This window comes from Lepidochelys olivacea (genome assembly GCF_965140295.1).
Source record: "Lepidochelys olivacea isolate rLepOli2 genome assembly, chromosome: 26".
In the NCBI taxonomy this organism is placed as follows: domain Eukaryota; kingdom Metazoa; phylum Chordata; order Testudines; family Cheloniidae; genus Lepidochelys; species Lepidochelys olivacea.
In genome coordinates, this window is record NC_140436.1 from 14,613,935 (window position 1) to 14,860,706 (window position 246,772).

The 246,772-nt window shown below is 53.2% G+C and overlaps 4 protein-coding genes across 19 annotated transcripts; 2 read left to right on the forward strand and 2 right to left on the reverse strand.

The window, feature by feature from the left end:
• Window positions 1-1,017: 1,017 nt before the first annotated feature.
• On the reverse strand, window positions 1,018-79,286 carry KANSL3 (KAT8 regulatory NSL complex subunit 3). 15 transcript variants are annotated; one of them, XM_084615152.1, is made up of 24 exons: window positions 79,190-79,286; window positions 77,474-77,761; window positions 72,461-72,631; window positions 69,875-69,965; window positions 69,373-69,558; window positions 65,857-65,988; window positions 64,995-65,111; window positions 64,290-64,391; window positions 64,101-64,172; window positions 62,216-62,290; window positions 60,997-61,154; window positions 59,046-59,109; window positions 57,662-57,862; window positions 54,115-54,271; window positions 51,038-51,115; window positions 43,539-43,730; window positions 41,511-41,595; window positions 40,334-40,488; window positions 39,252-39,364; window positions 38,255-38,477; window positions 37,112-37,245; window positions 26,511-26,673; window positions 3,871-3,961; window positions 1,018-1,323 (listed from the first exon to the last, which is right to left on the reverse strand). In XM_084615152.1, the coding sequence occupies exons 2-23, from the start codon at window positions 77,686-77,688 to the stop codon at window positions 3,909-3,911; spliced, it is 2,937 nt and encodes a 978-aa protein (XP_084471278.1). In that variant the 5' UTR covers window positions 77,689-77,761; window positions 79,190-79,286; the 3' UTR covers window positions 1,018-1,323; window positions 3,871-3,908. The 15 variants fall into 15 exon arrangements, 13 of the variants coding, with proteins under 13 accessions (XP_084471278.1, XP_084471271.1, XP_084471281.1 ...); XR_014709713.1 differs by lacking the exon at window positions 1,018-1,323 and adding an exon at window positions 7,269-7,346; XM_084615145.1 differs by lacking the exon at window positions 26,511-26,673 and having other exon boundaries at window positions 1,019-1,323.
• Window positions 79,287-88,657: 9,371 nt separating this feature from the next.
• FER1L5 (fer-1 like family member 5) lies at window positions 88,658-169,909 on the forward strand. Its single transcript, XM_084614983.1, has 57 exons — window positions 88,658-88,744; window positions 88,860-88,978; window positions 90,271-90,326; window positions 94,125-94,216; window positions 94,812-94,920; window positions 99,220-99,304; window positions 102,932-103,053; window positions 103,478-103,606; window positions 104,045-104,107; window positions 106,573-106,623; window positions 109,149-109,334; window positions 109,577-109,607; window positions 110,287-110,402; window positions 111,616-111,736; window positions 112,281-112,384; window positions 119,035-119,103; window positions 119,805-119,848; window positions 120,438-120,520; window positions 120,598-120,710; window positions 121,491-121,604; window positions 125,975-126,152; window positions 129,317-129,441; window positions 130,455-130,555; window positions 131,195-131,306; window positions 131,504-131,556; window positions 132,094-132,283; window positions 132,774-132,929; window positions 133,057-133,185; window positions 133,570-133,733; window positions 134,517-134,631; window positions 135,078-135,180; window positions 135,810-135,973; window positions 136,403-136,579; window positions 137,361-137,526; window positions 137,797-137,874; window positions 138,241-138,422; window positions 138,525-138,683; window positions 142,316-142,414; window positions 143,415-143,576; window positions 143,849-144,014; window positions 144,938-144,963; window positions 149,186-149,242; window positions 149,393-149,494; window positions 150,363-150,494; window positions 154,668-154,823; window positions 155,577-155,668; window positions 158,861-159,130; window positions 160,019-160,167; window positions 160,713-160,852; window positions 161,598-161,686; window positions 162,127-162,222; window positions 165,270-165,411; window positions 166,251-166,350; window positions 166,729-166,925; window positions 167,277-167,689; window positions 168,268-168,415; window positions 169,451-169,909. The coding sequence occupies exons 2-57, from the start codon at window positions 88,894-88,896 to the stop codon at window positions 169,541-169,543; spliced, it is 6,954 nt and encodes a 2,317-aa protein (XP_084471109.1). The 5' UTR covers window positions 88,658-88,744; window positions 88,860-88,893; the 3' UTR covers window positions 169,544-169,909.
• Window positions 169,910-170,904: 995 nt separating this feature from the next.
• On the reverse strand, window positions 170,905-191,166 carry LMAN2L (lectin, mannose binding 2 like). 2 transcript variants are annotated; one of them, XM_084614971.1, is made up of 9 exons: window positions 191,022-191,166; window positions 189,166-189,284; window positions 185,478-185,595; window positions 184,214-184,296; window positions 178,302-178,334; window positions 176,817-176,978; window positions 176,602-176,716; window positions 175,057-175,176; window positions 170,905-174,345 (listed from the first exon to the last, which is right to left on the reverse strand). In XM_084614971.1, the coding sequence occupies exons 1-9, from the start codon at window positions 191,158-191,160 to the stop codon at window positions 174,203-174,205; spliced, it is 1,032 nt and encodes a 343-aa protein (XP_084471097.1). In that variant the 5' UTR covers window positions 191,161-191,166; the 3' UTR covers window positions 170,905-174,202. The 2 variants fall into 2 exon arrangements, with proteins under 2 accessions (XP_084471097.1, XP_084471098.1); XM_084614972.1 differs by lacking the exon at window positions 178,302-178,334.
• Window positions 191,167-196,749: 5,583 nt separating this feature from the next.
• On the forward strand, window positions 196,750-240,325 carry CNNM4 (cyclin and CBS domain divalent metal cation transport mediator 4). The gene is made up of 7 exons (XM_084615018.1): window positions 196,750-198,103; window positions 222,453-222,596; window positions 223,028-223,165; window positions 224,323-224,492; window positions 224,788-224,887; window positions 234,782-234,963; window positions 238,183-240,325. Exons 1-7 carry the CDS (start codon window positions 196,816-196,818, stop codon window positions 238,387-238,389), a joined length of 2,229 nt encoding a protein of 742 aa, XP_084471144.1. The 5' UTR covers window positions 196,750-196,815; the 3' UTR covers window positions 238,390-240,325.
• The last annotated feature ends 6,447 nt before the right edge of the window (window positions 240,326-246,772 follow it).

Genomic DNA, 246,772 nt, shown 5'->3' on the forward strand with positions numbered 1-246,772 from the left:
CAGCTTGTGCAGTATAGTATAACTACTCGACATTCCTAACTACTGGGGAAGCCAGCACCATCCTGTTATCGGGCATGCCAGGAGTGAGGCTGGTCCTTCACCTCCTATTACCGGCTCCTCAAGGAAGGGTGCGAGTATGTTAGGTTAAGGTACTTATAACAGGAACGTTACCACCAGGAGTTTTGGAATTCTTCTACTGTTTTGCAGTCGTAAGTTTCATAGCATTTATTATTCTTTTGTTACTCTCAATGACGTTTTTATCAATTTGGTTTTGTCCTCAGTGTTTTTGCCAAGGCACCCCAAAAGTTCTCTCCCTATATAGAACTCTCTGAGTTCTCTGACCCTGTAGTCTGAATTGGACAAGGACCTATAAATTTTCTGGTGGGATGCCATCAGTGGCAAGCCATAACAACTAGCCCATCAAATTCAGGTTAACATAAACAGACTGATTTCATTCATCGATAAGCTCACAAGTTTGGCTGATAAAGGTAACTGCATAGATGTAATACTACTGAGCCTTTTGCAAGGCATTTGACTTAGTACCGCATGACGGTCTCATAAAAAATTAGCTCCACGAGAGAGCACTCATTAACTGAATGAAGAAATACTGGCTAAGTGACAGATCTCAACAATCTTTCAGTGTGTTTGCAGTGTTGTTGTAGTGGTCTCGGTCCCAGCATATTAGAGAGACAAGGTGGTGAAGGTCGTATCTTTTAGCTCCAAAGCTTGGTTCTCTCACCAACAGAAGTTGGTCCAATAAAAGACATTACCTCACCCATCTTGTTTCTTTAAGATCTCAAGAAGTTACTGTCAGCTGGGACTCATCATTGACTGGGGGTGTTTCTAGTGGGATCCACAGTGATTGGTTCTAGGCCTGATGCTATTCACCATTTTCATCAAAGATCTGGAAGTGAATGTAAATCACAGCTGATAAATGTGTGAGTGGCACAAAAATTGGCAGAGTGGTAAACGATGAGAACAGGTCACTTGCTTGGTAACCAAAATACGTTTTAATGCAGCCAAATGCAAAGCTATATCTTGATGTCTTCAACTTGGACCTAGTTACCTTGCTGGAAGAAATGCTTTAGCCAAAGAACAGTCATTGAACAAAGCAATTATTAACATTGCAAATCCACTTGAAATATTCAACTGCCTGGATACAGCTCAGGAGCTCTTGAGACCCCAAGAATCCCCTGTGCGTCCACACTTCCCAACCCAAGGGTATGGCTGGGATGAAAAGGGCAGCACAGAGATAGATCTCAAACCAAGTCTTTGTACAGTCAGAGGCTTTGTGTCCAGAGTAGAAACTTCTTAGTCAGGATTCTGCAATGGATTCATATTTGGCTTGATTAAGTGGCTGTTCCATTTAAAAGCATCCATTTATTTAAGCATCAATTAAGGTTATAAATACAAGTCTCTGAAACTGAGGACAATCAGCAGAAGCCTTTAACCAGCACGTTGACACCTCTAATTGTAGCCAGTGGGGTAAGAAGATTGAAAATCATCCCAAGCAAGGCGTTTGAGCAATTACATCAGCCCCACTAAACGAAGCACGCAAAAAAGAATCTCAAAACAATGTAAGAACATTAGAAGTAGGAAGCCTGACAAACAATCCGTGGGGCCATGGTTGATTGAGGTCCTAAAGGCACACTCAAGAAAGATACGGCCATTGCAGAGAAGCGTAAATTCTTTGCATCGGTCTTCACTGCAGAGGATGTGGGGGAGATTCCCAAAGCTGAGCCATTCTTTTGGGGTGACAAATCTGAGGAACTGTCCCAGACTGAGGTGAACTAGCTCCACTCAGGTTGGAACAGGATCCAGACGTGCTGATGGGGACCTGCACGCCATGAAGCCCTATTTGGTTGGAGATCAGGCAGGATCTCCAGACCAAGCTCTGGGGAATTTCAGAGCTCCCTGCTCTGGCGCTTCGGGCAGTGTTTCAGCAGTTTGGGCAGGTGGGATGAGGCCGGAAAACGAGTGAACAAACTCAAAGTTCACCAGGTATTTTCACCCCCAACCTAAAGTTTCGATTCAGTTTTCGGGAAAGGTTCCTCCCTCACTGGGATGCTGTTGAGTCTTAACTCATTAAGGAGTGAAACTCACTCCTACGTGGAGAGCTAGCACCAGGTCTGTGCACCACCGACCCCAAGTAAGTCCTGAAAGACCTAGGCTGGACTGAAATTCAATGAGACTTGAGTGGCTACCTCCTGCAGGCTCCTTTGAAATTCAGTCTGACCCTTAGATGGCTCACAGGTCTCGTGCTGGCCTTCTTTGCAGGGTGAGTTAGAGCCTCATATGGAAGGTGCTGGGAATGAGCCAAGTACTACTTACTACTCAAGTGTCTTGCGTTTTTAACTAACCCATTTCACCCACCCATCGTAATTACCCACCCTTGGTGCATTAGGATGAGCACCAGGTGAAAAAGGCGGACGAGGTGGCACCAAAACATGTCATGTGTTCATGTCGGTTTCACCGAATTGTATCATGATGAATAAAACAAAGAAAAATAATTCTAAAAAAGTCAAACTTTAAAAAACATTCAAAACAGAAACGAAACATTTTGTTCAACCCAAAACTGAGTTGGGTTTTTGTTTTTGTATTCTTTAACTTTTCAATTAATCAAACATTTCATTTTTTATTTGACCTGAAACGATGTTTTAAAAAAATTTTCTGCACTGCCAGAAACTGAGAAATCCATTATTTGCGCAGGTCTGCTTAAGGTCTATGCTGTACATTTGGCAGGGGGGTAAATGCCAAGCCTATTTGGTACAGGGTCCTGTAACATAATTACTTCGCTAATTAACATGCTTTGCTCAGTGAAATGCTCAGGAGTGTGGCTTCACCTTCCTGCAAAGGCTTTCCAGAACTGCAGCAGCTCTTAAGCCGCATGCCCATGATCCATTTCTGCCTTTTGACAGTCTCTTTAATAAGCCCCAGCAGATTGCTGATCAAATGCCTTTGTATGAGCCTGGCAGCAGCGCTGTCAAAGTGCCGTGTTCTCACCCTGCACACGCTGCCAGGGACTTGCTGGGAGGAGCGGCCTCAAGAGAAGGATAATGAGTTTCATAATTTGGATTTGGTTTATTTCTGAAGGTTACTTTGTAATGGAGAGCCACCTGTAGTCTGTAATGGCCGGATCTCAGCTGTGAGGAGAACGAAGTTCACCTCGGCCTTTTGGCTAAGATCAAGTGTAATTATACTCCACACCTGAACATAGCCATTATAGGAACAACATACCCCCATATCTCAATGTCTGTACTTTGACCGGTTAAACTTTTACCCCAAATCAGGGAGATTGGAGATTATGTATTCCTTACGCCACCCGATCCTAAATCGAACTTCGCACCCCTTGATAATCTGTACCTTATTCCTTGATAACCAGAAACTTCTATGCTTAAACTCTGTACCGTTTTTTTTTATTTTAGCATCATCTGAATAAAATTTTTAAATCTGTTCTTATCCGTTTAATGTCTGATACATCCTCTACCTGAGGACTATATAGTAAATGGACTTGTGAAAGAAGAAATTCCTTGGTTCCTGGGCTCTTTCTCGTAGGGGTGGCTCAGAACAGAGACCTGCTCTGCAGAGTGGCTGTGAGTGTGTACAGGTGGGCATGCGTCCGTGGAAGAGCATGGAAAGACAAAGACACAGGACAGTGAAGGACTGATAACACTGGCTAGAGCCAGACATTTGGCACAAACAAATGCTGCATCTGAGTCCTGACCTGCCGTCTCACTGAGCACCTCACCCCCAGCTCCAGCAAGGCACGTCTCTCCAGCCCTGCAAGGCCCACAGCTAGTCTGCGACTAGCTCAGAGTCTGCCACTTGTGCCAAATAAACATTTGCCTGAAGTAATAATTATAACTTTACCCTCTTTTATCTGCTCGTTGTTCATCAGAAAGCCGACTCTACGGCAGACAGCCAGGCTGGCACAGACCATGGTCAGACAGAGCAGGGTCTTCTGCAAAAGATGCAACAGAATTCATGGAAGCAGCTTCACAGGCTCCCTACAGAACCACCCTGGAGTTCCCGCCCTCCAACACCCGGCTGCATTCAGAACACGCAGCCTTAACCAGCAGCCATACAAGAACGGGCATCGTTCTCACGAAAGAAAGCAAGGAGCTATCCTCTCGGTGTGTCCCTCCAGCAAACCCTGGCAGACTGCAAACCACAGAGCAGGTCCAGCACAAACAGTGACCATGTGAGTTTCCCCACACTGCCCTGCCAACATAGGTGCAGGAACTAGGGGGGCTGCCCCACTCCCGGGCTTGAAGTGGGTTCCATCATACACAGGGTTTACCGTTTGGGTCAGTGGCTCTCAGCACCCCCACTCTACAAAGGGTTCCAGCCCCGCTCCCTGCCAGTGTGCACTAACTCTGACTTTCATGGCTTCCAAGGCCAGAAGGGACCATTGCGCTCATCTCGTCTGACCCGCTGAACAACACAGGCCATGAAACTTTCCCCACAATAATTCCTGGTGCAGATCTGTTAAAAACCCCCGCCAGTCTTGATTTAAACAATGTCAGGGATGGAGAATCCACCAGGACCCTGGGTGAGTTGTTCCAGTTGTTAATGACTCTCACTGCTAAAAATTTACATCTTGTTTCCAGTCTGAATTTGTCTAGTTTCAACTCCTAGCCATTGGATCGTGTGAGACCTTCCTCAGCTTGACTGAAGAGCCCAGTATCAAATCTTTGTTTCCCGTGTAGATACTGATAGGCTGGGATCAAGTCACCCCTTGACCTTCTCCTTGTTTTCTAATCCTTTGATCATTCTCGTGGCTCTTCTCTGACCTCTCTCCAATTTGTCACCATCCTGCTTGAATTGTGGGCACTGGAACTGGACACCGGATCCCAGCATGGTCTGACACTCACCGCCACGGGTCGTTTTTTGCAGTGTAAACATACCCTCTTGGACTTCAGTTCTTGGGCCCTGGACGCTCCCTCCTTTGGAGGTTTCCCTGACAGACTGATGTTTGAACAGCTACAGCTTGGGCTTGGTTACGACACTTCCACTTGAAGGGACCTTAGAATCGGGGCTTTAAACCCAGGCCCAATATGTCATAGGCAACCCTACGGGGGCTACCGGGAGGGCATTCCACGGGCCACGCTACTCACAGCGCTGGGCAACCTCTCAGTGTGGAGCTGCTACCTGTCTGCCTTTCCACACACCCTCTCTCGAGCTACCTATTGACCGGGAGATCTGTGCTGGCTCTGGCGAACGCTTCCTATTTCCATCCCCACAGCAGAGTGTGAGCTCTTCTCCTCGTGCAGGACAGGGTGGATGAGATGAGAAACAACCCAAGAAACCTGTCTAAACACTTACAGCTCTGGACAAAACTAAGGACAAGGGTACTGATACTAGATGATCGCAACCTGACCTTGCAATCCATGACTGTGACTCAGGACAAAGGATGCTTTATGGAGGGGTTAGCTCCCAGTACCAAAAGAAAGGGGAAGGGTGGATGGGAAATCAGGACCCTGAGACTGACAGTCCTCAGGGGCAATGGGGAGAGGCCAATGCTCCAGGTCAGCCGGATTGACAGGGCAGGGAGGCTAATGATGTGGGAGTCTGGAGGCCAGGGGGTGAGCGGGAATGGCCTGGAACAGAGTGGGAGCCGAGCTAAGGAGAGAGCAGGGGCCAAGCTGAGCTGGGGAGCAGGGCTGGGCCAGCCAGAGAAGCAGCCCAGGGAGCAGACCTGTGCTGGGAGCAGAGCTGCAGCGCCCAGAGGGGCCAGAAAAGGCAGCCCCGGGGGCTGGGGCTGGAGCCATCCGGAGCCGGGTGCGGTGAGCAGCTGGACAGAGCGAGGGGGGGACCCTGGGCAGCCGGCCCAGCGCGGGGAGATGCCTCCAGCCCAGAGGCCCTGCAGCCGGACTTGGAAGGGGGTCGTAACCCTGCCAGGGCGGGAGCGATGCTGGGAGGAAGGGTCCTGCCACCGAGAGCTGAGGGCGTGTGGCCACCGCCAGAGCGAGTGTCTGACCCACAGCCTCCCTGCCGCTCAGCCAGGGCCTGGGCAGGGGCTGGGACGTGTGAGGAACAGACTGAACTGCCCTGACATCCCAGAGAGGCTGGTGGTGACATCCCCGGGCCACAGAGCAGGGTGTCGGGTTTTCCTTTAGCCTTTCCCCCTTTTCCCTTATTTTTTAATTGGTTGCTGTTTAGTAAATCGTATTTGCTTTGAACTGTGTGTAACGATCAATGCAGAGAGAGCACCCCGGCGTAGGGACACCCTCGCCCTTGCCCTAAGTGACCACGACCAGGTTGGGGGTCAAGCCCCCAGGAATCCTGGGCCCAGCCTTGTTGGGGTTCCGCGGACTCTGCCCCATGGGAGAGTGGGAGGGGAGCCCTCGAGGTCAGGCAGGGCTCTGGGTAAAGGGGGCGGGAGCGAGGACTCAGATCCTTTCGCGAGCCAGGAAAGTTCTCCCCAATAGCCGGACCATTCCCCCGCTTACACATATGTACCCTTTGTAAAGACTGATTCTCCCTTCCCCCAGCCCCACCCCCATAAAGTTCTTTGTTTTCATCAGCAGATGTAATATTTGCATTTGAGATTATGATCTAATGTAGAGCTGGGCAAATTGTGGGGGGGGAGAGCAAATTGCAGGGGGGGAATAGTTTATTCACACACAAAAATGCTGTTTTGGATTGACTGAAGCTATTGGCAAATTCAGGTTGAATTCAGGGAAGAGTTTCAGCCAAAAATAAATTAAATTTTAAAGCTGAAACACTTCATTTCAAAAATGTCAAAAAGGAACCTTCTGACTTTTTATTTCAAAACAAATCTTTGACCCAAAACAATTTTTTTGTTTTTATTTTTCGGGCCCGCCACTGAACTGAAAAATCAGTTCTTTGCTTGGCTCTATTCTCATGGAGAGAAGTCTTTAGATTCCTACAAGTTCAGCTAGATCATCTGTAACCCGATGATGGCTTGAACATTATTTCTCCATCGTAAAGAAAGCCCTGACAGAAGAGAGAGAGAGATGCATGACACAAAGCAGAAAGTTCAACTCACCATCTTGGCTTTTCAGTGTCCTACAGACGGAGCTGGAGTTCGCTAAGAAATGGCTCCAGGGGTGAGACAGTTCCCTATGAGGTCTGTCAGAAACCTGCTGCCTGGATTTATAGTCACGCCGGAGGACCCTGACTGTTCCCGCCCCTTTTAGAGGAGCTAATGTGCCCAAATGTCTTTCAAAAAAGGAGAACCTTTACTCCTGAGTTTATGTTTATTTTGTGCCGAGATCCTGGGGCACCTGGCAAAATGTCTTTACCTCCACTGATGTTTGCTGATAAGGACGGGCCAAACTCGGAACAGGATCTTCTCATGAAATATCAGGATGAGGCAGTGCCTAAAAGGAATCACAATGTTCACCTGCTGTGAATGGAGAAGGAAATGCTGGGTCTGGGTATAGATATCAGGAACTGCAGATGTTTGTTAGCAGATGAGTTACATTTCTATAGCCCTATTCCCAACCCCAAATGCTTCACTGATGATAGGCACAGATACTCCTTCACCTGTCACTGAAATCCAGTCCCTTCTGGGTTGCGTTAGAATCACAGAATCACAGAAAATTAGGGTTTGAAGAAACCTCAGGAGGTCATCTAGTCCAACCTCCTGCTCAAAGCAGGACCAACCCCAACTAAATCATCCCAGCCAGGGCCTTAAAAACCTCTAAGGAAGGAGATTCCACCACCTCCCTAGGTAACCCATTCCAGTGCTTCACCACCCTCCTGGTGAAATAGTGTTTCCTAATATCCAACCTAGACCTCCCCCATGGCAACTTGAGACCATTGCTCCTCGTTCTGTCATCTGCCACCACTGAGAAGAGCCAAGCTCCATCCTCTTTGGAACCCCCCTTCAGGTAGTTGAAAGCAGCTATCAAATCCCCCCTCATTCTTCTCTTCCGCAGACTAAACAAGCCCAGTTCATAGACTTTAAGGTCAGAAGGGACCATTCTGATCGTCTAGTCTGACCTGCACAACACAGGTTTCATATCCATGAGAAAAGGCACAGTAGACTTGGCGATGACTGACACCTCCCACTCAGCGGGCATAGAATAGGATACAAGTGAAGTCTGGCATTCTCTGTACACATCAATGTCCCTAATCTGACCAAGAAATGACACCCAGGAAATACAGTGCCAGAACCAATGGGATGTTGCTCCGAACAGCTAGGCATTATTATGGGACAATGTCAAGCAATCAGATTTTTGAACAATATGTATTTAATAAAAGAGTGGCCTGTGAAACTGGAGGAACGTAGCACGAAGTGGACATGGTCGGGTTTCCAACACTGCAGGGTGCGGGTTAGATTTGTAAAAAAAGTTTTCATTGACATAAAAATAAACAATGTGACATTTTGATCCCGGTTGGGATAGGTTTGTAAAGACTGGCCCTGGCTTTTGCACCCACAACTTTCATGTGCCAATGTGGCTGAGGGCAAAGTCCTCCATTTCAGACTCTGCCCACAAATCAAGGGACAGCCACCTCTGAATGACCTAAAACACACCCACACATCACTGCCGATGCAAAATACCACATCACAAATTCGCTACGCAAAACAGAGGTCCAGTTAAGGCCAGGCTGAAACACAGACTCCCTGGGTTTATCAGGTATCAGAGGGGTAGCCGTGTTAGTCTGTATCCACAAAAACAACAAGGAGTTTGTTTGTTTGAGTTTATCAGCTCTCCTTTATTTGTTCTTTTTGCTTTAGTAGTGGATCGATCCACCTGACAGCGTCCCTTTAACTGGTCCCTCCCTGGTACGTTGTTACGTCCCTGCCGCGGTTTGGTTTAGATGTAACATCGCCGTTTGGTTTTGAGTCCACTTTCCATATTTGAAAGCCAAGCGCCTGCTGACAACAGGTCAGGTCTCAGCGCAGCTCCTGACGGCGCCGATCCCAGCGGTGTGATAGCTGCACGGGCCCTTTCCTGGGTACATCCTGCAGCTGCTGCCTCCCCAGGCCACTCGGTCCAACAGGCGGCATTGACAAACAGCAGCCCAGTCCCAGCCAATGGATATGCCAGAGTGGCACAGCCTCGTATGCTGGGCTAATGCCCACGGGCACGCACTGGGAACCCAGGCTTCCAGCCTCCGAGAGATTGCCAGGCTTGGGCAGAATTCGTCCGGAGTCTGAAGCAGCGACGGGGAAAGATGCCGCTGATGTGGCCACTGGCATGTCCAGGAAAATGGGGGGAGACTTGGGAACCAGCACCTCTAAATGACGGGGGGACAGCGGGCAACAGAGGGGCTTTGTTCAACCCACCTTGTCTTGGAACACAGCCAAGGGAGGCTCGCTGTCTTTCTCTCTCTCTCAGTTTTTATACCCCACACTCCTCCCCATAGTCTCTAAGCCCCTGAAATATCAGCCTGAATGCCTGGCCCAAGGTCACACAGCCTGCAAGGGCCAGGCTGGAATAGGCCTGAGTCTGATCTCCTGTGAGTTCGACCTCGGCGTAACACCTTCGACGTCCGAGGAGTCATTATGGCTGAGACAGTGTGAGGGGCAGCGGAGTCTCGCAGAGCAAGCCCCCCGCCCCTGCACCAGGCTTGTCTCCCATGCTTCGGGGGGCTGCTTGAGGACTAGATTGTGCATGTTTGCACAGACCTCTCAGGGACCGTGTTGCTTTCCTGCCCGCAGACACCTGCCCAGAACAAAGCTGCATGTGCCTGGCTGAGGGACCTCTCCCCCTGAGAGCGCAGCTCTGCAAGGCGCAAGATCTCACCACGCTACGATTACAGGCTCTCATGTCATCGGCTGCTGTGATGTAGCGGGCCAGGCTCTGCGTGGAAGAGGCTGGAACCTGGGGGGAGTATCTATCTCTTGTGTGTAGCGGGGGACAGTGAAGCTAGTGGCTATTGAACAAACAGAAACTGCCGAGATTTTCGTTTCTTCCCACAGATAACTACTCTAATGACAGCCCCAGGGTGCCAGTTTGTTATGTTTTGTGTACAGATTGGCTTGTGGATTTTCCCCACCTGAGATTGTATGCAACTAGGTCTCAGGGGGGTTGCATCTGAAGAAGTGGGTAATTTATCCATGAAAGCTTATGCCCAAACAAATCTGTTAGTCTTTAAGCTGCCACCAGACTCCTTGTTGTTTTTAGGCAGTTAGCGGCCAGACTAATGCCTTTTTGCCTCCCCGCTGGGCTGCTGCCTTAGACCCCATGTTCTGAGAGCTCCGGCTTTGGCCTAGTGCATTGAGAATGGGCCCGGCAAGCAGGACTCCTGGGGTCTGTCCCCTGCTCTGCCACTGACTTACTTTGTGACCTTGGGCAAGTCACTTTGCCAGCTGGTGCCTCCCTTGCCCCATCTTTAAAACGGGGATCATAAGCCTGCTGAAAAGAGCTTTGGGATCTCGTGGTGACCCACACTGCATATGGAGAGAAGGCTTTGGATTCTTTGACCATGGGATGGTGTTCCATGAAGGAGGAGTGCTGGGCAGAGACGGGCTCCATCTTACGAAGAGAGGGAAGAGCATCTTTGCCAGCAGGCTGGCTAACCTAGTGAGGAGGGCTTTAAACTAGGTTCACCGGGGGAAGGAGACCAAAGCCCTGAGGTAAGTGGGAAAGCGGGATACCGGGAGGAAGCACAGGCAGGAATGTCTGTGAGGGGAGGGCTCCTGCCTCATACTGGGAATGAGGGGCGATCAACAGGTTATCTCAAGTGCTTATATACAAATGCACAAAGCCTTGGAAACAAGCAGGAAGAACTGGAGGTCCTGGTGATGTCAAGGAACTATGACGTGATCGGAATAACAGAGACTTGGTGGGATAACTCACATGACTGGAGAACTGTCATGGATGGTTATAAACTGTTCAGGAAGGACAGGCAGGGCAGAAAAGATGGGGGAGTAGCACTGTATGTAAGGGAGCAGTATGACTGCTCAGAGCTCTGGTACAAAACTGCAGAAAAACCTGAGTGTCTCTGGATTAAGTTTAGAAGTGTGTGCAACAAGTGTGATGTAGAGGTGGGAGTCTGCTATAGACCACAGGACCAGGGGGATGAGGTAGATGAGGCTTTCTTCCGGCAGCTCACAGAAGCTACTGGATCGCACGCCCTGATTCTCATGGGTGACTTTAATTTTCCTGATATCTGCTGGGAGAGCAATACAGCGGTGCATAGACAATCCAGGAAGTTTTTGGAAAGCGTAGGGGACAATTTCCTGGCGCAAGTGCTAGAGGAGCCAACTAGGGGGGGCGCTTTTCTTGACCTGCTGCTCACAAACCGGGTAGAATTAGTGGGGGAAGCAAAAGTGGATGGGAATCTGGGAGGCAGTGACCATGAGTTGGTTGAGTTCAGGATCCTGACGCAGGGAAGAAAGGTAAGCAGCAGGATACGGACCCTGGACTTCAGGAAAGCAGACTTCGACTCCCTCAGGGAACGGATGGCCAGGATCCCCTGGGGGACTAACTTGAAGGGGAAAGGAGTCCAGGAGAGCTGGCTGTATTTCAAGGAATCCCTCTTGAGGTTACAGGGACAAACCATCCCAATGAGTCGAAAGAATAGTAAATATGGCAGGCGACCAGCTTGGCTTAATGGTGAAATCCTAGCGGATCTTAAACATAAAAAAGAAGCTTACAAGAAGTGGAAGGTTGGACATATGACCAGGGAAGAGTATAAAAATATTGCTCGGGCATGTAGGAATGATATCAGGAGGGCCAAATCGCACCTGGAGCTGCAGCTAGCAAGAGATGTCAAGAGTAACAAGAAGGGTTTCTTCAGGTATGTTGGCAACAAGAAGAAAGCCAAGGAAAGTGTGGGCCCCTTACTGAATGAGGGAGGCAACCTAGTGACAGAGGATGTGGAAAAAGCTAATGTACTCCATGCTTTTTTTGCCTCTGTCTTCACGAAGAAGGTCAGCTCCCAGACTGCTGCGCTGGGCATCACAAAATGGGGAAGAGATGGCCAGCCCTCTGTGGAGATAGAGGTGGTTAGGGACTATTTAGAAAAGCTGGACGTGCACAAGTCCATGGGGCCGGACGAGTTGCATCCGAGAGTGCTAAAGGAATTGGCGGCTGTGATTGCAGAGCCATTGGCCATTATCTTTGAAAACTCGTGGCGAACAGGGGAAGTCCCGGATGACTGGAAAAAGGCTAATGTAGTGCCAATCTTTAAAAAAGGGAAGAAGGAGGATCCTGGGAACTACAGGCCAGTCAGCCTCACCTCAGTCCCCGGAAAAATCATGGAGCAGGTCCTCAAAGAATCAATCCTGAAGCACTTGCATGAGAGGAAGGTGATCAGGAACAGCCAGCATGGATTCACCAAGGGAAGGTCATGCCTGACTAATCTAATCGCCTTTTATGATGAGATTACTGGTTCTGTGGATGAAGGGAAAGCAGTGGATGTATTGTTTCTTGACTTTAGCAAAGCTTTTGATACGGTCTCCCACAGTATTCTTGTCAGCAAGTTAAGGAAGTATGGGCTGGATGAATGCACTATAAGGTGGGTAGAAAGTTGGCTAGATTGTCAGGCTCAACGGGTAGTGATCAATGGCTCCATGTCTAGTTGGCAGCCGGTGTCAAGTGGAGTGCCCCAAGTGGGGTCGGTCCTGGGGCCGGTTTTGTTCAATATCTTCATAAATGATCTGGAGGATGGTGTGGATTGCACTCTCAGCAAATTTGCGGATGATACTAAACTGGAAGGAGTGGTAGATACGCTGGAGGGTAGGGATAGGATACAGAAGGATCTAGACAAATTGGAGGATTGGGCCAAAAGAAATCTGATGAGGTTCAATAAGGATAAGTGCAGGGTCCTGCACTTAGGATGGAAGAATCCAATGCACCGCTTCAGACTAGGGACCGAATGGCTAGGCAGCAGTTCTGTGGAAAAGGACCTAGGGGTGACAGTGGACGAGAAGCTGGATATGAGTCAGCAGTGTGCCCTTGTTGCCAAGAAGGCCAATGGCATTTTGGGATTTATAAGTAGGGGCATTGCCAGCAGATCGAGGGACGTGATCGTTCCCCTCTATTCGACATTGGTGAGGCCTCATCTGGAGTACTGTGTCCAGTTTTGGGCCCCACACTACAAGAAGGATGTGGATAAATTGGAGAGAGTCCAGCGAAGGGCAACAAAAATGATTAGGGATCTAGAACACATGACTTATGAGGAGAGGCTGAGGGAGCTGGGATTGTTTAGCCTGCAGAAGAGAAGAATGAGGGGGGATTTGATAGCTGCTTTCAACTACCTGAAAGGGGGTTCCAAAGAGGATGGCTCTAGACTGTTCTCAATGGTAGCAGATGACAGAACGAGGAGTAATGGTCTCAAGTTGCAGTGGGGGAGGTTTAGATTGGATATTAGGAAAAACTTTTTCACTAAGAGGGTGGTGAAACACTGGAATGCGTTACTTAGGGAGGTGGTAGAATCTCCTTCCTTAGAGGTTTTTAAGGTCAGGCTTGACAAAGCCCTGGCTGGGATGATTTAACTGGGAATTGGTCCTGCTTCGAGCAGGGGGTTGGACTAGATGACCTTCAGGGGTCCCTTCCAACCCTGATATTCTATGATTCTATGACGTTGATGATTGATTTTGGTTTTGCCAATATCTGATTTGTCTTTGTTTGCGATGTTGGTCATATTGCCTGTGCGATTGTGAGTACGGTGGTGATCGGAATCTCTGGGTATAATACCTGCCCTGTTTCTTTTTATTTGCAGAGCTTACAGATGCCCAGGGATTTTAAGGTTGCCCTTGAGTCCCTAAGAGTATGGAGAGACTCATCCATTTTGGCAGCGAATAACTTTGGGCCTTCGAAGGACAGATCCTCACCAGTTGACAAGACCTCCCAGGGGAACCCCGAGAGAAGTAGCCAAGATGCATAGCGCATGACCCCAGACGTTGTGATAGATTGTGAAGCTGTCTCTGCAGAGTCAATGAGGCCTGTAGCGCTGTCATGATGATGAGATGGCCTTCAGCGATATTAGCATTGAACTGCTCTTTTTTTTTCTTTTTGGGTAAACTGTCAAGAAATTCTGACATTTTTGAGAGAATGATGTGTGTGTATTTGGACAATAGGGCCTCATAATTGGCTCTACGAAACTGCAGTGCTGTGGATGAATACACCTTGTGGCCGAAGAGGTCTAGCCTCTTCCATTCTTTGTCATGGGGGGTTGTTGTTTTCTCCTCTTGTTAACAGCTTCCACTGCAAGTGAGTTTGGTGTGTGTGTGGGGGGGGGGTGTAAATAAAAGCTCAACTCCTTTTGATGGAACATTTGTCGGATCTTTTGCAAGATGGGGGTGCACTAGCTGGTGTCTGCTAGATGGTTTTGGCAGGCTCCATAATAGCATCATAGTTTGGGAATGCTATCTTCATCGATGTAGATGTCTGCAGTATGTCAAGTAGTTTGTTGTGATACAGGTACCTCTTCTAGTGATATGTCCAAGGACTCTACCACCCTTTTGAAGGTCCTAGAATTGCTTGAAATCATCCCCTGTGGTGGGGGTGGGGGCATTATAGTTTTGTCTGAAGACGAAGATGACAGGCTCACTGGTGATAAGACTTCCTGATCGGAGATTTTCTGTTTCCTCAGTCACCTCTTCTTATGTTTCTGAGGTTGCTGGGATAGATGATGATAAAGACCGTGGTGCTCTTGATCTTGTGGGCTAGGGAGCCTTCGATGTTGCGTCCTGTATAGTGCCCATGAATCCCAGTAGGGCCAATTTGGTGGGAATGACATAGGGGGCGGTGCCCATATCTGGTACCTGCCTCCATGGATGAGTGGTATTCTGATGGGATAGTCCCGGTTTGGGTGAGGAGTGATGGGTTGTATATATCACCCCTTCATCCTTGTTGTCATCCTCACCAGAGAGGAGGGGAGCCGGCCTGGGTGGAGTCAGTCAGCTCGGTATCGATCAGGACGGAGTGCCACCCGTACCAAGGAGCGGAGAGTTCGGTGTTGATGAGATTAGGAGGTCTCAGGAACTGGTGCGGTACCGGGAGCATCGATACCAATGTCGGTGTCCCTGGTGGCGCAGGAGAGTGAGTAACAGCAGCCGGTGCCGAGGGTCTTGTGCTGTGCTGCACAGGTGCTTCAGCTCCGTGGGTACCGAAGTAACAGGTTTCACTTTGCCCTGTGGGGCTCTCTTCGAGCCTGCCTGCTTCGGGTCTTCTGCTCTCTGGGAACTCACTGTACTGGAGCTTCCCTGACGAGCTTGGTGCCATCGGTACCGAGACGGACTTGGCGATATGACTTGGTAATAATGATAAAACTAAGTCTACTACCAAGCAAACTATCTAATCTACAGGTAAGTGAGGCGCTGCTGATTGCCCTGACTCAAGCCTCAGTTTCCCCATCTGAAAAAACCAGTTACTTACCGGAATTGTAACGGTTGTTCTTCGAGATGCAATGCAGTCGTGGATTCCACATACGTGTGCACGCACCCAGTGCACCGGAGCCGGAGAATTTTGCTTTGCCGTACCCGCAGAGGGGCGGTGTTCGCGCCTCATGGCCATAGCCCCCTCCCTGGCTATACGCGGCAGCACTGCCCCAACTCCAGGGCAGAGGGGATGGAAAGTGATTGTGGAAACATGTCTGTATCACATCTTGAAGAACAACAGTGACAAGACAGGCAGGTAACCCATTTTTCTTCTTCGAGTGGATGCAGCCATGTATTCACGTAGGTGACTTTCAAGCAGCACTCGCAGGAGGTGGGGCTCAGAGTCTATTCAAACCAGGATGGCAGGCCCACCTTCCCAAAGTCTGCCTCTGCTCTGGATGCTATGGTAATGCCATAATGGTTCAGAAAAGTATGTACAGACAACCAAGGGGCAGCCCTGCAAACATCCAACATTGAAACGTCACTTAAACACCTTTGACGTAGCCTGCGGCTCTTGCAGAATGAGCTCAAACCCTTTGTGGGGACAGAACTATTTCGTAAGCTGTCTTGATACAGGAAGCTATCCCCCCAGGGAGAGTCTGTGAAGAGATTGCTTGTCCCTTCATTGGGCTGTGTAAGGCACAGATGAGGCGAAGCACAAAACGATCGAGTTCTGTCCAGGTTAAAGGGCAGACATCGCCTCCCGTGTGAAGATATTATTGCCTCAGGGCTGAATGTGGCTTAAAGAAAGAACACAGGGATGTACATCGCCTGGCTCAAGTGAAATGGAAAGACCGCTTCGATAAAAGCTTTGCATGCAGCCGCAGTCACTGGATTTGGAGAACTGCGCTTAAGAAGGATCTGCCATCAGAGCCTGCAATTCGCACACCTTGCAGACATGACTGCCACCGTGATTGCTTTTTGACACAAAAAAGAAAGACAAGGATGCCCAAGGGTTGAACGGAGGTGCCAGATGAGGCGAAGCCGCTAAGGCCAGAAAGGAACTGGTTCTCGCACTGGTGTTCACCTGGAGTGAGCCCAGTGAGGCTTACATCTTGCCAACTTCTCTGAGGAAACTCATAGTAGGAAGGTGATATGGAAGGGGGGGGGTTCAGCTGTTGTGACCTGCACTGGATGTGCCATGTTTGTCTTTTTTCCACAGGACAGAAGCGACTTTGTCTGTACAAAGTGCAAGCTGGTCTCCATATTGGAAGAGAAGATTGACGGTCTGGAGCAACAGATAACGACCCTGCGTTGCATACGAGAAACAAAGGATTTTCTGGACAAAAGTCAGGATATGCTTCCACGGGCACAAAGCTCTAAAGATTTAGAGCAGGTTGCACAGCGGAGCTAAGAGGCCAGTGAAGAAGCCTGGCAACATGTGACCTCCCGAAGAAGAAGGGGGAATGTCCGGGTTCCAGCAACGCGGACACAGGTAACTAACCGCTTTCATGTTCTCTCCACAGGTACCATTGCGGAGAGTGGACCAGATGATATGTCTGGGGGGAGAAAGCAGAAGGAGACTCCGCTGGTTGGAAGGCATGAGATGCACTGTCCTGAGATGGGGGGTTCCACGACCACCACTCCCAAGAGAAGGAGGCGGGTTGTGGTGGTCAGGGACTCTCTCCTCTGGGGGACTGAGTCATCTATCTGCCACCCTGACCGGGAAAACTGAGAAGTCTGCTGCTTGCCGGGGGCTAAGATTCGCAATGTGACGGAGAGACTGCCGAGACTCATCAAGCCCTCGGATTGCTACCCCTTCCTGCTTCTCCACGTGGGCACCAATGATACTGCCAAGAATGACCTTGAGCGGATCACTGCGGACTACGTGGCTCTGGGAAGAAGGATAAAGGAGTATGAGGCGCAAGTGGTATTCTCGTCCATCCTCCCCGTGGAAGGAAAAGGCCTGGGTAGGGACCGTCGAATCGTGGAAGTCAACGAATGGCTACGCAGGTGGTGTCGGAGAGAAGGCTTTGGATTCTTTGACCATGGGATGGTGTTCCATGAAGGAGGAGTGCTGGGCAGAGACGGGCTCCACCTTACGAAGAGAGGGAAGTGCATCTTTGCAAGCAGGCTGGCTAACCTAGTGAGGAGGGCTTTAAACTAGGTTCAACGGGGGAAGGAGACCAAAGCCCTGAGGTAAGTGGGAAAGCGGGATACCGGGAGGAAGCACAGGCAGGAATGTCTGTGAGGGGAGGGCTCCTGCCTCATACTGAGAATGAGGGGCGATCAGCAGGTTATCTCAAGTGCTTATATATGAATGCACAAAGCCTTGGAAACAAGCAGGAAGAACTGGAAGTCCTGGCACAGTCAAGGAATTATGATGTGATTGGAATAACAGAGACTTGGTGGGATAACTCACATGACTGGAGTACTGTCGTGGATGGATATAAGCTGTTCAGGAAGGACAGGCAGGGCAGAAAAGGTGGGGGAGTTGCACTGTATGTAAGGGAGCAGTATGACTGCTCAGAGCTCCAGTACGAAACTGCAGAAAAACCTGAGTGTCTCTGGATTAAGTTTAGAAGTGTGAGCAACAAGAGTGATGTAGTGGTGGGAGTCTGCTATAGACCACCGGACCAGGGGGATGAGGTGGATGAGGCTTTCTTTCGGCAGCTCGCAGAAGCTACTAGATCGCACGCCCTGGTTCTCATGGGTGACTTTAATTTTCCTGATATCTGCTGGGAGAGCAATACAGCGGTGCATAGACAAACCAGGAAGTTTTTGGAAAGCGTAGGGGACAATTTCCTGGTGCAAGTGCTAGAGGAGCCAACTGGGGGGGAGCTTTTCTTGACCTGCTGCTCACAAACCGGGAAGAATTACTGGGGGAAGCAAAAGTGGATGGGAATCTGGGAGGCAGTGACCATGAGTTGGTTGAGTTCAGGATCCTGCCACAGGGAAGAAAAGTAAGCAGCAGGATACGGACCCTGGACTTCAGGAAAGCAGACTCCTTCAGGGAACAGATGGGTAGGATCCCCTTGGGGACTAACATGAAGGGGAAAGGAGTCCAGGAGAGCTGGCTGTATTTCAAGGAATCCCTGTTGAGGTTACAGGGACAAGCCATCCCGATGTGTCGAAAGAATAGTAAATATGGCAGGCGACCAGCTGGCTTAACGGTGAAATCCTAGCAGATCTTAAGCATAAAAAAGAAGCTTACAAGAAGTAGAAGGTTGGACATATGACCAGGGAAGAGTATAAAAATATTGCTCGGGCATGTAGGAATGAAATCAGGAGGGCCAAATCGCACCTGGAGCTGCAGCTAGCAAGAGATGTCAAGAGTAACAAGAAGGGTTTCTTCAGGTATGTTGGCAACAAGAAGAAAGCCAAGGAAAGTGTGGGCCCCTTACTGAATGAGGGAGGCAACCTAGTGACAGAGGATGTGGAAAAAGCTAATGTACTCGATGCTTTTTTTGCCTCCGTCTTCAAGAACAAGGTCAGCTCCCAGACTGCTGCGCTGGGCATCACAACATGGGGAATAGATGGCCAGCCCTCTGTGGAGAAAGAGGTGGTTAGGGACCATTTAGAAAACCTGGACGTGCACACGTCCATGGGGCCGGACGAGCTGCATCCGAGAGTGCTAAAGGAATTGGCGGATGTGACTGCAGAGCCATTGGCCATTATCTTTGAAAACTCGTGGCGAACCGGGGAAGTCCCGGATGACTGGAAAAAGGCTAATGTAGTGCCAATCTTTAAAAAAGGGAAGAAGGAGGATCCTGGGAACTACAGGCCAGTCAGCCTCACCTCAGTCCCCGGAAAAATCATGGAGCAGGTCCTCAAAGAATCAATCCTGAAGCACTTGCATGAGAGGAAAGTGATCAGGAACAGTCAGCATGGATTCACCAAGGAAAGGTCATGCCTGACTAATCTAATCGTCTTCTATGATGAGATTACTGGTTCTGTGGATGAAGGGAAAGCAGTGGATGTATTGTTTCTTGACTTTAGCAAAGCTTTTGACATGGTCTCCCACAGTATTCTTGTCAGCAAGTTAAAGAAGTATGGGCTGGATGAATGCACTATAAGGTGGGTAGAAAGTTGGCTAGATTGTCGGGCTCAACGGGTAGTGATCAATGGCTCCATGTCTAGTTGGCAGCCGGTATCAAGTGGAGTGCCCCAGGGGTCGGTCCTGGGGCCGGTTTTGTTCAATATCTTCATAAATGATCTGGAGGATGGTGTGGATTGCACTCTCAGCAAATTTGCGGATGATACTAAACTGGGAGGAGTGGTAGATACGCTGGAGGGCAGGGATAGGATACAGAGGGCCCTAGACAAATTGGAGGATTGGGCCAAAAGAAATCTGATAGGTTCAATAAGGATAAGTGCAGGGTCCTGCACTTAGGACGGAAGAACCCAAAGCACAGCTACAGACTAGGGACCGAATGGCTAGGCAGCAGTTCTGCGGAAAAGGACCTGGGGGTGACAGTGGACGAGAAGCTGGATATGAGTCAACAGTGTGCCCCTGTTGCCAAGAAGGCCAATGGCATTTTGGGATGTATAAGTAGGGGCATAGCGAGCAGATCGAGGGACGTGATCGTTCCCCACTATTCGACATTGGTGAGGCCTCATCTGGAGTACTGTGTCCAATTTTGGGCCCCACACTACAAGAAGGATGTGGATAAATTGGAGAGAGTCCAGCGAAGGGCAACAAAAATTATTAGGGGTCTGGAACACATGACTTATGAGGAGAGGCTGAGGGAACTGGGATTGTTTAGTCTGCAGAAGAGAAGAATGAGGGGGGATTTGATAGCTGCTTTCAACTACCTGAGAGGTGGTTTCAGAGAGGATGGTTCTAGACTATTCTCAGTGGTAGAAGAGGACAGAACAAGGAGTAATGGTCTCAAGTTGCAGTGGGGGAGATTTAGGTTGGATATTAGGAAAAACTTTTTCACTAGGAGGGTGGTGAAACACTGGAATGCGTTACTTAGGGAGGTGGTAGAATCTCCTTCCTTAGAAGTTTTTAAGGTCAGGCTTGACAAAGCCCTGGCTGGGATGATTTAACTGGGAATTGGTCCTGCTTTGAGCAGGGGGTTGGACTAGATGACCTCCTGAGGTCCCTTCCAACCCTGATATTCTATGATTCTATGGTGCGTGGCGACAGACTCTTTTGAAGAACCTTGTTACCATGGTTTGGAAAATACTGACCTCCACGGATGGGTGCATGAAGTGCCAAAATCGACACCAGATGCACCCTCAACAACCTAAGTACCAGATCTGACGACTGAAGATGTAACAGGTACATCAAGATGTCCTGGATATCAGCCAGCTTTGGTGGAACTCTGTGGACCAAGAACCATATCAAAAAATGCTTCCATTGGCCAAACAAGTTTTCCTGCTGTTGAGTAGAACCTGCCTCTGAACATCGCTCTTCCTCCTCATTTAACCACAGAGCAGCCATGCAGCGAGATGCAGAGAGCTGATCATGGGATGCAAAATCTGACCATGATGCTGAGTCAGAAGGTCAAGATGAAGAGGACGGGACATTGGAGGCTGAAAACACAAGAAGGTCGGAGAAGCAACATAGCCTATGCCATGGCTAAGCAAGGACGATGACCTTGGCACAGTACAATTTCAGTCTGAGGATGACCTAAGGGATGATCGGAATCAGAAGGAAAGTATACAGGAGTACCAGAACACTCCTTGCCTAAACACAGCCTGCACCTCATGCAAGGATCACTATTAGCAATCGCTCCGCGCACTCAACAGCAGTGCTTGAACCGTGGTGAGGACATCACACAGGGCAATAAGTATCCCAACTACCGAGCTTAACTAACACTATCTAGGGTAAGGCTAGCTATCTAAAAGCTACACACACAAAGAGGAAAACAGACAGAGAAGCAGAGATGATAGCCACACAGGGCTCTGACTCCAGCCATGCATGGTGAGAAGGAACTGAGGGGAGGCTGGGCAGGACTGCCTCAAATAGCCAGGGGACGGGGTACAGCCCCAAGGCACAAGCACAGGCCCAACAGGTACTGCTAGGCAAAATTCTCCAATGTGCACACATGCCTGTGTGGAACACAGCTGCAGCTCCCCAAAGAAGAAGGGGATAGCATTTCCTTCACTCATAAGGTGCAGGGGGGCTCATTTGTTTGCAAAGCTCTGAAATCCTTCACTGAAAGATACTATAAAGACACAAAGCATAATTGCATTTTGATTTCCATTCCATGCTGAGAATCTACATCCCTCCTCCTCCTCTTCGGGCTACAGTGCAGGCAGTGATCAAAGGAGAAACGCTACAATGAAGAGATCACACGACTGAAAAAAAATAGTTTTATTAAACAGCAAGAGAAAACCCCAAACCAAAAGAAATGTCCATTTGGGCCCAGCATGGGCGCTGCACTCCCGCAGCCAACGGCGCTAGTTCATACTGAAGGCCAAACTCAAATTTGTGGCAAAGCAGTGCTCAATTCGCTATGGCTTCTGGCTGATCGTGGGCCCCGCTGTTGCGAGGATGGAGGGGCTGGCCAGGCTGCTGCCCAGCGTTATAAGCGTGGTGCCAACCCCAGCTGGCACCATGCCCTGTGGCAGCAAATGTCTATTAGCCAGAGTCTCCCTGGTGTGGATGATGGTGCTCCCATTGTCCACCACAGAGGGCACCTTCCCCAGGGTCTCCACTGCCCCAAGGGTGTGGCCGACCTTCTCCGCCCTGCGCCCCGGGGGCCCGTCGCCCTTTGCTGCCAGCGTGGAGGTCAGGATGACAGTCTTGGTAGCGTTCTGCAGGACGGGCCCCACTTTGGAATGCACCAGGCTGCAGTGGGGGCTAGCCGGCATCGCAGAGGTGAAGGTCACGGCAACGGGGGGTGAGCTGGAGGAGGATGACGAGCAGGCAGACGAGGGCGTCTGGATCCCCACAGGTTTCAGGGGGGCGCAGACAGCCTCAGCCATCACAGATTTGGTGAGCGCAGACAGCTTGGCGTCTGACATGACATACAGGGTTTTCATGGGGCTGGTGGTGGTCACTGCGGAGACAGAGGGACAAAGACAGCTTAGTGTTCCCCTCTGCTTTCCACCGTCTCTACAGGCCAAGCCCACAGCAGCTGGGGCAGAGTAACCAGGGTGTAAGCTGTGCATTGCTGCGGGCAAGTTACTTTGTAAACCACGGTATGTGCCCAGGTCAACCCCAGAGCCAGCAAGCGCCCTGGCGTGTTGTGGCCCCCTGGGACAGGCGCTTGGCACAGCACATGAATATTACGTCCTGAGTGCCAGACCAGGGACCACCTATGCCAGCTGCAAACCCAGAAGCAGCCAAGGATCCAAAGTAATCCTCAAATTGAAACCCTCTTGGATAAGAGGAGGATAGGTCTCCCGCAATAAAGGGGGCAGGAACACTCCTGGCCCACACTAGCGCCTTCCAGCCCACATACAGCACCTCTTGTCTGGGCCAGGCTAAGCTCCAGCCATGAAATCCGTGCTCTCCTGGTGGTTGCGCTGCTCCCTGAGCTCCGGGGAACCCCCAAAGCAACATGCACTATGCAACCGGGGGTACCAGTGCACAGCCCTCCATCCAGAGGATGGAAATCCCAATGCTAGAGGACAACAGCTGTGACCGAGACCCAGCACTGGCATGAACATTCGCCTGCCTTGCCCTGGTGTGATGGTGCTGTTTCTCTGAGGGGGGTAGCGCTCCAGAGTCAGAATTGCCACCACGACAACAGCTCTCATTCTTAACTCACAGCTTGTCCTGCACTGTGTCTTTCTGGCAGGCTGATCAGATAAGAGCGGCCAGACTGGGTCAGACCAAAGGTCCTTCTAGCCCACTGTCCTGTCTTCCGACAGTGGCCAGTGCCAGGTGCCCCAGAGAGAATGAACAGAACAGGGAATCATCAAGTGATCCATCCCCTGTCGCCCATTCCCAGCTTCTGGCAAAAAGAGGCTCGGGACACCATCCCTGCCCATCCTGGCTAGTAGCCACTGATGAACCTCTCATCCATGAGCTTATCTAGCTCTTTTTTGAGCCCTGGTATAGTCTTGGCCTTCACAACTTTCTCTGGCAGGGAGTTGCATGATCACTGCTGGTCTCCTGCGGGGGACAGGGAAACCATGGTAGGCTTGTGGGAAGATGTCAAGGCCTTTCCCCCAGCGATTTTGCCGAAGCTACGTGTATTGCATAGAACCCATGGCCAGCAGTGACTGGTTCATCTCACTCACTGGCCTGAACACTGAGCCTATACTGGCTTGCGTTAGCTGAGCTCTAAGCAAAAGTCCTGTTAGCACAGGTCACCGTGCCTTCAGCTCCGCCTTGAGCAGCAGTGGTGTGAGGAAGAAGGAGAAGCTGACACGGAGGCTGCCCACTTTCTAGCCACATGCAAACCCCAGGAGGGAGCCGAGAGGCAGCTGAGATTGCCAGAGTAAGGAAGGAGGTCTACTTGGAGTTCTTCAAGGGAACAGCAGAAGTGCAAACGTACAGCAACTCAAATGCTGGAGGAAGACAGGAGCTCTTGCACAGACCAGAGGGAGCAGCGTACTCAAAGGAGGTTAGGCCAGGCAAGTACACTGAAACTGAGGTCAGCTGCAGAGTGGAAGGGTCAGATTCATGCCCCCATTACTATGCAGTGGCCCTGACCTCTCCCACTGCACAGCACACTCCTCTGGTGCTTTGGCAAGCCATGCCCTTTGGGGGCCCAAACAGCATGGATTTGCCCACCCCCGGGTCCCCTTTCACATGCAGGTTCAGGAAAAGCCCTTGCTGTGGATCCACTGTCCTTCAAACCCTTGGCAGCAAAGTGGCTGCACACACAGGGAACAGCTCCAGGGCTGGAGCACAACACCACTGTTCTTCAGCACTGATCATGTCCAGCAAACGTGCTCCATCTTCCAGCCAGTGATGTCAAAGCACCTTCCAAGCTGATTAGCAGGGCAGGGATAGTCTTCTGGTTAAGGGACAGAACTTCAAGACAGGAGACCTGGGTTTTAATCCCTGCTCAAGGTGGCATGCCTGACCTTTGGCAAGTCACTCAACTCCTGGGGCTCAGCTTCCCTGTCTGTACTACACAGAAATGGTTGAGAGACTTAACTAGTGTTTGTGAAGTACTCTGAGACCACTGGATGGAAATCTGCTGTAGAAATGCAGAGTAGAATATAGGCAGATGATTTCACCATCACTCCAAATATAGCCACCTGAGTGGGACTATAGCAGCTGTTTAGGTCAGAGAGAGAACAAGATGACCACAGCCAACTAAAATAGCAGGGAGGGGACATTCAAATGAAATGACCAAATTTACATTTGGCCAGGACTCCAGAACTATTTCTATCGTTGTGAAAAGCGCTACCGGGGCTAGAAAGGCCACAGCGATCAGCCGAGGTCCTGTTCACCACAACGAAAGCTTTACAGCAGCCGGCCAGGTTGGGCACCAGCACTGGGGTCAGATTCACAGGGAGCAGAAAGTGCTACAGTGGCAATTATCTGGGACAAGATGAGCCCTCTTCCCCCACCACCTCACCTCCGCCCAGAGGCTCTGATCTCTTTGAGGCCAGGAGGCAGGATCTGGTGGAGTGAACAATATGAATGCTGTTGAGCGAGGAAGCTTCCTGCACGTGCTCAAGCCCGGGCTAGGCATCCTGACTGCAGGTTCCCTCAGCCATTGCCTTAACGCAGGAATAGTCTCATGCCACAAAGACAGGACCCTACCTGACTCCTGTCTCACTGAATAGTGCCCAGCTCACCACCCCTGGCATGCTGGGATGTCCCTAAGAGAAGGGCACTTACAGGCTTATCTGGGAGCACAAGGTCCTGACACAGAGAAAGTTGGAGTTCGACTTGCCTTGATTCCTAGTCCCCTGCTCAGGGTAAGGTTGCATGCCACCAGCCATCCCAAGGATCAGGAGCAACGTTTCCCCCTCCCTGCCATCACAAACACATCACACAACTCACCAAATTCACTGTGTGAGTAGCGCTCTCCTTTCTCTAAAGTCTCAATTTGGGGCCACCATTGGAGACAGGGTACCAGTGAAGTTGAACCCAGAGATCTAAGCTGGTATGGAAAATCCTAGACTGCACTGTTGAAAAGCACTCCCCTGTCCTTCCATCTCTCATCCCCTGCCTCGCCCTTTGTTTTGCTTGTATTTCCCAGTTGGGCAGGGGTTTATTTCGACTGTAAGCTCTGAAGGACAGTGGCTGTATCTGCTGTGTGTTTCTCTGGAGCACCTACTGCGGTTCTGGCCACTAAACAAGCAACCAAGAATACACTAACTCTGCTACTGGGTTAACAGTCATCCAGGGCCATGAGTGACCCAAGAAAGCTTTCTGAAAACAACCACGGTCGCCCACTAGCTAAAGTACAAATAGCAAAGGGAAACACTTCAAGCTAGGAGAGAAAAAGAAAGCAGCGTTTTCCCACTGCCCTATTGCTCTCAGTGGGAGAACTGCTGGGGTTTGCGGTATGCAGTGATTCTAGCCCTGCAGGGACTGGGAGATCATTCGAGTACCAGGTACCAGCCTCTGTACAACAGCAGAGATTCCCAAGCGCTCCAGAGCCGTTTGTTTAGACCCTGGCACTTTGAGGAATCTGGCAGACACAGCTCCATTGTTTTCAAGTGGGGCTTTGTCCTGGCTCCTCATTTCGCCCAGAACGCTTATCATCCATCTGCCTCGAGAGCTTTTCTCTTCACTTTGAAACCAACAGGAAAGAAAGAATCAAACCAGCCGCGATGCAGCTTATCTTACCAAAGCATTTCAAGGATACAATAGAGGGCAGCTTGGTTATGTGGGTTTGGAGTCTCCCTGGGCAGCTGCAACCGACACACTCACTGAGCTGCAGGGGGTTGGATCCCTTCTCCCTAGTCTAGATCAACAATAATGCACAGCAGGGAGAAAGCGTTGAAAGCGTTGAAAGCGCACGCTTCGCACAAGCTGCAGGACAGCTGATCACAGCCAGCACAAATGCAGAACCTGAGGAGTTTGTAACTTTAGGCCATGGAGCTGAACTTAAAATAACTACCTAGGTGTTGGGGTTAATCGTCTCAGCTACACTGCTCTACAGCCTTCCCTTGCTCTGTCATGCCCAATAAAGTGCACACACGTACTCAAAGAAACCAGTTAAGAGGGGGATTGTGACTTTAAAAAAACCAACAAGATCGTTGGGCGTCCTGGCAATCCAGCCACGCCACCACAGCAACCCTGCGAGTCACCAGGCAGGCATGGCTCCAGCCCTTCCTCCACACTGACCCCAAGGCCTGGCTGCGTGTGCCCCAGAACTGCCATGAGCCTCACCTACAGGTGGCGTTGCTGCAGAGGTCAGGTGGGACGCGGGGTCAGCAGGAGCCATCTCTATGCCAGCCTGAGCCTTGCTGAGTTCCATCTGAGACAGCAGCTTGCCAGGAGGGGCGGCACTGGAAGCTGGGGTGCTCAAGTTCCCAACTGCACCACCTGGAGCCTGAAAGGGTTAAAGTAATTGAGACCCAACGGAAAAACTCACAGCACTCACAGGAGCTGGGAGTGTGATGCAGAGCGGGGACGCCGACCAGCCCTTCGCTAGCGGGGCTCTCTTTCCATTGCCTGTAACCTCTCTCAGCAGCTGGAAATTCAAATCCACTTCTCTACGTTTTAACCTTTCCTCTATGACTCTTTTCCCTCCCTCTGACCAGTTACTTGTCAGCTGGAGGAGGACTCTGTGGAACAAGACAGAGCTCTGCAAAGACCTTCCTTAAATAAATTCAGCAATATCCCCATCAACCTTTGGGAGGGCGAGTTCAGCAGAGGTGACTGTGTCTTACCTAAGGCCTTATCCCCACCTCGACAATGACTCGATGGATGACCTTGGGCAAGTCATTTTCCCACTCTGTGCCTCGGTTGTAAAATGCAGCTAATACTGACCCATGTCCCTGGGGACTTGTGAGGCTTAACAAGAGATTCTGAGCACTCAGGGATCCTCTGTTGAAAGCAAGGATGCGCGGTTACTGTCAGCTGTTAGGATATAGATATTCATGCCTGTCTGCAAAGGCCTGTACTTTAAGAATTTAGGTGTATTCTTATCACTTGGCTAGTGATAGAGGTATAAAAGAAAGAATCAAAATCACTGTCTGCTGGTGTAAGGGCCTTCTCTTACTGTCACAGTCTGAGGCCCTGTTCTTAGGCTAAGGCCTTTGGCTAAGCAGCAGAGGCAGCCATAAGCTAGGAAGTGACCGGTGACATCCTCACATTCCAAACTAGTCACATTGAAATAAGGTGCTATTGGGCTGTTAGGAAAACAATCCTGTCCTGATAGTGCCTATCACCTCCAGAGAAAGGGAAGTGCCTAGAAAATGTAAAAGGAAACTTAGTTTGATAGCATCCTGTCTGGCAAGAACTCACTTTTCAATACTGGGATGTGAAATCCTCACTTCTGTATTGTTTTGTCATTATAGTTCCCACTTTGCTTTTGTTTGTCTGTATAATCTCTGTCTGGTTCTGTGATTGTTCCTGTCTGCTGTATAATTAATTTTGCTGGGTGTAAACTAATTAAGGTGGTGGGATATAATTGGTTACATAATCATGTTACAATAAGTTAGGACTGGTTAGTTAAATTTCAGGAAAATGATTGGTTAAGGTATAGCTAAGCAGAACTCAAGTTTTACTATATAGTCTGCAGTCAATTAGAAAGTGAGGGGGTGGGTGTGTGGGTGGGAGAGATGGGAACAGGGAATGGGGGTGGAGAAATTGGAATCATGTTTTGCTAAAGAGGGGAAATGGGAACAGGGAATAGGGGTAAGGAAATTGGAATAATGTTTTGCTAAGGGCAGGAATGGGAACAGGGACACAGGTGTAAGGCTCTGTGGTGTCAGAGCTGGGAAGGGGGACACTGAGGAAAGAAACTGGAATCATGCTTGCTGGAAGTTCACCCCAATAAACATCGAATTGTTTGCACCTTTGGACTTCGGGTATTGTTGCTCTCTGTTCATGCAAGAAGGACCAGGGAAGTAAGTGGGTGAAGGAATAAGCCTCCTAACATCAGGATGCTGCCAGCAGTGCAACACGACTGGAAGCAGCATGCTCACGTTCGCTTCTGCATCAGAAGAGCTCTCTGCTGGGCCGTGAAAGATGCACAAGTTCCCTTGGACATTCAGCCTGATGTCTGTGCAGAGCCCATTCAGTGGGAGACCTCTGGTCAGACGTCTAACCTTCCCAGCGCATGCCAGTAACTAACTAATTCGGGGATTCCTAAAGGGTCTATTAGGTATTCGGCTCACAGATGCACTGTGCCATCCACATCCAGAGTCACCCACTTGCATTCGCTTCAAGGGGCTGTCGAGACTGGAACTAACTGGCTGCCAGTTAGCAAACAGGTTGGTACACGCTGTATGGAAATCTGCTGCCATGAGCTGAGTCCAAGCGAACGTGTACAAACGTGTTGGATGACTCGAGTTACCCCCCTGTGCAGACAAACCCTCAGCGAGTGGGGGAGGGGTCTGCCCCTCGGTCCCATCTCAGAGTGGGCTTGCTTCCTCCAAGCAGCCCCACACTAACCCACGCCACCGGCAACTCTGTCAGGTCTGTCAGACCAAACCTTCCCCGGGGGCTTGGCAACTGCAAGCCACTGAGGCTGGAAGCTCCCACTTACACAACAGCACACTACCCCCTCCTCGTAGGGGGTCCCAAAGACACCCAGGAGGCCGTTCTACAGCTCCCCGCAGGCATGTGACCCTTCGCAGCCCTGTTCTGCAGAGAGGGAAACAGAGACACAGAGAAACTTGGTCCAGGTGTCTCAGGAGGTCAGCTGCCGAGCCAGGAACGGAACCCAGGAGATTTGCACTTTAACGAGCTGGCCCATTCCGTTAAGGAGCGCACACCCTGTGCACTGCAGATCACACCCAAGCACAGCGAGCCTGCTAGTAGGATCCCAAATCTATCATGTCTGATGAGAAAACGAGGAAGCATCTCTCACTAAGAAGAGCTTAGCGCCCACCCCGACAGACTGAGCTCTCTCCCTGCTGCCAGGCTAATTCTCCCTGATTACTAAGGTGATTTTCCAACGTGAAGCAGTTTTCTGAAGTAGCCCAGGCAGTGCCTGACTTGCAGGACATTCTGCAGACCTAAGAGTCTCTGCTTAGTGGTACCCAAGCTGATTTTCACACTATTAATTTAAATGGCTTTATCCAAACTGAGACAAAATGTTGCTTTAAAAGTCTTGCAAATTGCAAGACCCAGTGGCCGAACAGTTTATTGCTTTGCCAGAAATCCAGGTCCAATTCCTTTGGTCAGGAGGGTCTAGACTGCTCTGGAGGTAGATGCTCAAATCCATAACCCCACGCACTGATGGGCTCTGAAGGAAGCAGATACCATTTAGATACCTCCCATTTATATAGCAGCTCCTCTTGCAGAGGAGGTTATCAGAGAACAGGTAAAGGCAAGACGAATCTTGGTGTCCTGAGCACTGACAACTGCACATTAAAGAGAAGAGGGGCTGCAATCTGCTCCATTTTAGGCAAGCTGGAGCAGACTCTGAAGGGCCTTAGATTCATAGATACAAAGGTCAGAAGGGACCATTATGATCATCTAGTCTGACCTCCTGCACAATGCAGGCCACAGAATTTCACCCACCCACTCCTGCAAAAAACCTCTCACCTATGTCTGAGCTATTGAAGTCCTCAACTCGTGGTTTAAAGACTTCAAGGAGCAGAGAATCCTCCAGCAAGTGACCCGTGCCCCATGCTACAGAGGAAGGTGAAAAACCTCCAGGGCCTCTTCCAATCTGTCCTGGAGGAAAATTCCTTCCTGACCCCAAATATGGCCATCAGCTAAACCCTGAGCATATGGGCAAGATTCACCAGCCAGATATTACAGAAAATTCTTTCCTGGGTAACTCAGATCCCACCCCACCTAATATCCCATCACAGGCCATTGGGCCTATTTACCATGAATATTTAATTACCAAAACCATGTTATCCCATCATACCATCTCCTCCATAAACTTATTGAGTTTAATCTTAAAGCCAGATAGATCTTTTGCCCCCACTGCTTTCCGTGGAAGGGTGTTCTAGAACTTCACTCCTCTGATGGTTAGAAAACTTGGTCTAATTTCAAGTCTAAACTTCCCAATGACCAGTTTATATCCATTTGTTCTTGTGTCCACATTGGTACTGAGCTTAAATAATTCCTCTCCCTCTCCAGTATTTATCCCTCTGATATATTTATAGAGAGCAATCGTATCTCCCCTCAACCTTCTTTTAGTTAGGCTAAACAAGCCAAGCTCCTTGAGTCTCCTTTCATAAGACAAGTTTTCCATGCCTCGGATCATCCTAGCAACCCTTCTCTGTACCTGTTCCAGTCTGAATTCATCCTTCTTAAACATGGGAGACCAGAACTGCACACAGTATTCCTGGTCAGGTCTCACCTCTCCAGCGCATCATCAAGGATCTACAACCTATTCTGAAGGACAATCCCTCACTCTCACAGACCTTGCGGGACAGGCCAGTCCTTGCTTACAGACAGCCCCTCAACCTGAAGCAAATACTCACCAGCAACCACACACCAAAAACACCAACCCAGGAACCAAACCCTGCAAAAAACCCCAGTGCCAGCTCTGTCCACATATCTATTCAAAGGACACCATCATAGGACCTAACCACATCAGCCACACCATCAGGGGCTCATTCACCTGCACATCTACCAATGTGATATATGCCACCATGTGCCAGCAATGCCCCTCTGCAGTGTACATTGGCCAAACCGGACAGTCTCTACGCAAAAGAATAAATGGACACAAATCTGACATCAGGAATCATAACATTCAAAAACCAGTAGAACACTTCAATCTCTCTGGTCACTCAGTAATAGACCTAAAAGTGGCAATTATTCAACAAAAAAAACTTCAGAAACAGACTCCAACGTGAAACTGCAGAACTGGAATTAATGCAAAGTGGATACCATCAGATTAGGCCTGAATAGAGACTGGGAGTGGTTGGGTCACTACAAAACCTAAACTTAATTTCCCCAATACTAATTTCTCCCTACTGTTACTCGCACCTTCTTGTCAACTGTCTGACCACTCTCTTACCACTTCAAAAGTTATTTTTCCTCCCTTGGTATCCTGCTGTTAATTGATTTCTCTCATTAGACTGACCTCACATTTGGTAAAGCAATCCCCCCTCTTTAATGTATTTATACCTGCTCCTGTATTTTCACTCCATGCATCTGATGAAGTGGGTTCTAGCCCACAAAGGCTTATGCCCAAATAAATGTGTTAGTCTCTAAGATGCCACAAGGACTCCTTGTTGTTTTTGCTGATACAGACTGACACGGCTCCCACTCTGAAACCTAAAGCCAATAGAGCGCCTCATACTCCTTTATGGCTTTTGCAACTGAAACAAAGCCAGTGTCATAAGCAAACACCAACAAGTCACAATCCCCTTCATCTTCCAACAGCACTGGTCTCCACTGTCAACCCCCGTGATGCCAGCATTAATCATGTGCCACTTGGACTGCGTTTCCTATTATTTAACCAGTACTGAATCCTGAAAACCTGCATCCCATCTAGATTCCAGCTGTAACCTGGACAGGGGACACTGGCCCAACAGAACTGCCTTCCGAGCAAAACTTTCATAGATTCCAAGGCCAGAAGGGACCATTGTGATAATTTAGCCTGACCCCTTGTAGAGCACAGGCCAGACACCTGCCCCACAATAATCCCTAGAGCAGATCTGTTAGAAAACGTCCACTGTCAATCTCCATCAAAACCCTCGGTAAGCTGTTCCAATACTTAATTACTCTCGTTGTTAAAACTTTACATCTTATTTCCATAGAGGTTGAAGAAGAACTAGCCAAGCCCCAGTAATTAGGTGAAACCTTGGGCAATCCAAAGCTTTAGCCCTATTACAGATACAGGTTTAGAGCGGAAGGCTGCACTTCTCAAAGGGGACCAAGAGTCCAACTCCCAATGACTTTCAACTCCCTTAGACCACCCAGCTGTATTGGAAAAACGGCCTTTGTTCTTTGTGGTTATTTCCCTTAGTCTTTTATCAAGAAGAGGTGCTGTCAAACAGAATTACACATTCTAATGGCAAATGTAAGTCAATTACATTAATGGATATAATTAGAGCAGTTGCTGAAATACATAACTCATGACATTAAAAGAATTCTCCATGGACATTAACACAATGAAGCACTGCCTTAAACACACAAACCCAACAATGTAAGTCAAACTCACAGCTTAGAATTAAGCCTCAAGTCCCACCTTGCAACAACGCATGGAGTTAATCTATGCCTGAAAATGTCATGGGTTTGTCAGACTAATAATCTAGTTATTGTTCTGCCATGTTTGTTTAGGGTGCCCCAATGCAGGTAACGAAGTAGAAAGGAAGACATGCTATTTCTGATCACTTCTTCAACCAGCCTTGGAAAACCAGAGACTGACTCAGGCTTACACAAGGAGATTTTGACCTACAGGGCAACAGAACTGGATGCGACTCAGACAGACTGATCTTCAACACTGGAAGAGGATTTATGGTGAGTGCACACAATGTCACACGAGGAGCTATCATCACCATCTCCACATTCCCTTCACGAGATTCAGCGTTGACACAGAGATACTAACTCCGGAGACACTTACAGGCCACCTCATGCCAGCAAACTGACACTGAATAGAGAGGTGAAGGGACCAGGTGCTCCCACCGCCTGGCAAGCTGGAGAACAGCCACCAAGCATTTACAAGGCACATTGGAGGAATGTCTATGTGTGGAAATTACTGATAAAAAAGTACAGTGCAGATCCTTATGTAACCAGAAACAGGCCCAGGACTTACAAACGCTTAATGTACCACTTCCACTGACAGAGCCTGAGGGCAGCTTCCAGCGACACCCTCGCCCACATCTGTGGGCCTCAAGTGGCTCAGAAGTTCCTTCTCTCTGAAATCCCATGATGAAGGAGCAGTGCAAAGCCAAAGCAATTTCTCTGCCCCCACCTCCATGAGGCTCCCAGCTGGAGGCAGCCATGGGTCACAGCAACTGTTCTGAGAGGAGCGGGCTTCAAACTGGACCGCTCAAAGTCCCCAGTCACAGTCTGCTTTCCTGCATCCCCTATGGCAGGGCCATCTGCACGGAACTTGCATTAGTGACACCGAAAACAGGGAACTCAACTGTGCGATAAGAAAGACCCCCTCACAGACAGGAGAAACATTTTTCCCTGGGATCCTCATCCTCCATCTTCTGGATGCAAGGAGAGCAACTGGCATCAGCCTTTGGTGCCAGCGTGGTCCGAATAGATCTCTGTTTCCATTACGCACTAAGTACTGACAAGCTGAGGTTGTCTCGTCAGCAAACATCATTCCTGCCGGAGTCTGCAGGCTGCGTCCTGGCGGCCCGTGTCCTAGGTGCCAGGCCTCCCTGGTATGGTTGAAAACGGGGGGCAGAAAGCACTGGTGAAGGGAGCTGGGGGAAATTCAACACAGGGCATTTTGGAAACATGCTAATAGAGTCCGTCCCCTTCTGCCATGTCACTTTCCCGGGGGACTCTGCAGAAAAGTCTGCGTGTTTAGGATCCAGGGTTGTTCCATGGGCTGGCTCAGGAAATGCTGCACTGGGACAGATGCAGCGCTGCAGCCGGGCTGCTGCCGCCGTGTTCACACTTCCTAGAGTGACAGAAGCGGGTCTTCCAGTGCCGTACTAAACCCACCTCTTCTGCCGACCTAGTGGTGTCCACACCGGGGCTTGGGGCGGCTTCATTACACTGCACAGGATGCAAAATTCTGTAATTTTGTAGTTCAGGCAACGTAACGCTGTAGTGTAGACCAGCCCTTAGTAACCAACTTCGATTTCCCTGGGCCTTGCTGGGCCCTCCCCCAAAATCTCCCCAGGAAGCAGCCTGAGTTTGAAACATTGAGATTTGATACTGCAAATACTGCGTCCACCTCAATGTCTGTGCAGCACCTGGCACAACAGGGCCTTCCACCGTAATTTAAGGGTTAGAATAAGGAAAATAATATAAAACAGAGGAAACAAATCAACCCAATACAGAAGCCTTGGCATGCTGCTAATCCCCTTGCTCAGCCCAGACAGTGACAGCCTCTGTAATACTGCAGTAAATATGTCCCTTTCCGGTGCAGGTAAATAATGTGCACTATTTTCAAACAGCTCTTTGGCAGACCTTTAATCAAATACCAGTTTGTTATGAAGGATCTTTGCAGGAGCCCACGCCAGTGACCTGTAATTCAGAGGGGTGTCTTCCCACATGTTCCTGTGTCCAATGGTAGTTTTCAGGAGCTACCTCAACAGCTAAAGTTAAACTCAGCCCTGACTCTTCCACAGATGCCTTGTAAAAATGTTAACAACGTCACTTGTGTCTCTCTTGGCTTTCAGAGAGATCTGAAATCTCGCCCAAGATTTCTCTCCAGTCTTTTGCTGCTTTTTCCCAAATTCTTGAGGTGGTTCCCAACAGGCTTGAGGGCTCTTGGTGTCCCTTTTTGACCTCTAGAAGCAACACATTCACACACACGGGAACTTGGACTGTCTTGCTCTTTTATATGGCAGGTGCCCAGTAGATAATTGGTTTCGAAGAGTCTGAGTAATACCCAAACCTCAGCCAGACAGGCCTCGGAAGTCTCACGGGGATCACGGTGCAGGCCCCCTCTTTGCCAGTCACACCTTCTTCACCCTGCAGTTTCCCTATGTCAAAAGACAAAACGGAGAGGCAGACCCAGGTTGCTCTAGCCCTGACACAGGCCTTCAGCACCAGCACCCTGCGATGCAGCATCTGACGGGGGCAGCTGAGCCAGTCAGGAGGGGTTCACACGGAGCACAGCACAATCCGTTAAGATTCTCACTTGGCTCCTGCACTTCCTCAGTTTGCAGAGCAGGGCCTAAAGGACAGGCGTGGCTGTCACCGAGTCAGCCCTGGGGCTCAAGTGGGAGCAACTTGTGCTGTGGTGCTGAAGGACTTAGGGTTCCGGTGCAGCGTGGGGCTCGGGTCACTTGCAGGTTTAAACTAGCGTAAATGGTGGTTCTCTGTAACTTGACCTCTTTAAACCATGGTTTGAGGACATCAGCAACTCATCCAGAGGTTCAGGGGCTGTTACGGGGTGGGTGGGCGAGGTTCTGTGCCCTGTGATGTGCAGGCGGTCAGAGTAGATGATCCGAATAGTCCTTTCTGACCTTACAGTCTATGAGGCTTGCAACTTTGCTGATGGTGCCCAGTGGGTGAGGGTCTCTGGCCTGGGTTAGGCAGCTCAGGCTGGAATGCGCAAAATGGTCCTTTCTGGCTTTGACATCTGCAAATCTACGTCTCAACTGCAAACTGACGTCTGCCCTGGAGATTTCATCTTCTTCTTAACATGTTCTAACTGCTCGTTTCCTTTCTGAACTCGGACTTGGGCTGAAATTTGCCACTGCAGATCTGAGATCACAAGCCTGGAACATCTGACACTGTTAACTGCTTCTTCACTAAACAAATCTGCCTCTAACCTGGCAGCTTGTGTTCTGAGTTCAGCCCCAGGACAAGACACAGCTGGGGGCTGGGAGGACGGTGCCCTGAGTCTCTTTCCCAGGGAGGGAACTTGACAGGTCAAGAGTCTGCAACCTTCTTCCAACAGCAGCAGGGCTCACTCCTGTCACAGTGAGTGAAAAAATCCCAAGGGAGATTTGTCATGAAAAAATGTTACTTTATGGCAGTGTTTTTCAACCTTTTCGATACCAGGGACTGGCTTGCCACCTTCCTAAACCGTGTCAGGGAGCTCTCGGGACCAGCACCAGCCTACAGACCGGTCGTTGACGAACACTGCCCTAGAGAACATGATAAATGCTGAACAGTCCCACCTCACTGGGTCCTGCCACCTGCATGGGGAAGTGTTGGGACCTGTGGAGGAGATGACAGTATGGAGACACTGGTGTTACCCACAGACACCTGCCAGTCATTAGCCATCCGGGTGCCTGGTCTCAGTTCAGGGATCTGAAGGCTTGAGGCACCAAGCTCCAGGCACAGGATGGGGTGCTGTGCCGCCCCGCCGCCCCCCGCCCCGACCTCACTCGTTTGACCCTTTGTTGAAAGAGATGCAGCAAGAGGCTCTGGAGTAGAGTCCTGTAATCTGACTTGACCCCAGCAGACCTGACTACAAGCTTCCGGAGGGAGAGCAGGGCTGGAGGATAATTAGCCCTGCGGCTTGAAGGAGGAAACAAAGTACGGAAAACAGCGTCTGGGCTGGCAGCTACACCCTTGCAACCCCTGGGACTAGCTACAAGCGCCAGGGTCGGGTATGAAAACAACCACAGGCCGGGTTTGGATTGTCTGTGGTCTAGTCAGGTTCGGGTCAAATTGGGCCCAAACCGACCTCAGCTCTGGAGGGAGCCCCTTTCTGCCTTCCTCGTCACAGAGCAGGGTCTACAAACACCTCTCCAGAAAGCCCCAAGTGTCAGAGGGACATTAAACAGGGGCTCCCAGGCTGACACCAACTCCAGGTGTTTGGATCCAAAGTAACTGCTGTGGTTTGGCATTTCCAGTTGATTAAGTGCAGCTGTGAGGTAACATCAGATACACTGTTTGGGTGGAGGCCTCTGCGTTTGTGGCAGGAGAGGACGGATCTATCTTCAACCACTGTCCTACTACGCCCCTTTCTGCCCAGAAAGCGCACACTGCTCTCCCTCACAAGCGCTCATTCCTGTCCACTTCAGTCTCCGCTCAAATCACAGCACAGGGGCACAACAGCTCATAAGGGAGTCAACACCCTGGCTTCAGCATTGGCAAAACCCTACTGAGAAAATCCCAATGAGGGTTGCTGGGCCATATTGCAGAACACTCCCCCCAGGAGAGATGCTTCTGCACAAAACATGTGGGTCAGCAAACACTGGTGATGGAAGCATAACATACGCCCAACGGCTTCTCTTCACCTAAGACCAGAGACCCAGAATTACCTGAGGTGTCTGAGTTTGCAGCTGCTGCTCCTCCAGCTGAGGATGGATAGTCCCCACAGCCGCTTGGCTCAGGGTAGTGACACGGTTAGGCTGCCCCCGTAGGGTCACTGTAATGGTGGTCGGAGCCTTCAAGCCTGGAAGACACAGGAGCGAGGCAAGTCACTGCGACCAGCCGATCTCCGAGCACACACTTCGCCCCGGGCTTTTACAGGAGAATCAGATCAAACAGACACAACCCCGCCCTGCCAGCTGCCAGGCAGCTGCTCCCTAACTGCCAGCAAATGGAGCTCAGCTATAGGACAGACCGAACATGGAGTGTGGCAAGGATCACAGTCCCCAACACAACATACAGCTCAGCAAATCCACCTCTGGGAAAGCCCAACACTAGCTCTCCAGGCACAGTCTCTGGCAGTAATATTCGGAGACCTGCACCCAGACCCCCTACACTTTTCCTATTACCAGACCATGTGCTGTGTAACAAGGATGTCAGCACGACCCAAGGCAGTAATGCGAGTTCCAGAGCATGGAGCTGACGGCTGGAATGGCGGTCACTAGCTCGGATGAGCAGACAGGGCACAAGTCTGACCTTGGCTGGCATCTCTAAGGAACACACAGCCCGCATCCGTAGCTGGATCTTGGCTCTATGGCGCCTGGAATGCTCTGAATTAGGGGACTCACTGTTCAGAGACAGCCACCTGGCCCTGTTTACAAGCCATCCTAAACCATGCGAGGTATAATTCTGCCTGGTATTAAGGAACATACAAAGGGGCCTTCAATCATGTGCATGATGAAGATGGACTCCTACTGGGGAGGAAATGGATGTTCACTGTCTATGGTGGCGGATCCCCCCTTCACCCTGCGAGGGATGTAAATTCTCTCGCTGGACTCACAAATTCCACTCCCAGATCCGCCACTGACTCACTGTGACACCTTGGGCAAATCGCCTCCTCTCTCTGTGCCTCAGTGTCTCCACGGGGGGCGGCAATAGTTCCCTCCTTGCAGTGGCTTCAGGAGGGTAAGTCGGCATACACAGATCACTCTGAACTTCAAACAAGCTTTGTAAATGCAAACTACAGTCTGAAAGGAGATGGGAGGGGGCCTGCATCTCCGTCTCCAAACCCCCCACCAGCACTAGCCCCTTACCTGCCGCTTGATTGGAGATCTGAGCCAAGCCAGGAAGGCTGCTGGCCAGCTTGGCCAGCCCGCCATTGGTCAGCAACTGGTGAATAGCTGTGGGCTTCCCGCTCCCCGAGGCTCCAAGAGACGACAAGGATGTGGCGACTGGAATGGTGCGGACGATTGTCCCGGTGCCCGTGGTTATGGCACTCAGACTCTGGATAGGTGCTGGTGTCTTCCCAGCTGAGGTCTGCAAGGCAAGGCAAGTGCGGTGAGCACCAGGGAGGAAGGGGCAGGATGTCTTTCCCTGCTCCCCCTCACTCTCAAGGGAAGTTCGAGGTCTCCGAGGTCTGGCAGAGTCTTCCCACCCTTCATCCCAGTAGGCAGCCAGTGCATCTCAGCCCAAGGGTGGATGAAGTTTGGCCCTTTCACAATGGACACCCTGATTTTAAGATGAAGGGGCAGCCCATGGAGACTACTGGCCCTAGCATGAATAAACCACCTTGATCTGCGTGGAGGCTGCTCAGATAGAGGTGGAGCATTGCAGGCTGCCCCTGCTAGAGCTGATGGGGCTGCAATCAACTCCACTGTGAGAAGCAGGAGTGGGAAAGGCCCAGCGGGCTCGTCTCACCCACTCCCCGGGGCTCGTGCAGGACCATTCCCTACATTGCATTGTCTAGTGTTTTGTCAAGTTTAGGTTTCAATGTCTCCTGTGCCAGAACTCCCACTTGCCATGCACCTCATGCTATCACTGCACCCAGCCTCCAGATGGGAGGGCAGGCTGCAGACAGCAGTGGTCCTTGTAGAGAAGGCATCCATCACCCTTGCTCCTCAAGTACCCTCCTCCTGAGGGTACAAGCGCCAAACACAAGAGCAAGAGCCTCAAGAGAGCTCCTTACCGCAGCAGAGCTCTACTTCCAGGATGACAAGGATGCTGTCCTCCCAAGCTCTCTAGATCCAGTTTCCCGCTCTCCAGGAGAGCCTGTGCCTATCTGAAACCCTCCATGTCGCTAGGGCTGCCTACCTGTATGGATGGCCCCACGGATGCTACGCTCGCTGGAAGGGCTGGTGACTTGGTGCCGATGTCCTGCAGGCTGAAGCTCAGTCCCTGCAGGAGGCTGCTAGCAGACGCTGCTCCTGAAAGCAAACAAGGCTGAGGAATAATCTGCCATGAAGAGCCAGTTTCTCACCTTTGGTGGACTAGCTTCAGCAGGAGGCTGTCCCCTGAGTCACGCTACCTCTTGACCTGTGGGAGCCCCTCGGTCCTCCCTATGAGCTATGTCTCCAGGAGGAAAACACCATTCTAGAACACGACCCAACACCTATCAACTCGCATGACTGCACACAGGATGTGCGCCCAGTGTAGGCAGGGCCAGTCGTGTCTAGAACACCAGATAGCGAGCCACTTCCTGCTCCCATACAACCGAAATCGGTGGAGATGTTGCCATTAGAGCTGAGAGCATCATTGATTTCTTATTTCAGAAGCTGAACCAAAAAATCTGACAAAAACGTGGTTCGGTTCAAACTGAAATTGAATTTTGACGGTTTTTCTTATCAAAACAAAATACATCTGGGGGTCGGTTTGTTTGTTCTTCAAGTTTTTCTGTTTTGCTCCAGGTCACTTTGGGGTGTCTTTCACCCTTTTTTAATACTAAATTATTAAACAAAACACCGTTTCAAAACAAAAAAGCTGAAATGTTCCATTTAAAAATGGACCAAAATAAACCACTTTGGAATCCCCCCCCCCCATTTCTAGGTTGATACTATTCGCTAAATTTGACCTGAAAGTATCCCCCAAAATGGACTTTTCTGCAGATGTATTATTCGCTGAAACAATGTCACCCAGTCTAGCTGCCCTTGACCGCAATGGAAACAGGGCCTGGCCCAGTGTTCCATCCTCCACCAGGCTCACTTTCCAGCTCCTGAGTAAGCCACTGGCCTCATCAGGCCCCCGGGATAGCCAAACGCTGGGAAGGTTCTCAGCCACTCCCGGGTTAGAGCAAAGGTGCAGGCAGGGAAACACACGACTGATTCCAACAGATCCGTCTCGCAGGCCAGGTTTGCTTTGCAGACTCCCAAGCCAGGCATGAAGAAAGAGACATGTACCTTGGAGTGCGTTGCTAGGCTGGGCCTGCCTGCAGTGGGCACTGCTGGCCACCAGCCTGCTCTGCAAGGAATGGAAGGCGCTGGGAGCTGTGCTGCTAGGGATCATGGCCGAGGGGGTAGAGCTGAGGGTGGGGGTTTCCGCTGCAGAATTCAGCCTGGAAAATAAACAGAGAAACTCGGCAAATGCACTCCAGTAACCAACAAACTCCAAGGGGATGTATTTCCAGGACAAAGATTGCAGCCAAGGGGTCAAACACAGCCCAGAGCCACTCTCCTTCTGGAAGGGCTGGGTGAGACTGAAAACTTTACTGTGGTGAACTCAAAACTGCCGCAGCGGCTGCGCCTCCATGACGGGAGATAGAAGCACGCACAAATGGAGTAGGATGTCTATTTCTGAAATGCGGGGTGACTGGAAGCCCTCTGTCCCCATGCCACGCCGACTAGGTGTTATACACAGACAGATTCCACCTTGGGAGTTAAAGGGACGTCTCAATTTAAAACCGTTTTTATTTTCCAGATCCTGCCTCCTGTTCCAGGTTAAAGGCAGGGGCTGCCGCTCTGAGGCATACAGGAAACCAGAGCAGCACCATGGGAGATGAGAAGACTGAGACAGCATTAAATGTACAGCAAGAAACTCCCGGGGGGGGGGGGGGGGGGGGCATTTCAAAGGAGAATTACTTTAAATACTCCTCCAGCGCTGGGGGGCGAGTCTGGCAGCAGGCAGGGAGGCCGCAGTGGCAGAGACAAGGGTTGGGCAGGGAAGATGCTTTAAGGACAGGAACTGGAGTCCAGGTTAAGGCAGAAGATGCAGGGAGAGAGAAAGCAGTGCCAGAATCACAAAGATCAGGAGGTTTGAATCTATCATTTCAATCTTTGTCTCCCCCATAGAAAGAGAGAGATATTCCTATCACCAGGATGCCCTCCCCACTACTCCCCTCGCTCTGCCAACACATCTCAGGACTGCCCTGCAACAAGTCAACACCAACGAGGGGTAGGTTCCAGGGGACTGGATATCTCCTATATCTCAGGATTCAGACATAGAGCTGGACCTCTGACATATCCTTTCACACTCAAGGTCCGAGGAAGTGGCAGACACTGGAATCACTGCTCTCTGGAGCCTGGCGTCGGCTCAGCTCTCTCAGAGATCCACAGATTAAAAATAAAATGATACACTCACTTGGTGGTGGTAAGTAGTCCCGAGAACTCCTTTACGCCTGACCCAGACTGGCCTACGGTCATGGTGGGGGGCTTTCCTGGCACACCTGTGGGAAACAAAGAAAAACACAAGACGTAAAGCTCTGCCCTATTCCAGCCTTTGGGGAGCCCCTGCCATCACGCACGGCCCAGTGACACAGAGCAATGCTGGGGGAACAGAGCTCATCCTGCTGCCCAAAGCACTTTTTAAAGGAAAGCTCCAGCACAATCCCAAATATTTTCTAGCACGTTCTAGGAAAGCGAGTCCTTCCAGAAACATCAAACCAAATAGAATCACTAATAAAACCAGGAAGTTGCCATTGCGACAATCTTATGATGCACAATAGGACTGAGGGAATCAGCTTCGACATTTGAAAGCACTGGATACCAGGTGCTCAGCACAGGGATGTAAGCATCTCTGGTGAATTCCACTAATCTGCTTCTACTTCACTCACACCCCCACTTCCTCCTTGCCAGATTATTATTATTATACAATTCTACTGCCTCGATGGATCATTGAGCACATGCCGGTTTTCTAGTGGTTGATTTTGTAAGCATTCTATTGAGACACTTTACAAAATACACAGAAAGGCCGGTGAGTTACAATATTTGTTTATTGCGGTGTTTGGGATACAAATGCGTTTGTCCTGTGTATTCCTCCTGCTCACGCACGGTAAGAGGGAATTCTTGTTTGGTTCATGTTTACTTCTGCATTTCATTTTTTTTCTGTGAAAAGAAATAAAGTTTTGAAAATTAAAAAAAAAAATCCAGGAAATCAGAGACTTCCAAAGCTGTTGAAGGTAAGCCACAATATATTCATTAGTTAATTTTCACAGTAAAACCAACTGTTAAATTAACCAAGAAATGGTGCAAAATGGATCAATTTACTTTACAGCTTTGAAAAATCTCTGATTTCCCAGGGCTTTGGAATGGCGTGCTGACCCTTTCAGTCCTACGCTGCACACTAATTCCACTCACTTGCAATTACGTTTAAGAATTCTTTTTTGGTGCTCCAAGCAGAAGTCCTACTATGCATCAACCTGGCCTACCACAACGGACAGTTTCCTTAATGTACAGTGGTTACAATAAGCAAACAAAATTCCTGGCCTCCTCTCCAGTGCTGGAGGGAAACAAAGCTGAACACACTACAGCTCTCTCTGGACTGCAGCTCACCAAGTTGCAACTCACATCACAGCAGGGTTTTCTTAACCCAGGAGAAGACGGGAGAAGAGTTGGGTTTTGCAAATGTATATATAAAAGGTGTATTTGACAGACTTCAGACCGTTGCAATGCCCAAAGGGGATCAGCAGAGCAGGAAACTATTCTATACCGAGAATACACAGAGATTCTTCCATGGGAGACCACATCAAATCCCAACATGGTCCTCCTTGTATGGCAGGAGCGGGTCCCAGATGAGATCTTTGCAGAGAGATTCCAACCTGTTTGGGAGTCCTTTGTTATCACTTCTACAGCATCAGGGTTTGAGGGACAGACACTTAAGCAAGCCACAGACTTACAAAACTGAACGAGACTGAGTGTCCCTCAAGACCAGTATCCTGCGTCCAGCAGTGGCCTGAAGCTTCAGAGGAAAGTGAAAAGACCATGTCCCTCACAACTCAGTAGATTGTGCTAAGTCATATACAAAGGGAAAACCCTTCCCCCCGCACACACAATCAGCCTTTCACCCTGGCACATACAATTTGAACGACTCCCTTGAACCGAAGCTTCTGCCATATGCTCTGCTGTACACTATCTATTATGGGACTTCAATCCCCACCCTTCCCCAAGCATCACTGAGCACCCAGTCGCTGGCATCTGGAACCGCTTAGGCTGCCCGCCATGTCTATGTTGTTAAAGAAGAAGGTTCCTCCCCTTTGGCTCCATCTTTGTCAGCAGACATATCCTCATACCCAGAGCTGGCCTGAGACACACCAACTACCCGATCTCCATGTAAATATCACTGAATGTAAATATCTCCGGTTTAAAGAGCAGTTCTGGAACTGGGACTCACTTTCTGGCTGTGCAACGAGGGGTGCTCCATTCCCCGTGCCAGCAGCTTCCCCGTGGGAGACAATGGTCACCTTGATTTTGGCTCGCTTGGAGGATTTGCTGCAATGGGTCGGGCTGGGGGTTTGATGTCTCTTCAGCTGCATTCGCACATCTTCTTTCTCAGTCGCTTCTGGCTGCTCTGAGGAGACTGGAACTAGAAGACACAGAAGTGTATATTTGAAACCAATACCTGCTGCCCTGAGGATAGCATAACTCCAGCACGGATGATAATGCGATATATACCCAGAGAGGGAACACAAGCCCATGCATATTCTCTACAGCTTCCTTCATGCGGCCCCCTCCTGCCTTCCATGCACCAGGACTCAGACTCTAATGTCAGAGAGGACCATCATGATCATCTATACAGACTCCGGCTGAGTCACTGACGGCCTCAAACCATGGTTTAAAGAGGTCAAGTTACAGAGAACCACCATTTATGCTAGTTTAAACCTGCAAGTGACCCGAGCCCCACGCTGCACCGGAACCCTAAGGCCTTCAGCACCACAGCACAAGTTGCTCCCACTTGAGCCCTAGGGCTGACTCGGTGACAGCCACGCCTGTCCTTTAGGCCCTGCTCTGCAAACTGAGGAAGTGCAGGAGCCAAGTGAGAATCTTAACGGATTGTGCTGTGCTCCATGTGAACCCCTCCTGACTGGCTCAGCTGCCCCCGTCAGATGCTGCATCGCAGGGTGCTGGTGCTGAAGGCCTGTGTCAGGGCTAGAGCAACCTGGGTCTGCCTCTCCGTTTTGTCTTTTGACATAGGGAAACTGCAGGGTGAAGAAGGTGTGACTGGCAAAGAGGGGGCCTGCACCGTGATCCCCGTGAGACTTCCGAGGCCTGTCTGGCTGAGGTTTGGGTATTACTCAGACTCTTCGAAACCAATTATCTACTGGGCACCTGCCATATAAAAGAGCAAGACAGTCCAAGTTCCCGTGTGTGTGAATGTGTTGCTTCTAGAGGTCAAAAAGGGACACCAAGAGCCCTCAAGCCTGTTGGGAACCACCTCAAGAATTTGGGAAAAAGCAGCAAAAGACTGGAGAGAAATCTTGGGCGAGATTTCAGATCTCTCTGAAAGCCAAGAGAGACACAAGTGACGTTGTTAACATTTTTACAAGGCATCTGTGGAAGAGTCAGGGCTGAGTTTAACTTCAGCTGTTGAGGTAGCTCCTGAAAACTACCATTGGACACAGGAACATGTGGGAAGACACCCCTCTGAATTACAGGTCACTGGCGTGGGCTCCTGCAAAGATCCTTCATAACAAACTGGTATTTGATTAAAGGTCTGCCAAAGAGCTGTTTGAAAATAGTGCACATTATTTACCTGCACCGGAAAGGGACATATTTACTGCAGTATTACAGAGGCTGTCACTGTCTGGGCTGAGCAAGGGGATTAGCAGCATGCCAAGGCTTCTGTATTGGGTTGATTTGTTTCCTCTGTTTTATATTATTTTCCTTATTCTAATTCTTAAATTACGGTGGAAGGCCCTGTTGTGCCAGGTGCTGCACAGACATTGAGGTGGACGCAGTATTTGCAGTATCAAATCTCAATGTTTCAAACTCAGGCTGCTTCCTGGGGAGATTTTGGGGGAGGGCCCAGCAAGGCCCAGGGAAATCGAAGTTGGTTACTAAGGGCTGGTCTACACTACAGCGTTACGTTGCCTGAACTATAAAATTACAGAATTTTGCATCCTGTGCAGTGTAATGAAGCCGCCCCAAGCCCCGGTGTGGACACCACTAGGTCGGCAGAAGAGGTGGGTTTAGTACAGCACTGGAAGACCCGCTTCTGTCACTCTAGGAAGTGTGAACACGGCGGCAGCAGCCCGGCTGCAGCGCTGCATCTGTCCCAGTGTAGCATTTCCTGAGCCAGCCCATGGAACAACCCTGGATCCTAAACACGCAGACTTTTCTGCAGAGTCCCCTGGGAAAGTGACATGGCAGAAGGGGACGGACTCTATTAGCATGTTTCCAAAATGCCCTGTGTTGAATTTCCCCCAGCTCCCTTCACCAGTGCTTTCTGCCCCCCGTTTTCAACCATACCAGGGAGGCCTGGCACCTAGGACACATCCGCCAGGACGCAGCCTGCAGACTCCAGCAGGAATCAGCTATTACCCACAGGAGAGTGGGTTTACGGGGTGGGGGGGGAGGGAGAAAACCTGGATTTGTCCTGGAAATGGCCCACCTTGATTATCATACACATTGTAAGGAGAGTGATCACTTTAGATAAGCTATTACCAGCAGGAGAGAAGGGTGGGGGGAGAGAAAACCTTTTGTAGTGATAAACACCCATTTTTTCATGGTTTGTGTGTATAAAAACATCTTCTGTATTTTCCACAGTATGCATCCGATGAAGTGAGCTGTAGCTCACGAAAGCTTATGCTCAAATAAATTGGTTAGTCTCTAAGGTGCCACAACAACTCCTCTTCTTCAGGCAGGAATGAGTTTGCTGAGGAAACAACCTCAGCTTGTCAGTACATGGTGGAAAATTCCTTCTTGACCCCAAATATGGTGATCAATTAGATCCTGCGCAGTTGGGCAAGACCCAGGAGCCAGACACCTGCGGAAGAATTCTCTGTAGTAACTCAGAGCCCTCCCCATCTAGTGTCCCATCACCAACTGCTGGAGAGTCCTCTCTCTCCTTACCACTCACGTCTCTAAATTGATTTCCTTGTGCATCACAAATTGCTGTATTTAGAATGAGCTCTTCATATTCTAAGGCAGCATAGTCTAAGGATCCTGTCTTTTTCTGCACTGAAAAACAGTGCAGGCTTATCACTTTATGAACCGCTGCAGTAATAATGCCCCTTACAAAAGTGTTTTTCATTTCCAAAACACAGTACAAATGCCAGCCCATCATCACGTATCCCCACTTTACCAATGGGGAAACTTGAGGCCCAGAGAGAGGTAAAGTGACTTGCCCAAATGCACATATGACCCCATCAAAGCTGGGATTAGACCTCAGCTGCTGACCCCGTGCTCTGCTCCAGCCATCCCTGCACTGCAGCGCATATTGCTGGACTCCACCATTCATTACTCTGCAAGAGTCAGTTCTTTATCATGTTTCCTTGGCGCTCACCACCACCACACCTGCACAGCTCAATCATCCCTGTATGTTCCCTCGCAACACCCCTGCAAGGCACTGTTATCCCCAAGGTACAGATGAGGAACTGAGATCCACAAAGACTAAGGCCCAGATCATTCAAGGTATATAGGTGCCTAAATCCCATTGATTTCAGGATTGAGGATCTCTGTCCGATATCCTAACCTGTCTGGCCTCACATAGGCAAGCCGAGACTTCCATTTTTCTGCTCAACAGTTCCTTTGTACCTCAGCCTCCCAACCCACCCTGCCCGAGCACATCTGTTCTGTCCTGAGGCCTACTGTGTCAATGCTCTGGCGCACACATCACAGCTCCCAGCAAAACGGAACCCTCTACATGACTGGGACCCTGGGCACTAGGGGAACAGAAGTGATTATTAACCACAAGACCATCCTTCCTCAGTACCGCATCTTGCCCATTTGTATTCCACTGCTGATATGTAACCGCATGATCTCAATTTAGAACCCGGGAGTTCATGGCTTGCACCCTGCTGTCCATCTCTTCACTGGAGAAGTAAGCTTTAGCACACCACCCAGCCCCGGCACATTCTGCAGCGGAGGTGCTGAAATGAAGGCCGGCCTTCCAATGTCAAAGGTGTAAAGCTACAGTGCTCAGAAAGGGAGTTCCCACCACACCTGGTCTCAGTCCACTCTGGACTAAGGGGCAATAGAAGTAAGGCACATGACACCAACCCTTTGCAAGCACTTTGGAGGACAGCATTAGAACTCAAAACGACCTGGACAAATTAGAAAAATGGTCTGAAATCAACAAGATGAAACTCAATAAAGACAAGAGCAAAGTACTGCACTTAGGAAGGAAAAATCAAACGCACAAGTAGAAAATGGAGAATAACTGGCTAGATCATAGTACCGCTCAAAAGAATCTGGGAGTCATTGTGGATCACAAACTGAATATGAGCCAACCATGTGATGCAGTGGCAAAAAAGGCTACTATCATTCTGGGGTGTATTAGCAGGAATGTGGTAAGTAAGACATGGGAGGTAATTGTGTCCCACTTCGCTCAGCACTGGGGTGGCCTCAGCTGGAGTACTGTGACCAGTTCTGGGCGCCACACTTGAAGAACGATGTGCATAAACTGGAGAGAGTCCACAGGAGAGCAACAGAAACGATAAAAGATGTAAGAAACCTGACCTGTGAGGAAATGTTAAAAAACTGGAGACATTGAGTTAGCCTTGAGAAAGAAAGACTGAGGAGGGACCTGAGAACAGTCTCAAATAGATTAAGGGCTGTTATAAAGATGACACTGATCAATTGTTCTCCATGTTCACTGAAGGCAGAACAAGTAGTAACAGGCTTAATCTGCAGCAAGCAAGATTTAGGTTAAAGATTAGGAAAAACTTTCTAAATCTGAGGGGAGTTAAGCTCTGGAACAGGCTTCCAAAGGAGGTTGTGGAATCCCCATCACTGGAGGTTTTGAAGAACAGGTGGGCAAACACCTGTCAGGTTTGGTCTAGGTTTACTTGGCCCTGCCTCAGCACAGGGGTCTGGACGAGATGACCTGTCAAGGTCCCTTCCAGCCTCCATTTCTCAATTCTAAGCCCTGGTCTACGCTGGCGGGAGGTGCCGACCTAAGATATGCAGCTAAGTCGGCGTATCTTAGGTCGACTTACCTGGCCATGAGTCGACCGCTGCCACTTCCCCGTCAACTCCGCTTCCGCCTCTCGCGAGCTGGAGTTCCGGAGTCGATGGGGAGCGCGTTCGGGGAGCGATTTATCCCTTCTAGACGAGATGTGATAGATCGATCACTACCGGCCGATCCGGCGGGTAGTGAAGACCTGCCCTAAATACTTACCCTCAAGCTGGGGAGGGCCGTAGGGGAAACAAGAATATATAAAGCCTGAAAAAAGTCACTGAGGTAGTTAATTCCTTCTCCTATGGGGGTCGGGGAGGAGGCGCATGTGTGTAGAAGAAATAGTCCTTGGGGTCCAAGTTCTTTACTGAACAGCCTTCATCCTCCTGGAGATCAATGACCCCACTTTGCAGGAGCAGGTCCCCGACCTACTGCTGGGGGAGAGTGCAGCTGAACCACATTACTGCTAGGCATTTATTTGTTGGCATTGCTCTACCCCAACGCGAGCATCAATGCGTATTATCTTAGCACCTGCACCCAGGGTCCTGCTTTGAGGGCAGCAAGGTGGGGTGCTGGCTGATAACAGATGTGCAAAGCTTACACACCTTCCCCAGAACTGTGAACATGCAGAGTGAATGGAACTACCCAGAGAGTTTTGATCACCTATGCGAAGAGATTACAGGCATCAGTTCCGCTGCAAAAGCCCTTGAGACCGCCCGAGCATCAAGCACACCACCCGGCGCCATCAGCTGGGCAGCACCATGAAACGGCAGCTGCAGGGGGAGCGATGCTAGTACTCCTCAGAGCACCCATGACAGCCAGTGATCAAACACACCCTCTTGCATTCCACATGATCAAAGCCTCCTTCATTACACAATCACTGTGGCACACACAGCCTCTTGTTCTCACAACAGATGGGAAGAGCTCCCTGTGCGCTCAGGCTGAAGCCCCAGGCACCAGCGCTCTGAGCTCTAGTTAGACAAACCTATTGCTCCCACTTCACCATGGCTTCCCACCACGCTGTTCTCCTGCAGGGAGGCAGCATCCCTCTCCTCAGCCCCACCGACGCAGAAACAGCAGGGCTGGAGGACAGTGTGACCAGCCCTGGCTTCGCACTAGCTACTGTCAGAGCTGCCAGCGGGCAAATCCAATGTAACCGCATGAAGGCATTTTCCCTTAAAGTGCTGGATGGCAGGGACTGAAGTGCTCCTTTGATGGTGTGGAACACTGCACACCTGGATCCTACTGATGCCGCCTGCTCAATGCTCCAGAAACAGGGTGGGGCTGCTGCCAATGTGTCCCAGGAAAAAATCTCTTCCCATCCGGACAGCATGCAAGCAGGAATCACCCCAGTTAGGCAATTAATCCTTTTTGTGCCTGTGAGCTGCTGCTGGGTGTTCAGACCCCACGGAGAAGTGCAGAGCTACTCCGCTGAGTCACCCAGGCAGCCTGACCAGGTGGATCTCATTACCTCCAACGCCGTAGTAGAAAAACCAAAGTTCTCAGAGGCAGAGTTTGAGGGAAGGAGAACTCAATAAGTAGCCAGCCTAGGCTAGGACCTGCTTGTCTATACAGTCCTGCCTCGGGCTTTGTTATGTCACTTCTGGACACAGCCAAACCCCAAGAAGGGAGTGTTTGGACAATAACCCAGTTGTGTGTTAGGCAGAGAGAGGGATGGGGACCTCCTGGTATCTCAGAGAACCCAGCTACAGCACCTCAGAGTCCCGCTGGTCTCCAACTAATTATCCAGAGCTTCATTCGTCCAGACAAGAAGCCACCAGCACTATGCCATGAAACACCATGCTTTACAGAGAGGTGTTCCTCCATCACACTCCCCACAGCCGAGGGCCACCCGCTCTGGCACTGACAGGTCATGTCATGACAAAGCAACTCGCATTAGAGATAGATCCAGCTATTACAGCAACTGAAATGCCTCCCAACCCTCTTACCAGCCTAACCCTGCTAAAATCCTCCTCCAGACCTTTATCACCAACCTCTTCTAACCTCAAATCCTTCAGCTTGACTCCACAGTGGCAGCCAATGCAATTGGAGGCAAAGAAGTTGAATCCATTTAGCTCAGCTATGAATCTGGCCCCCCATCTCTAGGTCTCAGAGGCTCTGACATACAGTAGCCAGAGTCTCTTCCTCCAGTCCCATTCTCCCACCATCAACAGTGGCTTCCTATCCATTTCAGGATCCAATTCAGCACTGCCTTCCTGCTTTCCCAAGGAATCCCTCGCCCTCCCTACCCACTCCTCTGCTGTTCCTCCTCCAACTCTCCATGGGTTTGGAAAGATGCTCCAGCCGGCCTCCTTGAGCCACTAAGCAGCCCCGTCTCTGCACCCACGACAGGCTGTCCAAAGCACTTTCCTGTACCATGCATCAACGAAGCGCCTTCCATGTCAAAAGCACAACTCCCCATGCTGTGGTCTGCATCTCAGCCAACCAGACCCAGCACACAAAAGAGTTACGCTCCTGACCACAGGAAGCTGCCAGGACACTCACATGATGCCACAGTCCATCAGAGCAAACCACTGCAAAATCATGTCACTCCCAGGGAACATTTACCGGCCAGAAAGAGGGAAAGCCAGGGGAGGGGTGTGGCTGTTTTGCTTCAGCTCCCACGACAGCAATGAGAAAGCAAAGAGCAGAGAGAGGGGGACCACACGCTAGAATGCCCCCCAAACCAGTGCGAGGAGGAGAGGAAGGTGATGGAGGAAAGCCAGAGGAGGAGGAAGAAAGCGGAGAGAGAGAGGAAGTGAGGAGATACTCACCAAAGAGACATGAAGAGGTGCCAGGAGGAAGAGCTTTCCTCACCAGCATGTTTTGTTTCAGAAAAGCAGCAAACTGAGCTGAAATGAATCAGAGAGAATTACAGTATCACAGCTGGCTTTCACGGGGGTGGGGGGAGAGACAGACAACAGGCAGGGGGCAGGCAGCTCTGCAGCCACCACTCACTCCCTGGACCCACAGCTGACTTTCACCGGTGGGGGCAGGCAGCTCTGAAGACACCACTCATCCCCTAGGACCCACAGCTAGCCAGCGGGGAGCTCTGCAGACACCACTCACCCCCTAGGACCCACAGCCGGCCAGCGGGGAGCTCTGCAAACACCACTCACCCCCTAGGACCCACAGCCGGCCAGCGGGGAGCTCTGCAGACACCACTCACCCCCTAGGACCCACAGCCGGCCAGCGGGGAGCTCTGCAGACACCACTCACTCCCCTGGACCCACAGCTGGACAGCAGGGAGCTCTGCCGACACCATTCACCCCCTAGGACCCACAGCTAGCCAGCAGGGAGCTGTGCAGACACCACTCACTCCCTAGGACCCACAGCCGGCCAGCGGGGAGCTCTGCACACACAACTTACTCCCCGGGACCCACAACAGGCCAGCGGGGAGCTCTGCAGACACCACTCACTCCCCTGGGACCAGCTGGGCAGCGGGGAGCTCTGCAGACACCACTCACTCCCCTGGGACCCACAGCTGGGCAGCAGGGAGCTCTGCCGACACCACTCACTCCCCTGGGACCCACAGCTGGGCAGCAGGGAGCTCTGCAGACACCACTCACTCCCCTGGGACCAGCTGGGCAGCGGGGAGCTCTGCAGACACCACTCACTCCCCTGGGACCCACAGCTGGCCAGCAGGGAGCTCTGCAGACACCACTCACTCCCCTGGGACCAGCTGGGCAGCGGGGAGCTCTGCCGACACCACTCACTCCCCTGGGACCCACAGCTGGGCAGCAGGGAGCTCTGCCGACACCACTCACTCCTCTGGACCCACAGCTGGGCAGCGGGGAGCTCTGCCGACACCACTCACTCCTCTGGACCCACAGCTGGGCAGCGGGGAGCTCTGCAGACACCACTCACTCCCTGGGACCCACAGCCAGCCAGCGGGGAGCTCTGCAGACACCACTCACTCCCCTGGGACCAGCTGGGCAGCGGGGAGCTCTGCAGACACCACTCACTCTGACAGATGGAAGTACAGCTCCGTGATGCAACCTCATGGCATTTGGAGACACCCCGACTCATCCCCCAAACTGCAATGCATCACACCCGCCTGAGAAGGGGCAACAGGTCTGGAGACATCCCTCTCCCTCCCCCTCCCAGAGCACTACCAAACTACACAGCATCCTTCCCACAGCCCCCTAACTGTCCCCTGATGACCGCCTCCAGGGAGCACGAGCAGGCTTGTGATGCTGGGCTCCGCCCCATGTCTGATATTGGAGCTGTCCACACAGACACCCTAGACCTAGTCACACTGGCCATCTCTGTGCTGAAATGCTGGCAATGACTGGAAAGCAGTAACTAGTACACACAAACATTCATTGCCACAACGCTTCCGTGAACCCTCCCTCTGGACTGTCTTTACCCTGCAGAAGTGTCTGCAATGATACTAACCACAGAGCCTTCTCCTGCTCAGTTCCCTTCATATACTCGCCAGGAACTTGCTCCTATAGATAAAACATAGGCCAGAGCAGACTTCAACGGTTCTTGCATTGCTCTACTATGCGCAAGACCTGGGCTCAAGTTCCAGTCTGCAACCTACTGTGAATCAGAGAAAGAACTAGCTGGAGCACAGGGCAATGCTCACGGGGAACTGGCAGGCCTGTTCAGATCTGTCCTGAGCAAAGGAAGCAAGAAAGATTGGAGACGGGAGAACTACTTCCTAATTATCATAGAATCATAGCAGATTCGGATTGGAAGAGACCTCAGGAGGTCACCTAGTCCAATCCCCTGCTCAAAGCAGGACCAACCCCAACTAAATCAATAGTGTTTGCCAGGAGGGGTTTTCTATGGCCCATCCATGACAAAGTATTATCCACAGGTTCCAGAGGAAAACATACCTCCTGCTCCACGGAGAGACAATGCGGGGGAGGTAATGTCTTTTACTGGACTGACGTCTGTTGGTGACAGAGACGAGCTTTCAAACTTATACGGCGCTCTTGTTCTGTGTAGCTCAAAAGCTCGTCTCTCGCACCAACAGAAGCCATTCAATAACAGATATTATCTCACTCACCTGGTCCTTCTAATATCCTGGGATCAACATGGCTACCACAACCCTGCCTGCACCAGACAGAGCCCTGCCTGTCAGACCTTTCCCCGCACGACTGAAGGTTCATCCCAAGATCTAATCAGCATCCCACAGGACAAAAAACACAGCTCCGGTTAGCCTTTCCTTCTTGGTGGCTGGCCCTCCCCTGCATTCTAGACCAGGGGTAGTCAAATTATTTTTTGTCAAGGTACAGGAACGGTCCAGATGCCAGAAAAACAACAATGATAAGAAGTAAATAAAGAGATTTGGGGGTCCATTCAAAAGCATCTGGCGGTCTGGATTTGGCCACAATCCACCTATTGACTACCCCTGCGCTAGACCCTCATCTTCATCCCGGCTCAGTGGCCTTACCCACCCCGACCACCCTTTACTCCCTAGAAAATCTTCACTGATACAAACCACCAGCCCATCAGGTGCCCCAAAACGGATGTGCCCACACCCACTGGGCCGACATTCTACAACTGCACGATGATTTGGCCACCAAGACAGGCAAAGACCCTTCCCAGTCTGGGCAATAGCAAAGCAAAGGCCTGTAAGTGACTCACCCTCCTATGCCAGAGAGGCTACCATTTCCTGCCCAGAGTCAGCTCCCATATGCCACTACTTAGGAGTGACAGTGCATGGGGTCTAAGCTGTGGGGACACCGCCCCATCTGAATGTCACATGACCAAAGGAAGGTTGCAGACTTAGAATAATCCTGCAGGGCAAAGTAAGAGTATAGCTGGACAGTGACACCCGCAAGGGGCTGTACCGGGGTAATGAGGAGGAAGCGAGTGGAGCGAGCTGCTGGGGCGTTACCTTGTGCCTGCTTGTGTGTCAGGACCCCGTCTGTTCTCTGCACATGTCTCTTCAGCAGCTGGGTGGCACCCATCTGGCTGGACTTCTGGACAGATGATACAGCAGCCATTTTGGTTTTGGGACTCGAGGTGGGGCTACTGGAGACACTGGACAGATCCTGCCCAAACAAGAAGAGAAGCCCCATGCAGTCAGATTTCCATGGCAGGATGCAGCAATGGGTTAATCATAATGCTTGGTATAGCAATTAATTTACATCTCCGCAGATCGGTAGTTCCCACTTGACCCTCACAACCCCCAATGACCAAGCTTGATATCACCATCCCTGTTTTACAGATGGGCATGGAGGACAGGTAACCTGCCCCAAGTCACACCAGGAGTCAGTATCCGAGCCAGGATTAGCATTCAGGAATTGCAGCCTCCCCGCCCTGCACTCCAACCCCCAGCCCAGGCCCCTCTCCCCCCACACTCCGATCCACAGCCCAGGCAACCCTCCCCCGCCAAGCCCAGGCAAATCCCCCCCGCCCCCCCGCACTCCGACCCCTAGCCCAGGCACTCCGACGCTTATATACCACTGCTAGAAGTCTAAATAACAAGATAGGTGAACTAGAATGCCTCCTATTAAACGAGGATATTGATGTAACAGGCAACACAGAAACTTGGTGGAATGAGGATAATCAGTGGGACACAGTAATACCAAGGTACAAAATCTATCAGAAGAACAGAACAGGTCGTGCTGGTGAGGGAGGGGCACTGTATGTGACAGAAAGCAAAAATTCAGTAATAACAAGGAATTTCAACTAGCCCCATACTGACCAGGTACACGTCACCTCAGGACGGGATGCACAGATGAAGTTTCTAGACACGATAAATGGCTGCTTCTTGGAGCAGCTGGTCCTGGAACCCACCAGAGGAGAGGCAATTCTTGATTTAGTTCTAAGTGGAGCACAGGATCTGGTCCAAAAGGTGATCTACCTGAACTGCTTAGTAATAGTGACCATAACATAATAAAATTTAACATCCCTGTTGGGGGGAGGAGGGGAAGGAACCCACCACAGCAGCCCACCACGGTTAGCATTTAATTTAAAAAAGAGGAACTACACTCAAATGAAGAAGTTAGTTAAACAGAAATTAAAAGGTAAAGTGCAAAAAGTGAAATCCCTGCAAGCTGCATGGAAACTTTTTAAAGACACCATAATAGAGGCTCAACTTAAATGTACACCCCAAATTAAAAAACACGGTAAGAGAACCAACAAAGTGCCACCGTGGCTAAACAACAAAGTAAAAGAAGCAGTGAGAGGGAAAAAGGCATCCTTTAAATGTGGAAGTTAAATCCTAGTGAAGAAAATAGAAAGGAGCATAAACTCTGGCAAGTGAAGTGTAAAAATACAATGAGGAAGGCCAAAAAGGAATATGAAGAACAGCTAATCAAAGACTCAAAGCAACAGAAAAAAAATTCTTAAGTACATCGGAAGCAGGAAGCCTGCTAAACAACCAGTGGGGCCACTGGACGATCGAGATGCTAAAGGAGCACTCAAGGACAATAAGGCCACTGCAGAAAAACTAAATGAATTCTTTGCATCAGTCTTCATGGCTGAGGACGTGAGGGAGATTCCCAAACCTGAGCCATTCTTTTTAGGTGACAAATCTGAGGAACTGTCCCAGACTGAGGTGTCAATAGAGGAGGTTTTGGAATAAACTGATAAACTAAACAGTAATAAGTCACCAGGACCAGATGGTATCACCCAAAAGTTCGGAAGGAACTCAAATGTGAAATTGCAAAACTACTAACTGTGGTATGCGACCTATCATTTAAATCAACTTCTGTACTAAATGACCGGAGGGTAGTTAATGTAACACCATTTTTAAAAAAGGCTCCAGAGACGATCCCAGCAATTACAGGCCGGTAAGTCTGACTTCAGCATTGGGCAAATTGGTTGAAACTATAATAAAGAAAAGAATTATCGGACACACAGATGAACACAATTTGTTGGGGAAGAGTCAATATGGTTTTTGTAAAGGGAAATCATGCCTCACCAATCTACTAGAGTTCTTTAAGGGGATCAACAAGCATGTGGACCAAGGGGATCCAGTGAATACAGTGTACTTAGATTTTCAGAAAGCCTTTCACAAGGTCCCTCACCAAAGGCTCTCAAGCAAAGTGAGCTGTCATGGTATAAGAGGGAAGGTCCTCTCATGGATTCGTAATTGGTTAAAAGATAGGAAACAAAGGGTAGGAATAAATGGTCGGTTTTCAGAACGGAGAGAGGTAAATAGTGGTTCCCCCAGGCATCTGTACTGGGACCAGTCCTATTCAACACACTCATAAATTATCTGGAAAAAGGAGTAAACAGTGAGGTGGCAAAATTTGCAGATGATACAAAACTACTCAAGACAGTTAAATCCCAGGCAGACTGCGAAGAGCTGCAAAAGGATCTCACAAAACTGGGTGACTGGGCAACAAAATGGCAGATGAAATTCAATGTTGATAATACAAAGAAAACATAATCCCAATTATACATATAAAATGATGGGGTCTAAATTAGATGTTACCACTCAAGAAAGAGATCTTGGAGTCATTGTGGACAGTTATCTGAAAACATCCACTCAATGTGCAGCAGCCGTTAAAAAAGCGAACAGAATGTTGGGAATCATTAAGAAAGGGATAGATAACAAGACAGAAAATATCATATTGCCTCTCTTTCAATCCATGGTATGCCCGCATCTGGAATATTGCATGCAGATCTGATCCCCCCTTTTCAAAAAAGATATACTGGAATTGGAAAAGATAAAGAAAAGGGCAACAAAAATGATTAGGGGGACGGAACAGCTTCCGTTATGAGGAGAGATTCAAAAGACTGGGATTATTCATCTTGGAAAAGAGGCGACTAAGGGGGGATATGATGGAGGTCTATAAAATCATGACGGGTGTGGAGAAAGTAGATAGGGAAGTGTTATTTACTCCTTCTCATAACACAAGAACTAGGGTCACCAAAGGAAATTAATAGGCAGCAGGTTTAAAACACAGAAAAAGAAGTATTTCTTCACACAACCCACAGTCAACCTGTGGAACTCCTTGACAGAGAATATTGTGAAGGCCAAGACTATAACAGAGTTAAAAAAGGAACTGGATAAGCTCGTGGATGGACAGGGATGGTGTCCCTAGCCTCTGTTTGCCAGAAGCTGGGAACGGGTGACAGGGGATGGATCACTTGATGATTACCTGTTCTGTTCATTCCCTCTTGGGCACCTGGCATTGGCCACTGTCGGAAGACAGGACATGGGCTAGATGGACCTTTGGTCTGACCTACTATGGCCGTTCTTATGTTCTTAAGCTTTGCAGGAAACCTTAAAATGCAACTCATCTATTTTGGAAGAGCCATTTGCCACCATGTGAGCAGCTGACACCTTCATATGCACACCTCTCCCCCCATATAAACATCATCCCTGTGCTCTCACAGCCTGGCTCATCAGTGCAAAAACAGCCCACAGGATGGTCATTCAAACACAGGCCTTCCCCAGCTCCACATGCCAGAGGGCCAGTCCCTACCTCTGAGCCAGAAGGTGAGGCCGGCACTTTGGCTGCCGGGGAGGTTGGACTGCTGGTTCTTTCTGGCAAGTCGAACGACAGGTCCCTCCTGGTCAAGTCACGTGGTTTCTTCTTTTTCTCGGCATCGAGGTCCCTGGGGTCGGAGCCTGAATGGCTGTCCGCGCGGGTGAGGACTCCGGTCAGGAAGTCAGCTATTTCATCCTACACAGGGGTCAGACTCCTCTTAACAACTAGCCTCCAGTTTGCCTAGAAGCAGCTTCCAGTTACTGCCCTGCTAGGGTGCAGGGAATTTAGCTTAACAGTCTAAAGAAATAAATACTACGATTCCAGAAACAGAGAATAGCCAGGGTTGCACTGGATTCTACTCCACTCAGATCTTCCCAGCGAGGAGTCGTAACCCAGCTACACTGCCCAAGACAAGAAGAATTTAGCTATTTTTAATGTTAGTAGGTATCGTGTTAACGCTTGATCTCGGTGGCTCTCTGGGAACAGGAGGGGAGTATGCTGCTCTCCGTAGCACAAAAGGAAGAACCAGAAACACCTGCTTCCCCAGGCCAGACATCTGCATCAGGACATCTCCTTTATGGCCCATAATCTAGGAACAGCCACCCCAGCAGACAGGGCCTCTTGAAAACTGCTGCTGGGGGATTCGTGTGCATAGTACCGTCAGCAGAGACACTAAAGTAGCATCAAAGCTGTCTGGGCCACAAGTGAAATGAATGTGGACGCCATGAACTAGTTCTAGAGGTTTCTATCCTCCCCCCAGCTTCCTCCTCCACAAGCATAAGACCAGTCCATGCTTCAGCAGGGTGTTGTGTTTCAGAGAAGCCCATGACTGGAAGAGCTAGTGTGATGCCAACCTCAGAACTAGGCACTGATGGGGGCAAATAGGCTAGCACAGGAGGCTGGGCTTGTGCTAAATTGCCACAAGAGAAATTCTAGCACCAGGTAACCCAGAGAGCTGCTCACTGCGGAGTCAAGGCACTTAACGCAACAAGAGCATGAGTCTTGGTGAATCTAGGACTCTAAATGGAGCTGTTCTGCCTTCTACCCATTCAGCCGCTGACATCACCAGGATATCTGAGCCCCTCTGCTGGAAGTTGGAACCTGTGACTTGGAACACACATGAACCAAGAGGGAAATATGAAGGACTATGGAAGCAATGAAGGACTATGGCCCTGATAGCACCCAAAAGGGCTAACATGTCAGGACTACTAAGTTCACCTCGAGGGCACTGGACAGCTATGCTGTCAAAGACTTCCCTTGCCCACCCACCCCTGCCCAGTCAATCTAGGCAGCAGCCCTGGAGCGTGTGCTCATGGAGATGACCAGGAAGTCACGCTATGGAGGGGAAACGGCGCTGAAAGATCTTTTTGCTCGTTACCTGGATGCATCTGTCCACCATGCTCTGGGTCAGGCCTTCCGCCTTCTTTTTGGCTTTGCTTATCCTATTTAAAAAGGTGGGCGAGTCAATAGATGTTCATTCCTCCCCCCTTTCCCCTGCCCCCACCGAGCTGTGGACAACATTCTTAGCTTGAAAGCCGATAATCAAATGAGGTTTGCTGTGTTACTGAGATTCCACCAATAGGAAGCAGGAACTAATCAGCTCAAAGTGTGCTTAATTCAAGGGCTCCATCTGCTGGACATGATATGCCAAGTAGCGCTGGGTGAAATTCAGATGACAGTGACTAGAAAAGGAATGAGACTATCGCCTGGTGGGAAGGGCACACACCTGGGAGGTGCGAGACTCAAGTTCATATCCCTGCTCCAATGACTATTTAACTATTTATAACAAGTGGAACAGCTTCAACCAGGAGAGATTGAGAAAACCCTACACCAGCCTATCCAATAGCCCAGTGGCTAAGGTGCTCTTCTGCAATGTGGGAGACCCAAGTTCAAACCCCTTCTCCCCATGGGACACACACACCACAGGAGGACCGTAACCACTGGGTTCAAGGTTATAAGTGATCAGCTGCCCTTCCTCCCCCAGTTTGTGAATCTAGTCCTCCTTGGCTTTTATCAAAATGCCTGAAATCAAAAAAGTTGGATTGAAGCAAAACATGTAGCTTTGACATGAAAATTTTTCAACTTTTTAATTCAATGAAAATTTCCAAACAAAAAACTGGTTTTGCTTCCACCCAAAATGAATTTCTTTTTCCAATGTTTTGGATTTGCCAGTGAACTAAAAACTCCATTATTCACCCAGCTCTAATGCTGAGCACCTGGTAATCCCATTGGCTTCGAAGGGAAATGTCTTGGCAGCTCTGAAACTCAGGCCCAAAGCTTCGTCAGAAGGGCTACATGCGCCTTCTCCCTTTGAGCTGCATTTTCAACGCTGCTAGTCACTAATTTTGCATTTCACTCCCCTCCCCAGGTTTCTGATCACTCCTATTATATGCTCGTAGTTACATGTAACTGGCATGACAGCACCTGCATAATTTGGCCACCAGGCCTGATTCTCCGCTCACGTTCATTTTATAGCAGTACAGCTCCATTGATTTCAATGGGGTTACTCAAGATTTACACCAGTGTGATTGGAGCAGGTGGCCCATGGCTTCCTGCCAGTCCCATAGCACCCTTTCTCCTGCTGACCACCTCCCAAAGGAGTGCCCTTTAGGATATTGCAAACAGCCAAAATCTACCTCCAAGAGCAGAGCCGAGAATGATTTGGAAAAGGAAAGTCTATAAAACTCAGGCTCTCTGGCCTTACACAAAGGGGATAATCGCTGCACCCAGGACTTTCAACTTGTCAGCGGAAAGGAATGCTGTCAGTCGGCTGCAGTCCATCACCCCACACGCACCCATCAGCCTCGCATGACAAATGCTCGTGTTAGCAAAAGGCAAAGCCTGTCAGCCCTGGAGAACTGAGTTTGCCATTTGCCCATGGAACAGACAGAGCCTGGATGGCAGGAACAGCACAAGTTTCCCGCACACCCTGCCCTGCCCGCCTGCCTCCACCTTGATCTGGAAAAGGACGACTTTTGGCTCCAAAGGGGACAGTCCATTCTCTATGGCCAACTCAAGCTGTGACTGCTACAGTGTGTGCCACCTGTGACATGGACACGTGACCACTAAGAGCTGGGCCACGTCTTACCAACTCATTCCACACAGCTGGTTTGATGGCAATAAGTTTCTCCTCCCCCCAGCCTGGGCCTGATTTAACGTGACTACCCAGAAATAAAAGGCTCTTTATCCGGTTAGCCATCCAGTCCCCATCTAATTTCAGAATGAAGTCCTAGAATCCTCATGCGTGGCCCATGGGCCTGACCAGACATCGCTCAACGCTTCTGGGAGACGGCATCCCAACAGCATGGAACTATGTCGCAGAGCCATACCTCAGATTGTCATCAGCTCCTCCCACCACCACCAGGCTGTTATCAGCTCGGATTTTCTCTCTGAAATCTTCCATAGCTTCAGCATTGCACTGCAAAGAATTCTGACCAACCACAAAGAGAACTGGCGTCTTCATGTCCAGCAGGGGGTCATCCACATCCTGCAGAAGCATGGGACAACGAGACAAGCTAAAATTGAAGGACAGAGGGGCCATTGGGCGATAGAATATGAAGGCCCGGGACCTAACAACCTTTATGGGGCAAGTTAATACATTTATACTAGAGGCACTGAGCCAGAAACTCAACTGATCTAAATCGGTGTCATTCCACTGACTTACACCAGCTGACACTGAGCCACTATCAGGACAGCCACTCTCGCTGCATTTCCCCCCGTCACTGCAGTAGCTACCCAAATGCCATGCTAGATCGACTAACATGATGAAGTGAGCTGTAAGTCACGAAAGCTCAGGCTCAAATAAATTGGTTAGTCTCTAAGGTGCCACAAGTCCTCCTGTTCTTTTTGGGAATACAGACGAACACGGCTGCTACTCTGACACCTAACCTGCAAGAGTAAGTTGCAGGCCTGTACCATTCAGTCTCATGACTTTCCAGGTTATGCCCCAAAGGGGATATTCCCAGTGGGAAAATGTGGCCCTGAACAAGGCTTTGGTACAGAACTGTCCCCTGTATGGAACTCACTGCCTTCTATATGGAGGCAATACAGTGCCAGGGCCTACTCTTATCACACAGCCCCCAAAGCTAGTCAGCTGAGTGGCACCAGGGTCCCAAGGTCACTCCTGAATCAGTCTCAGACAGGCCAGCTAACAAAGGAGCACATCAGGTCACCAGATAAGTCTGCCTAAATTGGCATTCTTGTTGCTGGGTGCAAAGCAAGGTGAGATCTGCAACTGTTTCTGGAGTGGGGCCTGTCACAGGCACACAACTCTGCTGTCACACCAAGGATGCAGTCAAACCCTTAAGCTCCTTCCCTACCAGACTGCCCCACCATAATTCACTGCCCAGAGCCCGGATTGTTGGGACATGGCTCTCCATCACCCCAAACGCTAGATGGGCTCAGACACACTTGAAAATACTTGCAGGTGAAAATCAAACTTCAGACCCTTGCTCTTCTGGTTGGACTTTAAAACAAGTTCACAGATCCAGTGGCCTGGTTAACTAACCAATCCCGTCTTTTGAACTCTGACCACTGCTTTGGGCTTACCCCTCTGGGCCCATCCACTGTGAGCAGAGGGAATCCAAGGCACACAACTGCGGTGACGTACTCCACCACTGAGACCTAGAGAGACCAGCAAGACAGCATCATTACCCAGAGCCCTCCCAGAACAATCCCGCTCAGCGTCAACATAGTTCGCAGAGCCCTGGCTGCTGGGCTCCCGCCATTGCACACACCTGGCTTTGACAATACCTCCCTCTAACAAAGATCTCAAACTCCTCATTTGCCTGTGCCCAAAAAGATGGAGACTGCAACACAGGACCTCAGAATTGGAGGGAAAGGAGAGAAGCCCGCTCAGGGCTGTGGCGGAGAGAGGCGACCCCTCCCCACCGGACCCAGCACAGACCTGCCCCAGACTTGCCATGGCCGGGGGAGAGGGGCCCCTCCCTTGGCCCGGCCCAGGCCCGCCGGAGCTGCCACAGCCTGGGAGAGGCACCTCTCCCCCTGCCCCGAGCTGCTGCGGCAAGAAGGCTGGGGGGAGTCCTCTCTCCCCACAGCAGCCACGGGGCAGCCTGCACCCCTAAACCCCTCATCCCTGGCCCCACCCCAGAGCCCACACCCCAAACCTCTCATCCCCAACCCTGATGTGGTGTCGCACATCACCTCCATATTGGTGCACATAAAATTCATTCCGCACATGGACGTAAAAAATAAGGGAATACTGGGGCTGTGTATTGACAACAGGCAGACCACCAGTAAAGGACAGACTTTTAATCATTGAGTCACACATAATCCTAGATAACGCCAAACATCAGCTCACACGAAGCTGGGGAACCAACTAATACAAGGCTTTACTTGGTGTGATTGCCAAATAGCAAGCTTCTTTCTATCACCCTGAAGTTAGATTCTTCCTGAGCTGCCTCTCCCTCCCTACGACCTGGATCTCCAAGCAGCTTGGAACCCATCATGCCACCCTCAGGTTCCACGCCCTGGAACTATATTAATACTTTCTTTATCAAATCTTTTGTTTTTAAAAAAATGTTCCCTTTATTTTTTCAGTTTACATTTCTAACACAGCACTGTTCCGGCGTTTTTGTGTCTGTGCTGCTGCCTGATTGTGTACCTCCGGTTCCAAACGAAGTGCGTGGTTGACCGGTCAGTTCATGACTCTGAGGTTCTCCTGTACTTTACCCCACCCCCTTCTTGGTATTCTAGTGCTCATGCGGAGATCACAAGAGGAACGGAAAGCACAGTTATTCACTCTGGGAGGACCCTCTTCTCCTTTGCCTGTGCTCCTGGAATACAGAACCTCCCTTGAAGATACCGCGCCTGATTCCCATAGCTCACTTTTGCCTGGATGTAAGTGCAAACTGAACTCCAAGGGGCGGTACAACAGGGCAGAATCAGGCCATCTGTCTCATTGAGTGCTTCATGTTCTCGAAGAAAAGTGGGTCCTTTAACTCCAATACCCTGACAGAGTGACATATCTGGACCAGTCCGATATACTCACTGGGCTGCAACCATGTATCAAACCCCTACACTGGCATCTCCAACTCCACTCCTACCCATTGCCCTAGTTTGCCTTATCCAGTTCCCCACCGGCCACATCCACCTCAACTGCCACTAATCAACTTAACTTGCTCATCACCACTTGAACATTCAGTAACAAGGAGTGGTGAGGCAGGTGATCGGCCACACAAGTGCCTTTGGTCTGGTAATACAAGAGCCAGGGAATATCAGGGTTCCTCGCTGTTTTATAACTAGCTTGGACACACCTTAGGGCCACACTGTTCAGTTACCACCTGTGCCCAATCCAGCATGGGGCCGAGCGCTGGGAGGGCACTTGCGAATCAGAGCCAATCCAGGTGACCTTTATTCAAGAGGTACAGTGTAAAGTGGCCTCTGATAGGATGCAAGACAAGAAGTTACTTACGTGACAGGCCACCAAGGCTCCTGTGTTCCATCCAATCAGGATGATCGGCTTGTGGGTGAAATGGTTGTGAATCTGGCCGAGACAGAAGAGGAAGTGAGAGGAAAGGCAACAGTACAGTGCAGGCATGGTGACGGTCATGGGTGTTAGAGGCATACGTTACAGGCCCACCTAGGCTGCCCATACACTTACCTCCAGCACTTTGCCTCTGACTGCACCAATCATGTGTTCAAGACACTGCAACACTCCCACCCCGCTACCATTATTCAGCAGGTGGGTGGCAACAGGGATCACCTGGAACACAAGCCGCAAAGAGAGCACCGTATAAATCACAGCAGTTCCACTGTGAAGCAATATGTCCTGATGACCATTCATATGGATGCACTGACAGGGGGTGAACACACAGAGTCAGGACTCAGGGGTTTACGGTCATTCCCCTACCAACCCACCCCACTTGCTTCTGGCTTTTCTCCTAGAGTGCTCATGCAGTCAATGCACAAGGAAGGCTTCGAGCAGCACTTCACCCAGGCAGAAGACAGGCTACCAGACACCAAATAACCCCTTTCCCCTGACCTGTTTATACTGGAGAATCCCAACCACACGGTCTTCAATCCACTCAATTGGGCAATCCCTGAAGCAGAATCATGTGCTAGGACAGTAGGTCTCCTGCTATGGCCCATGGCCGCAGAGGTGTGGAGAGCCCTGCCTGGAAGACCAAGCAGTGCGCGTCTGAGGGGAGCTGCTCCAGGGGAGGACCTAGCTGTTGGGTGTTTGACAGCAGTTGCAGGATCACAGAAGCCAGCTGAACAGCAGTTACACTGCCCCTAAATGCCCCTGAAGAGCTGCTAGTACGAACCTCAGCCCCTCCTCCCTTCAAAAACATGCCGAGTTACAAACCTTTCCCAGGCAGGAGAGCTGCGACTGCCAGAACCGGTGCCGGCGAGAGGTGGGGAACATAGAACTGGAGGGTCCGGAAGACGCAATCAGGATGAGAGGAGAACCAGGCAACTTGCTCTACAAAATTCAACGCAATAGAAAGATAAGACAAACCGCTTCCTTTCCCCGAGACCTGCCCGCTCCCCCGCATCCTTGACAGGCCCAGGCATGGTCCCAGGACAAGCCTGCGAAGCGTACCAGTCAAGCCACACCTCCCCCCACGCTGCTCTGAGCAAAGGACTCGGACATCTGCACCAGCACAGGACACACAGAGGGGTTTGTCAGGCTGAGCTACTGAAAAGCCGTGTGCAAGTTAAGATGGCAGATCATTTGAACCAGAGCTGCTACAGAGCCCAACCATGCACTCGAGCCACAGGTGCCGAGAACAGGACATGGCCAGCAGTACTTAGGAGTACCAGTGATGATCTCGGAGCAACCCTTGCTAAACAACCAAACACAGCTAGGGATGATAGACAAAGGACAAGCCCAGCCCAGGCCTCCTAGAACAGGGGCCAAACAGCATCCCCAAGGCACAGACTGAAGGGAAAACTAGACCCCCTGCCTTGCTCATCTCAGAGAGAAAAGGCAGTATGGATTTCTCCAAGGACTGGGTCTGAAGGAGAAGAAAGAGTGCACTTTGAAGACAGGACGTAGAGATGGTGTCGGGGTAGAGACACCATGACAGAGACCATGATGCCGAGCATACAAGAGAGACCTGGACGGAGAAGCACAGAGAGAGGACTGGGGAGAGCGAACAGATTCGGGCACCAATCAGACACTGAGCTGAGCCCCTCCCTCCTTGCAAGCCCAGGGATGTACTCACAGGTTTATTATGTGACAAGACACCCACAGCTGGGTCCCATGGTCTCTTCAGGAGGAGGGAGAGAGCCTCAGCCCCTGCTGCCCCTGTCTTTGTGGTGGACGAGAGCAGCATCCTGTCAATCAGGGTGGGGATCTGAAACCAAAGGCCAGACCATGGCTGAAGAAACTAATTAACCACACACCTGATATCCTATGATTTCACTGGGCAGGTCAATGTCTATACCAGAGCATGGGAAATTCAGTTAGCTTTTCCCCAGCAACGGGAGAATGCACACCTGGCACTCCCCTGCCACACACACTATGGGGTACGAGTCCAGGGGCTAGTACTTGGGTTTTTCACTGCTGTGGAGGCCCAGAGCAGCACAGCTGGGAGTGCACAGGCCACAGCTCAGCAGGAGCTGTCTTCAGACACAGGTCCAGCCAAGTTACCCTTTGGGGAATATTTGCTCGCAGACCATTACTGATGGACTACAGACTTTGCATTTTTGCACATCAAGGAACTTGCTGACTCAGGACACTGGAATTTAGTTGGAGAAAATGAGACCTTTAGAGCACAGAAATTGACCAGTAAATGTTCCCTCCTCAGGGCACTAGGTAAGGACAACACATCAGTGAACAGAGGTGTCACTACTGATTCCAACACCTTTTGTTAGCAGAGACTCATTCCGCAGATACTGCATGAGCACGAAGAAGTGTCAACCCACCAGAAGGGAGAGTCTGTATTTGATATATCTGCACGCTTTTGTCTCAGCGTGCAACCTTCACCCCCAAACAGCTCCACTGGCTCTCCTTCATTGCAGGATCCAGTTAAATAAATGACCTCTTTGTAGTTAAAACACTGCATGCATTTCTCCAGCCTCCTGACCAGACCTTGGCCGATTTCTGCCCTCTCTGCTCCCTCCACTCAACTAGCACTGAGCTCTCCTTTAGTCCCTTCACAGCACCGCATCGCCGCTGCCACGAAAGCCTTCTCCTTTGCGCCTCCTGCCATCCGGTGGAACAATCTCCCTCTACTTCACAGACTCTCCGTTTTAGCAAGGGCTGTCGATTAATCGCAGTTAACCCAAGCAATTAATGTAAAACAAATTAATTAGCTTAAAAAAATCAGTCATCATTAATCACAGTTTTATTCGCACTGAAACACTAATAAAATACCAACTGAAATTTATTACAACTATCTTGGGTGTTTTTCTGAATTTTCAAGTATATTGATTTCAGTTACAACACACAATGCAAAGTGCTCACTTTATATTTTGTTTGATTAAAAATATTTGCACTGTAAAAACGGTAAGAAAAATAGTAGTGTTCGGTTCACCCCATACAAGTACTGTAGTGCAATCTCTATCGTGAAAATGCAACTTGCACATGTAGAATTTTTTTTTTAACATAACTGCTCTCAAAAATAAAACAATGTAAAACTTTAGAGCCTACAAGTCCACTCAGTCCTACTTCTTATTCAGCCAATCGCTAGGACAAACGACTTTGTTTACATTTGCAGGAGATAATGCTTCCTGCTTCTTATTTACATCACCTGAAGGTGAGAACAGGCGTTTGTATGGCACTGTTGTAGCTGGGGTTGCAAGGTATTTACGTGCCAGATATGCTAACCCAGGGTTCTCAAACTTCATTGCACTGCGACCCCCTTCTGACAACAAAAATTACTACACGACTCCAGGAGGGAGGCCTCGGGTGGGGGGCCAAAGCCTGAATACCGGGGGGCCAAAGCCCAAGGGCTTCAGCCCCTGGCAGGGGGCCTATAACCTGAGCCCTGTTGCCAGAGCTGAAGCCCTTGGGCTTTGGCTCCAGGACTCAGTAAGTCTAAGCCAGCCCTGGTGACCCCATTAAAAAGGGGTCGCAACCCACTTTAGGGTCCCGACCCAGTTTGAGAACCGCTGTGCTAAGCATTTGTATGCCCCTTCATGCTTCGACTTGTAGATTGCACCCTCTTTTTTACAGTGCAAATATTTGTAATAAAAAATAATAATTAGGGCTGTCAATCAATTGCAGTTAACGCATACGATTAACTCAAAACAAATTAACGCTTTTTTTTTTTAAAACAAATGTTAACTGCACACCTGGGCCATCCTCGGGGGGGCGTCAGTGCGTGCCTCGGGGCAGGGGTGCCCCCCTACTGCCACCCTGCTCCATTGCTCCCCCAACACACACTTCCCTCACAACACCAAAAATATTTCAATAAGTGATATTCTATTACTGCTTAACAATGCGATTAAAACTGCGATTAATCGCAACTGTGCTTTTAAATTGTTTGACGGCCCTAATCTTAGCTGATCTCTCTGCTGTAAATGGCTTTTTCAAACCTGCTCATCCTTTTGCACCTGTAATATTTATCGTATTTAACCATTTGGGGAGTTAGTTTGTACGACGGATGCTATGCAAAAGTACAGCTGTATTGTACCAATTCACCCTGCCTTCATGGGATGGGAACGTTGTACTGAAAGTGCTTATCCAAACAAATAAAACACACAATTCTACTTGAATTGAGAGAAAAAGATCAATTAATGAAGTTTTAGTAAAACACAACATTCCTGTAGCACCTTTCCTCAAAGTCTTCTCTGTTTGCCGAGAACACTTAACGCGGCACATGCCTCTTGCATACAAAGCATAAAAGAAGGTACTGAATATTACTGCTACAAACACGATCACCCCCACCTTGCTCTGCTCTCATGATTTTCAATCCATAGATCTCAAGCACTTTCCAAACTAGCTTAGTATCATTACTCCCATTTTATGTATGGGGAAACTGGGGCACAGAGGTGTGAGGAGACTTGGCCAAAGATATCCAACAGACCAGTGGCAGAGCAAGGGAAACAGCCCAGGTCCCCTGGTTCCTAGCACAGCACCTCCTAAGTCCCCTGTATTTCTCTGAATCACTTCCATAAAAGTTTAGAAATTCATGTTACAATAACTCTCATCCCAGGAGCTCCAGGGGCTTTACAAACTTAATTGTTTACAACCTGCCTGTAAAGTATTAGTCCTCTTTTACAAAATCTATCTATCTACGATAACCGAGCACCCCTCATGCTATGCTGTATTTATTCTCCCAGCCCCTTCTGTGGCAGGGCAGAGCTGCTATCCCCATTGTACAGACGGGAACTGAGGCACACAGAAAATAAGGGATTTGCCTGGGTCACACAGGAAGCCTGTGGCAGAGCAAAGAGCTGACCCAGCCTCTCCCAAGTCCCAGGCTAGTGGCCTCTCCTTTCCTCACTCTCTTGATAGGACAACCAAGGCAGAGAGAGGCAAAGTGACATGCTGAAGATCACCTAGTACTGCCACAGAAAAACTAGGAGTCCTCCCTCCTAATCCTCAAGGCAAAAGCTCCCCAGGATAGCACAGTGGGGAAAAGGGACGGAGAATGGAGCAAAGAAGCTACTTTTCCCCCAGTCACCCAGAAAGGAGATCAATGTCCCCTCAGCTTCCCCCAAACAAACCGTTTGAAGAGAAAGTGGTATTAAGTGAAAGCAAAGTACATTCCAGAACTCATTGTGTTTATCACCTTTCCCTTAAGTGTCTGCAGAGCATCCAGGTAAGCAGCCAACATAGGTAAACTGAGAGTCTCCACCAGCGTGGTGTGAAGCCACTGGATCAGCTTGGTGTCCCAGTTCACACTGGCCAGAGCTTGGCGGACCCGCCGGGCGCACTTGTCCACTGCTATCCTCCTCAGCACTGGCTCATTGCAAGCCTAAAAACAAGGGGGGCAGACCACATGGGCGTAAGGAAAGTGAGTGTGCCAGGACCATACAGAATCCACCAGGGCAAAATTCGCTGCTACAGCCTCTGTTCCTCTGGCAAGTGAGCATGGGCCAATCCTTCTCTCACTGAAGACCACATTCTAATCCATACCAAAGCCATAAACGTGCTCACAGTGGAGGTTACAAGAGCTGAGGATCCAGAATGTGCTACGTTTCATGGCCGCTGCCAGGAAGGATTGGGTGCATAAGGAGGCAACAAAGCTGCTGCAGCTTGAAGGAGAGGGGATGGGGGAAGAAAGATCTTACCCCTTCATTGGCCAAGCGGGCCAGCCTGTCAGACTGCAGGGCTTTAAGGATTTTATTAAATAGCTTGTTCTGGGCCATCGTCCAACCCGACCTGAAAGGAAATCCAAGAGGGTAGTTTAGATAGGATATAAAGAGTTTAGTTCAACATTACGTTTTTTCACTCCTAACTCTTAAAACGAAGCAGTGAGGGTGCAGGTAGGTAAGACCGTGCAGCTGATCTATCAGCTTGTAGCACCCAGGAGTTAATGGCTCCCACTCCTGCGCTCAGATCCCATGCCTCACGATCAATAATTATCATCTCTACACTGTCTTATGGCTTTGGCTACATATATGATCTGGGCAATGCAGACTGAGAAAATACCAACCACCTTACATGAAAGCCACCCACGCATCTATCATCAGAGGATGTCCAGATAGTCACGCTCAAGTCTCGTGGATGATCAGGAGCTGCAAGTGTCATCTTTGTCTTTACAGGCAGATTTCCCTGGGTTTGCAATGAGGATCTCACTCAGTGCTGTGGGGATTTTTCTGTGACTCTGGGAGGTTAGTTTACATTTACCAGAATTTTGTTTCTAAAATTTAAGATTATAATGAATATAAAGTTCACCCAGCGAGTCAGTGGTAAGCCAGGAACAGGCTAGGGCTATGTCTACACTACACAGCCTACATCAGCATCGCCCCAAGGGCATACACAGCACACACCAACAGAAAGAGGTTTTCTGCTGACCCAGGAACACCACCTCCCCAAATGACATTAGCGATGGTAACGGAAGCCCTCTGTCATTGGCATAGCTGCATTTCCACTGGGGTTTTGTTGGCACAGCTGTGTCACTAGTGAGTTTGTTTTTTCACACCACTAACCAACACAGACCTGGGACTCAGAAGACCTGAATTCAATTCTCAGCTCTGTCACAGATTTCCTGTGTGATCTTGGCCAACACACATGCGGTGCCTCAGCTCCTTGTTGCTCCTCTGTCTCACAAGAGGCACTCAGACATTACACAACAGGGGACAAAAGCCCACAGATAGATGGGTGACCTGCATTCTAGACGATTTCTAACCCCATTCCTTAGACAAAAAAATCACCTTTCCTTCCTAATAAACAAAGCACTCAGGCAGAAAAAGCATTTTCAAACAATGTTTTAAGAAGAAACAGTTACTAGCTCCAGGCTGCAATTCAAATTACACATGCAGATGCAAAACTGATGTACAGTATCTTACACAGAACAGAAGAGTGTCTGCTTCAGACTACAGACAGTCTTCATAAGTTCTGAAGAGAAAGGCCTCTGTAAAGGAGACTGATGGCTAGCACATATAGAGAGGCAACTGAAAGCTCTTCCTAGGAATATTTTGCTTGATTGAAGACTGACTGAGGAAAAAAGGGAAGGGACCTTGGACCAATGTGAACTCTCATGCAAGTGAAAAACAAGCAGCATCTGATCCAGTTGTACTTGTGTGCAAAATTCAGGGCAAACATGATACATTACATTTAGAAAGCCACAAGAATTAACAGGGCTCATAGTGGGGGAAAAGGACAGAAAATCCATTTATTTAGACTGGTAACTAAAGCCTCAGGAAGTGGCTAGACTATGAGCAACTGCAGCCTATCTTCAGATGTTGACTTCAGAGGCTCATATGTCATTGTAAAATTAACAGCTGGATAACACATTCCTTTGAATACCTGTGCAATGAAATAAGTGAAAGTTCCACAGTTTATAAAGGAACTAAAGTCTCAAATTACTGGGAATTCTGGGAAATATATTTCTAGAAATCTGAACATAAGAATACTAAAGAAAAAATAAAGCCCAGAAGGATGTGAAAAGTCACCTAAAGTGGAACAGTGCATGTCTAGACACATTAAAACAAATAACAAAACCAAACCAAGGCCCTCATCCTGCAAAACACTCACTGCCAAACACTGCATACATACAATCCCAATGCAAAAACGAGAAAAGGTCTGCTGTCCAATGCACATTACAGAATAAACTAACCCTAGGTTTATGATCTACCCATTTTGTATCGCACAAGACAACATTACAGATCAGTGATTGGTTTTACATGAGAATGCAAGTCAGCTTAATGTCGACAAATTAATAACGCTTTGTCCTTTTATAGCTTTTTTTTGCATCAGGACTTCAAAACACTCTACAAACATTAATTCTCCCAGGCAAACACAGAACCCAGAGACAGCATGGACCAGTAGCTAGGGCATGGACAGAGTCAGGAGACTCTTCTTAGCTCTGCCACTGACCTGCTATGGGAACCTGGGCAAGTCATTTCACCTCTGCCTCAGTTTCCCCTCCCACCCTTTGTATTGACTGCAGACTCCTCTGGGTAGGGACCCTTTCTTATCTGTATGCACAGTGCCTGGCACTATGGAGTCCCAATCTCGGCTCAGGCTCTCTACGCTAGCATAATACAACCAACAAGAGGATTCCTGAATCCCAAACTTCCGCTGGGACCACTAGATACCTGCCTCTACATACTACCATTTCCAAGTTGCTTATTTTGTTCCTCTTCCCAGCTAACAGCCTCTCAGTAAGCACTGCCGCACAGAAACCCCCCACAGCATCCCAGCCACGCTACCTGTTCATGTGTTCCTCCCAGTCATCGGGCGGAGGAGGAGCATCGGCATCCGTACGGGCAAAGATGACGTGGCGCTCACACTCGTTCATCACACTGCGCGCTTTCTGGTTGTCGTAGAGGGGGACAGGCGTGGGTGTGACAGTCTCCACGTCGATGGGGACATCCACCTCACTGAAAGGAGAGCTGGGATTTCAGAGAACAGGACCCTGCCGTATCACAGCAGACTCAGAGCAGCTGGTTTCTCAACACAAAACAGGAACTGGAAACACACTGCAGCGGGTTACAGGTACCTGCCTGGCAAGATGGAACCGAGACAGCACACCTGTGCCCACCTGTCTGAAAGCACAAGGCTCCTTCAAGCTTATTTCATCCTCAGATATCGGACCATGACTAAGAGACAGCCTTTGAAGCTGCTGTCACTGGAGCAGAAGGTGGAATCGCGCTGTTTTTCATTGTATTTGTAACAGTGTTCTGCACCACACTGTCTTGGGGCCAGGCTACGCTACAAAATGAAATGTCATCTAACAACATGGTTGTCTCCTGACAAGGTTACTTGCAGCCTGTAGTGCCGATGAGCCCTGAATCAGGTTTTAACCATGTCTCCCAACCCACTCCAGTCATAGGCACAGATCCTGTAGCACACGCCTGTGCGTCTGCATGACGTTCCAGTGAACTCAGCAGGACGCCATACACGCAGTGGTCCATGCTTGGAGATTTCCTAGCCCCATGGGGCCTTCAATGGTTCAAGGTGGTAGCAGTTTGGTAACATGGGTCAAATATAGTTTAAGAACATAAGTACAGGTATACTGGATCAGACCAAAGGTCCCCTTAACCCAATATCCTGTCTTCCAATGGCATCCAGTGCCAAATGGTTCAAAGGGAATGAACAGAAAGGGCAATTTATCGAAGGATCCATCCCCTGTCGTCCATTCCCAGCTTCTGGCAGTCAGGAGTTTAGGGACACCCAGAGCATAGGATTGCATTCCTGACTATCTTGGCTAATAGTCATTAATGGACCTAACCTTCACAAACTAATCTAATTCTTTTTCGGATTCAGATACATTTTTGGCTTTCACAGAATCCCCTGACAATGAGTTCCGCAGGTGAACTGTGCGTTGGGGGAAGAAGTACTTCCTTTTGTTTGTTTTAAACCTCTTGCCTATTGATTTCATTAGATGACCTCTAGTTTTTGTGTTACGAGAAAGTATAAACACTTCTCTATTCACTTTCTCCACACCATTCTTGATTTTATAGACCTCTATTGTATCCCCTCTCCCCTTTATCATCTCTTTTCTAAGATGAACCATCCCAGTCTTTTGAATCTCTCCTCATATGGAAGCCGTTCCATACCCCTAATCATTTTTGTTCCCCTTTTCTGTACTTTTGCCAATACTAATCTATCTTCTTTGAGATGGGGCAACCAGAACTCCACCCAGTTTTCAAGGTGTGGACGTACAATGGATTTCTCTAGTGGCATGATATTTTCTGTCTTATTATCTCTACCTTTCCTAATGGTTCCAAACATTGTTAGCTTTTTTGACTGCCGATGCACATTGACTGGATGGTTTCAGAGAACTATCCACAATGACCCCAAGATCTCTCTCTTGAGTGGTAACAGCTAATTTAGACCCCATCATTTTTTAGATACAGTTGGGATTATTTTTCCAGTGTGCATTACTTTGCCCTTATCAACACTGCATTTCATCTGCCATTTTGTAGCTCAGTCACCAAGTTTTGTGAGATCCCTTTGTAACTCTTCACAGTCAGTTTTGGACTTAACGATATTGGATAATTTTGTATTGTCTGCAATCTTTGCCACATCACTGTTTAACCCTTTTTTCAGATCATTTATGAATATGCTGCACAGCACTTGTCCCAGTACAGATCCTTGGGGGACACTGCTATTTACCACTCTCCATTATGAAAAGTGACCATTTATTCCTACTCTTTGTTTCCCTATCTTTTAGCCAGTTACTGATCCAGAAAAGGACCTTCCCTTTTACCCCTTGACTGCTTACATTGCTTAAGAGCCTTTGGTGTGGGACCTTGCTAACAGCTTTCTGAAAATCGAAGTATACCATATCAGGTGAATCACGCTTGTCCGTATGCTTGCTGACCCCCACAAAGTATTCAAAGATCAGTGATGCATGATCTCCCTTTTCAAAAGCCGTGTTGACTTTTCCCCAACATACTGTTTAAATGAACATGTCTGATAATTCCGTTCTTTACTAAAGTTTCAACCAGTTTGCCTGCTGTTGAAGTTAGGCTTTCCGGCCTGTAACTGCCAGGATTGTGTCTGGGGCCTCTTTTAATAATCGGGATTACAGTAGCTATCCTCCAGTCATCTGGTACAGAGGCTGATTTAAGCGTGAGGTTACATTCAAAAAATAGTTCGGCAATTTCATATCTGAGTGCCTTCAGAATTCTTGGGTGAATAGCATCTGGTCCTGGTGACTTCTCACTATTTAATTCATCAGTTTGTTCTACTGACAGCTCAATCTGGGACAGTTCCTCAAATTTGTCACCTAAAAAGAATTGCTCCAGTGTGGGAATCTCCCTCATATCCTCTGCAGTGAAGACCGATGCAAAGAATTCATTTAATGTGTTTGCAATGACCTTGTCTTTCTTGAGTGCTCCTTTAGCACAGGGGTGGGCAAACTTTTTGGCCCGAGGGCCACACTGGGGTTGCGAAACTGTACAGAGGGCCGGGTAGGGAAGGCTGTGCCTCCCCAAACAGCCTGGCCCCCACCCCCTATCCGCCCCTGACTGCCTCCAACCCATCCAACCCCCCCTCCTCCTTGTCCCCTGACCGCCCCCTCCCAGCACCCCCTGCTCCTAACCGCCCCCCCCGGGACCCCACCCCCATCCAACCTCCCCACTCCCTGAAAAGGTGAAAAGTCAAAATCTTGAAAATTTACACGACTTGAAAATGCAAAAAAGTTTCAGCTCAAGTCAATTGAAACATTTAATTTCAGTATCTGGAGAAAAAGTAGAGAGGTAATTTCACTTCAATTTGGCACTGGTGCGACCACTGCCGGAATACTTTGACAAGTTCTGCCACCCACAATTCAAGAAGGGTGTTGATAAATTGGTGAGGGTTCAGAGAAGCGTCATGAGAATGATTAAAGGGTTAAAAAACCTGCCTTACAGTGAGACATCAAGGAGCTCAACCTGTTTACTATAACAAAGAGAAGATTAAAGGGTGACTTAATTACAGTCTATAACCGGGTTCTCAAACTGGGGGTCATGACCTCTCAGGGGGTCACAAGGTTATTATGTGGGGGTTGTGAGCTGTCAGCCTCCACCCCCAAACCCCGCTTCACCTCCAGCATTTATAACAGTATTAAATATAAAAAATGTGTTTTTAATTTATAGGGGGTGGGGGGGTCGCACTCAGAGACTTGCTGTGTGAAAGGGGTCACCAGTACAAAAACTTGAGAACCACTGGTCTAAAAGTACCTACATGGGGAATAAATATTTGATAATGGGTTCATCAGTGTAGCACAGTTGTTTTCAACCTGTGTTCCGCGGACCCCTGAGGGGTCGCAGAATATGTTTAAGAGGTCTGCAAAAGGTTGTTACCACTGAACTGTTTTAAACCTGTGGTCCACAGACACCTGGGGGCCCGCAGACTATGTCTAAGATTTCCAAATGGGTCCACATCTTCATTCAAAATTTTTTAGGGGCCCACAAATGAAAAAAGATTGAAAATCACTGATCTAGCAGAGAAAGGTCCAACACAATCCGATAGCTAGAAGCTGAAACTAGATAATTTTGGACTGAAAATAAGACATTATTCACAAACACACACACAAAAACAAGAGTAATTGACCATAGAACAATTTGCCAAAGATCGTGGTGGATTCTCCACCACCAGCTATATTAAAATCAAGATTGGATGTTTTTTTAAAATATCAACTCCAGGAATTACTTTGAGAAAGTTCTCTGTCCTCTGTTATACAGAAGGTTAAATCAGATGACCGTAATGATCTGTCTGGCCTCAGAATATATGCATAATTTTGAACTGTTTCATTTCTATTTCAACCTTTTTAGTTTTTTTAGTTTGTTTTTTTTTACTGAATTAAATTCCAAAGTGACTTTTTGTTTTGAACTGAAAAACTGAATATTTCATTTTTTAAAAAAGTCAAAAGGGAACACGCTGATCATTCCAAAACATTTTTTTCAAACATTTTTCAAAAGGGGAAATTCAACTGCAACAGCTTCAGTTTAGAAAAATCAGCATTTTCTGACAAACATTTAATTGAAAACCTCCCACCCAGCTCAGTTAGCATGCGTTAATGTTTTAAAAAATCTACACTAGACAGCACAGGTTGCCCTCTAGGGGAGACCTTCTACAGCTAACATGTTCAAATACAAATTGTCCTGTCTAGACAATTGTCAGATGAAATTCAATGTTGATAAATGCAAAGTAATGCGCATTGGAAAGCATAATCCCAACTCTACATATCAAATGATGGGGTCTAAATTAGCTCTTACGACTTAAGAAAGAGATCTTGGAATAATGTGAAGTGGCAGTCAAAAAAGCGAACAGACTGTTGGGAATCTTTAAGAAAGGGATAGATAATAAAACAGAAAATGTCATATTGCCTCTATATAAATCCATGCTACACCCACATCTGGAATACTGCACGTAGATCTGGTCGGGCAGGGATGGTGTCCCTAGCCTCTGTTTGCCAGAAGCTGGGAATGGGCGACAGGGGATGGATCACTTGATGATTCCCTGTTCTGTTCATTCCCTCTGGGGCACATGGCACTGGCCACTGCTGGAAGACAGGATACTGTGCTAGATGGACCTTTGGTTTGACCCAGTCTGGCCATTCTTATGTTCTTAGACTGGGGTTTCAACATGTGTTACCTAATGTGATAAAAAGCACCTTGTAAACAGACACAGAAAGCAACGAGTGAACCATCAAAGCACAGGAAAGGAATACACAAGGTACGCGAGAACCCAAAGCCCATCAACTCAGTAGCACCAGAAAAGGCTATGCTCACATGGTGCTGTCTTGGTGCCTCCTGGGGGTGACAAAGAGCATCCGAGTAGGCCGGGCACTGCTAGCATCGGGGTGGGCACTCCATGGCTTGGCATAGCTGTGGTCCAGGAAGACCAGGTCCAGCTCTCTCTCATGGACAGAGAGCTGGAAGAGCAACGAGGTTCCCATCCTCCTGGCTGAAGTCTGGAAGTCCCGCTCGCTGCCTCGGTACGACATGTCTTCTGGGGCGCCCCCGCTCCTAGCGCCTATGTAAATGCTTCTTACGGCTCCTCATCCTGTCCACCCTGCGCTGGGGCAACATGGGAGAAGGAGGTAAACACACTGTGGGGAAATGGCCCTTGCTGTATTGCCCCGTCCCCAACACAGATGACAAAGCAGAGCCCAAGCAGAGCAGCCTCCCCCCACCAGACCCCGGGAGACAGACACCTCTGTGGCACGTTACGGCACCCAGCTCCAGCCCCATAACACCCCCAGCCAAACAACCCAGTGCCCTCTGCCCTTCAGATTCCCGCTGGCAGAGCATCTGGCACCGCCCCCTCCCAAATCCCCCTTAATGCCCCCCACAGCCTGACCTCCTGCTGCAACACCCACCCACCCAGCCAGCCAGCCAGCTTCCCTGGGGGCTGGGCGGGGAACTGGGGGTCACGGGGGGGGGGCAATGGCAGGTAGCGGGGGGAACTAGGTGGGGCGCTGGGGGGCAGGGTTGGAGGGTGCGGGGGGGCAGTGGGAGGTCTGGGGGGCTGGGCGGGGAGCTGGGGGGCACAGGGGGCAATGGCAGGTAGCGGGGGGAACTAGGTGGGGCGCTGGGGGCAGGGCGGGGAGGGGGAGCAGTGAGGGGGTGTAGCGGGGTCAGTGGGGGGAATTAGGTGGGGCAGGGCGCTGGGGGCAGGGCGGGGGGTGCAGGGGGCAGGGCGCGGAGCTGGGGGAAACTAGGTGGGGGCTGGGGGGCAGTGTCGGGGGTCCAGGAGGCAGTGGGAGGCCTGGGGGGCAATGGCGGGGAGCTGGGGGTGACTAGGTGGGACGCTGGGGGCAGTGGGGGGCAATGGGGGACGCGGGGCGCTGGTGGGCAGGGTGGGGGTGCGGGGGGGCAGTGGGAGGGCTGGGGGGCAGGGCAGGGAGCTGGGGGGCAATGGCGGGTAGCGGGGGGGACTAGGTGGGGGCTGGGGGCAGTGGGGGGCAATGGGGAGCGGTGGGGCGCTGGGGGGCAGGGTGGGGGTGCGGGGGGGCAGTGGAAGGGCTGGGGGGCAGGGCGGGGAGCTGGGGGACAATGGCGGGTAGCGGGGGGGGACTAGGTGGGACGCTGGGGGCAATGGGGGGCACGGGGGGGCGGGGGGGCAGTGGGAGGTCTGGGGGGCAGGGCGGGGCGCTGGGGGGCAATGGCGGGTAGCGGGGGGGACTAGGTGGGGGCTGGGGGCAGTGGGGGGCAATGGGGGGCGCGGGGGGGCGGGGCGCTGGGGGGCACGGCGCTGGGGGGCGGGGGGGCAGTGGGAGGTCTGGGAGCAGGGCGGGGAGCTGGGGGGGACTAGGTGGGACGCTGGGGGCAATGGGGGGCGCGGGGGGGTGCGGGGGGGCAGTGGGAGGTCGGGGGGGCAGGGCGGGGCGCTGGGGGGCAATGGCGGGTAGCGGGGGGGGACTAGGTGGGGCAATGGGGGGCGGGGCGGGTAGCGGGGGGGGCTGGGGGGGGCTGGGGGCAGTGGGGGGGCGGGGCGAGACTCACCGCGCGGGGCGGATCCGCGCCTCTGGCGCTCGGCGTTTGCACTAGGCCTCGCCGCAGCCCCGGCCGCCCCGGCGCACTGCGCATGCTCCGCTCCGCTCCCACAAGACCCGGCTGCCGGGATTCCGGAGCGGAGCCGGCGGCGCTGAGACAACCCGGCGGGTGGCCCCTGACCCGCCCGGAGCGGAGCTGGCCGGCTCGCCGCCAGGCACGGGGGGGGGGGGCCCGGGGGCAGCGCTTGGGGAGCCGCGGGCGGGGGCAGCAGGCCGGAGACACCCGCGCCGGGGTGGCCCCCCCGAGCCATGGCGCCCATTGCCCAGATACAGGGCCCCCCCATGGCGCCCATTGCCCAGACACAGCCCCCCCCCCGAGCCATGGTGCCCATTGCCCAGACACAGCCCCCCCCCAAGCCATGGCGCCCATTGCCCAGATACTGCCCCCCCCCGAGCCATACTGCCCCCCAACGAGCCATGGTGCCCCCCCGAGCCATGGCGCCCATTGCCCAGATACAGGGCCCCCCCATGGTGCCCATTGCCCAGACACAGCCCCCCCCCCGAGCCATACTGCCCCCCCAACGAGCCATGGTGCCCATTGCCCAGATACAGGGCCCCCCCATGGCGCCCATTGCCCAGACACAGCCCCCCCCCGAGCCATGGTGCCCCCCCATGGTGCCCAGTGCCCAGACACAGCCCCCCCCGAGCCATGGTGCCCCCCCCATGGTGCCCAGTGCCCAGACACAGCCCCCCCCGAGCCATGGTGCCCCCCCCGAGCCATGGCGCCCATAGCCCAGACACAGCCCCCCCTGAGCCATGGTGCCCCCCCAACGAGCCATGGTGCCCACTGCCCAGACACAGCCCCCCCCGGAGCCATGGTGCCCACTGCCCAGACACAGGGCCCCCCCCATGGTGCCCATTGCCCAGACACAGGGCCCCCCAATGAGCCATGGCACCTCCCACAAGACCATAGCTCCCCTACCCCAGCATTTTTCGGGCAATACCGTTGGAGGCCCTTTTTGAACCGTGGGTCTAGGCTGCTTGCCCCACCGCCATCATCAGCCTGACGGGGATCTAATGTCTGTGCTCATGGTTCTCACCGATTTTTTTAGTGAGCCAGGGACTCAGTTATGGGATTGAAATAACACAGCATCTTCTGGGCATCCTAGGGTATCCGTTTTCCAGTCTGATTGGCGCTAGCGACCAGGAGCGGCTAACGGGGGAGTTTGGGGAGGGAGTTCTCCAGGTGAAGGAGGAGTGATTACGGGACCCTGGGGGTAAGTTTGTTCTCAGTAGTGTGTGTGTTTGTGATGTACTTGCTGCTCGACTGAAATAGACCCCGTGGTCTCTTAGTTTGGGGTGTGCTGAGCCTAGCAGCATGCTAGGCAAGGTTGAGAGCTTCTTAACGGGGCTTTGATCCCTAAGCCCTTTAGCACCCATCAACCCTTAGCCAGGGGGCAGGGCTACTCAGGAAGACCAGGGCTTTAAAAAGCCCACTCTAAGCGACCGGAGAAGCTAGTGAACAAGGAAGTTTTGCAAACGAGTTGTGAGGGGCTACATACATTTAAAATTCTTTAAACTTAAGGCCCAAAACATCCCTTATAAAAACACAACAACAAAGGAAAGAGCTTCAGGAGTCCAAAGAGAATCCAGGCAGAAGTCCAGCGAGAGAGTGGGGCCTATCCAGTTTATTGCACCCAATGCAGCATGTATGATTACCTGCCCTATGGGCAGATGCTGTATGTGTGCGTTCGGTGCAAGGAGCTCCTGGCCCTCAGAGACCTTGTACCGGCTTTGGAGACCAGAGTGGCTGAACTGGAGGGGCTAAGAGAGACAGAGAGGTACATAGATGAGACTTTCCAGGACACAGTAGAACGGTCCCATCCCCGGTCTGACAGCCTCTGTGCTGTTGAGGAGAATGAAAGTCTCAGAGAAGGAGACCATCCAACTGGAGCAGAGGGAAACAATCTTTGGACCCTCCTTCCAGATGATATCGTGGTATCCTTTCGCACTAAGGATGCCTCTGCAGGGGAGGCAACTCTAGTTATTAGGAAGAGACAGGTAATAGTTATGGGGATTCGGTCATTAGAAACATAGATAGCTGGGTTTGCGAGGACTGGGAGAACCGCATGGTGACTTCCCTGCTTTGTGTGAAGGTTGCGGATCTCTCAAGACAGCTAAATAGACTTTTGTGTAGTGCTGAGGAGGAGCCAGTGGTTGCGGTACATGTATGTACCAGTGACATAGGGAAAGGTAGGAGAGAGGTCCTGGAGGCCAAATTTAGGCTGCCAGGTAAGAGATTGAAGTTCAGGCCCTCTGTGGTAGCATTCTCCGAGATGCCCCCAGTTCCACACGCAGGGCCAGTTAGACAGGCAAACTGCAGGGTCTCAATGCATGGATGAGAAGATGGTGTCAGGAGGAGGAGTTTAGATTTATTACCTTGCATATGACAGGTTTCAGAGTAGCAGCCGTGTTAGTCTGTATTCGCAAAAAGAAAAGGAGGACTTGTGGCACCTTAGAGACTAACCAATTTATTTGAGCATAAGCTTTCGTGAGCTACAGCTCACTTCATCGGATGCATAAAGATGAAGTGAGCTGTAGCTCATGAAAGCTTATGCTCAAATAAATTGGTTAGTCTCTAAGGTGCCACAAGTCCTCCTTTTCTTTTTAGATTTATTAGGACCTGGGGAAACTTTTGGGAAAGGGGGAACCTATACAGGAAGGATGGGCTACACCTAGACCAAAATGGAACCAGATTGCTGGCACTTAACATTAAAAAGGTCCTGGAGCAGTTTTTAAACTGAGGGCTGGGGGAAAGCCGACAGGTGCAGAAGAGCATGTGGTTCGGACAGAGACATCCCTTAGGATAGTGGTGATGAAATGCTCAGGGAGATTAGAGAGGCTATTAAAATAAAAAACTAAATAATAATAATAATAATGGGGGATTTCAACTATCCCCATATTGACTGGGTACATGTCACCTCAGGACAGGATGCAGAGAGAAAGTTTCTTGACACCTTAAATGGCTGCTTCTTGGAGCAGCTAGTCCTGGAACCCACCAGAGGAGAGGCAATTCTTGATTTAGTCCTAAGGGGAGCACAGGATCTGGTCCAAGAGATAAATATAGCTGGACCGCTTGGTAATAGTGACCATAATATAATTAAATTTAACATCCCTGTGGTGTGGAAAACCCCACAGCAGCCCAACAGGGTAGCATTTGATTTCAGAAAGGGGAATTACACTAAAATGAGGAAGGTAGTTAAACAGAAATTAAAAGGTAAAGTGCCAAAAGTGAAATCCCGGCAAGCTGCATGGAAACTTTTTAACCATACTAGAGGAACAACTTAAATGTATACCCCAAACTAAAAAACATAGTAAGAGAACCAACAAAGTGCTACCGTGGCTAAACAAAAGAGTAAAAGAAGCAGTGAGAGGGAAAAAGGCATGCTTTAAAAAGTGGATGTTAAATCCTAGTGAGGAAAATAGAAAGGAGCATAAACTCTGCCAAATGAAGTGTAAAAATATAATTTGGAAGGCCAAAAAAGAATGTGAATAGCTAAGCAAAGACTCAAAAAGTAATAGCAAAAAAAAAAAAAAGTAAGTCCATCAGAAGCAGGAAGCCCTGCTAAACAACCCGTGGGGCCCCTGGACGATCGAGATGCTAAAGGAGCACTCAAGGATAATAAGGCTATTGCGGAGGAACAAAATGAATACTTTGCATCGGTTTTCACGGCTGAGGATGTGAGGGAGATTCCCACACCTGAGACATACTTTTTAGGTGACAAATCTGAGGAATTGTCACAGATTGAGGTGTCATTAGAGGAGGTTTTGGAACAAATTGATAAACTAAACAGTAATAAGTCACCGGGACCAGATGGTATCGCCCAAGAGTTCTGAAGGAACTCAGATGTGAAATTGCAGAACTACTAACTGTAGTCTGTAGCCTATCATTTAAATCAACTTCTGTACCAAATGACTGGAGGGTAGCTAATGTGATGCCAATTTTTCAAAAAGGGCTCCAGAGGTGATCCCGGCAACTATAGGCCGGTAAGCCTGACTTCAGTAATGGGCAAACTCATTGAAACTATAGTAAAGAACAGAATTGTCAGACACACAGATGAACACAATTTGTTGGGGAAGAATCAACATGGTTTTTGTAAAGGGAAATCATGCCTCACCAATTCACTTGAATTCTTTGAGGCGGTCAACAAGCATGTGGACAAGGGGGATCCAGTGGATATGGTGTACTTAGATTTTTAGAAAGCCTTTGACAAGGTCCCTCACCATGGGCTCTTAAGCAAAGTAAGCTGTCATGGGATAAGAGGGAAGGTCCTCTCATAGATCAGGAACTTGTTAAAAGTTAGGAAACAAAGATTAGGAATAAATAGTCAGTTTTCAGAATGGAGAGAGGTAAATAATGGTGTCCCCCAGGGATCTGTACAGGGACCAGTCCTATTCAACATATTCACAGATGATCTGGAAAAAGGAGTAAACAGTGAGATGGCAAAATTTGCAGATGATATGAAACTACTCAAGATAGTTAAGTCCAAAACAGACTGTGAAGAGCTACAAAAGTGATCTCACAAAACTGGATGACTGGGAAACATAATGGCAGATGAGATTCAATGTTGATAAATGCAAAGTAACGCACATTGGAAAACACAATCCCAGCTATACATATAAAATGATGGGGTCTAAATTAGCTGTTACCACTCAAGAAGGAGATCTTCAAGAAGGAGATTTTCAGCTACCTGAAAGGGGGTTCCAAAGAGGGGGTTCACTAGGAGGGTGATGAAACACTGGAATGCATTATCTAGGGAGGTGGTGGAATCTCCTTCCTTAGATATTTTTAAGGTCAGGCTTGACAAAGCCCTGGCTGGGATGATTTAGTTGGGGATTGGTCCTGCTTTGAGCAGGGGGTTCGACTAGATGACCTCCTGAGGTCCCTTCCAACCCTAATATTCTATGATTCTATGATCTTGGAGTCATTATGGACAGTTCTCTGAAAACATCCACTCAATGTGCAGCGACAGTCAAAAAAGCAAACAGAATGTTGGGAATCATTAAGAAAGGGATAGATAAGAAGACAGAAAATATCATGTTGCCTCTCTATAAATCCATGCTATGCCCACATCTGGAATACTGTGTGCAGATGTGGTCGCCCCATCTCAAAAAAAAAATGTACTGGAATGGAAAAGGTTCAGAAAAGGGCAACAAAAATGTTTGGGGGTATAGAACAGCTTCCGTTTGAGGAAAGATTAATAAGACTGGGACTTTTCATCTTGGAAAAGAGGTGACTAAGGGGGGATATGATAGAGGTCTATAAAATCATGATTGGTGTGGAAAAAGTAAATAAGGAAGTGTTATTTACTCCTCATAACACAAGAACTAAGGGTTACCAAATGAGATTAATAGGCAGAAGGCTTATAACAAAAGGAAGTATTTTTTCCACAGTCAACCCATGGAACTGTTTGCCAGAGGAGGTTGTGAAGGCCAAGACTATAACAGGGTTCAAAAAAGAATTAGATACATTCATGGAGGACAGGTCCATCAATGGCTATTAGCCAGGATGAGCAGGGATGGTGTCCCGAGCCTCTGTTTGCCAGAAGCTGGGAGTGAGTTGTTAGGGGGCTTATTCCTTCACCCACTTACTTCCCTGGTCCTTCTCGCATGAACAGAGAGCAACAATACCCAAAGTCCAAAGGTGCAAACAATTTGATGTTTATTGGGGTGAACTTCCAGCAAGCATGATTCCAGTTTCCTTCCTTAGTGTCCCCCTTCCCAGCTCTGACACCACAGAGCCTTACACCTGTGTCCCTGTTCCCATTCCTGCCCTTAGCCAAACATAGAATCATAGAATCATAGAATATCAGGGTTGGAAGGGACCCCAGAAGGTCATCTAGTCCAACCCCCTGCTCAAAGCAGGACCAATTCCCAGTTAAATCATCCCAGCCAGGGCTTTGTCAAGCCTGACCTTAAAAACCTCTAAGGAAGGAGATTCTACCACCTCCCTAGGTAACGCATTCCAGTGTTTCACCACCCTCTTAGTGAAAAAGTTTTTCCTAATATCCAATCTAAACCTCCCCCACTGCAACTTGAGACCATTACTCCTCGTTCTGTCATCTGCTACCATTGAGAACAGTCTAGAGCCATCCTCTTTGGAACCCCCTTTCAGGTAGTTGAAAGCAGCTATCAAATCCCCCCTCATTCTTCTCTTCTGCAGGCTAAACAATCCCAGCTCCCTCAGCCTCTCCTCATAACTCATGTGTTCCAGTCCCCTAATCATTTTTGTTGCCCTTCGCTGGACTCTCTCCAATTTTTCCACATCCTTCTTGAAGTGTGGGGCCCAAAACTGGACACAGTACTCCAGATGAGGCCTCACCAATGTCGAATAGAGGGGAACGATCACGTCCCTCGATCTGCTCGCTATGCCCCTACTTATACATCCCAAAATGCCATTGGCCTTCTTGGCAACAAGGGCACACTGCTGACTCATATCCAGCTTCTCGTCCACTGTCACCCCTAGGTCCTTTTCCGCAGAACTGCTGCCTAGCCATTCGGTCCCTAGTCTGTAGCTGTGCATTGGGTTCTTCCGTCCTAAGTGCAGGACCCTGCACTTATCCTTATTGAACCTCATCAGATTCCTTTTGGCCCAATCTTCCAATTGGTCTAGGTCCTTCTGTATCCTATCCCTCCCCTCCAGCGTATCTACCACTCCTCCCAGTTTAGTATCATCCGCAAATTTGCTGAGAGTGCAATCCACACCATCCTCCAGATCATTTATGAAGATATTGAATAAAACCGGCCCCAGGACCGAGCCTTGGGGCACTCCACTTGATACCGGCTGCCAACTAGACATGGAGCCATTGATCACTACCCGTTGAGCCCGACAATTTAGCCAGCTTTCTACCCACCTTATAGTGCATTCATCCAGCCCGTACTTCTTGGAGCTGACCTTGTTCTTGAAGACGGAGGCAAAAAAAGCATCGAGTACATTAGCTTTTTCCACATCCTCTGTCACTAGGTTGCCTCCCTCATTCAGTAAGGGGCCCACACATTCCTTGGCTTTCTTCTTGTTGCCAACATACCTGAAGAAACCCTTCTTGTTACTCTTGACATCTCTGGCTAGCTGCAGCTCCAGGTGCGATTTGGCCCTCCTGATAACATTCCTACATGCCCGAGCAATATTTTTATACTCTTCCCTGGTCATAGGTCCAACCTTCCACTTCTTGTAAGCTTCTTTTTTATGTTTAAGATCCGCTAGGATTTCACCATTAAGCCAAGCTGGTCGCCTGCCATATTTACTATTCTTTCGACTCATCGGGATGGTTTGTCCCTGTAACCTCAACAGGGATTCCTTGAAATACAGCCAGCTCTCCTGGACTCCTTTCCCCTTCAAGTTAGTCCCCCAGGGGATCCTGGCCATCCGTTCCCTGAGGGAGTCGAAGTCTGCTTTCCTGAAGTCCAGGGTCCGTATCCTGCTGCTTACCTTTGTTCCCTGCGTCAGGATCCTGAACTCAACCAACTCATGGTCACTGCCTCCCAGATTCCCATCCACTTTTGCTTCCCCCACTAATTCTACCCGGTTTGTGAGCAGCAGGTCAAGAAAAGCACCCCCCCTAGTTGGCTCCTCTAGCACTTGCGCCAGGAAATTGTCCCCTACGCTGTCCAAAAACTTCCTGGATTGTCTATGCACCGCTGTATTGCTCTCCCAGCAGATATCAGGAAAATTAAAGTCACCCATGAGAATCAGGGCATGCGATCTAGTAGCTATGATTCCAATTTCCTTACTCCCATTCCCTGTTCCCATCTCCCACACCCACACACCCACCCACTTCCTCATTGACAACAGATTATATAGTAAAACTTGAGTTCTGCTTAGCTATACCTTAACCAATCATTTTCCTGAAATTTAACTAACCAATCCTAACATATTATAACATGATTATGTAACCAATTATATCCCACCACCTCAATTAGTTTACACCCAGCAAAATTAATTATACAGCAGACAGGAACAATCACAGAACCAGACAGAGATTATACAGACAAACAACAGCAAAGTGGGAACTATAATGACAAAACAATACAGAAGTGAGGATTTCACATCCCAGTATTGATAAGTGAGTTCTTGCCAGACAGGATGCTATCAAACTAAGTTTCCTTTTACATTTTCTAGGCACTTCCCTTTCTCTGGAGGTGACAGGAATACAATCCTGTCCTGATAGTGCCTAACAGCCCAATAGCACCTTCTTTCAATGTGACTAGTTTGGAATGTGAGGATGTGACAGTTCGCTTCCCAGCTTATGGCTGCCTCTGCTGCTTAGCCAAAGGCCTGAGCCTAAGCACAGGGCCACAAACTGTCACAGTAAGAGAAGGCCCTTACACTGGCAGACAGTGGTTTTGATTCTTTCTTTTATACCTCTATCACTAGCCAAGTGATAAGAATACACCTAAATTCTTAGAGTATAGGCCTTTACAGACAGGCCTGAATATCTATATCCTAACATGAGTGACAGAGAATGGATCACGTGATGATTACCTGTTCTGTTCATTCCCTCTGAAGCACCTGGCATTGGCCACTGTCGGTAGACAGGACACTGAGCTAGATGGACCTTTGGTCTGACCAAGTATGGCCGTTCTTATGCTCTTAAATACCAGCACATATCTTGTTTCAGCCAAATAACTGGCTAACTGAAGCAAGACATGTCCCATGATACGGAGAAACAGTGGAACTTAGATGGTCAGGCTGAAAACTCAGACCTTATTGAAGTCAGTGGCAAAATACCCCTCCACTTCAAGGTGGCAGAATTTCTCCCTCAGGGTTTGCATGCATCCCCAGCAGCCTATAACTCTGCTTAGGAAGTTTCCACAAGCTGCTGAAATAAGCAGTAATAAATAATTAGATCTTCTGTTGACTAATTGCTGTTCTCTATCTCCAGGAATCTCAAAGCACTTGAACATTAGTTAAGCCTCACACCCTTGGTAACTAGGTACATTTTCAGGGAAGGAAAGGACATTGTCTGAAAATGATTACTTATTATTATATCAAGTCTTCAAAATGTTATAAGTGACTCAAAATACAGAGCAAAGCTTCATTTTAAGAAAGAGGGGTGCTTATGGTTTATTTGCCCATCAATTAAATGTAGCCAACTCTGGAGAGTAGCTTGGCCATTGTTTAAAAACTCATATCAACACTACAGAATGTCTTAGGTCAGACAGTGAAAAAAGCATTGCATCCAATTGAAACGGCAGGCTGAATGCAGGTACCAGAGTGGGAATTTGTTCAAGATTCCAGAGAGTGTCCAGGTATTACCAATACCCAAAGTGGTCAGCACGTCAGGTTTTATCTCAAAAACCATATCACATGATTAAACAGCTGATCATAGCTGGTCTATGAATGGAAGCCTCTTTCCTTCCAATTATGGCATCACTTCCTGGATGCGCTATTTGACCCTTTCCTCTATATGATGTCACTCCTTGTTCTGATCTACTTCCTGGAAACGGAAATCGCATTCCATCCAGACAGGACTTCTGAGACAAAACCACCAAGTGGCATTAGGAGGTAAGCTGTAAACACAGGAGCTATTATTACTAACAGCCCCACAGCGGGACAAAAACAGGGATGGGGCAGAGTGAAGGGGAAATAAGAAAGGACTGAAGGGCTTGCATCGTTGCAGAATAAAGCCATTTGCCGTGAAGAAGGGAGCAGAAATGCTACACCTCGTCATTCTGTCTGCTAACATCCCAACTGCAAAATTCACCACACCCGACTCATACGTGTCTGCCAGCTTCAGAGGTAACAGCAGTTTGTTTAGCATTTTCCAGGAGACAACTGATCCTCCTCTGCCTTTCTCGGGTGTATTTTGTTTGAGGATCACAAAGTGGTCTCTGGACATTAAGGGCCTCCTCCTCTTCCTGGCTGAGTGACACAGGGGAAATGAATCTACTAAGTATAGAAGGACAAGACAAGAAGCCCCTCCGTGCATGAACTGTGCAGCTGGGGATTGTAACAAGGCAGGGCTTCTCCCCATCTTGGTAACGACTCCGCCACACCCACATCTCTTTTCGGCATGTTTATTCTCCAAACGTAAACAAAATCTCACCCTGGCTACAATTCCCAAGGGATTTCTCCCCTTTCCCTCTCAGACTCTCATGGCCTCCCCTCCCCAGCAAGTCCTGCAGCTCCTGACTCCTGCTTCTGTGCTCTCTTTCAAGAGCACCACCCCCCAGGGCTTTTCTCCCTGGAGGCCCCCTTTTAGAACAGTTCCTCTCAGGCGCTCACTGCCTCCCCTCCCAGGGGACCCTAACAGCCCTCCGGCAGCCTCCGAGTTCTCACTCACCTGGCCTCTCTTTCCCCAGACCCAGGTGTCCTCTTTTAAAGTCGAATCTGGGTCAGCTGATGTGACACAAGTACACTGGCCCTGCTCTCTCTGAAAGGGCCAATCTCACCCCTGTGACAGGATCCACAGACTTTGGGGTAGTGACGGGCTGGGGAGAGGAGTGTCTCAAGGATTTCCCAAGGGGAGTGCCTTCAGGAGTTAAAGGGGCTCAGAGCAGCATTTTTAAGGGGTCTGCCCAAAGCACAGAGCAGGTCAAAACGAAAACAAGAGAAGAAAAGCGTAGATTCATAGACATGAAGGCGAGATTTCAAAGCCCCCTGGGAGATTTGGATGCCGAGATTTCATTAAAATTAATGGCAACTGGCCATCGATATCCCTTAGAAACTTTTGGAAGTTTAGACTTCTGTATGGCATTTGACCTTCAGGGCTGTGCTCTAGCTTGTGGTATCCAGGTGGTCAGACTAGATGAGCACAGTGGTCCATTCTGGCCTTGGAATCTCTGAATTTATGAAATAGCCTGGACATGGAAAAGACCAATTCACTCATCCAGTCCGTCTCCCTCCCAGGGCAAGATTGCTCCCTGCAAAAGCAGGCTGGGGTCAACACTGGATATCATAAGAAAAAGATACCTGACCCAGAGAACACAGTAAACATGGGCTGCGTTCCCTCCCCACACACACTTTCAGACACCACCACTTCCATGGAGCTGCAAGCTGGGGGAATACACGGTATGTCTAATTTCTCTTAGATGTCACAAGAAGTACAAGAGTCATACAGAAGGAACAGAATCCTACTTGGAATGAGGTAAGACCCTGTAAGCAGGTGGTGTTCCCACTCTGCTCCTAACACAGCATGTGCATATACACTGCTCTGAATTTACCATCTCCCTGGGGTTTGCATGTATTATGGTTTTTATAACAAAACAGAAAACTCAGCCCAAGCTTTCTCCCATCTGGTTGTCAGGTGAGTCAGCAGAAATTATTCCTAGCACCTGCCACCAGCCCAACGGCTCTCTACAGGGTCCTAGAACCTGACCTTATCATATAGGTCCCTGAAACCTTTGCAATCCATGACTGAACCATATATGAATATGTACTACAAGTACAGGATGGTCAAAGAAAAGCTTGGAATAGGTGGGACCTACCAGGGTACAATCCAGACCAATGAGCAACTGTGTCACCCCTGTCCTGTAACTTGGGATGCCTCTGCAGTGCCTTCCTGCTGTAGCCTCCAACGTGGACTGCTCTCAAACAGCCACCAGCATGCAAGTCACTCCCAGATTATGTGTACTGCAGCCTGCCAGCCACACTTGGGTTATCCTCTTGTCTTTTACCAGCCGTGGTTATACTGCAGGGTGACCCCAGCACATCCCCAGTCCTGGATTTCCCCCCAGAAATGTATGTCTTGTACTGCCCAGCCCTCTCCTGGACAGTCCAAATCTATTAAGCCCATTATTCCTTCAAGGGAATAATATACACAGAACTCGCCACACTCAATGGAGTTATCTAGGCACTTTAAACACACTATATTAGATAAAACAATAGACCAAGTGTATTAACTACAAAGGGTGAGATTTTAAGAGAGTACAAGCAATGAGGCATAAAAGTCAGAAAGGCGTACAAGAAAAATACAGATAAAACACTTTCTAGTGTCTAATGTAACAAACTTTATTAGTTCCAAAGCAAAGTTTCTCACCACATGCTTCCAGCAGCATTACTGACCAAACTCTTCATGTCAGTTCCCCTCCCCCAGGGTCCAATGGCTGCTTCTTTTGTTTTCTCAGGTACAGAGAATGAGATAGGTAGGGAGAGAGAGGGGGGTGACTTGGGGTGTTTGCCCCCTCCTTTTTATAGTTTTTAGTCCCTCTTTGAAAAGCATTTCCAGCTAAAAACCAGGAGACAGGCAGTCTGCAGGAAGAAGGAGACTTCATGCTGTTTCTTTGCTAAGATGCAGATCTCTTTGTCCCTGCCCCCCTTCCTTGCCAAAGACCGGCCACTTGGTAGGTAAAGGCCCATTAGCTTTGCTGATACCTGGCTGGTGTGTCAGCTTGCCCTTTTGTCTTTGAGAAACTGGTTTAACCACTCTCCAGATTTATCTGGAAAACATACTTCAATCATTATTTCAGCTTATGTTCATAACTTTACATATAATGTTACTATATTCACTTTACCATGATAATACTGACCAGCAAATTATGAGTTTTCAGGTGATACCTCCAAGCATGCCTTGTACAAGGATTATTACACTAGTGTGTAGGGTGTGAATACATGGGTGCAGCCCCCTCAGGCCTCTGTTTCAGCCTGGCAGACTCCATGCTGCTAGCACATTTGTCAAGTTTAGGCTCAAAATTAGACAAGGGTTTTTAACCATCAGAGGAGTGAAGTTTTGGAACAGCCTCCCAAGGGGAGCAGTGGGGGGCAAAAACCTAAATGGCTTCAAGACTGAGCTTGAGAAGTTTATGGAGGGGATGGTATGATGGGACAGCCTACAATGGCATGTAGCCGATCTGTGACTGCTAGCAGCAAATATCTCCCATGGCCAGAGATGGGACACTAGATGGGGAGGGCTCTGAGCTACTACAGAGAATTATTTTCCAGGTATCTGCCTGGTGGGCCTAGCCCACATGCTCAGGATCTAACTTATCGCCATATTTGGGATCGGGAAGGAATTGTCCCTGGTCAGATTGGCAGAGACCCGGGGCACGGTGGGGGTGGTCACCTTCCTTGCAGCATGGGGCACGGGTCACTTGCTGCTTTGAACTAGAGTAAATGATGGATACTCTGTAGCTTGGGGTTTTTAAACTATGATTTGAGGACTTCAGTAACTCAGCCAGAGGTTAGGGGTTTGTTACAGGAGCAGGTGGGTGAGGTTCTGTGTCCTGTAATGTGCAGGAGAATCGTAGAATATCAGGGTTGGAAGAGACCTCAGGAGGTCATCTAGTCCAACCCCCTGCTCAAAGCAGGACCGATCCCCAATTTTTGCCCCAGATCCCAAATGGCCCCCTCAAGGATTGAGCAGGGGGTTGGACTAGATGACCTCCTGAGGTCCCTTCCAACCCTGACATTCTATGATTCTATGAACTCACAACCCTCGGTTTAGCAGGCCAATGCTCAAACCACTGAGCTATCCCTCCCCCCATCACAGTGGTCCCTTCTGGCCTTAAAGTCTATGAGTCTAAGTCCTCCAGGCCACTGTGCATCTGCACTGCAAAAAAAAAAAAAATCCCACTGCAGTGAGTCACGGAGCCTGAGTCTACACATACAGGCTCACAGGGCTCGGGCTACGGGGCTACATATAGTTGTGTGGACATTGGCACTCGGGCTCTGAGACCCGCCCCTTCACTGGGTTTCAGAGCCAGTGCTCCAGCCAGAGTGAGAACATGTCCCTGGCTATTTTTAGCCCTGTAGCCTGAGCCCGGTGAGCCTGGGTCTATAGACTCACTGCTGCTGGTGTTTCTTTGCAGTGTAGACATACCCAGAATAGCAGACGACTGAGCAACATGGGTTAGTAAGAGAAGAGGTAAAAACTGAGCCCACAGGGAACCAGTGACCCAGAGAGAGCAGATATGCAACAGGGGTCAATCAACAGCCCCCAAGGGGCTGGTCTTCTAGCTGTTTTTCATCATGCAATTGCAAGGGGCAGCACAACTGATTTGGAGGCCCTCTCACAACACCTGGGTTTTCCTGACCGCCAGCCCCGGCTTCCCTCTTCGAACTCATGAGTATCCCCCATTGGTTGCAATGCCGTGGGCACTATATATGTTTAACCTGAGTAACAATTCTAGACCTGCTCATCTTTGTCTCCTTGGCCTTCTCCGGGGATCGATTCAGATGTCACTCCAGTATAAATCGGGAGTAACTCCAGTGTCAGTGAAATGAATGAGAAGCTGGATATGAGTCAGCAGTGTGCCCTTGTTGCCAAGAAGGCCAATGGCATTTTGGGATGTATAAGTAGGGGCATAGCGAGCAGATCGAGGGACGTGATCGTTCCCCTCTATTCGACATTGGTAAGGCCTCATCTGGAGTACTGTGTCCAGTTTTGGGCCCCACACTACAAGAAGGATGTGGATAAATTGGAGAGAGTCCAGCGAAGGGCAACAAAAATGATTAGGGGTCTAGAACACATGACTTATGAGGAGAGGCTGAGGGAGCTGGGATTGTTTAGCCTGCAGAAGAGAAGAATGAGGGGGGATTTGATAGCTGCTTTCAACTACCTGAAAGGGGGTTCCAAAGAGGATGGCTCTAGACTGTTCTCAATGGTAGCAGATGACAGAACGAGGAGTAATGGTCTCAAGTTGCAGTGGGGGAGGTTTAGATTGGATATTAGGAAAAACTTTTTCACTATGAGGGTGGTGAAACACTGGAATGCGTTACCTCGGGAGGTGGTAGAATCTCCTTCCTTAGAGGTTTTTAAGGTCAGGCTTGACAAAGCCCTGGCTGGGATGATTTAACTGGGAATTGGTCCTGGTTCGAGCAGGGGGTTGGACTAGATGACCTACAGGGGTCCCTTCCAACCCTGATATTCTATGATTCTATGATTCTATGAAATCAGGATCAGACCCACAGTGTACAGTGAAGTGTATATTGTACTGCTTCCCTGCAGACGCTGGTGTGGTTCCTGGTTGATCGGCCCCTGGACAGCGCTTCCTTTGTGGACATACAACTCCGGGAGTGGGGTCACTTGGCTACAAAAAGGTGAATTGCGAACAGCAAGTAAAGACGGAGCCTCTTGGGCTCTTTGTGGGAGGGCCCTTCTTGATCCTTTTGCAGCCTTTCGTATCCACATGCACACACTCCCGCACATAATACAGTATTTGCCTTCCAGCCAAGGAGACCAGATGAGGTTCTCTTGTTGCTCCTTCTTCTAAAGCTTGGTCTCAACTAGGAATATGGTCACATGTAGCTTGGATTTAACACGTGCCAGCTACCCCTGACCTAAGCTTTGCTGCCTTTCCTGGGCAAGACAAAGACTAAATGGTCATTTCCAAGCAGTAACAATTCTGCTCTACCCCCAAATACCCCCTCAAAATCAGAATGTACCTGCCCCTGCCCCTGCCCAGGACCCTCTCTCTGCAAAGAGGGGAGTCTGGCACTGAGGAATCTAACCAAGACTTTTGTATGGCATTAATTGCTGGGCCACAGGGTTCCTCCATCCTTTCAAAACAAAGCACTGGCTGCCCTTCTCACATCTTGTGAGCCTCACTGAGTCCATCAAGGTGAGACTCCCTTCCTGGCACTGGGGCCGGGGGAATGTTAGTGCTACTGACAAGCAGGTGTTTCTATCCTCCAGGGATCTGGGCTCCGCTACTGTATTTCTAACATCTCTTGCTGCAAAACCAAGCAGCGTACTCACCCTGAAGGACCTGCCCCTCCTGGATAGTGGCCACCAGCCGACAGGCGTAAGTAAGAAGGATTTAGAGAAGGGGCATCCTGTTGTTTTAATTTAGATGCAATAAATGAGCCAAAGGCGCTAACGTAACCCGGTCATTGTCCAAGGTCAGACAGTGTCCAAAAACGTCCGGGGTTTGGTATGCAGAGATCTCGGTCTACTTTGTACCATGGCAAACCCACAAGGAAACAACATTTTAGCCTTTTACTAAAGGTACAGAAAAGAAGGGGGAACAGTGAAAGCCTTTGAAATGCAAAACATTAAGTAAGGTGTTCCTTTGAACTACATCCCTTGTTCCCGGTCCCGTTCGCTGGAGAGAGTTTTCAGAAGGGAAACCTCGTGCTTCCCCGGTGTTTGACAGTCTGTTAGATAGCATCGAAGATGGTAATAACTGTCCTTGGGTGGAAAAGAAGTTAGTTGAGCTGTCTGGAGCTGCGGTTAGCCCGATCCCATTTCATCCCAGGTTGGGATTCAGCTGGAGCCGGCAGAGTGGTGATGTCATCTGGGTCCCTCTCTCTGGCCCGGTCTGGTTAGGACTTCGCTCGGCATCATGATGGTGGCGTCCCAGGGTCCCAGGAGATGGGCGGGGTGGCAGCCATAATGATAAGCTCACTCCAGTAGCCAATTTTTCTCCCCAAAGTCTCTTTTTTTAAGGACCCTGTGAGACGGGGCATCAGTGTAACCGTGCCCCCTCTGGCCAAGCATGACACAGCCTCTGGGCTCACAGCCTAGTGGGACTGACAGTCTATTCCCGGTGACTGGGGGCCTACCTTTTCTCCACGCCTAATTCCATCAGGGGGTGAATAGGGGAACCCAGGCCTGACCAGTCCACCTCGGGCCCTTAAGCTAGGTCAGCAGGATCAGGATTCTTCAACTTTGACAATGCCCTGAGCTCCTTCCTCCCCTCCCCTGGATCTCTGAGCTGACAGACCCACAAAGGGATGGGTGAGCAGAATTACCCATCCCTCTTGTTACCAGGCATGATCTTAAAACAGTCCTTGAGTTATATCAGGAGGCCTCTTTGTTGGGACTAATTCAGTCTGTCTGTCTCCCTTTCCTACTTTTGCCCAGCGATGTTTGTTCTTATAAGTAATTGTGATCTTATAAACTCACTCTCACTTTTTACAGTTGAATTCGAAATTAGGGTAAATTTGTAGGGTTAATTATCACAATAGTGTAGCCTATTTTTATTTAACGTGAATTTAGCGATGTTGTTTTGCACCACTGTGAGTTCGGCTCTGGTGGCTACACTCTCAAGTTCAATAGAAACAACGAGGAGTCCTTGTGGCACCTTAGAGACTAACCAATTTATTTGGGCATAAGGTTTCGTGGGCTAGAACCCACGTCATCAGATGCATGGAGTGGAAAATACAGGAACAGACTGACAGAGCCAGAAGGGTACTGAGAAGTCACCTATTACAGGGCAGGCCCAACAAAGAAAGTAACAGAACACCACTAGCCATCACCTACAGCCCCCAACTAAAACCTCTCCAGCGCATCATCAAGGATCTACAACCTATCCTGAAGGACGACCCATCACTCTCACAGATCTTGTGGGACAGGCAAGTCCTCGCTTGTAGACAGCCCCCCAACCTGAAGCAAATACTCACCAGCAACCACACACCACACAACAGAAACACCAACCCAGGAACCAAACCCTGCAACAAACCCCAGTGCCAGCTCTGTCCACATATCTACTCAAGGGACACCATCATAGGACCTAACCACATCAGCCACACCATCAAGGGCTTGTTCACCTGCACATCTACCAATGTGATCTATGCCACCATGTGCCAGCAATGCCCCTCTGCCATGTACATTGGCCAAACCGGACAGTCTCTACGCAAAAAGAATAAATGGACACAAATCTGACATCAGGAATCATAACATTCAAAAACCAGTAGGAGAACACTTCAATCTCTCTGGTCACTCAGTAATAGACCTAAAAGTGGCAATTCTTCAACAAAAAAAACTTCAAAAACAGACTCCAACATGAAAAGAAAAGGAGGACTTGTGGCACCTTAGAGACTAACCAATTTATTAGAGCATAAGCTTTCGTGAGCTACAGCTCACTTCATCAGATGCATATGCATCTGATGAAGTGAGCTGTAGCTCACGAAAGCTTATGCTCAAATAAATTGGTTAGTCTCTAAGGTGCCACAAGTCCTCCTTTTCTTTTTGCGAATACAGACTAACATGGCTGCTACTCTCAAAGACTCCAACATGAAACTGCAGAACTGGAATTAATTTGCAAAGTGGATACCATCAGATTAGGCCTGAATAGAGACTGGGAGTGGTTAGGTCACTACAAAATCTAAACTTAATTTTCCCCAATACTAATTTTCTCCTACTGTTATTCACACCTTCTTGTCAACTGTCTGAAATGGGCCACTCTCATTACCACTTCAAAAGTTATTTTTCCTCCCTTGGTATCCTGCTGTCAATTGAATTATCTCGTTAGCCTGACCTCGCACTTGGTAAGGCAAATTACATCTTTTCATGTATGGATACCTGCTCCTGTATTTTCTACTCCATGCATCTGATGAAGTAGGTTCTAACACATGAAAGTCTTATGCCGAAATAAATTTGTTAGTCTCTAAGGTGCCACAAGGACTCCTCGTTGTTTTTTCTGATACAGACTAACATGGCTCCCACTCTGAAAGTTCAATAGAGTTACCACTGCCACTTGTTTCAGATCTATAGTTTACAGGAACACATGAAGACCAAGGAAAGTAACACAGTCACTCACAAGAACAAGGTCTAATATATTTTATCAATTTTATTCAAGTTACCAGCAAAGTTATGAATATCACAGCATATCAAATCCTAGATACATCCATGCACATAGCTACAGTCATACTCACATCCTCCTAGACAGTATTAGGATCTGATGGGTCTCTCCTGGATTGATCATCAGTAGAGGGATGGTTCCTGCTGGAGTTTTCCCCATCTGTAAAATGGGTCTAACGATTGTAACCTGGGTTAATGAGTCTGATGAGAAAGGGAGCCACACTTGTTGCTAGGTAGATGAGAGATGGTGAAAACTGCAGTGTGCTCACCTTGCCAACGATGTTGAGCCTTGTAATTGGGCGAACCTTGTGGGGATGAAAGACTGACTAATGTGATCGCTGGGACGATGAGAGGAGGACAACTCTGCCTGAGGGAATGTGAGTGATCCCCTGACTGTCTCCCCGGACTGAGGGGAGTGCGGGTGATCCCCCAACTGTCTCCCCGGCCTGAGGGAGTGCGGGCGATCCCCTGACAGTCTCCCCTGTCTGAGAGGAGTGCGGGAGATCCCCTGACTGTGTCCCCTGGCCTGAGGGGAGTGCGGGAGATGCCCTGACTGTGTCCCCCGGCCTGAGGGGAGTGCGGGCAATTCCCCAACTGTCTCCCCCTCCTGAGGGGAGCGCAGGAGATCCCCTGACAGTCTCCCCCTGGAGGGAGGGTGAGCATGAGAGACAGAGAGCCAGGGGTGCGGGAGAAAGAGTGAGTTCTTGCAGTGCTGTGCAGGTCCCGTGGAGCAGGCTGGGCAGCAGGATGGCGGGACAGCACTGGGCATGCTGGGTAATGGTAACAGGGATGGGGACCCTAGGACCAGCCTCCTCGCACTTACCCTGCCTCAGGGCATTTGGGGGGCAAGGATGGGCACCTAGAGAATTGGACCAACACACACAGGTTACCCCAATGGCCCCCAATCTTTTTACCTCGCGGCAGGGCTGCAGCTCCAGGAGGAGGGGATGTGGACAGGGATAAGAGGGCCAAGGCTGGGGTCCCAGCTGGGAGCAGGGGTGGGTTTGGTAGCAGAGCCCCAGGGCCAGCAGCCAGGATCTCAGGCACGGGGCCAGGAGCGGAGCCCTAGGCGCAGGGCCCGCAGCTGGGGCCAGGGCCAGGAGCGGGGCTTGGCAGCGCTCCTTCCCTGCCCCCTCATGGGGGCTGACCCATGCTCATTCCTCCGTGCCCCTCTAGGGGGGGCGCGTCCCACAGTTTGGGGACCTCTGCACTAAAGGAAAAGCCCCTGCACCCTTAGAGTAACGTGCAGGGTTTGGGGCCATTAGCGTATTGGAAACAAACAGAGCCTGCATGGTATTTAGGTGCAACTCTGCAATGAACTCTGGGTAGGGTACCCACTGGGAACAGTGTCACTACACCTACACCCAAAGCTGCAGCTCACGAAAGCTCATGCTCAAATAAATTGGTTAGTCTCTACGGTGCCACAAATACTCCTTTTCTTTTTGCGGATACAGACTAACACGGCTGCTCCTCTCAAACCAATAGAGGGGCTTTAATTCTATTTGTCGTTGAATTTCAGTGTACCATCAATTTAAGTGCCTCCTACACCCCGCCGGGACTCAAGGCAATAGGGGAGTCAGGAAAACAAAAAGCCAGTGGTGAAGGTAAGTGAGCATCTGTTGGCGGGTCAGTCCTGTGCTGTAAATGTAATTTATCCTGTTTATATTTTCCAAATCAACTTGGCCTTGGTTTCTTGTGAGGGGAGCTTTCTTGAGTTTGGGGGAAAAGCATGGGGGGGAGGGGAAAAGTACCCCCAACCTGACTCCATCTCACACATCCCCACCCCATGATGAGTATGTGACCGTTCCTACCAGTTCCCAAGACCGTTATGATGCCCGTTTCCTCCCTGTGCCCTGAGGAATCATCTCCTAAGAGAAGTGGTTGAGGCGCCATCACTTACATCATGTAAAACTGAATTGGACAACGCCCTGGAGAATGGGGCACATGGGACAGCACCACCTGGCTCAGGAGAGGATGGGCAAGATGATCTGATAGGTCCTTTGCCAACTCTAATCTCTGTGGGCTGGGCCACACTGTGACTTTGGGAGTCACGATCTAGTCCCTACTTCCCCCGTGCTCCCATGGGGAAGTGAAGTAGCCCCCCTTTGGCTAACATAGCCTGCTTCCCTCTCTGCACCAACACCTGGACATGGGCTGACACAGTGGGCAGGAATTCAATTTGAGTGACACCTGTTGAATGTCTCATGCTGCCAGTACCAGAACATCCCTGGAATTTCTCAATATTATAGATGGCAATTTCCTAACTCTGAACGTGCTGCATCCAACATGGAGGAAATCTCTATTAGACCTCATCTTAACAGATAAAGAGGAACTTATTACAGGACTAACAATTAACGGTAGCTTTGGTAGAGAGGATCATGATCTGATCATCTATATAATGTGCAAACAGAATAAAGTCCTGACAAGTGAGATAGATAGATTAGATTAGATAGATAGATAGATAGATAGAGAGGTGGGGTGGATGGGGATAGATAGATAGATAGAGAGGTGGGGTGGATGGGGATAGATAAATAGATAGATAGATAGATAGATTTGGTGCTTTAAAAGAGCCAAATTCACAAAACTGAAAACAATTATGATCCAAATAATCTGGGAGGAAGAATTTAATTAGGAAAATATGAAAGATCATTGGAAATTGTTTAAGAACACTGTAACAGATGTCCCAAAAGCCACAATCCCACAACCAGGAAAGAAAGCCATACCAGTTTAAAAAAACCAACCTGATTTAGCAGGGAAGTGAAGGCGGAGATGAAAAAATAAAAAAATATACATAACAAATGGAAGACAGGAGAAGTTGATAGTCATGAATATAAATCAGAAGCTATTAATTGTAGAAAATTGTAAAGGGAAGCAAAGGGAAAGAAGGAGAAATCTATGGCCAGAAGAGTTAAGGACAATAAAAAGGAGATTTTTAAGAATATTAGGAACAAAAAGAATCCTGACAATGGTATTGGTGCATTATTCAGTGGAAATGGTACAATTATAAGTAATAAAGCAGAAAAGGCAGAAGTGTTCAATAAATATTTCTGGTGTGCATTAGGGACAAATAAAAACATATTTGGGATGTAATTTCTTCATATGGTGATGATAATACTCTTTCCATTCTACTAGTATGCCATGAGGATGTTAAACAGAAGTGACTAAATTAGAAATTTTTAAATCAGCAACTCCAGATAACTTGCATCCAAGAGTTTTTAAAGAGCTGTCTTAGGAGCTCACTGGACTGTTAACGTTGTTTTTTCAATGAGTCTTGCAATACTGGGGAAGTTCCAGAAGTCTGGAGAAAGGCTAATATTGTGCCAATTTTTAAAAACAGTGAATGGGATGACCTGGGTAATTATGGACCTGTCAGTATGACATCGATCCTAGGCAAGGTAATAGAGCAGCTATTATGGGACTCAATTAATAAAGAATTCAAGGAGGGTAATATAATTAGTGCCAATCAACATGGGTTTATGGAAAATAGATCCTGTCAAACTAACTTTATGATGAGAATGATATAAAATTAACATGGTACACATTAAATGGATATAAAGCTCGCTAACTGATAGGTCTTAAGATATAATTGTACAAAAGGAATCATCATCAAGCAAGTGTGTTTCTAGTGGGGTTCTGCAGGGATCTGTTCTTGGCCCTACGCTATTTAACATTTTTATCAATGACCTGGGAGAAAACATAAAATCATCCCTGATAAAGTTAACAGATGGCACAGGAATTGGGGGAGTGATAACTAATGAAGAGGACTGGTCACTGATACAGAGTGATCTGGATACACTTGGTAAACTGGGCACAAGCAAACAATATGTGTTTTAATAAGGCTAAATATAAAACAAAAAATGTAGGCCATACTTTCAGCACGGGGGGGACTCTACCCTGGGAAACAGTGACTAAAAATAACTGGGGGGCTATGCATAAGGTCCCTGGAAAATGTCGTGGCCAAACGCGTAAAAAGTAGAATCTTGAGTGGGAGTCAAAAGCTTATTTTATCTCTGTATTTGGCACTGGTGCGACCACTGCTGGAACACTTTGTCCAGTTCTGGTGTCCCCAGTTCGGGAAAGATGTTGATAAATTAGAGAGGATTCATAGAAGAGCCATAAGAATGATCAAAGGATTAGAAAACCTGCCTTATAGTGATAGACGTAAGGAGCTCAATCTATTTCATTTAACAAAAAGAAGGTTAAGAGGTGACATATCATAGACTATCAGGGTCGGAAGGGACCTCAGGAGGTATCTAGTCCCACCCCCTGCTCACAGCAGGACCAATCCCCAATTTTTGCCCTAGATCCCTCAAGGGTTGAGCTCACGACCCTGGGTGTAGCAGGCCAATGCTCAAACCACTGAGCTATCACAGTCTGTCGGTATCTACATGGGGAACAAATATTTTATAATGGGCTCTTCAGTCTAGTGAGAAAGGCATAACACAGTCCAATGGCTAGGAGTTGGAGCTAGACAAATTCAGACTGGAAATAAGACATACATTTTTAACAGCAATAGTAATTAAATTCACTATTGGAAAAACTTACCAAAGGTCATGGTGGATTTTCCATCACTGGCAATTTTCAAATCAAGACTGGGTGGTTTTCTAACAGATCTGCGCTAGGGATTATTGTGAGGCAGGTCTCTGGTCTGTGTTATACAGGAGGTCAGATGAGATGATCACAGTGTCCCTTCTGGCTTTGGAACCGACGAATTGTGAGGGGCAGTGACCAGACTCATTCAGTCTTCCCCCCGCCTAGCCCACATGCAGCCCCTGACCGCCTGCACAGCCTCCAGCAACATGGGTAGCCTGCTCAGGGATTTACGGGATCTCCTTTTACCCCTTACCCATCTGTGCAGGTGTGCAGCAGGACTCACAACTGATCCCTGTGAAGATCAGAGCTCACCCCCGCATTGGGCACAACGTGTGTATTCAGGAGATCATGCACACTGCATGTAATGGGGCATTTATAATGGGACATGCTTTTAGCCTCCTCACGTCCAGTTGTCTGTGTAACAGATTCTCACTTAACTGCTTTGACCCTGAACACTTTGCAATCACAGGCACAATGTGTCAAACAAGTGGAATTAAAGCTCCTATGTCTGACACCTTCCTTGACAAAACTGCCAAAGAAGGAGCAGAGAATGTTTCTTCTGACTTGGTCTGTGGGAAAGGATGATTCTTCCAGTCATCCACCCCAGACCAATCCATTCCCTTTCTGACCATCCCCAGAGGCACACGGCGAGGTCACCACAGCCATCCGGAGTATTACAGGAAAGGATCATCAGAGGGAAGGAATCAGCAGCCGAATAAATCCCAGAAGAGAACTCGCAGACAAAAAACAGGACTTCCAGGTATTGCGAACCATGCCAAGATGAGATCTGTCAAAGAGAGATTCCCCCCCGATATAGCCCAGGCCCAACAGTAAAGGTGGTCCGTACATGGGTCTCAATGGCCAAGTCAGTCCTTTCCCCACAGCAATAGACCTAGTGTACCAGGATTAGTTCCCTCTCCATCGTAGGATACGAGGATCCCAGCTCTATGTTCCTTCATCCATGGGCTTCATCCTGCTACCTTGGATGGAGCGGATGCCTTGGGAAATAACAGAAATGGATATTATTATTCTGGGGTTGCTTTGTCATTGGCACGTCCCGCCTCCAATGGTGCCCCAGGTCAGGATGGCATTGGGACCAGTTCCAGCAGTGGAGCCCAGCTGGGCGAACAGAACATCCCTGCCCTGGGACCCTTTAAATCATACCACTGTATTTCTCACTGCAGGTGCGTGTGAGGATCATTGAAGGCCGTCAGCTCCAGGGAAACAACATCAAGCCCGTGGTGAAGGTCTTCATTGGAGACCACGTGTACAGGACGAGAATCAAAATGGGGAACAACCCCTATTTTAATGAGGTGGGTGAGCATCCTGTGGTTCCACGCCTGCTTTTGGGGACTTACCAAGCCTGTGCTGGAGAGGGCTCTCTAGTCTGTGAGCCAATCCCAAAGTCAATGTAGGATGGTCCCAGGGCACCAGTTATTGAGGGAGTTGGAGGCATGACTGAGGAGGGATGCGAACGTTCCTGTGAGTTACAGTCTTCCTTCCCAGGGCAGTGTCTGGACTGCACTCCTCGGTGGGGCATGTAGGGTGCCAACCCTCCAGGATTGTCCGGGAGTCTCCAGGAATTAAAGGTTAATCTTTCATTAAAGATTATGTCCCGTGATGGAACCTCCAGGAATATGTCCAGCCAAACCTGGCAACCCCTCACTGCATGGGAGTGGGACCCTGAGCTCCCCAGAGAGCGCAGGCAGGTTTGGGACTGTGCTAAATTTACCTCTCCTCATTTTCCTCAGATATTTTTCCGGAACTTCCATGAGACGCCTACTCAGGTCTTTGACGAGACCATAAACATACAGGTACAATAGTGAGACCAGAACCCCTCTACCTCTGGAGCTGGCTTCCTGCATCTCACAGCTCACTGGCAGGACCCTCCCTGCTACTCCAGGTATAGGCCAGATGAAGGGCAGGACACACCTCGCATCACGTCTCTTCTACCTAGTTGACCCGAGTCCCCACTTTTGCTCTCCTGGCGCTGGAGAACCTTAAAGCACCCTGCCCTCTAAGTCTTTTCTTCTAACAGTTGGATGTTGAGTCTGTTTGCTGATGCACCAATCTTGATGTCAATCAGCGTTAATGGGCCATTACTGTGCATTCCCTGAGCATGCTCAGTGGTGTCTTCTGACTGCATAAGAATTAATCATGGTCCATACATGGCTATCACGGGACACTGTAACCTGAGTCTTGGTACAAGGGTAGAGTAGGTCAAAGCAATTATAGATTAACAAGTTTCAGAGTGGTAGCCGTGTTAGTTTGTATCAGCAAAAACAATGAGGAATCCTTGTGGCACCTTAGAGACTAACAAATTCATTTGGGCATAAGCTTTGGTGGGCTAGAACCCACTTCATCAGATGCATGGAGTGGAAAATACAGTAGCAAGTGTATTTATACATAGTACATGAAAAGATGGGAGTTGCCTTACCAAGTGGGGGGTCAGTCCTAACGAGACAATTCAATTAACAGTAGAATACCAAGGGAGGAAAAATCACTTTTGTAGTGGTAATGAGGGTGGCCCATTTCAAACAGTTGACAAGAAGGTGTGAGTATCAGCAGAGGGAAATTAGTTTTTGTAATAACCCAGCCACTCCCAGTCTTTATTCAGGCCTAATTTGATGGTGTCCAGTTTATAAATTGAAAAGGAGTACTTGTGGCACCTTAGAGACTAACCAATTTATTTGAGCATAAGCTTTCGTGAGCTACAGCTCACTTCATCGGATGCATTCAGTGGAAAATACAGTGGGGAGATTTATATACATAGAGAACATACAATGGGTGTTACCATATACACTGTAACGAGAGTGATCACTTGAGGTCAGATATTACCAGCACTCTAAGGTGCCACAAATACTCCTTTTCTTTTTGCGAATACAGACTAACACGGCTGCTACTCTGAAACCAGTTTACAAATTAATTCCAGTTCTGCAGTTTCTCACTGGAGGCTGTTTTTGAAGGGTTTTTTTGTTGAAGAATTGCAACTTTTAAGTTTGTTATTGAGTGACCAGGGAGATTGAAGTGTTCTAATCTGAACATTATAATTCCAGGATGTCAGGACAAATCTAACATCAGGAATTATAACATTCAAAAACCAGTAGGAGAACACTTCAATCTCCCTGGTCACTCAAAAAAATTTTAGTTCTTCCCCCTATTTTCAGTTAATGGTGTCAAAGCAATATTTTCAGTGCTGTGCTTAGGAAAAAAGAGCAGCTCGAAATCTCTCGTTCCAGTATGGCCAGTTCCATTCCAGTTCCGTTCCAGTGAGACCAATACTAGAATACTGTGTCCAGTTTTGTGCCTGCATTTTAAAATAGACGTTGATAAATTGGAGAAGGTTCATGAGAATGTTTAAGGAGTAGAAAACATGCCTTATAGTGAGAGACTCAAGGATAGTGACCAGATAGCAACTGTGAAAAAACGAGACAGGGAGTGGGGGGGTAATAGGCACCTATATAAGAAAAAGTCCCAAAAAACAGGACTGTCCCTATAAGAACGGGCCATCTGGTCACCTTACTCAAGGACCTTAATCTATTTAGCTTATCGAAAGGGTAGGTTAAGGGGCTTGTGACATATCCGGTGACTTGATCACAGTCTATAAATTCCTGCATGAGGAAATGAAATTCGAGAATAGAGAGCTCTTCAGTGTAGCAGCCAAAGGTATAACAAAATCCAATAGATGAAAGTTGAAGCCAGGCAAATACAGGAGCAAATTTTTACCCCTGAGTGTAATTAGCCGTTGGAACAACTTATCAAAGGTCATGGTGGATTCTCCATCACTAACAATTTTTAAATCAAGATTGGATATTTTTCTAAAACACCTGCTCTAGTTCATCCACAGCTATTGGACTCAAAGAAGGAATTAATGCAGGGAAGTCTGGTGGCCTGTGTTATGCAGGACCAAATGATCACAATGGTTCCTTCTGACCTTTAGATTTATAAATCTATGGACTTTATATTCACAGAGCCTAGTTGCCATTTAGAGCTTTCAAGACTTGAACTCCAATTCTTCTCTGCTTTGCACTTTATGCAGTCATTTCTCCTATGCAAGCTGCGTGGAGAATTCTGATTTTGTAGAATTTTACACAGGTGTAAGTGATGAGACAGGGTGCAAGGCATTGAAGAATCAGGCCTACAGACCCTTCAGGCCTCAGAGCTGGGAATTGTGGGTAATAGATCCATCATGCTGTCCCTCAGGTGGGTGGGGGTGAAGAAGGGGGCTTTACCTCCTAGCACAAGAATGGTGAACCGAAGTCTTGGGTTTGTTTGTTAGGTGTTGAACTCAAGGGCAGTGCGAGCGGATTCCATCATTGGAGTGTTCAAGGTGAGTGACAGCTGATGTAATAATCTTGGCAGAGCCAGCTGACTGGACCATGCCAGTAGATATTTTCCTGGTGATATTTCCCTGGTGATGTTGCATGCATGGGTGTGGCAACCAGCATACAGGCAATGCTCACTCCCAAGTAGAGCTGGTTGAGAATTTCCTGGAAGGGAGGGAGCAAGAGAGAGAGAGAGACCAGCCCATCTCAGAATAGCCAATAGCCAGGTGGTTAGGGCACTTATCTACGGTATGGGAGACCCACCTTCATGTCCTTCCTCTGAATCAGGCAGAGCAGAGCAGACCTGAGCTACTTCCTCCTCCATCACAGCTGAGTGCCCTAACCAGTGGGCTGTTCTAGTGATGCGCACTCATGCTCTGGTTTTGGTGAAAGGTTTCAAAGGGCTCTGCTTGTCCCAGTGCAAAACAAAACAAAGGCCAAAACTGTGAAAATGTGTGAAATGGGATTCTTGTTTTCTGGCCAGCCCTGCTCCCAAGGGGCTTTTTAGGAATCATCCGTTGTCTCCAAGTAGCGATCTCCACAATTGGTTACAATTCTCAAGTGGGTCAATAACTTATCCTTACTCCAGTCATTCATTAAAATTTTACCTATGAACACTCTCCCCCTTACCTTGCTCCTGCCTCTGGCACATTGTGGTAACGTGCGGATGAAATTGTCTGTCTTGTCCACTGTAACATATGTTCCTAGATTTTTGTCCCTGTCTCTCTCCTAGTCAGTCACCACTTTTCTAGGCAGCCAGGAATTGGGTGTGAACAGCTGTCCCTGAACCATGACTTCATCTACTGCTGACTGAAGCTGGTCAGGCACTTTTTAACAAAATCTTGGTTTTCTGAAACTGGACATTTTCACAGAAACACATCTATTTTGACTGAAATTTTGCCAGAAAGGTTTCTCAGGTCCAGGATGGGATTTCTGGTCAAAACCAGAGCAAGAGACTGCCAGAATAGCTACTTGTCTAGAACACACCTGGGATGTAGGAGTCTAAGGTACTTGTCTCCTTAGCTACTTGTCTCCACTTACCGGGGGATCGACACGTGGTGATTGACCCACCAGGGGTCAATTTAGCGGGTCTAGTGAAGACCTGCTAAATCGACTGCTGATCGCTCTCCCATTGACTCTGGTACACCACTGGAGTGAGAAGCATAAGGTAAGTCGACGGGAGAAACTGGTGTAGACACCGCAATAAGTCAACCTAAGGTATGTCAACTCCGGCTATGTTATTCACGTATCTGGAGTTGTGTAACTTAGGTCGACTTTGCCCCATAGTGTAGACCTGCCCTAAGGTTCAAGTCCCTAGCCTGAATGAAGGGAATGCCTTAGACGGCCAGCTATTCGCCATTCTGGGACGGACTGGTCAATCCCTCTCCCCAATTTAAAAGGTCTTAGTTTTGTTCTGCATTGGAATGGAAGCAAATGTTGAAACATCAAGATTTTTCATTAAATCTTGTTTTGGAGCCAGCCCAATTCCCCCACCCCATTTCCCAGTACCACGCATGACAGGTGTGATGGCTTAGACCTCTACCCCAATCCGGGATGCCACCTGATGTGCTGGGATCCCACTCAGCCCTGCCAGCCTGGGGTTTCCCTTGCACTGGGTTGCTGTGCCAGGCTCTCTAACCCCTTTCCAGCACACACCCAGATTACTTAGCAAATAAAACAAAACACGCAAACTAAGCTTGATTCACTAAGGAAACAGGTTAAACATGTAATTTCTCACCCTAATTGTTGACTTGGGCAGGATGCAGAATTTCTGTAGCTCAGAGTTCCAGTTATTTCTCTTTAGACTCTTTAGACTGTCTCAGTCTGGACTCAGCCCTTGCCTTTCCCTCAGCTTAGTTCCTTTGTCTCTTCAGGTACTTTCAGCAGTCTTTCTTCTTGGGTAGGCAATGGAAGAGAATCCCATTGGCCTTGCCTCCCAGCCTCGAATAGAATTGACATAAGGCGGGAAGCCTTTGCTTCCAGTGGAAAAGTACCAGCCGTGTCTAAGGGGGTATTTTTCATCAGGTGACATTACCACCGGATCTTGTAGTGTCAATGCAATCCCAGGAAGCTCCTCCGGGAGGTGGGAGATTAGTGTCTCCAGAGTTGTATTGTCCTTCTTAAATGGCTCATTCAGGAAGATTGCCTGCTGTCCGGTGGGTGTTTCCCCAAGTACACACACAGTTGTAATTGTTACATAGTCAGCATTCCTAACTTCAGATACAGAGATGATACAGGCATACAAATAGGATAATCACATTCAGTAAATCAGAACCTTTCCAATGAGATCTCACAGGAGCCATCTTGCATAAAGTAGATCTTAGTTATGCCATATTCACATCATAAGCATATTTCTATACAGAATATGGAGCATCACGTCACAATAGGAATGAGCAGAGCCGGAACAACAGCGGCTAGCTTAGCTCTACTTTGCCTCTGATTTTGTGTCTCTTAGGCTTGAGCTATCACTCACGTCGGTATAAGTGATGTCACTCAGCGGTGTGAATGAGTCACCCCGTGAGTGACATAAGTTACAAGCGACCTCACCCCCTGTGTAGACGCGCTGTGTCGGTGGGAGGGCTTCTCCTGTCGATATAGCTACCGCCCCCTGGGGAGGCGGAGCGCCTCCGTGAAAGGGAGACGATCTCCCGTCAGCGTAGTAGCGTCTTCAGGAAGTGCTCCAGCAGAACGGCTACCAGTGAAACGCAGCAGCATGGTAAGTATAGACCAGCCCTTAGCGTCAGCGCGGCCTTGTGCCGTGCTTTTAAGTACAGAACAAGGAGTCAAGTGGTCCAGGTTCTATTCCAGGCTCTGCCGTTAAGTTTGGGCACATCGTTTTGCCGCTCTGTGCCTCACTTTCCCCACCTGAATGGAGATCCTGAGAGGGAGAGTGTTAGAGGAATGCCAGGTGGTGTTGTTATTGTTATCCCCTAACATGCTCCATTTCCCTCTCCACAGCTTGAGGTTGGCCATGTGTACGACTCTCCCGGTAGGTGAAGGCTGTTTGAAATACAGATACCTAGTCACTATTACTAACTCCAGATACAGAAATGATACAGGCATACAAATAGGATAATCACATTCAGTAAATTACGACCTTTCCAATTATACCTTACAAGACTCATCTTGCATAAAGTACATCTCAGTTATGACCTGTTCATAGCATAAGCATATTTTCATAAAGAATATGGAGTGAAAGATCACACACCCCTTCAGGTAGTTGAAGGCTGCTGTCAAATTCCCCCCATCACTCTTCTCTTCTGCAGACTAAACAAGCCCAGTTCCCTCAGCCTCTCCTCGTCTGTCATGTGCTCCAGCCCCCTGACCATTTTTGTTGCCCTCTGCTGGACTCTCTCCAATTTGTCCACATCCCTTCTGTAGTGGGGGGCCCAAAACTGGACGCAATACTCCAGGTGTGGCCTCACCAGTGCCGAATAGAGGGGAACAATCACGTCCCTCGATCGGCTGGCAACGCTCCTACTAACGCAGCCCAATGTGCCATTGGCCTTGTTGGCAACCAGGGCATGCTGCTGGCTCCTAGCCAGCTTCTCTGGGTCACAGTGGTCCCTTGTGGCCCTGGAAGCTGTGCCTGGAAAGAAGCTGAGTGTGGGGTGGGAAGAATACGATGAGTTGCACAAATAGCAGACGCTGCTGTCCTTCTCTCCCAGGCCATGCTCTCAGCTGGAAATGGCTCAGCCTTTACCACCCTACTCATCTGAATGCGGGCTTGAGAGGCTACTTGAAAGTCAGCCTTTGTGTCCTAGGAGCCGGGGACCAGGCACCGGTAAACACCACCTGTGAAAGGGACATGACACCGGCAGTGATCCCGCTGAGTTTCTACCCCATCCTGAGTCCGTGCCCAAACCACCGCAGTTCCCTCCCACGGTCTTGGGTCTACTGATATCTGCAAAACATATCTGACTGATATCTGCAAAACTGATATCTGCAGTTATCTGATATCTGCAAACTGATATCTGCAAAACACGAACACAGCCTGCACCTGCCTTGGCTGTTCCAAGGCTTCCCTCCAGGACCCCGCCTCAGGCCGTGGGCAGCGGGTATCGTGGGCAGGGGTAGGCTGTGCCTTCCCGAACCGCCTAGCGTGGCCCTGCCCACACCCCGCCCCCAGGCCAGGCCCCCTCCTGCGGATCCCAGAGCACTCTGCCTTGGCTGGCCCGGGCTGGCTGGGGCTGGCTGGCCTGCCTCCCGCAGGGAGTCAGGGCAGCCGGTGCCGGGGCCACCCCACCCGGAGCACCAGGGCTGGGGCCTCGCCCCCTGGCGGCCCGGCACTGGGGTTGGGGGCTGCGGTGGGGGTGCCCTGGGCTCCTGTGGGGGAGGGGAAGCAGAAGGGGGGTCAGATGGGGAGGGGCAGGGCCTTGGGCACAAGGGGAGGGCCCGGGGGCTAGCCTCCCCCAATGGCCGGGTCACCAGCCGCCCATGCTTCGGGCCCTTGTTGGAACTCACTGAACCACCGACCAGCAAGACTCAGCAGTGATTAGCCTGAGTCGAGAGTGATTCAGCAGAGGAGCCCTGCGTTGTCGGAAGCGCTGAGCTCCCGCGGCACGTCGAGGCAGCTGTGGGTGCTCAGTGTCTCTGCAGATCAGGTCACTCTTTGCGTCTGCACTCTCACCCTTCCATACCTGGCTTCGTGCTCTGCCCACCCCAGGCCGTGCTCTCTGGCCCCTGCAGGCCGCCATTCATACACAAGTGCCCCAAGATGGCTCCCGGCCGCAGCACAAGGGCCCAGTCTTCCTCCCATTGGAGCCCCTGGCAGAGCCCTCATTGCTCCAGGGGCATCAGGATCTGACCCTAACACCGCACAGGCTGCAAAGTAACCTGCTCACCACATGCCTTTGGCTCTCTCTGGAGCAGTGAGACGCCTGGTCTCAGACACACCACATCCCCTCCTCTGCTTCTTCCATTGCTCTGCTGGTGGGACTGTCTTGCGGTTGTGTTCTGGGCCTGTCTACATTCCCAGCACTCTTCTTTCCTCTCAGGAGCTGGACAAGCCTATGGAGAGCGAGGATGTCGAGTCCAGCCTTCTCAAGCCTGCCGCGATGCCTGTATGCATGGCCACCTTTCAGCTCCGCATATACAGAGCTGAGGATATACCCCAAAGTATGTGTCATATAGCGCAGAGGATACCTCTCCATGGCCTGGGAGTCAGAGCTGGTGGATGGGAGCCAGGACTCCAGGGACTATTCGGGGGTTGGACTAGATGACCTTCAGGGGTCCCTTCCAACCCTGATATTCTATGATATTCTATGATTCCTGGGTCATTTCAGCTCCTTGGGCAGGGTCTGGGCCTTGTGATGTTTGCGCAGCACCTAGCACAATTATGGCTGCTACCACAACATAGGAAGCACAAGGGTTTGACAGTCCCTGTGGCTCACCCCTCTGCAGTGACAGCTCCTAGAGGGGCTGGAGGCAAATGCATTAGGATCTTTGCCCACTATTGTAGGGTGGCCTGCCCCCCACTTTGCCTGCCTGCTTTCCAATGTCATCAGCTTCCTCTGCCCTTGTAGACCCTTGTTACCCTCGAATCCCGTCCCTCAGCCGAGGGGAGGTTTTGGGTCTCCCAGTCAAGCATAGACGGTCAGCAGGAGCTAATTGTGCCAGCCGAAAGCTATCTGACACGAATACGTCTCTCTTCCCTCTCCAGTGGAGGACTCCTTTCTGCATTACTTTAGGTCCATGTTCCATATGCATGTCGACAAAAGAATCTGCGTTGACCCTTCCGTGGAAGTTAGTTTTGCAGGGAAAACGGTAGGTAACATGTTTCAGGGGGGGAGGAGGAATAAACAAGGGGAAATAGGTTACTTTTTATAATGAATCAACCATTCCCAGTCTCTATTCAAGCCTAAGTTAATTGTATCCAATTTGCAAATTAATTCCAATTCAGCAGTCTCTCGTTGGAGTCTGTTTTCGAAGTCTTTTTGTTGAAGGATAGTCACTTTGAGATCAGAAATCGAGTGACCAGAGAGATTGAAGTGTTCTCCGACTGGTTTATGAATGCTATAATTCTTGACATCTGATTTGTGTCCATTTATTCTTTTACGTAGAGACTATCCAGTTTGCCCAATGTACATGGCAGAGGGGCATTGCTGGCACATGATGGCATATATCACATTTGTAGATGTGCAGGTGAACGAGCCTCTGATCGTGTGGCTGATGTTATTAGGCCCTGTGATGGTGTCCCCTGAATAGATATGTGGGCACAGTTGGCAACGGGCTTTGTTGCAAGGATAGGTTCCTGGGTTAGTGGTTCTGTTGTGTGGTATGTGGTTGCTGTTGAGTATTTGCTTCAGGTTGCGGGGCTGTCTGTAAGCAAGGACTGGCCTGTCTCCCAAGATTTGTGAGAGTGTTGGGTCGTCCTTCAGGATAGGTTGTAGATCCTTGATAATGCGCTGGAGAGGTTTTAGTTGGGGGCTGAAGGTGATGGCTAGTGGCTTTCTGTTATTTTCTTTGTTGGGCCTGTCCTGTAGTAGGTGACTTCTGGGAACTCTTCTGACTCTATCAATCTGTTTCTTCACTTCCGCAGGTGGGTATTGTAGTTGTAAGAATGCTTGATAGAGATCTTGTAGGTGTTTGTCTCTGTCTGAGGGGTTGGAGCAAATGCGGTTGTATTGTAGAGCTTGGCTGTACACGATGGATCGTGTGGTGTGGTCAGGGTGAAAGCTGGAGGCATGTAGGTAGGAATAGTGGTCAGTAGGTTTCTGGTATAGGGTGGTGTTTACGTGACCATCGTTTATTAGCACTGTAGTGTCCAGGAAGTGGATCTCTTGCGTGGACTGGACCAGGCTGAGGTTGATGGTGGGATGGAAATTGTTGAAATCATGGTGGAATTCCTCAAGGGCTTCTTTTCCATGGGTCCAGATGATGAAGATGTCATCAATATAGCGCAAGTAGAGTAGGGGCGTTAGGGGACGAGAGCTGAGGAAGCGTTGTTCTAAGTCAGCCATAAAAATGTTGGCATACTGTGGGGCCATGCGGGTACCCATAGCAGTGCCGCTGATCTGAAGGTATACGTTGTCCCCAAATGTGAAATAGTTATGGGTGAGGAGAAAGTCACAAAGTTCAGCCACCAGGTTAGCCGTGACATTATCGGGGATAGTGTTCTTGACGGCTTGCTCTGGTCAGAAAAGTGACCTCCTGGGAGAGCATCTGGCAACTTCAGTCTCCTCACCAACAGCCAGTCTTGTACTCTAAACTCTAACACATCAGTGCAGTAACAAATGTGTGGCCCCTAGAAGTGCCACGGCAACGGAGGTGATAGAATTCAGCTTCCCCCCTTGAGCTAAAGGAGAATCCCCATGAGCTGTTGGGAGTACAGTAAAGAGCCTGTTACACACGGCTGAGCAGGACTGATTGCACCCGGTAGGCGGCAGACACACGCGGGCCCGTTCGTTACAGATGCCGTCGGGCCGTCCAGCAGACGTGTGGATACACCTGTAAAGTAAACCTAGCAGTAGGAATTTCTACAGAACACCACGGATTGAATCCCTATCCCATTCGTATAGTAACACGAGTGCTCGAGTCACCCAGTGCACTCCTGGTACCACGGCCGGGCTGGTAGTTATTATCCTGCGGCAGTTTCCATAGCGAACTTGCTCTATTGGAGTCCAAGCAAGATTTGTTTGCAGCCGCACAGCCAAACAACTTCCATCCCTGCGGGCTGAGAGTCAAAATGGGCCCTGTTGTATTAATTCGGATGGAATACATGGGCCAAAGGTGTTAATATGAGCCAGTCACTGTCCAACATTAAGCATGTTAAACAAGGTCCAAGGTTTGGTACACAGAGACCTCAGCCTGCTCAGCAGCGTGGCAAACACACTATTACAAATTCTTTTAACTTTTTATTGACGATACAGAAGAGAAGGAAACACAAGTAAAGCATCTGAAATATAAAGTATTAAGTAAGGCTTTAATTTTAACAACAATCCTCATTCCCTTTCCCTTTAACTGGAGAAAGTTTTTAGAAGGAAAATCCATCTTGTCTGATGACAGGTTTCAGAGTAGCAGCCGTGTTAGTCTGTATTCGCAAAAAGAAAAGGAGGACTTGTGGCACCTTAGAGACTAACCAATTTGTTTAGTCTCTAAGGTGCCACAAGAACATCTTGTCTGAGAGTCTCTTAAAGAATCAAGGTGGGGGAGTTGATATCTTTTATTGGCCCAACTTCCACTGGTGAAAGAGACAAGCTTTCAAGCTACATAGAGCTCTTCTGTACTGAAGAGGAGCTCCTTGTAGCTCGAAAGCTTGTCTCTTTCACCAACGGAAGTTGGGCCAAGGAAAGATATGACCTCACCCACCTTGTTTCTCTAATATCCTGGGACCAACACAGTTATAACATCACTGCAAACAGTCTCTTAGATGGTTTTAAAGACGGTAATAACTGGTTTGGGGGTTTTGTAGTGGGAAGGGTAAAAGAGAAGAAAGTAGTTTAGAAAAGCTAGACGTGCACAAGTCCATGGGGCCGGACGAGTTGCATCCGAGAGTGCTAAAGGAACTGGCGGCTGTGATTGCAGAGCCATTGGCCATTATCTTTGAAAACTCGTGGCAAATGGGGGAAGTCCCGGATGACTGGAAAAAGGCTAATGTAGTGCCAATCTTTAAAAAAGGGAAGAAGGAGGATCCTGGGAACTACAGGCCAGTCAGCCTCACCTCAGTCCCCGGAAAAATCATGGAGCAGGTCCTCAAAGAATCAATCCTGAAGCACTTACATGAGAGGAAAGTGATCAGGAACAGTCAGCATGGATTCACCAAGGGAAGGTCATGCCTGACTAATCTAATCGCCTTCTATGATGAAATTACTGGTTCTGTGGATGAAGGGAAAGCAGTGGATGTATTGTTTCTTGACTTTAGCAAAGCTTTTGACACGGTCTCCCATAGTATTCTTGTCAGCAAGTTAAAGAAGTACGGGTTGGATGAATGCACTATAAGGTGGGTAGAAAGTTGGCTAGATTGTCGGGCTCAACGGGTAGTGATCAATGGCTCCATGTCTAGTTGGCAGCCGGTATCAAGTGGAGTGCCCCAGGGGTCGGTCCTGGGGCCGGTTTTGTTCAATATCTTCATAAATGATCTGGAGGATGGTGTGGATTGCACTCTCAGCAAATTTGCGGATGATACTAAACTGGGAGGAGTGGTAGATACACTGGAGGGCAGGGATAGGATACAGAGGGACCTAGACAAATTGGAGGATTGGGCCAAAAGAAATCTGATGAGGTTCAATAAGGATAAGTGCAGGATCCTGCACTTAGGACGGAAGAACCCAATGCACAGCTACAGACTAGGGACCGAATGGCTAGGCAGCAGTTCTGCGGAAAAGGACCTAGGGGTGACAGTGGACGAGAAGCTGGATATGAGTCAGCAGTGTGCCCTTGTTGCCAAGAAGGCCAATGGCATTTTGGGATGTATAAGTAGGGGCATAGCGAGCAGATCGAGGGACGTGATCATCCCCCTCTATTCAACATTGGTGAGGTCTCATCTGGAGTACTGTGTCCAGTTTTGGGCCCCACACTACAAGAAGGATGTGGATAAATTGGAGAGAGTCCAGCGAAGGGCAACAAAAATGATTAGGGGTCTGGAACACATGACTTATGAGGAGAGGCTGAGGGAGCTGGGATTGTTTAGCCTGCAGAAGAGAAGAATGAGGGGGGATTTGATAGCTGCTTTCAACTACCTGAGAGGTTGTTCCAGAGAGGATGGTTCTAGACTATTCTCAGTGGTAGAAGAGGACAGGACAAGGAGTAATGGTCTCAAGTTGCAGTGGGGGAGGTTTAGGTTGGATATTAGGAAAAACTTTTTCACTAGGAGGGTGGTTAAACACTGGAATGCGTTGCCTAGGGAGGTGGTGGAATCTCCTTCCTTAGAAGTTTTTAAGGTCAGGCTTGACAAAGCCCTGGCTGGGATGATTTAATTGGGGATTGGTCCTGCTTTTGAGCAGGGGGTTGGACTAGATGACCTCCTGAGGTCCCTTCCAACCCTGATATTCTATGATTCTATGATTAGTTGAAATGAGCTGGAGTTGTGATTGCTGCGGTTGGTTAAAGTCTGAAATTGTCTCTTTGAGTAAAAGAGAAGGCCTGGGCTATACTACAGGTCTGTATCGGTATAACAACGTCGCGCAGGGGTGTGAAAAATCCACACCCCTGAGCAACGTAGTTACACCGACCTCGCCCCTTGTGTAGACAGTGCTACGCCTCTTGGGGAGGAGATTAACTATGCCCTCGGGAGAAGCTCTCCCATCCGCATAGTAGCGTCTTCACTACACCACTACAGGGCGCAGCTACAGTGCTATGCTTGAAGACAAGCCCAGAGTTAGTTGAGATAGGCTGGAGATGTCACTGTTGTTGCTGACGTCAATTTTTGAAGGAAAAGCACCGTTGTTTGACAGTCTCTCAGATGGTAATAACTGTCCTTTTGGGGGAAAAGAGAAGAAGCAAGTTGAGAAGGGTTGGAGCTGTCCTTGCTGCTGCTGTTGTTAAAGTCTGATCCTGTTTCTTAAGAAGACACACCAAGAAAAACACACACAAAAGGGGAGAGGAAAGAACAGGAAAGGTAGAAAATGCAGCTTCTCTCTCTGGTGTTGACTCTCACTTGCAGCCTCCCTGCTGGAGAAACACAGGCACAAGGCACTCTGAGGCCTGGCAAACTCGTACCAGCTTTGCGATGGTTAGGCCTTTGCTTTTAGCTGCCTCTTTCTGGTCACAGGTTTATAGCAGTGCTAAAAATATCCAGGCTTGGCTGGCTAAGCCAGTCTCTTGTTAAGCAGAAGGTAAAAGGAGAGAGATAGGAAAGAGAAGAACTAAGGCAGGAAAGGAAAAGGACACACAAAGTGGAGAGAGAGAGAGACAGTCTTACATCCCAGGTGGTGTTTGAGATTCTCCTGAAGCCGGCAGGGGTGGCAATGTCATCTGGGTCCCTCTTTCGGGATTGGTCTGATCAGCACACTTCTCAGGATCAGGATGATCACAGACACTAGCTTCTAATTTTCCCCGGGGGTGCTCAAACCCCACTCAGCCCCAGGCCCTGCTCCCACTCCACCCTTCCCCCAAGTCTCCCCCATTCCGCCCCAGTACCTGCCCCCACTCCACCCCTTCCCCCAACGCCCCACCCCTCCTCTTCCCGCCCCCGCTCCACCCCCACCTTGCCTTTTCCGTCCCTTCCCGCAAGCACGCCCCATCCCCACTCCTCCCCCCCCCAGCGCCTCCTGCACGCCACTGAACAGCTGTTCCGCGGCATGCAGGAGGCCCTGGGAGGGAGGGGGAGGAGTTGATCGGCGGGGGCCTGCGGTGGGCGGGAGGGACTTGGGGGGAGGGAGGGGAGCTTGGCTGCCAGTGGGTGCTAAGCACCAGCTAACTTTTCTCCATGGGTGCTCCAGGCTGGAGCACCCACGGAGTTGGGGCCTTGGACGATGATGAAGGCCCATGGTCCCAGGGCGGGGGTCGTAGCCAAGATGGTGAAGCTTGCTCCAGTAACCTCTGTCCTTTTGGTTTTCAGAAAGGGAGTGCTGGGTGCAATAGCCCGTTCCCTCATTATTTTGTCCACTAATTAGGCCTAATATCCAATACACTCTAAGGTGCCACAAGTACTCCTTTTCTTTTTGCAGATACAGACTAACACGGCTGTTACTCTGAAACACCAATTCTGGTTCATTAACATCCGGCTTCACATCATCTGTTTTTGACAAGTAGAATTTCCTGTCCTTGGATTATATCAATGTGGCCTTCTTGGTTTAGATTAATAGATTTTCTGTCCACTATTCTTGTATCTATTCCCATGAGTGCTTGATGTTATAGTTCATTGTAAGATCTTATGAATGTACACTCACCTTTACAGTTAAACTCACAGTAAGGGTAAATGCGTCAGCCCAATTATCACAACAGCCCCTGCGTGTCAGGATTGATCGACAGGCCCTGTGACACCCTGACTCTGTGTGTTAACAGTCCTGGAGGAGCTGCCTCTGCTGTGTCGGCAGATACGTCCTGCCATTAGGACAGTCTGATGTGCTGAGATGGAGAGAGCGGGGTTGCTTTTCCTTGCCCTTCTCCCAATGATCTTGTGGGGAGCGAAGCGACGGTGGGATTCTGACACTGAGAAATGCCAGGCAGGGCCCCTCACATAAGGATGCCTCATTCCTGTGACTTCTCTAAGCCTCCCCAAGTCAACGCCAGTCCTGATGATCCCATGATAGGAGTGCAACTGGTGATGGAGTTGACGGTACATGAGACAGAACCAAACCCCATTGCTGCTAAGGCTCTGCAGTGCTGCCTGGAGAGCAAACGCTTGTTTGCGGAGGGGCAAATATGACCCAGGGAACTGAGATGGGTGAAGGAAGGAATTGACCTACAGAGGGTGTAGCTGGAAGGAGAGGTGTTGATTTCTGGTTGCTAATAGTGTCCTTCAATGTTCTCAGCACTGCACCAGAGTGATGCCAAGAAATGCCAACCCAGAGTGGAACCAGGTGCTGTTCTTTCCTGCTCAGGTGAGATGGATGACTCGGTAGGAAGGGGATGTTGTCAGAGCCCTGACAATCTGCATTGAATATCTCCCCCGCATCCCTTCTTTCCCCCTGAGTTACCCAAATTCTCATTTCCTGAAAGAGGATTAAGGGAGTTCTTGCCATAGACACCCTAATAGTGTCTCTCCCTGGGGGGGCCAGCATTTGCAGCCCAGAGTCCAAGGAGTATTGACAGGGGGGCAGGAGAAGTGACACACAGAGCTTGTGGAAGGTCATGTCCTTTCCCTCTTGTGGGGGCTGGGTCTCTGCCCTGCACACGTTCCTGACACTGGGAACTAGGGATTGCTGTAGTGGAGCGGCAGTGGGAGAGGCTGGAAGCCCTGTCTGCAGGGAGGGGAAGGAAGGAAGGCACCTGCTCTGTGGAGCTAGTAACCCTTCAAGAGGGGGAGTTCCCCATAACGGGTGCCTCCCTCTGCTCCCCCTAGACAGTGCTTCAGCTTCTCCGTCCACTGGCCATCCCCAGCTCCCACAGCTGAAGAGCCAGATAGGGCATCCAATGGCTTTGGCACCAGTCCACACGGCAACATCCTTCCTAGTATGCCAACAAAAGCAGGGCAGCCCTGCCATATAAACTGTGGGAAGGAAGAGCCTTGCTGTGTCAAATGGCACACTGGGCCTGGCCCCAGGGACATATGCCCTTCTAACCTGCCACCTTCCCATTGCAGTTACCATCCGTGTATGATAAGATCAAGCTAACCATTCTGAACAGGTAAGCAGCACTTTGGATAGTCCCCGCCTGGAGCAGGCAATCCTGGCGTTACCCCCAGAGGAAGGGGAGTAACTGAGGAGAGCAGGATGGGGTGAGGCTGGCCAGTCTGGTGAGGGAAGAGCCAGCAGGGACACTGTGGTGGGTGGAAGGGAAGGGACCCATGTGGGGTTCATAAATACACAGACATGTTATGTTAGAGAAGGCAGGTCAGGGAAGTGTGCCTGGTCCTTGCAGCAGGAAGGGGGAGGTCTGGATGGCCCTTGGTTCCAGGGAAGTTCATTCTGCGGCTGGCCCCAAAGGAAGCTCTGTCTACTGCCCTGACGATCCTTACAGCAGACAGTTCCCTTGGGCCACAGCAGTGCCAGTGTGGACCGCAGTCTCATCCCAGAGCCTTGGCCAAGTTTTAAATGCCCTGGTCCCAGGCTTCGGAGCCCCTTGACGACAAGGACTGGGTAGGCAGAAGACAGTGTTTGTAGACCCCAGGGTTTGGTAGGGGTGCACAGAGCTTGGTGGGCCTTTTGTTCAGCAGCCCCCCCAGCCCGCTCCAATACCACAGAAAGGCTCTTTGCTGTCTGCTCTGCACTTCCAGGGACCGAGCAAGAAAAACGGACATCCTTGGGACCACGTACATCAGCCTGTCCGAGGTGTCTTCCACGGGGGCTGAGATAGAAGGTAAGGGGCTCTGACTGCCCATCGAGAGCTGGCTTCATTCTGGGCTCTCTCCTCTCAGGTTCCTCTCTTGGTTCCAGGGGATTTCTCCGGGTTCCTGCCATGCTTTGGACCCAGCTTCCTGACCCTCTACGGGAGCCCCAAGGAATTCACCAGCCTCCACGACCCGAATGAGAAACTCAACTCTGGGAGCGTAAGTGTCTCCCTTCCGTTCATGGCCTGGATCCCAGGAAGACCATGGCCTGGGGGCAGGGTCCTCATGACTCCCAAGCCCTGGGGTTGCCATGAGTCCATGCCAGTGGGTCGTAGCATGGCATCTGGCATGCCCACTACAGCACTGGGTTGACCCTGGCCCCTCACTGACGGGAGCACCCTACAGTTCCCCAAGTTGCTCCAGAGAATGGTGAATTGTACCGGGGGAATGAGAGGGTGACCAGTAGGTGACAGCCCATCTCCCCAAACACACACAGTGTCTGTCCTCCGCCTTCCCCTCTGAGCACAAGGCACGGAGGCATGGTCGCTCCTGGGACAGCAGGCCACTTCCAGCCTACTAATGCTCCCAGCCTGCATCGTCAGCTTGAGCTACCTCTGGCTGTTATTGAAGGGGAAGTTAGGAGGGGTGGCAAAGAGGTCTGAAGGAGCAGGGGCAGACCTGGGAGGGGGGCAATCTGCAACAGGAAGAAATCTGCCAGAGACCTTTCTCCTCCTGCTCGGCCCATAAGTTGCCTCTTGCTGCCCTGAGTTGTCCCATGAGCTGCAGAGCCTGGCCTGCATGGAGCCCCCGTAAACATCTCAGTGAGGGGCTCAAACAGTTGTTTGTGCTGTTTGCGCTTGATGTCAGGCCTGGAAAAAGAGTGAGAAAAGTTTCCCGGTGCTCCTCCCTCTCTTCTCTTACCCCTCTTACAGGGTCTCCCATTCCCTTGTTCTTCTATCCCCTTCCCGCCCCTCTTCTGAGGACCCATTTGTCTTCCAGGAGGAAGGGGTGGCCTATCGAGGTCGGATTCTAGTGGAATTAAACACCAGCATGGATAGGACCCCCGAACAGGAAATAGAGGAGATCCCTGCAGAAGCTATTGCCAGGGTGGAGGTAACTAGCCCTGACTGAGTGTGTGACCCCAACACCCCAGCCAGCCATGGCCTAACAGCGAACGGGGCTGGGAAGGGGAGCAGGGGGACAAAGCTTCTCAGGAAACAGTTCCAGCAGAAGGGAAGCTGCACATCATCTATGAATTGTAATGCTGTGTGAGCATCCCAGCCAGCCCTGTATGAGCAGTGATTGCCCTGGGAGCTTCCCAATGGCTCTTCCAGGAGCCCACAGCAGTTAGACAGAAACACATGTTCACATGGCCCCTGAGCCCATTTGAGATAGGAACCATAATAAACTCACCGTGCGGTTCTTACTGCCACGTCTCAGAGCAGACTTGAACTTGACAACAAAACATGTCTTGTATCCGTGAGAAAGGCAGGGCCCCAGAATCTGTCCTCTTGGTGCTGGGAGAATATTGGAAAGAGGTTGGAGCACATCTCACCCAGTTACGCTGACCATGCCACAACCATCCCTGGTCCTTCCCCACCAACGCACCTCTCAGCAGCTCTGTAGCCTCTGCTACCAGGGACATCTGAGACAGAACATTTGGCCTCCTCATTCAGAGGAAATGTAGATGGGGAATGACAAAATAAAGCGCTGTAATACCTTTTTGGAAGGGAGATAAAACCTCCCAAGCTTCAGGGTGTAGCTACTAACTTTCCAGGGTGAGAATGAGACCATCATGGGGGCAGATTATCCCACATCTGTGACTGTGAGGTTTTTGCACCTTCTGCTGAAGCAGGTGGTGGTGGCCCTTGTGGGACATGGGGCTAGATGGGGCCTGATCCCATCTGGCAATCCCCGTGTGCCTAGGAAAGTACAGAAGGGCTGCAGCCTGAGGTTCGGCAAAGCCTCCCTCCAAAGGTCCCATCACTGGTGATCCCATGAGTCTGGTTCTTTCCCCACCGGGATCAGAGGCCGTGTGTGTTCCTGGTGGGTATGTGACTTAGAGAACAGGAACCCCAGGGTGTCATTTGACTCTTTCCTGTGTCATCAGTCACTGGCTTTTCTTTCCCTCCAGTGTTCCCCTCTGCCTGGGTTCTTAATTTAATCATGTTTCTGGAATTTTGGTGCCTCAGGGTCTGGCAAGATAGGTGTTCAGGGGGATCCTGCACATTGGCTGGCCCTTTGGGGAGCGGTCTCCCAACCCCTGAACTGTACATATGCAGAAAATCCAGCTCCCTTTTGTGGGTTACCCTGTGTTTCCCCCTCCCTGCACTGAGTCCTTCCCTGCCCCCTAGAGGGCTGTGATCCCTGCTCTCTGGGCTAGGGGTGTTTAACCTTCAATCAGATTCACCTTTTCTCAGCAGCTTTCCCATAACTTCTCCCTGACTCTCACCCGCCTGGGGGAACCCCCCCCCCTCACCGTCCCCGCCCATAGGGTCATTTGCATTCTCACAAATGACCACCTGGCAATTTCCTGGTCCCAACTCCTCTGCTGTCACAGGCGTTGGAGCTGCATCTTGATGTAAAGAGACACAGTTACTTTCCAAACAGTTATCAGGAATAGCATCCTGAAAAACTGGAACCTGGATTGGGGTGCCCTCCGCCACCCCTTTCTCTGTCCCTGGGAAGTCAGCTGTGTGACTGCTCCCCTCCAGGAGGTCAGTTACACAAATCCCTCTCAAAACCTGGGTCATGGGCTGAGTGCCTGGGTGACAGATGCTGACCAGCCATCCTGCTAGTGTCCTGGGCATCCTGCCCCAAGTGTCTAGGGTGGAGACATTCCTGTACTCCCACTATTCCTTCCCCCATTTCCTCCCTTGGGCCCGCTCCCAAGACACATTTCTCTGTGCTCCCTAGGAAGGGTTCTATCTTTTGTTCAGCTGCAGAACCCTTCCAGCTAACAACTGGGACAGTTTCCTTAATCACTGACCACCCCTCTCCTGCCCCTGCGCCTGAGGGCATGTCGCCTTCTGCTGGAAAGGAGCTTGTCTCAGCCCCTCCCATACTTGGAAGCACCCTGCTTCCCTGTGTTACAGAGTCACAGGAATCCTCACCCACCTCAGTGGTTTCTGAGATTCCCTGCCCCTTCTCTGGGCTCTCCTCTGGGACCCATTTCTCTCTGCTCCCTAGAGCTGGGTCTGTCTCTGGTTCAGCTGAAATTTGCTGGCCGCTAACAACCTGGACAGTTCTCTCCCTGGCAGGCATCACGCCCCCATCCCTTCCCGAGGTGGTGTTGCCTCCAACTGCAGTGCAGAGATTGGTCTTCTCGTATGCAGGCCATCGGTGGTCCCAACTGCGGATTTTTGGAGTGATGGGAATGGTTGGGGTCAGTGGTTTCTGGTTCTGCTTCTCTAGCAAGTCCAGTTTGTGGTTTTTCTCTCTTTCTCTCTCTCTCTTTCTCTCTCTCTCTTTCCTTCTCCTCCATGGCCAGTTTCTTTAGTAGCAATATTCTCTCGTGTTCTCTTTCTTTTTCTGCAACCTGCAGCCTAAAAAGCTCCACCTCGCAATCACTTCTCTGCTTTCACTCATTTTCCTGCTTTTCTGTCCCTACTTCCCTTTCCTGAAACAAGCAAACAGAAAATAACAAACCGGTAGCCTCCTCCTGACTGTCCTTAGCCACCACACTTAAAGCCTTTACACCAATATATGAAGTGCAAATCTTGCTCAGTACAACAAGCTGTGTATTTCACACTGCTCGCTGCGCCGCTGTGACGGGATATCCCCGGGTGCAGCCTGGGACCGTGGGACCACTGTGCCTCCTGAACTCTCTCCAGCCTGGGCTCTCTCTCACAATGCCTGGCTAGTGACCAGCAGCAAACCCCCCCAGGCGCTGTGATCACTCAGCATAACCGCATGTGGAGCCCCCACCCCCAGCTAAATTGCATGAATGCTCCCAGAGCCACTCATGGATCACACAGAGAAAGGCACCAGCCAAATCCCCCCAGCTCCCAGCACTGTACCCCAGGAATATACTGTCACCACTTCATCAATGGAAAGTGGACAGACACCAGCCTTTGTCAAACCTGAGCAGATTTGCCCCACACTTCATACAAACTCACTGATAAAGATAAACAATTAAACAAATGTATTGATGATAAAAGGTAGACTTTAAGTGACAGGCAAAAAGTCAGAGTTAGTTACCAAAAGAAGTAAAATATCAGCACGCAGTCTGAACTCTCAACCCGATTAGAGTGAGCAACATCTAGATGAAGCAGTTTTTCTCACCCCCCTGGATATTGCAATCCTCAATATACAGGTTTGTTCCTTAAACCTGGGCCAGTCTCCTCTGTTGGAGTCTTGTCTTCTTCTCAGTGTCTTGGTTGCTTGCAGCGTAGGTGGGGCCAGGAGAAGGCCCAGTGTGTGTCCACTCTGTCTGTTTTACACCCTCGTCCATGTGCTTGGAGAACACAAGTCCAGGCATGTCTGGGGGCATTGCTGAGTCACCCAGCAAGGTTGCAGACATGCCAAACCTGCGAAAAAAATGCAGAAATTGGGCTTGTTTTTGGCTTAATTGGCTTGTGAGTTGCTTGTTGGCTAGTTTTTGGCTTGTAGCTTGTTGCTTGTTGTAGCTTGTTGCTTCTTTTGTTTTATTAGCTCCTGGCAAACAGGGGCAAGGAGCGGAGAGAGTCAGGGGTGCACAGCGGGCCCACCACAGTCCCAGACTGCATGCTGGGGGAATCTAGTGACGTAGGGTGTTGGGGTTCCTAGGGAATGGCTTGTTTTGGCCTTGTTTTGAAATGGGATTTGCTTGATTTTTGGCTTATTGTGAAAGTCGGGGTGCTTATTTACCGCGTGAAAGTTGGCAACTATGCAAGGTTGAGCAATTCCCCTGGTGTGGCCTCATGCAGGTGAGTCATTGCATTGTCGCTCCCTTGCTGGACAATGGCTGTTGATGGGTTGTTTGACACCCTGCCCGGGCGTTGATTCTTTCCTTGATGTTGCCTCTGGATAGCTAATATCTCGCTGATTCCCCAACTTACAGCATGTTTGAGTGACCACCATACAACACAATTCTCACAACTTCATATGCGTTAATGATACACATCTATGGACAGAGAAATGACTTTCAGCAGATCATAACCTTTCCCCTGATACCTTACAAGGCCTGCTTTATATGTAAGATCACAATTATATGAAAATGAGGAATATGGGGGTTCCAGGATGCTCCCCCAAGGTATAGAATGACACAGTATGATCACATCTCCTGCTGGTGACTGGCCCACACAGAGGATACAAGCCTGCTACTGCCATCAGCTAGGGCTGTCACTCCTTTAACTCAAACAGCAGAGGCTGGTGCTTTTGCTGCAGCGGGTCTCAGGTTGGGTCCTTGCTGATGACCAGCAGGGACAGGTGATAGTGACCAAGACACCATCACCTGCTCCCTCCCCATCCTAACCCTGCCTGTTGGGTCTTTCCTTTGCCAGCGATACTTGTCCCGGCGCAAGTATGGCCTGTGTGCCATCTTCTATTCAGCCACCATGCTGCCCGCTATCAAGGAGCTAATCCAATTTGAGGTCAGCATCGGGAACTATGGCAACAAGTTTGACGTGACATGCAAGCCCTGTTCCTCAACCACCCAGTACAGCCAAGCTGTGTTTGACGGTAGGAGCAAGGCAAGGAAAGGGGAGACGAGACAGGCTGGCCAGGAAGCGCAAGATGGGGTGGGAAAGCAGGGAGGAAGTCAGGAGAAGGAAGAGCTCTGTTGAGATGGAGGGATTGAAGAGCCAGATTCAGAGAGAGCAGAATTTCCGTTCTGCAGGAAATCCAGACATTTCAGTGGTTGTTCCTCTTCCAAGTCAGAATGAAAACAAAAAAATTCCAAACTTTTCTGTAAAGTGAAATTATCCAGAAAATGTCACTGGGGTCAGTTGAAGTGTTCCGGTTTCAATCAAACGGAAACATTCCCTTCTGATTTCGACTGCTTTAATTTTATATTACAAAAATATCAATTTTGAAACCAAACATTCTGCTCCCATAAGGTCAGAATGTTCTGGTTTGAGCTTCTTGAAACACTTCTAGTCAATTTTTTTCCTAAATGAAATGATGTCCAAATCACCCCGTTCTCACAGAAACGTTCAGTTTTGACAAAGTGGCATTTTCCAATAGAAAAATGTTTATTGGAAAATGTTTGACGAGCTCTCTTCCTGGGGGGCAGATTGCCATGAGCCCCTTCTATCTGGGCTGGGGCCAGTCCCAGTCTCTGGACACACCAGCCAGAGAAGTGGTAGATATGCTGGAGGGTAGGGATTGGATACAGAGTGACCAAGACAAATTAGAGGATTAGGCCAAAAGAAATCTGATGAGGTTCAACAAGGACAAGTGCAGAGTCCTGCACTTAGGATGGAAGAATCCCATGCACTGCTACAGACTAGGGACTGAGTGGCTGGGCAGCAGTTCTGCAGAAAAGGGCCTAGGGATTACAGTGGATGAGAAGCTGGATAGGAGTCAACAGTGGGCCCTTGTTACCAAGAAGGCTAACAGCAATTTGGGCTGTATAAGTAGGAGCATTGCCAGCAGATCGAGGGACGTGATTGTTCCCCTCTATTCGACATTGGTGAGGCCTCATCTGGAGTACTGTGTCCAGTTTTGGGCCCCACACTACAAGAAGGATGTGGAAAAATTGGAAAGTGTCCAGCGGAGGGCAATAAAAATGATTAGGGGGCTGGAGCACATGACTTACGAGGAGAGGCTGAGGGAACTGGGATTGTTTAGTCTGCGGAAGAGAAGAATGAGGGGGGATTTGATAGCTGCTTTCAACTACCTGAAAGGGGGTTCCAAAGAGGATGGATCTAGATTGTTCTCAGTGGTAGCAGATGAGAGAACGAGGAGCAATGGTCTCAAGTTGCAGTGGGGGAGGTTTAGGTTAGATATTAGGAAAAACTTTTTCACTAGGAGGGTGATGAAGCACTGGAATGGGTTACCTAGGGAGATGATGGAATCTCCTTCCTATACACATACAATGATGGGGTCTAAATTAGCTGTTACCACTCAAGAAGGAGATCTTGGAGTCATGGATAGTTCTCTGAAATCATCCACTCAATGTGCAGCAGCAGTCAAAGAAGTGAACAGAATGTTGGGAATCATCAAGAAAGGGATAGATAATAAGACAGAAAATATCATATTGCCTCTCTATAAATCCATGCTACGCCCACATCTGGAATACTGCCTGCAGATGTGGTCGCCCCATCTCAAAATAGATATATTAGAATTGGTAAAGGTTCAGAAAAGGGCAACAAAAATTATTAGGGGCATGGAACAGCTTCCATATGAGGAGAGATGAATAAGACTGGGACTTTTCAGCTTGGAAAAAAGGCAACTAAGGGGGGTATGATAGAGGTCTATAAAATCATGACTGGTGTGGAGAAAGTAAATAAGGAAGTGTTATTTACTCCTTCTCATAATACAAGAACAAGGGGCCACCAAATGAAATTAATAGGTAGCATGTTTAAAACAAACACAAGAAAGTATTTTTTCATGCAATGCACTGTCAGTCTCTGGACCTCCTTGCCAGAGGGTGTTGTGAAGGCCAGTACTATAATGGAGTTCAAAAGGGAGCTAGATAAATTCATGGAGGACAGGTCCATCAATGGCTATTAGCCAGGATGAGCAGGGATGGTGTCCCTAGCCTCTGTTTGCCAGAAGCTGGGACTGGATGATGGGGCATGGATCACTTGATGATAACCTGTCTGTTCATTCCCTTTGAGGCACCTGCCATTGGCCACTGTCAGAGGACAGGATACTGGGCCTGATGGACCTTTGGTCTGATGCACTATGGCCGTTCTTATGTTCTTAGAGGTTTTTAAGGTCAGGCTTAACAAACCCCTGTCTGGGATGATTTAGTTGGGGTTGGTCCTGCTTTGAGCAGGGGGTTGGACTAGATGACCTCCTGAGGTCCCTTCCAACCCTGATATTCTATAATTCTATGTTGTGAGGAGATCCAACCATTGCATCCCATGTGTTGCTAACCCCCTGGGTCGTCTGAGTGGTGAGTGATCAGTGTCCCTGCTCTGGATCCCTCGGGCATAGTCCCAGGTGCAGACCCTGTATCTGACATCCACCTTGGCAGTAGGAACCCACAGTCCAGCCACCCAGACTCTGACACCAGTGTCCCAGCCCCACCCCTCACCTACACTCCCCAGTTGCTCCTTTGGCTTGGAGAGGCACTCCTTTTTAAAGCGGTCTCAGCCCCTCTGGGGCAGGGAATCAAGTGGAGATGCTGCCGCTCTCCATCATCCCAGACTGCGGGGATTCCAGCCCCCTGCCCCAGACAGGTTTCTGTGTAGAGAGTCCACGCAAAGGCAATGGTTCACTCGGCGAGAGCCATGCACTGGTGATAGCTCCTGATGGCCTTATCATGCCTTTCCCAACAGAGCTTCCTCAGGGCTTGTCTATACTTAAGGCAGGCTGTAAATTGACAGGTCAGAGGCTATTCTGGAATAACGACATGTGCAGACAAGCCCTCTCTCCCTGTCTAGTTCATGGGACCTAATCCCCAGTGATGGTTACAGTTACAAACCGTGTTCATACAACCAGCTGGAATTCATAACTGGACACAGACCTATTCCTCAAGCTGTCATGGGGCCCTCACAGAGTGACACGTGTCAGGCCCTACAAACCCAGGGCCAGCAGCAGGGGAGAGAAGCTGCATAGGGTGCACGCTGCTAATATTAACTCACCCAGCCTGCTTCTACCCAGCATCTCCCTAAGGAACATGCCTGAGCTCCCCTGAGCCAAGTGGTTCATTCACTTTCCTTCCTGCTGTCCAGGAAACCATTATCACTATCTGCCGTGGTACGACACCAAGCCAATGGTGGCCATCACCTCTTTCTGGGAGGACGCTAGCTACTACATGGACACCCTGAACATCATGCACTCCACACGGGACAGGCTGGTGAGTGCAGGTCCTGGCTCTGCAGGGAGCAGGGCAAATCACCGAGATCAGGCTGCAAAGCTAGGCATGAATCTGGGATGAGGGACAGCAGCAGAAAGGGGTTGTGCAGTTCTGGGGCTGCATGCAGAGGGGCACCCCATCACAGAGCCCGCAGGGGACAGCTCTGATGCGAGCATATCTGGAACGCTGTGGACAGCTCAACGCCAGAGAGATATTGGCAGGCTGGAGAGAGCTCAGAGAGGAGCAACAAAAACCGTCAAGGGGCTGGAGGGGTGAGCCTGCAGGGGACGATTCAACTGATTAACTGGCCCTCGCTTGGCTAAGTGGTGACTACGGGCAGGAATATAACAGTCTGCAAGTGTGTTACGGGGTAAAATGCCAAGGAAGGAGAAGGGCTGGTTAGGGGCACAAGGAGGGGGAGTGAGGAGTGAGGGGTGGAATTAAACAGCAGGATGTATTAGGCTGTAGAATCGTCTGTCTCCCAAGGAAAGGGATGGAAGCAGGGGGGCTGGGAGCCAGTGAACCAAACTGTAAACCCTGGATACAATGGAAACCACTTCAAGCCATGGGGTGTGGCAGGACCCCTAGTTCCAGCACCTATGGGTGGAAGACAATAAAAACTCGACTCGACCAAACCCTGGCATGTGTACAGTAGAGAACAATCCGGCATTCACAGCAGATGGCCTGGATGGGCACTAACAGGCCTTTTCTACCTCTAATGACTATTATAACTTTCGTATAGCTCCCACGCCAGCCACACCCAAACCCCTCGTGCACAGGCTCTCCTCGCTCCTTTCTTCCTGTGGCTCCTCTTTAAGCTCCTCCCCTTCACAGCTCGAGGTGGACCCAAATACTGGATCTGTCCTGAGGGAAGAATGTCCATTAAAGTCAATGGAACGACTCCCTGTAGACTTGACTGGGAGCTGAATCAAGCCCTAGTTGCACTGTGCCCTGGCCCACCGGTTGGAGGATGAGCCGCAGATAAAGTCTGACTTAATTTCCTTCTCCATCAGAAATTGAATCTGGATGCTCTGAGATCCGTCCGAAACGCCGAGGATCCATCTTTGGGTAACATCTGGAAGAAGCTGCTGGAAGAGCTGCTGGAGGACTGCAAGTGAGCCAGGGCACTAAGTGTTGGTCTCCCTGGGTATGTCTACACTATAATTAGACCCCCATGGCTGGCCCGGGCCAGCTGACTAGGGCTCGCGGGGCTCCAGCTAAGGGGCTGTTCAGTTGCAGTGTAGACATTCAGGCTCGGGCTGGAGCCCAGGCTCTAGGACCCTGTGAGATGGGACTGTCCCAGAGCTCCAGCAGCAACCTGAGCCGACCACAAGCCTGAGCCCCGCAAGCCCAGGTCAGCTGGCAAAGGCCAGTCGTGGGCTTTTAATTGCAGTATAGACACCCCCGTGTGGGCAGGTCAGGAGTGTGAACAGCTTTTATCTCTGAGGATGTGTAATAAAGTAATAAATTGCTTTGCACTCCTGTAGCTCTCCAGGATCTCTCTGTGCTTTGCCGATGGTACCCAGACGGTGAGTCAGGACTCCTGGGTTCCATTCCCCACGCTGTCACTGGCTCTGGGTGACCCTGAACACAGCATGGGCCAGCCTTACACCAGACCTCAGAGCCAGATTTCCAAGTGTGCAGCACCCTACATGCCCCCAATGTGCTGAGCGCCTTTGGAAACCTGGCCCTTAATCTCTGTGATTTAGATCCTCACTGTGTTGAATGGGAATAACACCTCGTGTTATCTCAGTTTCCCTAGTAGCAACATTGACCTCAGTGGAGTCACTCCAGATTTTCACCAGTGGGACAGAGATCGCAATCTGCGAGCACCTGGCCTTGAGATCCTCCCGGGGAAGATGCCGTAGAAGGGCAAAGTATCATTTATTACCGAAGGGGCTCCAGAACTGTACGAGAAGGATGTATCGTACGATCCTGTCTCCAGAGGTTGGCAACTCTGGGCTTTTGATTGCCAGACTATGGTGCAAGCTCTCTCAGTGCCTTTCTCCCATGCTGGATCTCCAGTGTCTGTCCATGTCCGCACCATCTATTGGCTTCCTAGCTGAGCGTGGAGCTCAGGCTCTGTCCTCATGACATGTCTTCATCTCCAGAAGGGTATTTTCCAGCTGGGAGGAGTTAGGAGAAATGGGGCTGGAGAGCTAACAGGGTTACACCTGAGCTAAGCAGTGTCTGGGGCATGGGGAAAGTGATAATAGTCTGGAAAAGTCTGAGGGGTGCGAACCCCAAGGAGGAAAGGGGGTTGTTTAGGGTGGGAACGCGGGGTAAGTAGGAGCGATGGGACAGAACTGAGAAATGGAAACCGAAGGCTGACTGTCAGGGGAAGCTTCCTGCCAGTGAGATCTGTGAGGATGTGGGACCGGGGTGGGATGTCCATCGCTTGGGACATGTAAAACTGGACTGGACAAAACACTGCCAAAGTGCGGCAGGGAGCAATCCTGCCTGGCCAGGAGCGGGGCGGGCCACGTCTTTTCCAGTTCTGACCTACATGATGCCGTGGGTCAGTTCCACATTTCTCATCTCTCCACCTGTGAGCCGAGGGGCAGGTCAGTTCTCAGACCCCCCTTCTCTCTGCCCTGGGTAGCTGGTGGCAGTGAGGGAATTCTGACCTCTCCCTGTTGATGCTCCTTGCAGAAGGCTGCTGCCCAGTTTGGAAGGTCGGATGACAGCCACAGTCCTGGATCAACAGCTGAGGGACCTGCGTGGTCGGCTCCTCCACCAAGTAGCCAGGTCTGCAGAGAGGCTGAGCACTGGGACTAACCCAAAGACCCTGATCCTCAAGGTAGAGGACTGGCTGCAGAGGATCAACTCGGTCACTCCGGAGGTATGCCAAGGCCTTGCGCCCCTCCCCCAGACACCATCCCCAAGCGGCCATGCCCACCAGCCTCTCCCCTAGTGTCTGCTGCCTCCTGAAACTTGTGCAGTTCTGCAGTGGCAGCCCCATAGCGGCAGGTCTGTAGCTCTCCCGGGCTGAGCATCCTCCAGACCTGTTCCGGAGGAGAAGGGAGGCATGCTTAGCCATGGGGCCCGCGCTCTGCGGTCTCTGACCTTGCTGTTCGTTCCCTGGGTCGCTGGGAGCTAGGCGTGATGCTGAGTCAGTGCTGCAGAGCTCGCAGAAGGGCAGGATGGTTCTTTGGTCACCCTGGGGGCTGCCCCTGCAGACAGGCCTAGCAGGGGGGCCAGGCTGGCATGAGGGGGGACCCTAAGGGGCTGAGTTGGCACAGCCCCTGCCATGGGAAGGAGAGCAGCCCAGGAGTATCCTGCAATAGCATCTGTGCCGTCTCTTCTCTCTCCTGACGTGCTGCCACGCCCAGGCCCAAGCCAGCATGCCCGACGTGGCGATCTGGATGCTGTGCAAGGAGAAGCGGGTGGCCTATGCCCGGGTGAAGGCTCACACCATCATGTTCTCCAAGGCCGGTCCCTGCGCCTGTGGCAAGCTGTGTGGGAAAACCCACACCCTCTTCCTGAAGGTAGGAGACGGGCCAGGATCTCCGCCCCTCTCGCTCGCCTCGGGCTGCGGGGAGAGCCGGCCCTGCCCACGCCTGGTGGCTGCATTTGGAGCGGGTGCAGCGCGGCCCCTTTGCCTTCCTCTTGCAGAGCCCCCAGAGTGACGGGAAGGACACCATCCATGGCCAGCTGCGGATGCGGATGTGGCTCAGTCTGGTGTCCGACAGCCAGGAGTTCATGAGGCACTTTGAGGGGAAGATCGGGGTCTATGCAGAGTCGGTGAGCAGGAGCAGGGCAGCTTTGGGGCGAGAGGCCTCTGGTTCCTGGGGCAGGGATAATCTGCCATGGCTCCCCTGTGGGGAGGGAGGTATGCGGGATTCCCTTGCTGGACGAGGACGGTGCTGGTGCAGACAGAGAATGCTGCATACACTGGGCGCACCCCCCAGCAGGCCGATCGATTGTGACCCCAAAGCCAAGCCCAAAAGAGCTCACGCACATCACACGCACCTTCCACAGCAGCTCCGCTCAGCCCCTCTGCCATCCCGCACTTGCTGGAGATGCCCAGCGCTCACCCCGCCCCTGGACTCCGCCTGGTGTCCGTGGAATTGCCCCTGCACTGACCTGCTTCTGTCTGTGTCTGTCGCTCCCCTGGGCCCTGCTCAGTATGAGAACCAGGTGAAGATCTTTGGGAAGTGGGGGTCCAAAGGGCTGATGCAGCACCCCAGCTCCTCGGACATAACCGGGAAGATTGGTGTCCCGAGGGACAAGTTCCAGCTGCCCAAGGGCTGGCACTGGGATGGCGACTGGACAGTTGAGCCACAGAGGAGGTGAGTCATGTGACATGCAGTCCTGCTGAAAGCACCTCACAGGGGCCGTCTCCTCCCTGACGATGACAACCAGGCCAGGAAGAAGCCCAAAAACCATGTGAGGGGGAGGATTTCCAGGGGCTCTGAGAGAAACCTCCCATGTGTGTAGTACAGTGCCGTGAGGGGTGCTAGGAGGTGTGGTTACACCTTTCTCTGACACACCTGACATGGCAAAAGGAGAAAACAGCACTAGATGGGGTCTGGGAAACATCCTGCTATGCGACAGATAGTTAACCTGAGACACTGGCTAGTGGGAAGGTGGTTAAAGAGTTAAATGTGACTCCAGCTGAGTCCCCCCATCAGTGCTTGAGTAGGATGGGGAGAGCTGAGCTAGTGAAGGGCCTGGAGAGCTGATTGCACAAGTAAACTGTGGAACTCGCTGCTGCAGGATACTATTGAAGCAAATAGATGAGTCTCTTTCCAGGAGAGATTAGGCATGTCCCAGTCAGGATCGTGTCTGCAGTCATGCTAGCGAGGACTATTGCCCCAGGGCTCTCAGACCTTGTATCAGGCCTCAAGTTGTAAGAGGATCGCCAGCTGGGGTCAGGAGGAACATCCTCCCTCACTGGTAGAGGGTTCCAAAGGGAGGTGCCAGGTACTGGACTAGAGGGACCTCTGGGCACTCAGCTCCCTGAGGTTTGATGGGAGAGAACAGGAGATGACAGGAGGATCCACGCAGAGCCTTTGGAAAAGCCATGAGATGAGACTCCTGCGTTCCTAACTCTGCCCCGGCCCCCCACACAGGCTGCTGCTGGATACTGAAACCAACTACAGTGAGGTGCTGGAGGAGGTGTATGAGAATGAGAGCCGGCAGCCAGGGGAAGAGTGGGCCCCAGCCCCTTCTCCCAACACCGATGCGGTGAGGAAAGGAGGGAGCCCTGGGCAGCACTGGCTGGTGGGAGGGGTCGTCTTGGAGGTTGTTTTTCGTTGATCTGTGCCGTCAAACCAGAACCTCAGCCCCTGTCCAGGATACATGCCAGCTCCAGCCTGCAGCCTGAGCCTGCTTTCCTGCCCACCCTGGTTTGCGTCCTGCCTTCCAGGGGATGCCCAGAGGCTTTGGTCTCTGTGGTGCTGACACTTTCCCTGGGCCCTGGTCTCTGAGGACATGATTTGCAAAGGGGCTCAGCTCCCAGCAGCTCCCTCTGTTACACTCAGGGCTGGGTGTGTCAACGGGCTCAGCCCCCGACGGGCTGGGCTCTCCAGAGCATCTGGCCCCCACCGTGGCTGCTGGACCCTTCTGAAAGCTCTGGGGCACCTCCAGCGAACATGCTCAGCTCCGCATTTCCCCTGTTGTCTCGCTTCCAGGGTGGAGCCGCTGTCTCCCCAAGGGAAGGGATCGTGTGCCCTAAGGGCTGGCACTTCGAGGAAAGCTGGAGGGTGGAGGTGAACCGAGCTGTGGATGAGGCCGGTAAGTGGCCTTTCTGTGCTTGTTTCCAGGGGAATCAGTGTGGCTGCTGGGGTTGCAATGTGGAGTGGTCAGAGAGCCAGGACCAAGCTGCTGCCCACCCAGATTTGTGGGGCTTAGTGCTGACTGTGTTCCCCTGGGCACATCCTGAAGGGTCTGTGGGGCCATTGAGCAGCCCAGAGTAATGAGTTTAGCCGGTTTCCAGCAGACAAGCGTCCTCATCACAGGATCACCACCGCTGGCACAAGCTGCCCATCTTGCTGGCAGCCTCAGCAGACAGGCCATGGAGACTGAGTCCCCCTCTCGCCCTTGGAGGAGCCGGCTCCAGAGCTGGGCTGGTGGGCACATGGTGGCGGGGCGGGGGGGAGGAGAGTTTCCTAGGCTGTCCCTGCTGTAGGACAGAGAGGTCTGGTGCATGAACACCTGTACTGGGTGCAGCTTCTCCCTGCCAGCCTCAGTCACAGGATCAGCACCTTGTCCAGCCCGGCTGGTTGGGGCGTGAGCCCGGGCAGCAGGAGAGGCCAGGCAGGAGGTTGCTTGGTTTCAGGAGGGAGGGTCTGCTCGCCAGGGTGTGAGCATGCCTGCCTGGGGCCTCCTCCCCGGTCCTGCTGGCAGCCGGGCTCCTCTCTCAGGCTGGGAGTACGGCGTTGGCATCCCCCCCACCGGAACCCCCCAGGCCTGGAATGCTGCAGAGAAGACATACCACACACACCGGCGTCGGCGCTGGCTGCGGAGACGCTGTCGGGACCTGAACGCTCAGAGCCAGGAGCAGGAAATCGCCTCCTTTCTCCGGCTGGTACGTGGTGGGAGCGGCTGAGGGCAGGGGCTGTGCTCATGGTCCCTGCTGTGGGGCTGGCTCGGAAGGGGCTGCTCCCAGCACCCCGGGGTGAGGGAACTTCAGACGCACACGCTCTGGAGAGCCTTTGTGACAAAGAGGAGCGCTGCACTGCGAGGACAAACCCTCAGCTGGTGTAAGGCGGCCTGGCTCCTCTGCAAATCACCGGGGCTCCGCCGAAGTCCACAGAGCTGTCCGGAGACGCCCCTCCAGGCTCACGGATTGCACCTGAGCCTCTGGGGCCTGCAGAGGGGAGCTGGGAAGCTCCAAAATGTCTTGGGGTGAAAGCTGGTGGCCGGGGCGGGGAATTGCTTCGGGGGAATCTTACGGAGGGTCAGGGTTCAGTCTGAGCCGGATCCTTGCTGTGCAGCTCTCCCCCCGTTTTTTCAGCACTCCGCAGGGAAGCCGGCGGAAGAGGACGCCTGGGAATACGCCTCCTTCTTTGGCTGGAAGTTCCACCTGCAGCCCCGGGCGCATGACACTTACCGGCGGCGCTGCTGGCGGAGGAAGCTCGTGCCCGTGCAGCCCACCAGGGTGGCTCCCATTTTCCTCTTGGAGGGCTCCCTGGTAAGAGGCCGGGCAGCACAGGGGCATCGCTCTTGACTGTTCATTTGGCCACTGTTCTAGCCCACATGGTAAGATCCCGTCCCCAGCTGGCCAAACGCTAGAATGGCTGCAACCTCCCCACAACGGCCGGCCAGACCCACTGTATCTGCACTGTGCCTGTTACCACAGCCGGACGGGAACTGGGCGGCTCATAGGCAGCAGTCTCGCAGAGTGAGCCAACAGGAGGCTTCCCCGAGGCAGGCAGATCTCAGCTGGAAACCCCTGGCTGCTCCTTAGACCTGATCGTGCAGCCTTATGCCCATGGGTGGTCCCAGGCTGGAGAGGGAGGGGTGCAGCCTCTGGCCCATTGTCTCCCCTTGGAGCCTCTCTTCTTTCCTCTCCCAGAAAGCACCTGTCCAGCCACTAGCACAAACCCCTGGCACAAAGCAGGGTCTCCGTAGGCCAGAGGGGGCTGATTGACACATAAGGGTCAACTTGCCCCAAGGCAGCTCACAGCCCCAAGGCAGGCTGCTCCTGAGCCCCAGGGAGACGCAGCCGTAGAGAGGAGCGGAGAGGGATGACGGGGATAGTTACAACAGAGGTGGGAGGAAGTGGTTGTTGTGTTCGTGAGGATGTATAGCCGGGGGTGGGGGGTTATAGACCCCAGTGGAGTTGGAAACCTACAGCCGGAAGGAGGTGCGAGGGCATCCTGGTCAGTGAAAGCTCCACCCGGGGCCCACACTTCCAGCTGGAGATCCTGCAGCTCAGGGTGCCCAGGGGCTGAGGGCTGCTCTCTGCTCAGGGCGTGGAGTTGGAAGATCAAGAGAAGGGGGAAGGAGAGGAGGAGGAGAAAGAGAAACAGAAGGAGCAAGAGAAAAAACTCCTGGAGGAAGGAGAGAGAGAAAAGAGGTCCCCAGCCCAGAACATCCTGCAGCTGAACACTCCTCTGATCACCTGTGTCTTCCAGAGTGAGTTACTGGCATGGAGGGGATCGCACCCGGCCGCAGAGCCCCAGCAGGAAGGTGGCCCCCCAAATCTGTCCCTCCATCCACTGATTGTTTCAGGGCCCCTGCGATTTATTGGCTCCTCCTGGGCCCTGCTCCATGGCCAGAGTGAGGGATTGAAGCTTCTGCAGCTGGGCCCTGGTTGACAGCAGGAGTGGGGGGACACCGCAGGGCACCTCTGCATAGCAGGTAAGGAGGAGTGTGGGTGAGACCTGTGAACTCTTCATATTCCAGAGCCCAATTACTACCAACTGCGCTGCTACATCTACCAAGCCCGGGATCTGACACCAAGCGCGAGCAAGAGCTCCTCCGGTAGGTGACAGGAGGCAAACCCCATGACCCTCAACACATGTAGCTTCTGACCTTCCCTGCTCTACCCCACCCCTCTCCTGGCACCCTCAGATCATAACGCAAATCTTCTTGGTGCCACCCCTGCTATGACCCACCGAGGCCAGACAGGTCCCCTCTGTTGGGCATGGGAGCTCTGAATGACCTACGCTGTACAAACAGTGGCCCTACGGGTTCCCGGCTGCTGGGCGTACACTGTGTCCAAGGGGTGCACAGGTGCTGCTCAGATAGGCCAGTTCTACATCTCTCCCATGGCGCTGTGTCCGGACGGGACACTCTGCCCGTTCTGACAGGACTGAACCGCCCGTCTCTCCCGTCTCCTTCCCCCAGATCCCTATGCCCACGTGTCCTTCCTGCACATGAGCCAGCGCACACAGACCTTGGCTGCCACCCTGAGCCCCAGCTGGGACCAGACCCTAATCTTTGACCATGTGCTGATTTATGGAGACCCCCAGGCCACCCGGCAGGACCCGCCACTGGTGGTTTTGGAGCTGTTTGACCGGGATATCATTGTAAGTGCGAGATCCCAGGGAAGTGGGTAAAGGAGGAGCAGGTGAAGGGGATCTGCAGGCCCATGACTCACATGATCTGATCACGTCTCCTCTTTATATTAGGACAAGGATGACTTCCTGGGGAGGAGCATGTGTTCCCCACTAGTATGTCTGGATCTTGGATCCCGACACCTCCCCCACCTCCAGTGGTATCCAATCAGAAGGCAGCAAAAGGAAGCGGGCGAGCTCTTAGCTGCCTTTGAGCTCCTATTGAATCCCAAGGTAAAAGGGGCGCGTGTTTTATTTGGGGGGAAGGTGTTTGTACAAACTGAGGGGAGGGGTCACAAGCACTTTGAAGGCAGGACGAGAGGTCAAAATGACCTTGACAAATTGGAGAGCTGGTCTGAAATCAATAAGATGAAATTCAATGGCAACAAGGGCAAAATACTGCTCGTAGAAAGGAAAACTCAAATGCACAGATACAAATGGGAATAACTGGCTAGGTGAAAGGGATCTGGGGGTTATAGTGGCTCACACGTTGAATATGAGTGAACTGTGTGATGGTGCAAAAAAGGGTCCCCCTTGCAGTAGATTAAGCCCATTACTTCATGTCCTGCCTTCAGTGGACATGGCAAACAATTGGTCATCGTCCTCTTTATTATTGAAACGCAGTGGGATGATTCCCATGACTGGAATGTTAAAATCAATGGTTATAACCTATTTAGGAAGGAGCAAGTGGACAAAAGATGTATGTCAGAAATGGCATTATCTGTTTCTGAGTCGCTGATTATTTGGAAGAGAACATTCTTGAATGCTTATGGATCAATGTTCTAATGGCTAAAGTGCAAGATGGGGTATTAGTTGGAGTCTGCAACCAACCACCAAATCCCACAAATGAACAAGATAACTGCTTCCTTACGCACCCATCCACACTGTGTAGGGGAAAAAATACATTATCATGGGGGACTTCAATCTGAATGACGCATGCTGAAGGTCTCATGCTGCCAGAACTTGGAATGCCTGACCAACCTGATTGCCTTCTATGATGAGATAACTGATTCTGTGGATATGGGGAAAGTGGTGGACATGATATACCTTGACTTTAGCAAAGTTTTTGATATGGTCTCCCACAGTATTCTTGCCAGCAAGTTAAAGAAGTATGGATTGGATGAATGGACTAGAAGGTGGATAGAAAGCTGGCTAGATTGCCGGGCTTAATGGGTAGTGATCAACAGCTCTATGTCTAGTTGGCGGAGTGCCCCAGGGATCGGTCCTGGGGCCGGTTTTGTTCAACATCTTTATTAATGATCTGGATGATGGGATGGATTGCACCCTCAGCAAGTTCGCAGATGACACTAAACTGTGGGGAGAGGCAGAAACGATGGAGGGTAGGGATAGGGTCCAGAGTGACCTAGACAAATTGGAAGATTGGATCAAAAGAAATCTGATGAGGTTCAACAAGGACAAGTGCAGAATCCTCCACTTAGGATGGAAGAATCCCATGCACCGCTACAGGCTGGGGACCGAATGACTAAGCGGCAGTTCTGCAGAAAAGGACCTGGGGATCACAGTGGATGAGAAGCTGGATATGAGTCAGCAGTGTGCCCTTGTTGCCAAGAAGGCCAATGGCACATTGGGCTGCATTAGTAGGAGCACTGCCAGCAGATCAAGGGAAGTGATCATTCCCCTCTATTTGGCACTGGTGAGGCCACATCTGGAGTACTGTGTCCAGTTTTGGGCCCCCCACTACAGAAGGGATATGGACAAATTGGCGAGAGTCCAGCGGAGGGCAACAAAAATGATTAGGGGACTGGGGCCCATGACTTATGAGGAGAGGCTGAGGGACCTGGGGTTATTTAGTCTGCAGAAGAGAAGAGTGAGGGTGGATTTGATAGCAGCCTTCAGCTACCCGAAGGGGGGTTCCAAAGAGGATGGAGCTTGGCTGTTCTCAGTAGTGGCAGATGACAACAAGGAGCAATGGTCTCAAGTTGCCGTGGGGGAGGTCTAGGCTGGATATTAGGAAACACTATTTCACTAGGAGGGTGGTGAAGCACTGGAATGGGTTACCTAGGGAGGTGGTAGAATCTCCTTCCTTAGAGGTTTTTAAGGCCTGGCTTGACAAAGCCCTGGCTGGGATGATTTAGTTGGGGTTGGTCCTGCTTTGAGCAGAGGGTTGGACTAGATGACCTCCTGAGGTCTCTTCCAACCCTGATCTTCTATGATTCTATGAAATAAGGTGTAAATTTTTAACAGCGAGAGTAATTCACCATTGGAACAAATTACCAAGCATTGTGGTGGATTCTCCATCCCTGACCATTTTAAAATCAAGGTTGGATGTTTTCTAACAGATCTGCTCTAGGAATTATAGTGGGCAGGTCTCTGGCCTCTGGGAAACCGGGGATCAGACTAGATGATCACAATGGTCCCTTCTGGCCTTGGAATCCATGAATCTTTATTACATCCCTTAACATATTTGAAGGCTGTTATCAGGTGCCCTCAGTCTGCTTTTTTCAATGTTAAACATGCTCATTTTTTTTAACCTTTCCTCCTAGATAAGGGTTTCTAAATCTTGTATCATTTCGGTTGCTCTCCTCCGGATGCTCTCCAATTTGTCCACGTCCTTCCTTAAGTGTGGCACCCAGAACTGGACAGTATTCCAGACCTGATAACAGTCTTGAAATATGTAAAAAGTTATTATAAGGAAGATGGTGATTAACTGTCTTCCATTAGAAAGACAAGGTGGGGGAGGTGATATCTTTTATTGGACCAACTTCTGTTGGTGAGAGCGCCAAGCAGTTGAGCCACACAGTGCTCATCCTCGGGTCTGGGAAAGGCTCCCCACGTGTCCCAGCTAAACACAAGATTGAACAGATCGTTTAGCGTAAGTAGTTAGCACACGTTGGAATGGACCATTCAAGGTGAAGTGGCCTGTTAACACGCCTGAAGTCACAGGACAAATAGGGGGATCAGTGGGTTACAAATTGTTGTAATAAACTATAAATTCCGTGTGTTTAGACTTAATACAATTCTGGATTAATGGTTTATTGGGGGTTACACTAGATGACCCTTGAAGTCCCTTCTAACCCTACAATTCTATAACAATCTGTAACCCACTTACCCCCGCTTTGTCCTGTGACTACAGGAGTTCCTTAGAATATGTGCTATTTATGCTAAACTATCTGTTCGATCTTGTCTTTAGCTGACACTTGGAGAACCTTTCCCAGACCCGAAGCTCTGGGCTTGCAAGCTTGTCTCTTTCACCAACAATACAATACAAGATATGACCTCACCCACCTTGTCTCTCCAATATCATGGGACCGACACAGCTAAAACGACACTGTATACAATTGTTTGACATGGCCACCGAGGGCAGGACAAGAAGGAATTGGCTTAGTTTGCAGCAAGCGAGATTTAGGTTTGATATTAGGAAAAACTTTCTAACTCTAAGGATAGTTGAGCTCTGGAACAGGCTTTGTGAAATCCCTATCACTGGAGGTTTTGAAGAACAAGTGAGCAAACACTGTCAGGGCTGGTCTAGGTTTACTTGGTCCTGCCCGAGCACGGGAGACAGATGAGATGTCCCTGGGACTGGCAGACATCACATCACTCATCCTGGTGGAGAATCTCAGGACAGTTTCCACTGAACAAGTGTCTCCAACACAAAAGCTACGCTCTTCCTCAGGCTCCTTGCTGGCATTCCCAGGAATGGTGAGCAACAGAGACTGAGCCCCCTGGCCCATGTAGCAGGTCCCCGAGGGCTGGAGGGGTCACTTTGGCATGGGGCACGATGTGGAAGCCAGAGGAATTGCCCTTGGCTGCCAGTCCTGGTCGTTCCCCGGCACAAAAGTCCTCCGTCCGTTTTGTACAAAGAAAGAGCCAAGCATTACACAACAGCCTTGTCCTTCCCCGCCCAGGATGGTGCACCAGGCCACCTTCCCGCCCCCTCCTGGAAGAACGGGGTCTACGTCATCCCTAGCGGCATCCGGCCCACACTGAGACTGATGGCCATTGAGGTGCGTGTGACAGCCAGGGCCCCTCTGCTCACGTGGACTCTGGGGCAGAAGTAGCTTGTTTGGTGGGAGGAGGAAACAAGCCCCTGCTGCGGAGGGCACGTTGCGTTGCCAAAAGTGATGCCTGTTACTGCCACAGACCCTGCCAAGCTATTGGGCGTCAGCCACTATCTCTACCCCACAGGAGGCCCTGACTGCCTCCAGCCAGCAGGGTCTGGGGGACAGCGGGGTTGGAGCTGGGAGGCCCCCCGCATGGGGACTGCTGCAGGCAGAGCTACAAAGATCAAACCAGCACTTTGGGCAGAGGTCCATGGCCCAAATGACCTGCAAGTGCCTCCCCTCCTGAGAGGACAAGCTGCTGCTCCTCCTCATCAGGATGGGAATGGAGATGCCCAGGAAGTCCCACCCGCTTATTGCCGGGGGGGCCAGGGAGAGGTTGTCCCTCCAGTCTAGTCACCAAAGAGTGAGCGTCGAGCGATGGGACCATGTCACTTCCCCCCAGACCCTGCTTCTCCCTTTGGTTAACCCCAGCCCCTCATTCCTGACTGTAACTCTCCTGTCACCCAGAACCATCCCTTCTGCCTGGCACAAACACAGGCTGCAGTGTCTCCCTTTTCCCACCCACCACCTTGCTTGGCCAGGCAGGACATCAGTGGGAGTTTGTGCCGGGGAGCCTCTGTCACCAGCCCCTCCATCGCTCCCTGGGCCCCAGAGCAGTCCAGCCCATTCCTCTCCCTGCTGGGCGTCCAATACACTCAGGGGATGGCCAGGGCTCTCGTCCAGTGAGTTTCTGGCCCGGCTGGCTTCTAAGCTCTGTTCTGATTCTGAAAGGTCCAGATTTCACACCAGAGCCACATCGGCAGCTTCACCCCTGGTGTCTTTGCCAGTGGGACTGGTGCTGAATCACTGAGCACAGACTTGGCCCAGCCGGGCCCAGCCCAGCCCTCCTTCGTGACGTCCATCCATGGTACAACCACGCCATTCGCCTTTTTCTCCCCTCCAGATCCTGGCCTGGGGCCTGCGGGGCCTGCAGAGCTATAACCTGCTGAGCATCATGTCGCCGAGCCTGGTGGTGGAGTGTGCAGGAGAGGCCATCCAGACGGCTCCCATCAGAGACCTCCGCGAGAACCCCAACTTCCCAATCAATGTCTTCCTCATGAGAGTGGTGAGCAGGGCAGAAGCATGGGGCAGGGCGGCTCCACCCACTGCTGCTCAGCCACTTCCCTTCCCGCCTGCCTACGTGGCTGGCTGGGAGTCAGAGATGACTGGAGAGTTCCAGGGACCACTCGATCCCACCGGCCCACACCCTCGCTAGCCCTGTGGCTGGCGTTGTCTGTCTGTCTACAGTGCTCCATAGCTGCGTGTCTAGGTGGTGGCCCAGTTGCGTGCGCCTTCTGTTGCCTCCCCATGGAGCTCATGGACCTACTTGCCCCGCAGCACTTACCCATGGAAGAAGATTTAATGCCCCCCATCGAGCTGAAGGTCGTGGACAACCGTGAGTTTGGGTACAAGCCAGTGGTGGGCCAGGCCAGCGTGAGATCCCTGCGCCAGTACATGTGTGAGCCGTCAGCAGAGGGGCACCATCCCAGCCTGCCACCCCCAGGTACAGGCCAACCAATGAGTCCCACTCACCATCCCCCACATCCAGCCCAGCTCCCAGGACCTCTGGGGAACACTGGCTTTCTCCCACTGCTGGCAGGGACCTCGCGGTCTGTCACGGCCAGTCGCCCTCCTGTGGGACTATTTGCCAAACCCCACGTGTTCCCCTAGAGCCAACCGTCTGGCGCCATCGGCTCTGCCAGGCCGGGCTCCAGCATGGTGCCACTGTGCTCTAACGCAGAAACCCCCCCCCACCATCACCCCACAGAATCTTTTAACCCTGCAGCGCCAGGACTGCACATCCCCCAACATTAAAACTAAAGGAAGATGTATTCCCCTTGAGCACACACCTGGGATCCGCAGTCACCTGCTATTCCAGTCATGGGGTGCCCACCCACCGCCCCACAGCTCTGCCAGTGGCCCTCCCTCCCAAGCCGCAGCCCCCTGCTAATCCAGCCCTGAGCTCCCCACACATAGCAGTGCCCATGCCAATCAGTCCTCGCCTTGAACAGCCTGCCTGCGAGAAGCCTTGGCTTCCCATGAGTTGTGCCGGTCAGTTGCTAAATGCCGGGTTACTTTTGCAATGTAAAGAAATGCCATCTAGGGGCTGGGCTCTGAATAACCACACTGACCAGTCACGGGAGTCCAGTTGGACTCCTGACCTCCAGCGGTGGCAAGATTACATGGTAACCAATGGCTTAGTCCAGGCCCCACAGTAAGCGTAAAGAGTCCTAGTTTCTTTTCCTCATTTGTGGCATTAAAGGGCTAATTCATAGACGTTCAGGCCAGATGGGCCCCGTGTGGTCATGCAGTGCTGGTGTGGCCTAGCCATTCCTGCTGTAGGAGCTGGGAGACTCCTGGGGCTATTTCGATGTTGCCATTAATTCCGTGTCTCTTTTCTCCCCCTCCCTTCCCTGCCCCACACAGTAGCTTCCAAGGGGAAGATCGCGAAGGTGAGTGCTACTCTCCAGCAGCCCAGAGCCACCTGCTTGCTGGGTCCCCTCTCTCTGCAACGCTCATGGGAATGGCACCCGGTGCCATAGGCTTTCCTGGTCTAGCACCACTGACAGATACAGCGAGGGGTGACCCGGGCCTCAGCTCTGCTTTAACCCTTAGGGCTCCCCTCACTGCACTTCTAACAGGAAGCCCCAGTGCTGCCCCTCACTCCAAGGTGCATTGGCTTTGTGCTCGCATAGCCGGCTTTTAACCAGTCTAAAGGGCCCTATGAGGCAGTATCATCTAGGGGTTAGAGCAGGGGGGACAGAAGTCAGGAGATCTGGGGTCTATACCCAGCTCTGTCACAGACTTGCTGTAAACTTGGACCAGTGCTATGCACTCACTGTGCCTCAGTTTCCCCACCTCAGATGCCCCTCCTCCAGGAAGCTGAAAAGACAGCCAGCAGCAGGACACTCCTGCCCATCCATGTTGGCTCCCTGAGCCATGTGGGACCCTGCTGCAGTGACCTATCTACAGAGCTCTCCCCTACAATAACGCCGGGCCATTCATATGAACATTGCTGGGCCTGGATCACTAACACAGATGCTGTTAAAGCCGTGCCAAAGCTAACGATCAAAATGCCAGCTGAAGGAAAAGGTACCCTATTCCCATGCTCGATCCTTGGGTTACCACTCCTCACAAGGGCCCTGCAGACCCTCCAGCTGGCCTGGCCAGTCCTCCACTTACCTAAGAGATGTGAGATGGCTCCTAGAATGTCTCCGAAGGGGACTTGGGGGGTCACGTCCTGAGCCATCAGGAGCCCAGCAGCAGGGCAGCATCTGGTGGGCCAGGCAGGAGCTGATCAGGTGTGTGACGGGTCCCCGCGGGGTGCAACCTGGAACTGGGGTGCCACTAAGCCCTCTGTCTGTCCAGCCTGGGCTCCCTCTTGCACTGTGCTGCTGTGACAAGCTGCAGACCGCTGCCGATCCCACACTCCCACCAGCATTCACACAGGCAGGGACACACCCAGCTGCAATTACATGCAGGCTTTGGCCGGCCACTGCATGAACCAACAGTGGAGAGCCCCAAACCCCCCCATCTCCATAGGCGCCAACTTCCCCTCTTTTCCATGGATGCTCGACCTGCTCCCGGCCCCGCCCCCACTCCACCCCTTCCATGCCCCCATTCCAACCCCTTCCCCAAAGCCCCTGCCCCAACTCTGCCCCCTCCCTGCCCCTATTCCAACTCCTTCCCCAAAGTCCCTGCCCCAGCCCACCTCGTCCTCGCCTCCTCCCCTGAGCGTGCCATGTTCGCACTCCTCCCCCTCTCCTGGAGCAGCCAAACAGCTATTTGGCGGTGGCCGGGTGGAAAACGCTGGGAGGTAGGCAGAGGAGCGGGGACATGGCTCACTCGGTGGGAGGCGAGGAGGAGGTGAGGTGAGGCAGGGCGGGGAGCTTGGCTGCTGGTGGGTGCAGAGCACCCACTAATTTTTCCCCGTGGGGCTCCAGTCCCGGAGCACCCACGGAGTCGGCACCTATGCCCATCTCCCCAGCCGAGGACCCCAGTGCTGTACCATCCTGCCCTGTTCACATTTTGGCCAGTATATGGGTTTAATAGCTGGTCTGTCTCTCCCTCAATGTGAAGAGAACAATGCACACTTGTGTTAACCAAGCTGAGATTTTCCCCAAGGCACACTGGCTTAGATTAAAACATAAAACAAGTTTATTAGCTACTAAAAGATAGATTTTAAGTGATTATAAGTGATAGCAAACAGATCAAAGTAGATTACCATAAGAAATAAAACAAAAATGCAAACTGAGCTTAACATACTAGATAGATTGAATCATAGAATCATAGAATATCAGGGTTGGAAGGGACCCCTGAAGGTCATCTAGTCCAACCCCCTGCTCGAAGCAGGACCAATTCCCAGTTAAATCATCCCAGCCAGGGCTTTGTCAAGCCTGACCTTAAAAACCTCTAAGGAAGGAGATTCTACCACCTCCCTAGGTAACGCATTCCAGTGTTTCACCACCCTCTTAGTGAAAAAGTTTTTCCTAATATCCAATCTAAACCTCCCCCACTGCAACTTGAGACCATTACTCCTCGTTCTGTCATCTGCTACCATTGAGAACAGTCTAGATCCATCCTCTTTGGAACCCTCTTTCAGGTAGTTGAAAGCAGCTATCAAATCCCCCCTCATTCTTCTCTTCTGCAGGCTAAACAATCCCAGCTCCCTCAGCCTCTCCTCATAAGTCATGTGTTCTAGACCCCTAATCATTTTTGTTGCCCTTCGCTGGACTCTCTCCAGTTTATCCACATCCTTCTTGAAGTGTGGGGCCCAAAACTGGACACAGTACTCCAGATGAGGCCTCACCAATGTCGAATAGAGGGGAACGATCACGTCCCTCGATCTGCTCGCTATGCCCCTACTTATACATCCCAAAATGCCATTGGCCTTCTTGGCAACAAGGGCACACTGCTGACTCATATCCAGCTTCTCGTCCACTGTCACCCCTAGGTCCTTTTCCGCAGAACTGCTGCCTAGCCATTCGGTCCCTAGTCTGTAGCGGTGCATTGGATTCTTCCATCCTAAGTGCAGGACCCTGCACTTATCCTTATTGAACTTCATCAGATTTCTTTTGGCCCAATCCTCCAATTTGTCTAGGTCCTTCTGTATCCTATCCCTCCCCTCCAGCGTATCTACCACTCCTCCCAGTTTAGTATCATCCGCAAATTTGCTGATGATGAATTAGCAATTTCAAATTTGAATATGAATTAGCAGTTTCTCACCCTGAGTGATGGTACAAGCAGGCTTGCAGATTCTTAAGGCACAAGCTGTATTTGCTTTGCAGCTTGGGTTCCCCAGGTTTTCATACACAGGCTAAAAATCCCTTTAGAAGATAAGAGAAGATAGAATCATAGAACTGGAAGGGACCTGGAGAGGTCATCTAGTCCAGTCCCCTGCACTCATGGCAGGACTAAGTATTATCTAGACCATTCCTGATGGATGTTTATCTAACCTGCTCTTAAAAATCTCCAATAATGGAGATTCCACAACCTCCCTGGGCAATTTATTCCAGGGCTTAACCACCCTGACAGTAAGTTTTTCCTAATGTCCAACCTAAACTTCCTTTGCTGCAATTTAAGCCCATTGCTTCTTGTCCGATCCTCAGAGATCAATTTTCTCCCTCCTCCTTGTACCAAACTTTTATGTAACTGAAAACTGTTATCATGTCCCCGCTCAGTCTTCTCTTCTTCAGACTAAACAAACCCATTTTTTTCATTCTTCCCTCGTAGGTCATGTTTTCTAGACCTTTAATAATTTTTCTTGCTCTTTGGACTTTCTCCGATTTGTCCACATCTTTCCTAAAATGTGGCACCCAGAACTGGACACAATACACCAGTTGAGGCCTAATCAGCATGGAATGGAGCGGAAGAATTACTTTTTGTGTCTTGCTTATGACACTCCTGCTAATACAGCCCAGAATGATGTTCGCTTTTTTGGCACCAGTGTTGCACTGTTGACTCATACGTGGTCCACTATGACCCCCAGATCCCTTTCCACAGTAATCCTTCCTAGGAGGTCACTTCCCATTTTGTGCCTGGGTCCAGCACTTCCCCCAGTTCAGTCTTTATTCCTGAGGTGTTTCCAGGAGTCCTCTTGTGTGGGAAGTGAAGAAGAACAGATGATGTCACTCCCTGTCTTATATAGCATTTGCATCTGGCGGGAACCCTTTGTTTTAAACTTGGTTCCCAGACCAGTTTAGTGGAAAAATACAGACACCCCAAAATGGAGTCCAGAGTCATGTGATCTGGTCACATGGCCTTGCATATTTTGTGAGTCACAGCAGCCATTACTTACAGGCTGTCTGGAGCGTTCACAGGAAGGCTCAGCTCTTCCATGGTCCATTGTCTTTGCTGATGGGCCATCAGCACTGTCTGGCTTCTTCCTTGTTGTACCTGAAAGGCTAGTTGTGGGTGTCACCCAGAGTAAGCACATTTGAAATACAGATACACAGTCAATATTCATACTTTCAGATACAGATGCATACAAATAGGATAATCATATTCAGCAATGAATGAAAACCAATGAAAACTTTTCCCATCTTGTACAAAATGCATCATCATTATGTCATAATCATATCATAATAACATCACTGTGAAGAACACGGGGTGCCGTGTCATAAGGTGTATTAAGCTCCTTGGGCGTGACACATTTGTCTCTCCTCATCTCTGCAGATGCTGGGCAGGATGGCTGCTGAGTCGTGGCTTCGAACCACACCAAGAGCAGAGAAGGTGGGTTTCACAGGGGGGTCGGAAGGAACTTGGAGCAGCAGCCCCGCATGCCCAGTGGGGTAGCAGCTCTCAGCAGCAGTGCAACAGAGATGCCTGCATCCCCCACTGTCTAGCAAGGCTCATGCTGCTTTCCCTTCTGTTCTTCCCCAGGAGAAGGAGGAGTGTGTCGACTGGTGGAGCAAGTTCTATGCTGCCACGGGGGATCTGGCAAAGAGCGGAGACTACCTGCAGACAGGGCTGGACAGCCTGAAGGTGTGCGCCTGGCTGGCAGTCACACATGGTAGAACCTGGACCGGGGGTTGCAGAGAGGTGTTTCCCCTCTGCTCTGGGGATGATGACTGCCCTGACCCAGGTGGAACCTGCCTTCTGACGGCCAGTGGGGTCCCCACAGCCAGCCAGTCTGGCCCTCAGACAGCTGGGCAAGGGAGCTATTTCTCCCCTTGCCCCGGGAGTTCTGTGGGGAATCAGAGCTGGTCTTTTCCTGGCTGGCCACAAGGGGTTTCCCTCAGTAGCTAGATTCCACAGTAGTCACAGCGGAGAGGCTGTGATGCTCGCAGCCAGATAGGCCTTGGCACATAAACAGGATGCCAAGTCCTTCCTCATTCCCTGTCCAGAACTGTATGTACATTGCAGTCATACAGCTGCCACGCTCCACCCCAGAAGTGGCTGCATTTCTGTGACAGGTGAAGTGGTTTAGGGATCAGTAATTCCCAGACCAGTCGGTGGGGCTCTATAAGACTCTAAGATATTGTAACAAATACATGGCCTCGTGACCGTGCTGCTCTCCGGGCTTCTCAGCAGCCTCATGTAGAGAGCTCAGAGCCCCTGCCCTACAAGCACAGCTAACAGTGGATCTCTTGTCGGCGGGATGGGGCGTATGACGCATTCACAGCTGGCCAGTTCTGATTGCATCCAACAGAGGACAATCAGGCACACCCTGCTAGCCTGGTCACTCACAATGGTGCCAGTGGAGGACAGTCCAGGCTCCTGGTGTAGAAATCTGCCTCTGGGGGATCCTGTTCCTCCCTGGCTCAGTACCAGCCCTTGCTGACCCCATGGCACAGACTCTGCACGACCAAGCTGTTAGTGTCCAAAGCCTGAGCCTGTGGTTCCTTGGCAGGTCTATCACTGTGAGTTGGAGGCCGTGCCGGAGTTCCAGGGCCTGCAGGATTTCTGCCAGACCTTCAGGCTGTACCGCGGGCGGGGGCGGGAGGCGGCCAGCGAAGACCCCCTGGTAGTTGGGGAATTCAAGGTGAGAACCAGGCGCCAGGTATTTGGCTTTTTGGGGGGTTTCATTGCGAAGCTCCCAGGGCATATCAACAAGGTCCTACCCCTAGGAGCAGCTGCCCCTCCACAGCCCAGTGTCTCTGTGTCCAGCCACCAGAGGAGCTGGACACGGGGGAGCAAAGGGGCTGGTCAGCTGAGGTCTAGTGACAAATACTCAACCTTCACCCAGTGCGGTGTGTGCCATCTTCAGAGTACAAAGCTCCCAGACCCCGCTGTGGCATTACACCCCCATACTCATCATAGAGAGATTGTTATGATATGATTATGGCATAACCACGATGTAATAAGACCTGTGAGAGATCATTAGAAAGGTGATGATTTACTGGACATGATTATCCTATTTGTATGCCGGTATCGTTGCTGTATCTGAGGTTAGGAATATTGTCTATGCATCTATTACAAGTGTGTTTACACCTGGGGAGCGCCCACCAGACAGAATGCACTCAGTCTAGATGGCTGGCTGTCAGGAGGAGCCATTAGAGAGAACAATAGGTCTTAGAAGATGCTAATCTCCCCCTGGGGAGGCTTCCGAGGATGTTACAATCAGCCTCTGACTCATGGCTGCTATGGCCCTCCAGAGACATGTGACCAAGTCCCCTGATACTGGAATCCATCTTGGAATACCAGTGTTTTTTCACTGTCTGGCATGGGTACTAAATTTGGAGACAAACGGTTCCCACCGTGGGCAAAAGCTATTTCAGGCAGGGGAGTGACATCATCTTGGTTCATTCTTCACTAACTCCCCACCCAAGGAAGAAGGCTGCTGGCAACACCTGAGAAAGAAAAAGATTGAGCTGGGATTGGAGGGCTGAGCCCAGATTGAGATTGGAGGGCTGAGCCCAGACCTCAGATTGTGTGTTGGCTTTTATTTGCTAGGTAATCTGCTTTGATCTGTTTGCTATCCCTCGGAATCACTTAAAATCTATCTTTTGTAGTTAATCAACTTGATTTTGTTTTGTCAAAAGCCCAGTGTGTGGAATTCCTAATTGGGGGGCAAAAAGCTGTTGCAAATCTCTCAACACATTGCGGGAGGGAGTGAGTTTCATGAGCTTATGCTGTGCAATTCTCTGTGCAACATAAGATGGTACAATTTTGGGTTTGCACTCCAGAGGGGGATGGACACTTGAGTCCTGGGCAGTTCCTTAGCTGAGCATTCCCATGCAGAACTGAACTCAGCATCTGTGTGTGAAGCTGCAGTTGGGTGTATATGTGTGACGGGCTGGATCACAAAAACCCCCTGGGGGCTTCCAACTGATGTGCCAAGACTGCTTCTGCCCCTGCTTTCCTACCCTCCCAGCTGGGGACTTCAGCCCCTGCCTGGTTTGAGCCAGACCCACTAGCCTGCTGCAAACCAAAACCCAGGTCTGAACCACGTCCCCTAACAGCTGTAGGCTTAAACTGAAAGCAGCTGAAGAGGTGTTCCTGTCTTTAACACTCAGATGCTCAACTCCCAATGGGGTCCAAACCTAAATAAATCCATTTTACCTTGTATAAAGCTTATACACGGTAAACTCAAATTGTCCGCCCTCTGTAACACTGATAGAGAGATATGCACAGCTATTTGCCCCCCCCCCAAGTATTAATACATACTCTCGGTTAATTAATAAGTAAAAAGTGATTTTAATAAATACAGAAAGTAGGATTTAAGTGGTTCAAGTAGTAACAGACAGAACAAAGTGAATTACCAAGCAAAATAAAATAGAACACGGAAGTCTATGTCTAATACTGTAAGAAAACCGAATACAGATAAAAACCTCACCCAGTAAGCTTCCTTTTACGTCTGGGTCCAGCAATCACTCACACCCCCTGTAGCTGCTGTCCTTTGTTCCACTTTCTGTCGGGTATCCTTGGGGGTGGAGAGGCTATCTCTTGAGCAAGCTGAAGACAAAATGGAGGGGTCTCCCACAGACTTAAATAGACTTTCATAGAATCATAGACTATCAGGGTTGGAAGGGACCTCAGGAGGTCATCTAGTCCAACCCCCTGCTCAAAGCAGGACCAATCCCCAACTAAATCATCCCAGCCAGAGCTTTGTCAAGCCTGACCTTAAAAACTTCTAAGGAAGGAGATTCCACCACCTCCCTAGGTAACGCATTCCAGTGCTTCACCACCCTCCTAGTGAAAAAGATTATCTTAATATCCAACCTAAACCTCCCCCACTGCAACTTGAGACCATTACTCCTTGTTCTGTCATCAGCTACCACTGAGAACAGTCTAGATCCATCCTCTTTGGAACCCCCTTTCAGGTAGTTGAAAGCAGCTATCAAATTCCCCCTCATTCTTCTCTTCCGCAGACTAAACAATCCCAGTTCCCTCAGCCTCTCCTCATAAGTCATGTGTTCCAGTCCCCTAATCATTTTTGTTGCCCTCCGCTGAACTCTTTCCAATTTTTCCACATCCTTCTTGTAATGTGGGGCCCAAAACTGGACACAGTACTCCAGATGAGGCCTCACCAGTATCGAATAGAGGGGAACGATCATGTCCCTCGATCTGCTGGGTCCTTTCTCTTGTGGGTGGAGACCCCCCCCTCCTATGCAATGTCCAGCTCTAAGATGGAGTTTTGGAGTCACATGGGCAAGTCACATGTCCATGCATGACTCAGTTTTTACAGGCAGCAGCCATTGCTTACCTGCTACCTTGAACGTCCTCATGTAGACTTCTTATGTGGATTGGAGCCTTCCAAGATGCTTTGTCCCTTAAGTGCTTCTTGATTGGGCACTTAATTTGCACATGCCTTTCTCAAGAAGCTGACCAAATGCTTTACAAAGGCTACTTAAAAATCAAGCAAGTACACAGCTATCATAAACCTACAGCTAAGGGTAGCATAAAATCCCTCCTTTGACTGTAAAGGGTTAAGAAGCTCAGATAACCTGGTTGGCACCTGACAAAAAGGACCAATAAGGGGAGAAGATACTTTCAAATCTGTGGGGGCAGGTTTTTGTTTTGGGTTTGGGTGTTCTCTCCGGAGACAAAGAGAGAGACCAAGCAAGTAATCTAGCTCCTAATGAATGATACATCTAGACTTACAGAAATAGTAAATAATAGCAAGGAAATGCGTTAGAGTATCTTTTGTTTTAGCTTGTGAATTTTCCCTGTGCTAAGAGGGAGGTTTATCCCTGTTTTTTGTAACTTTGAAGTTTTGCCTAGAGGGAAATCCTCTATGTTTTAAATCTTATTACCCTGTAAAATTACCTTCCATCCTGATTTTACAGAGGTGTTTCTTTTACATTTTTTTTCTTTATAATAAAGTTCTGTTTTTTAAGAATCTGATTGGTTTTTAGTGTCCTAAAAACCCAAGGGTCTGGTCTGTGCTCACCTGGTTTAACACCATATGGTTGGTAGATTATTCTCAAGCCTCCCCAGGAAAGGGGATGAAGGGGCTTGGGGGGATATTTTGGGGAAACAGGAACTCCAAGTGGTCTTTTTCCTGAATCTTTGTCGAACTCACTTGGTGGTGGCAGCAGTACTCATCCAAGGACAAGGAAGGATTTGTGCCTTGGAGAAGTTTTTGACCTAAGCTGGTAGAAATAAGCTTAGGGGGTCTTCCATGCAGGTCCCCACATCTGTACCCTAGAGTTCAGAGGGAGAGGGAACCCTGACAACAGCCAATATTCATAACTTTGAATAAAAAAATGATACATGCATACAAATAGGATGACTAGATTCAGTAGATCAGAACCTTTACAGAGATAGGTTACATGGTATATGTAGCATAAAACATATTCTAGTTATTCCATATATACATTCATAAGCATATTTCCATAGGGTACCATCACAGTATGTGCTGGATGGGGCTTGAGGGCTTGTCTCAGCAGTACAGTGTGAAAGGAAGCCCAGGCTGGTAGGTCAGGCAGGCTCAGTGGTACGCCAGTTCCAAGTGGCACCCTGGGGGAAACCCGTCACACCCGCCATCCAGGGCCAGGCATGCCAGCCGGCACCGTGACCCTCCTCCATCGGCCCTGATCTCTGAGCATGGCCGCTGGCACGGTACCCAGCCGCTGCCTGCTCCAGTCTCTGAGCACAACAGCACGAGTAGCACCGTTCCCAACAGGGAATGGGCCCCAGATGCTCAGGGGACAAGACTCCGTCAATCCAGTATCTGAGCAGCTAGAAGTCACGTGGATTGGTTTGTTTGCAGGGACTCTTCCAGATCTACCCACTGCCGGAGGACCCCAGCTCCCCACCACCGCCACGCCAGTTCCAGGAGCTGCCCAAAAGCCAACCGCAGAAGTGTCTGGTCCGGGTTTACATCATCCGGGCCTTTAATCTCCCGCCAAAGGATAGGAACGGCCTGGTAATTGCCCAATTCCCAGGTCTTCTCACCCGCTTTGCACACTGCTTCCCCCCCACCCAGCACCCACTCCCTGTGGCACTGGGACAAAGCTCCTTGGGCTGGTGCACGGCCCTGGAAGAGTATCGACAGTGCCCTAATAAAGCCACGTCCGGGAGTTTCAGATCCGGGGTCACTACTGTGCTAAAAGCAGCCGCAGGGGTGCTGAGGGTGCGGCAGCTCCCCCTGGCTTGAAGTAGTAATAACAACCAAATACATGGGTTCCGCTTTCAGCACCCCACTCTAAAAATAGTTCCAGCCCCCCTGAGTGGCCACGTAGACATGCCTGCTTGGCTCTGACACCTGACGAAGGGAAGGGTCTCAGAGCCTGGGCTCCAGCCCCGCTGTCGCATGAGCCTGTAGACCAGCCCTGCAGCGTGGTGGTTTGCCGTGTGGCTGTACCCTAAGGGACCTGACAATCCAGAGTCCCACTCCTGGAGGCACTTGGCCAGTTCCAAGGGGTTAATTGCTACCCCAGTAGTCCAGCTCTGACTGATGCCACAGCCGTGTCCCAGCCGGCCCTGTTCCCGGGTCCTGTCGGGGAGAGATCAGCTTGTGCTCCTCAAGCTTCAGTCCAGTGCCTAGGCCCGTCTGACACAGCCTGGAAGCCCCTTTCCGGCTCCGCTTCCACCCCCCAATTCCTGGATGTGACAAGAACAGGGCGTGGCACTAGGGGGATGTTTATTAACTGCCCCTTCTTGGCTGTGCCCCTTGCAGTGTGATCCCTACGTGAGGGTCACCCTGGGCAAGAAGAAGCTGGGGGACAGAGACCAGTATCTGCCCAACACCCTGGAACCTGTCTTCGGCAGGTAAGTCCAGTCAGCAGCTCTCCAGAGCCCCAGGGCAGCTCAGGGTCTAAACCCTGCCCACCCCACCCTGAGCTCTGCGGATCACCGAGCAGCCTGGAGGGAACAGGTCAGAGCGAAGGGAACATGGCCTGGTAGCGGGCAAAAGATGGGGGCACACCCCTTCCCTCCAGGGAGCATACTCTCAGTGCCTGCGAGGATGGTGTCTGTAAGAGCCAGCTGAGGTCACTCAATTAGGGTGAACTGCAAACAGAATGGGGCAGACAAACGCCAAATGCTGGTGGATATTCCACTCCTTAGATTTACCCAGCCAGCCCAAAACAGCCTCTGTATCACCTCCCTGGTCACCCAGACGTCCAAACAACACAGTTCCCTTAAAGTAGCCAGCCTCAGGCCTCCATTCAGACACACCTGTCAGGTATGATAGTGATTACTGAAAATCTTGTCTCATCATATAAAAGAAAAGGGTCTTCCAATCCCAGAGGATCAGCCACACACCCAGGTCCAATTATAACTTAGATCTTACCCAAAATACACGCTTATAGCCAATCCTTGTTAACTAAACTAAAATTTATTAAAAAAGAAAAGAGAGAGAGTGTTGGTTAAAAGATCAAGATCCAGACAGACTTGAGTTCAATTCTTGAGGTTCAGATACAGAGCAGAGATGAGCTTGTAGTTGACAAAAGTCCTTTTAGAAATAGGTTTCAGAGTAACAGCCGTGTTAGTCTGTATTCGCAAAAAGAAAAGGAGGACTTGTGGCACCTTAGAGACTAACCAATTTATTTGAGCATCAGCTTTCGTGAGCACGAAAGCTTATGCTCAAATAAATTGGTTAGTCTCTAAGGTGCCACAAGTCCTCCTTTTCTTTTAGAAATAGTTCATCGGTTATAGTCCAATGTCCATATTCAGGGTGACTCCAGTCAGTGACTGGGGATCTCAATCCTTATGGCTCAGGGTTTCCCCTTCTTGAAACCCAGAGCAGATCAGAGATGAAGCAGGATCGTGTCCCAGGGTTTTTATACATTTCCAGCAGCCTTTTGGCCTGAGAAGACAAGAGGCTCAACTTCCCTTCTCCCAGACATCACAGGAATTAACCCAGGGTCATTTATCCAGTAAACCAGGGGTGGCCAACCTGAGCCTGCGAAGGAGCCAGAATTAACCCATGTGCCTTGCCAAAGAGCCCCAGTGATACGTCAGCAGCCCCCCATCAGCTCCACCCCACCCGCTCCTAGTGCCTCCCGCCCACCGGCAGCCCCACTGCGCAGCACCTCCCCCTCCCTCCCCGCACCAACTGATCAGCTGTTCTGTGGGGTGCAGGAGGCTCCGGGGAGGAGGGGGAGCGAGGGCATGGCAGGCTCAGGGGAGGGGGCAGGAAGGGGTGGAGTGGGGGCAGGGCCAGGGGTTGAGCAGGGCGCCCCCCCCCGGCCCATTGGAAAGTTGGCGCCTGTCGCTCCAGCCCCAGAGTCGGCACCTAGACAAGGAGCCGCCTCTTAACTCCTGAAGAGCCGCACGTGGCTCCGGGGGCCCAGGTTGGCCTCCCCCGTGTTAGAGAGTTCAGACACCGGGTACCACAACCTTCCAAGAGCCAGAGAGACAAAGATACTATTGCACTCGAGTGGCTCCCTAAACGTTAATACCCCTCTTTTGATCTTTGACTCAAAGCCACAGCCATAGACAAGCCTCGTTTGCTTCATCAGAAGCCCTGAGCAAACAGCTCCCCTTCTCTTTCTGACAAGGCCCGCTGCAGTTCCCAGCTCTGTTCATTTCCATCTCTTCCTAACCCGTCTCTAAAGCTCGGCCCTGGGTCAGGTCAGTCGGGGAGTTCATTAACGCTTTCTGGCCCTGTCACCTTTCAATGAGATATTATATTACACTCCTAACGTCACACCCGGTAGTGGGCAAAAGGACAGGTGGGCACACCCCTTCCCTCCAGGGTGTATGCTCTCGGTGCGTTGGCAGAGACACCAGGCCGCCTTTTCAAAACAAGGCAGCAATGGATTAGTCATCTGGCTACAGAATCTGAGCCCCCTTAGGTTAGCAGAGGGTGGCTGAGAGGGGGAGCCGTGGAATTGACAAGGGGGTCAATTTCACTGCTGGTAGGGTCCCTGTTTTGAAACTGAGGGTGGGGGTTCCAGCTGTGAGCCCCAGCAGCGCTCCCAGCCGGAGCCAGGTGCTGTCCGGGCTCTCAGCTCCCCACTGCCCACAGAGCTCCCCTGCCCGGGCCGCAGCCAGGCTCCAGCTGGGAGCTTGGCACCAAACCGAGAGCCTGGGCTCTCAGCCCCCCCACCCGGCCCTCCTGCCCCTGTTAAGTTGTTGCGAGTGCTCCAGGTGAGGACGTGCGCCACCGACAGACAGGGCAGGACAGTGTGAACATGAAAAACCACAGTAATTCCTGCAGTGCTGTAACACAGGTCAACACAGCTGTGTAGTGTGGACATGGCCTCTGTCTAGGTCAGAGCCCTGTGTCGCTGGGTGTGTCTACACTGCAGAATAATCCCCACAGCAGCAGCAAGTCTGGCTTTGGGGGGGCGTCTCAGCCCGACCTCCAGCCCACGTGGGAATGTCTGCGGGGCTGGTTAGCTCCACAGCACGACCCCTGTGATCCCGAGCCAGGCTCTGCGACTCGCTGCCGCTGGTGGGTTTTTACAGTGTAGATGTACAATGTGAGCTCAGCTCTTCCCCCAGCCACCTGCCTCCTGTCTCCTCCAGCTGGGCTTTGCTTCCCTGCAGAGAGGGGGAATCTCCTTCCTCATGGCTGTGCTCAGGAGCAGCGAATGTCCAGGCCTCATGTGCCATTCACAGGTGCAGGCTCCGGTCAGTTTGTGATGGCTCTGGGCTCTAACCAGGCTGCTGTGGGAGCCAAACACCGGTCCCACCTCTTTACGATCAGTGCAGAGCCCAGAGGGAAACTGAGGGCACATAAACCCACATTCGGCCTGGAGCTTGGCCCTGCTGAGCCGTGCTCTGAATGTGCCGAGAAGCGTTTCCCTTGCAGTGTGCAGCTGGCTTGCATGCAGAGGGGGCAGAGGTGGGATGGCTGGGCCTGTGTCAGGCCCGGCCCAGAGCTACAGAGCTGGAGTGTCTGGTGGCAGTAAAGCCCCAAGACCATCTCCTCCTGCCAGGGACTCGCTGTGCGGTGTGGCCTTTCCCCGGGCTCTGGGCCTCCCCAGTCCCCCAGGGCTCTGGCCCAGGCAGGTGGAAGGGCAGGAGGGAAGGCGGAGCTGAGGCCAAGAGCCCTCGGGCCGCAGAGCGAGCTCCCGTCCCTTTCTTTGCCCCTGCCCACCGTCCCGTCAGGATGTTTGAGCTCCGGTGCACCCTCCCACGGGAGAAGGACTTGCAGATCTCGCTCTTTGACTACGACCTCGTCCTCCCGGACCAGAAGATAGGGGACACCAGCATCGACCTGGAGAACCGAGTCCTGTCCCGCTTCCGGGCCAACTGCGGGCTGCCCCAGTCCTACTGCATGTGAGTGGCCAGCACCCTCCCCCGCCTCCCCCCAGCTGGGCCAGGGCAAGGCTGGAGTCTCTCCCTGCCGACTCCCTGCCATCTGGGCTGCGGAGCTGGGGCAGAGCCTCCCCACCCAGAGGATTTCAGCCTGTGTCGGTGCCCAGGCCCTCGGGAGCCAGCCACCGTGACCCAGGCAGAGGCAGGCTCCTGGGTCTGCACAGTGGGTGTTGGGCCCTGTGTGATCGGGACACCAGGGCTAGATGCACCCCGGTACTTATCTGTCCCTGCTGCAGAAGTGATGGGGTCCCTTGGCCTCTCCCAGCAATACACAGGTCAGCCCACAGCAGGGGTCTGGCTCTGTGTGCACACAAATCTCCTCGCTCCCCAGGAAGCTGCAGGGGGCTGCTGTGCCGGACGAGGGGGGCAGAGGTTAGGGATGGGGAGAGCACTGGGGAACCCAGCATGGGGGCGCCAGTAAGGAGGGCAATGGTGCAGGGGTGAGAATCGGATGATGAGCATGGAGGAGGGCTCAGGGACAGACCAGTCCCAGCCTCACTTGCACTGGGGGTCACTCGGGAGCCCCCACCCATGGTTAGAGCACAGGACAACCAGCCAGGAATTGAGATCTGCTCCCAGCAATGTCACTGCCCTGCTGGGCACCCTTGGGCGATCCCAGCCCTACTCTGTGCCTCAGTTTCCCCTCTGGGGACAATACTGCCCAGCCCTGACATGAGCTCCAGGGATGAAATGCACACACATTGCTGCCCATAGAGTGTGCCCTAATCCTGGCACAGCTGGCCCCGTGGGGTCAGAGAGCTGAGCCCAAGCTTCAGAGTAGCCGGTTAAAATGCACCCATCTCCCTGGCCTCACACTGATCCCTGCTGCCTCCCTTCCCCCACCCCCAGTTCTGGCCCCTGTCAGTGGCGAGACCAGCTCCTCCCCACCCAGTTACTGGAGAACTTTGCTAAGATGAAGAGTCTGGCCCTGCCCGAGTTCAGCACAGACGGAGGCAAAGCCACCTTCATGGGCAGGGCCTTCCTGCTGGCGCAGTTTGGTGAGTGCCCAGAGTCCCCAGGAGAGACAAGTCAGACCCTGTCCCTGGGCGCTGGGGGCCCCTTGGCAGGACACGGGTTCCCGGGGCTGGGATACAGGGCTCTGTGGGCCCCTTGGCAGGACACGGGTTCCTGGGCACTGCGAGCCTCTGGGCGGGACACAGGGTTCCCAGGGCACTGCGAGCCCCGGGGTAAGACACGGGGTCCCTGCCATCAAAGGACTGCAGGGTTTCTCTATAGCTGTTTCCCGGCAGCCAGCCCATGCGGCGGGGGCCAGGACCCAGGCCCTGGGATTGGGATTTGGAGGCCCGGTTGCTGCAGGGAATGCGAGCTGGGCATGGCCCTGGGGACGCTGAGCAAGGAGCAACCTGAGTGGGCTGCACTGGGTGGGCGAGGCCCAGGGGCCCACTGGTGAATGGGGGGTGGGAGAGGATACTAAGGGAATCGGGGCAGCTGGGAGATGATGTTGGCAGAAGGGAGCGATGGGAACCCCCCCCTTCCCCCCGTACCCCACGTCCCTCTGCTGTGCTTGGCTTCCCCGTCTCAGAGAGCAAGGTCCCTGCGCACGGTCACCTGGGCCCCCCGAGAGAGCGCCTCGCCTTGCATCTGCTCCGCACCTGCGGGCTGGTCCCCGAGCACCTGGAGACCAGGACGCTGCACCACAGCATCCAGCCCGGCATCGACCAGGTAGGGCACCAGAGCGGTGAGCCGGGCCCCACACCAGCACCTTGAGCCCCCAAAGCCACTGCAAGAGGATGTGGGGAAAACCGGGTCTGTCACATGGGATGAGGGCCCGTGTCCTTGGTGGGCTGCCCAGCGCGGAGCCAGGGCTGACGGTTACAGCCGGCGGGGCCAGTGGGAAGGGTGCAGGCAGCTCAGAGACCTGTGCCGTGAAACGGCTGCGTGAGCAGGACGCCCCGGGATCCCGGCTCCCCGGCTCTGTGGGTGCGGGTCTAGGCTGCCCCTCCCTGCGTGATGTGTTCACGCCGCGTGTGTACGCCCGGAAACGTGTGTGGGTGTGAGAGAGCTGGGCAGTGGGATGCATGCGCGTGTGTACGTGCAGGGTGGGGGTTATTTTGGCGGGGGGGACACATGGCCCCACACACCAGCTGGCCGAGAGCCCTGCAGGGGGCTGATGGAGCCGCGGGGGGAGGACGGGAGGTTGGTTGTTGTTTGAGGAGGCTGCATCCTCCCCCAGGCGCTGGAGCGGGAGGATCCCTCCCCAGGAACAGCAGCTCCTGCTGGCCCGGGTGGGAGCTCAGCCCCCAGGCCCCAGAGGAGCCCTGTGACATCCCTGGCCTGGCCAGTGGGGGAGCGAGACGGCCGGCGAGCGCTCAGGGGTGACACTGGCAGGGGGGCTCGGCGCAGGGCGAGGAGCCGGCCTGGGCTTGGGCTCGTGTCGACAAGTTGCCTGCTCCTGTCTGCTCGGCAGGGGAAGCTGCAGATGTGGGTGGACATTTTCCCAGAGAGCTTTGGCCCCCCAGGCCCTGCCTTCGACATCACCCCACGGAAGCCCAAACGGTGAGTGGGACAAATCCCTCGCTGCCCTGGGCAGGCGAACCCTGGCACACCACAAACCCAGCACGCCCCGGAGAGCACTGGGATCTCTGGGGCAGTGTGCAGCCCCACAGAGCCTGGCCACGCCCCAGCTCCCCAGCCTGGCACGGTGAGCACCGGGGCCACGCCCCAGCCCTGGCCATGCCCATCTGCAGCTCCTTCCCTGAGGTGTGACCCCTGCTTCGGGCACACTCTCCCCTTCAGTCCCGCGGGTTCGGGAGAGGTCAGTGGAGTCTCCCATTGCCCGGGGGCTCCCGGGTCCTCTGTGTTCTCCATGTTCCTGCGGCCCCAGCCAGCCCTCCAGAGCCCAGGCCCATAGGCAGCCTGAGCGCACCAGCCCCCAGCCCCACCAGGCTGTGTCCAGCCTCCAACCAGCCAAAGCTGCCCGCGCTGCCCCTCCCTAGGCACGAGCTGCGCTGCATCGTCTGGAACACGCGGGACGTGGATCTGCAGGACACCAGCATCACGGGGCAGAGGATGAGCGACATCTATGTGAAAGGGTGAGGGCCTGCCGCCTGCACCCTCGGGCCCCAGGGAGCCCAGCCACGGGCCCTCGGCCAGGCCTGCCTGGGAAGCAGCCGACGCCCGGTGCGGATGAACGGGGCTGGAGCCAGTGACATGGAGGCTGAGAAAACGGATAGACTGAGAGCAGCAGCTCCTGTTCTATACTCTTCCCACATACAGCCCCGCTGGTGCCTGGCCCCTCAATTCCAGCCCGCAGCCCCTGTGGCTCCCCATCCCCACACCCTCCTTGCCGGTGCCCCTCGCTCCCGACCCGCAGCCCCGGCTGTCCCTGCGGCTCCCCATCCCCACACCCTCCTTGCCGGTGCCCCTCGCTCCCGACCCGCAGCCCCGGCTGTCCCTGCGGCTCCCCATCCCCACACCCTCCTTGCCGGTGCCCCTCGCTCCCGACCCGCAGCCCCCGGCTGTCCCTGCGGCTCCCCATCCCCACACCCTCCTTGCCGGTGCCCCTCGCTCCCGACCCGCAGCCCCGGCTGTCCCTGCGGGTCCCCATCCCCACACCCTCCTTGCCGGTGCCCCTCGCTCCCGACCCGCAGCCCCGGCTGTCCCTGCGGCTCCCCATCCCCACACCCTCCTTGCCGGTGCCCCTCGCTCCCGACCCGCAGCCCCGGCTGTCCCAGCCCTGGTCTGCCCAAACGCATGGCTCTGCCGGTGTCCCCAGTGCTGACCCCCGGTAGCATTGAAGGTAAGTCTCTCTACGTAGCTCAGTGGGTCTCCAGTGGGTTGATGCTGGCAGGTGCGGGAATCGCTGGCTGCTGAGTATCAATATGGATCTTGATTCCTTTCTCTGAGACTTGTCTTGCTCTGAGGGTGTTGAATCGGGACTTTAGCTGAGCGCTCTGGGGCCCAGCCAATGTGCTCTTGGGTCTGTCATTAGCTGGCTGCTTCTGCTCCCGGTGCCTGGCGGGCAGGCAGTGGTGGAGATGCTATCAAGGGCCCTGAGCCAACAACCACCTGCATAAGAGCAAGCCCCCAAGGTCTGTGCTGGTTGTCGACAGCCGGCAGTTCCTGGGACTGCACTGGTAGAGAGACTGGGACATCCCAGCCCCTGGCCAGATGCTGCCCGAGGGAGGTGGGGGTTTGGGGGAAGGGGTGGCGTGGGAGTGGGGCCCAGGGCAGAGCGGGGGCTCAAGCACCCCCCAGGAACACCAGAAGTCGGTGCCTATGGGAGCAGGATGTCTCTGGATTTCTCCCAAGCTCCAGCCGCTCTGGGCCCCTCCTGAGCAGAGCCGGCCCGTCTAGCACGGAGCTAGAAAGGGGGAAAGGCAGGAGCCCCCGACCTGAGAGGCCTGACCCAGGAGCGGTGGAGGGAGGATTCTGCCTTGTTCCAACCCCCCCAGCTCCTCCCAACCCCCAGGTCCTGCACATGGCCCTTCCCATCGGCTCTGCACGCCCCACCATGCATGGGCTAGCTGGGAAGGGAATGGAGGACAGGCATGTGTGATGGGGTAGTCTGCCCCTTAGGGGCAGTGCCGCCTACTGGTCAGTCCACCCCACCCCGGCACGGCTCTTTCAGAGCCGAAAGGCCTGATTATGGACACAAGGACCTGGGCGATGTGGGGAGATGGGAAGTAGGGCGGGAACCTGGTACTGTTTCTTTAAGGGCCTGGGCCCAGGAGTCTGGCTGAGTGGGCGGGGCCAGGCTTCCCTCTCTCCCAGCCAATGGGTGGTGAGCTGGGAGAAGGGGCCGGTATAAATGCTGCCTCCCGGGGCAGGGCAGAGGTTTGCAGTGGCTGGGGGTGCAAGGAGGCTCTGGCAGGGTCTGCGTTAGCCGGGGGCCGACTCCAGCCAGAGCCGCCTGCCAAGCCCCGGGAGCCTGAGGACTGAGTGGGGCCAGCACCAGCTGGGGGGTGACAAGTGCTTGAGCCCCCCAGCTTTGGGGGCAGGGCTGGGGCTCCTGCCGTACGGAGATTCGGAGACGCAGCGAGACCCCGGAGGGCCCTGGCCACAGGGCTGAGGGGGCCGGCGTCAGAGGCAGCCTGGGAGCCAGAACCCTTCTGTTTTGCTGGGACGCTTTGTTCTGGGGCTCGGAGTCTGAGCTTTGTCATAAACCCACTTCCGATGCTGTCATGGCTATTGACAGTGACAGGGCCAGGTCGCGGGCAGCAAACAAACTTCACAGAAGCCTTGACCTGTCTGTGACTGTGGCTAAAAATGGGGGGGGGGAATGACTCAAGCCCACGGGGAGGGGAGAGAGCCCCAGCCCGTTGTGTGGGGAGAGGGGTCCAGCACCTGGCACCGTTGTGACTGACAGCTCCAGGGGACCCCCAGCAGCGGCTCCGAGCTCTGAGGTGTCTGTCACCCAGAAGCTCCAGGGCATTCCCCCCGCTGCCCGGGAGCTCCACGTCCTCCGTCCCGCGTCGCACGGTGGGGCAGGGCGGGTGCAGCGGGGCAGGGTGGGGCAGGGTGGGTGCAGCGAGGCAGGGCAGGTGCCATGTCGCACAGCGAGGTAGGGTGGGGCAGGGCGGGTGCAGCGGGGCAGGGCGGGGCAGGGCGGGTGCAATGTCGCACAGTGAGGCAGGGCGGGGCAGGGCGGGTGCAATGTCGCACAGTGAGGCAGGGCGGGTGCCGTGTCGCACAGCGGGGCAGGGCAGGTGCAGCGAGGCAGGGCGGGTGCCATGTCGCACAATGAGGCAGGGTGGGGCAGGGCGGGTGCAGCAAGGCAGGGTGGGTGCCGTGTCACACAGCGGGGCAGGGCGGGTGCAGCGAGGCAGGGCGGGGCAGGGCGGGTGCCATGTCGCACAATGAGGCAGGGTGGGGCAGGGCGGGTGCAGCAAGGCAGGGTGGGTGCCGTGTCACACAGCGGGGCAGGGCGGGTGCAGTGAGGCAAGGTGGAGCAGGGCGGGTGCAGCGAGGCAGGGCGGGGCAGGGCGGGTGCCGTGTCGCACAGCGGGGCAGGGTGAGGCAGGGCGGGTGCCGTGTCGCACAGCGGGGCAGGGCGGGTGCCGTGTCGCACAGCGGGGCAGGGTGATGTGGGACCCGCATGCCCTCCATTCACACGCCAGCCTCGGGCTCCTGGTTGCAGGTGGCTGGATGGCCTGGAGGAGGAGAGGCAGAGAACCGATGTGCACTACAGGTCCCTGGGAGGAGAGGGCAACTTCAACTGGAGGTTCATCTTCCCCTTCGAGTTCCTGCCCATGGAGCAGGTCTGCGTCCTGCCCAGGAAGGTGGGTGCTGCTCGCCTTGGGCATCCGCTTCCCTGCGCCAGCACGGCCTGCTCTGCCCTGCTATGGCCCCACACCCATCGCTGCTGCTCCGAGGGGCAGGTAGGGCCCAGGCTGTGTTTCAGGCGGGCCAGTCCCCCTAGCAGTTTGAACCCGATGCCTGTAGTGCCCCTGGCCGGAGTCCCAGTGTGCTCCGCTGCCTGCCTGGGGCACGGGCTCCTGCCCTAAATCTGCCCCTCTGCGGCCAACTTTCTCCAGCCTGTCTCCTGCTCCGGGTCTGTCCTCGCCCATCCTGGCCGGAACTGTGACCCCGCTGACCGTCTTTGGGGCTGGGCTGCTGGGCAGAGCGCTGGCCATGCCGGGGGAAAGGGATTGTCGGTGCTGCCACCTTGTGTGTGGGGAGGGCATCGCAGCAGCTGGCCCTACCCTGACTGCCAGCATCATGCAGCCTGACCTGCCACCTCCCATAACGACCTTCCCTGGGAGCCCCAGCCCCTGCATTAGGCTGGAAGGCTGCAGATGTCCACTAATGTGGGGGGGGGTTTCCACTTGCAAGGCCACCTCTGAGCAGCACGCTGAGCCTCCGCTGGGGCATTAACCCTTCAAAGGCTGCAGGCCTATAAACAGCCATTCATTTGGCTGGCAACTTGGTAAGTGCCCCAGCAGCCTGGCGCTTCCTCCCACGCTGCATCCCCTTGGCAGGCCGAGTGCTGGGGCTGCCCTTTCCCCACCCAGCTGGGTCACCCGGCCCCCAGCTGGTACGTGCTGGCCACAGACTCTCCGCAGCTGCCCTGCCCGCAGCCTGGGGGGACCCACTCAGCTCGCGCCCACTCTGCTCACAGGAGTATCTCTGGAGCCTGGATGAGACCGTGCTGAAGGTGCCCCCCAAGCTCATCCTCCAGGTGTGGGACAACGACAAGTTCTCGGCTGACGATTTTCTCGGTGAGGCGTTTACCCTGCAGCGTGTTACGTTTGCCCTTCCCACAGGTTGCCGTAGGGCCGTCCCCTCCTCACTAACGATCGTGTACGTTTCTGTCCCCAAGAGCAGCCCAGATGCTGCAGGGCCAGGGAAAGGCAGCCACTTCTGGGGCGCAAAACCGTGCCCCGGTCCCTGCACAAAGCGGGAAGAGCAGCCCTGTTGGGGGGGGGGCTCTGAATGGATCCCCTGCTGTGAGGCGCAGCACCCTGGGATCGGCCCCATCCCTCTAGGGCAGGCAGGGCCTCTGTCGGGTCCGCTCTGGGCGCGCCCTTGGGCGGCGTGAAGGGCTCCATCGCCCTGTCCCCGGGCTGTTCCCTGCAGCTTTCTTGTGCTGCTTGCAGGAGTTCTGGAAATCAAACTGCTCAGCATGCCCTGCCCAGCCAGGCGCCCCCGGGACTGCACCCTGAAAATGCTGCAGGACGAGAGCGACTCCCTGGCCCGAGCCCGCCACCCCAGGAGAACCTCCCTCTTCAAGCAAAGGCTAGCCCGAGGCTGGTGGCCATGCGTGGTGCAGGAGGAGGGCAGGCAGCGGCTGTCGGTATGAGCCAGCTGGGGGCCAGCCGCAAGGACACGGGGCCCAGAGCGGGAGGCAGGGGTTGGGCAGAGGTGAAAGTAAGTCGAGTGACTTCCCGGTACTCTGGAGCCAGCTCTGGCCCCCGGAAGGCGGGGCCTAGGGCAGAAGGGGCAGAGTTGAGGCGGGTCAGAGCCAGCCCCAGCCCACCCTGTAAGGTAAGTGCCCCCCCACCGGGGTAGCAGCAGCAGCTCAGGGGGCTATTTAAAGGGCCCGGGGCTCCCCTGCTTCTACTGCCCGGGCCCTTTAAATAGCCCCCGGAGCCCTGCAGCCGCTACCCCAGGGCTCCAGCAGCGGGGCTCTGGAGGCAATTTAAAGGACCTGCGGCTCCAGCCACCGCTGAGAGCCCCCGCTCCTTTAAATTGCCCCCTGGGGAAGCCGGGCTGCCCCAGTACGGTGCACCGGCTCTTACCGGTACGCTGTACCGGGGCGTACCGGCTTACTTTCACCTCTGGGGCTAGGGTGTCCCCGGGGGTCGGAGAACCAGAGGTTTGTGTGCGTGGTCAGGGGCACGATCCTCCTCCAGCTGCGGGCAGGTGCCGGGGAGCACCCAGCACCTCTGGCGAGGGGGGGGCACCTGCCTTTTGCCGCCATGGCCCAATGCCTGCCTCGCTTCTCCAGGGGAAGATCGAGATGACGCTGGAGATGCTGACGGCCAAGGAGGCGGAAGAGCGGCCGGCTGGGAAGGGACGGGAGGAGCCGAACGTGAACCCCACCCTGCAGCCCCCCGTGTAAGTGGGGGGAGCCGGCTCGGCTGTGCGAGCGGGGGGTGGTGAGGCGGAGGCAAGAGGGGGGAGCGTTACAAGGGAAACCCCCCGAATCGATCCAGGAGCATCAATAACCGAGCACATGCCCAACCACTTACTGCTCCCAAACGCCCCGTTCCCAGGGCACTAACCGGCGCCAAGGCTCCGCTGCCCGGTCCAGCCACGGGGCAGCGAGCAGCCCTGCTCCCCCGCATCCCCATGCCCGTCCCTGCCGCGGGAGCCGGGGTGGATCAGCCCCTGGGCCACCAGGCCTGCGCCCAGGGGGCCCCGGGAAAGATCTGCCGCCGGGTGGTGTAAGACCAGAGCCGCGGCCTCCAGGCAGGTGGGGGAAGCCCCCAGTGGCTCCTGACCCCGCCAGAAGACTCCGGGGGTGGGGGAAGCCCTGCTCCGGCCCTGGGACTGGGGGAGTGCTCACTGCCACACGGCCGGCAGAAGGGGTGGGGAGGGACCCCCCACTTGCTCTGACCCAGGGAGCACAGGGGTCACCTGGGGTAGCTAGGGCACCCCCCCCCCGGCTGCCCGACACCGTCTCCTCCCGGCAGGCGCCCAGAAGCCTCGTTCCTGTGGTTCGCGGCCCCCGTCAAGAGTCTGCGCTACGTCCTCTGGCAGCCGCACAAGTGCAAGGTCATCCTGGGGGCCACGCTGCTCCTGCTGCTGCTCCTGCTGGCCACCTTCATCTACGCCTCCCCGGTGCGCGGCCGGCGGCCATGGGGGGCCCCCAGAGCCCTGGGGCCGGCAAAGGAGGGAACAACCGAGCCTGCCCGGGGCCACCCGGGACGGGCCGCAGCCCGAGCCCGAGTTCTGGGGGGAGCCCAGGGAGGGGGAGCCAAAGCTCCCTGCAGGGGTCACAGGGGCACGGGGGGGGGGAGCGCCTTGCAGCACAGGGCCCCGGGGCCTGCTGCCCTCCAGCTTGTGCCCCCACTACACCAGGCCTGGCACTGTGGAGCCGGGCCCCAGCCTGCTCCGCTTGCACTGCGCCCCAGGACCCCGCTGGCTCCCCCCGCCCAGCCAAGGGCTCCTCTCTGCCCCGTCTCCTCTCTGCCCGCTGGCCGGACCCCGGTGCCCCTCCAGCTCCGGGCGTCTCTGCTTCCCAGCACCTGTTAGGCCCACCTGTCTCCCCGGAGCTGAGCCACCTGGGACTGGTGCAGAAGCCTGGCCAGTCTCAGGGGGCCAAGACAGTGAGGGGGACTTGGCTGGGCCCCTCCAGGCACCCGCGTCTTGAGGGAGCCAGGCTGGGGCAGGCCCTGGCTGATGGCTTCATGCCCGAGGGGGCCAGAGCGATCCCCTGCCCCGGGACACAGTCACTCCCTGCAAAGCCGTTGAGTATGGCTGTGAGGGGTCTCTTGGGGGGGCTGGGCTGTGAGGGGGTGGGGCAGATGTGTTGGGGCACTGGGCAGGGTGCTGTGCATTTACAGGGGATCTAGGGGGCTCTGGGCATAGGGAGTTGGGCAGGGGGGGCTGTGTGCAGCATAGGCCCACAGGGCTGGGCGGGCCACAGCAGGTCTGGCACCTTCCCGGGTTGTAGAGGGCCTTGCACTGGGCGGGGTAGAGTGGGGCTGCCCCCCACGCCATGCTCCATTGCCTCCAGGGGGGCCCACAATAGGTTAATCCAGCCCCATTTAAGGGAGGGCGCTGGCCCATGGAGCCAGCTGAAGAGGCAGACCCCAGCCCGCTTTGCTGGCTAGAGATGCTGCAGGGCCTGACTCTCTCCCTTCCTCTCCCCAGCGCTACTTGGCCATGAAGCTGATAAACCCCTTCCGCAGCCTCCATTCCTTTGGGAGCCTCAAGCCGCTGGCGGGGAGCGGCGGGAGCCCGTAGGCCCCAGGCCAGCCCAGCTCCTGGGATGACAGACAGCGCCGGCTGTCCCCCAGCACCGAGGGACCCATCTCTCCCCCAGCCTGGGGATTTGGGCACCAGCCCCTGCCCTACCATCACCTGGATCTTCCCTGCCCCAAGGGAGCAGCCGCGGGTCTTACTGCTCGCTCCCCACACCCGCTCTGCTGGCCTGGGCTCCTGCTCCGGCCCCGGGGCCAAGGGCCCCTGAGCCCAGGCCCGTGACTACAGTGCTGGAGCTCAGCAGCTAGAAAGCGGCGTGAGCACAGAAGCGGCCCTGCCCCCAGGAAGGTCGTTCTCTGGGCCGAAAGCATCCAGGGCCAGCGTTCCCCAATAAAGGCATGGAAAGGACGCCCTTCCCCTTGGCTCGAGCGCCTGAGACGTTCTTCACGGTGCCTCACTCGAGCGCAGAAGTGCGTCCACTATGGGGCTGCAGAGATGAAACCCTGAGCGTCAGCCGCTGCCCGGGGACAATGCCCTACCCAGCCTGCTGGGAAAGCCCTCGACTTCGCGCCTCGCCTCCCGCAGCAGTTCCTGCCCAGGCTTGCTCTGGGCTCTTTTTGCCCTCAGCCGGAAGTCACGTTAGGGCCAGCGCTGCATTGGCCGGGAGAGGCAAGTCCCAGCAGGAGCAAAGCTGCCTCCTTGGCCCTTTCAGCCGCCCAAGGAGGCAGCTGTATTTCCCCACTGCCACCAGCAGGGAGCACTGCTCCCCGCAGGGAGGTAGCATGAAATACCAGTGACTGATCACTGGAGAGGGACTGAGTGGGGCAGAGTCAGGCTGCTAGAGACCCCCCCTACACCAGTATCCTCAGGCACAGCTCTGCCAGGGGGTCACGTTTTCTTTGTAATGATCAAAACAAGGCCCTGTTGATCGAGGTTATTTATGCACCCGCTGGCCCAGCGGCAGGGGCTTTTATCTTCCCGCTAGCATTTGTGCCTCTAGCCAGGGTGGGTGGCTCAGATAAGGGCCCCCCCGAGCCCAGGGTCCCGCCCAGCACTCTGCCAGCAGCCCGGGGCTAGCCCTGCACGGGGAAGGAATTAGACATGTTTCACTGAGGCGGTTCTGTACCTACCAGCCGCTGCAGCAGGGGCAGGAGGGCAGGGGAAGTGCAGCTCTTACCCCACGGTGCCCAGGGAACTCCTGGGAGGAGCCAAGATGGACACGTACACACCTGGCGGGGTCTTTGTAGAACTATAAGGTCCATCAATACCCAACCCCAAACCCTGCAGCCCGGAGCAGGCAGACAAGAGCAGCGCCCCAGGATTAAGTGCAGTACAGCCCTGGGGGGGGGCTGTTTTTCCAGGACACAAATTACACTTGCAGAAACAGGTGTACACACATACAGTTCTGTTGATCAGGTAAAATGTTTTAAAAGAGGCAAAAAAGCAGAACCCACACTTTCAGGCTGCCCTCGTGCTTTGCCACATGTAAAATCTCCCCCAGAGGCATCCTACCAGACCAAGCCACCCTGCTACAGCAAATGCCAGGTTGCCACCCTCAGGGCAGGGGGCTTAGATACGCAGTCAGGGGAGCAAACGTCTTAGGCGGATCCTTTCTGCAGAGGGAAGCTCCTCCTGAAGCCTCCTCACTGATTTTCCTACAGAGGCCGCGGCTCTGAACTGCGTTGGGAGGGAAACAGGGCGGAACTCAAAGATACGCAAGCAGGGATCATATTTCAGTGTCCAGAGCAGAGGCCCCAAGCTGTGGCCTGCAGTCACTCCACACTTCAGAAAGCCCACGTCCTCCTATTAGCACGGGCCTGCAATGCAAGAGCTGCAGGTCTTACCATACCAGGAGCTGCAGTAAGTCACTTGGCTTCCCCCTGCCCTATTTCACCCTCACCCCCAGGCCATGAGCTACCTGGGGTCTGGGTAAAGAGCACACAGTTTCTCACCTGCACCTCTGCTGATCAGGTCTCATGCCCCTGTAAAGTCCATCGCATTAAGGCTGCAGATTGCAGCGTCCATCTGGCCACTGGTACTGGCAGCTCCTGCCCAACAGGGCACAACACCAGCAGATCTCAGGAACCCTTCGGTTAACAACGCCGCAGCTCGCCGCCTCTCACGCTCCCTGCGGAGCACCGGCTACAACAGCTGCTTCCTGGCTGGGCCATGTTAGCACAGCTCCAGGAGCAATGCTGGTGACCGCACCTGTCCCAGTGCCCCTGGCTGGCCACTCCCAGAGCAGGGCAGGGTTTACATACAAGACTTTCAAAAGCAATTGGGGATTTTGGGTGCCCAGCCAGAGACCCCTGAAAGGGGCCTGGTTTTCACAAGGGGCTGGGAGCCCTGCTCCAAACAGGGAGGCTTTTTAAGATGTCTCCAGTTAGGTGCCCAAAAACTGAGGCACTTAAAAAGAAAAAAAAAAAAATCACAAGTCTTTTGAAAGTCTTAGCTAATAACCATGTTCTTTACTTAGTTGGGCCATGGCCACCCTTGGGTGCAGAGACATCAGGAATCCAGGCTCTGCTGCCGTGACAGGAATTGGAAGGGAGAGGACTTTCTGAATCTAAACCTTCCTCCTTCAAAGGGCAGGTTCCTCTGAGGAGTCCTGGCATTTCCTCAGCTCAGACCTTCTCCTCATCCCAGCCCTCATTATTGGGCCCCAGAGATGGCTTGACAGGCAGGAGGAGCCGTCAGGGCCTGGTTTTACTGTCACTGTAACAAGGGCACGAGATCCAGCTAGACGTGGTTGGCTAGGAGAAGGTGAGAACATGGCTCTGGTGTGTTGTGTCGAGCCAGCCAAGCCTTGTCCACATTGAGCTCACAGCTACAGGCCTGTTGACACTACAGAATGGAACAGTGTCAGGGACAAAGTGTTATACCCAGAATTTCCAGGGGACCCTTCTCCCCCCTCTGCATTGGTATTATGAGCGACTCAGCACCCTCAGCAGGACCTACAGAAAGCAAGAACTCATTAAAACACAGCAGTCATTGAGGTAGGAAATAACTAACCCTCCCTGAAAGGCAGCAAAGGTTTTGTAGAGATCAGAACTCTCTTTCCCAAGCATGGCTAAGGTCTCCGCCAGGCCAATAAACCCTCTGACCTTCCTTTGCCAGCACGCTTCCAAACTCCTGGTTACACCAGATCTAGATCCTTCACAAACACAAAGGGACCACGTACAAATGCTGGCATCAGGTTTCTGGGTGAGGAAGAAAGAACAGAGCCTTTTCACATCACACCTACACCACTAACAGGACCTGGTGACATGCAAATAGCCCCTGCGCTCCAAGCCGGGGGGTACAGAAGGGAGGAAGGCAGCAGTGCATGCAGACTGACCCAGCGGTGGAGGGACAGGCCCCCCTGACAGCAGCAAGTGGTTATTACAATGGAACCCAGTGTTAAAACAGGCAGAGTCGCTGCGTGAGTCCATGCATGTGGACAGCAACATGATCACGTGAACCCCACCCCAGCAACGTGACCTGGCTTCGTGTGAACGAAAGGGAAGTGGGTCGGGACTAGCTGTCCCTTGCCCGCCACATTCCCATGCTCAGCAACAAGCGTCATGGAGACCCTGCACGCAGACGTACTGACCCTTGTGCAATGGGCCCGGGATCCAGACGGTTTCTCAGACTGGCCTGGTCTCACCAGGCTGCATTGAGACTTTTTAGTGCATGCTTCACCAGCGCAAACCCCCTTAGCCCTGGCTGGAAAGCCCGGCTGTCGGGGAGAAAGAGGAGGTGAGCACAGGCTAGCAGTGGCATCCTGGAGGCACTGAATGGAAGCAGCTCAGGTCAATTTCCATCAGAGGCTGAGAAGACCGTGCAGCCTGGAAGAGCCCTTGCTTTCCCTGCCATCATGCTGGGAGATCAGGCAGGATCAGGGTGGCACTGGGAGGCCAGTAGCCAATATCTGTGTTCATGCCCAGACCGTACTGGGGTGACTGTAAAACGAGGGGTTTTCCTTTAGCACAGCTGCCCGTTCCCCACTTCCAAACGAGGAGCAGCAGCGAGACATGGAATATTTTGTTCAGGGTGCAGGATTCAGCTGTGCTATGGCAAAACCAGGATTAAAGATTTCAAGCTGCCTGGGGCAGATGAGCTCGGCCTTCCCAACCAGCCTCAGGCAGCAAAGCCACCTGGATGGCAACACAGGCCGCGAGCAGCGGGGGCAGGGCCAGGGAGCTGGGACACTACTCCTCTTACCAGCAAGAAACGTTTGGTTTGGCCAAGTTTCACCCTTAAGCCAGAGGGGCTTTTCTAGGATTTTACAGTCTTCAGTGCCTGGCCTCCTAGCTGGGCTGTGGAACATCCCCAGATAGCACACGTAAGGCTCACCAACACGGAAACGACACAGCAGTCGGCTACACCCGCCCCAAGCATCTTCTAAACATCTTGCAAAGCAAGAGCTGCTGGGGGACGGCCCATCTGTCACTGCACCACCCTCGAGAGTCTCCTGATGCGCTACGTGTCACACGAAGCCTGCTCCCCATGTGATCCAGGACGTCCACTCCTGCTGGGAGCCTCAAAGAGAGACCGCAGCGGTCCCCATGGGGGCCAGCAAAGAAGCAGCCATCCGAAGGGGCTCTGGAAAGTCTGGGCTGAGCAGGCAAGGGCTTCTCTTCAGCTAGCCTCTGGCACGTGCCAACCCACTCCAGCAGAGCTGCTCGTGTGTCGAGGGAAGGGGCTGGGCAGGCGCCTAGGTCAGTAGAAGCGTTTCCGGCTCTGTTCCTGCCATTTGTTGTAGACTATGACTCCAATGACGATGGCAAACACCAGGGCGACCAGCGAGAAGAAGACAATTAAGAACAGGGCCAGGCTGCTCATGGGTTCCAGTGGGGCCTCCACTGTGGGGCAAAGGCAGAGGGGCACAAGCCCGGGTTAGCCACCACAGATCCCACACGCTCAGAGACTATGGTGATGGGGGTTGCATAAAAGCTTGGTTGGGTTTTACTTGCATTGCCCATCTCTGCGGTGTCCAGGGGAGACAGCCATCCACCCGCCCACCTTCCCCAGCACTCCATCCAAAGGGAGGCGCTTGCGTTTGTCCTGAGCTATGGGATCTGGGTTCGGTCTTGGGGAGATTTCAGAGACGTGAGAAAGCCTGGCTCAGAGACTGCATGCTACGTGGTCACTAGCCTGCAGAGGATCTCAAAGCACAGCCAGGGTTTTGGCTATCTCCATGCAGCAGAGCTCCTCCACCCTGTCTCCAGTGCTCGGGAGCCGGGAGACCCAGGGCAGGCTGTGCCCCGGCACACCTAATCCCCGCTTGAGGCCGTGGCTGCTCCTCTCTCCGGGGTACTGGAGAAGCCGACACTACAGAGAGCACTGGGACAGATGTGGGGACATCCACACTCAGCATTCGGTCACATCATTCCCGCCTTCTAGGAACGCTGAACATTAGCTAATAGAGCCATTCAAGCAGAGGGGCTCACAGGCAGGAGCTTCAGCAGATGGTGTGAGGACCCCGCCTGATGAATGGAATAGCCCATCTCCTGAGGAGAGCAGGTACTTGGTGGGTCCCAGCCTTGCACCTCACCAACCTGTGCGCTACTCACCTCCGGGCAGTTTCAGGTTGTCCACAACGGGCAGAAACACCTCTTTGTCCCGCTTCTCCTCCTCTGGACTCCGCTCAACCGTCAGCTGGTAGAGTTTCAGAGAAATGATGTCATGGTTATCTAGGGACACGAGAGAAACATGGCCTTAGACAGTATGCAGGAAGAGGAACCTTGGCCAGGGATGGCAGAGGGGCTGAAAGAGGGAAACACTGAACATCTGCTCAAATGGAGCCAAGCACCCATGCACGGAGCAAGCAGAACTCCACTCCCCAGGGCAGCGCCTGCCATCTTCTGTGGTTGGACCGTGTCCAGCACAACACGCTTTGCCACGAGGGGCCTTTAAGCCACTGAAATTCAGACTGAGAAATGAGGAGTTGTTCAGCCAGGGAGCACCTCTGATTTAAAGTCCATTTGGCAACCTGAAGGCAGAAAATTAGAATCATCCTCACAGGCATTCACTGCCTTTGTCTTTCTGTCACACATATTAGCAGGACAACTCAACTGCCCCAGCCAGCTTCTCCAATTCCCCGAGCATCTGCAGAGATTTTGGAAATAAAAGGAACTTTACTTGGAGCAAACAATGAATCCAGGCATTGGTGATCAACATGCTTTTGTAGAGGCTTGATTCAAACCTGTTCTAAACTGGCTTAAGAACGACTGAAGCAGACGGGGTTGGTACTTTCGGGTATTATGGCATAATCTGAACGGAATTCACACAGACGTTACAGACTGAAAAAGGCAAGGCTTTCGTTTCACCAAGAGCCTCAGTGGGCCAGACAGCTGTGCATCAGTGTCCACGAGACTGGTCCCCTCGCCTATACTGGAACAGGAGCACATGGCTCTTGGGCCAGAAAGCTCAAGAAGTGCCCTGCAAAACTGTGTAAGAGGGATGCTTGCTCTAAACCCCCAAAGTATGTCCCAAGGCCCCCGTCGAACTGCAGGCTGTGAACACCAGAGGTTCAGCTACAGGTATCCCCAGAGCCAGGGAGTGGCTGAGGTGGTTCAGGAGTCAGAGTGGGCACCTTTGTATTTGAAATCCTCGGACTGTTTATGTCAGCTCAGAGGAGCCCCCCGGCACCTGGCAAAATTCAGGTGCCCCAAGCCTAGAAGTGTCACCTGTGAGCTCCTGGGGTGCCACTGAAAACAGAAGGGTGCGGTGTCCCGTTCGGACCAAATGTCAGCCTTTCAGACTGAGGTTAATGCCAAGGACCCTTCCAAGGACATGACTTGGGGAGTTCGGCGCCCGAAGGTGCCCCCTGCAATTTTCAAACACACCTCAGGCACCTCAATACCGTGGTAGGTCTGGCCGGAGGCACTTGTGAAGGCAGGGCCTTCGCTCCCCAGTCACTTCGGGTGCAGCTACTGTGTGTTCAAAACCCGCAGCAGCAAGCCTGAGAGCCAGGTCCACAGACTCAGGCTCACGCGCCGGTGCCGGAAGCAGCTGTGCAGCCCAGGCTCTGAAGACCCCGGCTCGGAGACTCGCAGGCACAGCATAGGCCCACCCTCAGCACTTGTGGAGCACCGGCCAGGGTCACAGCGCGGTACCTGAGAGGTCTCCAGTGACGGAAGAGGTCCCAAAGAAGTATCCCCTTGGCAGGTGGACCCCCGGCATGTCAATACAGTCCCGCCACTCGTGCTTGCCATCAATGTCAATCATGATCTGAAACACATGAGACTTCACTCAACCCAGAGCAACCCAGCCCAGCCCTCCCAACATGAAGCCGACCTGGGCCTGGAGAGCTCAAGGAGTCACCACTCACCGTCAGCCTCCTTTTGACGTAGCGGACCACCAGGAAGGTGTCATGGTTCAGGTTGCGCACCGTGGCCGTGCAGCCTCCGAGCTCAGTGGGCCGTCCATCCCGGTCATGGTCGTAGGTGAGAGAGCCATTGTTCACCATGGCGGAGATGTAGGGGAACACATGCTAGGGAACACGGGACAAGGCCGCAGGTTAGTGGTCTCCTCACACTGCTCTGCGGAGGCCTGGCAATATGAACCATGGGCAACAGGGCAAATGCAGGCAGGCAGCAGAGAACACAGCTTTGCACAGGACACTGACAGCATGGAGCACGACATCAGGGCCGAGAGACCGACAAGAGCCTCGGCCAGTGCTCTAAATTCTCAAGCAGCCCGGCGTGACTGGGTCTGCAAGGGAGCGAGGTGCTGGCAGGAGGCACTGGACTGACTGATCCCTCTACCACCAGGCCTCAACCTGACTCCGAGACACCCAGGTCTAGAGAGGGACATGGGCTCTGCCTCTGTTCTCTCTACAGAGACCACCCACAACTTCCCATTGCCACCCCTGGGCGGGTGGATTGCGTGGCATGGACCCCCGCACGCCTGTCGCACAGGCCAGGCAGCCAAGCGGTTGTAGTACCACTGGGCCGGGCTGGATCTGGGACAGGGACGTCCGGCTACCACAGCCCAGGGGCCCCGGCCAGCCAGGACACTGTTCACGGGGGTCACGCGCCTCCTCTGAGTTGGGATTTTCTTTTATTAAGATCCATTCCACCAAGACATGCGCATTGTGCATCAGACTGGGCCCAGCACTCCCACGCCTCTCGATGGGCAACGCTGCCCAGAGGCCCACTGGCAGAGTCCTTTCCCAGGTCTGCAGTAGCAGACGGGCTAAACACACCACAGCTGAGCCACTGGTACGTGTAGCTTAGTTCGTTTCTGATGGACCCTCCTCTGTCGAGTAGGGGATGAGAAGACGAGCGAAGGCAAGCACTGCACCAAGGCCAGACCCCGGCGTAATGCTGCGTAGCAGGGAGATGCACAAGGTGGGGGAACAGAGGTTTGTTTATTCTAAAATGAAACAGGAACACTTCAGAACAGCAGGGATCCATGAGAACAGACAAGCTCGAGAGCTGCAGCGTCTCCTCTGCATGTAGGACCTGTGCAGCCATGAGGAGATGCCACAGGAAGAGACAGCTGCATCAAAACCACCCGAGCAGCAAGGCCCTGAGTGAGGGGCTTGGGGAGGCTACACACGTTAGACTTCCTTCAGGTCACAAGAAAGTAATCAGCAGCCCAGCGCACTGTCACAAGCACGCTGGCCGGGGGACCTGGCGGCAGATGGAGAGACTGGCTCTGAACCAGGCATACTGGCCGCAGTCAGATAAAGATTTCTGTAACTCTCGCAATGCCCTTCTCTCACCCAGCAAGGTCACAAACACCCTGGAAGTGCCCATGACAGAGAGAGGGGAGGGGACTCGGAGGCTGGAAATGAGCTAAGAGCAAATACCTGATTTCCAGGGGTATACCTCCTCTTCTGAGCCTGAGTCCAGAAGGATTATTGAGAGCAAGAAAGGGTACAGAACAAGACAGTCACTGACCAAATAGTTTAGTATGAACCTGCAAACTGGGAAGGAAATGCACCCTAGGAAACCACCAGCATTGTCCCCTTGCCAAGACTTGAGGGTACCTTACATTTTGCAAGTCATGTACCAAACCACTGAATACATGGCTTAAAAAGGCAACTGGCCCAAGAAACCCCACACTGTAATCCTGCACAGTTTATACCCTGTACTTCCCTTCCCCATCCCACAGCACAAAAGCACATTAACCCAGAGCTAAGGACCCGAGCTTAGAACATGCCAACAAAGGACTGCTTGGCGGGAATCACCACCACCCATATCTACAATTCCTCCAGCACCCTCAACTGTGTCCATCACACACACACAAATTACAGCAGGGTGCTCCCACGTTACACGTAGGAAATGAAGAGCTACGCAAGGAAAGAGGGTGCAGCTGTGATTGCAGGCGCTATTAGAGTGATTTGACGCTGTCTTGTCCAGCGTTTCTACTCCCTCTTGCTGTAGAAGGGAAGTGTTCACAGTTCAGGAAGTGGCTCTTGGCTTCTCTGAGGCAAGGGACAGTCCCAGAGCCATGTGGACACCAGTGTCCTGGGGAGCTGGGCACATGAGCCCAAGGCACGAACTCCCATCTCATGTGGGACCGAGTTCTACACCTGTTCCCTGAGAATCCCAGGCCGCACCACAGATGTCAACGGAGTTCACAGTGGCAGAGATCAGAACTGAGCCCTGGGCCCAATCTGAACAGAAATAAAAGCCTCCTGTGTGTGTTTGACTGTCTGGTTCGGACCGTAACCGGACATCAGCACAAATCTGTGGCAGGAGAAAGGCTGCAGATCTCCTTCTTTAAGATTTTTTTAGACAAAGGAAACGCAGTGGATTTAATTTACCTTGATTTCAGTAAGGCATTTGATACGGTGCCACATGGAGAATTATTAGCTAAACTGGAAAAGATGGGGATCAGTATGAAAACCGAAAGGTGGATAAGGAACTGGTTAAAGAGGAGACTACAGCAGGTCACACTGAAAGGTGAACTGTCAGGCTGGAAGGAGGTTACCAGTGGAGTTCCTCAGGGATCAGTTTTGGGACCAATCTTATTTAATCTTTTTATTACCGACCTCGGCACAAAAAGCGGGAGTGTGCTAATAAAGTTTGCGGATGACAACGCTGGGAGGTATTGCCAACTCAGAGAAGGACCAGGATATCATACAGGAAGATCTGGATGACCTTGTAAACTGGAGTAATAGTAATAGGATGAAATTTAATAGTGAAAAGTGCAAGGTCCTGCATTTAGGGATCAACAACAAGAATTTTTGTTATAAGCTGGGGACGGATCACTTGGAAGTATCAGGTTTCAGAGTAACAGCCGTGTTAGTCTGTATTTGCAAAAAGAAAAGGAGTACTTGTGGCACCTTAGAGACTAACCAATTTATTTGAGCATGAGCTTTCGTGAGCTACAGCTCACTTGAGCTGTAGCTCACAAAAGCTCATGCTCAAATAAATTGGTTAGTCTCTAAGGTGCCACAAGTACTCCTTTTCTTTTTGGAAGTATCAGAGAAGGAAAAGGACCTCGGAGTATTGGTTGATCACAGGATGACTATAAGCCGCCAATGGGATATGGCCGTGAAAAAAGCTAATGTGGTCTTGGGATACATCAGGCGAGGTATTTCCAGTAGAGATAAGGAGGCATTAGTACCGGTATACAAGGCACTGGTGAGACCTCATCTGGAATAGAGTGCGCAGTTCTGGTCTCCCATGTTTAAGGATGAACTCAAACTGGAACAGGTCCAGAGAAGGGCTACTAGGATGATCTGAGGAATGGAAAACCTGTCTTACGAAAGGAGACTCAAAGAGCTTGGCTTGTTTAGCCTAACCAAAAGAAGGTTGAGGAATAAATATCACAGAGGGAGAAGAATTATTTAAGCTCAGTACCAATGTGAACACAAGAACAAATGGATAGAAATTGGCCATCAGGAAGTTTACACTCGAAATTAGACAAAGGTTTCTAACCATCAGAGGAGTAAAGTTCTGAAACAGCCTTCCAAGGGAAGCAGTGGGGGCAAAAGACCTATCTGGCTTCAAGACTAAGCTTGATAAGTTTATGGAAGGGATGGTATGATGGGATAGCCTAATTTTGGCAATTAATTGATCTTCAACTATTAGGGGTAGATATGCCCAATGGCCTGTGATGGGATGTTAGATGGGGTGGGATCTGAGTTACTACAGAGAATTCTTTACTGGATGTCTGTCTGGTGAGTCTTGCCCACATACTCAGGGTTTAGCTGATCGCTATATTTGGGGTCGGGAAGGAATTTTCCTCCAGGGCAGATAGGTGAAAAACCCCCAGGGCCTCTGCCATTCTCTGCAGCATGGGGCATGGGTCACTTGCTGGAGGATTCTCTGCACCTCGAACTCTTTAAACCACGATTTGAGGACTTCAATAGATCAGACATAGGTTAGAGGTTTGTTACAGGAGTGGGTGGGTGAGATTCTGTGGCCTGCATTGTGCAAGGGGTCAGACTAGATGATCAAAAAGGTCTCTCCTGACCTTAAAGTCTATGATTCTATGAGATGATGTCATTTCTCCCTGCATTGTGGCTCGGATTCTGATCTTTATCCTCCATTAAACTCCAAGCCCTGGAATAGCATCAGTGTGGCTTCTTCAGCTGCCCAGCATTATCTAGGATCCAACTTAAGGGTACAATGGCCCTTCATAGAGCAAGGGCAGACCATTGTTAATGTTCCAACCAAACTGGATGCTGATTCAAGACCTGCAGATCTGTTCAATCAGTTTCAAGGTCTGAAGCCAGCTGCACAGCTGAGCTGGTCAGACATTGGAGTCTAAAGGAGAGCCATGGGGTTCCTCCCCACTCACTTTAGAAAAATCCAAATGCCTGAAACAAAACCTTTGTCAATGTCCTTGGAAATTTTCTGATAAAGTGAAAGTGTGACAAAAATGCTGGTTTCCTTTGCAAAGCAATTCTTCAGTGAAAGCGTGTTTGGGCCCAGCTCTAATACACACTCATTGGTTTAGCCCACATTTGTCTCAATAATAAGTAACAACACTGCCTGGCTGTACAGCTCTAGAGCACAGGAGATGTTCTCCAGAACAGCTTAACAGAAGCACTGTGCAGGAAGCCCTGACCAGCTAGTACTGGGGTGATCCTGGCAATTACAGGCTGGTAAGCCTGCCTTCAGTAATGGGCAAACTGGGTGAAATTATCGTAAAGAACAGAATTGTCAGACACAGAGATGAACATAATTTGTTGGGGAAGAGTTAACATGGTTTTTGTAAAGGGAAATCATGCCTCACCAATCTACTAGAATTCTTTGAGGGGGTCAACAGGCATGTGGACAAGATGAATCCAGTGGATATGGTGTACATAGAGTTTCAGAAAGCCTTTGACAAGGTCCCTCACCAAAGGCTCTTAAGCAAAGTAAGCTGCCACGGGATAAGAGGGAAGGTCCTCTCATGGATTGGTAACTGGTTAAAAGATAGGAAACAAAGAGTAGGAATAAATGATCAGTTTTCAGAATGGAGAGAGGGAAATAGTGGTGTCCCCCAGGGGTCTGTACTGGGACCAGTCCTACTCAACATATTTGTAAATGATCTGGAAAAAGGAGTAAACGGTGAGGTGGCAAAATTTGCAGATGATACAAAACTACTCAAGATAGTTAAGTCCAAAGCAGACTGCGAAGAGTTACACAAGGATCTCTCAAAACTGGGTGACTGGGCAACAAAATGGTAGATGAAATTCAATGTTGATAAATACAAAGTAATACACATTGGAAAACATAATCCCGGCTATTCATATAAAATTATGAGGTCTAAATTAGCTGTTACTACTCAAGAGAGATCTTAGCATTATTGTGGAGAGTTCTCTGAAAACATCCACTCACTGTGCAGCGGCCATCAAAAAAGCAAACAGAATGCTGGGACTCATTAAGAAAAGGATAGATTATAAGACAGAAAATATCATGTTGCCTCTCTATAAATCCATGCTGTGCCCACATCTGGAATGCTGCATGCAGATGTGGTCGCCCCATCTCAAAAAAAAATATATTGGAATTGGAAAGGGTTCAGAAAAGGGCAACAAAAAGGATTAGGGGGATGGAACAGCTTCCATATGAGGAGAGATTAGTAAAACTGGAACTTTTCAGCTTGGAAAAGAGACTAAGGGTGGATATGATGGAGGTCTATAAAATCATGTGTGGAGAAAGTAAATAAGGAAGTGTTGTGAGAAGGCGTGAATAACACAAGAACTAGGGTTCACCCAATGAAATTAATAGGCAGCGGGTTTAAAACAAACAAAAGGAACTATTTTTTCGATGCAACGCAGTCAACCTGTGGAACTCCTTGCCAGAGGATGTTGTGAAGGCCAAGCCTATAACACGGTTGAAAAAAAACTAGATAAGTTAATGGAGGACAAGTCCATCAATGGCTATTAGCCAGGATGGGCAGGGATGGTGTCCCTAGTCTCCGTTTGCCAGAAGCTGGGAATGGGCGACAGGGGATGGATCACTTGATGATTCTCCGTTCTGTTCATTCCCTCTGGGGCATGTGGCACTGGCCACTGTTGGCAGTCAGGATACTGGGCTAGATGGACCCTTGGTCTGACCCAGTAGGGCTGTTCTTATGTTAGCATTTGGGCCACTGCTATGCAGAGCTGAGGATCACCACACTACAGGTCCACACTAGCTAGTGTCCACACACTTCAGACAGCTTCCGGGGAGTCCCCAAATCCCCAAGGGAAACGAGTACAACTGCTTCCCATTTCTCATTCTCCCATATCCCCTGCAAAGCGTACGCAGCCACTGCCGAAGGCCGCTGTAGGCCTATAGCTCGTCCTAATCGGTGTGTCCGGCCTGCACACACGGGCCTTGGGCAGCCAGACAATGCCCACCACCATCAGGACTTGCCCTGCAGAGCAGTGATACTTCATACGGGGAGTCGGCAGTGAGGAGACACTAACCAGGATCGCTCAGTCTTTGCGAGTGCGCCTCTACACCAGATGCCATGACACACAGAAGGGGCTGCAGAGGGAAGCTCACTGGTCTGGCCTGCAGCCCCCTCCATGTATGAAGAGCTACTTGCCTCCTGCTAGTCCCCTGGAGAGGGACAAGGAAGACAGCAAACTCAAAACCCGAAGGGAAGAGAGACAGGAGAGGGGAGAGAGTGCAGCATCAATAGCAAGTGACCAAAAGCTGCAGCCAGGAGGAGCCGGAGAAGAAGCTACGTTTAGACTGTTCTGCGATTGGGATCTCTAACATACAGCTGCATTGTGGCTAGAAATATGGCCAAAGCCTTTTCATAGAATATCAGGGTTGGAAGGGACCTCAGGAGGTCATCTAGTCCAACCCCCTGCTCAAAGCAGGGCCAACCCCAACTAAATCATCCCGGACAGTGCTTTGTCAAGCCTGACCTTAAAAACTTCTAAGGAAGGAGATTCCGCCACCTCCCTAGGTAACGTATTCCAGTGTTTCACCACCCTCCTAGTGAAAAAGTTTTTCCTAATATCCAACCTAAACCTCCCCCACTGCAACTTGAGACCATTGCTCCTTGTTCTGTCATCTGCTACCGTTGAGAACAGTCTAGATCCATCCTCTTTGGAATCCGCTTTCAGGTAGTTGAAAGCAGCTATCAAATCCCCCCTCATTCTTCTCTTCTGCAGACTAAACAATCCCAGTTCCCTCAGTCTCTCCTCCTAAGTCACGTGTTCCAGTCCCCTTTTGAACAAGCTAATACGCCAACTCTGCCCCCAAGCTCTGGAGGCATAGCCACGGTAATACAACTTCACATTCATCTCCCACCTCCCTCGGAACTGCCACAAAGCCATCTTACCTCCTGCTGCTTCTCCTCATTGGGGTAGGTGTCTACAAACACCCCCAGCCCCAGAAAGTGATCCTTGCTCCCAAACACGGGCCCTGGAACAGATGGCAGAGTGTGAACAGTGGGCGACACAGCTTGCGTGCTGTCACGCTCTAGCAGAGACAGTGGGGTGAGTGCTTTCCACCCTGCGCGTGGGCAGATTTACTCCCCAAGCCATCAATGGGCCCCACCTTGGAGCAGAACCACAAGAGTAGCTTGAAGAGGATGCAGTAATATTTGGTAGTGTCAGACAGACATTTGCCTCCTTGAGAGAGCCAGTGGGGAGGCCTCCAACTTCATGCAAATGCCCATTTGAAGGAGTTTGCCCCCAAGGATCTAGGCCAGAGATGCCTCCGAAGGTAGCCTTGGCTTAGCACCAGTAACAGCTCGGAAGGAATGTTAGCAAGTGGCACTGGATAAGTCACCCTTTACCTTCACCCTCTCCCCACAGAGGAGCCCATTCCTGGATCCGTGCTTAGGGGGCCTGAAGACCCCTCCGCGTGGCAGCATTTAGCACTTGCTGAGCAGCAGAGCCCAGTGCCCATGTCACAGGACCAATACCCCGCAGACCCGAGTTCGATCCCCGGGTCTGCCACTCCCCCTCTGCACCTCTCTTCCCCCATCTGTCACATGGAGACAGCGACACTCTCACCTGATGAATCACTTTGCAATCTACATAGAAGGAGTGCTAGATATCAGAGCTCTTTACAAACAACTCATGAGGTAGGAGGCTTTCCCGTTTGACAGATGCGGAAACGGGAGCAGAGTTTCGGAGTACAGGTGTTCCTGGCCCCAGGCCCATGCTTAGCCCACTAGGACACTGCCCTTCGCAGCACAAGTCTGATTTCCAGAGCTTTGGAGCCACTGCAGCCTCCATTCCTGCAGTAGGAATGGGGCTTGCTTTGCACCTCTGAAAATCCGGGCAAGCAGTTTGCTACTGCACAGCTGAATTCATAGCCACTCTGGACTCCTCAGAGCCCCCATCAATGGTCACCCCGAGCTTTTGCAGAGCAAAGTCAGTATTAGCTATAGTGTGGTCACAGTCGCTCCTGGCTCCCTCCTTGTCGGTCCCTGCAAATAGGAGCCGGATGGCAGCAGCTGTAGATGCAATCTACATCCACAGCCAAGGGCGGCACACTCTGGCTAGCGTGTTTCCGCTGGGGCAGGAGAAAGCCGGCAGCGGAGGCTCTGTGCAGCACTTCCCCTTGCAGATGACGCCTCCGTGAGAGTATTTTACCTGGCTGCATGCGATCCTTGGTGTACCAGATGGCAAAGCCGTCCCCATTCAGGTTCTTCTTGCCTTGCCCATGGATTTTAAAATGGACCTGCATCTCCCAGTCTCGGAGGTAACAAGGCTGCAAGAGAGAAAGGGGGAGAGCGTGTGCAGCAGTCAGGGGGACTTTGACAATAGCCTACACACCCCTTGCAATTCACAGCCCTTCTGGCTATTGGCTTGCAGGCAGATAACATTACTAAGGGACCCCATGTCAGCTGGGATCTGTTCCATCTGGATGGGGAGGGAGAGCCACAACTGGTTGCAGTGTCCCCAGCCAGACAGCACAGCTGCTTTTCTGCACAGACAGCAAGCCATGGCACCAACACATCCGCCGCCTCATGGAAAAGCACTGGCCTGCCTTAGCACAAATACATCCGCTAAATGGAGCCACACTGCAGAGATGTCTTCGTCCTTCATGTCCCTTGCCAATAGGCTGCACGGCCTTACCTTTTGTATTTCAGCAAGAGTAATTAATCACAGGGGGATTAGGGAAGATTAGGGAATCATGGATATAAAAACAAAGAGCTTGATTCTGATCTCGCACTGTTCGAAGCCAGGAGTAACGCCAGTGAAATCAAGGAAAGAGATCAGAATCAGGCCCAGAGCAGCTTGGATTTCATCACTATAGATGAACAAATGACACCCCTTTATGAACATCAGATGAAGCGTAGAACCAGTCGAGGCAAAGAATGTAAATAGTTTTATCATCGAGTCATCCAGCCTGGATACGAGTCAGCAGCTAGACAGGTACTTCGACTCCTGGACTCGTACCATATGACCACAGTCAAATGTAAAGGGAAACTGCCCATTTCAAAGTCACATCTGAAAACGCATTACAAATAAAATGCTTAAAAAGGGCTGTAGTCAGCATTGTATTGAATTTCCATATGAAAGAACAGGAAGATCCACAGTCAGAGACATCTCGCAAGAGTGTCCCAAGAGTGTCCGTAGCTGGGGATTGATTGCCAAACGCAGCAGCATCAAGCCTTCCCCGCACCACAGATATGTACCAGAGGTACCTGGCAACTCACTGTGGAAGGCAGACTCACAACAGACAATTAGAACATGTTCAGGTCAGAGAGATGCACCTACATCATACAGACAATTGTACAGAGACGTGGGAGGCCTCCGAGCTCCATGGAGACAATTTACACAGCTCTTTAATATAAGAAGGCAGCTGTCCAACACACTCTGAAGGGTTAGCGATGTCTGATTTAAAACTGTCTCATTCCATGGAATGAAAGGACATGGCTATTAACTGACAGGACTCTGTCCTCCTAAGCAGAGTATCCCTGACACAGTGGGCTGCAAGAAGAGTACTGACCTGGAAAGGCTTGGTACAGCTACAGTGTCTTTGCTCTTGGAACAAGCTATCTTTTTCCAACACACAGTCAACTATTCTGGACTCAAACGGCAGGCGGAATTAGACAGGTACTTGTTTGGAGAGAACAGAAATCATAATAGTTCTACAGGAAGCTTACTATGGAACTACAGTACATGAAAGAGCATCACTATCTACCCCACAGGTAAATTCCATCCCAAACTGTCATGTCTTCGAGTGGCTCCTACTGTATATCCTATCACGGAACTTAGGCAATGAAATTCACTGCCTGCACAAAATGCAGACAAAAACTACAACTGCACAGCCAGACATTATAAGGAGTGATCTGCAGTGTATGAGCTCAACCTGGGCCAGCATATGCAAGCGTGAGGGAGTTGTGACCACGCTGGCCTTTCCATACTACTAAATGGGAGAGGGCTTCTCGCTAGACCACTGAGAGATGGGAGGGCGTCTTAATCTGGAAGAGATTGGGAATCACTGCTCTCGTGTTTTTCTGCCAAACACTGAAATCCAGCGCACACACTTGCAAACTACATCACGATCCTGCACCATGTGACTATAGGCACAACAAGATGATGGGCCTAAAAGAAAGCCCTAAGACCCTAAAAAGAAAGCCTCTAATAGCAAGCCCTTCTGTGTCCACATCACAGCTAAGAGACCACACTTCTCTTTGCCTTGCAATTGCACTCACCAAGAATAGGCATTTTTCAGCTTTGGAAAGTGTGTGATTACTGCTATAATCCAGAGAAACATCCTATCAAAGCTTCAGGTTTGAGTGATTTTTTTAAAAAGGAGGATCCATTACAAGACCAGCTATCGCGCAGCAAGGGAAGACCATGGGAGTTGGTTAGAGGGCCCAAGCAGATTTAAGTGGAGAAGGCCTGCACTGAACAGCACAGGGGGATATACTGACCGTAAGACACTTTCTGGCTCAAATTCCAGCTTTTCACATCATAAGCAAATTATATCCACTCCTCAGGCAAGACTTAAGTTAGATAAAAAGAACAGGAGTACTTGTGGCACCTTAGAGACTAACAAATTTATTAGACTTTAAGGTGCCACACAAGTACTCCTGTTCTTTTTGCGGATACAGACTAACACAGCTGCTATTCTGAAACCTGAAGTTAGATAAACATTCGATGAGAGATGAATGTGTGACTCAAACTGACAGCCACCAAAGAAAGGTAGAGAACCCAGATACTTGTGCTGCTGTGGCCAAGCATTAAAGGTAGAGGTGAGGTTAGTCGTTTTCAGATTCTGGTGGAACCTTGGCACCTGGGAGCAGGGGAACGACAGATCAAGTTTACAGGATAAACTCAGTGAGCCCAACTCATACTGGTATAAGCAGGTACAAGTCCACTGACTTATCTGAGTTGCAACTGCTTATACCAGATTTGCCTTTGGTCCAGTGTTCTTTTGCACATCTACACAGTTCACATTACCCCAGAACAAAAAGCCTCTTTCATAAATCATTGTATTTGGGGGACATGGATCTTCATCCACTCAGGCTCTAAAGAATGTGCCATGTACAGGGAGCACAGGGAGTGGTGATCCTGAATGGGACATCTGAGCTATAATAATAGAGGGATTTAGGATCAAATCCCGTAATAGAATTAGCAGGGCTATTGCCCGGGAGCAAGCCAGTTAGAAGCACTGCCTTTTTGTGCTTTTAGTCAAAGGAAAAGCTCAGTGGAATGGAAAAGGAGGACTTGTGGCACCTTAGAGACTAACCAATTTATTAGAGCATAAGCTTTCGTGAGCTACAGCTCACTGCTCTAATAAATTGGTTAGTCTCTAAGGTGCCACAAGTCCTCCTTTTCTTTTTGCGAATACAGACTAACACGGCTGCTACTCTGAAACCTGTCAGTGGAATGGAACATCGTCACCAGGTTAGTGACCTCCTATAGATACACCGAGAGCAGAGACATTGCCAAGACACTGATTTAGCAACAGGCTTGTTTCAGATTAACTGTAGCTGGAGTTTATTTTGCACAACGATTCCACAAATCTGTCTTCTCTCATGAAAACTATTGGCCAATCTGCCCGAGGCCCATCCACCCTTCATTCCGCACTTGAGCAAAGGATCTTCAACATCAATGCACCACTTCCTGTAACCTGCAGCAGCAGATTCCCATCAGAATCTTGACTCCATAAATGAAGACATCCCGATTACCATCTTGTTACCCCTCACCACCTTGAATGCAGACATACTGGCTGCAGCCCAAAGATAGAAATCACTTCTGCACAAGATACAAAACCCTGGAGTGCCAACGCTCCTCACAGATTGCTAGAGAACGTTATTCTTACCACTCTGTTCCACACGGCCCCCTGTTTGCTCTGCATGTCCGGTGTGAGGCGGACGTACTGAGTCGTGACCATGGCATTGCCCATAAGGTCCCAGAGAGAGGAACTGGAAGATCCAACACCTGGCGGGTAGAAGGGAAACATTTGCACCAGCCCTACAATGGTAAAGTGCACTGATCGCCCTGTGCTTTGCCACTCCTCACCCAACCCCCCTTCAATCCATCTTCCCACCCCCCCCCTGCTTCCTTCTCTGCCTTGTTTCTCCTCCCAGACCCTCCGCCTGGCCGCCTCCTCTTTCCCTCTCCAGACAGCTGCACAAAGCACCAGGTACACTTGCTTCCTCCCACCCCACCTACACACCTCATCCCCCAGCCTTTCTCCCTCCTGCATCTTCCCCGCCCCCCAAACACTGCCATACTCTAGCCACTCCCCGCGGCTCCCTCTGCACCCCACCCTGCCGTTCCCTGTCCTCCCCACACCAGCCGCCCACTCAACTCGCTACCTCAGGTGCTTCGCCTGCCCCCTCCCTACTCCCCTTTCCCCCACTTTGACTCCTTCCCCCCCCGTCCTCCCCGCCCCAGTTACTGCTTCCCCTGATCCCACCACCCCACACCCCGAATGTCCCAGCCCCTCTCGCGCAGCCCAGGTCCGCCTGCACCCCCTTCCACCCACGAGCTCCCCCTTCGCCCCAGGCGCCCATCACCCCCATACGGCAGGTGTCCCGTCCGCCCCACACACACACACACACACCCCCCCCGAGGGGGTCCCCCCACACACACCCCCACGCCCCCCCACGCCTAGCCCACCCCCCGCAGGGGTCCCCACGCCCAGCTCCCCCCCACCCCCCCGCGGCCCCCCCCAAGCCTAGCCCACCCGCCGCCCAGCTCCCCCCCCACCCCCCCGCGGGCCCCCCCACGCCTAGCCCACCCCCCGCCCAGCTCCCCCCCACCCCCCCGCGGGCCCCCCCACGCCTAGACCACCCCCCGCCCAGCTCCCCCCTCACCCCCCGCGGGCCCCCCCACGCCTAGCCCACCCCCCGCCCAGCTCCCCCCCACCCCCCCGCGGGCCCCCCCCACGCCTAGCCCCCCCCACGCCTAGCCCACCCCCCGCCCAGCTCCCCCCCCACCCCCCCGCGGGCCCCCCCCACGCCTAGCCCACCCCACGCCCAGCTCCCCCCCACCCCCCCGCGGGCCCCCCCACGCCTAGCCCACCCCCCGCCCAGCTCCCCCCTCACCCCCCCGCGGGCCCCCCCACGCCTAGCCCACCCCCCGCCCAGCTCCCCCCCACCCCCCCGCGGCCCCCCCCACGCCTAGCCCACCCCCCGCCCAGCTCCCCCCCACCCCCCCGCGGCCCCCCCCAAGCCTAGCCCACCCGCCGCCCAGCTCCCCCCCCACCCCCCCGCGGGCCCCCCCACGCCTAGCCCACCCCCCGCCCAGCTCCCCCCCACCCCCCCGCGGGCCCCCCCACGCCTAGACCACCCCCCGCCCAGCTCCCCCCTCACCCCCCGCGGGCCCCCCCACGCCTAGCCCACCCCCCGCCCAGCTCCCCCCCACCCCCCCGCGGGCCCCCCCCACGCCTAGCCCCCCCCACGCCTAGCCCACCCCCCGCCCAGCTCCCCCCCCACCCCCCCGCGGGCCCCCCCCCACGCCTAGCCCACCCCACGCCCAGCTCCCCCCCACCCCCCCGCGGGCCCCCCCACGCCTAGCCCACCCCCCGCAGGGGTCCCCACGCCCAGCTCCCTCCCACCCCCCCGCGGGCCCCCCCCACGCCTAGCCCACCCCACGCCCAGCTCCCCCCCACACCCCCCCGCGGGGGTCCCCCCACGCGCACACACCCCCACCCCCCGCGGGGCCCCTCACCCTGGTAGGGCTTGCTGAGCGAGTGCTCCCGTTTCAGGTGCTCCTCGGTCTGCTCGGCGCGGGCCCCGCGCAGCACCAGCAGCACGAGCAGCCCCGGGAGCCCGGCCCGCCACCGCCGCGCGACCGCCGCCGCCGCCATCTTCCCCCAGCCCGGCCCCAGGCCCCGGCCCCGCCCCCGCGCCTCTCATTGGCCGCAGGGCGCCCCCGCCCAGCTCCGCCATTGGCTCCCTCCAGGCACCGCCCACTGACGCGGATCGTGATACTGGTTGGCTGAGGAGCGCATCCGTCACTGGGCGGAACGCGGCCGGCCGCGTGCGGTCGTGCCCCACCCGTCAGCTCCGCGCGAGGGGCTCTGGGAAATGTAGTGCCCTCGCCGCTTCCGGGCACGGGGGTCCTTAAAGGGACCCGGTCCCCATTTCTCGGGGCAGCGGCTGCGGGCTCTGCGTCCCCAGCGGGACACGGCCACAGTTGCCTAGCGACATGGGGCCAACGGTGCCATGGCGACGGTGGCCTGGCGACCGTGACGCGGCGATGGGACCGTGCGTGGTGCTGGGGGCCGGAGGGGGCCCCTGACTGTGCCTCCCTGCCTCAGTTTCCCCATCGAAATGCTCCGGTTACTTCCGTGGCACCAGACATTGCCCAGCCCCGCCCCCCGCCTCGTGGGGCCTGCGCCCATCTCAGCAGCCACGCTGCACTGACAGGCCCTTTTACACCCTCCATCGCCGGGTCTCCCCCTGCAGCACAGACCGAGGGCTCCCTGAGTGCTGGGTCAGTGTCGCTGACGCCACTGTGTGTGGGGAAACTGAGTCACAGGGAGGGGGAAGGGCCTTGCCCTGAGATCAGTGCTGCAGCTAGAGCCAGCTCTCCTGCCCCCAGGCCTGCTGGAGCACAGGGCGTCCGAGCTGCGAGAGACTCCGCAGCACCCGCAGAGCTGTGGCTCGGGCTGGGGACGGGGAGGCCAAAGAGGAACCAGGCACCATCCCTGTGGCGTTTGTGTCAAGAAGGGGAATAGAAATCAGCTGACGTGGCACTTTCCTCGGGTTTCTCTGAACAAAAGTGCCAGCTGTTTCTTTGAAGGCCAGCTCCTTTGAGAAGCTAAAGGACGCTCCCCTTGGATGTAGAGAGCGGCTCTGACCAGGGACTACCAGTCTGGCTCAGCCCCAACCTCCGCCAGGGTCAGCGAACAGGCTGTCGTAGCCTGGCTGTTGGCATTGATCAGGCTGGATGGGGAAAGGGACTGGAACGTGTTGCTTTACTGTGGCATGGTACCGTGAATGATGACACTTAACTCCCCCTTTGTCCAGCGCTCACTCAGGGGTTGTGCAAACCACGTTGCTTATGCAGCTCGGCCAATGCCTTTCAAGCCTGACCTCCAGCATCACCTTGCTGTTCCAGTCCCGGGCTCCCCACCCACCCAGCTCTGCTGATGCCCTTCAGAATCCTGATGCGGTTACTCTGGTCCTGCAGCCTCCCGTAGTCTGCCTGTCCACCTCAAGCCTGACTCACGGCATCCCTTCCTGGTCTCACCTCGGCCCAGTCCTAAGCAGAGCCAGACAGATCTCCACCCAGGAGCACAGCCAGCCAGACTGATCTCCACATGTGACTTAACCCAGGAGCCCAGCTCTTCAGCAATGATAGTCAGGGGCTGCATTAGCCCCTTGTGCATCTTCTTGCTCTTTCTGTCTGAGCCCAAATGCTCCCTTACAGGGAGTTATCTCTCTGGTCCTTGTTGCTATAGAAACACATTCCAGTGGACCATTGATTTCTGATGGTGAATTTGAGGTTACAGTTCCCAAAGGCAATGCATTAATTACCACTTGCTTTCCACTGGGGAAGAGCAGGCATGAGGCCTGGCTCTTTCCGTTTCCTGTGTATGGGCCACAGTAAAGTCAGAGGCTAGGGAACAGAAGGAGAGGAGCAGTGTCAGGGCGTCTGTAGACAGGTCAGAGCTGCCCAGCGAGTGATCTCCTCTTCCTGGTGTCATCGGTGGTGACTCCGGTGAAATCACCAGCGAAAGTGAGAGCAGCACCAGCCTGCGCAAGAGGAAACTCAAGCCCAGGTGCTCTAGGATAGCACACCTGGCAATGTGGGCAGTTCTTTACGTCCGCCTGGAGTGCCTGACGGAGCTCCTTGTGGCAATGGGTCCAAATATAGCCATCGCAGAGCCTAGGTTTATAGAAGCCTGTCGCGCTAGATCATTAAAGTCATAGGGGACTTTTTCTGGCTGGCAGTTAGAGCCCTGTTGGAAACTTTAAACCCGAAATCCATTACCAGTCTTAAAAAGGGATATTCCTCTGTTGTTAACACGCACTGGGCTGTTACAATCGGGTTGCAGTAGGTTAGCATAACGAACCACAGCAGCCACTTGGAACGAGAGGAGGAGACGACAGCCCTGGTTAAGTGGAGCAAAGTCCTAATGCTGGGTATCAGGACTCCTGGGTTCTACACCTGCCTCTGCCTTGTGGCCTTTCTGTGAGTCCGTCACTGTTGCAGGGCCCAGAACAAACCCCAGGTGCAGTCTCTGGCGGGAGCGAGGAGTCAGACCTGGTCCTTGTCCCCTGGAAAGGCTGCGTGAAACCCCTTGCTGGGGGTGAAGAACTGGGGCTGGATTACAGGGCCTGCCCTGGGGTCCTGACATTGTTTGTGAGCTATGCAGGCTGCCCAACGGGGCCATTCCCGCACGCTGTGCTGTCTTTGAAAGTCTGACTCACTAGGTTTCGTCTGCTTGCATCATACGCTGACATGACTCTCCTGGAGTGCTACAACCCCGAGCTCACCTGGTAACTGAGTACTGACACTCTGGGGTTCGGTGAACCAGCCCACTACTCACTAGCCCCGCAGAATTGTCTTCATCCAAACATCCCATCACGTCCCCACACAGACCTGCTTTGTGCAACTCAACCTTATTCAGCTGGTGGGCTCCCATGGCTGCACAGTGACTGGTCAGAGCAGTTAAGGGCCATGGGCCGTTAAAAATACCAGGGAACTTTTGTCTCAAGGAACCAACCAGGTTGTTTCCTCTCTAATCAGGCAGGGTCAGGTTGAGCTGATCTGATGCACCTGGCAGGGCTGTTGCCTCTTTCTACCAGCTACTTGGGGCCAGCACCGAAGAGGGACTTTGCTCAACAAGGCAGCATCAAAGCTGTTCAAGGAGAAGTGTGCTCTGTGCTGAGCTAGCTAAACTCTTTATTTATGAAAGTGCTCTGAGCAGAACCAGCTTCCGTCGCTCAATATTCAGTCCGAGATGGGAACTGCAGGTACTTGGGCAAATGATCCAGAAGGTTTGGCTGGAGCTGTCTGAGTGCCTTTGGGCCCTCTGCCAAGATGCTTTTATTAGTGACTTCTTGTACATCTGTCCTACCACTGACTCCAGACCTATCGCCGCCCTCTCTGCTCCCCCGGTGAAGGTACAAGGTATGTTACCTAGCCAGGACTGTTTGTTCTCCAGGGGTGGAGGTGCAGCCTCCTGGCAGAAGTCAGCATGCTGTAGCCCCGTTCCAAAGTCAGTAATCACATTCCGCCTCTTTACATCCCTCCTGCAGTTTATTTGGGTACAGAATTTCCTACAACTCCTGTCCTACAGCCTGATCTGAGCCAGGCTGAGTCTTCAAATCCCCTTTAAAGGGAGTTGAGGATGGTCAATACTGCACAAGCTTGGGCCCCTGAACTGTTCCTAGTGTTACTATGAGTTAAACAGCTCAGACATCCCACCCCAGGGGTAGCTGCATGTCAGGCCTGGTGGGAATGACCTGTGTGCTTTGTATAACAGTTTGAAAAGCAGTCTGGGATCCTCCAGGGATGGAGTACACTCTAGAAATGCAAGATATTTATAGACCTCCTCAGATGCCAGCATTACCCAGCGGCAGAGTGCCAGGTGCACAATGCAGGTTTTCTCTGATGCCACAATAGGGAGCTCTTTCTGCATGCTTTTTGGAGGACAATCACCGCTGCTGTAATGTGTCTGTCACAAAACCCACCACAAGGAATACAAAGTAATGCACCTCGGAAAACACAATGCCAACTACACATATCAAATGATGGGGTCTAAATTAGCTGTTACCACTCAAGAGAGATCCTGAAGTCATTGTGGACAGTTCTCTGAAAACATCCACTCAATGTGCAGCGGCCGTCAAAAAAATCAAACAATGTTGGGAATCATTAAGAAAGGGATAGAGATAAGACAGAAAATATCATATTGCGTCTACATAAATCCATGGTACGCCCACATCTGGAATACTGTATGCAGATGTGGTCACCCCATCTCAAAAAAGATATATTGGAATTGGAAAAGGTTCAGAAAAGGGCAACAAAAATGATGAGGGGGATGGAACAGCTTCCGTATGAGGAGAGATGAATAAGACTGGGACTTTTCAGCTTGGAAAAGGGACGACTAAGGGGGGATATGATAGAGGTCTATAAAATCATGATGGGTGTGGAGAAAGTAAATAAGGGAGTGTGATTTACTCCTTCTCATAACACAAGAGGGATCGAAGGCTGCAGGATGGCGCTGGGCAAGCCGCCAAGGTGTCGGTCCCCTTCCTGTAGTTACTGACTCCTGCGTTTTATGGCAAAGTCATGAATCAATAAACAAGGGGCAAGGAGTGGAAAATTCCACCAGGTGGGAGGGTCAGCGTGCGAGCTGGGAGAAGCTCAGGGGCGTGACTCCCCAGCCGCGCCCTAGAGAGTATCATCATGTCCCTCTGTAGGGGCCTAGCCCCCATGTTAACTATGGGATAGTGTCTTACACCGGGGGCGGGGCGGGGCAGGGCAGGGCAGAGAGGCCTAGGCATGGCAGGGCTGCCCCAAAGGACACCCCTGCCCCACAGTTCCCTACATCCCCCTTCTGTACCCCCCCCAAGAATCACCCCCTGTCCCATGCACCCCCTCCCCCACCACTCTGAAAATCACCCCCAACCCCATAACGCCCTCCCCCACCGTCCCCCAAAAGTCACCCCCCGCCCCATAACACCCTCCCCCAACACCCCCCCAAAAATCAACCCTCCTGCCCCATAACACCCTCCCCCAAAAATCAACCCTCCCGCCCCATAACACCCTCCCCCATCACCCCCCCAAAGTCAACCCCCCTGCCCCATAACACCCTCCCCCATCACCCCCCCAAAAATCAACCCTCCCGCCCCATAACACCCTCCCCCAACGCCCCCCCAAAAATCACCCCTCCCGCCCCATAACACCCAAAAGTCAACCCCCCTGCCCCATAACACCCTCCCCCATCACCCCCCCAAAAATCAACCCTCCCGCCCCATAACACCCTCCCCCATCACCCCCCCAAAGTCAACCCCCCCCGCCCCATAACACCCTCCCCCAACACCCTCCAAAAATCACCCCCCCGCCCCATAACACCCTCCCCCAACGCCCCCCCAAAAATCAACCCTCCCGCCCCATAACACCCAAAAGTCAACCCCCCCGCCCCATAACACCCTCCCCCAAAAATTCACCCCCCGCCCCCTAACACGGCCCCCCGCAGCCGCGAACTCCCGCCTCCTTAACGCTCCCCCCCCCCAGCCCGGCGCCTCCTTAAGGGGGCGGGGCCGGGGCGAGGGGGCGGGGCCGCGCGGCGGGCGACGTGCGCGCCGCCGCGGGCCCAGCAGCGGGCGGTTGTGACGGGCGAGGCGAGGCGCGGGGCGAGGCGCGGGGCGAGCGGAACATGGCGCCGGGCGGCGGGGGCGCGGCGGCGGCGGGGGCGCTGCGGGCGCTGCTGGGGCTGGCGCTCGCGCTCCCCCTGGCGGCGGGGCCGGGCCCGCCCGGCAGCGAGGGCGGCAGCGTGATCCTGGGCATGCGGCTGGAGGGCACCAGCAAGCCGGCGGCCGCGGCGGCCGAGGGGGGCGTCATCCAGGTGACCGAGGGCAGCCAGGTGCGGCTGCGGCTCTTCGGGCTGGGCATCCGGCCGGGCACCGGGGAGCTGGTGGCCTTCGCCGCCCTGGGCGCCTGGGCCAACGCCAGCGCGGCGGGCAACGCCAGCGCCCCGGCCCGGGCCGAGGGCGGCTGCCCCGAGCCCACCCAGGACCTGGTGGTGCAGCCCCGCATGGCCGAGACGCGCGACACCTCGGGGGTGCTGCTCGTGCGGGTGCGGCCCCTGCGGAAGCACGAGCGGGCCAAGGTCTACGTCCTGTGCACCAAGCGCGGCCCCGGCCAGCCCTGGCTGCAGCACCAGGGCAGCGACGGCCGCCTCATGGTGGTGGAGGAGAAGAAGTCGCTGCTGCCCCTCTGGTTCCAGATCATCCTCATCCTCTGCCTGCTGGTGCTCTCCGGCATGTTCAGCGGCCTCAACCTGGGCCTCATGGCGCTGGACCCCATGGAGCTGCGCATCGTGCAGAACTGCGGCACCAACAAGGAGAAGCGCTACGCCCGCAAGATCGAGCCCATCCGCAGGAAGGGCAACTACCTGCTCTGCTCCTTGCTGCTGGGCAACGTGCTGGTGAACACCACCCTCACCATCCTACTGGACGACCTGATCGGCTCCGGCTTAGGCGCCGTCATCGCCTCCACCATCGGCATCGTCATCTTCGGCGAGATCGTGCCGCAGGCCCTCTGCTCCCGGCACGGCCTGGCCGTGGGCGCCAACACCATCGCCATCACCAAGTTCTTCATGCTGGTGACGTTCCCCCTCTCCTTCCCCATCAGCAAGCTCCTGGACTGCATCCTGGGCCAGGAGATCGGCACCGTCTACAACCGTGAGAAGCTGGTCGAGATGCTGAAGGTGACGGAGCCCTACAACGATCTGGTCAAGGAGGAGCTCAACATGATCCAGGGAGCGCTGGAGCTCCGGACTAAGACAGTGGAGGATGTCATGACCCCGCTCCACGATTGCTTCATGATCAACAGCGACGCCATCCTGGACTTCAACACAATGTCGGAGATCATGGAGAGCGGCTACACCCGCATCCCGGTCTATGAGGAGGAGCGCTCCAACATCGTGGACATCCTCTACGTCAAGGACCTGGCCTTTGTGGACCCTGACGATTGCACCCCCCTCAAGACCATCACCAAGTTCTACAACCACCCGGTCCATTTCGTCTTCCACGACACCAAGCTGGATGCTATGCTGGAGGAGTTCAAAAAAGGTAAGCCCGCCCAGGTTGGGTTCTGCTTGCTCCGCTGTTGTGTTGGGGCTGGGCTGGAGCGCTAGGTCAGTAGCTTGCGGCTTTAGTGGGCAGATGGAGGAATGCCAAGGGGCTGTGACTAGAGGGAAGGTGAGAAAGGAAACTCTAGACTGACCATCACTGGAGTCTCTCCACCACTGGGCTCAGTTACACCGGTGCAAATCCAGAGGCATCTCTGCTAACCTCAGTAGAGTTAGATCAGGGGAGCTGAATGACACCTGCCAGAGGCTTCTCCTCCCAAGGGGAAGTGCTAGAATCCCAGGCACTCGGGGGTGTTTAAAACTAGACTAGACCAAACATTTGCAACTATGCTGCAAGGACCAATCCTGAGCTGGGCCCCTGTGGAGGTGAACTAGATGGCACCTCGTAGGGACACATGCTCCGGCAGCAGCTCGCAGGGGAAGGGATGCACTCCTACCGACTGTTTGGCAGCGAGGATATGTAAAACTGAGCATTGCAGGGGAGGGAGAGACTTCTATTTATATTGCGAGGAGGCAAACTCAGTTCAACGCAAAAATTTAGAAATACTTTGTCTGCAAAAAAGGCTTGTTTATTCTCTGATCAGCAGCCCCAGAGACCCATTAATGGGCACTGATGGATTCCTTAGGCCTCAGATGGAGGTTTTGGTCTAAAAAGTTTCCAAAAGCTAATATTTACATAAAATATTTTACATGCACACAGCCTTTGTTTGGGGTTTTATTTATATCTGGAGCTAACCACTTCCCCATGTGTTTGCAACTCAAACATTGCAGGACCTGCTACAGCAGAGAACCTGAAAGTGAAACTGATGTAGGAGTGCCAATGAAATTGAGGAATCTGTTGTCCGGGTGGAATGAAATGCAGAAAGCAAACAAAGTGTGTGTGTGTGTCGGGGGGGGGGGAATTGTGGCTCGGGGAGAGGGGGGGTCAGTTTAGTGTTTTTTTATCATTTCGGCTGTCCTTAGCCCAGGGAAGAAACGTCTTGACTCAAATACGGGGTTTTTAACTTGGTGATGTCTCTTTAATTCAGACTGTGGGTGATTTTCTCATTTGTTTTCGAGCATTCCTGGTGCCGGGTGAGCCAAGTGCACGTCAGAGACTCAGGGTTCAGCCAGGCTGGGGTGGGGGGTGTCCAAGGCAGAAGTGTCCCCCCTCATGCTGTCCCTTAGATGGCAGTTCTGTGTAATGTGCTGGGGGCAGGGGTCCCCATGTGGTTGAGGACCTTCAATCTGCAGCTTGCGTTACTGTGTAAACTAGGAAGTCAAAGCAACAAATTGCTTGTACGCCACCCTGCCTTCCCTCCCCCACCCCCACCCCCACCCAGCCATGTGGGTCACTCTCCAGCCCCGGTATATATGGGGCAGGACTTGACCCCACCAGCGGTGCAGTGACCGGGACAGTTACTAGCTTGGCTCTCCAGCTTAGCGGGAAGAGAGGCAAACAAGCCAGGAAGCGCTGCTCTCTTTCCAGTATAACCGCACTTGCTGGGTGCCCTGGGCCTGATTCTCCTCTTACACTGATTTGGCATCAGGGTCACTGCGCTGGCTTCGGCTTTACCCGATGGGCCCAGTGGTTACATTCGGCAGACTCAGGGCTCTGGCAGTGGGCTGCAGAGACACGCTTTGGAACCGAGTCAGCTGTGGCCCAAAGTCCTGGCAATGCGATGACTGGTTTGTGGCCTGTGTGCAGAGGGATGAGGTGTCGCACTCCAGTTCCTGATGGACAGGGGTCCACCCCGCTGGCCCCAGCACTTGGGGACGCTCAGAGCAGAGAGCTCAAGATCTGAGCAGGCCATGGAGACAGAAGTCCCCTCTCGCCCAGAGGCCGTTCCTCCGCTCCAGCAGCTGGGGGAGTTGCCTGCAATACTTGTGTTGGGGATCAGGAGACAATGGGTCATTTCACAGAATGGCGACAGCGAGGCCCAGGGCTGGCTGTTGGGCCGGCTCCCAGCTGGGTGTGTGGGCCCAGGGCTGAGCGCTTTGTTTGTGTCTCTTGGCCCTTTCCTGGGAGTAGCCGGCACGGGCATCCCAGTCTGCGTGGGGCTTGATCTGTGTTTGCTCTGCGCTGTGCAGCCTTTGTCCCTGCGCTGACCCCGCAGCCAGGCTGAGACACCTGCAGCCCTGTGGGCCCTGGGCTCCAAAGGTCCCACCCCAGGCAGGGCGAACTACTGGGACGATGTTTACTGCTTCTGGTTCAGCCCCACGGGGCTGCGAGCTCTGCAGGGATCATCTGAGCCTGCTGGGGAACCTGGCGGGAATGCATTACACGTGTCCCCCCACCCAGCCGAACAGGAATCCACTCTCCCTGTTACCCACCTTCCGCCCCAACCACGGGCCCAGCTCGCTCCCTTTGCACTGAAAGGGAGTTTTTCCTGCGGCTTCGAAGGGAGCAGGACTGGGACCCTTGCCAGTCCCCTTTCTCCCCAGCCCAGGCAGCAATGGGGGTGGGGAGAGACTTGTTTGCTAGAACCATCGCTGGGGCACTGCCAGTTAGCACCTGAAAATCTGGAATCTGCCACTGCGCCAGTGCCCCGGTGCCCGCCCCATTCACCCACGCGATGGGCACCACGGACATGGCTGGCCGGCTTTACACACATGTCTGGGGTTGGGACAGGAGCTCAGGTCACTTTAATCTGATCCCTCGTCCCCGTTGGGTGTGGTTCTGGCTCAGTCGCCTGAACTCCAGGCGCACCCTCCGGTCCGGGCTGGCTGCAGCTTTTCTGCTCAGCTGGTCCAGGTGTGGTTCGTGCTGTACGTTGGACCTAATAAACCTGGTTCCCGCCCTGCCTGGCCGCGGGTAGAGGCTGGCAGGAGTTTGCGCCGTGAGAGCACTTGGGGGAATGGTCACAAGGATCTCTGGCGTCCCCGCACCCCAAAGCCCCATCTGCAAGAGCCTTTGCAAGCATGCGCCCCTGAGGCACTGGTGTGTATGTTCTGGGGTCGCGGGCATGGGGCAGGTCACACCCCGGCCACGCTACCCCCGTGACAGTAGCCAGGACCTCAGTCCAGCCAGCTGAAAACTGAGTCAAAGTTGGGAACCTTGCTGAGCTGCAGCTCTGCCCACAGACTTCCCTGATGGGGGAGGAGAGGGGTTATGAGCCCCCGAATATCAATACCCCCAATCCACCCACCCAACACACACACTTAAAAAACCTAAATCAAGGAATTAGTGGCTAAGCTGCAGATTCACTCAACCCCGCCTGCTGGACAGGGCTGGGCATGGACCTAACCTCCCACTGGAGCCTCTTACTGCTTTTTTTAATCATTTTGGGGACAAAATTGGCCCAGGGTTGAGCCCGTGTGAAGATCAAGCCCCTTTCTCCCGCACCCCCCCGAAGTTGGTCCCGCGAGGGTGGGCTGAGGCCCCTGGCGAAGTCAGGCCTGCTGGGTTCTGTGCCCAGCTCTTCTGCCCACTCGCTGAGGTCCCTGGGCAAGTTCCCACCCTCTCTGTGCACTTTGTAACTGGGGCCAGTGACTCAGACCCCGCTCTCAGGGAGCGCGTGCAGAAGCATCCTATGCTGAGTATGTGCTCTGAGATCCTCGGATGGGCGGGGCTAGAGAAGGGCCCTGGGTTAAAGTCCGTGATTGAGGGTGTGTCCACACCCGTGGCTGGCCTGGGCCAGCTGACTCAGGCTCGTGGGGCGTTTGGGCCGAGGGGCTGTTCAATTGCAGTGTAGCTGTTCCATGCTAGGCCCCTGCAAGGCAGGAAGGTCCCAGAGCTCGGGTCTGAGCCTGGGTGTCTAACAGCCCCGCAGCCCAGGCCAGCCGCAGGGGTGGAATTGCAGGGCGAGGCAATCTGGGCAGTGCCTGAGGTCCCCGCTGTGTGGTGTGGGGCACACGCCCACGTAGGAGAACGTACTCACTTTGCAGGGGAAGCTCTTGCAGGATTTCTCTCCCTCTACCCCTGGGGGCCTTGTGGGGCAGGGTCTCTTCGCTCCAGCCGTGGCTAACGCTCTCTTGCCCCCATACCCTGCACCTTGAGAGCAGCACAAAGCACTCCTGCCCCTCTGCCCCCCGGGGCTGCTCCAGGGTGCAGACAGTCCCTGGTGGGCTGAGGGTCTCCGGAGCCTGGCGCTGCTCTCCCATGATGCAGCCTGTTACTCTGCCAATCGACTGCTGGGCTGGCTGACGTTCTCCAAGCTTGGGCCTCAAGGGGAGATAAAAGGCCTTTAAAAATAAATAGCCTCTTGCCTTTGGCTTTCCCCTTGCCGCAGAGAGCAAGCAGCCTGCAAGCCACAGTCTGTGAACGCCGGTTCCTCCTCCCCTCTGCCCCGGCCCCGCTGACAGGTCCGCGTTCCAGTGGCAACTCCTGCCGAAGGAACAGATCTCAGTGGGTGAAAGCTTTTCAGTTCACATTAAGATCCTCCGTCAGTATCGCATCTGGCATCCCACCACCGCCTGCCTTCTTTGTTACCCCCGCATTCTTCTCTGGACACTGATCCATGCCCCCATTAGATCTCCTTGCCCTGCTCTGTCCCCGTATTGATTACATCTCTTGCCATCGGTCTCGGAGCATCCGCCCCATCCGCCGCTCGTCACCACAATGCTTATCTGGCCCCCGTGGTGGTGGTATCTGGATGTCTCACAATCCTACCTACACTGATCTTTGCAGCGCCATGAGGCAGGCCAGTGCTGTTCTCCTGCTTTACAGACACAGAGCAGGGGCCCAGAGAGACTAAGTGACTTGCCAAGGTCACACAGGGAGTCTGTGGCAGAGCAGGGGATTGAGCTGGGTCTCCCAAACTCCAGCCTGGCTTCCTGATCTCTGGCCTATCTAGCCAAAGTCTTGGTTCTTTGCACATTCAGTTCTCTCCTCTCCAGTCTCTCCTCTATTCTGTGCCGTTTCCCAGTCCAGCCTGTCCTTCTCCCCTTCCCACACCACTCTGTGTGCCTTCAGAAAAGAGATCTGGTGAATTTCATTTTGCTGCTGGCTCCTGGAGCAGAGCAGCAAAGCCAAGGATGGGTACTGGTGTCCTTTTCCGGCTCGTCCTGGGCCACTTTCAGCTATGCCCTGAAGAATGAGACTTCGTTTTTCTTGCACCTTCAGATGTAGCTCAGATCGCTGTGAATCAGCCTTGCAAAATCAGCCCAGGGGCAAAACCCAGCGTGCACTGGTAAATATTTGTAATAACATTGCAAATCACTCCTGACCTGTCCAGTTCCTTGTCCTGGGTCAGGCAGGAAAGTGGAAACTCACAGAGCATCTGTAAATAGTATTTACTCTTCTAACACCATTCTTAAGTCGTGCAGGAGCATTTCTTTTCCCTCATGTGGCAGTGAGTTCCACAGGCTGAATCGGCACTGGCATGGGGAAGGGCACAATAGATCACTGTTAAACTTCTTGACGTCCCAGTTCACAGCTGTCCCCCTGCTCTCCCCTCCGGGGGCTAACAGCACGATGGCATCTTCCATCCTGTCTCCATGGTCCCAAGCCCGCAAGGTTACTGTCCTCCTCCTCATTCAGAGCGGGGAGCCGGTGGCATGAGAGCAGGGGGCTTGCCCAGCTGGGGAGAGCCAAGAATGGACGAACAAGGGGCCAGATTTTCACAAGAGCTCCACTCCTTTTTAGGCACCGAAATAAATCACCAAGTTTTCAATGTTGCCTTTGAAAATCTACCTTGAGAGCCCGTCTGGCTGTCTGTGCCCCCCCACCCCCCCACCCGATCTATCTGCTAGTCTGTCATTTTATACGGCTGCCCATTGCTGTCTCACCTGTCACGTCATTATCAGTGCAATAGTGAAGTTCAGTCTGGCCCCAGCTGAGGCTTTGAAGTCCTTGAAAACCGGGCCCCGAAGGGAGGGGAGCAGTGGGATTCCCTTTTCCACTCAGCATAACTGCCCGCAGTAGAATCTCCCTTCACAGATATGTCTCTCTGCCCCTCCTGGGTCCCCAAAGCATGTAACCCACATCCGCCTTGGGGGCGTCAGTGGGGTCTAAGCACGTGGTTGAGTGTGCCGCAGAATCTGGGCCTGGAGCCCGGGGCTTGCTGGGTCCGTCTCCGAACATCTGCTGCCGTGTCCCTTTCTAGGTGAGGTGGCAGGAGCTCCGCCCTGTGCTGTCTCTAGGTTCTTACGTGGTGCCCATCACTGTGCTCTCTGGCCACCTCCCCAAGGGAGGAGCTGGGCCCACAATAAGGGATCTGTTTCTCCCCCTCTCCTTCACGCTCGGCAGCTCCTGCTGCTCACGCTTGTGCTGATTTCGTCCAGGAGCGAGATCCCAGTCCTGGAGCAATTTCCAGGGAAGCTCCCTCCTGACTCACTGACGCGTAGCGGTTGGAGGCAGCTGTGATCACACAGAGACAGGCGTCTGTGGCCTATCTGGGCTGGTCCAAGGAGTGTTTTAGAGACAGTGATGTCATTGCAATTTGCCCAATGGTATCTTATTAACGAATGCACGGGCTGTCGATCTGGGCCTACCATGCTCCTATTTAACAGCACTAGTGTGCGTGATGGGGGCCGTCGGTCAAAGGATTTACTGTCTCTGGGGTGGTCCCGTTACTCCTGAGTGGGGAAGCTGGGCCAGCCCCAGGAGTGTTCTGTTTGTGCCACCACGTAATTTACCGGCCAAAATCTCTGTTGTAGTATTCTTCCGTACTCCATTGGTCGTGCTCTCCATCGCCTTCACGTGTAAAGCCGGGCTTCCTGAATAGCAGGAGCTCAACTGACCAGCCTCTATGGGAGGGAGAAATTGGAGCTGGTACGATTCTGAAACCTGTACAATTAGCTTTCCCTGCATCATGATGTTGTGATTTTTACAGCCTAGCAGGCTGCCAGCGCTAAAGCTAAACCCCATGTGCTACTGGTAAGGAGAGTTCTTAGCTTTATCATAGAATCACAGAAGATCAGGGTTGGAAGGGACCTCAGGAGGTATCTAGTCCAACCCCCTGCTCAAAGCAGGACCAACCCCAACTAAATCATCCCAGCCAGGGCTTTGTCAAGCCAGGCTTTAAAAAACTCTGAGGAAGGAGATTCCACCACCTCCCTAGGTAACGCATTCCAGTGCTTCACCACCCTCCTAGTGAAATAGTGTTTCCTAATATCCGTCCTAGACCTCCCCCACTGCAACTTGAGACCATTACTCCTCATTCTGTCATCTGCCACCAGTGAGAACAGTCTAGATCCATCCTCTTTGGAACCTCCCTTCGGGTAGCTGAAGGCTGCTATCAAATCCCGCCTCATTCTTCTCTTCCGCAGACTAAAATAACCCCAGTTCCCTCAGCCTCTCCTCATGAGTCATGTGCCCCAGCCTCCTAATCATTTTCGTTGCCCTCCGCTGGACTCTCCAATTTGTCCACATCCTTTCTGTAGTGAGGGCCCAAAACTGGACACAATACTCCAGATGTGGCCTCACCAGTGCCAAATAGAGGGGAATAATCACGTCCCTCGATCTGCTGGCAGTGCTCCTACTAATACAGCCCAATATGTCATCGGCCTTCTTGGCAACAAGGGCACACTGCTGACTCTCATCCAGCTTCTCATCCACTGTAATCCCCAGGTCCTTTACCAAACACCAATCTGTGAGCTTGCGGGGTCAGAAGATATTGGATCTGCCCCCGGTCTGGGACGGAGTATTGCCCCGCTGAGCGTCCTTTTGGGTGGGCACGTTCTGACACACAGATGTTTGAGTGAGCTCCAGCAGAAGTATGGGCTGGATGCGGGGGCGTAGGCGGGGGCTCTGGCTTTGCAGACTGGATGGCCAGAAGGGATCACTGTGATCATCTCATCTGACCCTTGCAGGCCTGCTGGCTCTGCGAAATCCTGCCTTCAGGGCAGCTGGAGAAGGGGCCATTTCTGAGCAGTATTTGGTCTGCGAGTTGCTGGGTGGGTGGTGGCTGGAGCCATCGGCTGGGCAGGGTCTGGTGCAGCGGAGGGCCGACGATCTGCAGAGAACTGGCTGACCACGTAGCGACAGTAGTAACCACAGGCCTGGCTCCTCTCCTCGGGCCTGTTGCAAAGCCCATTGGGTCCCTGGGAGTCTTTCCACTGGCCTCAGGGGGCTTTGGATTGGGCCCCCCCTTTCCAGCTGCTGAGTTGCATGGAGACCCAGCCACGTGCGGCTTCCTGAGTGATGCTTCCATATGAGCAGTTGCAGCTGCTGCCCCAGGGCTGTTGTGCGAGGAGGGGAGGTGGGAGGCGCCCACCCGACGCTCTGTCTCAGAGTGCGCCGCACGCGGTGAGAAGGAGAGAGGAGGCCTGGCCAAGTGGGCAGAGTGCGCAGCAACCAGGGGGTTACTCCTTCTCATAACACAGGAACTAGGGGGTCACCAAAGGAAATTAATAGGCAGCAGGTTTAAAACAAACAAAAGGACGTATTTTTTTCACACAACGCTCGGTCAGTCTGTGGAACACGCTGCCAGCAGATGTTGTGAAGGCCAAGAACATAACAGGGTTCAAAAAAGAACTAGATAAGTTCATGGGGGACAGGTCCATTGGTGGCTATTAGCCAGGATGGCCAGGGATGGTGTCCTGAGCCTGTTTGCCAGAAGCTGGGAATGGGCGACAGGGGACGGATCACTTGATGAGTCCCTGTTCTGTTCACTCCCTCTGGGGCACCTGGCACTGGCCGCTGTCGGCAGACAGGATCCTGGGCTAGATGGACCTTTGGTCTGACCCAGTCTGGCCGCTCTTATGAAGTCCCAGCGTGAGTCGGTGCTGGGAGTGGGGTGCAGGGGTCCTGACCAGCAGCCTCCTGCTCTAACCACTAGACAGCGCTGTGGCCGCATCAGAGCTGCAGGAATTCTGTATGGAGCGTTCGGCGTCCCAGGGGCAGGGGCGGCGGGGCAGCGCCCAGCTGGCGGGAGCTGTCCTAGCCTCTGCCGTCACTGGGCCTGTGCCAGTGGACACCAGCTGAGGTTCAGCCCCGGTTCTCGGGCGCTCGGTGGGGCCTGAGGGCAGCCGTGGGTCCTCTCATCATCTCAGCCATGCTGTGCGCGCCCAGGTGCCAGGTCGGGGCTCGGATCCATCCCTCGCTGTAACTCCTCCCTTCCCAAAGCGGAAATGGGAGGGGCCCCTTCGTCCTGGTGCTGATTGGCTGCGCCAGGGAGCCTGTGGCCGAGGGGGGCCTGGCGGTAAAGGCAGCCTGGGCCCCAAATCCCTGGTTTGTCATGTGTGTTAAATCCCGGGGGTCCCCTTGTCGCTCACGTCAGCCAAGCGTCCAGTCCACTTGCACAAACACTCTGGGTGCCGCCCTCCTACCCCATTCAGTTCAGGGTCTCCCTGCAATTCTGCCCAATTCCCCCCATGCCAGGGGCCCTGTGCCCCCTTCCCCCAAACCTGGGCCACCTCATGCCTCCCCACACCCTCTCCCCTCCCAATCTCGGAGTTAAGTCCCAGGGTGCTGGCCTGTGAAACCCGGCGTGGGATGGGCAGAGGAGTTCAGCTGTTGTGCTGGGAGGCATCAGCGGCTGGGGTCAGACCTTGTTTGACCATAGACAATTGCAGAGGTGCTCGGGCCTGGGGCTGTGCTAATGAGCTGACAGGGGCTCCGGGTGCCCCCCCAGTGCCCCCTTTTGACTTGCTGATTTCCCCCTAGGACATGCCCTGAAATTGTGGCATCGATCTGATGTGGCATCCAGTAGTCGTGTTGCAGACAGATCCCGGTGTCGCTGCCGGGGCCCATGGCTTCCCCCCCCCCCGACCCCATGCACAGAGCCTGGGGCCCTGCTTCAGCAGCAGGAGCAGCGATCCCAAGCAGGCTGCAGCTGTGCTCCCAGCCAGGAGAGGAGCCGTGCGGGCTGTCGCATTTGACACCCCTCTCCGCTGTTTTTGGGGGCGCCTGGGTTTCTCCCTGGGGTGAGGCACCCTGTGCTAATGTGAAGCTCCTGGAGTCCGTCGGGATCAGGCACCACATGGACTCCCAGCCTCCTCCCCAGTTGCAGCTGTGCTGAACTGTGCCCATAGGCAACATCCCCTAGTGGCACCATCACCCCAGGTGATGGGTGTTTTCCAGCTCTCCTAAGAATCACATACCGGCCCTGCAGGGTGTTGGACTGGCTGGGGCAGCCCTACGGACACTGTGCGGGTGAATGAGGCCGCGGTTTGGCCTGAGGTGGAGGGGGATGGAGAGAGGCGGATGGGGGCACAGAGAAGCGGATGGGGGTGACAGCAGGCAGCGGGGCAGATGTGCCCAGAGGCAGAAAGTCGGCGTCTGAACTATTGAGAGGTGGGTCCCCGTCAGTGCCTGGATACATGTGTGCGAGCTGCTGCAGTTGAGTCAGGGGGACGGGGGAGGCCAGTGTATGGACCACGGCAGGTCTGTCTTTATATGGCTGCGTGGCTAGAGCCCTGGACTGAACTTCGGGACCTGGGTTGTGTTCCTGGCTCTGCCACTGGCTGGCTGGAACCGTTCCTCGGTTTCCCATCTGGGCAGTGGGGAGAGTGATGCTGATGCGCGTTGGGATCTCGGCCTGGCCAGTGCTGGCGAAAAGCTGGGGTTGTCCCTGGGAATTCAGCGCTCTCTGAATGAACGGGCCTTTCGGGCCTGCGGCGCCGAGGCTACGTGTCGGGAAGATCCATCTCTTTCCCCCTCTTCTGTCCTGGCTCCGTGCTGAGCTGGTCCCCGTGTGTCACTCATTGCCAGTGCGGGAGCAGGGTGCGGGGGCAGCGGCTGGCCAGGCAGACGGGGAGCCTCATCTGCTGGGGGGCAGCCCAAGGGGTGAACTGAGCGGTTCGGAAGGGGAAGGAGCTAATGACGGTGGAGAAGGGCGTGCGGACCCAGGTAGGTGAGAGGGGGCGTTGCCTGATCTGTGCAAACTCCCTGCCGAGGCCGCCCCGCCGCAGGGGGATGGACCTTCCTGCCTGCCCCAGGGTGGTTCCTTTTGATCTTCTCTCTGCCCGGCAGCAGCCTTTCCAGTATGGCAGGCTCAGCTGGCGTGGCTGGCAGGGTGAGCAAGCAGGTTCCCTGCTTCCTCGTGGGGAGGGGGCCGAGGGAGGGACACCAGGGCTGGGGGAAGGTCAGGAAGCGAATAGGGGAGCTTGGGAAGAGAGCCAGACGGAGACTCGCTGAGTGACCTTGGGGGAGACCTTTCCTTGCTGTGCCTCTGTGTCCGTGTGACCTGGAAGGATAAGGCACCCACCACCTCCAGCTAATGTCTGTAAGGTGCGACCCTCACTGGCCAAGGTGTTCTCGTTCGCCAGTTCCTTGGACTCCTTGCTCCAGAGCATGACTGGTGTCTAGGGAGAACATTGCAACCTGCTCCGGTGTTTTAAAGCTGAATTTTCGAACCTCTCCCAAGTCCCCGAACGTCGTGAGCGTGCCATGTCCGGGCCAGGGGAGCACGGGTGCTGCAAATTGAGGCCACTTGGCAAAGGGGCTGCTGAGATCCAGCCCCCCAACCCTTCCTCCAATGCCCTGTTTCCCAGACCTGAGGAAGACTCTGTGTAGCTCGAGCACTTGTCTCTCTCCGCAGAAGTTGCTCCAATAAAAGATCTCCACTCCCCGCCCTTGTCTCTAATAGCCTGGGACCGACATGGCCACACCAATGCGGTTTCTAAAATGTCAGCTTTCTGACCGTCCGTTTTTGCACAAAGACAGAGAAAGATCTATAGGCAAAACGCCCATAAAACTCGCCCCATGGGGCTGGTGCTGTGGAGATCCGGCGCTTGGTACCAAGAACAAGCTACAAAGGCTCGTCGTTACCAAGTCATTCACCTTTCGTTTGTGGTACGTTGGACCGTGCATGGGATGCCAGCACTGTGCAGAGAGAGTCCTCTTCCCAACAGGGCCTGTAGCCTAGGGGAACATGCACTTGGCTGGAGACTGAGAGTCCATGTGTGTTCTGCTAACTGCTTTTCACGCTTTGTGCACTTCACAACCCTGATTGTTAGCCCATTTCTAACGTAGAGACAAACAACTGTCACCCATGTGAGGCTGTACATGGTCACGCTAGCCAGATCTGGAAAGAGCACCCAGATCTGACAGGCCACGTCTAGTTAACTCAACCTCGCTGCCTTTCAGAATGAATGTGCCAGATCTAGAACACGAGACTGGCCAGACTGGGTCAGACCAAAGGTCCATCCAGCCCAGTGTCCTGTCTGCCGACAGTGGCCCCTGCCAGGTGCCCCAAAGGGAATGACCAGCACAGGGAATCATCAAGTGATCCATCCCCTGTCGCCTATTCCCAGCTTCTGGCAGGCAGAGGCTAGGGACACTCAGAGCATGGGTTTGCATCCCTGACCATCTTGGGTAATAGCCATTGATGGACCAATTCTCCATGAACTTATCTAATGCTTTTTTGAACCCTGGTGTAGTTTTGGCCTTCACAACATCCTCTGGCAAGGAGTTCCACAAGTTGACTGTGCCTCGTGTGGAGAAATACTTCCTTTTTCTTTGTTTTAAACCTGCTGCCTCTTAATTTAACCCATACTGGGTTTACCATGGGGCCAGTGGCACCGGGCCCAGAATCAGAAGGGGCCCTGGCCAGCCTGATCCCCCGGCCGGCTGAGCTGGTCAGGAAAGCTGTCCCTGCCCCTGCTCCACCTCCACCCTGCCTCTTCCCGCCCCTGCCCCACCTCTTCCCCAAAGCCCTCGCCCCTGCTCCGCCCCAGCCCCGCCCCCACTCCACCCCTTCCCCGGAGCTATATCCCAGCTGGGGGACTGCAGCAGGGGTCGGGCACGCCCTGCATTCTCCGGGCGGCGGGAAGTGGAGCAACGCGGCCCCAGCCCGCTCCGCCGGCTCCCAGCCACGCCGCTGGTGAGTGCTGTGGGGGGGTTTCCCCCCTGTCCTGCAGTCCCAAGGCTGGGAGCCAGGGGAGCAGAGCGGAGCAGGTTGGGGCCAGGTCACTGCACTTCCCGCCACCCCGTGAGTGCGGGGTCAGGCCCACTTTGCAATCACCGGGCGGCAGGAAGTGGAGTGACCCAGCCCCAACCCTCTCCGCTCCGCTGGCTTGTGCTGCGGGGCAGTTTTCCCCCTGACCCCCAAGCCTGGAGAGGAGATGGAGTGGTGGTGAAGGGGCATTGGATGGGGAAGAGAAGGGGATAGGGGAAGCAGGGGCTCAGCATGCAGATCCCCTTGGCAGCAACTGGGGCTCCCCTGTTAAGCAGGCCCATCAAATCCTCACCCTGACAAGCCCCACCTCCCCTGCATCTGTACCACCCTGATGAGCCCCCCCAGACACCCTCCCCACTGAGCCCCAACCACCTACACCCCCACCCAAATGAACCCCACCTCCCCTGCACCCAGACACCCTCCCCACCCCCGCTGAGCTCCAACCACTTTGGCTTGGTCCCCCCTGCAGACTCCCATGGCCCCTGCACCTGGAATCTCCCTGTGCGTCCAGATCCCCCACTGAGCTGCCTGCACCCAGACTGCCCCACACAGAACCCTCTTACCCCCATCTGGATCCCCCCACACTAAGTCCCTCTGCACTTGGATCCTGCTGCCAGGCTGAGCCTCCCTGCCCACATCTGGTGTGCCTGGCACAAAAGGGGCAGGGCCCCAGGGTGTTTCTGTGGCAGGCATGGCCCTTGCACTGTGTCGGGGTCAGGTCCCTGTCCCAGGGGGGCAGGGGAGGCTGCAGGGTATTCTCCCACCTCAGTGGCCTGTGCTCCCCACTGCCATGGTGGAACTTCCGTATTTCTTAATTGAAAAAAATATTGCAGAATTTTAAAATATTATGCACAGAATTTGATGCAGAATTCCCTCGGGAATGTGGGGCACTGTACAGCTGTGATGGTGGGACTGTGAAGGGGGTGCTGGACAGTAGGGATCTGTGGGTGGGGGAGCTGGGCAGTTGTGGTGGGAGGTCACCAGGAGGGGTCTCAGGGTATAGCAGGTCTGGGGAATTAAGCATAGGGATCTGTGGGGGAGGGGGTGCTGGGCAGGGGGGCAGTGCGGAAGGGGCACGCTGGCAGCGCAGGCTGGGCGAGCCTGTGTGTGTCTAGCAGTTCGTAAAGTTTCTGGGTTTGTAAACAGTGCCTTTGTGCTGGGCTGAGTGGGGCCACTTCCGCTGCGCTGCGCTTCATTGCCCCCAACCGGCTCCTCGCTCTGCGGCCCGCCCCCCATCACATGCCCTGTTTCCCCAATGGGGGCCCACAAATAGCTTTGGCGCTGGGCCCACAAAAAGTTAATCCAGCCCTGAATTTAACTAGGTGATCCCTGGTTCTTGTGTTAAGTGAAGGAGTAAATAACACTTCCTTATTTACTTTCTCCACACCAGTCATGATTTTATAGACCTCTATCATATCCCCACTTAGCCGTCTCTTCTAAAAGTCGCTGTCTTTTTCATTTCTCCTCATACAGAAGCTGTTCCGTCCCCTTCATCATTTTTGTTGCCCTTTGTACCTTTTCTAGTCCCAGTATATCTTTTGTGAGATGAGGTGACCAGAACTGCACAGATGTGGGCGTACCATGGATTTATAGAGAGGCAATAGGATATTTTCTGTCTCATTATCTACCCTTTTCCTAATGGTTCCTAACCTGTTCACTTTTTTGACGGCCGCTGCACATTGGGTGGATGTTTTCAGAGAACTCTCCACGCTGACTCCAAGATCTCTTTCTTGAGTGGTAACAGCTAATTTAGACCCCATCATTTTGTATGTAGAGTTGGGATGATGTTTTCCAATGTGCATTACTTTGCATTTATCAACATGGAATTTCATCTGCCATTTTGTTGCCCAGTCACCCAGTTTTGAGAGATCCTTGTGTAGCTCTTCTCAGTCTGCCTGGGTCTTAACTATCTTGAGTAGTTTTGTACCATCTGCAAATTTTACCACCTCACTGTTTACCCCTTTTTCCAGATCATTTATGAATATGTTGAATAGGCCTGGGCCCTATACAGACCCCTGGGGGACACCACTATTTACCTCTCTCCATTCTGAAAACTGGCCATTTATTCCTACCCTTTGGACAGATTCCTCTCTGTTCTTTGGATCTGGGTTCCTTAGAAAGTGCAGACCGGAGAATCACTGTAAGTGTAGGATGCAGGGGTGTTGTAGCTGTGTTGATCCCAGGATTTTAGAGAAACAAGGTGGGTGAGATCATATCTGTTATTGGACCAGCTTATGTTGGTGAGAGACACAAGCTTTCGAGCTACATGGAGCTCTTCCTCAGGTCCAAAGCTCGCCGTGACAAAGAGAGGTTAGCAAACGTACATCTTCTTCAGACCTGTGGAACAGTTCTGTGTAGCTCAAAAGCTCGTCTCTCATCAACAGAAGTCGGTCCAATAAAAGATATTTCCTCACCCACTTTGTCTTTTAAAGCACATAAAAAATTACAGAAAACAAAATACAGCTGGTTAATGGGTTACAATGTCACAAAATGTGCTCAGCACACAGAGGCACAATTATCCAGAGACACTAAATCAGTTCAGTTCATTCAAGGGTCTTATCACAGTCCTGCTAAAAGGCAAACATCCTGAGTTCTGTGCTAGGCTTGGCTGGGTGGGGTTGGTTTCAAGGTGGAACTATGGATCCTTAAACATAGACCCTTGGTGATCTCCAGTCCCGTTTACTGACCATTTGAATTCGAGGACTGCTTGTGTCACTTCAACCAAGCAAATCTAAAGTCGAATTGAGAAATGTAGCTGTCAGATTCTGTACTTTGGGGGAGTGTCCTGGAACCCCCATATTCCTCATTTTCCTATAATTGTGACCTTACATATAAAGCGGGCCTTGTAAGGTATCAGGGGAAAGGTTATGATCTGCTGAAAGTCATTTCTCTGTCTATACATGTGTATCATTAATGCATAAGAAGTTGTGAGAATTGTGTTGTATGGTGGTCACTAAAACATGCTGTAAGTTTGGGGAATCAGTGAGATCTTAGCTCCCCAGAGGCAACAGCAAGGAAAGTAACCAACACCCGGGTGGGGTGTGAAACAACCCATCAACAGCCATTGTCCAGCAAGGGAGCACAATGCAATGACTCACCTGCATGAGGCCCCACCAGGGGAATTGCTCAGCCTTGCTTGGAGAGACTCAGCAATGCCCCCCAGACATGCCTGGACTTGTGCTCCCCAAGCACATGGACTGAGTGTATAAAACAGACTCAGTGGACACACACTGGGCCTTCTCCTGGCCCCACTTATGCTGCAAGCAACCAAGACACTGAGAAGAAGACAAGACTCCAACAGAGGAGACTGGCCCAGGTTTAAGGAACAAACCTGTATATTGAGGATTGCAATATCCAGGGGGGTGAGAAAAACTGCTTCATCTAGATGTTGCTCACTCTAATCGGGTTGAGAGTTCAGACTGCGTGCTGATATTTTACTTCTTTTGGTAACTAACTCTGACTTTTTGCCTATCACTTAAAATCTACCTTTTATCGTCAATACATTTGTTTAATTGTTTATCTTTACCAGTGAGTTTGTATGAAGTGTGGGGCAACTCTGCTCAGGTTTGACAGAGGCTGGTGTCTGTCCACTTTCCATTGATGAAGTGGTGACAGTATATTCCTGGGGTACAGTGCTGGGAGCTGGGGGGATTTGGCTGATGCCTTTCTCTGTGTGATTCATGAGTGGCTCTGGGAGCATTCATGCAATTTAGCTGGGGGTGGGGGCTCCACATGCGGTTATGCTGAGTGATCACAGCGCCTGGAGGGGTTTGCTGCTGGTCACTAGCCAGGCATTGTGAGAGAGAGCCCAGGCTGGAGAGAGTTCAGGAGGCACAGTGGTCCCACGGTCCCAGGCTGCACCCGGGGGTATCCTGTCACAGCGGCGCAGCGAGCAGTGTGAAATACACAGCTTGTTGTACTGAGCAAGATTTGCACTTCATATATTGGTGTAAAGATTTTAAGTGAGGCTTTAATTGTGGTGGCTAAGGACAGTCCGGAGGAGGCTTGTTGTTTTTCTGTTTGCTTATTTCGGGTAAGTGAAGTAGGGACAGAAAAGCAGGAAAATGAATGAAAGCAGTGAAGCCATTGCGAAGTTGGAGCATTTTAGGCTGCAGGTTGCAGAAAAGGAGAGGGAGCACCAGAGAATATTACAATGGGAAACTGGAGATAAAGGAGAAGCGGGAAGAAAGAGAGAGAGAGCGAAAACACTGGGCTTGCTAGAGAAGCAGAACCAGAACCACCAGCCCCAGCGATTCCCATCATGCCAAAAATCCACAGTTGGGACCATTTATGTCCTGCATACAATGAGGCAGATGATATTGCTGAATATCTGACCACCTTTGAAAGGCTATGTGCAGTGCATGAGATCCCTGATGCCAAGCGTTCCGACCTGGATTGCAAAATTAACTGGTAAAGCTCTGAATATATTCAATTAAATGCCCATTGAGGATGCTTTAGACTATTGTAAATTTAAAAACATTGTTTTGCAAAGGTTTCAGATTATCCCTGAAACATATAGAGTTAAATTTAGGAATCTGAAGAGGGATATTGGTTTGAGTAATGGGGAATATGTGAACAAAATGAAAGATTTGATGGGAAAGTGGGTGAGGGGCAAAGGTGTTACAAGGTTTGAGGGAATGTTGGATCTTGTTGTTCAAGAGCATTTCCTAGTTATATGTAAGGCGGATGTGACCCAGTGTCTATGGGACAAAGAGGTAACGTCTGTGGATGAGATGGTATCTCTTGCTGATGCCTTCATAGACTCATAGAACATCAGGGTTGGAAGGGACCTCGGGAGGCCATCGAACACACCCAAGCAGCTCTTGAAAACAAACCACTGAAAGAGGTGTTTGAAGCTGGTGGGAAGAGGAGAGGTTTACCTAGGGAGGTGGTAGAATCTCCTTCCTTAGAGGTTTTTAAGGTCAGGCTTGACAAAGCCCTGGCTGGGATGATTTAACTGGGAATTGGTCCTGCTTTGAGCAGGGGGTTGGACTAGATGACCTTCTGGGGTCCCTTCCAACCCTGATATTCTATGATTCTATGATTCCTAGCAAGAGGGAGGGTAGCTGGGAGACTGGGCACTCACCTCCCCAAAACCATTCCTCTAACCCTCATCCCAAACCTCCTGTAAAAGCAAACAAGCCCAGAAGGTGCTATCAGTGTGATTCCACTGATCCCCTGAGGAATAAACGCCCTGTGCTGGGCGGAAGCAGGCAACCAATAGCTCCTGTTAGTTCTGCTGCCCTCAACACTGAAACCGATCACGTTGGTTTTGTGAGGTTAGCCTCCGCAGAACCAGACATGGAGCATGTAACGGCTGCCCAAATTGATGGCAGGGAATACTTGGGGCAGAGGGATGCAGGGGCCCAGATCTCTCTGGTTAAGCAGGGTGTGGTCCCAAAGGCCAGTATGTTACCTGGCCAAATGGCAGAGATTGTGGGGAAGGGTGAAAGCAGATTCCTTGTGCCACTAGCTAAAATCCATGTGGTTTGGGAAGGTTTGGAAAGTGTTCTGACTGTGGGGGTAATAGAACACCTCCTAGTCGACCTGCTCCTGGGGAATGATTTTTTCCATGTAGCTCAGGTTAAAGTATTTGCCTGCAGCAGGAGGGAGTGTCCCTTCCATCAGTGCTTCTCTGGTGCAGACGTGGCCACGGAGACGTTAGAACAAGGGCTTTACAGCAAGTCTCTTTGCGCTCGTGGACGGCTCTGTCCTTGCTGGGTAGTGTCATCCAGCAGCCTGCCATGGTCATTGATGCATCCCTCAGTGCGAACAACTCATCCACCCTCCATCTATACAGACCAGCTCCGCACCCTGCTGGGCCAGGCCGTGAGCAGCCCTAGGTGTCCGTGAGAAGCCGAGGAAGATCACTTTTTCTCTAGTAATAAACGAGGCCTCAGGCCAGTGGTTCTTAAACTGTGGGTCGGGACCTCAAAGTGGGTCACAATCCCATTTGAAAGGGGTCGCCAGGGCTGGCGTTAGACTTGCTGGGGCCTGGGGCTGAAGTTGAAGCCGGACGGCATCGGGACTCTGATTATAGGCCTCTGGCCTGGGGCTGAAGCCCTTGGGCTTTGGTTCCCCCCGGCCTGGCTTTGGTCCCTCTCAGGCTTTGGTCCCCTCTCCTGGGGCTGGGCAGCAATGGCTGTTGTCAGAAGGGGGTCGTGGTGCAGTGAAGTTTGAGAACCCCGCGGGGCCCTGGGTATTGTCTCGAATGGTGTTGCTGGAGCTCCTGTTGCTCTGACCTCGGCTCCAGGCAGAGAGCTTAGAAACGAGAAGAAAAAGGCAAAGGAGGAAGTTCCTCCCCCCTGGAGCGAGGTTTGCTGCTGCCAGGACCCAGCCTCCCTCCCTGCCTGCACTGCTGTTTGACCCAGGCCTGGGTTAGGGAGGCGTCTGGCCTGGGCCGAGGTGTCCGTGACCCCATCGTTAATAGGCTCCCCCGCACGGCATGCTCCGTACCGCTTGGGCTGCTGGCTGGGCTGGCCTGCCCCACTGGCCTGGCCCTCCAGCAAAGGGGGTTAATGTCTCCGGGAAAGGCAGGCCGCCAGCAAGCCATGCTCCGCCGGCCTTGGAAGCAATGGGGCGGGGGCCGGTAGCTCAGGGGTCCGAGGCTGTTGGAACAGGGCGATTTGGTGCACTGAGGATGGGCATCGCCCCTGGACGTAGAGGGGAGCTACTGACGCAGGGGGTCCCGGAGAACTCTGGCTTCTCCAGCGCTGAAATACAAAGGGACTCCCCGCACTTCGCTGCTCTCCTCCTTGGGCTCTTCCCCCGTCCCTCTGCCCCCTCTCGGCACCTCGGCCCAGGCCCTGGGGTGCCCCTCTCTGAAGAGGCATGCCCGCGTCTCACCCCAAGCCCCCAGCTCCTTGCATCCTTCCTGGCCATGGGCGGTGTGTCTCAGAGGGGCATTAAGGACAGGGGAGTGGGAGGCTGGGTTATGGGTGCGCTGGGGGGGGTGGAATTCCACCAGGGACGGATTTGGCCCAGGGCCTGCCTGTGGAGGGCAGAGCCGTGTCTGGGGTGGGGGCAGTCGGGTCTAAGGCCGCTGATCGGAATGCGGTTGTGTGCTGGCTGAGATCTGCTGAGTGTGAACGCTGCACATTGGGGGTTATCTAGGGGAACCCAAGGGGGCGGTAGGAAGGAGGGTCCAGTGGACAGGGCACTCGGAGATCCAGGTTCGAGTCTCGAGTCGCTCGCTCTGCAGGGAAGCCACCGGGCTGTTCAGTCAGCGCCCCTAGGGACGCCTGCCCTTGGACATAGCCAGCGGTGGGTGCTCCTGCCCTGGCCCCCGGGCTGGGGCTAGGCCTCGGTGGGATCCCTGAGGTCAGTCCCCTGAGTTCTGCGGGCTCCAGCGCTGACAGCCTGGGAGCGCCAGGGCCGTCGATCCCACAGCCCATCCAGTCCGAGCTCCCGTGTTACCAGGCCCCAGACCCTCTCCCCCACCGCCCGGGCTGACGCAGAGCAGAGCCCGTAGGAAGAGACGTCCCATCTCCACCCGGTGACTCCGGGGCCCGAGAGTCCAACGCAGCTCCCAGGACAGTGGCCCGTGGGGGTTCCCCTCCCTGCCCCTGCGGCCTGGGGCTCTCGATAAGACGAGCCTGGTGGCTTCTCTCCTCTCTTTACTGGTGGGGGCAGAAATGGCACGTGTGCAGGGGCCAGGCTGGGGTAACCGAGGGCCCATTTGCCCTCAGCGCACAGTGGTGTCTATAGGGTTTTGTTCGGGACTTTTCACATCCAGCCCCTTGCTCAGGGAGCCTCCCCCGCCCCCCTATCCAGGTGTCGCTGCCTCTGCCCTTTGTTCCTCTTCCTTCCCAATTCTCTCCCCAGTTTCTGAGTCTCTCTTGCTCCCTCCTTTGCCCTGGCCCCCAACCATTCACCAAAACAGTCAGCAATTCTGTAGAATGTCATCGCTGGCCTTCGATGGGGACGCCCCAGTGCGATCCATGCCTGGCTGCTGGTTTCACTCCTCTCCGAGTAATTGTTTCAGGCTCTCTGCAGACTCTGGCAGAGGTCACTGCAGCGGGCGTGCTTGGGGCATGTGTCTTCAGAGCCGAACAGCTGGAGTCGCTTGTTTGTGTTTTCACTGGGAGCTACAATTCTGCAGAGTCCGACTGGCCTCAGGACATGTCAGGCCGGATCCAGGCCGGGTGCAAGACTCCTCTCCGCTGGAGTGTGCCTGGCGGGATGCAGCTTGGACAGCCAAAGTGCTGCCCCGGGGAGTTCTGGGCCGCTGGGCGGGGATCTCGGCTCCCCCTTTCCAATGGCCTTGGTGCCACAGTGAGAAGTCTCGAGGCCGGGGGGCTTCCCACCCTGGCTGTGTCTGTGTGTGCTGAGCCCTAGGGCTTGAGGGTGCGGCCCTGTCCGCCTGGCCAGGCTCCTGGCAGGAGATGCTTGGTGCCGCACAGGAATCCAGGACACGGGCTGACATGGGCTCCCCGGGTCCCATGGGCGACCCACAGCCCCTGCTGTCCAAGCCCTGGGCTCCCCTGCCACAGCTCCGCCAGTGCCCCGTGCTCCCGACCCGCAGCCCCCCTCTGCTATTCTAGCGTGTGCGTACCTCGCCTTTTGAGAGGCACAGCCATGCCGTGGGGACGAGGCTGAGACGCCCAAACTTGCCTCCTTTGAAATGTCAGCAGGACCCCGCTCTTCCCAGACGGTTCTGGGCGCTGGCCCAAGCCCTCGGCGTTACACCACCGGGCTGTTTACTCGTGGATTTCCTTCTCTCCGAGAGCCATAATCCTGGCTTTACGAGGCACAGACAAGGGGTGGCAGGGACGGGTGCAGCGCCCTGGCTGGTGTGCTAATCTCACCGGCTCCCGCACTCTGCCCTTGGAGGGGTGGGGGGGGGTCCCCCGGGCTGGCTCCAGGCATGGGCCAATCAAAGGCTGCTCGCTGCCTCCCTGCACTTCCCTGATGCTTCTGCGCTGGGTGGCCCCAGGTTGTGCCAAGCTGCTTCCTCCTCTCCCCCGGCCCCATTCGTTCCTTCCCCACCCAGCCCTGCGCTGCCCTTTCCCAGCAGGTGCCTTGGCTCCCAGGGCTGGGTCCTGCCTCCCACCTCCCTCAATTCCCCTGTGGATTGAATCCGATGGGGTAGCTGAGCGCTGTGGCCCAGTTGCCTGGGCTCTTCCCAGAGGTGGCTGCATGTGAGTGGTGGATGGTGGGGACAGCTCAGATTTCCCAGGGATTCAGGGCTCCCCTTTGCTCTGCCCGTGCTGGAAGCCAGGCTAGGTCCAGCGCAGCGTGTCCCCAGCGGGCTGATGGGGGCCCAGAGCAAGTGCTACCCGTGTGTGCGAGGGAGGGAGAGCAGCCTGCCTACGTGTAGCCTGGGCTAACGTCATGTCTGTTGCGGGGGCGTAACGCCTATCGTCCTCTTCGGTTACAGCCTCAGCCAGGAGGCACCACTCAGACTTTTACTTGTTTGGTTTCTTTCCCTGAGGCCTGCGGGGAAGGAGCAGGGGGCTCGGAGAAGGGGACAAGGGGACGGGCGCTGCCCTGCATGCCCAGACACAGGCTCCAAATCCCCTTGCCTGGTGCAGGGAGCCAGGAGGAGGCCAGCAGTGAAGGGAACCCTCCCCCCCCACAAATGACGATGTACCCACTGAGCGGTGCCCGCTGGCCTGAGACCAGGGCGAGCAGGGGCCGCCCGCCTGGCTGTGAGCTCAGTGTTCCCTGCGGCTGGCACGTCTCCCCTTCCCCAACAGCACCAGCTGCAGCTAGGCCTGGGTCCCCGGCCTGGGGGCAGATGTGGACGTCCTTGTCCTGTCCAGGGCGCTGGGATATCAGCTAGTCAGGGAGTGGGCATAGGTGGCCCCTGTGCCACTCGGGGGTGCTGAGCTGGCTGAGCAGATATCCACATAGGCGATCCAGCCCCAAGACCCCCAGGGAGCTGCCCCCCTGAATGTCCCAGCAGGGGGAAGGGGTGGGGGACGCTGTGGGAACGGCAGTGTTTTATTTCAACTTTATGCAGGGAGAAAATGTTATTGGGGGCAGGACTCCTGGGTGCTGTCCCCCAGTTCTAGCCCAGGCTCTGGGAGGGGAGTGGGGTCTAGTGGTCAGATTGCGGGGGCGGGGGCAGTTGAGAGCCAGGACACCTGGGTTCTGCCCCGAGGGAGTCTGTGATTAGAGCAGGGGGGCTGGGACCAGGACTCCTGGGTTCTATTGCCATCTCTCTCTCTGTCCCAGTCAGTGCCCCCCGGTTGCTCTCAGGGCTGCCTGCACGCACAGGGGTCTCTGATAGGAGTCCCCAGTACCCCTTACGCTGCTCATCCCCCCCGTCCCGTCCCCCCGCCACAGTTGGGGGTCAGCAGCGTGGTGCTGAGGCTGCTGCCGGGGCCCAGGCAGGGAAGCTGGTGGCTCCCCTCCCCTCGTCAGCGCCCAGCCCAGCATGGCACCAGCGGGCCCAGGAGCTCGCGGAGCTCGGAGCCACCTGCGGGAAGGGGCATCCCCCGGTAATGCGGTGATTGCAGAATAGCGCTAAACGAGCCTCATGGCGCGGCACGAATCCCAGGGGCGGGGGGAGAGTCCGAGAGCAGGGAGTGGGGGTGGGGGAGATGGGGTGCAGGTGGGAGTGGGGGGTGAGAGGGATTGTGACGGGGGAGGGAGGGTGTGTGTGGGTGATGGGGTGTGGGTGTGAGGGGGGTGGGGGAGAGACCAAGTGGGGGTGTGTGGGAGACAGGGCACAGGTGTGAGTGCGGGGGGAAGGATTGGGGGGTGGGGGAGAGACCAAGGGGGCGGGGTGTGTGGGAGACAGGGCACAGGTGTGAGTGGGGGGGTGAGGGATTGTCATGGGGAGTCTGTGTCTGACGCTGGCTCAGGGAGCAGGGGGTTCTCGGGTCCAGACGGACTCGCCGGCTCTGTCTCTGTTGGCTGCCATGGGGTCTTCGCCCCGGGGGCGGAGGGGTCACTGCCCCGTCTGGTGCCTGGGGCAGAGCTGAGGTAGTTAATGTCGATGTTTCTCTCCCCGATGTCCCAGTGTCAGCCAGGGCGTGACAGTCGTGGGGCAGGACTTCCGGGAAGGGGGCAGGTGCTGCCCCATCCCCGCCTGCCCGCTGCTGTACTGCGGAGCCCTTTGGGGCGTGGGAGCTCCCGCAAGGGCTGGCAGGCAGCCGGGGCATGGCCCTGGCACGGATCCGTCCCTGCGGCAGGGCTGAGAGCCCTGGGTGGGGTCACAGCCGTGGGCAGGCTGGCCCTGCCGGGCGCCGATCCACAGCTGGTCTGGGAGCATTGACACAGCAAGCCAGGGCATGGCCCTGGCACGGCCAGTGCCCGCTGGAGCCCAGGGGGCTGCGCCAGGGTCAGGTGCCGCTGGGATTTATGCATCTGGATCAGCCCAGGGCTCCGGCGGACTCGGGCTCCTGGCCCAGCCCGTCGGGGCCCGGATCTGGTGCGTTCATTGCTCGCTTGGTGCCCCTGGGGTTGGAAGTGCAGCGCGGTGGCCAGGTCGGTGCCCGCCCGTCCGCAGCAGCCAGGCCCAGCGTGTGCCGTGCGGCCCCGGAGCAGGCTGGCCGGGGGCCCGTCACACCCCTGCACTCGGCCCGCAGCCCAGGGTGACGGTGTCTGTGTCCCCAGGCAAATCGCACCTGGCCATCGTGCAGAAGGTGAACAGCGAGGGCGAGGGCGACCCCTTCTACGAGGTGCTGGGGCTGGTGACGCTGGAGGACGTCATCGAGGAGATCATCAAGTCGGAGATCCTGGACGAGTCGGACATGTACAGTTAGGTGCCCTCTCCCCCCGCCGGTGTCCGCCCCCCCCCTCCCGCCCCGGGTGCAGCGCCACTGGCCTGGCCCCCTCCCCCACTGGTCCCCCCCTTGGGCGCAGAGCTGCTGGCCTGGTGCCCCCAGCCGGCCACCCCCCCGGTGCAGCACTGCTGACCTGGCCCCGAGCAGCAGGCCCCGCTGGCAGGCAGAGCAGCCACCGGTGTCGTGCTGGGGGGTTGGAGAGGGGACGCATTGAGCACCCGGCTCTTACCTCGCAGCCCCCATTATCCCCGCCCCCTGGGGGGGCACGAGCGCCCCCAGGCCCTGGCTGAGGCAGCCGGCGCAGGTAGGGCAGGGGGGAGCCCGGGGCGCGTGCTCGGACTTGAGTGTTGGGGGCCCTGGGTGGGAGCTGGGACTTCTCCCACCTTGACACCTCCTTTCCCCCAGCTGACAACCGCACGCGGAAGCGTGTGGCCAACCAGAAGAACAAGAGGGATTTCTCCGCCTTCAAGGACTCCGACGGCGAGCTCAAGGTGAAGATCTCGCCCCAGCTGCTCCTGGCCGCACACCGCTTCCTTGCCACGGGTGAGCCTCTGGGCCGCGCCGGGACCAGCCAGCCAGCAGGGCTCACGGGCGGGCAGCGGGGGGGATGGGGGGTCAGGAAGGACAAGGGGCTGTCGGAGGGCGGGGAGGGTGGTCAGGTTGACGGGGCGATCCTGGCTGAACACTGTCCCGAGTGGGGGCAGAGGCCCAAGCCCTGGCTGGGAGAAGGGGGGCACCGGGGGAGCAGGGGTTGAGAGCAGGTGGCTGGGGAGATCCGGGCCTGGGCTGAGCAGGCTCCGGCGGATGCAGCGAGCTGCTGGTGCTCTGCATGTCTGGCAGCTCCAAGGGCTTTAAGCCCCCAGTTCCCGGTGCCCATCCAGTGCCAGGGGCGAGGAGCCTGGTCTCCCGGCATTGCCCTGAGACTGTCCGGGAGGTGGCGGCCCCAGGCCATGTCGCGGTGGAGCACAGTGAGGGCTAAGGGTGGGGTTGTGGGGGGAAGCACAGGGCACCCGCTGGCTCCTGATGACCGGGGATCCACCCACGGCCACTCCAGGGCGTGCTCGTTTGGGGCTGTTGGTGGGTGCGCCCGGCGTGGCTGGGCCGTGCCTTGCCTGTCACACACACCAGCCTGTAGGTTTCCCTTAGGGGGGTAAGGACGTGTCAGCCCCTCGCATACCCGTTGTGTTCATGACTTTGGCACACACGTGCCCTGTGCCCGCTAAGCAGGCGATGGAGATGTGCGCACGTACAAAAACACACGCCCAGCTGAGCAGGGCCAGGGGAAATGTCCTGCGGTGTGGGGGGGGAGCCCCATGCCCGGGCGTGGTAGCTGGCCCAGGGCCTTTCCGTCCCGGGGCATCTGGGAATCAGAGCCAGCGGAACCCACTGGGCCTGTCCGGTACTTCTATGACACGGTACTGCTTCCACGCAGGCCCGCGGCTCCTTCCCCCCGCCCCGGCGCTCGTCCCATGCGGCATGGCTCACGCGTGCCAAGGCTGCCAGCGTTTCCCTCCCTCTTCCCCTGGCCAGGCGCTCCACACCAGAGGTGGCTGCGTGGAGCTAGCTTGGAATCGGATGCAAGGGGCTTGGCTCGGTCCCCTGGTTCTGTGGAAGCTCCTGGGGCAGGGGGTTTGTGCCAGGACCAGGGGCAAGAACATGACCCTCAGGGGGGCATCTGACCCATCCGCCCTCCCCCACAGAGGTGACGCTCTTCATGCCCACCCTCATCTCGGAGAAGATCCTTCTGCGGCTTCTCAGACACCCCGACGTCATCCATGAGCTCAAGTTCGACGAGGAGAACAAAAAATCGCCCCGGCATTTCCTGTACCACAGGAACAAGCCGGCCGACTACTTCATCCTCATCCTGCAGGTGTGCCCGGGTGGGCGGGGCCAGCCTGTCACCTGCCATGGGGGGGCCCAGCGTGTCACAGGGGGAGAGCCTGTCATCTGCTACGGGAGGGGGAGTGTGGGGGCAGAGAGCCCAGTGTGTGACCTGTTGCAGGGAAGGGGCATTGGGGGGAGCCCAGTGTGTCCGCCTGCCGCAGGGGGGGACGGCTGGGTGCAGCCCATGGGAGAGGAGGGGGGCTGGGCAGCTGTGGGGAGTGTGGGGGGCTGGGTGCAGCCTGCGGGCGAGCCTGGGGTCTGACAGTGTCTGTGCCCTGCAGGGGAAGGTGGAGGTGGAAGCCGGCAAGGAGAACATGAAGTTTGAGACGGGAGCCTTCTCCTATTACGGTGTGATGGCGCTGAACTTGCCCCCGCCGCTGGGTAAGTTGCCCCCACAACCTGTGGGGACAGAGCCACTCCCACACTCACAGGCAGCCCCGGCCAGGTCACTGGCAGGCACGGGCAGGACAGACTGGGCCAGGGCCTGGGCGCCGTCACCTGTCTCGGGGCCCGGAGCCCGGTTGGGAAGGATGGAAATCTGTGTCTCCAGGGAGCTGGAGTGACCCCCAGGACACCCCCCTCCCCAACCGGGCATGGCTCGGGGCTTGCAGGGGTGATACCAGCGCATGGCATCAGCTAGGGACAAGCAGACATGCCGGCTCCCCCCCTGCTCTGCCGGTGCCCCTCAACCCCAACCCGCAGCCCCTGCTAGCCCAGCCCTGGGCTCCCCCCAGCTCCGCCGGTGCCCCTCACTCCCGACCCACCGCCCCTGCTGTCCTAAGCCTGGGCTCCCCCCAGCTCCGCCGGTGCCCCTCAACCCCGACCCACAGCCCCCTGCTAGCCCAGCTCTGCTGACACTCCTCAGTCCTGACGTGCCGCCCTCCTCCTCTCCCTGCTAGCCCAGCCCAGGGCCTTTTCGGAGCGTGCTGGGCCACCACCGGGTCCTGCAGTATGGGGCAGGACATCGGCCCCTTGTGCGACTGGCTCCATCTAGTGGTTATATTTGGGTATCGCAGCCTATCGGAAATGGTTCAATGCATCCGATGAAGTAAGCCCACGAAAGCTTAAGCTCGAATAAATGTGTTCATCTCTAAGGTGCCACAAGTCCCCCTGTTCTTTTTGCGGATATCCTGTAGTACGACAAACATCCATTAATAGTGACGTTCTGGGAGTCGTGCCCTGGGGGTGCTGCACTTGAAGGGCGTTAGCCCCCCCCCGCAGCTTTGATCAGCGATTTCTCCTCGCAGTGCCCGTTCCGCCCACGCCCGCCTGCTAGCACTGTGCCGGCAAACGCCCGCAGCTCCTTCTCAGCCGCCGCGGCTGGGTTATCCCCATGGAGATTTCCCCAGCTCTGTCCTCGTTTCGGACTCTGATCGCCGGCTGTGGGAGCTCTCAGCATCCGGAGCAGCAGCGTGAGCTTCCTCGTTTAAATATTTCTTTTAAAACCAGACGTCTTTCCCCTTCCATTCCAATAGACACTAGAGAATTGTTCTCTTTCCCTGGGAGGTTGCGCCTGGTTCTCCCGGCTCCAAACCTTGTCTGGTGTGTGATCCCGGCCACGCCGGTCGCTCCCGCTACATCCACTGCCTCGGGGGATCGCGCGTAGCCCACAAAAGCAACTTCTCTCTGGCACTAAAACCAAGAACCAGGGAGGTGAAGCTGTATCTCCTCCTGAAGGAGAGCCTCCGAGCTAGGCCAAGGCCCCTCCCAGGCACCGGGCGAGCAAATCTGCTGCCTCCCCACTACCGCAGCCCCACTCCTCCCGGGCCTCAGGCAAGACACCAGACTCCTCTTGTAAGTCCTCCTCCCAGGACATGAACCAGGCTTGCCAGGTAGAGAATCTCTCTCTAAAAAGCCAAGGTTGTTGGTGTCTTCTGCCCTCCAGTCGGGTGCCCATGAGGTGGCTGGTTCCTAAGGTACCCATGGCACGGCCTGACTGAACCATGGCAAAGCCTCGGGCCCAGGGAGCTCATTGGTACCGTCAGCGGACCAAGGTGGCAAGAAGAGCTTGTTCCTCTGCTTCCTTGGTACCGAAGGAGCCTGCATGGGCTCCGACCGTGCTTCCCTCAGAGCACCCGAACCCCACAGCGCTGTCAGTACCTCTCCCCCCATCACCTCAGTGCAGAGCACAGACTTGGTGCCGGTCACATGCTTGGTACCGCAGGATGTTTCCCCGGGACCTGGCCGTATCTGAAATGCCCAATTCTCCGACGTGCGGTCGGTACTGAGAACGCTGAGATGGCCTGAAGTTTGCCCGTTACCGACGGTTTCACCGCAGAGCTCTCCAGGTGCGGCGCCGTTCCAGAGTGAGCTTCAGGGAGAGGAGCCTGGTGAAAACCTTGCTCAACTTCCCAAATATCAATTCAGGGTTCTCCCCTCAGCCCTTCCCAGAAGCCTCTGGTGATGCTAAGATTGCAACCAATGTCTGGCTGGTATGAGCACCCATGGGTGCCTCCCTGTCCTGTGTCTTATGCACCTCCTCCCTGGCCGTGCTGGCCTTGCGCAGCCTAGTGCCAAGAGTTCTCCAGGGCTTCGAGCACCACCCATCGCAGAGAAACAACCTGCATTACCTGCTCGCCCAGGGACCTGGGACACTAGACCTGGTGAAGAGGTCTCTCCTCCGGCTGACGTCTCCCCCCATCTCCGGGTGACGCTGTCATGCCCCTCGCCCATCCCTGGTGGATGATTTCAAGCTGTTCCAGGATTTGGTCAGGAGAGTTGCAGATTCCTTGTGAGGAGGTGGACGAGCCTCCTCAGGAGCCGCTTGCTACCCTCCACTCTCCCCCACTGGCCGCGTGCCCTACCTGTCAATGAGCCCCTTCTGGACCTGGGGACGAGTGCCTGGCACCCCCCAGCTACCCCTCCGCCTATGGGCAGGAGAGTGCCCAGCACCCCCCCCGGCTACCCCTCCGCGCGGGAGAGCGCCCGGCACCCCCCCCCCCAGCTACCCCTCCGCCTCCAGGTGGGAGAGCGCTCGGCACCCCCCCCCCCCCCCCGGCTACCCCTCCACCTCCAGGCGGGAGAGCGCCCCAGCATGCCCCCACTTCTATTGCGTGCAGGAGAGCAGCTAAGACCTGTTACATCCCGGCAAAGGACTCTTGCGTTTTTCTTTTCTCATCCCTCGGCAGTCAGTGCAGTTAACGAATGCAGAAGGCAGCGCCACACTCAGACCAGCTGCGTGAGAAAGGCCACAAGGGTCTAGACCTACAGGGGAGGGAATCTTATTCCCCGGCCTCCTTACAACTTAGAATCACCAGTTACCAGGCGCCGATGGCAAAATACAATCCCATGAACTGTGCCAACCTGAACTCTTGTGCTGACCGCTTGCCAGCAGAGCCGAGGGAGCAAGTCCAGGCGGTCATTGCAGAGGGCCAGCTCCTCACCAGAGCGTCTCCGCAAGCCCCCCTCAACATCGCGGATACGGCCACCGGTCGATTGCTACACGGACGTTATGAGACGGGCCTTGTGGCTCCAGTGTGCCAGATCTCCGGAAGAGCTCCAGCAGACCTTCCTTTCCATGGGTCTCCGTTATTCGCAGCCAGCACGGCCGAATCGCTGCGAACGTGAAAGGTCTCTAGAGCTACCTGACGTTCCCTTTGCATTCATACACCACCCACGAGAGAGCCCAGCAAGTCCCAGGTGGCTCAGAGATCCCAACCTGCCCGATTCTTCACCCCCCAGCGGTCATAGGAACCGCACCAAAAGAGACCGGGCTCCATCCAGCAATTTGGACGGCCTGGTCGAGGGCCTGAATACCCATCCTGCCTTGCTCCCTTCGGCGACCACCTTTACCACCACAGGCAGGCTTGGGAGTCGATCCCTAGAGACAGGTGGGGTTTGGAGATCATCTCTCCAGGATACACCATCCACTTTCGCCGGCAAAGCCGCCTTCCCCGTTCCCCTTCAGGACCCCTCACCCGAGCGTGCTTCGCGGAGAAGCAGACGTGCTCCCACTTGGGAGCGCAAGAACCAGCTCCCTGCAGCGTGGAGTGAGGGGGTTTTATTCTAGGCACTTCCCTGTCTGCCCACGCAGTGCCAGTGCGATTCCCCCAGCGACCTGGAAACCTCTGTCCGCCAGTCTCCCACCCTGCTCCTGTTTGGCACCTCGGCCTGGTCCTTTCCTGCCTCACAAGGCCACCCTTGGGCCCGATGGGTACCCACTCTCTGCTCCACGTGTCCACGAAGACAGCATCCCTCAGCCATGGCGGCAGCCCCCCCTTCACAGTTTTTGTTAAGGACAAGGTCACACTGCACCGCCCCCCACCACACACAAACTTCTACCTAAAGTTTCTTCCGAGTTTGAAATGAACCAGCCATTCACCTGCCTGTCTCCTCCCCGCCCCAGCTAGATCACCGGGGGCACTGCTGCCCCCCTCACTGGCAGGAGAGCCCAGCCAGGATGAAGACCCCGGAGTTTTGTCTTGCTAGAGGTCTGCAGTCTGGAATCAGACCTCCCAAGGAGGTACCCGGCTGCATTCGTTCTCGCCGCGAATTGTGCATTATTCAAATCCCTGTGCACATACGTTCTGCATTCAGCTCGCTGGCCCCGACTCCAAACCCCTCCCGCAGCGAGGGAACCTCTTGGCAGTCCCTTAGAGCCGAGCGCCCGTGGGGACGCGACTGGAGGGAACAGGAATGGTTACTCGCCCTGTGCGGTAACTGCGGTTCTTGGCGATGTCTCTGCTACCCCTGCTTCGCAGCTGTCCGCGGTGGAGCTCGGCGGTAGGGAAGGACCTGGGGGCGGTCCGCACAGTGCTGTATAACAGGTAGGAGGCTGGCTAGCACCCGGCCCGGCTGGACACTGCTATGATCGATCTCCGATCGAAGGCACTGGGGGTGCTAGATTGGAGCACCCGCAGGGGGACATAGCTCACCACCCTCACTGCCCAGGGCGAGTAACCACTCCTTGTGCCTCTCCTCCGAGGATCTCAAAGCGCCTCACACCGGGGGGGTCGGTGTCTTTATCCTCATTTTACAGCTGGGGAAACTGGGGCCCTGAGTGGGGAAGGGACTTGCACGGAGTCCGTAGCAGAGCTGGGACTTGAACCCAGGAGTCCTGGTCCCGAAGTGGTTACATGGACATCTTTATCTGCTGCTTTGCATCGGTCTGATTTCACCTTTGTGTCCGTTTCTTCTCCCCCTTACAGACGCACCAGCAGGGCACTTGCTTACAAGCCAAAAGCTGGGATTAGCCCCTGTAATAAGGCAGCCCCACCTTGGGTGCCCTCTTGTGGAAGGTCATGGCATGGCAGGCGTGCCTGCCTCAGTTTCCCTGTTCAGATACCCGCCGGGACACCAGGCCAGGCTCTCTTCCCCTTGTGGTTTCTTTGTCTTTGATTCCTGTCCATCAGCACAGCAGCCCCAATGGGGCCGATCGAAGTCTTCCCACTGCTCTCTGCCTTGTACCGGCTTTGTCCATCTTTAAACCTTCCTCTTCGGTGCCGTCCTGCAGGGGGCTGGAGACGTGTACGGTGAGGGGGGCTGGGAGCCATTGAACCAAACGAAACCCTGGGTATAATGGAAACCACTTCAAGCCGGGGGTGCGGCAGCCCCCTAGTCCAGCCCCTGTGTATCAGCACATCCTCAGCCTTCCTCCGTTCCTAGTCCTAAGGATTCTGCTCTGGGGCCCCACATATGGTGAGCAATCTGGAGCCAAGCCCCTGCTGTAAGTGCATTATGTCCTGGCTTCTTACCACTTTATTTTAATCTTGGCAATTCCCTCTCCTTGATGGGCCTCCCAGGTCTTTGTCTTCCTGGTCTCCTCCACTTGCCATAATCTGCGTCTTTTCCACGTTGACCTTCAGTCTTCTGCTTTCCCGACCTACCTTGTCAGTCCTTGTGAAGCCTGATGCTGTGAGGTGAGTATCGGCCGCAAGGCTCGAGTGGTTCCCTGTCCATCAGCTTCCTGTGCGCTCTCCGCACGCTTATTGACGGGCTGGGGGGTTCTGCCCCTTTGAGCGATGTCTCGGGGATGCTGCCCTGTGCCAAGCTCGCAGGCTGCCTGTGTTCTGTGTCCTGCCCCAGAGAACGGACCTATTGTACCAGTCCTAGGGGCTCGTGTGTTACACAAACCCTGGGCAAATAGTCCAAAGGGTCGTCCGTGTATCGCCCCAGGGCCCAGAGTCTTTACAGTCACGCATCATCTCACCCACTCCGCCCTGCCCGCTCTGTCCGTCTCCTCGGTCCCTGGGCCAGGCCAGCCCGCCGGCAGGAAACCCGCCCTCCCCAGCTGGGATCCCTGCAGCCTCTCTGCTGGGGCTCCCTGGGCCCAGCTCGCCAGCCTGAGCTGTCAGCGGGCACGGCCCCCCGCTGCCCTCCTGTCTCCAGCCCTGGCTCCTGGGCATGGCCCCCCCGCTGCCCCCTGTCTCCAGCCCTGGCTCCTGGGCACAGGCCCCCCCATTCCCCTGCCTCCAGTCCTGACTTCCAGCCCTGGCTCCTGCCCCCCCCGCACAGCCCCCCCGCTGCCCCCTGCTTCCAGCCCTGGTGCCCGGGCAGACCCCCACCCCCCTGCCTCCTGTCCTGGCTCCCAGGCACAGCCCCCGCTCCTGCCCCTCCCCCCCCGCTGCCCCCCTGCCTCTAGCCCTCTGGCCTGGGGCCACGAGCCAGCACCCCTCTCGCTGCTCCCCTCTGCTCCCAGGCAGCCCTGGCTCTCGCCCGGGGAGGGCCCGCAGTAGGCGTGAGGGGCTGAAGCGTGCTGGTCTTGCCCCTTCTTAAAGGGCCAGTGCCACCCCGTGACACTGCCAGCTCCAACCCAGGCCCCCCCTGCCCCCCGCCGTGGGTGCCAGTGACAAGGACTCTGCAGCTGCTGCAGGAGCTTCGGGGGGCTGGTGCGGCGGCTCCGTGGTGATGCTCCTGCGGCCGCCCTCAGGCTCCTTGAGGCTCAGGCAGCTGTGATCAGAGAGCCCTGACGGGCCCCAGCCCGCACCTCCGTCCTAGGGGTAAGGCAGGCCTGGGAGCTACGCCCGGCCCGGGGCAGCACGGCCCCTCCCCGGAGAGCTGCGGGCCAGACGGGCCGGGCTGAGAGCCGCAGGGAGGGAGCAGCCTAGGCCTGCGGGGGGCCGTGCCCCAGGCTTGGGTTCGGCCGCCGGGTTCCTCCTGCAGCCGTTGGTCTCCCCCGTTGCCTGGTCGCCTGGCTTCCGAAGGGGCCGGGGTGCGATGAGCCGCTGGTCGCGCGTTGGCCCTGCGGTGGGGGCGGGGGAGATGGAGAACCAAGGCGATTTCCTGCCCTGCACTGGCCGGCCTGCTCCCCGTTCCCGCTGCCCCCCGGCACTCAGGGCCTCGGGGGCCACTGAACTGGGCTTGCGTTACTATGGCAGAAGCTGCCCGCCAGGCGTGTCCGCTCCGAAGAAGCAATCGCAGAGGGAAACTCTTAGTTCCGTCCTTTTTGGCAGGAAGTCCTGCCCCGCTGGCCGCACCCAGGACTTGAGACGAGACATGACAGGGACTCGCCTCAGCCCCGCCGGGGGCGTCGCGCTTCCCTCCTGCAGCCACGCGCGATCCCCCTCCACCCACAGCCGGACCTGAGCCAGGCGGTCGGTCCAGCTGCCGAGCGTAGGAAGGGCCTGGTGGGGGCTGTTCGGGGGTGTCCGCGGCGAATCCTGTCCCCCTGGAGCTGGCAGAGCCGAGCTTTGGCCTCTCTCCTGAGGGTCTCTTATGACGTTCTCCTCCTGCATGTCTCTGTTCTGTCCTCTGTGTGTTTCCGCCTAGCCCGCCCAGCCCAGCTGCCCGGTCCTAGAGGGAGGGCTGCTGGTTTCCAGGCTGACAGGTAACCGAAGCCAATGCGTGGAGTGCTAGACCCATCTGTGACGGGATTAACCCGGGCTGGCCTTCCGGCGACAGACTGGCCGTGTCAATCCGGCACGGCCCCGGGTGAGGCACGGGGCAGGCAGGGCAGCGCTGCCTTTCCTGCTTTGACTCTGGGTGACCAGCCACAGCCGGACTTAACCCCTGGTCCTTAAGGGGACCTCATCCCACCTAGCAGCGCGTCCGTGGGGAGCAGGGCTGAGGCGTGCCGCGGGCACCTGGCTGTCCCTCTTTGGCACCAGGGGCCATTTGGGGGAAGCCCGTCCCAATGCGCGCCATCATTTCCCTCCCTCTGCAGTCGGGTTTGTGAGCATCTCCAGGTATCCGCCCTGCACTGCCCCCTCGTGTAGACACGTGGTCACACGCATGGCTGGAGCCAGCCGCCCCCGGCTCTCCCTGGCCTCGTGGGCGTGGAAGTGAACGGTAGGGCAGAACTCGGGAGCCGTCCCTGCCACACCTGCCTTGTGACACCTGCACTGCCGGCTGCAGCTGCTAGGGGGCGACGCGGGGCACAGGTGAGCACCTCTGACCTCCAGCCCGGTAGGAGACTGCGGCTCACGCCTTGCAGGCAGCATGTGGCCGGTCTGTGGCCCCGTAGCCTCCCCCGATCGCCTGCCTTCGCTCTGTCCTTGCCCGTGCTCTGGGGCTGAGTGCACGGGGGGTGTTAGAGCTTCGAGCGGGTGTCAGTCTGTGAAGAGCCTGCCAGGAGGTGAAAGCCTTGCTCTGCGGAAGGGGACCGTGCATGCCCACCCTCCCCCGTTGCTCTGACTGATGCCAGGGAGACCTCCCTAACGTCTCTGCCTCGTGCTGCTGGGACACCGCATGGTTCTGTCGCTCGTAACCCCCAGCTCCGTCTCGAGCCCCCTGCAGAGAATTAGGTTTGCCCAGGTACTTTGAACTGTCTCCTAGTTACCCAGCTGCTGGCTCGGGGCGGGAAGGGGTTAAACAGTCGGCTCCGGAGCCTTTCCCATGTCAGCCAGCAGTGGAGTGTTCGGGGCTGGGCGTGCTGGGGCCGGGGAGAGCCCTTTGTCCTGGCTCCTGCCCGCCGGCCGTGGGATGGACGGGCTGGAGCTCTCCTCCGCAGAGCTTCCACCCCTGGGCCAGCTCCTGGGCCATTCTCCAGCCAGCCCGTGAACGCCAAGAGGGCAGCGGGGGACTAAGACTCCCGGAGCAGAGAGGGGATGCCCGGCTAGGCCCGGGCGCATCCCCCGGAACCGCTGCTCTAGCCCCACTTTAACTCTGCCCCTGCCGGGCTCTCCAGCGTGGGGCTGAAAGGGGGCAAGTGTGTGGGGGAGGTGCTGAAGCATCTGCCAGCTTGGGCCCGGCAGGGAGACTCCCGAAGTCCACCCCGGGTTTGTGTATGGTGCCCACACCCTGTTCCCCCTCGGGGCTGCCCGGCGAGGAAGCATGATGCCCTTGAACCCTCCCAGGCACACAGCTGAGTGCGGCTGCCAAGCACGCTATGGGCATGGTGGGTCTCGTGTACCCAGCCCTGTCTGGGGCCACCCAAAAGGGAACATGAGCCAGGGGCTGACATGACACCATGCCTCTGCCCCTTCCTGTCTCCTCCCTTGGGGTCCCTGAGAGAAGCAGATACCCTAGAGCCTTCCCACGCCGGGGATTCCCTCCCCGTGATCCCCCAGCACCTGCAACCAGGGTCCCCCACGTCGAGCAATGGGGAGGGGGAGGCTGGGGCTCCGGCAGAGACTGATTCCCAAATGAATGGGATTTGGGCATGGCTGGAGGGAGCTGGGGACGGGGAGAGCTCTGAAGCTTTCACCCTTTTGGGGCCCTTCCTCCTCAGCCCCACTGGGGGAGCTAGTGCAGGGGCGGCTGGGCATCTCTCCAGGGTGGCTGGACCCCGGGTCAGATTTGTGCTTGAATTCCAGGGGGTTCCAGTGTCAGTCCCCAGGCTAGGCCAGAAATGGCCCCTCCCTGCCCTGGGAATGGGCTGCTCCCTCCAGCCTCGCCCAGGGTTTAACCTAGACCCAGGGCTGAGGAACACAGCAAAGCCAGGTGACTTTTGGATCCTGTAGGTCCTACATGTAAACAAATGCACAGGTGCACTGGGCCCTGGGCAGAGGGAGCCCTTGGGGGCAATGCCCTGAGCTGGGCAGGGCTGCCTGGGAGGAGCAGGGGGGCTCAGCGTGGCTCTGGGGCAAGCGGCAGATGTTTAGATCAGAGCCTCGGTCACATGCCTGGGGCTTGGCTCACCCCAATCCTGGCCTCTGGTGGTCCGTGTGCAGCGAGCTGGGGGGTCTGAGTGAGGGCAGGGGGGCCGCCCCCTCCCAAGAGCTGACCCCACCCAGCGAGGCATCCGCGTGCCAGGGACGGTGCGGTGGGGGGCCCTTCGGGCCCAGCCGGGGCCGGCTCACCTCTCTGGATGGCGGGTGCTGCCGTTGGGCCCAGGAACAGGGCGCGGGGCGAGGCAGGAGGGGGTCCCCAGCTAACCCTGCCCGTGTCTCTCCGCAGAGCTGCGCTCCCTGTCCCACATGAGCAGCCTGAACCGCTCGGCATCGCTCAGCTACCACGAGCGCTCGGACTCCACCGCCTCCCCCATCAGCGGCAGCAGCAACCAGCTCAACGTGTGCACCAGCGCCCAGTACGTCTCCGACTTCAGCGTCCGCGCCCTCACGGACCTGCAGTTCGTCAAGGTGAGGCCGGGTGTGTTGGGCTGCGGGGCGGGGGGGGCCCTCGGGTCGGCCGGCAGCCTGGCAAGCAGCAGCGGCAGGGAGCACTGTCCTCGGTGCAGCACTAGGGGGCGCTGTGCTGCTGTCAGAGGAGACATAAACCCAAGGCCCTGAGCGTTTGCCGGGGTGGAGATCTCAGGGCATGGCCCAATTCCAGTTTGGGTTTTCTACACTGAGCCTCTTTGAACCCCCCTCTAGCATCTGCTGGACACTGGTGTCTCCTTAGTCTTGGGGAGCATTGCTGTGTGCCGGTTAGCAGCTTCCCAGCCCACCCCAGAGGTGGCTGCAGTGCAGGGCTGGCTTGTGGCCACAGATGAGGTGTTCTGGAAAGCAATTGGGTCCCCCAGATGAAACATGTTTTGTGCGGGCCAGTTACAGTGCACTCCCTTTCTAAGAATTACCAGTACAAGAACCAACCGCATAAAGTGATCAAAACCACTGGGGCAAGTACTCCACTTGTAAGGCTCCAGCGAGTCATTTCAGGCAGACTGACTCCCATACTCAAGGGCACCGACATGTAATGAGCCAGCAAAGCTGGTGGAATCTGATCAGATCTCGCGTTACTGGGCACATAGCCCATGGAAAGGAAAATCCCTGCAGAGAATAAACCAGTTGTGCCATTTATGTGAGAGTCAAGATGGCAGGAAAAAGAGAGACGCTTTCTGCAGATGAAAAACGCCACCTTCCCGAGTCCTACCCTCATCTTCCCAAGACCGGCCAAAGAGAGGCAGTTCAGAAATTGGGCATTCCGCAACCTACATTGTCTAAGCTTCTCAGCGATGGGGAGAGCATCCTACAGAACGTGGGAGACAGAAGGACTGTGGTCAGGCAAGGCACTTATGGTCCAGGTGGTGCTTATAAAGATGCCAGAGAGAGAAATGCCTCCCTAAGTGGGCTGTTGGTGATGTAGAAAGCAGAACTGGCGGTCACCCTGGGCGTTATCACCTTGAAGACCAGCACTGGCTGGTGTGAGCACTTTAAGAAACGAGGGGATTGGTTTCCGACAATGTGTGGAGAAGTCAAAGCTGCAGACATTAGGTCTTGCAAAGAATGGTTAGAAAACGAGTGGCTCAAAATGAGACGTGACCTCATGGAAGAAAACATTTGGAAAGTGGAATTGACTTTCGAGCCCTGCCTGGTGGCACTTTCACCTTTAAATCAGACAGTAAAAGAGGAGGAAACTCCTCTAAAGACAAGATTGCTGCTCGGTTCACCTGTTCTGTGATTGGTAAGGAAAAGGACCTTTTCGTCCTTGGGGAAAAGTCAAAACCCAGGTGTGAGACATATTCCAGTCCGCTCTGCTGCCAGTGTACCTGCCTGGATAATGCATGAGTGGGATCGAAAGTTGGGCCAGGAAAGGAGAAAGATTTTGCTACTTGTGGACATCTGCCCAACCCAGGTGAGGAAAGGTGTAGCGCTGAGGAATATCCGACGTGAATTCCTCCCAAGGAACACAACTTCTATCCTTCAGCCATGTGACCTGGGAATGACCAGAACGGCCAAGGTATATTGCAAGCAAATGGCTCGCCCGGTGTTGCACCACATTGGTGATGAGAAGAAGAAAGCTGCTGCTGTGGAAATGGCCAGGAAGTGCCGACTTTTAGGTGCCATTCTCGTGCTCACAAAGGCCTGGTCTGACGTCGATGCTTCAGCAACCCGGAATTGCTGCGACAAAGGAAGTCTGGTCATAATGCCCATGGCAGAAGCAGTTGTTGAGCACCCGAGAGAACTTAATGCGCCCAAATTTGAAGAGTGGCTAGCCATCGGTGAGTGTTATGCAGCTGGTCTCTGATGTTGTGACCGAGATCAGAGACCGATTGGAATTGAAACCCGAAAATGATGCAGAGGCAGACTCTGAATGCGACAAAAACTCAGACAAATGACCTGCCGTACAGGGGGTGCAGTGATTTTAACCTCCTGCCTTGCTCTGTAAAGGAGGTTAACAGTGGCGTGGATCGTGCCGTGATCCAGGAAACACTGGACAAGTTTATAATCCAACGGGGATTGTGCCACGGCATTGTGCATTCACAGCCAGACACTCCACGCCGATGACAGACGGTGACGCTGCGTATTGGTGAACGTGAGCCAATACTGTGAACCAGTCCGGTCGGGTCTTGTACACGGGTCCGTCACACGCCGGGTACTGCGCTTACATGTGTTCGGTTGGCTGCAGTTTGAGGGATTTTTAAAATGTGTCTTTGGCTCCTTAAGAGGCACATCCCTCCACTAGTTCACACCTGCTGCAGTCGCAAGGCAGTAATTGCCTCCAACAAACGCACCTGCGGAGTGAGTGGGTGGTAACGACCTGTGGCTCAGTGAGAAAGTTGGTTTGGTTTTGTTCCACGGTGAATATGTTTAAAGTCTAAAGAATTCAGTGACAGTAAATGAGACGTTTCTCAGTTGGGGGGGGGGGGGGAAGCCAGTTGTTTAAAAACGTAACGGCCGATTTCATCCATTATTTGCAATTCCACTTGTAAGAGTCAAGCAATTATAAGAATCGAATTGTCCAGGACTGATGTGATTCTTATGAAGGGAGTGCACTGAATTATCATACTTGGGGGCGGGGGGATGGCCATGGCATGGTGGGGTCTGTAGTTTCTGGTGGGGGAGGGGAGCATTGCATGCTGGGATCTGTAGTTTCCGGTTGGGGAGGGAGGTCAGGATGGCGCGTGGCATGCTGGGATCTGTAGTTTCCGGTTGGGGTGGGAGGTCAGGATGGCGCGTGGCATGCTGGGATCTGTAGTTTCCGGTTGGGGTGGGAGGTCAGGATGGATCGTGGCATGCTGGGATCTGTAGTTTCCGGTTGGGGAGGGAGGTCAGGATGGCGCGTGGCATGCTGGGATCTGTAGTTTCCGGTTGGGGTGGGAGGTCAGGCTGGAGCGTGGCATGCTGGGATCTGTAGTTTCCGGTTGGGGTGGGAGGTCAGGATGGAGCGTGGCATGCTGGGATCTGTAGTTTCTGGTTGGGGTGGGAGGTCAGGATGGATCGTGGCATGCTGGGATCTGTAGTTTCTGGTTGGGGTGGGAGGTCAGGATGGAGCGTGGCATGCTGGGATCTGTAGTTTGCTGCTGCTCTTCTATACTCAAGAAGGCAGTATCCATGGGCCACGCTCTGGAGCTCTGCTAGGCCAGCCGGGCTCGTCTCGCTGGCTGACCACATCTGCCCCTCTCTCCCCCGCTGCAGATTACGCGCCAGCAGTACCAGAATGGCCTGATGGCCTCGCGCCTGGACAGCTGCCCTCAGTCTCCGGACAGCAGCGCCCTCAAAATGGACATCAGCTTGACAGACAAGGCGGAGCCCTTGGGGGCCGACGAGACCACCAGCCTGCTGAACGAGAGGAACTGCCTGGACCACAGGAGCAGCCACAGCCCCCAGGAGAACTCCGTCTGAGCCTGGCACCAGGGCCCCCGCCGGCGCCCCTGCCAGGACACTTCACACCCTTCGGGGTGGGGAGCCTTTCCCCGCGTCCAAATAGCTCTGTCTAGAGATCCCTCCCTCTGCGAGACACTTTGATCGCCTGGGGCAGCCCCTGCTGCCAGCGTTGGTGAGGATGTGGGTTCGTGGCGCCGTGGCCACACTGGGATGCAAAAGGGGATCCCCCACCCCCCTTCCCCAAAATGGGCCCTGGAGCTGTTGGATCCCAGGGACCGACTTTACCTCGGCCTGGGCCAGGCGTGGACTGGGAGCAGGGAGGGTGACTCCGCAGAGGATTTATAAAGGGAACTCATTGGCTGCTGTTTCTAAACTGGGTTTTATTTAAATGAATAAAGATGGAAACAAAGGGACGAGCTCTCAAACCCCAGGCCGTGCCTGGAGTGCCCCTGCCGAGAGCAGCTACGCTCACCCGCTTGGCACCTCAGCATGACCCATTGCACTCCCCCCGCAGCATGGCCCTGGTTCATGTCACACCCTCCCCACCCCTGGTCCAGCAGCAGATCAGTCCCTGGCCATCCCGCCTGGGGAGGGGACAGCGATCGGCCTGGGCAGCAGCTGCCGGTTGTGGGAGTCGCTGGCCCAGCTCAGGGAGCCTTGGTGTCTTGTAGGTTTCTTTTTCTTGTTGTTGTTGCCGGGTGGTTGGGAGTTCGGAGCAGCCAGCACTGGAGTCGGCCACAGTCAGGGTGGTTGGAACCCATCCTAGCCGGGCACTGGCCTTGCAGAGCTCTTCGTGCGTCCGTGTCATTTGGCGCATCTCAGAGGTGGAGCCCAGCACGTGTCCAGGATTCAGCTGGGGGTGGTGGGGCCAGGCTCAAGGGGTACTTCTCGCTCCAAGCGCTGGCCGGGATTCTGCATCGCTTCAACAGACATGGTGCGGGTAATATTGTGAGCGTGGGTGTGAATGGGGCTGGGTGGGAGTGGAGGGGCCAGGCCCTGGGGGGGTCAGTGAACCGCCCCCTCCGGCCGACATGGCTTGTGAGGGGACGTTGGTTTTGTCCCTGCTTGGCCGGATTCTGCTCTCGCCTGCGTGGGGTTTGCTGTGTCAGTGGGGTACCCTGTGTGCACCCGCCTGAGGTCTGGCTCGGTTGGGACAGACGCCAGGGCTTCTCCACCGACCTGGCCAAGAGAGACCAAGGGACCTCGTTCAGCTCTCCGTAGCTCCAGTGTCAGTCCAGATTTACCCTGTTGACTCGCTAGCTGAGCCCAGTTGACACCGGAGTAACTGAGAGCAGTGGGGCAGCCTGTGTCCTCGTGAGCCAGCAGAGACCAAAGCAGTGTCGCTTGTCCCCTCCCACAGGCTCAGGGACCCATGGCTGCTGTCTGGGCTAGCTGGGAGCCCTGGCCTGGGGCACCGCCGGGGAGAGAGGGCTGGGCAGAGAATGCCGTCTGGGAGTGCTGCCCTGGAGAGCCAGTTTCTCCTCCAAACCAACCTGGCTTCTGAGCAATAATCGCTCCGGGGATGCTCCTCGGCAGGGCAGGGCAGGGCAGGCTCCCCTGGGTGCCCCTGACTCCCCAGGCAGGTGGACAGGTGTAATGGGGCTGTCGCGTGACACTGAAGGGGCTGGAAGAGGCAGGGCCTTGGCAGGGCAGCCCCCGTGCTCAGAAGCCCCTCTGGACAGCGAGGGATGCCTATTTGTCCTGCACCCCAGCTGTTCCTTGGAGGTGCAGAGACCTCTGTGCGTCGGGGCTCCTTGGCCCCCCGGCCGTGCTGCAGCATTGGGGCTGGATCAGGTTCACTCTGCCGTGGGCTCCTGGACCCTCTGGCTGGGGATGCTGCTCAAGCAGGTTTGTTGGCTCACCAGCCAAGGGAGCCCTTTGTAGCGGGCACTCAGGAAGCTTGTGAGGGGGTGTAGCTGGCACCCGCCTGGCCAGTGTCCTGCAGGTTGGCTGAGGGGGGCCGTGGCATGGGGGGGACGGGCAGTTGGCTGAGGGGGCCGTGGCGTAGGGGGGAGGAGGGCAGAGCCCTGCCTGGAGCTGGGGGGCTGACCTAGCCCTTGCTGGCCTCTTGCCTCTCTGGGGTTCGGGGGTTGTGAGGGAGCTGCTGTAGCTGGCTGGTTCACACTCCCCATTGACAGACCAAGGGGCAGGGTGTCTGTGGGCACAAGCTGGCCCAGGGGGCACAGCCTCTCCTCAGTGGATCCGGGTCTTCCCACCAGGGCATAACCGCTCCACTGGGGAGACTGGATCTTCAGGGCGGGTCAACAATGCCAGAGCCCTCGGGTCCCTCTGTCCCTGCCCGGTGCCAGGGCGGCCTTTCTGGCTAGGGCCTCCTGTTTGAACTCCAGCCCACTCTCCCTTTTCAACCAAAGATCAGAAACTAGGACAGTTCAGGCGGCCCCCTTGGGAGACTGCAGAGACGCTCAGCTCCTCCCGCCCCGCTCTTGGCTCTGGCTGAAAGGGGAAGAGCAAGGTGCTCTGGCGGGGCCAATCACTACATCTGGGCGTCAGCAGAAATTAAATGTAATTGTTCATTTGTAATGCTCCTCGGCAGCCTCACGGAGCTGGGGGCGGGGGCGGAAGTTGGACAGATCTGTGTGGTTTTAAGGCAAATTTTAAAGAAATGGGTGGGTTCATGTATTTCCAGGTGCTTAAATTACCCGTAAACGTATGGCTGTGGAATGAGTTCCAGGGTGTAACTAAACCTGCTGTTCCGCGCCTGAGAGTGACTTTGTCTGAGCGGTATTCGGTGACTCCTGCTTTGGCTCAGTCTCCAGATCAGATCTGCGTTTAGGCCACGCCAGGGTTAACACATGGGACACGAGAGCTGGTGCCCTGGTTGTCAGTGCTGTGGTACTTGATCAAAGAAACGCCCCAGCCGTTGACGTGTTTCTGGAATTGTTCACCTCGCAGGGGGACCTCACCTGACCCACACCGAGGCTTTAAACGGACTCTAGACGTTAGTGCCAACAAGGACTGCTGCTTATAGGCCCCAGAGAAGTTTCCTACTGGTGTCCTTGGTTACCTGGGTGAGTCGAAAGCTTGTAAAATTGATGTGGATGTTCTGACACCACCTCAGGGTTAGAAGAATCAGGTCGGTTGCCCCCGCCGTCAGTGATACAGTACTCCTGCTTCTGAGCTCTTCGTAGGGCAATTGTACCTTACCCCAAAATGTACTGCGGGGACCTTAGCAGTCTCCTCGGGCTGACTGCCGCACGCAACCATGACGTTGCGATAGGGAAGCAACTCTTCATACTGTTGGATTTATTCTCTTGGGAGTTAACGGTTCCCATAGAACAAATATCGCACACTGATGTATTGCATGCTGATGTTTTAAATGGGTACTGCACAGTGTATGCTGGCTGGCCTCCACGGTCGAGTTCGGATCTGGAGCCCTCGTTTGGGATCTGGGAATAGTGCTGGGTATGTTTTGTTGGTGAGGGAAGCTCCTCGGGGGCTAAGCAGAACTAGAGAGTCTGTTCCACAGGAATCCTCCTCCTTGGCGAGATGGAGGGATGTCAGAAAAGTCCCCTTTGCAGATCGTCAGAGACGTCTCTAGAGAGACGGTTCAATTTTCTGTGAAGTTTCTGAAGTTGTTTTCTTGGGGAAAAAATGGCTCTCCTGCTCCTAACCTTTAAAGTTGGAGTCATCCCGACCTGGAAAAAATTCTCCCTTCAGCCCCACCAGAGCCGAGCGCTCCTGGGAAGTGTCTAGTCACCGTTCTGTTGGTATAGAATCTTCTAGCTGGGGGGCAGATGAACTCCAGTTCGACTCTCCAATCCCAGGCAGTGTCCAGCTCTGGCAGGCGGAAAAATCTTTCTTTGAATTGTAAACGGAGCCGGCTCAGCTTCCTGGTCCACCTCTTCCGGTTTTCTGGGCTAATTACAGAGAGACCTTTGGTCCCCCAAAAGTCTCTCATCCCCATTCATGATAACCACCATCAAAATGTGAAGGAAAGCCATTCAGTACATGGACACAGCTCCAGAGTTCCCCCAAACTCCCCCTCTTAGGGCGCCCCAGGATGAAGGGTGATTGGGACAATAAGATGAGCACTGTGATAATGGATTGGCGCAGGGAGCTGGTCTTTAGAGGGAAAACAAGCCATTTTTACATAGTCACTCTTCAGTGTAGAAGCACACTGTAAAACAGTGGTTCAATTGGTCTTGATTTCCACTGGTTTCCAAGGCAGCCTGAATTTTCTCAGTCTTGATCTGCCTCTTGGTGCTCTGCCTGCAGCTGGGAGATCGCCTCCCGTGTCATTACGATGGCAGCCCCAAAAGAGGCATTCTCATTGGTGTCATCTAGGCTGCTGTTAAAACCAGGTTTGCTGCAGTATGGTTAGACAGGGAGAGTCTGGCCTTCCTTTTCTTTGCTCCTTGTGTGACCACGTATGCCTGGGATTGAGGGGTGCGGGAAGTCACCAACAGCATGGGCGGAGAATTCGGGGTTGGTCGTTTTCCGCCCTCTCAGCAGGTGACGCCAGGAGGCGCAGAGAGGCGAAGGATCAGGCCCAGGCGCTGTGCTGTGTATGGATTTGGAGCAGATGGGTTTAACTGCACTCTGGCTCTGCTCAGTGACTGGCTCTTCCGGGGGAATTTGCCATCACTCTAGCCCAGGCTGTTGGCGACGGCTGTTGGAACACGCCTCTCACGTGGGCCCATGGGCTGGGGAGATCCGTAGGCAGTGGACCATGGTTCCCTTTAAGTACTGTACCGTCTTGATGAAGTTTTCGTTTGACTCCCTGCAGCCAAGGTGCCAAGCAGCAGTGGGAAGCTGTGTCCTCCCTGAGCATGCTCCATAGATTGACTCGCTGAATTCTGCCGCTGACTGATTTGCTGTGTCTCTTCTCAGTGCTGTATTCTGGGGGTGGGACCCCTTGTGTAGAAAAAGGTCCTGCAGCTGTCAGAGTGGCTGCATGTCTGGGGCACAGGACTGGGACTCTGTAGATGTAGGTGTTAATTCTAGCTCTGCTACTGACCAGCTGTGTGACCTTGGGCAAAGCCCTTCCCCTTCCTGTGCCTCAGTTTCCCCATCTTTGGAACTGATGAAACTCTCCTAAGTTATATGGGGATACATAGCAAAGCGGCACCAGATCATGGAGCACTTCTCACTCCAGCACTGCACAGCGCTGCAGGATCTGTTGGGTTTTAATACAGGGCTTTCTCAACCCCTGTCCGATCCATACCATTTCTCAGCTGGTTCGGACGCTGGTGCCAGTATTTTGATTGCACCCTCCCAAAAGGGAGGGGGCCCTTTGGTGTGTGAACGTGCTCACAGTCTGTGAGCGGAGCTAATGACCAAAGCTCGCAGGCGGCTCCTCAGGTTTCACTGAGAGGCTGGTCCCGTTGACTCATCCAGAGCCACAGGCCTGAGCCCTGTGGGGCAGACTTTATTGCAGACAAATGGGATGGGGGTGCGGAGGGGAGATCCCAGGGGAAATGAATCTGGCCAGGTTAGAGAAGAAGCTGGGAAGGGAAAGGATGTTAAGACATCCTTAGGCAATTGGATCCAGTGAGGGCAGACCCTTGTAAAGTAATAGAGGTACCATATGGGCTGAATGAGCCATCTGCCTGGACTGGGTTGCAGGATTGGGGCCGACCTAGCTCGCCGCTCAGCCTTCTGAAAGGAAAACTCCAATGACGGGACTTTTTGCCAGGATTTCCCAATTCTCCCATCTGCAGAATGGGCTTTTTAATTTCCATGTATTGCATTTAATTCTAACAGTGTGTTTCCCATTGAAATTCAGTGGCAGATAGACACTATGCCTCTCCAGTCACCCTTCCTGAGAAGTATGGCTCCCTCCTTGTCAGAGTCTGAGCCATCCGTTGCCATAGAAATGCCACAGCTTGCACAGGGATTTTTGGAGTGCATCGTTGTCCCTTGCAATTTCTTCCTTTCCTGTGTACAAGTCTTTCGCTTGCCGTCGCTTTTGTCTGATTTTTCATGTTCTGACTGTGTGTGAAGTTTTTTTTTATTCCAGACAAAAGCACCGTGGTTTCCAAATGCTGCCCACTGGGGGTGACTTTATGTAATTTATTGTGTGGGGGTTATTTTTTAAATTATGTTTTTTAAAATCCGTTCCTGTCAGGAGAGACTCTAGAGATTTAAAAAAAAAAAAAAAACAGTTCGTTTTTTTTTTAAGGCAGAAATATTTCTCTGCAACGTTGGATTGGAAAAAAGCTGAGGGTTTTCTCCTGAAGCCCCTTTCTCCGAGCACGCGTGAGCATGTGCATGGAGACGCCCGTGTTCATGCCACCTGTCTCCTTGGAGGTCTGTTGGCAGCAGCTCTTTGAGCAGGGAGTTAGTTATGTGCCGATTAAATTAAATAAAACAGACGGCTCCTTTTTCGGTACGTGTCATTTCCTGTTCTGTTGGAGACCAGGAAGTGACCTCAGAAAGGATGATGCTTCCCCCATGGCCATGTTTCTCATCAGTCTGGCTCCAGTCCAGGAAAGCATCCCCTACGTTCAGGACAGCACCTAGGCAGATGCTTAAACCCCTTTGGAGTCGCTGGGAGTAAAGCACGTGGTTAACGTTAAGCACATATGTCCAGGGTTTCCTGAATCGGAGCTCCATGCACATCTGTAACTCCATTGACTTCAGTGGGTTGATTCGCTTGGTAACTGTTCTCTCCACTGACTTCAGAGGACGGACTCCTAATCTGTGCTGGTGTGAGAGTAGAATCGAGTCACTCGGGCCCTCGGTTATCAGAGACTCGACCTGTTACGAGGAGCAAATCAATTCCGTTTAAAGGCCCAGTTGATGTTCTCAGTAGCTGTCATGAGTCGTGTTCAGGTTTTATCCAGGATACTACCGTCTCCATGAAACAATGCCTCCACCTAGCACAGGGGACTGGGTTTGCAAACTGCGCGGCTGGCACCAAAGTGCAGAACAGAGCGAGGGCATGTGTCGATCTAGATCAGACCTTGTCCCCACTGGGATCTTGGGTGGAACCCAACACTCGGATCCAAATGCCCTCGAATGTTGTGGCCGTTCCATAGTCTGTGGGCCTGATTCTGCCCTGCCCTGCATACAGGCAGTTACACCACTGCAGAGTAGGTACAAAGCATTGCGTTCGGATTTGGCTGCGTTTTATACTCTCTTGTGCACAGTGTGAGTGACTGCACAAGGGGCAGGGCAGGAGAGAATCACACACACATCCTCTGCAGGGAATTTTAGCTCCTCCGTGCCGGTTGTCTCCTCTCTCCTGAGCAATCCCAATTCCGCTGGCTTTCCTCCTCCCTAGCCAATCAGCAATAACCCCCACACTGGACTCCCCTGGCTTTGCATCGCTGATGGGGCCAAGGCGGGGAGATCCAAATACTGTAGACGGGCCATGCCAGGTAGCAAATGACTAATATTTATTTTGCACCAGATTTAATTTGTATATGTTTGTGATTATTTGGGGGGATCGTCGTTTCTTGTATATTTTTTTCATTGTTCTGAGTTGTGCCCTTTTGGGAGGGGATTTGGTTGTGTTTCATTTTTGAGTCTGCGTCTCTTGTCACTAAGAAATTATGATATTTGCTAAACGAAATATGGAATTTATTTTTTTGATTGGGTAATAAAATATCTCTCTATATTCCCTTCCTTCTGCACTTTGTGGCCCCTGAAGGTTCATTCCCAGCCGCGCAGGTGGAAGCCGGGAGACCGAATTTGCGTATGTCTAATTTCATGGGCAGTGGAGTGTCTCTTTCTGTTGAATCGTTTCTCTGTTCACGTGTTTGGTGGGGAGCAAATTACATGATCTCACAAATGCTCACATTTCAGCCAGATCCTCAGCTGATGTAAGTTGTTGTAGCTCCCTTGAAGTCAGCAGAGTTTTGCTGCTTCACACCAAATGAGGATCTGCCCTGTGTTGTTTATCCTATTTTCGTTTCTTTATTCAGCTCTAAGGGCCAGGTTGCCAGCTGATGTAAATGGACATTGCTCCATGGGAGTCAATGGGCCAGATCCCAGCTGGGGTCAATGGGCCATCGCTCCGTGGGAGTCAATGGGCCAGATCCCAGCTGGGGTAAATCAGCATAGCTCCAGTCACATCAATGGCCTATCTGCTTTACACTGTCTGAGGATCTGGCCCTTCGAGTTTAGTAAAGAGATGGAACGGGAACTGGGGCAGCACTGAAAGAAACAGAGTTTCTTATATTTGCTTCTTCATTTTCCATTCACCAATTCAAAGCTGTTAGGGCTTCCCTGCTCTGGCTGGGCGACAGCAGCCACCTCCAAAGCTAACGTGCCCCCCACCCACTCATCAGCACTGCTTTTGGCTCCTAGAGCAGCTGAGAATTTAAAGGGACGGGGCAGAGTTTGGGTCCTAAACTTACTTTAAAACAAAAAAAAAACCCTAATTTTCCTGATTTTGTTTTGAACGAGAATCCTGGTGGCAGTGGTATTGTGTCCC

Excerpts from the sequence above, each read along its gene's own strand:
- KANSL3 (XM_084615144.1), bottom strand. The coding sequence starts at position 77,688 with ATGTCGTACCGAGGCAGCGAGCGGGACTTCCAGACTTCAGCCAGGAGG. Across the intron at positions 61,155-62,215 it reads CAGTGGATGGGCCCAGAGGG|GATGTGGATGACCCCCTGCT; the intron begins GTAAGCCCAAAG and ends ATGCTTCTGCAG. Across the intron at positions 54,272-57,661 it reads CCTCACCTTCTGGCTCAGAG|GATCTGTCCAGTGTCTCCAG; the intron begins GTAGGGACTGGC and ends TTGTTTGGGCAG.
- FER1L5 (XM_084614983.1), top strand. The coding sequence starts at position 88,894 with ATGCTACACCTCGTCATTCTGTCTGCTAACATCCCAACTGCAAAATTC. Across the intron at positions 106,624-109,148 it reads CCATCATTGGAGTGTTCAAG|GTTACAAGCGACCTCACCCC; the intron begins GTGAGTGACAGC and ends TGAGTGACATAA. Across the intron at positions 137,527-137,796 it reads GATCACCTGTGTCTTCCAGA|AGCCCAATTACTACCAACTG; the intron begins GTGAGTTACTGG and ends TTCATATTCCAG.
- LMAN2L (XM_084614971.1), bottom strand. The coding sequence starts at position 191,160 with ATGGCGGCGGCGGCGGTCGCGCGGCGGTGGCGGGCCGGGCTCCCGGGG. Across the intron at positions 189,285-191,021 it reads GCTCAGCAAGCCCTACCAGG|GTGTTGGATCTTCCAGTTCC; the intron begins GTGAGGGGCCCC and ends TCTACCCGCCAG. Across the intron at positions 185,596-189,165 it reads GGGCCGTGTGGAACAGAGTG|CCTTGTTACCTCCGAGACTG; the intron begins GTAAGAATAACG and ends TCTCTCTTGCAG.
- CNNM4 (XM_084615018.1), top strand. The coding sequence starts at position 196,816 with ATGCGGCTGGAGGGCACCAGCAAGCCGGCGGCCGCGGCGGCCGAGGGG. Across the intron at positions 222,597-223,027 it reads GGACGAGTCGGACATGTACA|CTGACAACCGCACGCGGAAG; the intron begins GTTAGGTGCCCT and ends CCTTTCCCCCAG. Across the intron at positions 223,166-224,322 it reads ACACCGCTTCCTTGCCACGG|AGGTGACGCTCTTCATGCCC; the intron begins GTGAGCCTCTGG and ends CCTCCCCCACAG.